The sequence below is a fragment of the Choloepus didactylus genome, chromosome 12 (genome assembly GCF_015220235.1).
Source record: "Choloepus didactylus isolate mChoDid1 chromosome 12, mChoDid1.pri, whole genome shotgun sequence".
Lineage (NCBI taxonomy): Eukaryota > Metazoa > Chordata > Mammalia > Pilosa > Megalonychidae > Choloepus > Choloepus didactylus.
Genome location: NC_051318.1, coordinates 3,758,445 through 4,027,048, shown reverse-complemented (window position 1 = coordinate 4,027,048; position 268,604 = coordinate 3,758,445). Strand labels below are relative to the sequence as shown.

Here is a 268,604-nt window from a genome sequence, read left to right as displayed (position 1 = left end):
TTTTTGTGTATCTTTTATTTGTTCTTCATAGAAAACAGGCCTAGCTGTGTAGACCCAAAGAGTATTCCGGAACAAGGGATATTAGCAGAAAGACATGCACCTCCTGATTTTTCCCCTCGAGGAGAGGGAATTTGCTCGGACCCATTCAGAATCTCTCTCCAGGCCATTTCTATGACCAGGGGTGTGGGGGGCTGTCCAGAGTTGGAGCACTGGACAAATTTGGTGGCCACCACGGGTGAAAACACAGCTGTCTAGAACACGATCCTCATTCTAACTTTTCTTTGTATCTCTTCCAATATGGTGAAGACCCAGTGGCATTTCCCGTGCAGTTTACCCAAGTTTCCCTGATACAGAACACGTCTGCCTCCTGCTGGGTCACAGACCGGCAGTGATGGTCCTCAGTAGTGACCTGCCCCATTTTCACGCAGTGTGTGAACACCTTCCACAATAGCAGACTTTCAGCTTCGCTCTGTCACTTCTAAAGTTGGCACACATGGCAAAGTAAAGAGAAAAAAGATTATCCTCCGTGAGAATAGATCAGGGAATTCTACACTTAACGGATGAGGCCTTGAAGACAATTTTTAGCTGCCCATTTGTCACTGGCTTGGCACAACAAACTACTTCAAGATTCTGGAACATGCACAAAGGAAGATGCCCCCCCCAAACCAAGAGACAGCTTCCCAGGGCTCATTTCTCTCTTTAGTGCAACTTCCTTCGATAGAGGAAGACTGAGGACAGGAACTCGATTAAACGGAATGCCACGCCCCTGTAATTCTCCTGGGGTCCCAGGTCTCCCCTCTGGATCTACAGTGATCAAATCTAATGTCCCCCACCCCTACCCCCCTTTACTCCACAGCCCATGACATTCTCCCAAGCTCTGCTCCTCACTGGCCAAGCATCCCCGGCCTTTTCACTGCTCCCCAGATGACCCGGTGAAATCCACACGCCCCACACCTGCCACCTCCTCCCCAGCAGCTGCCTCCCAGGACTGGACGCGGCTCCGCGGGGGCCCTGACCAAGGCAGCTGCCGACTGCGCCCGTCTCTGCTTCTGCCACAGAAGCCTGAGTCACACCGACATGGCCGGCGCTGCTGACCGTCGGGGGATTCAAAGCCCCATGCCTCCAACGGGGTGTGCTCGTCGGGCCCCTTGTTCTGTCTTTGTTCACCAGGGCTGGGGGGACATAAGTTCAGTGCTCTGCATTTACCCTTATTAAATGGTGAGCAGCTCTCTGGCCCTTCTCCATTTGGACACTGTTTCTACCACCTTCCATGCGAGCCCCTTCTGTGACCCACACGGCGCCAGCCCCCTGCCCAGGGCCCCTGTCCTGGCTGACGGCTGATGGCCACGGGCTCTCTCAGTGCCCTCGGGGAACTGCAGAGCTTAGGCTGTGCCCCCAGCAAATAAACATCCAGAAACCCGGTGAAGAGCAAACATTCACGGTTTTATGTCTAGGATTCTATCCTGGATTTCCATGCCGTCGAAGGAGATTTACAGGCACACAGGTTTTCATCCACTCCCCCATTCAGTCAGTTAGGAATTTCTGGGTGCCTCCAGTGGGCCAGGCAGTGTGCTGGGGGCCAGTGAGGCAATCTCCCAACACGACACAGACTCACACGCCTCCTGCACCCCTGGCCTCGGGAGCTTAAAGAGAGGCAGGTGTTAAACACACACTTACACAAATAATTCCTAAATTTCAATATCAGGAAAAGAACAAGTTTCAAAGAGCACTTCCCTTCTCCGAGGAAGTGGCATTTAGCTGAGAGACCTGCAGTTAGCCAGGCAAGGAGCAGGGAGAGCATTATTCCCAGCAGAAGGCTGAGTAAGTGTGAGGCAATGGGCGGAGCAGCTGCAGCCCCGCCAGCAAGGGAGGCTGCCAAGGTGGCAGGAAGCAGGTCCTCCCGAGTTAACCTGAAGGGGTTGAAGCAGAAGTGGCAAGATCATATTTGCATTTTTACAAGATCACTCTGACCTCTTCTTCTGCTATTGGAGCATTTTGGAGCAGGGGAGGGGAAGGAATAGAATGATTTTCCTCCTGAGGTCTTGGGGGGCAGGACATGGTATGAGCGGACAGGGGACCAGAGGGAAACTCAGAATCGTTCCATGTCTTCATGCTCCTCTTGTCCCGATGTTGTAACCCGGACACATGAAGACATTTACAGGCATGGACTTCTCTTTAGTCCGTGGATTAAACACAGCATCTCCAAGTGAATAATGCCATTGTTATTTAAAATTACAGGTTGTTCTCCACACAATTACTTCAGGAAAATAATTTAAAGTGTATATTTGTACATTCTATCCTTGGCCCAGGCAGGGAGAAGTCCTGAAAAAACAATGAGGGTTTTAATTAAAGATCTTAAAATAAACCTCAAAAATAGTCATCTTTGCTGAAATGCATTCAAAGAGTTTATTTTTTCTTCTCTTTCAGGAGTTTCTTAAATAAATACTTTACTTTTTGTATTCATTGAGGCACATGTAAAATGTACCACTTTGTGAATTCTCGTTTCCTGGTAGCCCTCATTGATTTCTCCGGACACAAATTCTCAAGCAGTGATCTTAGTTTTGCTATTACTTTGGGAACACAGCAGAGTTCACCAGGATGCCGAACATTTTTTAAATCTGGGACTCAGAAAATAGGGATAGACTTTTAATGAGATATACCTGTGGACTGAATAACCTCATAGATAAAGTCAAAAAGTCTTTTGAAACTTTTTAATGTATCCCAAAGAGATGTGGTTTTCTCGGGGGCGGGGGGCGGTGAGGGTAGGGGGTGGAAGTGGATTCTTAAAGGTATAATCTCTCAAACAAACATAGAATTTACTAAAATTCTGCTGTTAGTAAGCTCCTCTAACTGGAAAAAAAAAGTATTTTTTGCATGTATATTCTTGTAAACTTTTTCATACACATACAGACACACCAAAAATAGTTTTAAAGATAGAGAAATGGAATGCTAATACATATGTTGCCTTGTAACATTTCTTTCATTTAACATGAATCTAAATGCAAAAACTAAAACTATAAAACTCTAGAAGAAAATATAGGAAAAACCTTTGTGGCCTTTGGCTATATAAAGATTGCTTAGAGAAGACACAATCATGAGACAAAAAAAAATGAGATAAGTGGAATGTTGTCACATTTTTAAACTTTCGCTCTTCAACAACACTGTTAAAAAGATTTGAAAAGGCAAGCCATGAACTAGCAAAAAATATTTGCAAAACATATACTGGATAAAGGCCATATATCATGAATAAAGAGCCCTTACAGCTCAATAAGAAGAAAAAAAATAGGCAAAAAAATTTGAATAGACACTTCATCAAAGAACACTTATGAATGTTCAGTGTCATTAGTCATTAGGGAAATTCAAGGAGATGCCATGACACACGTAGAATAACTAAAAAAAGACTGATGAAGCAAACACTGTTGAGGATGTTGAACAACTGGAACTCTCCATCGTTATTGGTTGTGGTCACTTTGAAAGGTAATCTGCCACTTTATTGTGAAATTAAACATACACCCAGGACCCAGTGATACCACTGCTAGATGTGTGTCCAAGAGAGAAAAAAAGATTCAAACCAAGACTTGTACTCAAACTTTCATAGCACTTTTATTTATCATTGCTAAAATAACTGTACACCAACTGGTGAATGAATAAATGAATTGTGGACTAGCCATACAATGGGAACACTATTTGGCAATTTAAAAAGTGAACTACTGATACACACAAAAACATGGAATGACTCTCAATGCATTATGTTAAATGAAACACAAGAAACACAAAAGACCCCTGCGGTATAATTCCATGTATATGAAATTCCAGAAAAGGTTAAGAAAGTGGTTGCCGGCACTGGAGATGAGGGGAGAAGACTGCGAGGGAGCCCGAAAGAAATTTTGGGTGATGGCAACGTTCTATATCAGCTTTGTGGTAGTGTTACCTGACAGCACCTATTTGTCAAAGATCATCAAATTTTACAGTTAAAATTGGAAAATTTTACTAATATAAATTATGAATTGATAGAGTTTATTTTTTTTAATTGTGTATGGCAAATACAGTTCAAAGACAAATGATGAAATGGAAGAACATATTTGAAATGTATGTGACAAACAAGAGGTTGCTATCCTAACTTACAGAGGGCTATAGAAATTTATAAGTAAACATAAATAATCTGATAGAAAAAAATGTGTATTGTATGTACACAGGTTTTCACATTAGAGTTAATGCAAATGGCTATTCATCATATGATGTTGGGTAATACAAACAAAACAAAACTGAGATACATTTTCACCCATCCATTTGGCGTCTGTCAGAAAGGCTGATAATTTATATTGCTGGTAGGACATGGGAGAAAGGAGACTCTCAGACAATTGCTATATAGTTTTTTGGAAGCAAATTACCAATGGATAGAGTCTTTGTTCAGGCAACCTTTCTCTTTGAGAATTTAATCTACAAAAATGAATCACCAGTACATAGGGTCAGCGTAGGAGAATGTTTACACTGGCCTTTCTGTATACCCAGTGGTAAAAATCGGAGAAAAGCTGCTGTTTATAAATAGGGAAGTGGCTGAATAAGTTGGAGTGTATTTATACATACTACAGAATAGTATGCTACTAGTAAATGAGAATGAGTTTGGCTATGTGTATGGATCTGGAGAATGAACATGATATATTGCTATATGAAAAGGAAAGTTACACAAATACTTACAGTGTGATCTCATTATTTGGAAATGAAAATAGAAAGCAAGACCTAGACTGTGTGTCTATTTGCATAGACTGTATGAGCTCAGAGAATGACGTGTAGAGATACATTTTAAATTGCTAATATCGGTTTACTTGGGGAGTGGGATGGGGGAGTGGGTAGGTGGGAGGGATCCATCTCCTTTTCTGCGTATACCTTTGTATTTAATGCCTTGTTGAAAAACTACATATTGCTTTTATAATAAGGAAAGAAAATTCAAGATAGTACATTTGAAGATTGTACACAGGGTGAAGTATGTTCTTTTTTTCCCCCTTTCTTACACAAGCACTAATCTAGGGTGCACATTAAACCAAACTCTGAAAAATTGTCGTATCCTTTTTGGTTCCAATGAAATGTGAGGCCAAGTTATCGTTTTAAGAAATTCAGCAAGCACGATTCAAGTAAGGGACACACGCCCACGTGGAGGGAAAGGCACCCAAGCCGACTTTCTCCTGAGGGGCGGGCTCCAGTTTTCATCCTCTCCCACGGCGGGGGCACTGGACACCCCACTCCAGGGCCACAACAGAGGAAGGGGGGATGTAAATCATCCATATCCATCGGAAACAGCCAGGGAAACCGCCTGTCTCAGAATTCGGGGTTAGGTGGAGGGGAAAATATTCCCTAAGAAGTTAGCTAAACAAGCTGGGCATCGTGTAGGTTTGCAGTCTAAATTCAGACTATCCTGATGGCCCAAAAGCCTTCGAGCTCCAAATTCAGCTTAAAACAGTTGCCAGGCACTAGGAAAAGTAAACAAAATCCTTTCTGAAGCTCACCTGCAACCCAGGTCTCAAAGCATTGCCACCCATAAACTAGCAAAGAACACAGGTTCGTTATTAAAATTACAAAATGTGTCAGGAAATACGGAATCATAGGTATGCGTTAGAAAAAAATAGGAGAAAATAGAATCAGAATCAAATTGACTTCTTAAAGGGAATTTATCAGACATGGGATTCTAAAAACTATAGGCATGCAATACACTTAAAGAAATAGGAGAGGATAAGAATTCAAGCAAATAACAAGGGATTATAAAAAGATCAAGTTTATTTGAAAGAAAGGTATCAAATAAAACTTGTAAAAATTAAAATTAAAATAACTGAAATTAAAATCTGAATGATGGCTTTATCAACAAGTTTGATACAGATTTGATAAAGATTGAGCAAATTGGAAATTAGATCCAAAGAATTAATCCATAATTCAACATAGAGAGGCAAAGAGAAAATAGTAAATAATAGTTAAGAGTCATGAATAATAAGGTAAAGGGTCCAACGTACATCAAAATAGAATTCCAGAAACAGGAGAGAGAGAGAGAGAAAGAGGGGACATTTGAAGCTGGGAATTTTCAAGAAGCAATGAAAGATATTAAGCCCCAGATTTATGAAGTCCAACAAGAGTCAAAATTTTAAGTGAATGAAATCTATGTCTACACTATTATAGGGAAGCTGTAGAACACCAAAGATGAAGAATAAGACTTTAAAAGTAGACAAAAAGACAAATTACCTAAAAATCAATGAAATGAAGGACAGAAAGCAGTGGCATACTGTCAATGTGCTAAGAGAAAATAACTATCAACCTAGAACTGCATACCAAAGAAAATCATTCTCAAGAAAGGGTGATCTAAAGATAGTTTTCAGAGAAACTAAAACTGAAAATTCCTCACTTACAGAAATTCTAAAAAATGTATTTCTAGGAAATTTATTCAGATGACAAAAGAAATGAACAGCAAAGAAAGTGATAACACTAAATATATAAAAAAATAATACGGGATTATAAAAAGATAGAATTAAATTTAAGATAGCATATGTTGAGAGAAGTGTTTAAAATGTAAAGTGTTCTAAGTTTGGAAGGAGAATTAAAATACTGATAAACAACAAATTAAGCTTGCATGATTAAATACCTAGGGCAACCACAAAGAAATAAAGAATAACATAAAGAATAAAAATAATAATGTGTCATTTCCAAAATAGTAGAGAAAAAATAATAGAATAAAAAATAATAGAATTATATTTTGAAATTAATGAAAGTAAGATATGAAAGGAAAGTGGAACAAATGGAAAGCACAAAGTAAGATGCTCGAAATAATACAGAGCAATAATTACACAAATATAAATGTGCTAAAAATTCCAGTGAACAGGCCAAGTTGCTAGAATATGTTTGTAAAATACAGCTATCTGCTGTTGACAAGAGCCAAATCTAAAATATACCAATACAATAGAACTGAAAATAATAAAGAAGGAAAAATTCTAGCACATAAACATTACCAAAGCTGAGATAAATACATTAAGGTAAAAATTATTTCTAGGGCTAAAGAGCCTTACATAGTGATAAAAGATTTAATTGATCAAGAACATACAATTATAAATTGGTATGTGACTTTATTAATATAAGGCAGGAATTGACAGAATTATAATAAGAAAATGGAAAATACTTCAACAAAGTTGGAAGTATTGATATCATATAATCAGTATTCTCTCTGAAAATGCAATTAAATAAGAAATGAGTAATTAAAGGTAAATTTTCACAACCCATTCATGAAAAACATTTTAATATGCTTTTAATAATACATGTCTTTCTTTGTCTCATAACAATTTTTTACTTAAAGTCTATTCATCTGAAATTATTACAGCCACCCCAGCTCTCTTTTGGTTACTATTTATATGGAATATCTTTTCACATCTTTTTTCTTTCAACCTATTTGTGTTTTGGGATTCATCTTTTAGATGAATTTTAAAAACAACAACAATCCATTCTGTCAATCTCTGTCTTTTAATTGGAGAGTTTAATCAATTTACATTATAGTAATCACTGATGAAGTAGGACTCACTTTTGTCATTTTGCTATTTGTTTTCTGTATGTGTTATATCTTTTTCATTCCTCAATTTCTCCATTGCTGCAGTCTTGTGTGTGTATTGTTTTGACTCTTTTCTCATTTCCTTGACTCTATTTTTAAGTTTATTTCCTTAGTGCTTATTTTGGAGATTACAGTTGGCATCTTAAACTTATAATATCATAGTTTAATACCAATTCAGCTTCAATAGTATACAAAATCTCTGCTCCTATGTATCTCCGTCCCTCTCCCTTTATATTGTTATTGCCACAGATTACATATTTATACATTGTGTGTCCATTAACAAGGCTTTATAATTATTGTTTTATGCGTTTTGTTTATAAATCATTTTGTGAAAAAACAAGATTTACAAATAAAAAAATACAATAATGCTGGCTTGTATATTTACCTGTGAAGTTACTTTTACCAGTGTTCTTTCCTTCTTCATAAGGCTTTGAGTTACTGTCTACTATCCTCTCATTTCAGCCTGATGGAATTCCTTTAGCATTTCTAATAGAGCATGTCTATTAGTAACAAACTCCCCAAACTTCCTCAGCTTTTGTTTATCTGGGAGTGTCTTAATTTCCCCTTCAGTTTTGAAAGACAGATTTGCCAGATATAGACTTCCTGGTTGGTGGGTTGTTTTTTTTTTTCTTTCAGCATTTAAAATATTCCATCCCACTGCCTTTGGGCTTCCATGTTTTGTGCTGAGAAATCAGCTGTTAATCTTACTGAGGATTTCTTGTACATGATGAATTACTCCTCTCTTTCCTACCCTGTTTAAATCACCTTTATTCTGGTTAGGTATTCACTTGTTTGCTTTAAACCTTTGATTATCTTTTGGAGTATTGATAAGGTTGATTTGGAAAGCTTTTGCCTGTTTTCCAGGGTTTCTGGTTTGGGACACATCCCCAGAAGTCTCTATTCCACCATTTATTATTATTTTTTTTTTTGAATTCTATTCCCCCATCAGTGCTATTTTAAGTGATATCAATTTAGCTATGTTATCTGTTTTGTTGGTAGGTATAAAATTAACTGACTTTTGTATGTTCATTTTGTATCAACTTTCCTAAAATCTCTTATTAATTCTAATAATTTGCCCCTTTTCCACTTGGATCTTCTATTCAGATGATCATATTTTCTAAGGATGCTGACAGTTTTGTTTTTCCCCTTCCAGTTCTAGTAATATCTGTTTCTTTATCCTGCCGTCCCGTGCTTGAAGAGCAGTGTAATAAAGAACACCCATGTCATGTTCCTGAGTGAAACGAAGGCTTCCCCTATGTCTTCATTCAGTATGATTGCTCAGATTGAAATTTCTAGTTGCAAATGTTTATGATAAAAAGGAAGAAATATTTCAAATCAATAATCTAACTTTTCACTTGAGAAAAGACTCAAATTACTAAAATCAGAAATGAAAGTTGATACAATACTACTGATCTTACAGAAATAGGAATAATTATAAGAGAATACCACAAACAAGCATACACACAAAAATTAGACCTCCGAGATGAAATGGACAAATTCCAAGAAACACACAATCTAGGAAAACTGACTCAAGAAAAAATAGAAAATATGAATAGATCCATAGCAAATAAAGAGATTGACTTAGTAATCATAAACCTCGCAAAAGAGGAAATACCAGGACCAGATGGCTTCACTGGCAAATTCTACCAAACACTAAAGGATCAATGATCAACACAAATTCTTCTCAAACTCTCCCAAAATCTTCCAAAAGAGGAGAACACACTTCACTCATGCTATGAGGCCAGTATTACTCTGATAACACAGCCAGATAAAGACATAACAAGAAGAGAAAACTACAAACTAATATCCCTTATGAATATAGACACAAAAATCCTCAATAAAATACTAACAAACTGAATCCAGCAGCATATTAAAAGAATTATACCTCATGACTAAGTGGAATTTATCTCACAAATGACAGGGTAGTTCAACATACAAAAATAAATCGAAAATAGAATTACCGTATGACTGAGCAACCCCACTTTTAGGCATATACCCAAAAGACTTGAAAGCAGGGACTTGAGCAGATACTTGCACACTGATGTTCATAGCTGCACTATTCGCAATTGCCAAAAGATGGAAGCAACCCAAGTGTCCATCAACTGATTAATGGATAATAAAATGTGGTATATTCATGCAATGGTATATTATTCAGCCATAAGAAGGCTGAATACATACTGATACACATAAAAACGTGGAAGAAACTTGAAGAAATCCTGTTGAGTGAAATTAGCCAGACAGAAAATGACAATTACTATATGACCTCACTGATTTGAAATAATTAGAATAAGCAATTGCATAGAGTCAGAAACTATAACACAGGTTACCAGGGGCCAGTCTAGAGAATGAAGAGTTAACGCTTAATTTGTGCAGGGCTCCTGGTTGGGGTCATGGGAAAGTTTTGGTAATGGATGGTGGTCACGGCAGCACAACATTGCAAATGTAATTAACAGGACTGAATTATATATTTGAATGTGGCTAAAAGAGGAACAAAGGATGAAGGAAAAAACACAAGATTATCTCAACTGATGCACCAGCCATCCCATGGTCACGTCCAACTTGACGATTTATCCTTGTAATGGATTTCTTTCCTTCCCTGTTTCCCTCTCCTTGCCCCTCACTCCTGCAACATCACTTCCCAAATAAACCACTTGCGACCAACGCCTCTTCTCATTTATTTTCACGAAATTTTGACAAATGAAGAATATTTATAACATATGTCTAAGTTAAAAATGATACTATAACAAACAGCTGGGCACCCACCATGTAGTTTGGAAATAGAAGCATTCCCGGTGACTTGGACACTGTCTGTCAGTCCCCTGGAAGCCAGCGCTGGCATCCTCAACAAGGGTGGTTACTGTTTTGAATTTTATCATTCCCTTGCTTTTCTTTAACATTTTACTTCAGTTTATATCCTTAAATAACACAATCATTTTGTTTAGCATGTTTTCGAAGTTCATATAAATGGAATCGTGCTGTGTGTAGCTTTCTGTGATTTGCTTTTTAGCTCAACCCATTGTTTGTAAGACTCAGCTAGTGATGCAGGTAGCTGTGGGGCATCCATTTTTAATCGCTCTATCGTTGGACATGAATAAAATCTATCATGTGACACATCCATTTCTCTGTAAATGGATACTTGGATCGTTTATTCTTTTTTCTTTTATAAATAGTGCCGCTGTGGACACCCATGCACCTGCTTTCAGGCACACATGTGCAAGAGTCTCCCTAGACAACAGATTTAGAAGAGCAGAGCTGGTGTGTAGCATGTGTGTATCCTCCATTTTACCACGTAGTACCAAACTGTTCTCCAAAGTGGTTATGCCAATACTCACTTCTCCCAGCACTGTATAAAAATTCTGGTTTCTCCATGTTCTTAAAGTCCTTTAGATTGTCAGGCTTTCTCATTTTCACCAATTTGGTGGGTGTGAAACAGCAAAATGTGATGTTAATTTGACTTTCTCTAACTACTAAGGAGATTGGGCTTTTGTTTGTTTATTGATCATTCATGTTTCTCCTTTTGTGAAATGCTTTTTCAAGTCTTGTTTTGCTTTTTCTATTTTTCTATTGAGTTATTGTTTTAATTTTTGTTTTAGAGGAGGCTCTTTGTAAATTGGATGTTAATCCTTGGCCAAGTATATGAGTTGCAAGTTTTCTCAACATACAGTTTATAGCTTATATTTTTATTTTTTATGGTATCTTTTGATGAACATAATCTTTAATGTAGTGTAGGTTATTAATCTTTTCCCTTATTCTTTGTATTTTCTGTGTCTTTTTAAGAAATGTTTTCATATCCTGAGGTAAAACAGTCTTATCCGCCCATATGTTCTTCTACGAGTTTGTTTGTTTATTATTTGCTGATCACATGGAAGTCTGCAATCCACCTGGAATTGCTTTTTGAGTATGAAATGCTCAAGGGGCTTAATTTTCTTCCTGTCTGGATAAGTGATTATCTCAAACACCGTTTACTAAAAAGTCCCTCTTTCCCCTCAGGCCTGCAACGCCTGCCTGGTCATGAAACAGGCATTTAGACACGTAGAGTTCTGCCCCAGGGCTGTCTATTCCACTATTCCATTATCTATTTGTTCATTATTATACCAATGCCACAACATCTTAAATAACATAGCTTTGTCTGGTAAGGCGAATCCCCCCTTCTTGTTCTCAATCCTCAGTAGATCATGCTATTTATTCTTGGCTGTTTGCTTTTTCATAGACACTTTAGAATGACTTGTCACATTTCACAAAACCATGAAAACAAAAACAAAATGAGGGTTGGTGTTTTTATTGGAATCACACTAAATCTATAGATCAATTTGGGAAAATTTTACATTTTCATTCTTTAATCTAGCCCATGAACATGGGTTATATTGTCATCTCTTTAACTCATCTTTAATGTCCTTCAATACAACTTTCTATTTGCATCCACAGAGATTTTGCACATCTTTTTTGGCATCATTTGAGACAATCACCTTCAGAGCTGCCTGCCCAAAGGTGGTCCCCAACCGTCAAAGGTGGAGAAGAGCTGGGGCTTTGTCCTCAGGCCGGGATTGTGCAGGGCAGAGCAGACCCATTCTGGGGTGGGAAGTTGTGGGTACTTGGCGTGCAGCTCTAGACCAGGTTTCTCAGCCTGCACCTGCCAGAAGCTGGCAAGGACGCCTGGTAACTGGTGGCCAAAGAGATGGCTGCAGTGAGGGGTCGGGCCTAGATTTCTAGCTTGCACAGCGTGGTGGTTTGAAGCTGTCACGTCCCCCAGAAGGACCTGTTCTTTTAATCCATTCCTGTGGGTGCAGAGCTGTTGTAGGTGGGATATTTGGGTTAGGTTATTCCAATTCAGATGTGACTCACCCCATTCAAGGTAGATCTCAGTCCTCCTACTGGGTCCTTTATAAGAGGGTAAAAGCCACAGAGAAGCTAAGACATGAAATTAAGAGACGCTCCCAGAGAAGAGTTCCAGAGAAGGTGAGAGAGGGAGCCACTGACGCCAGAAGCTGAAGCAAGGAAACCCGGGAGTGAAGGACCAGCAGACACCGCCATGTGCCTTCCCGTGTGACAGGGGAGCCCTGGATGCCAGCAGCCTTTCCTCGGAGTCCAGGTATTGTCGTCTTGATGCCTTGTGTTGGTCATTTTCAGGGGCTAAGAACTATAAATTGTAAGCTAATAAATCCCCATTGTAAAAGCCAACCCATTTCTGGCACCTTTAGCAAACTGAAACACTCAGGTATCCAATTCAGGTGTCTGATCAGTGATGGATGAACACAACTGCAATGATGCAATCAGTTTGAATTTAGGTTTAAAGTTTGTTTGAGAAGTGATCCCAGGAATCAGGTGTGAGGGACAGGGGGTAAGGAAAAGAGGGCAGGAGATGATAGCCAGTGAAAGAATATCCTCTATTTCTACCCCAATTCCCAATTATGAACTTGTAATATAAAAGTAAATGCCACGTTTCCTCTTTATGTTGTTTCAAATTCAACACAATTGCACAAGTATTATCATGAAGGCATAACTCACCAAAAGAGTGAAACATATTGGCTCCAAATCTTTCTGTCCATATTTAAAATTCTATATTTGCCATAAATATCAGGACTCTGCAGGAGTTCACTTTTTAAGTGTGAATTATGGGTTTAAAAGAGATTGAAGTTGATAATCAAATACATTGATATTCACTGATAGAAATATTTTACTTAGAAAGATCTACAGTTCTAAATCTATTGTGTCATTACTTCAGAACAAAATGTTATATTTTCTTTATTGCATAATGGAAAAGAAAGTGAATTACCATTTACTGATGAACTGCTATATGGCAGCCACTTAGTGTATGTTTGCTCCTTTAATACAACAACTCTTTGAAATAGGATTTTTTTAGCTCAATTTTTGCTTGTTAAGAAAATTATGCATACTGAGAGCTAAAATCACTTTCCAAAGTTCTCATAATTATAAAGGATTTGGGAGCAAATCTATCTCAGCAGCTGGAGTTCCTTCTGCTATGTCAGGAAACATAACTATTGTATAATCGAAAGTCCCTAGAGAGTAAATACATTCAGGAAAGATGAATAAAAAGCAAGGAGGTGGGAAAAATAAAAAAATAAAGGTACTCAGAGGTATTCAAATAAAAATAAATGTACTCAGAGGAAGTCACAGTTGGAATAGAACTAATGTAAGTAAAACATTCCAAAGAATTTGTCCTACAATTGCTACTATACTTGTAAAGAAATATGACCAAAAGCCAGAAATTACTTTGTTTTTATTTCCTTTTTTCTTAAGGTTGACTATTATTTGAATTATATGATTCATCACTTTGGTAAAAAGTGGGTCTAACCATTCAGAATGTTAAATTTAGAACTTGTACACAGTTTTCAAATCACTCCATAACAAGTTACATAAACTGCAATATCCTGCCTGCTGCTGCTTGTCATTTCTTCTTGAAAGTAGCAAATAGCCCCGTCCTTCCCAAAGAAGTCACTGTTATTTCTAAAATCATATATGCACAAATAACTAATTCTCATTTCAAATTCCACAGCCACCTCACAAAATACCACTGGTCTTTCCAATTAGTTTCCCAAATTAAGACCCAAAGTAAGCAGAAGAAAGGAAACAATAAAGATCAGAACATAACTCAATGAAATAGAAAATTTAAAAACAGAAATGAATCAATCAAACCAAAAGCTGGTTCTTTGAGAATATCAATAAAATTGACAACCATGAACAAAAAGAGAGAAGACAGAAAATGCCAATATCAGAAATGCAAAGGGTACATCAGTACAGAATCTATCAGTATTAAAACGATCATAAGGGCATTTTATGAACAACTTTAGGCCTATAAATCCCACAACTTAGATGAAAAAGACAAATTCCATGAAAGACACAAACTACCAAAGCTTACTCAAGAAGAGATAGATAATTATATCTATTAATGTAATTAAATTTCCAGTTAAAATTTGTAGTTAACACCCCCCCCTTGCCAAAAAAAAAGTCCAGTTCTAGATGGCCCAATGGAAAATTACACCAAATAATAGAGAAATAAATAATATCAATTCTATATAAACCCTTCCAGAAATTTGAAGAGAAGGGAATATTTCCTAATTCATTCCAGAGAAGGGAATATTTCCTAATTCATTCCAGAGACAAGCATTATTTTGATACCAAAACCTGATAAAGACATTACAAAAAAGAAAACTATAAACCAATGTCCCTCCTGAACATAGATGCAAAATTTCTAAATGAGATTTTAGGAAATCAAATTCAACAATATACAAAAAGAATAATACATCATGGCCAAGGGGGGGTTAACCCAGGGATACAGGGTTGGTTTAATTTTCACAAATCAAACAATGTACTTCACCACATTAGAAAAATAACTAAAGCCATATGATCATCTCAATAGCTCCAAGAAAAGTATTTGACAAAATCTACCATCAATTCATCCATGCTGAGGGTAAAAATTCTTAGCTTATTAGGAATAGATGGTGTTCCAGTTTGCTAATGCTACCATTTTGCAAAACACCAGAAATGGACTGGCTTTTATACAGGGGGTTTATTTGGTTACAAAGTTACAGTCTTAAGGCCATAAGGTGGGTACCTTCACTGGAGAAAGGCCATTGGTATTCAGAAAACCTCTGTTAGCTGGGAAGGCACGTGGCTGGTGTCTGCTTGCTCCCAGGTTGTGTTTTGAAATGGCGTTCTCCCAGGACGTTTCTCTCTAGGCATCTGGGGGTATTCTCTCGGTTTCTCCCAGGCAAACTCTGGAGTAGCAAAAGTCTACTTTCAATGGCTGTCTCCAAAATGTCTCTCTCAGTTGCTCTCCAAAATGTCACCCACAGCTGCTCTGAGTTCCTTCTGTTCATCAGCTCTTTTATATGTCTCTGGTGATTCAATTCAGACCCACCCTGAATGGGTGGGGTAACACTTCCATGGAAATTATCCAATCAAACGTCTTGGCTCCAGTTGATTGAGTCACATCTCCATGGAAACACTCAATCAATAGTTTCCAAACTAATCAACACTAAAAGTCTGCTCCCACAAGATTGCATCAAAGAACATGGCGTTTTGGGGGACATAATACATCCAAACTGGCACAGATGGCAACTTCCTCAACATGATAAGGGGCATCTACGAATCATACTTAGGGGAAAGACTGAAATGCTTTCCCCTAAGATTAGGAACAAAACAAAGATGTCCATTCTCACAACTTCTGGTCAACATTGTCCCAGAGGTTTAGCCAATAGGCATAAGGCAAGAAACAGACATGAAATTCATCCAGACTGGAAAGGAAGAAGTAAAATGGTCTCTATTTACAGAGAGCATGATGTATAGAATTTGATGGACTCGACAAAGAAGCTACTAGAATTAATAAATGAGTTTAGGAAGATTTCAGGACACAAGATCAACATACAAAAATCAATTGTATTTCTATACACTGGCAAAAAAAATCATCAGAAATTGAAATTAAATACACAGAAACATTACAGCAGCATCAAATTATATGAAATACTCAGGGAAAAATCTGATGAAAGATGTACTAGACCTGTAAACTTAAAGCTGCAAAACACTGCCGAGAGAAAGTAAAAGAAAACCTAAACAAGTGGAAAGATATATTGTGTTCATAGGTCATTAGGCTCAATATTAAGATGTTCATTTTCCCAAAATTTATCTATAGATCCAATGTATTCCCAATCAATATCCTGGTAGGTTTTTTCGAAGAAGCTGACAAAAAATCAATACGGGAATGCAAAGAACCTGGAGGAGTCAAAGCCACTTTGTCACAGAAGAATCACCTATTAAAACCTCCCCACTACTCTCAGAATAAACTCCAAATGCCCTGATCTGACCTAAAACAACACCTCCCAAAGTGTGGCCCATGGACAGGGCTGGTCAGCCAACTGTTACTGGACCCCCCAGGCCAGTAAAGAAATTGAGAGCAGGCATCTAGGAGCACGGAGAGTGCTTAACACAATGCCAGGCACATGGGGGTTCCCTATTGTTATTTTCAACTATGTTTCTGGTGAGTGCAGTTGAACATAGCTCCTCTGATTTCATTAATGGTAAAAGTAGCTTTTACTTCTTGAGCCTTGCTTTGTGCCAAATTCTTACGCTTTACACATATTATCCTGTCCTTTCTTTGTAACAGCCTGTGAGGAAGGGGGTAGCCCAGTATTAAAAACAAGAAAACTGAAGTGGATAAGTCACTTACCCTAGGCTACATGTCTACTAAGTGACAGCAGAATTAGGACTCATAACAAGATTTATTGTGACCCCAAAGCCCAAGACCCTGCCCCAAATCCTCCAAAGATTGTTTTTACTGACTGCTTCCTCTTCTGATGTCACCAGCACTTAGATCCTATAATGTACAGTAACTTGTATTTTATTTTGTCTTATTTGCTGTTTTGTGAGTTTTTGTCTTCATGTTCCAACAGAATTGCAGTGTGCTCTTTAAAGTATTTAGCTACATTTTCTTTCTTTCTTTTTTCTTTGACCTCAGTGTACTTTCTCTTCCTCATAATGGCACTAAACTTGTGGAAATTTCTCAGTAAATGCTTGTTAAGTTGACAAAAGCAACTTGAATGGTTTATGCTTTTCTCAGGAAAGATGCAGTTAGTGATTTCCCCAGCTGTGTCCCATCATCTATATCCAAATTAACATTCTTCAAAATTTCAAGACAAATATAAGGGCATTTGGGAAATACAGAAGGAATGTTTACTCTAAAAACAAGAGAGAATCTAGACATAGGAAACACCAGACTTACCTGATTTTCTATACTTTTTAGAACAACTTTGAATTGTAAGTTTGTAGAACAATGTACATGGATTTGGGAGGAAATTTTCCAATCACCAAGAAAATCATTTTCCCATAAACCCCACCGAGACCTGAACTAGCCTGAGATGTGTGACTCAATGAGCCCTGTCTTCACTGTTGTCCAAGTCTCCTCTCTAGAAGCTGACACTCAGGATCACTTCACACCATGCTCCCCATAATCACAGATTCTCTGACCCCAGTGTCACACCATTGTTGGAGGCTCCTATCTGAGAAGATGCATATTAGATGCACTGATTTAAAAAATAAAAACCTAAGGAACTCGAGTCATCCAGTGCTTTATGGGTGATTACCTCAACAAAAATTTCATCCAACTAATAGGCACTGTGCTCATTGTGTGGATACAAAGACCAAAAAGTCTTAGTCCCTGCTCCAAAGGGACCTAGCACAGGGGAATGGATGCAAACAAGTGTGCCGGCAGTTACAGAATTGTGGTGCAAACATGCCCTGGGCACAGAAAACACAAATGCAAGAATGGTTAAGTCTAGGCAGTAAGTTATAAAGGGCTTTGGAGATCATTAACATGGTGTTGTAAACAGATACAGAAAACCTCTCCAGGGATTCAGCCAAAAAAAAGGACAATTCTCACTTGTTCATAACTCTAGAGGAAGACAAAGACTGGAGAAAGATCCCACAAAAGTTGAATAGGAGAAAGAGAAAATATCAGGTAGGAAACTTCCATCCTGGATTGGCCTGTCCTCTCCCCTCCCCCTCACTCAGTCCCACGCAGCTCAGGAAGTGCCCAGAGGCAGCAGCCGGGATCCCTCCCACCTCCCACCAGGGACACAGACTTTAAAACCTCTCACAGCAGAGAGACAGACCCCCAGCTACATGCAGACACGAGACCCAAGCCCACAGGGATCCACGGCAGGACTCACGCAGCTGGGAGGGCAGACGGAATACAAAAGGGCAGCAAGGAGGAGCTTCCAAATGGAGGATTAGGGAGGGAATGGTGGAATCTTCCCCAAAGCAGCAGGTAGCCAGGCAGAAACTGTCCTAATCAACTGTTTGGGGACTCAGGGGACAGAGGAGGACACTTCAAGGCCCAGGTCAGTGAGGGGTGAAGAGTCAGACAATGTGAGCAGACACTGCGCTTCCAGCCCTGGGGCCTGGTGCCCACCCCCACCCTTGAGGGAAACAGCAGCAGGAGGCCCGATCCTTGCCTGGGGAGCGGCTGCAGACTGGGGCAGCTGGGGGAGTCCCCACCCCAAGGAAAGTGGGGGACACAGCCCCACACTGAACCAGATCTTGGCTGGCAAAGTGAGGGCACAGGAACCCCAGTTTCAGCCCCACCCGGTCAGATGCTGCCTGGGCTCCAGGAGGTAATTCAGCCCCACCAGGCTGGACGAGGTCTGGGTTCCAGGAGATAAATTTCTGAGGATGATTAAAATCACCAAACAGCACCATCTGCTGGGCAGGTTGGAAAGTGCAGGGGATTGCAGGTCTTCTAAAAGACTCGCCAGACCCTGTCCCAGGCCCACTGGAGCTGGTCTACACCCCCTGCATGGGAACTCAGCCCAGTTTTGGTTGAGAAATACAGATGACCCAACTGTCAAAGCAGTGTCCTGAAACAGACCCAGGCAACAACTAGATCCTAGACAATAGAGAGAAACCAACCTTCAGGATATACCCATCAAGATAATCAGATGACCAGATATCGGCAAAAAATCACAAGGCAAATAAAACTCAAGAAAAAATGACCCAGTCAAAGGAACAGATCAAAAAGTTGGAGGATATATAGCAGCTGGAACAATTAATCAAAGATATGCAAACAAATCTCCTGAATCCATTCAAAGACATGCAGGAAAATGTGTTTAAAGAGATAAAGGATATTAAGAAGACACTAGAAGAAAATAAAGAAGAATTTGAAAGAATATATAGAAAAATAGAAGACATTATGGACATAAAAGAGACTGTAGATGAAATTAAAAATATCTTGGAGACACACAACAGTAAATTTGAAGAGGCAGAAGAATCAGTGAGCTAGAAGACAGATTAACCAAATTTGAATAGACAACATAACAAATGGAGAGAAAACGGAAAAATCTGAGTAGCGTCTCAGGAAATTGATTGACAATACAAACTGCACAAACATATTCATCATGGGTGTGGCAGAAAGAGAAGAAAAGGGAAAAGGGCCAGGACGAATATTCAAAGAAATAATGGCTCAAAATTACCAACCCTTATGAGCCTTACATACTCCAAACACAACAAATCTGAATAGACCCACTCCAAGACACATAGTAATCAAACTGTCAAATGCTGAAGAGGAGAAAATTCTGAAAGCAGCAAGAGAAAAGTGATTCACCACATACAAGGGATGCCACATAAGACTAAGTACTGATTTCTCATCAGACACCATGGAATTGAGAAGGCAGTGGTACAATATATTTAAGATACTGAAAGAGAAATATTGCCAGCCCAGAATTCTCTATCCATCAAAGCTGTCCTTCAAAAATGAGACAGAGTTTAAAATAGTCACAGATAAACAGAAGCTAAGAAAGTTCATTAATAAGAGACCCACCCTATGAGAATTTTTACTGAAGGGCATCTTGCTGGATGAAAAGACAGGAGAGAGAGGTCTGGAGGAGTGTATAGAATTGAAGAGTATTAGTAAGAGTAACTTAAAGGATAAACAGAAAGAGAAAAAACAGATCTGACAAACAAAAACCAAATGATAACGTGGTTGAATTAAGAACTACCTTTACAGTAATGACTTTGAATGTTAATGGATTAAACTCCTCAATCAAAAGACACAGATTGACAAAAAGGATTAAAAATTATGATCTGTCTATATGCTGTTTACAAGGGACTCATTTTAGACCCAAAGATACAAATAGGTTGAAAGTAAAAGGATGGAAAAAGATATTCCACACAAGTGGTAACCAAAAACAACAACAACAACAACAACAAAAAACCTGGGATAGCTATATTAATATCAGACAAAATAGGTTTCAAATTCAAAAATGTTATAAGAGATAAAGAAGGACACTATATATTAATAGAAGGGGTAATTCACCAAGAAGAAATAACAATCATAAATATCTATGTTCCTAATCAAGGAGCCCCAAAGTACATGAGGCAAACACTGGCAAATCTGAAGTGAGTAATAGATTACTTTACCATAATAGTGGAATATTTCAACACACCACTCTCTCCATGTTCCAGTTTGCTAATGCTGCCATTATGCAAAATACCAGAAATGGATTGGCTTTTATAAAGGGGTTTACTTGGTTACAAAGTTACAGTCTTAAGTCCATAAAGTGTCCAAGGTAACACATCAGCAATCGGGTACCTTCACTGAAGGATGGCTATTGGCATCCAGAAAACCTCTGTTAGCTTAGAAGGCACATGGCTGCTGTCCACTTGGTCCCAGGTTGCATTTCAAAACAGCGTTCTCCAAAATTTTGCTCTTGGGGCATTTTGTCCTCTCTTAGCTGCAGCTCCTCTTCAAAATGACACTCTCAGTGGCTCTCCAAAATGTCACTCACAGCTGCTCTGTGTCTGGGCCCGTGTGGCTCTTTTTAAAGTACTCCAGTGATCCAATAAAGACCCACCCTCAATGGGTGGGGTAACGCCTCCATAGAAATAGTCCAATGAAAAGTCTTGCCCACAGTTGATTGAGTCACATCTCCATGGAAACACTGAACCAACAGATTCCAACCTAATCAACACTAATACGTCTGTCCCCACAAGACTGCATCAAAGGTAATGGCATTTTGGGGAACATATTACATCCAAACTGGCACACTCCAATAGACAGAACACCCAAACAGAGGATCAATAAAGAAACAGAGGACCTAAATAATACGATAAATGAACTAGACCTAACAGGCATATATAGAACATTGCACCCCGAAACAGCAGGATGTACATTCTTATCAAGTGCTCATGGAACATTCTCCAGGATAGACCATATGCTGGGGCACAAAACAGGTCTTAATAAATTTAAAAAGATTGAAATTATACAAAGCACTTTCTCTGACCATAATGGAATGAAACTGGAAATCAATAACAAATGGAGAACCAGAAAATACACAAATATATGGAGGTTAAACAACATGTTCTTTAACAATCAGTGGGTTAAAGAAGCAGTTGCAAGAGAATTCAGTAAATATCTCAAGACAAATATAAAGAAGAACACAATGTATCAAAACTTATGGGATCCAGCAAAGGAAGTGGTGAGAGGGAAATTTATATCCCTAAACACCTACATTAAAAGGGAAGAAAGAGCAAAAACCAATGACCCAACTGAACAACTGGAGAAACTGGGGAAAGAACAGCAAACTAATCCCAAAGCAAGCAGAAGGAAAGATATAACAAAGATTAGAGCAGAGATTAATGAAATGGAGAATAAAAATAATTGACAGAATCAATAAAACCAAAAGTTGGTTCTTTGAGAAGATCAATAAAATGGACAAACCCTTAGCTAGACTGACAAAGACAAAAAGAGAGAAGCTGCAAACAAATAAAATCAGAAATGAGGGGACATTACCATGGACCTGAAGAAATAAAAAACGCCGTAAGAGGTTACTGTGAATAACTGTACACCAACAAACTAGACAACTTACATGAAATTGACAACTTCCTAGAAATTCATAAACAACTGACACCAACTCTAGAAGAATACAAGACCTCAACAAACCAACCTCAAGTAAAGAGTTTGAATCAGTCATCAAAAACCTGCCACTGCAGAAAAGCCCAGGACTGGACTGCTTCACAGGCAAATTCTACCAAGCATTCCAAGAGGAATTAATGCCATTTCTGCTCAAACTCTTCCAAAACGTTGAAGAAAAAGGAACACTACCTAACTCATTCTATGAAGCCAACATTACCCTAACATCAAATCTGGATAAAGATACAACAGGAAAAGAAAACTTCAGACCAATCTCTCTAATGCATATTGATGCAAAAATCCTCAACAAAATACTTGCTAGTTGAATTCAACAGCGTATTAAAAGATTTATAAACCATGATCAAGTGGGTTTTATGCCAGTATGCAAATGTAGTTCAACACAAGAAAATCAATTAATGTAAAGCAATACATTAAAAATTAAAAAGGAAAAACCACGCAATCATCTTGATAGATGCAGAAAAGGCATTTGACAAAATTCAGTATCCTTTCCTTCTAAAAACACTTCAAAAAGTAGGAAGGGAAGGAGACTTCCTCACTATTATTCAACATCATACTAGAAGTTCTAGCTAGAAAAATTAGGCAAGAAAAAGAAATAAGAGGCATTCAAATTGGAAAGGAAGAAGTAAAACTTCCATTATTTGCAGATGACATGATCCTATATTTAGAAAATCCTGAAAAAAACAACAACAAAGCTACTTGAGCTAATAAATGAGTTCAGCAAAGTGACAGGATACAAGAGCAACATGAAAAATCAGTGGTGTTTCTATACACTAGTAATGAGCTATCTGAGGAGGTAATCAAGAAAAAAATTCCGTTTACAATAGCAACTAAAAGAATCAAATATCTAGGAATAAACTTAACCAAGGATGTAAAGGACTTGTACATGGAAAACTACAAAACACTGCTAAAAGAAATCAAAGAAGACCTGAATAAACAGAAAGATATTCCATGTTCATGGATTGAAGGCTAAATGTCATTACGATGTCAGTTCTACCCAAACTGATCTACAGAGTCAATGCAATACCAATCAAAATTCCAACAGACTACTTTGCAGAAATGGAAAAGCTAATTATCAGTTTTATTTGGAAGGGTCAGGGGCCTCAAATAGCTAAAAACTTCCTGAAAAAAGAAGAATGAAAATGGAGGTATCACACCTCCTGACTTTAAAGCATATTATAAAGACACAGTGATCAGAACATCACGGTAGTGGCATAAAGATAGACATATTTATCAATGGAATTGAATTGAGATTTCAGAAATAGACCCGCAGTTCTATGGTCAATTGATGCTTGGCAAAGCTCCCAGGCCCACTCTACTGGGACAGAACAGTCTCTTCAAGAAACGGTGTTTGGAGAACTGGATTTCCATAAATAAAAGAATGAAAGAGGACCCTTATCTTATACCCTATACAAAAATTAACTCAAAATTGATCAAAGACCTAAATATAAGAACCAGTACCATAAAACTCCTAGGATAAAATGTAGAGAGATATCCCCAAGGTCTAGTGATAGGCAATAGTTTCTTCGACTTTTTACCGAAAGCACAAGCAACAAAAGAAAAAATAGACAAATGGAAACTCCTCAAAATTGAACACTTCAATGCTTCAAAGGACTTTGTCAAAAGGGTGAAAAGGCAACTGATTCAATGGAAAAAAAAATTGGGGAACCACATATCTGATAAGGGTTTGATATCCAGAATATATAAAGAAGTCATACAACTCAACAATAAAAAGACAAACAACCAAATTTAAAAATGGGCAGAAGACATGAATAGACCTTTTCCTGAAGAGGAAATACAGACGGCAAAAAGCACATGAAAAGATGCTCAGCTTCACTAGCTATTAGGGAAATGCAAATCAAAACCACAATGAGATATCATCTCACACCTGTAAGAATGGCCGCTATTAAACAAACAGGAAATTACAAGTGTTGGGGAGGATGTGGAGAAATTAGGACACTTATTCACTGGTCATTCACTGCTGGTGGGAATTTAAAATAGTGCAGCCGCTGTGGAGAAGTGGAAAATCGTTTGGCGGTTCCTCAGGAAGCTAGATATAGAGTTGCCTTATGACCTGGTAATCCCGTTACTTGAGATTTACCCAGAAGATCTGAAAGCAGGGACATGAACAGACATTTGCTCACCGATGTTCAATGGAAACTTCACTGAACAATCCCCTTCATATGTGGAAACTTGGTATATGATAGAAATCATGTCAAAAATCAGTGGGGAAAGACGTACTCTTCAAAAAGTGGGTTGAGAATTGGTTCACTGTATAGAAATAATAAAGTAAAATTAGATCCCTGACTTCATGTGGTACACAGAAATAAATGCCAGTATATTAAATCACTCAATAAAAAATGAAAATTTAAGAATTTTTTTAAATGGGGTAATATATTAAAGATCTTGAAATCGAGGCTAGCTTAATTGAGGCACAAAAATACAGCTCATAAAGGAAAAGATTGATGTGTTACTGCATAACTTTCTAATTTTTTGTCTATGGCAAACCTCACTAACAAAAAGAAAATGGAGATTAAATAACCATGTAGTACCACTCACCTTATGCCATCAGATTGATTTAAAAAAAAAAAATCTGTTATATCTTGTGTTGGCAAGAAAATGGGGGAACAGAATCTCTCAAAAATGCAAGTGGGATCATAAATTACCCCAATCTGTTTAGAGAGTAACCTAGGAGTTATATACTATAAACGGTGGATTGCAAAAATGGCCATGGCCCTTCACTTCTCCAGTTTCACACCCTTTGCCATGTGACTTTGCAGCTTCTTTCACCAAGAGGGGGGTCCACCCCCCACCCCCACCCCCATCTAAGTGGGCCTTCCAGTCCATTGCCTTCACAGGAAAACATTACAGGAGAGACACCGTGCCACTGTGCGTCCCAGCCCTCAGCGTATCTGAATCTTTTGCTGGCTCTCCTGCTTCCTGCTTCCCCCATGAGAACGAGCCTTCCGAGGGAAGAGAGGCCCCACAGAGCAGGGCGGAGCTGCCTGAGTTGAGGGGGTCCTAGAGCAGACAGCCCCCAGCCAGCCTGGGGCAGCTCAACTCAGATGCATGAGTCCAAGCAGCTGTAGGAAGTTCTCTGGCCCAGAAGCAGACGTTTCATATTCAGAAATCTCGTTTTCCTCAGAAGTGTCACTGTGGACATAGAAGACACCCCATGGGAGGCCCTTCTGGGGAGCCGCCCTAACGCGGGATATGGCTCCCCCAAGAGCCCCGGGCAGCCCTGACAGCCAAGCCTTTTGGTGTGTCCGCAAAAGGGTTTAGGCAAAAATCCTTAAGTTAGTGTCATTTGCTCAATTGCTTTCTCAAAAATACCTACTTCGGGTCTGTTATTCCCACAAAAAGAGTGGAACATCAGTCCCTGAGGATCTATTCATTCATGACTTTTCTGGGAAATTCTTGGTTGAATCCAAGAATCAATGGTCATTGGTACAGAGCTTCTTTTTTAGGTGATGAAAAATTTTGGGTAATGACTGGTGGTTGTGGTAGGCAGAATTATGAACCCCAGAAGAACATGTTCTTCATCTTTACCCACCCCTGTGGTGTGGACCCATTGTAAACGGGATCTCTTGAAGACGTTACTTCAGTTAAGGGGTGGCCCAGCTGAATCAAGTCGGGCTTTAATCCAGATTACTGGAGTCATTTATAAGCAGAATGAAATTCAGACATAGAGAAAGCCACGGAGAAAGCCAGCAGTCAATGGAACCCGGAAGAGAAAGGAGATAACATTGCCACAGTCATTGCCATGTGATGGAAAAGCCCAGGACCAAGGATGGCCGGCAGCCAGCCCCAGAAGGCCGCAGTCTGCTGGGAGAAAGCATCGACTTGCTGATGCCTCAGTTTTGGACCTCTAGCCTCAGAACCACGAGCTAATAAATTTCCGCTGGTTAAGTCAACCCATTCTTTGGTATTTGTTTCAGAAGCCAAGAAACTAACATAGTGGTGATGGTAACACAACATTGTAAATATAAATAACACCACTCAATTGCACACTTAAAAATGATTAAAATAGTAAATTTTATGGCATATTGATGTTACCACACTATTTTTTAAAAAGAGTCAATGGTCAAATGAAATAATCTCTCAGCCCAAGAGAAGAAGCCGGAGCACTGAATCTTTATGCATTTTCATAAAATCGTAAAAGCTGGTTATCCCAGAGCCCCCCCGGTCTTGTTTCATATTGTTTCTGAGATGTCAAACTATTGAGAAAAAAAAACCTAAAAACAAATGTTTTCCAAGTACTGACATTAAGCAAGACAATTTTACATGCATTCATTTCTAAAGATAGAAATTCTGACGTCGATAATAAAAGGGGATGAAGTCTACAGGCTCCACTTGGAGGCCAGGAGCTCCTTCAGGCCAGGGGCGTTTCTACAGTGAAGGCAAAACAATCATCATGACGACAACTGCGCTTATTAACAACAGTCCAAGGGCACACTCAGGGCTAAACCTGCACGATCACCCCTCGGCTCGCAACCACCCTGTGAACTAGGTAGTGTTACCTGCATTTCACAAGTGACAAGTCTGGGTACAGAGGCACTTGGCCGTGGAGCCCGTCAACGGCAACACGTGGCTTCAAACAGAAGTCGTCTCCACACAGGGCACTCTTAACCACCACTCTACAGACTGAACAAACAAACAGAAACCCACAAAATAAAACACCGTGCACTGCTCTCAAGTTCACAGAATCCTTCGTCGTAAGTCACGCTGCTTGATCCCATGGAACTCTCGCCACCCCCATTTGCAGACGAGCCTCCGAAGGCTTGGACTGCAGAGTGAGCTCCCAGCCTCACCAGGTCTGTTTGCAGCGGAGCTGGCACCAAAATTCAAGTCTTTGGCTCCCAGATTCCATGTTGTTTCCAGCAAGCCAAGCTGCCAGGGGCACAAGGGAACTCACACAGATGTTGTGGAAGACAGAGAGCCGCGCGCTGGATTGTTCCAGGTGGAGAGAGAAAGACACGATTGTGCAGGGCGGGAGGAGCAGCTGCAGGTGCTCCTTTGCAGGACGGCTCTGGGGGTAGCTCGGACGGCTGCAGACCAGGACAGCCCCTGGGTTTCCTAAAGCTAATGAAACGAACAAACTAGACCGTGCTGGAGAACTGCTGGGGGAGGCAAAGCATCTGGCCCAGTCCCGACTCTTCCTCTGGGGCTTTGGCGGCCCAGACGGCAAGGGCGGGGGCCGCGGGGGCCTGGGACATGCCGGTGCAATTGCGTCCAATCGAGATGGGGAGAAGGTTAACAAAACCAATACCTGGCAGGGTGATCAAAATTAATTTTTCCTTACATTGTAAGAGGTTATTGCCATGTGGAAATAGCAGATCAATCTGCTGAAAAAGAAATGGCAGGCCCTAGCAGCAGCTGGGAGCAGGCTCTCCCAAGTCCCAGGGGCAGGACTTGAACGAATTGCTTTAATAATCTTTGGTTTCTCAACGCAAGAGCAAATCGCGAATGGAATTTCCAGGCTGCTTGCAAAGCTGGGCCCAGGCCTGCGAGGCGGTGGGAAGGTTTCCTCATCTCTGGCCACCTTGGAGCCTCTGCAGAGGCAGGAGCTCGGCCCACCTGGCAGGTACAAGGGCAGAGGTCACGCTGGGTTCTCCCTGAGGCAGGAGGGGTCCCTCCGGCAGCCCCGCAGCGAGGCCTGGGGGCCTGTGTGGGATCAAGGCCTGGTTGGGGACCTGTAGTTCCATGCAGTGATTCACATGTGAGCGTAATTTTCACTGTGATTGAATTAGGTGCATAGACAGTACCCAAAGGCTCACAGATAAATAGCTTCGGGGGGTTAGACTGTCAGATGAGTTCCTGGGCTTTGGTGAAGTCTGGGCAAAAAGCCCCTCAGGAGCCCCTTAGACTCTGAGTCCAGAGGTATAGTAATTTGCTTTTTTCTTTCTCATCCATACAATTGGCTTTATCTTGGGTTTCTCTGGGCAGCTTTCTGTAATCAAGTGTCTCTGGAACTAAGAGTGGATAAAATACGATTAGTGCCAGAGAGCAGGAAAAACTAGTTACAAGAACATATGTGCATGTTAAAAAATGATTTAGATGCCCAAGTCCCTGAACTCCATTCTGTAAACACAAGCGGAGACTTCGTGATGAGAGAGTAACCATGTGCTGAGGACAGGGAATGAAATAAAACCGGATCTTAACAAATATGAGACCTAAGCACTCTTTTTGAGGTCCTTGGTCAAAACCTTCTAGAAATTCTGCAGCTTGCCAAGCGCCTGGGCTGGAGCGCCGAGCCGGCGGTGCCTGTGAGGAGCCAAGGCGCCATGGGAACGAGGAGTTTCACAGCCACCGGGGGATGTACGTGGCCAAGCACCTCTCTGGTGGAGGACACTTCCTGCAGGGAAAACTGCGGTGCCCAGGCCCCGGGGCTGGTTGGAGGAAGACCCCTGCGATCCGGGACAAGCTGAGGCCGGGGGGGAAGGGCCAGCTGCCGGGGTGAAGGGGAGAGGCAGCCAGGCCAAGATCAAAACGCGTCCTGTCTTGCGGGCCGCGGTGGAGACTTCAGCTCTTGCTGGGTGTGCCAGTTTGAATGTATTGTGTCCCCCAAATGCCATTATCTTTGTAGTTTTGTGGGGCAGGCGTTTTGGTGATGGTTGGATTTGCTTGGAATGTGCCCCGCCCAGCTGTGGGTGATGATTCTGATGAGATGTTCCCATGGAGGCGTGGCCCTGCCCATTCGGGGTGGGCCTTGATCAGTGGAGCCATATAAATGAGCTGACTCAGAGAGAGGGAACTTAGTGCAGCTGTGAGTGATGTTTTTTTTGCAGAGGAGCAAGCTTGCTAGAGAGGAGTATCCTGGGAGAAAGCCATTTTGAAACCAGAACTTTGGAGCAGACACAAGCCACGTGCCTTCCCAGCTAACAGAGGTTTTCCGGATGCCATTGGCCATCCTCCAGTGAAGGTACCTGATTGCTGATGTGTTACCTTGGACACTTTATGGCCTTAAGACTGTAACTGTGTAGCCAAATAAACCCCCTTTTTATAAAAGCCAATGCATCTCTGGTGTTTTGCATTCTGCAGCATTAGCAAACTAGAACACTGGGTGAGCTGAGAGGGCACTGGGATCCGCCAAGGAAGGACATAATCTGACTTAGACATCAGAAAGATCATTCTAGCTACTGTGTGAAAACAGATCATAGAGGATCCTGGCGGAAGCAGGGAGAGCCAGCGGGGCCGCTGCAGTCACCCTGGTGAGCCAGGTGGGTGGCCTGGGATGAGATGGTCACTGGAGAGAGGCGTGCGGTGGTGAGGCGCTGGCACCCCACGAAACTCATGGATGGGGTTGCAGATCTGTCAGATGAGGGGAACGAGAGAAAGAAAAGGGTAACCCATGACTCAAACTTTCTGATTGATTGAGGAAGGGATTTGTGGTCTACTAAGGTGGAGGGAGAGGAATGGGTGGGGAAGGAAATCCAGAGCTTAGCTCTCGTCTTGCTTTAAACCCAAAGCCTTCACCTTAACCCGGGGCCTTCCCAGCCAGCGTTTTAATCGGACACCTTGGGGCAACATTTTCCTTTGATCTGATACAGCTCCCTCCCCCAAATCCGTACTTTCACAGTCACACTTCATCTTCTTCATATTTCCATTATTCAGGAAAAATTTGCCAAACATTATTTTTAGAAGTTGGTATCAGAAAACCATTGAGATTGTCCTCTTTTAGCTGGAACCCCAGCCATTGAAAAGTCACTATTCTCAACTGAGCAGTTAATTCCTATTTCTCTGTAGGTTTCTGCTAAAGACAAATAGATCCTTAAACCCTTTATGGCAAGAAACTTCTGCACCTGGCTGCAGGTCAAGCGGCTGTGCTGCATGACAAGCATCCCCTCCGCCTCCTCAGCCACTCCCCTCGCAGCTCCTGGTGTCACTGTTTAATCAGGGCATGTGTAGAAAGTGGCCTGTTCAAGTGGTCAAAGTGGTCAGTGTGAGGTGACAAAACTGTAAAGTCCAGCTCGCCAGGTATTTATGTTAAAAAGCAAATGGGAGCGATTGAAAATGAACGCCCCTCTTACTGCCGCTCCCGCTGGCCTTCTGGAGAGAGGACAGGGTGGAACTGGGCTCTGGCGCTGGGTTTGTCACAACCTCAGCATCCCCACAAGGGATTCTGGCTCTTGCACGAATCCACAGGAAAAGGCTTGAGCTCTGCCGACCGAGCCACCCGAGGACAGCAGTGGGGAGGGACACTGTGGCCGTCTTTGCAAAGCTGCAGATTTTTCAGGACTCTGGAGGTAAAAAGATGAAGCCCCATTCAGTGCGATCATTTCCTACATCCCTGGGGAGCTGCATTTATAAGCATACAAGGGCTTTTTCCAGGGATCACCCCCCCCCCCTAGTTTTATAAACTCCACCCCCTGCTCATCCCACACTCAGGGGCCCGGCTCCCACCAGTTATTGATCGGTGCCTCCCGCGGGCAGGAAGTCTATCCAAGCACACTGGGGCAGGAGCTACTCACCCAGTAGGGTCTATGGGGAGGCATCGATTGGCGCAGAATGTATTTGTCTCCATTGGTCTCAGATGAAACAATAACGACATTGTCGCCAACAATAATAGAGCAGCCAGCCGTCACGAGTGGCCGATTTTCTCATGTACTTTCCCAATACCCTCGTGAGGCAAGTTCTCTCCACTCCTTGTTTTCACAGCTTAGAAACCAAGACCGCTTTAGCCAGGATTCTCTGAGGAAACAGAGCTGAGGGAGATTCATTCTAGGAATTGGCTCACGGAACCGTGGCAAGTCCAAATTCGTTAGGGCAGGTGGCAAGTTGGGAAGTCAATGACGGTGAGGTTGAATTTGCCAGGAGAAGCTGGGTGGCTGGACAAGAGGCAGAATTCTTCCTTCTGACACTGAAATCCTCATTTCTCCCTTGAACCCTCCAAAGGCTGGATGAGGAGGCCCTCTCAGTGTCAGAGGCAATCCCTTTGTTAACAGTAGATGCAACCAGCCCTAATTGCAGTCAACTGCCTAAAGATTTAAACCCAGTAACAATCAGACCAGTGCTTGCTTGACCATAGCCCAGCCAAGCTGATGTGATCTTAACCATCACAGAGGCTGAAAGGTGGATGGTAACCTGCCCTGGCCACAGCTAGGAAATGATGGAGGCTGGATGGAACTTCAGTTTGTCTGACTCCAAAGCTCATACACTCTTGGCTTCATATCACATTGGCTCAAATCCTCATTTGAATCAGTTTTTTGGTCAGAAGATACAGGCAAAAGAATTGTCTTTGGAAAGTTGGCATTAAAAAATAAACACAGTGAATGGGTGGTTGGTGATGGGTTTGGGGTTACCTTGACAAGAGAAGGTTCTGCAGAGTATTAGGAGCAAAACACTGTTGGAGGAGGTTTAAGAGTGGATGAGAGAGAGGAATTGGAGACAAGACGTGGAAACCCTTTTGAAGAATTTTCCTACAAAGCACAGCATCCCTTCAAAGGTGGTAGAAGCTGAAAATAAAGCAAAATAAAACAGGATGCCAGATACATGCATTGGCAACAGCTCTTTGGTTAATAAGTGAGATTATACATTTGATCCGGCGCTGGTCTTCTGATGTGGGCACCGTGTGCCCCACAAAGATCCCTGTGGGAGCCGCCGCCCTGGGCAGGTGGCCGATCGGCAGGCCAGTGGCCAGCATTATTTGTTGTGTTCTTCGGTGTAAGGTCCCGCACGTTTCAGACTCCCACTGCGTGCACCAGCCTTTGCCGACTCCAGAGGCCTGGACGGATTTCTGGGGAAGTCTTAACGGACACTTTAGCAATCACAGAAAAGCCCCCTTTTTTGCCCAGAGTGCTGTGAAAACCAACACAGAACCAAGTATTAGGATTGGAGTAAACACTGTAAAGCTGCCGTCTCACATGCTGGGAGCTCTCAGCACTGGGACACGACGGCGACACCGAGGGGAACAAACGGCAGATGATCCTTGCTTTCAGCTGAGTCCCTCAAAAGACTTGTCACCAAAAAACCCCATCTTTGTGATGCCCAAAGTGTTACAGGAAAGATGACTGTCACCAATAGTGTGAAATCTTACCTCCAAACCCTGCTATGGTGTCTTCAGTTACTCGTTTCCAGGCGACCCGTAGTTGGCTGCTGCTACGTCATTATCACCCTATTTCCCCTCCTTAGAGCTGAAATTATTTGGGGTCTTCTGGTCTTGAGCTTGCTTTCTGGTGTGTGATGTTTTAAGGGTCAAGGTTTCAAACTATTGAAGTTTCAGTTGATTTTTAGCCATAAACTATCCTGTTTTAATTTTTAAAGATGACAGTTGTTTCCAAGGGCTATTTTTGTTGTGAAGGTGTTAATTATTTTCTAGGTCTAAAATAGTGATGGCTGGCCTAATTACTGCAATCCCAACACTGAGCTTGGTTTGTATTGCTTTGATTTAGCTCCACTGAGGGACTGGCCTAAAACGACTTTTCTTTTTACAGCCAGAGAATTTAAGACTGAGGCAACGGTTTAGAGTTAGCTTGTGTGGGGTTCTCTCTCCCAAGCAGCAATCCTTAGCTCTTATGAACCTCCCTCGGGGTCCATGTGATGGGAGATGATGGGTGGGGTGGGGTCATGAGAGTAGAAGCCCGTCGGAGGGAAATACACTTGTTAGAGAGAAGAGGAAATAGAGAAAAAAGCGTTGGGTAGAACCATTTCCAGAAAAAAAAAAAAAGGTGGGACAAAAGAAGTCTAAAATTTCAACAAGGCCAGAAGTGGCTAAATCAATGTGCATTTGAGATGATTTTGGATCTTGCCCACATTTCCCGTATCGTTCTGTCTCAGCTGCTGCTCTCCCCGGTTTCCACTGTGATCCCCCACCCCGAGCCCACCTCGTCTCCCCATTGCACGCAGTGGTAGGCCTTAGGAACAATGTTCTGGTCTTGGGAGAGACGTCTCATTCGTCCCGTTCTACGGGAAGAAAGAAGTTCTGGAGAGCTGATTAGTGGGCTCCAGCTCCCAGAGCCACTGTGTGCCAGACCCAGGTGACACTGGAGCCGGAAAGGGTGCAGTGCGGGCACGGCCGGGCGTCCGGGGGCTACCTGGGGTCAGGCCAGGGTCCCCCCATCTAAAACAGTCCCCAACTCAACCCTCCCTGCCTCCTTTTTCCCTTAAGGTACTCAGCACCGCTCAGCACCAGCTGGCGTATGATTTTCCATACTTCCCACTCTGTGAAGTCAGGGACTTTGCAAGAACAGGGCCTGCCACAGTAAAAGGGGTGTTCAATGTGTGTCTATCAACTGAATCTATCATACAGACATTTTCATAACTGTGCAAAGACACAGCTGTGACATTTATCGTAATATCATTCGTTTAAAATGGGGGGAAAAGCAAATCTATGTCTTTGGGAAACTAGTTAAATATATTTTGAGATATTCTTAAAATAGAACACAGCTTCAGCATCATAAAGGATGAAGTCTTGATATACCGGAATGGAATGCCCGACAAATAAGTCAAGTGGAAAAAATGAATGTAGAACAAGAGTATGCTTCCAATTTTGAAAGAAGTCTAACTATGTCTCTCTGTATGCATAATTTACATTTATAAGAAAATCTAGAAGAAAAACACCAATCCATTAAGGGTGGTTACCACCAAAGAGTGGGATTTTAGGGGAAGGGAGAGAAATTTTTACTTTATTTTACATAATTCTGGTTTGTTTGAATTTTATAAATCCATATATTGGAGATTGGATCATGTCCCCCACAAAATACGTGTTCAAATCGTAATCCAGGCTGCGGCGGGTGTGCCCCCGTTTGTAAACAGGAACTTTGAACATGTTATTGTTAGTTGAGGTGTGGCCGAGTGGAATCACGAAGGGTCTCAATCTCTATGGCCGGAGGCCTTATCAAGAGAGGGAATTCTGGCATGGGGGGGGAGATCGCCACCACACAGAGGATCACCAGCAGGCCGCCAATGCTGGGAGAAAGCACGGCTTTGTCAACATCTTGATTTTGGGCTTTCTGGCCTCTAAACTGTGAACCAATAGATTCATTGTGCGCTATTTGTCATAGCAGCTCTGGCAAACTAAGGCATCATATTGCTTTTATAATGCAAATTAAAATATCTTTCAAACGGTAAAGCAAAATACCAGTGATGAGTGTGTTTGTTGATGGCACCTGTGGGTCTGCTTAGGGAGTCAGGAAAGCAGAAGTTACAGGTGGAAACTTGACAGTGCAATCCTGCATGCTTTCCGGAAAGAAGCAATAGAGCAAAGTGTGCAGAAAGGAGTCAGCAAGGTCAGTGAGGAACACGGCTCATTTGCTGAGCCCCTCCTGTGCGAAAGGTGCTCTCTCTAACCACACAGCACATGCGTGTTCTCTAGTCCTTGGAACAAGCCTGCAAGCTAGGGATTAGCCCTAGAAACGAGAAAAATGAAGCTCGGGGAAATTGCTCAAGAGCCCTGAGTCGAGACCAGAAGCGGTGGCATTGGGGTGCAAATCTGCCACACTGCTTCCACATGAATGAGCCTGAAGTCTGGGGGTGCAATGGCAGGAGAGAAACCCAAGAGATCACGTGCTCTGGACTGGGAGGGGAGCAAGCCAGGAGCGCAGGGCTTAGCAGCTTGAGTCGAGCAGTCCCAGCGCCCTTTGCAGAACCCCCCGACTGCTCTTCCTGAGCTGGTGGGGTGGGGAAGAGGGAAGGCAGACGGCTTGTGCAGGACTTAAAACTCAGCATTGGGGGTTACGAAATTCCCAAGAGTCATGTAGGAGCCCAAACACGCTCCCCTGTTTAGGGGAAGAGCCACGTGGAGGGGCTCTGAGAAACTTGACTCTGCCCTTGCGTCCGGACAGCGTCCAGCGAGCAGACTTTGCAGGAAGGGAAGTGGCCAGATGATAATAGCAGCTGCTGATTAGTGAGGGTCTCCTGCATGCCAGGGCCTTACAAACGTTATCTTCAATCCTCAGAACCTGAACAAATAAGTGAGTATCATATCCCCAGTTTATGGAAGAGGAAACAGGTGCAAGAAGGTTAAATAATTTACCCAAGTGCACTGTTGGAAGGAGGACACGACCCAACCATCCTGACTTCTGACCTGCCTCTCCTGGGGCCTGGGGGCCCGTGGACAGTTCTCAGGGCCGGGAGCGGGCAGTGAGCGCAAGGACCCTCTGGAAGAGCCCCGGGCTCGGGACGAGAGGCAGAAGCTGTGTTCATCGCAAAGGCCAGGGCCTGGGAGAGGTAAAGGCAGCAGGGGCTGTCGTGGGACCCTGGGCTGGGCTTGGAGGGACACGACCCCCAGGCTCTGCCTTGCCATCGTGTGAGAGGGGGCAGAATTTCCGTGCAGAGACAGTGCAGAATCGTTTTCTGCTGGAAGCTGGCAGAGGCTGGCTGCGCTTTGCCAATGGGATCTGATTAATATTCTTGAGCTTTCATTAGCACTTGAAAGAAATACCCAAATGACACAAAGCCAGTTCTGGTAGCTGAAATTTAACATTTTAACCCAGGATCTCTAATGCACTTGGTCTGTGATAAAGTCCTGGTCCTGTGTCTTATTTTACAAACACTTACACGGCGCCTTCAGTTCACCTCCTCCAAGCCAGGTGCACCTGCCGCCCTGTCCGGTGAACTTACTGCAGGAGACCTGGGAGGGGTTTTCCCAGCCTTGGCTGGACGGCAGCGAGGCTAAAAGGCAAATCCCCGAACCTGATCTCTGGATAGTGATACTCAGTATAAACACATTGTTTGCCAGAAAAATTCTGCAGCTAGGTTTCTCAAGAGGAGCGGGCAAGTCTCGAGGCCAGAAATAATATTTATATTGAAACTCCCAGCTCTTGCTTCACAGAGTGAGGGCAGTAATGGTCAAGGAAGGAATTCCCTCCCCAGCCACAATTATTCTCACATGACCTCAGAAAGCAAGGGAGTATTCTGAGCTCAGAGTAAATCCTGCAGTAGTTTCGCAGTTGCGTAAGACTAGGATTAATCCTTTACAAAACCTCTATGTGCCAAGACAGTATGTTTGCATTCAATTTTTTCCAAACATCATTTACTTCTGAAAACAACATAGCCTAATTGGTATCTCACCTCAGCCCTCAGCCCTTTCAAAGGCTTAGAGGCATTTTTGTCTGGCTCCTGACTCACTAAGCTATAAAATATTAGAAGTTCTGTTACGCAGAGCAAAAATCTAGAGTGTCTCCTTTAACCGAGTATTTACAACCATTATCTGAGCAGTTAAATGCCATTAAAGGGTGGCTCTGTTACAGAGCACAGTCGGGAGATCGACAGTCACTCCTTCAACCACACTGACCTTTTTTTGACCACAGTATACACTGTAGTTTCCGAGGCTCCTTACAGCAGATCCCATGAAATGCATGGGCTTAAATAACGGGAGTGTGTTCTCTTACAGTTTGAGGCCTGAGAATGTCCAAATCAAGGCCTCGTCAGGCGATGCTTTCTTCCCAAAGCATGGCTGCCGGTGGTCCTGGGCTCCTCTGACACGTGGCAGGCACGTGGTGGTGCCCCCTCTCCCTTCTCCTCCGGGTTTCGTTGCTTCCAGCTTCTTGCTTCCGTGGCTTTCTCGCTCTCTGTCTGAGTTTCACTCTCTCTTATAAAGGACTCCAGTAAGAGGGTTAAGTCTCATCCTGCTGGAGCTGGGCATCTTAACTGAAACAGCTTCAACAAAAGGTCCTACCTACAGTGGGCTCACACCCACAGGGACGGATTCAGTTTAAGAATGTGTTTTTCTAGGGTACCAGCTTCAAACCACCACAGTAAGTAAAAACAAAATGTAGTAATATTAAACCAAGTAATTGCCCTACAGGGAAGTGAATCCTGTGGGTTTCTTTCTTTCTTTTTTTATTTTTTTACCCCTTAATGTTTTATAAACAACAGATTCAGGAGTATTAGAGACTACAACATGAGAATCACTATTATTGGGGAAAAAATCAGTCAGTTCATTCTTGCTTTGTGCATCTACCCTAGTGGGCTGTAGGGAAGGTTTTTTGTTTTCCAATAGTTTCTAGTTTGAAACTGAGTTCTACTTCAGATCTATGGGGAAAATACTCTTCAAGTGGATGTCAATTCTGAGACGTGCTAACAATGGTGTAATAACGGCATCAGAAAAGTTTTAAGTTCTAAGCCATGGGATTTTTAAGAATTTGGCTATTATTTTGAGGGATAAGGAAATAGCCTGAGAAATAGCTGAAAGGAGGAGGAATTCAGTGTTTTTAAAAAATACCACCACTCCCAACACCCTCACATAGCCTCAAGACTATTTGGTGAAGAAAGAGGGAGAAAGGAAAGGAGGATGTGTTTGTAAAGACTCCCCGGCTTACACAGTTTAGTGGACCACTCTCCAGGGCAAGTTATTTGTGCATTTTAGAGGTCCACTTCCCTGGAGTTTCCCCAATACTCAACCCATCCAGTTCACAATCTAACTTCTGGAAATCTTTGTTTTGAGCAAAGATGAAAAATATTTTTACTAGAGTCTGAGGAGTAAAATTCAGCAGCACATAAAATACCGTGTGATGTAACTGTGCATGTACAGTGCCCGGTTTTCGTTGTTTTCTGAAAGAACATTATTCCGGGATGTAGAAGCAACCACGAGAGACACAGAGAAGAGGTTTTACTGCCTTCCAGAGGAGTGCCGTATTTCCACGGTGACGCAGGGAGCTGTGGCATCCTGCTGACCAAGGTGACAGGTGGGCTTCCCACATGTCCAGTCTCTTACCAGGGAAGCAGCTAGAAGGAAAGGGGCGAGCCAGTGGTGTGCAGGAGTTGCACAGAAAATTGCCTGGAGGCTTAGGTTCTATTCTCAAGATTTTGCTATGAAATGCCAGTGCAAGTATTCTGAGAAGTGACCTATCTTTTCCAATGTTCATTATTTTGCGAAAGTAGCCTCCTACTTCTAACAATACCTTTAAACACAAAACATGGAAGATTTAACAAAAATTCAAAGGCACTTTTTTCCAAGCAGCCAGTTTCCACTGCCAGCCAGGAAGCTCACACAGGTGAAACCCTCCCTCCTTTTCTTGTTTTCAGTCTTCCTGGGCACACCTGCTCCAAACGCCCTTGGTCCACGCCCACCTCTGAATTTCCCAGCCATCCTCTGGACCTAATCATCTTTCTAACTTAGCACGGCAGTTTCCGAAACCCAGCTCCTCGGCAGAGCCTGCCTGAATCCATCAGGGGAGGCACCTGCTCGCTCACCTGACCTGTCTCGATTCGGGATGGATCTCGACTTGACAGGCATCCTACCACTAGGACGGTGGCTCCCAAGCCTGGTTACATGGCAGAGTCAGCCTACGCGGGGTACTGGGGCCCTTCCCAGGGCTATGGAAGCAGAATCTCCGTGATACGCAGCAACTGCCCCGAGATTCCGCCGTCTGGCACCGCTGCCCACAGAAGTCGGCTGGAGCTCCCACGGGGCCAGGCAAGCACCTTCCATGAGGCGGGCATGCCGGGAAGAGCAGCCAAAGGGAAACTGAGGCCCCATAAGAGTGAAGGTGCGTCTTAGCCCAAGCAGTTTGTGCTACTTTGCCACACTAGGTAAAGATCCAGTGTTGCCTACGATTTGATTTTTTTAGAGGCCAGAAATTCAAAGAAACTTGTTTTTCCACAAATCAGAAAATAACCAGCTAACGTGGCACCTTGTGCCCTCTGCCTTTGCGGGTCTGACCTGTGCCTTGTATTTCTCACGCACAGTTAGGAGCCGGGCCACGGACTGCCTGTGACGAGCCACAGTGGGAGAGGGCTGCAGGTTAGAAGGTCCTGAGGGGCCGCGGGTCACCTGCCCCCACTTAATCTTTGAAGCTCCCCTCTTGTACCTGCATTGGGCTGACGACCCCCCAAACTGCTGTACCTCCTGTCCGGACCCCGTCTTGGGCTGCAGCCACCTGAGCGTACCCTGGCTATGTTCACTGGGATATCCTACATACACCTCAACCGCAACATGTCCCCCCAAAAAATCGTCACCTTCCAGGGTCCTAAATGCTCTCAGTGAACATCAAAACCCCCCACCCAGCTGCCCTGAGCCCCTCTCCTCCCCTCACACCCGTCAGGCAGTTCAGCCCCTTGCGAATGTCCGCCTTTAACCCACGGGGCAGAGGGTTATCCTAAAACGCAGCCCTGATCCTGTCACCTTCCCGACGGCAGTGAGGGGCTACCCGACCCCGCCGAGCTCCTGAGCAGCCGCGCCCGGCTCCCTTCCCTTCCCCGGGTGCTCCGCGGGGTCTCTCCCTCCGCTCCGGGCGCGCAGCCCCTCCGGGCCAGCGTCCTCGGGGCTCAGCTGCAGCCTCGGCGTCCCCCAGCGGCGGCTGGTCCTGGGCTTGCCCCGTCCCGCCCCACCAGCCCCAGCGCAACAGGAATCGGAGGCCGCCCAAGCGCCGCCACCTCCAAGCCTTGCGGGAACCCGGGAGCGGGCGGTGCTTCCCACGTGCCCCCCGGGGCCCCCCAGGCTGCCCGGCAGCTCCGCTCCAGCCGCCCGTCCAGCAGCGCGGGGCTCCGGGCGCAGGGACAGGGGACGCGCGCACCGAGTGCGCCCTCGGGGGTCGGGACGGCCCTGTCAAAGCAACTCGCTGAACAGATAAATGAGTGATTTTTGAGTTGCTCAACATCTCTGTTCTGCTCTGAACACAGAGCAGGTTGTTTACAAATACTACCAATTGCAGCCATTTCTGCCCCGCCAGGAAACCATCCAACTCACATATTAGCGAAGTATGGTGGGGGCAGGGTACGGCGTCAACGAATTGATAAACCATCAATAAAACCATAACCTCAACTTTCACTTCTCCCTCTCTCTTGACTTCCCATTGGCCCGAGTACCGCCTGCGTCGTCTTCTGCTTCCACGCTCAGGCCCTCCCCTCTGCCCGGCCGCCACTCGCTCATCCAAGCTCCCCGCCATCCTCCAACGAGGCGGCCGACGCCGAGGCTATGTAAATGAATAATGCTAAGCCCCTCTCTTCAAAGACATGTCTAATGATTTGCCTGGGCCACAGAAAAGGCTCGGTAAACCTTTAGTTTCAGCCCCTTCTCCCAGCTTGGACTCATGCGAAACCTGGAAATCATCTTTTCTGGGCAATCAATCGCCTTGCATCTTTTTCATTATGAAAATAATATGGTAACCATCTCACGCCAGGTCACTCGATTTTACAGAGAAAACACTGCCCTTTCCTCCCAACTGAACTTTTCTCCTTAGCTGAGAGTTGAGCTTCCCCGGGAGGCCAATAATTTATGAGAAATGAAATTCTAGTATTACACAAGAATTGGATGCAGGCATGAAGTTCAGCTTCATGGGAACTGGCTTGGAAAGAAAACAGAGCTTTCAGCACACAGACGTGCCCCATGCCCTCCGCTGGAGAATCCCCAGCCAGGAGCCGTCACGTCCTCCCGTGCATCTCGGGACGCCTGGTGCAAAGCGAAGTCCCGGCGGCAGCTAAGACCAAGCGTGAGCACAGGAAGTCGTCTTAGTGCCCGACACGCTGCAGCTGGTTCCCCTGCGGGCAGGAGCAAGCGGTCCCAGGACGCGTCTGTAACAACAAGCAGGCAGCCCCGGCAGGAGACCTCTAGGTCCTTTATCAAGTATGTCAACCATCGACAGAGTCCATCCTCTTGGCATCCCCACAGAAAAGTTACACAATTTAACATGAAAATTAGGCTGTGCCTAAAACAATTTTTAAACTTTTTAAATAAAATCTAGTAAAATTAAATTCCTAACATAGCACTACTGAGAAGGAACACATACTCACTAATCAAAACAAACCATTTTTCAGGGTCAAAACTGAGTATCTTCTTTAACAATAAAACTTATGTCAAGTGTTAAGAGTGTTTCAGTGAAATATAAAATGAACATCTTTCTCCCCGTGTTTCCAGCCATCTTTTCTAACACGCTTAGGGAAGAGGAGAATAAAAACAATGAAAGCAAAGACCTGCTAGTCTGTGACTAAAGATCCAGAAGGAAAAAGGTACCGATGAGCATCCATTTCACTGGAGGGACTGTGCAAGGGCGGAACAAACACATTAATTTATTTATCAGCAGTCACGTGAGAAGGCAAACACCTCTCTTGCTGTATCTCTACGTATTTTGAGTATAAAGAAGGAAGTGCTCTAAAATATCAACTTGAGAAAAAACATCACTTAGAAATAAGTGACAATAATTCAGAGATACTAAATATAAGAATAAAGCTGCAGTGTCTGTAGCCAGTGACACCTGGGTTTCCCAACCTTCCTAATCTCATCATCTACATCGATTTTTTTATAGTGTTCTTTTGTCATAAATCATGGAATATTTTTTGAGAAAAAAAAAAAAGGAACCTAGGTCACCTAAGCCATTTGTTCTTAGTGCCCTGGTTGAAGATGATCCCCGTATATACAAAGATGAGTGAGAGCACATGAATAGCACTTCCCCTGCCCTCTTCCTGGCTGCAGAAGCTTTTAGCACATTTATCAGAAGCCACACAATGCCAACGTTTTTGATTTTGGGTCTCTGGGTGCAGCTTTCAAGATCATCCTTTGTTCCAGTCTTCCTGTGTTGTCAAACGGTGCCCAACAGGGGGTCTAGAGCCTGAATTTCAAACATTCGTATGTGCTATTCATATGCCCAAACCTGTTGCTGCAAAAGGAGAAAAAAAACACAATTAATTGAATCCGAGTCTGTTCCTACCCACAGTGTTACAAATGTATGTTCTATGGCCTAAAGCCATATGAAGTAATTGCAAAACTATCTGAAATCTTCAGGTGAATAAACCTACAGATTTAAAAATAAGCGTTATTTATTGTTATTACAAACAATTATTTTCCTATAACATTTTCCAACAAAAAATGACACAGAATAAGTACAGGTCAACTATTTAAACAACACTACAGGTACAATCCTGGAAGTTCACTCCTGGTCCTCTGGGAATTCTGGGGGCCATCAGCCACTCGTCGTGTCTGCAGACACTTCATGTTTAAAAACTGCTTAGCAATTATTTTTAGATTTTTCTCCCACACGTATTTACGGAAGGTCACTATTCTTCCCGTTTTATGGATGTCACTTGGAGATGGTAACGGCACCTGCTCAAAGGACTGTGCAGGGATGTGTTGGTCACCAACGTCAAGCACTTAAGGGCACCTGGAAAGGAATGAGGTCCGAAGCATGCGGCAACACGGGGGGACCTGAAGACGTCACGTTGAGAGAAACACGCCAGACACCGAAGGACAGTGGATGACCTCACTGACATGCAATAGAGAACGCAAACCCCTCGAGTCAGAATCTAGAATACACATCACCAGGGACCGTGGTGGTGGGATGGGGGAGAGGGAGCTAACGCCTAACTGGCAGAGAGCTTCTGCTGGGGGACGGAAGGTGGAGACGGGGGCACTACATGGTGAGTCAACACCACCGAACCGCACACTCGCAAGCGGTTAACATGGGACACTTTCAGTTGTACACGTTTCCATAATAAAAATTTTCAAAAACTACAGAGCTGTACAACACAAAGAATGAATCCTAATGTGAACTAGGGATTGTAGTTAAGTGTGTTATTATAATAATACTATTTCATCGATTGTAACAAAGGTACTGCACTAACATATTAAATAGGGGTGTGTGTGTGGGGGGGGGATATATGGGAATGTTTTCTGCATGATTTTTCTGTAAACCTACAAATTCTCTAATAAAAAATGAGAATTTGCCACAATACTTACTGTGTGCTTAAAATACGTTAGCCGTTATAAACACACTAAAGCGCCAGCGACTGCGCTGAGGTGGTCAGAGGCCTGTCCTGCTCGGTCTCCCCCTGGGGCTGGACGGCTCTTGCAGAGAGGGAAGGCAGGCACTGCTGGTTCTGCATCTCACCCAGCTCCTCACCCCTCGGCCTGGCTGGCTTTCACCCTTCCATCTCAGCTCCGACAGTCTTCCTCCTGGGGTGACCCAGCCCTCAGCCCTCCCAACTCTCGCCCCTCTGAGCTCCGGCTGCCACCTCTGCCTCTCACACACACCGCAGTTTCCTGCTCCTGCCTCTGCATCCCCATGATGAAAGCTCCGTGAGGGAAGCGATCGTGTCTGAATTTATGTACTGTCCTCGGGTTAGCAGAATGCCGGAACAAAATGGGTCCTCTCACTGTCTGTTAAGTGAGGACATGCGCCATCTGCTACGAGCCTGGTGGGACTGGGACGAGAGTTCCTGCAGTGGGAGTGGCAGCTGCCAGCTGAGAGGAGAAGAGACGAGGCAGCTGGTAGCCAGAGCACAGCTGAGGATGAGGATGGGGTGGCGAAAGGGGCTGGGGACCGCAGGTCTGGGGAGAAGCAGGGGGCAGACGGGAGGGCCACAGGTCCTCCGAGGTCGAGCTGGCCGAGCCACGGCAGACACACGGACTGCGCACCCCTGGCTGCCACCTGCAGCAGGGGGACTGGGGTGGGGGAGCCACACCCGGTCTCAGCCCCCTAGGGGAGAGTGACCCAGGCTCCAGCACAGCTCTCAGGCCCATCCACCAATCCCTGACCAGGGCATTACAACAGCGGGGAAGTCAGGGTTCCCTGCTGGCCCGTGGACCCGGAGAGACTCACCAGGCAGGCGGCGCGAGCCATGCGGGCCTGGCCCGGCGAGGAGAGGCAATGCTGAGGAGCCCGGGCGGCTCCGGGCACGGCCAGCGGGAAGCGGGTGGCAAGGCTGGGACTGGTGCCGGCGGCCGTGTCCAGCGAGGCCCCCCTGGGACAGACCCTGACGGGCAGAGCCGCGTGGGAGGAGCTGAGGGAGAGCGCGGCCCCGGGACCCAGGCTTCTGTACAGCTCACCGACAGCGTTTCCTGAGGCGGAGCTTGAAGGGCCTTTAGTGGAAAAGAAAACGAAGATCTGTCAGTATACACGAGCCCGAAACTCTGAGCTCCTGTGCTTGAAATAAGCCGCCCTCGATCTCACTTCCTCTCACAGCACACTTGTACCACTGCCACACCCAAACGCTGGGGAGAACAGGATGCACGCTTCATAATGGTATTAGTGTAACACACGCCATAACCGAGCGTTCATGTGTCGTTCAAGGCAGAGGGTTTAGGGCAGTGGAACCCTGTGCCTTTAGATTGTGGGTTTTTTTTGTTTTTTTTTTGCTTTTTCTTTGCTTTCATCATAATCAAAATTGTAACCATCCCTATGAAGCAAGGAAGAATGTTGGAGAGAGTGACAGCCACAGAGCAAGTCTGATTCATTTTCCATCAATGAAGCATACATATCATGATATACCTGTATTCTGCAAAGCATCGAGGGGCCAGAAAAAAAATACATATATATATAATTAACGATGTAACCTCAAGTAATACTGTGAATAACTGTTTAGTTTCTTCTGGAAATAAGTAAGAATGAAAGTAAGGTAGTGCAATATTATGCCTGAATTTATATCTACTTAAGCCTACATATATCTAGAATACCTCTGAAAAATAATTGAAGCAAATGTGTACACATACAGTTGATCCTCCCTATTGTGGATTCTGCATTTGCAAATGTGCCTATTTGCTAAAATCGATGCACACGGTACCTCCACGGTCACTTACGGGTATGTGCACGGCAAGAGCGGCCGCCCAGTGTGCACGTTCCCAGCTGAGGCCAAGCAAGGTGACGCTCGGCCTTCTTGTTTCAGCTCTTATAACTGTAAACGACTGTCCTTTTCGTGGTCTATTCATGCCTCATTCTGCACATTTGTGCTTTTTGTGAGTGATTTTGCTCTTTAAAATGGCCCCCAGGTCTCGAGTTCCCAAGCACAAGATGACTTTGATGTGCCTTACAGAGAAAATACGTGTGTGAGATGAGCTTCACTCCGGCGTGGGTTATAGTGCTGATAGCTGTGAGCTCAGTATTAATGAATCAGCGGTATATTTAAATAAGGTATCTTTGAACAGAATCACACAAAACAGGGCTATGGATTTGTGCTGGTTTGGAGCTGTTATGGATCCCAGAAAGCCATGTCCTTTTATTCCAATCTTGTGGGCTGGGACCTTTGATTAGACTATTTCCATGGAGGTGTGACCCCACCCATTCAGGGTGGGTCCTAATTAGATCACCAGAGTTCTTAAGAAGCTAAAAGCCGGCACAGACCCAGACACTTGGAGATGCTGGGAGCTGCAGACAGAAGGACGTTTGGAGATGCTAAGCTAAGAGAAGAAGCCCAGAATTTGCCCTGGAGAAGCTGAGAGAGGACCCCCAGACGCTTAGAGAGAAACACCCAGGAGAACCAAGCAGTGAGCCGAGAGAAACTGAGAGACAGACCCCCAGAGACATTTTGTAGAAAGCCACCCTGAAACACAACACGGGGGCAAAGGGCCAGCAGATACCAGCCACGTGCCTTCCCGGGTGACAGAGGGGTTCCGGACGCCATCGGTCATCCTTCAGTGGATGTCTTAGTTTGGACACTTTTATGGCCTTAGAACTGTAAATCTGTAACCTAATAAATCCCCTTTATAAAAGCCGATCTATTTCTGGTATTTTGCATTCTGGCAGCCTTAGAAAACAGGAACAGTATCGATTGACAAAAATGTTGCGACCAGAGGCTCGTAGGGACCTAAACCTGTGTCCTCTATGATGGATGGCTTAGTATCCACTAGTTCAGGGTTCACAGAAACTTTCTAATGACTGGGAATAATGAGAATCAACTGTAGTATGTAAAGGAACAGGTAGAGGCAGCCTGGTCAAGTCTAAGTACTAAACTAGCTCAGCCCGTTGGTATCACAGACAAGGCTTTAGCAGAGAAAATTTGCAACCCTTGGGGTGGTCCTTTAACTACTCGAGCCTTCTCTTTCCTGCCCTGGGGAGTAAAGTGAAATTCCTACAACTTAACTGATTGCAACTGGTCCAATCCTCTTTCAAAAATAATTTGGCAATAAGCATTAAAAACCATACCTACACTCGTGTTCTTTAACTCATTCATCACACAATTCCAGGAATCCAGCCCAAGGAAATGTTCAAAATATAGAAAAAACTATACACAAAGAAATATTGTCCATCGCCTGATGCATAAAATCTTTTCCACCAAAACCAGAGATACTAAATGTAGCAAGTGGGGGATGGCTAAAAAAAGTATTCTATTTATCACTTGATAAATCACTAAAACCATTAAAATGGTGATGAAGGCTGCATAATAAAAAACCAAAGTGCATATGACTTAACGTTAAGTAAAAAAAATCAGGATACAACATTGCACATCCGATATAATTACAACTATAGAACAATGTGCACCAAAAAAGACTTGCAGGAAAAACATAAGCAAAGAATACAGCTCTCTTTGCTGGGTTGGTGAAAGGTCAACACAGCTTTTCAAATGGAAAACTGTATCTTACTAAAATTAAAATGTGGGTTTTGACTTGACCTTGCAGGTTTCCTGCAGCTCAGACACGCAGGAGGTCTGTGGTTCTGGGGCGTGCGTGTCTTCCCGAGAGTTCTCTCTGTGCACAGGGGAGCCTGAGCTCACCGCGTGAAGAGCACGTTTCCAGGCTTCCGCAGGGCGGCAGCAGGGAGAGCGCACACGGAGGTATGGTGTGCACACGCCCAACACCCAGAGGCTCTACCTGTGGCCGGAGCTCCCTGATTCCATCGTCCCAGGCCACGTTCAGCTGCAGCTTCTTTAAGGAGATTCACCGGGGCTCAGGGTTCCTTCATTTTCTATTTTCCTCCCCTTCCCACCAAGTCGGGAGAAGAGTCTCGATGCAGTGACCAAACACCCCGAGGCTGGCTGACCACGTGAGCGTGGAGGGCCGCGGGCCACCTCCGGCCCTACTCTCCGTTGACGGTGGCCACCGTCCCTAAAACCTCGTTTACTCCCGGCTTCCTCCACAGCCCACCCCGGCACTTCCGCGACCCTCTCCTCCCAGTCCGCAGGCCCCGTGGCGCCCCCAGCTCTGAGGCGGCACCGTCGGGGCTGAGAGCCGAGCTGGCAAGAGGGGTGGGGAGGGACGCTCCCACGGGGAAGAGCCCAGAAGGCGCCGAGGAGCAGAGGTGCACGGGGGTGTGAGGCTGCATCTACCGCACCTACCCGTGGATGCACGCACGCGACAGAGGCACAGGGAGGAGGAACACACCGGTGGCTGTGCCTTCTGCTCCGGCTCTGGGTTTCTCCCATCCTCTCCTTTCTACATGTGCAGGCAAAGAATGCCTGTCCCGCAGGGAAAGCACATTTTCCTTATGAGCCTAATGCAAGTACCACAAATTCCTATCAGGAAAGGAAATGTTTCTAAACGGAGTACACATCCCTGGGGTCTCTCAAGTGGAGGAGAGAGTGGGTGCAGTCAACCTTTCACCGACGTCACTGTGAATGCCCCCTCCGGCCTCTGCCACCAGAGCAAGCTCCTCAGCCACTGGTGAGGTGGGTGGGCCATCTGCCCACAAACCACCGACCCCACACAGGTGTCCCTCTGGGGACGGGTCCCCCACACCTGCAAGGCGCCCCCTGCCCTCGAGCCCCCCCACCCACCTCCAGTGTCACCTCCTCCATCCGCACTCTCGCCGCTTCCTCCAGCGCAGCCTGCGAACCACCCCCCAGCCGGGCATCCACCCCCACCGCTGCTCTGAGAGCCTCTGCTTTTATGGCTACTCTCTTCGATGTCACCGAAGTTGGTAAACAACCAGCCCCAGATAAGAAGGATATTGCCCAAAGTCTGGGGGCAAATCATTCCCCATTTGTATTACTTAGGGTTCTCTAGGGAAACAGAACCAACAGGAGATATCTGTAAATATAAGATTTTATAAAATGTCTCATGCAACTGTGGGGATGCACAAGTCCAAATTCCGTAGGGCAGGCAGCGAACTGGCAACTCTGAGGAAGGTGTTCTATGAACTCCCCAGGAGATGCTGGAAGAAGTGAAGGTTCTCTCTCTTCTCCCTTTAGAGTCTTCAACTGACTGGATTAAATCCAGCTGACTGAGTTCTCTCACTGTGGAAGATAACGCCCTTCATTGATGTCATCAGTCACAGCTGCAGCCAATTGATGATTTAATAAACCAGCCTTCTGGTGTATTAACCAGCCTCAAATGTCCTTGCAGTAATGATTAGACCAGTGCTTGCTTGACCAGACACCTAGACACCATCACCTGGTCAGCCATCACAGTCCATCCCTTGTCAACTTGGCAGCTAAACACATCACCTTAAACCATTCTTAATCTATAAATACAACACAATAACAAACATATATTTCACCTAACAATACTCTGCTGTCCTGTATACAACCAGAAACACACTAAATCTCTCCAGAATAGGGTGCAAGTCCTTGGGTAACATTCTTCCTTAAACTTGATATCCTATAACTTGAATAATACCCATAACAAAACAAGGAGGAAATATTCAAGCCATCATAGTCCTCATTTCTGAAACTGGTCACATGGTCGCAGTTCATATTTATCAAGACCTTCTTCCACTACCCATTCCATGTTCCCTTTACCCTCAGCAAGCACTTCAGCTGACCGTGGTTCTTTGCCTGGTGGGGTGACCCAAACCTTCATTCCTGAAGTTTCTTGCCATGGGTAGACTTGCCTGGATTGGGTTGTTGCAGTTTTCCATTGACTTTAATCACAGGTCAGGGTGATACTAAAAGACACCCCAGGGGATCTCCTGTATTCCAGGAAAACTCTTCTTTACCTCCATTGTGTAGTTGCAGTGCTATTTCCCCTTGATAGTCAGGATCAATCACCCCACCAACTACAGTAATCCCCTTCCTTGCCTGTTGATTCGAGGCATAAGAAGCCTAAAGTGGCCAGGTGGCAGTCTCAACTTCCAGTTCAATGGGATTACTGTTGTATTTCCTGGTCTCCTTTTGGAAAAAGACCTGTAGACCAGCAGAGCTTAAGCTTGCAGGGACAGGAAGCAAAAATTTTCCTAGTGGATAACTAGGAGTGATAGTGAGTGGTGCCACTCCTTCCTGTTCCCACCCCTTGATTCCTGGACCCATGAATCCTGGCTATGGGAGAAACAGCACCATAGAGTGAACGCTGATTCAGAGCATACACAGCCTCCTGGAGAACACTGCCCCAGCCCTGCAAGGTATTGCCACCTAGTTGGTGCTGTAATTGAGTCTTCAACAGGCCATTCCACCGTTCTATCAACCCAGCTGCCTCTGGATGATGGGGAACATGGTAAGACCACAGAATTCCATGAGCATGTGCCCATCCCCTCACTTCATTTGCTGTGAAGTGGGTTCCTTGGTCAGAAGCAATGCTGTGTGGAATACCATGATGGTGGATAAGGCATTCTGTAAGTCTACGGATGGTAGTTTTGGCAGAAGCATTGCATGCAGGGAAGGCAAATCCGTATCTGGAGTTATGTATCTATTCCAGTGAGAACAAATCGCTGCCCCTTCCATGATGGAAGTGGTCCAATGTAATCAACCTGCCACCAGGTAGCAGGCTGATCACCCCGAGGAATGGTGCCATATCGGGGACTGAGTGTGGGTCTCTGCTGCTGGCAGATTGGACACTCAGCAGTGGCTGTGGCCAGGTCAGCCTTGGTGAGTGGGAGTCCATGTTGCTGAGCCCATGCATAACCTCCATCCCTACCACCATCACCACTTTGTTCATGAGCCCATTGGGGAATGACAGGAGTGGTTGGGGAAAGAGGCTGATTGGTATCCACTGAACGGGTCATTCTATCCACTTGGTTATTAAAATCTTCCTGTGCTGAAGTCACCCTCTGGTGAGCATTCACATGGGACACAAATACCTTCATATTTTTGCCCACTCAGAAAGCTCTATCCACATACCTCTTCCCCAGACTTCTCTGTCACCAATTTTCTAATCATGTTCCTTCCAAGTCCCTGATCATCCAGCCAAACCATTAGCAACAGCCCAGGAATCAGTATACAGACGCACCTCTGGCCAGTTCTCCTTCCAAGCAAAATGAACAACCAGATGTACTGCTCAAAGTTCTGCCCACTGGGAGGATCTCCCCTCACCACTGTCCTTCAGGGACATCCCAGAAAGGGGCTGCAGTGCTGTAGCTGTCCACTTTCGGGTGGTGCCTGCATAACATGCAGAACCGTCTGTAAACCAGGCCTGAGTTTTCTCTTCCTCAGTCAACTGATTATAAGGAACTGCCCAAGACGCCATAGCTGTGGGCTGGGAAAGAGAAGGTAAGGTGGAAGGAGTGGGGACCATGGGCATTTGGGCCACTTCCTCATGTAACTTACTTGTGCCTTCAGGACCCGCTTGAGCTCTATCTCATATATACCATTTCCATTTTATGATGAGTGCTGCTGTGCACATCCAACTTTATGGCTTGGTGGGTCGGACAACACCCAGCTCATGATAGGCAACCCAGGTCTCATGGTAACTTGGTGGCCCATGGTTAAGTGTTCTGTCTCTACTAAGGCCCAGTAGCAGGCCAACAGCTGTTTCTCAAATGGAGAGTAGTTATCTGCAGAGAATGGTAAAGCTTTACTCCAAAATCCTAAGGGCCTGCATTGTGATTCTCCTATAGGAGCCTGCCAAAGGCTCCAAACAGCATCTCTATTTGCCACTGACACTTCCAGCACCACTGGGTCAGCTGGATCATATGGTCCAAGAGGCAGAGCAGCTTGCAAAGCAGCCTGGACCTGTCACAGAGCCTCATCTTGTTCCAGGCCCCACTCAAAACTAGAAGCTTTTCTGGTCACTCGATAAATGGGCTGGAATAGAAAGCACACCTAAATGAGGTATGCCTCTTTTCTGGTCATAGGAGGGGCAGATGCAACAGCTTATCCTTCACCTTAGAAGGGATATCTCAACAGGCCCCACACCACTGGATGCCTGGAAATTTTACTGGGTGGAAGGCCCCTGCATTTTTGTTGGATTTATCTCCCATCTTCTGATGCACAAATGCCTTAACCCACAAATCTAAAGTAGTTGCTACTTCTTGCTCACTAGGGCCAATCAACATGATATCATCAATATAATGGATCGGTGTGATGTCTTATGGGAGGGAGAAACAATCAAGATCCCTGCGGACAATATTATGACATTGGGCTGGAGAGCTGATATAACCCTGAGGTAGCACAGTGAACGTATACTGCTGGCCTTGCCAGCTGAATGCAAACTGTTTCTGGTGGTCCTTACTGACAGCAACTGAGAAAAAAGTATTTGCCAGAACGATAGCTGCATACCAGCTACCAGGGGATGTGTTGATTTGCTCAAGCAATGATACCACATCTGGAACAGCAGCTGCAATTGGAGTCATCACCTGGTTAAGCTTAGGATAATCCACTGTCATCCTTCAAGACCCATCTGTCTCCTGCACAGAACAAATAGGAGAGCTGAATGGGGATGTGATGGGAATCACTACCCCTGCAACCTTCAAGTCCTTAAGAGTGGCATTAATCTCTGCAATCCCTCCAGAAATCTGGTATTGCTTCTGGTTTATTATTTTGCTAGGCAGAAGAAGTTCTAGTGGCTTCCACTTGGGCTTTCCCACCATAATAGCCCTCACTCCACAAGTCAGGGAACCAATGTGAGGATTCTGCCAGTTGCTGAGTATGTCTATTCCAATTATGCATTCCGGCACTGGGGAAATAATCACAGAATGGGTCCGGGGACCCACTGGACCCACTGTGAGATGGACCTGAGCTAAAACTCCATCGATCACTTGACCTCCATAAGCCCCAACTCTGACTGGTGGACCAGAGTGACGTTTTGGGTCTCCTGGAATTAATGTCACTTCTGAACCAGTGTCTAATAATCCCTGAAATATCTGATCATTTCCTTTTCCCCAATACACAGTAACCCTGGTAAAAGGCCATAGGTCCCCCTGGGGAAGGCTGGGAGGAAGATTAACAGTATAAATTTTTGGCAGTGTAACAGGGTCCTTCCCCAAGGGTACCCCGCCTTCCTCTCATTCAAGGGGCTCTGGATCTGTAAACTGTCTCAAATCTGGGAATTGATTAAGGGGCCGTGACCCTCTGTTGTTGTAATTCAAGTTAGACTTGTATCTACTTGACCTAGAATTCTTCTTATATAGATCAAACAAGAATTTAGTCGACTGCCCACCTATTTTAATTCTAGGTACTCCATGATCTACTAGGAAATGCCATAAGTCTCTGCAAGTCTGATTATTATGATTGCTGCTTTGAGCATGTTTTCCATTATGGTAGCCACGCCCACCTTGTCTTTGGTGATTAACTGCTGCCATATGGCTTCTGCTGACTCGGGACCCGATTATCGCCATTGTGTTTAAGGATTCCAGCTCAGTGACAGCAGTTCCCATGGTAATATCTGACCTATGGAGAAGGGCAACTAAAGAGCTCTGCAGGGATGATGGAGCTATGCTCACAAATTTGTTTCTCACAGTTCTGGTAAAAGGTGTGTCCTCTGGACATTCCAGGGGTGTGTGAGCAGGTCTTCCATGATAAATCCACCCTAACATTCCAATCTCTCTCAGCGTTTGAATCTCCTCCTCCACATTATACCAGAGCAGTTCTGGCATTTCAACTTCCGGTAATGCTGGCCACCTTTTGATCCATGTTTCAGCCAACTACCCAAACCGTTAAAGCCCTTTCTAACCTGTCAAGCTACAACACTGAATGCAGAATCTCTGCTTAGTGGGCCCATATCAGTAAATTCAGCCTGATCCAACCTTATATTCCTTCCACCCTTATCCCATACCCTTAATATCCATTCCCACACACACATTGCCCTGATTTCTGTCTATATAAATTGGCAAACTCATGCAGTTCTTTTGGAGTATAGCGTACTTTCTCATGGGTCACACTTTGTACCTCACCCTTTGGGGTGAAGAAAAGACTGGTGGTGGTGGTGGAAAGAATTAGAACCCTCCTTCAAGCCAATGACCTCAGGACATCCTGTTGCAGTTTCATCTCATGAAACAGGATTAATCTCTCCAGACAGAGGAGTGAGGGCTGCTTCCTCAGTGAAGGTGATTATAGGTTTAGCAGGCACTGAAGGGTTAATCTCTTCATTTGGAGGTTGGATGGCAGCCTCCTCAGGGCAAACTGGAGGTCCAGAAGCTGTTTCCTCAAAGCAGGCTGGAGGTTGGGTAGCTATCTCCTCATGGTAGACTGGAGGTGGGGGGAGGTGTTTCCTCAGTACAGACGACTACAGGTATATCTAACAAAGACTCAGCAGTATCTAGGGTTTCAGTGTCCTCACTGCCATTATCAATCTGTATGTCCCCATCCCAAGTTTCAAGATCCCATTCTTTTTCAATCAATGCCTTTACTTTAGCAGCAGACACCCTGTGAGGTTGAGATTTAAGTTGTAAATCTGCTACTTGCACAATGCGAGTCTGCGCCTGGTTTTCAGAAATCTCAAGTCTGTGGCCACAGGAAATAAGATTTTCTTTCAAGGCACACATAGAAACCTTTAAATCTGTCATATGGCATTTAAGTTTCAAATCTGAAGCCTTCAGCTCATCCCTTTCTGTTATAACTTTACCTAGCGTATCTAAGAACAACCAGCCAACATCATTATACTTCTTAACGCTGCAAAACTCTGTGAAGGTGTTGAAAACACTGTCACCCAGAGCCTTGCTTTGTACAAGAGTATGATTAGGAGACTCAAATGGTGATATTTTGCATATCTCCATTGCCAACTCATGCCATGGACTGTGCCATCTTGATTATTGGAAATAGAGTCATTAGTGCCTTTGAATCTAATCAGAGTAGAAAACCAATTGTAAAAGCCTATTTTAAGATTCTGTTTCTCAAGAGCCACTCCCAGGACCAAGCTATATTAGTTAGGGTTCTCTAGGGAAACAGAACCAACAGGAGACATCTGTAAATGTAAGATTTTATAAAAGTGTCTCATGCAACTATGGAGATGCATGAGTCCAAATTCTGTAAGGCAGGCAGCAAACTGGCAACTCTGATGAGGGTCTTTGATGAACTCCCCAGGAGACGCTGGCTAGCCAAAGAGGAAGCAGAAGTGAAGGTTCTCTCTCTTCTCCTTTAAGAGTCTTCAACTGATTGGATTAAACCCACCTGAATAAATTCTCTCCTTGTGGAAGACACACCCTTCGTTGACATAATCAGTCATAGCTGCAGTCAACTGACTGATTATTTAATAAATCAGCCTTCTTGTTTATGAACCAGCCACAAATGCCCTGGCAGTAAAGGTTAGGCCAATGCTTGCTTGACCAGACACCTGGCACTATCACCTGGCCAGGTTGACACATGAACCTAACCATCACATCACGTATACAGATATGGATATACATATACATACAGATACACAGATAGACAGACAGAGAGACAGATAGATAGATTTGGGCCTAACAAATCTTATCAGTGATGCCCCACAAAAACCATTCCAGGATTCAACTTCTCTCTACTGTGTGATTCTCCCCGACAATACTCGGATGCTCATGAATTGTCTTGATCCATTCATTCATTCAGGTCACGACTATTTCTTGAGCACCTACTGTATGCTCAAGTACTACATGCTCTAGTACCGTATGCCAGTCCTGCTCCAGTACGAGAAACACAGCAGGGACCAGAACAGAGGGGAAATCCCTGCCTTCAGGGATTCTGCCGGGAGGGGAAGACAGGCGACAGGCAAAGCACACAATAATGCTAGAAGGTGGACAATGCTGTGGAGAACAATAAACCAGGACGCGGATGAGGAGGCCCAGCCCCTGCGACTTCAGGCAGGTCAGAGCGGGACTCACTGAGGGGACAGTTAAGCAGACACAAAGAGGTCGGTAACATAAGAGGCCCAGTGCCCTTAGTCAGAACTGAACCAACCGCAAGCCCCCATCCCTTAGACTCGATGCTGTTGAAACACCTGGTGTGTTTTATCAGCAAGACCCGCTTCCTGCCCAGCCCCACCTCGGGTCAACGCTGTTTGAGGCCCCTGACCTCCCTGTGCCCCAGAGCAGGCAGCACCAGACGGGCTCAGTGCCTGGTTCCCGGCTCTGGCGGTGGTGCTGGGTGTGTGTTCAGGCCTGAGCGCACCCCGACCGCAACCCCGGGCAGGCCGAGCTCACCTTTCAAGGCTCCGTGCAAGGGGTCCCCCGCAGCAGGAACGGAGCACATGCTCAAACACTTATCAGCCAGGAATCTGATCTCTCCCACGGGTGAGTGCGTGTTTGTCAACGCACAGTTTTCTCTTGAAGGGACAGAGAGAATGACTTGACACGTTTCTCGAGGACGGCAACAGGCACATTGCCGAGTGCAAGTGCTCTGCTTTCACGAAAGGTCTAAAAGGTCCCGACAGAGCCCAAACCACACGTTATCCAAATGGCCCCACGCACTTCAGGACGTGGAGGAATTGTCTGCTTTTTCCTTTAAGTTTTTCCTCACTTATTCTAATAATCTTAAACCAGTATGTGATCTTTGGCACATCACATCACAGACGGTGGGTTTCTTCAAGGGCCCCTAACTGAGCGAGGCGGGGGCTGCTGCAGAGCCGGCCCCCCACCCCGTGCTTGCCCGGTGCAGCAGGAGGTGAGGGCGAGGGTGAGATGGAACATCAGGGAGTGAAGCCGGCACGCGTGTCCTCTGTGTGGTGAGCACACGCACAGCGGCAGGGGAGGGCTGCTGACTTTCCTGAAGGGCTGTCTGCACTTCCACTGCTAGCGCCCGAGGGAAAGAGCAAGCAGACACGAAATTCCGGGGCCCCTGCCCTACCTCTGTGCCACGACTGGGCCTGGGAGGGACAGCTGGTCCAGCATCGGCTGTTTCTTACAAAACCTCCTGTTGCTCTGAAGCACTTCTGTAATCTAAAAAGTATATGCATGCATGTAAGTGTGTATTCTGTGTATACACACATACATAGATATACACACACATGCACACACACACACACACACACACAATGGAGTATTATTCATGGTAAAAGGAACGAGGTGCTGCTCCACGTTTCGACGTGGGCCAACCTTGAAGACACTGGGCGGGGAAGCAGCCGGCCATGGAAGGACGGACGGGAGTCCTGGGGCTCCACTCACCTGAAACAGCTGGACAAGCAGATTCACTGGGACAGGAGGTAGATGCGAGTGAGCGGTGGAAGGAGGTGGGTGAAGGGGGAGTTTTGCTCACCCGGCACTGAGCCTCAGTGTGAGGTCGTGCCCGTTTGGGTAATGGATGAACCGGCTAGAATGGGGGATTCTGTGTCGTGTCCATGCTATCACAGTAACACCACACAGAACCGTGCACACAGCTAGACGTGGACGGGTGTTTCCCCGCGCACAGCTCGCACCTGGCGCAGCGCGGCCGGGGGGAGCCGCTCCCGCAGCTGCCGCAGGTGCTCGGCCGCCGCCTCCAGGACGGACGCCGCGTCGTTCTTGCGGCCCCGGCGCGGGGGCAGGAGCGCGCGCAGCTGCTCGCAGCTCTCCTTGATGCGCTCCCTGCGGGGGGGAGAGGCGCGCGGTGAGGGGCGCGCTCCCCCCTGGCGCGGGCCCGGCACCCCAGCAAGCAGCATCTCGGGGCGCGGGGCTGAGCCGGGGAGGCCCAGAGGGGCAGCAGGGACCTCCTCGGCTGCCCTCGCGCCCGGGCGCAGTCACAGGTACCGGGGTGCAACCGGCGCCCCCGCCCCCGCCCCGGCGGGACCCAGGGCCTCCGAGCGGGGGACCAGCAGCCTAGGCCAGGGTGACCAGCCGAGCCAGCCCAGGACGCCGCAGGCCTGGAACGGCGATCCCGCCCCAACTATTTGGGACTTCCAGCCTCCAAAACTGGCAAATGATGAAGTTTAAGCTGACCAGTCTGTGGGATTTGTGACAGCAGCCCTGGAACGCTAAAAGACCATTACAACCATTAAAGAACATTATTGGTCTCAGCTAAAAATCTAACAGGAGGCTCTAAAAGGCATACTAAAATAAGCTAAAAGAAGGCAGGCAGTGAAAGAGAAGAATAAGAGAGCTGGGACTACTGAAAACAAACAGAAAAACTGTGTTCCTGAATTCAACCATAAATAATATTATATGTAAATTAAACACTCTAGTTGAAAAGAAAGGCAACAAAATAAGGTTTCAGTGGCTAAGAGATTTCAAATAGAGTCGAGAGGCTATCCTGGAGGTTTCTCTCATGCAAGCTCCAGCTAGACATCCTAAATGGCCAGAGTATGCCATGCCCTTACCAAAAGCAGTCCCCAAATACCTAGGTCCCTACCTGAGACTCTATAAAAGTTTTACTAAGTTTATTTTTTCAGAAACTTAAATCCTCCAGGGTGTTCCTATGCCAGATAAGTCCCCAAACCCCAGAGGCAACAGCCTCTTCAAGAACATCAACCAGATGCATCCCCCTTCCCCATAATGTCAATACCCCTTTTCAATTTTGACAAGTTAGGGTGGTCACTGCCCAGATATCCCCAAAGATTGAGACACTGATCAAATGAGAGGGAGGGGTAGCAACAGACAAGATAGGATTTAATAAAGGATTACAAATACTGAATCATATATCTATGTCTCTAGGGTATAGAACAGCTAGAAGAAATAACTGAAATGGTGGAACTGTAAACCATAACATTCTTTGAAATTTACTCTAAACTACTTGCTTAATTGTACTTTGAAAGTTACCACTTTTTGGCAGATGTGTTATTGTGCCGGTTTGGATATATTATGTCCCCCCAAAAGCCATGTTCTGTAACACAATCTTTTGGCGGCAGATTAGGGTAGAAACTTTTGATTGTTTCCACAGAGATGTAACTCATCCAACTGTGGGTGATACTTGTGATTAGATTCTTTCCATGGCGGTGTGGCCCCGCCCACTCAGGTGGGTCTTGATTAGCTCACGGAGTATTTGAGAGAAGCTAAGAGCCGACACAGCCCCAGATGCTGCTGATGCTCAGAGATGGTTGGAGATGCAGACAGAAGGATGTTTGGAGATGCTAAGCTAAGAGATGAAGCCCAGAATTTGCCCTGGAGAAGCTAAGAGAAACCCACAGACATTTTGGAGAGAGTCATTTTGAAACACAACCTGGGAGCAAAGGACCAGCAGACGCCAGCCACGTGCCTTCCCGGCTGACAGAGGGGTTCCGGACGCCATCGGCCATTCTTCAGTGAAGAAGGTATTTTTATGGCCTCAGAACTCTAAATTTGTAACCTAATAAATCCCCTTTATAAAAGTCAATCCATTTCTGGTATTTCGCATAATGGCAGCATTAGCAAACAGGAACAGTTATACCTCACAATAAGGAAGTAACTGAAATGGTGGAACTGTAACCCATAACATGCTTTGAAATTTGCTCTCTACCTGTTAAATTTTACTTTGAAAGTTATCTGCATATATGTTATATTTCACAGCAAAAAAAATATAAAAACAAAAACAAACAAAAAAACCAAGTCCCAGAAAATATTAAAGACAGAAACCTGACAGAACAGGTTCTCTGACCCCAGTGAAATCAAATTAGAAATCAATAACAAGAAAATCTCCACACATACGGAAACTAAGCTGCACGCTTTTAAATAATCATTGGTCTAAAAAATTACAAGGGATATGAGAAAATATTTTGGACTGAATAATAATGAAAACACATGTAACAAAATATGAGATGCTGCTAAAGCACTGTTCAGAAGTGAAATTTTATAAAGGAAAATGTATAGCTTTAAATGTTTATAAGAGAAAAAAATGACAATTTAAAATCAATGATTTAATTTTTTACCCTAAGAAGACATATAAGAGCTGCAAAGTATAGAAAGAAGGAAATGATAATGAACGAAAATTAATGAACTCTAAAATGTATAGATTTATACAATAGAGAAAAATCAACGAATCAAAAGCTGGTTCAAAGAAAAGATGAATAAAACTGATAACCCCCATCCTAGACTTACCAAGGAAAAAAAGAGAGAGAACGTAATTAACAATGCCAAGAATGAAAGACGGAACTTCACCACAGATCTACAGGCTTTAAATGATACTAGGAGAGTATCAGGAACAACTTCGTGCCAATATATGACAGCTTAGATTAAATGGTTGAATTTCTGGAAAGACATGAATTAACAAAACTGGCACAGGGTAAAAACAGAAAATCTAAATACTCCTATCTTCATTAAAGAAATTGAATTTGTAATTAAAACCTTCCAACAAAGAAAATTCTCAGCCCAGATAACTTCAATAGTGAATTCTATCAAACATACCAATCCCACACAAACTTTCAGAAAACTGACCAGAAAAGAAGACTTTACACTTCATTCCCACATACAGCAATATTAAAAAAAAACTATGGACCAATATCCTTCATGAACATAGACACAAAAAAATCGTCAACAAAATATTAGCAAATCCAACCCACTAATAAATAAAAATGATAAAACATCAAGACAAAAGTGAGGTGGGTCAAACACGACGTGAGGCCCTCTGAGAACTTCCTGCCCTTTCTCCCTTGAATTTCTACAACTCGACCAGTCCTGGAAATGCCATCATTTGTCGGAAACTGAGGCAAAGCTCAGGTGCATTTCTCTTCAAGTGAGCAGACGTTCCGAAAATTTCAAACCACCGTCATGTCAGATTCAGAAACACAAAGTGAGGCCACCATTTTGAAAAGCACATACTTCAACAATATAAAAATATATTTATGTATTTACAAATTATAAAAGGAAAGTGATTTCCCCAAGAATATTAGTTAGTGAACTAATCTTAGAAGCATCCATTTGAGGATGAACAGACATAGCCAGAAGGGTGAAGAGGAGGGAGAGAGAGGAGCTGATGAGATAGGGGCTGTTTGCTTCTGGTGCCTTCTAAGCACGTCTCTAAAGGGGGAGAACAGAGGCCTGGTTACAGCCTTTGTGTCTAGGAAACAAGAGAGTTCTAGTCCTTCAAATAACGTCTCAGGTGGACACCCCAAATAGTATCTTTATAATCCACTAGATGAGTTGTTTTCAGATTTTATATTTCACCAACCATTATATAATAAAAATAAAAACAAAAAAATACCACACAACTTTGAGGGACTAATAAAGAATTTCCAACATTAGATCTGGACATAAAAAATAATGGGATATAAGTACCTAAAATCATTTTGTTTTAAGCATTTACTAATACCACCACCATTGTGACACCAAATAAAGCATGCAGGACGCCATTTTAGAATATAATTGTATAACATATAGCTTGAAAAACACTCAGGGCACTGTATTTTTTTCATTTCTCATGACAGCACTGGTCGTCACCTGGGTGAGAGAACCCACCCCCAGCCCCTCTCCTCAAGCCCACCATCTTCCCACTAATCTTCATCAGAACACAGACCATCAGCAGGACTCCTCAACATCCTCTCTCTCTCTGGTCCCACAAAAACCTGGCCTATATCCACACTGAGCCTTAGCTCCTGCTCTGCAGTTTTAGTGGAACAGGGGCTCTTTCACCTGGTTCTGTATTCCAGAACCTTCTGCCTCCTCAAGGATGCTAGATCCATCCCCACCCCATCTACCAGCTGTGGTGGGTTCAAATTCTTTGACACGCCTCCCGCCGAGAGTAGGGTCTGTGGGCCCTCCCTTGAATCTGGGGATAGCATATGGTAGAGGTGACGCTGGGAGTGTTTCCAGGCCTGGGCTTTACGGACTGGCAGCTCCTGCTCCCTGCCTCCTGGAGCACTCTCTCCAGGAGTCATGAGCTGCCACGTAAGATGCCTGACAACCCGGACCCACCACGCTGCAGAGGCTCCAGGTGACAGTCCCAGCCGAGCCCAGCCTTCCCCACCACGGCTCCAGACCAGGCCAACTACCGGCTGGCTCCCACCAGGTGACCTCAGTCCATGTCCTGTAGAGCAGGGCTGCCAGCTGGGCTCTGCCAAAACCATGAGACATAATGAAATGGTAGTGGTTTGAAGTCAGTACATTTTTTTATGCAGGAGCAGATAATCAGAACAGGAGTAGCTTTAAGACCTCTGTCGTTCTGCAAGCTCTTTTCTTTCAGAATATAAACACATTCAGGTCTGTCCCAGCTTGACCAAAATCACTCCCTTTATCCCAAGTCTCCTTTTAAATACCACATCCCTTCATTTTCTCCTTCCTTTCACCTAAGCACCCACATTGCACATCTCACCTTTCTGCAATGGTGTGTCTTTCCTACCCACTCCAAGGAAATCATTTTTCCCCCAATGTCAATGACATTTAGGGTTTGCTAAATACATACCGTCAATTATCAGTACTTAACTTACTCGATCCCTCTGTGCCCTGTGATACTCCTCATGCCAGTCTGGATATATTACGTCCCCCAAAAAGCCATGTTCTTTAATGCAATCTTGTGGGGGCAGGTTTATTAGTCTGTTGATTAGGGTGGAACCTTGAGTGTTTCCATGGAGATGTGACTCACCCAACTATGGAGTATTTAAGAGACAAGCTAAGAGCTGACACAGACCCAGATGCTTGCTGATGCTGACAGATGCTTAGAGATGCAGACAGAAGGATGCTTGGAGATGCCATGCTAAGAGATGAGACCCCGAGTTGGCTCTGGAGAGCTAAGAGAGAGGAGCTGAAGTATGACCCAGGGACAAAGGACAAACAGACACCAGCCACGTGCCTTCCCAGGTATTCTGGACACCAGGTATTCTGGACACCATCAGCCGTTCTTCAATGACAGTGTCTTCTTGTTGATTCCTTAATTTGGACACATGTATGGCCTTAGGACGGCAAATTTGTAACCAAATAAATCCCCTTTACAAAAGCCAATCCATTTCTAGTATTTTGCATAATGGCAGCATTAGCAAACCGGAATACTCCTGATCACTGATTCCTTTAGGAACCTCTCTCCTCTTCTGATCTCCTCAAGAACATTCTCTCTTGGTGGGAACATACAACCCTACACCCACTGCTTCAGATAGATGCTGCATTCTGATAGCTCCGAGAACACATTTTCACCCTAGATCTCTCTCTACAACCAAAGGCCAACTCCTTACTGGACAGCTTCACTTACACCTAGAGGTGTTCAAACTCAACAAGACCAACAATAAAAGAACATTTCCCACCCCCGGTCATCCTACCGTACTTCCTAGCTCAGTCAATGGTTTCACCATCTTCTGGGAGTTATACTCGACTCCCCCTTCAGCTATGTTCGAGACATCTGTCTTTAACTCACGGTGATTCTCCCTACTTGGTACACCTAGAATTGGTTTATTTCTCTCCCCCTTGCTAATACCATAGTTTGGGATTCCATCACTTACTATTATTTTTTTTACTAATTACTACTTTTTATATAATTGTCCTCAAGGTTCAATTCACTCTCTAATTCACTACCTAATATCCTGCTAGAGTTTTCACTTTAAGGTACAACTCTTACTTATCTTGTCACTCCCCTGCTTAGAGTTCTTTTGTGCCTCTGCAAGATGTCAGGTAAAAACCTAAACTTCTTAGCATGACATGCTCAGCTGTTATCTCCTATTGCCCATCTCTTGCCTCTTCCCACTTGTGCCCTTACTGCCAACCACGTGGATGCACTGCAGCTCCACAAACGCACTGCACTTTCTTAGCCCTCCAGCCTCTGTACCCGCTCTGCCCTCCCTCTGAAATGCTCTCTTCTGAATTCTTCACTGAATACTGACCTTTTGCTTAAAGGTCAATTCAGCTACCACCTTCTCAAGAAAGCCTTCCCTGCCCCCTCATTCTGTCTTAGGTAACTTCCCTGTGTGCTTACTTTGTGTTTTTAATGACATTTATTAAAGCAAAATTGTCTGTTTAATAGCTGCTTAGTCTGTGCACTAGGGTAGGGCCTCCCTGAAAGAGTGGTTTTTCATCTCAGTTCTGTGCATGGTGGGTATTCATCGATTTTTGCTAAATGAATGATGAGTGGCATCAATTTAGTTCCCAGGTACACTAATTCACATGGAATTTTAACAATATTTCAAAAAATTATGAAATTCCCAAAATAATCTCTCCCTACAAAGGAATAATGTGAAAAAGGAGCTGGACTGAAATTCACCTTCTCAGCTTTTCCTTGCTTGAATGAAGAAGAGAAATCTTGCTTTTCTTGAAATCAGACAATGATACCTTTAGTTCAAGTCCAAGGCCACCTCCTAGAGATTCAGAGCTGGAAACAAGAGATCGGACCACACGTCAAAGAGGAAAACGGTTAGCAACATTAACCGAGAACCAGGCACCACCCAAAGGCTGCACCTGTGAGTCTCTCGCTTGATGCAAGCGTGTAAAAAACACCAAAGTGCGTTAGCCTACTCATCTGGTTCAGAATTTCAAAAGAATTTACTATCAAGATAATCATAAATTCAACAACTGATCAAAATTCAAAAATATACCAAAAAAGACTGAGAGATGCTAAGCAGGATTTAAACACTGATGATGACACCCCAATGACAGGGCTGCACCCAGCCTTTGGGAGGAGAAACGCAAGGAGTCGAGGGCCCAGGTGCACCCTCTCCCAAGGGCGAGTTCCTCACATCTTAAGCTGTGTCATTTCCGGCTCTCCTATTTTCCTGGAACTTCTACAGGCATTTGGATGGATTTTTAAAAAAATTCTTTCCTGAAGAAACTTGCAAACTAACCTTATTTTCTGTTGCCCAAAGTAACGTAACTTGATTTGAAAATTTATTTATAGTTGTATGATTTTGAGGAAAGACAAATTTGAGATGAGTAGTGATCAAAGAGCAGTTGCAAGTAATACAGAAAGGTGAGAAGCTTTCCACAATGCTTTCCAGCCTCATATCCAAGATGAGGTTCATTACAGTAAATCTCTCTGAAGGTAAAATGTTAAGGAAGGTCAAGAGAGCGGCTGAAATCTCTGCACCAGGTGGGCTTGGCTTTGCTTTAACTATGCTGATTGGCTGCCAAGTCTCCTCTTTGTTCATAATAGCAGGTGGTAACAATTCTACAAAAACTGATGGCCACGCTCAACAAATTCCGGAAGTGGCTCAAAATTCTTACCATCCTCAGTACTCAGGTCCTTGGCAGTTGTGTTCATTTTTTGTAGTCCTGTACTCTATTTAAAACTGCCTTGGAAATCACCTTAAGGTGAAGGGAAGAAATCTACTTAAGAATTAATTTGTAACCTACAACCCAGCATTGGAAGGGACTGATCCCCAGTTCAACTATCCGCCCAATGCAGGTCAGAATGCCAGTTTCACGGCTGTGTGTGTGTGCATGTGGCGTGCACAGTGTGTGTGAGAGAGTGAGAAAGAGACCCCAATATAAGCAAACAACTAAAATGTGCCCTGTATACTTGAAAGGTTATTCTAAAGGTTACACAGATGTACAAAGGAAATGAAATCACATTTAAGGGGGATTTTGCTCAGTTGTATGTGTGTGCACGTATGCGGGGAAGAGAAGCAGAGTGGTGGGTGCTAACAGGTGAGGCTGCTCCCGATGTTTAGATGTCGGGGTTCCACGTACACGTTTGGTGTGTATAAAGAGTGCTACTCTTCTGAAAGAGCCTGACCACCACTGCTGGGCTTTCACTCTGCTCAGTGGTGACCCGGACTCGGCTCTGATGCGCCCGTGCCCCTGGGGCCACCGGGGACCGCTCCGCAGTGGGTCTGGGGTTGCGCTCACCCCTCCTGCGGGGTGTGCCCACGGCCAGGCGGGATTCTGAAACGCAGAAAAGGCTGCCTCCTCTTCCACAGAACAGCCTCTTCTTTCTTTTGCATCCCCCCAGCACTAAGCTAGCGTTCCACATGCCACACGGCCTCTACACAGTTTTCATGAAATGTTCACAGTAAAAGTTGTTTGTATGAAAAATTACCAAAAAAAACACAACTAACCGGGTGATGAGATCAGTGGAGAAACCTCCCAGGTGCTCGCTGCAAGGCGTCTGCAGGGGCAGGCTGGGTTCCTCGGGCCTCAGGGCATTTTCCTTCTTAACTGAAAGTGGTCAAAGGGCGGCCGTGTTAACTGTAAAGCCACCGACGGGGGTGACACTAGCCAAACCCCCACGCCCCGAGCAGTAAGGAGCTGTCATTTTTTTCCTCAATAGATTTTACAAAGCAGCACTTTTAAAATAAAAAGCAATTTATAGATTTCAGTCTGTGAAGCATGAAACCACCCAGGTTGGAAAGCAAAAATAAAACACTCGACTATTTACCCCAGGATACCCTCTTTCCACCAGATTCTAGCAGCTTAGCGACAGGTGTGCTTAAAACACATTCGACTGAGTCTGATTCATCGAGCTCTTATTTATAGGCGAACGCTAGAGACAGAAAACATGCGTGCATCTTCCAGAGGCAGCTGCTGTCACAGGCGGCGTCTGAGTCTTTTTTGGGGCAGCGGCTCATCGTCAGGGCAAAGCCGAGACAGCTGGAGGCAGGCGTGGCTGTGGCCACCGGGCAGGAGGGCACTGGACAAGGCTTGTGGGCAGCTGCGCCTCCTGCCAGGCACCAGCCGAGGAGCAGCTGCACAAGGGACTCCCGGCCCGTCAGCCCTTCCAGGAAGGACTCGGAGACCGCAGGGCCCAGGAGGAGCTGGAACGTTGCGGAACATGAGAAGGGGGGTAGGCTGAAGGCTGCACCATCTAGAGTCTGAGCTGCTCAATCCCCAAGTGTCCAGCAGGCCCATTTTAAGAAAACTATCCCCTTAATTTTCAAGGGTCTCCTAGCTAGTACTGCAGGCCTGGAAAGACATAGATAGTCACTGGCTAACGATGATTCCCCAGAACTTTATTCCAGAAATCGGAGTCTGTCCTTTCCTAAAGGCAAGTCAAAGCTAACTTGATTAGTTCAAGTGTTCAGACGCTGGCGATTGAGACAGCACGGAAGGTACAGAGCTTAGGAATCCTTGGGCTGAGATGCACTAATTCTGCGTCCCAAACCCTGAAATGGAAAGGACAACCGCTGGGGTAAAATGACACACGCAAGCGTCTGCAAAGCATTACGTGCCACGCAAGGCTCAGTTCCTACAAGGGGCCCTGGCGTTTAGATATTCATACGGTGCAGCTCAGTTAACTCCATTTCAATGACTAAGAAATGACAGTAGCTAGACTACCAAAGGAAAAAGGCAATCTCGCTACCAAGAACAAGCAAACAAAAAAACCCGCCACTATATTTGTTCCTGGGTGGCATGGCTCCAATCTCTGAAGATGTCATTTTTTCCTAATAAGTAAACAACACACGTTTCACTATTTTATTTATACCTGTTTTCCTCAGACTGTGATTAACAAAGATTACATGCCCTTTACAGTACTTAAGACAGTTAATCCTAAGTAACTAAAAGGCAAAAATGGAACTTAAAAAGTATATAGTCTTGGTAGCATTTTAACTAGAATTTTTCAAAACTTTGGAAATTTATTTTTCACTTACCAGTATTTGAGAAATATGTTTTCCAGTAATGTACCACAAAACTGATTTTTTCCATTGTCAGTGGTTCAGTTAAAATAATATCAGCTCCATGCCCTGAAATACAATCTAAGAATCTTTGTATTAAATATTGACCTTATGATTTTTCTTTGGAGGAAAAAAAACAAAAACAAATAGTATATCCATCAGGCACATACCTTCAAAATTTTCAGGAATTATAAGAACAAACAGCAAATGTGTATTTTTCTTCTTGCCAAACCTTAGAGGAAAGAAAAAGTTAAACTGAAGCAAAATCATTAAAAAATTTGGCTTCAATAGTTTACCTTATTAGGAACCAAACTACAGTGACTTTATTTCTTTAGAATTAAAAATGGTGGTATTAATATGGAAATTTAGTAAAAATAAGATCTCAAATAGGCAAGGGAAAAGATGGACTACTTTTATTCTTGCTTTAAAGAAATGATCATGGTTCTGATCTAATCACCAGTTTACAGGAAATTCAGGGGAAAGGGAAATTTTAAACAACAGTAAATGGCAAAATCCAGACTGTGGGAAATTCCATATGACAAATAACCTGTTTTTTGTTTCGATAAATAAGTAAGACAAAAAGGAAAAAAAAAAAAAGAGGGAAGGGAAAGTCAAATCCATCCAGATTGATTCAAACCAAGCCTAAAAACGTTATGGTGAGACAGGCCTGTCTGGGCCTGGGGGGCGATGGGAGGGGAAAGTGACAGAAGGAAGCGGCCACAGCTAAGTGTTTCACACACTCGTCTTAACTGATGGGGAAGTGGGGGGTACCGCGGAGGCACGGAAGGGAGGGAGGGGAAGAGCAGTGGAAGGAAAAACGGACTGAACAATTAGGACCACTGAAAGAAAATCATCAGGCAGTTTAGTTCAAAACTAAAAAAAAAAAAAGAAGTTTATCCATCCACAAAACCTGAATTATCATAAGTTTACATACTCTTATCATGAGAGAATTTTTTAAAAAAACCAGACTTTTGCTTTTAGAAATTATCCTATGTCCTACTTTTGAAAAGTTATTTTATTGACTCTAAAATATGTTAGAGTTGGATATACGGATTTACATGCTCTCATGACTTTCAAATTTCCAGCTTTACATTAGACGGAGTTGGAATTTCCAGATTTCTGCCTTCAGCGCAGACTCAAGCCCCTTTAGTGCAGGCCCCGTCGTGGAGCCGCTTTCCAGCTGTCCTCCATTCTCTACGGATCAACAGGCTACAAGTTTCCAGTTTCCAGGAACAAGACAATGCCCTCTTTGTTGTGAATTAATGTGCCTTAAAACAAAAGTAAGCAAAGCAAGAAGAAACACAAAAGATCTTTCATCTCCCCAGTCGCACTTCTTCCAGATACTGAACTCAAGTGCGGGCCCTGAGATTTCAGGAGCGCCTTCTCCATTGAAGTCTCGTGTTTTAAAAATCTGCAGATGACTGGGGACAGTTCACTTCTCCTCATGCTTCACAGAACGTGCTGTTTAACATCACGGTGGTTCCACACTCAGGTGGGATGCCGAGCGCCACACGAGGGCCAGGGCTTATCCACCCGCCACCTGCCCCCTGGCACAGTCAGGAACGGCGCCGGCCGCCGGCTCGATCTGCAGAGTGCCCTCCACCGTCCCAACCCCATCCCAACCCCATCCCCAGCTCCTGTCCCTGGTAGCTCAAAAAAATGATTAGGTAAAAGGGTTCTGGGCCGAGTCCCCCCCTCTGCTGACGGGAGCGGCGCAGGGAAGCCCTGGCCCCTCCAGCTCTCATCTAAGACGGACAGTGGTTCCAGACACTTCCTTTTCAGCCTCAAGGACGTCAGGGCCTGAGCCAGGGTCCCCCCGGATTGTGCCTTCCAGCGTGGCTGCCCGTAACGCTGTCATGGCCAAAGCGGTCAAATAACCTGCCATGGCCCGTCTGAGCTGGTAACGAGTTGCGTTCTTCCTTCCTTCCTAACTTCACTAAAGCAACCATTTCAGTAGGAAAACTAAGTTTACAGTAAACATGAAAACACCGGGCTCACTTGCTACAAGAGGGCACCCGTGACACGATGGAAAAAGTTCTGGCAGTTTATTCTGGTTGACAGTGAAGGTTGGGGTCCCTTGCTCTCACGAGACTGCTCCCCAGGAGAGCTTCTGCTGTGACTTCCTAAGTCAGGCTCGCTGTGGGACCCGGTGTTGGAAACTTAAAATGGCTGAGAATGCTCCTCAGTTCCCACCCACGTCCACTGCCGATGATCTCCGTGTTTACTGTCAAGCATTCAAGAGACGCATCATGCAGACTGGCGAGTAAGATTTATTGAGCTGCACCGTCAAGTCAAGGATGTTTTAGAATTAGTGACATAAAAGGACAACTTTTCGGATACCTGTGGGTCACAAGATTTGCTTTTCTTAGTGAAGTAATTGGTTAGCCAGTTGCAGACAACTTGAAACGACGCAGAGAAAATGAAATTAGACACAGCCTTGCTCCGCAGACCGAGCACGCGGCACCACGCGCTCCTCTCCTGCTGTGAGCCGCCCGCACGCCGGGAACCACGGACTTTAAGAACTGTGAAGCCTTTTTATGGAAAGGAAAATCCAAGTTTCAGAGAGGTTCTACAGAACGCTGATGAGTTTGAAATCTATTTTAAATTTAGATGATCAAGTGTCAGGATGTGTCTGAATTATAGCCTCTGCCCTTCGAGTGTGACTTACACTGAGAGTCAGGCATCCCTGGTGTCTTCTAAGACCACCTTGAACTCTTTCACCACACGGCTGCGTCTCAGATTAGTTAGCTCTGTTAGAATCTGTCCTCTGAGGGTGTCCATGAAATGAAGTCAAATCAGGGAGCCTTCTCAGGGCATGCTAATCCAGGCCTTAGTTTCCTGGGGCTTCTGTGACAAACGCCACAGGCTGGTGGCTCAGAGAACAGAAGTTCGTTGTCACCAGTGCTGGGAGCTGGCAGGGCTGTGCCCACTCAAGTGTGTAGGATTTGGAGACGGCTCGCCGGCAACCCGGGCATCGCTCACATGGCGTCTTCCCTCTGTTTGTGCCCAATTCTCACCATCTTACAAGGGTGCCAGTAATACTGGGTTAGGGACCCACTCTAATCCACTTCAGCCTCATCTTAGCTAATTACATCTTCAAAGATCCTTCCAAGATTTCCAGATGGGATCCCGCTCCTGGGACTGTGGGTCGGAACTTGAATGTATCTTTTTGGGGGGCACATTTTAATCCATAACAACCGATAACTGAGATGTGCAATTACAGAATTGAATTGTATTTCAATTCTTGAGAATGTCAGGCTGTAAAATACCACTATTTTTATGGATGATTAAAATGGATCAATGATTAGCACCAAGCTTAACACATAGTTCTTCCATAGGAATAAATTTAAGAATCTTTCAAGCAGGCTGTTTTCATTTATTCTAAAATAAGCCTAATAGTATAGCTAACAGGCTATACTTCATTTTATTTTCAACAACTATCTACATGGCTTATATGTATATAAATTTTTTACCATATGCTCTAAAACTGAAAAAAAATATGGACACTCTTACTCCATGGGAAGTTCCTCGCTCACTGGAAGGGCCTAGAGGCCAGAGAGAGGCGTAAGGTCAGGAGTTGTACATTTTCCTGGACCTAACTGCATTTCGAGAAAGTTCAATACAGAAGCCAAATAATTACAGACTTGTAGAAAGAAAATGAAGGAAAGAATAAAGAGTTCTGGTCTGAGTTTTCTCAAAACAAACCATGTTGTCCTGGGCAAGTCACAGCCTCAGTTTTCTCATCTGTCAAATAGGAACAGAGGAAATCTACTCTGCCCGCCACACAGAGCTGGGTCTAAGAACCTCTAGACAGTACTGTAAGCAGCCGACATATGCATGTTTCTACGTGTGTGTGTACGTGAGTGTGTGTGTATTTGTTCATGTGTGTATATGTGTACGTGTGTGTATTGTTTTTTTGACAAATGACTCAAGGGCTTTGGCTTCCATCCAATGCAATGTTTCTTTGCTCCTAACACAGTCTGCTCTTTTTTTATTCAGGGATCACAATCTTGTCTCAGAACTTTCAAGCCCTCTTATATTCTAACATTATTTAAAATTCTACTTATTCAAGTTTTCTCTTGGAAAGGGAACAAATTGATTTTGACCTAACCCTGTTTAAACAAATGCAAAGCTGCTGAAAATCTTATGGAGTCAGGCAGGGAAGGTCCTGACGCACCCACCAGCGGACGCTCCAGAGCCAGAGCAAACAAGAGCAGACCTTTTGTGGAGCGAAAAGAAGAAAGGAGAATGACCCCAGGCAAGATGGCGGCATAGGCAGGTATGGAAATTAGTTAGTCCTCTGGAGCCACTAGTAAATAGGCAGGCACAATGAGTAAATACTCTGGAACAACTGTGGGGGGACACCTGTGACTGGACACACATCGTACACCAGTCTGGAATGGGCGGAACGGCTAAGATCGCAACACAGAACTGTAAGTAACTCCCAAACTGTGGAGCTGGTGCTCCTCCCCGACAGCATGGCCGGCTGAGCTGAAACACTTCCCTGTGGGAAAAAGAAGCAATCTGTTAAGAGCAAGAGAAAGTCACTCAACCAAGCTCCAACTGCTATTTTAATTAACAAATCTGGACTACTGAATACAAGCTATGAGCACAGATAAACCCGGAACAAGCAGGAAAGGAACCCTGAGGTCTCTTTCAGCAGAGAGGAGGTGGGACTGACAGGAAAAAAAAAATGAAAACAGAGGCTTTTTGAGACGGCTGAGCTCAGAATACTGGAAAATGGCCATGTCCCAAAAAGATGGGCAACAGAGAACTGGGCACCAACTCCAGTCAACTGGCAAAACTGAGGGGCTGGGGACTGGCTCTGAAAAGGGGATTTCTTTCTTTTTCTTTTTTTTTCCTCTCATTCTAAGTAGCTCACTAGAGAAAGCCTCAGGCACTTTCAACTATCAGCACTGACCCAGGCAAGAGTAGAGTTAACAGTCAGATAAATAAAGGAGGAATTCAAGTATGGGAGATAATTCCCTAAGAGGTGCATCTTCCCTAAGAAAAGGGGGAGGCAGACCCAGCTCAGGTGGTTGCCCTCCGTCAGAGAATTCAGACCCCAGAGCCTGGGGAAAAAAACAGAAAAAGCTTAAGCTTGGCTTCTGACACCCTCAGCCCCTGGCCAGGACAGGGTCGACTGTGAAGTAAAGGAGCCACACCTCTTTACACAGGTAGGGAGCTGCAGGCTGACAGGCGCCACCTGCTGGGCAGGTTAGGAAAAGCACAGAGTCTAGAGGCCTCACAGGAGGGTCTGACAACCTGCTGGGACTCACCCTCAGGGAAACCTGATACTAAATATAGCCTCCTCCTGAGACCTGGGCCCATCTGGTCTGGGAAAATCTGATCAGGGTTATCAAGGAAACCAGATGCCCAGACAGCAAAAAATTACAAATTACACTAGGAAAAACGAAGATATGGCCCAGTTAAAGGAACAAACATACACTTCAAATGAGTTTCAGGAGTTGAAAAAACTAAAGAATTTCAAACAAATCTTCTAAATCAAATCAACAAGCTAAAGGAAAATGTGGCAAAAGAGATGAAGGATATAAAGAAGACACTGGATGACCATAAAGCAGAATTCATAAGCTTGCAAAAACAAATGGCAGAAATTATGGGAATGAAAGGCAAAATAGAAGAGATAAAAAACACAATGGAGACATACAACAGCAGATTTGAAGAGGCAGAAGAAAGGACTCATGAACTGGAGGACAAGACATCTAAAATCCTATACAAAAAAGAACAGATAGGGAAAAGAACAGAAAAACATGAGCAGGGTCTCAGGGAATTGAATGACAACATGAAGCACATGAATGTACATGTCATAGGTGTCCCAGAAGGAGAAGAGAAGTGAAAAGGGGCAGAGACAATAATGGAGGAAATACCACTGAAAATTTCCCATCTCTTATGAAAGAAATAAAATTACAGATCCAAGAAACACAGCGTACTCCAAACAGACTAAATCTGAGAAGAACTACTCCAAGATACTTAATAATCAGATTATCAAATATCAAAGAGAAACAGAATTCTGAAAGCAGCAAGAGAAAAGCGATGCATCACATACAAGGGAAGCTCAGTAAGACTATGTGTGGATCTCTCAGAAAAAACCATGGAGGCAAGAAGGCAGTGGTGTGATATAGTTAACATACTGAAAGAAAAAAACTGCCAATAAGAATCCTACATCTGGCAAAACTGTCTTTCAAAAATGAGGGAGAGTTTAAAATATTTTCAGGCAAACAGACACTGAGAGAGTTTGTGAACAAGATACCTGTGCTACAAAAAATACTAAAGGGAGCACTATAGGTAGACAGGAAAAGAAAGGAGGGAGAGGTTCAGAGAAGAGTGTAGAAATGAAGACTATCAGTGAGGGTAAAAAGAGAAAAAGAAAAAAAAATAATAAAATATGACATATAAAATCCAAAAGACAAAGTGGTAGACAGTAGACATTATACCTAGTGAAATCAGCCAGAAACAAAAGGATAAATACTGTATGGTCTCACTAATATGAACTAACATTAATGATTGAACCTCAAAAGTTTAAATTGAGAACACAGGTTATCAGGAGATAGAAAGAGGCTAGAGATCGGACATTTGATGCTGAAGGAGTACAGAAGGTTCAACAAGATTGATTGTCTAGATCCAATAATGGAATGGATTGCATAATAGTGTGTGATGGTAGCGGAATATTGTAAATACTCTGAACAAAGATGAGTGTGAGCACAGTTGAAAGAGGAAGGCTAGGGGCAAGTATGATACCAGAAAGAAAGATAAAAGATAAAGACCGGGATTCTATAATTTAGTGAAACCTATAGCAGTCAGTGATGGCAATTAAGTGTATTAATATAAGAATGTTTTTACATGAGGGACAACAAATGAATGTCAACATTGCAAGGTGCTGAAAACTGGATGGTATAGGGGAAAAAATACAATCCATGCAAACTAGAGTCTATAGTTAACATTAACATTGTAATGTGCTTCCATTAATTGTAACAAAGGCAATATACCAAAGCTAAATGTCTATAAGGGGGGGATATGAGGGGTTCTTGGTGGTGGTGGTGTTGTATGACCTTTCCATTGTATTTAATTTAACTATTTCTTCTATCCTTTTTTATTCTTCATTTTTTTTTCCTCCTCTTCCTCTTCAGTTGTGGAAGAAACGGAAATGTCCTCATATAGATTGTGGTGGTAAATGCATAACTATGTGATTATACTGGGAATCATTGATTGTTTACTTAGGATGACTGTATGGTATGTGAATAGAACTGTTTAAAAAATAAACAGAGGGATGCAAGTGCTGGAGAAAATGTAGAGAGAGGGATGTGCCTACTCACCGTTGGTGGGGAAGTAGAATGGTGCAGCCCATCGGGAGGGCAGTGTGGTGGTTCCACAGGAAGCTAACTATGGGGCTGCCAAATGGTCTTTCAACCCTGTTACTGGTTATATACAGTGAGGAACTGATAGCAGGGATACAAGTAGGCATTTGCACACTGGTGTTTTGGCAGCAGTATTTATGATTTGCAAGGGATAGAGGTGGCCTAGAGGTACATGGACAGACAAACGGAATGGTGAACTGTGATGTATACATAAAAAGGAACACTGAGCAGCCACAGGAAGGAATGAAGTTGTGAGGCATGCACCTAGGTAAATGGACCTTGAGGACAGTATGTTGAGTGAAATAAGCCAGAAATGAAAAGACAAACAACATAACGCCTCACAAATATGGACTTAACTATAATGTGCAGACTCTGAGAATTGAATCTGGAAGCATGGGTTATCAGAGGAAGGTTTATGTTAAGGTACCTCGATTGTAAGCTCTTACAGTAGTCACATCTATTTATGAGTTGTAATGGTTATTTCTAAATTCTGAGATGCTGAGCTGTTTATGTGTGACCTGGCTGGTCCCCGGAGCTTTGGGTGTCTGTGTGGTGCCCGGGACTCGGAGCCAGAGCTTGACAGCTGTGAGTGTTGGCACTGCCCATGCAGCAACTGCTAAAGAGGCTGAAAAGGAGATCAGATTTCAATTAGAGATATGAACAAAATGAACTTGGTTGAGATTAGAGTAGATCAGACTAAAGGGTAGAGGATGATATTAACTCTACAGCTTCTGTGTGAGACCAAAGGAAGAGATGTTTATTTGGTGCAAAATCTATATTTCTGCAGCACACTATAAAATGTAACTTGTATGGTCAGTTTACTCAAACACCATAATTACATGGAAGCTTGAATAAGGAATGAGATCTGGTTGGTTTGTACAGGTTAGTGTGATGCCCCAATACATCCCAGAGTAATTTTGGCAGAGAATAAAAAGTTATTTGCAAAGCTCCCTTGAGGGACTGCAAGAAAATGTGGAAAAACTAAACTTCCCCACCTGGGGAATTCCTGATATTCTCACAAGCATTGGGATTACCGTTGTTGTAGGCCGAGCCCTCGATCTTGGGGCTTGCCTTTATGAAGCCTGTTACTGCAAAGGAGAGACTACACCTGTTTATAATTGTGACTAAAAGTCACCCCAGAGAACCTCTTTTGTTGCTTAGATGTGGCCTCTGTCTCTAATTCAACACTGCAGGTAAACTCACTGCCCTCCCCTCTACAAGGGACATGACTCCCAGGGGTGTAAATCTCCCTGGCAACGTGGGACATGAGTCTTGGGGATGAGCCTGGACCCAGCATTGGTGGGATTGAGAAAGCCCTGCCTGACCAAAAAGGGGAAGAGAAATGAAACAAAATAAAGTTTCAGTGGCTGAGAGATCTCAAATGTTTTGAGTGGTCATTCTGGAGGTAACTCTTATACATTACATCAATATCCCTTTTTAGTTTTTAGTTTATTAGAATAGATAAAAGAGAATGTCTTAAACTGTTGAACTGCAATCCAGTATCCTTGATTCTTGAAGACGATTGTATAACTACATAACTTACACTGTGTGACTGTGTGATTGTGAAAACCTTGTGGCTCACACTCCTTTTATCCAGTGTAGGGACAAATGAGTAGAAAAATGGGCCAAAAAGCAAAAGAATAACTTGGGGGGGAGGGTGGCATGAGGGTTATGGGATGTTTGGGTGTTCTTTTCTACTTTTATTTTTATCCTTGTTTTTATTTTTTTGGAGTAATGAAAATGTTCAAAAATTGATTGTGGTGATGAAAGCACAACTATATGATGATCCTGTGAACAACTGTTGTACACTTTGGATAACTGTATGGTATGTGCATTAAAATTGCATTTAGGCAAGATGGCAGACTGGTGAGCTGTATGTTTTAGTTACTCCTCCAGGAAAATAGGTAGAAAGCCAGGAACTGCATGGACTGGACACCACAGAGCAATCTGACTTTGGGCATACTTCATACAACACTCATGAAAATGAGGAACTGCTGAGATCAGCGAAATCTGTAAGTTTTTGCGGCCAGGGGACCCGTGCCCCTCCCTGCCAGGCTCAGTCCCGTGGGAGGAGGGGCTGTCAGCTCCGGGAAAGAGAAGGGAGAACTGCAGTGGCAGCCCTTATCGGAAACTCATTCTGCTGATGCAAACTCCAACCATAGATAGACGGAGACCAGACACCAGAGAATCTGAGAGCAGCCAGCCCAGCAGAGGGGAGACAGGCATAGAAAAAAAACAACACGAAAAACTCCAAAATAAAAGCGGAGGATTTTTGGAGTTCTGGTGAACATAGAAGGGGGAAGGGCAGAGCTCAGGCCCCAGCTCAGGCCCTGAGGCGCATATGCAAATCCCGAAGAAAAGCTGATCTCTCTGCCCTGTGGACCTTTCCTTAATGGCCCTGGTTGCTTTGTCTCTTAGCATTTCAATAACCCATTAGATCTGTGAGGAGGGCCCCCCCCCCCTTTTTTTTTTTTTAATCCTTTTTTCTTTTTCTAAAACAATTACTCTAAGAAGCCCAATACAGAAAGCTTCAAAGACTTGCAATTTGGGCAGGTCAAGTGGTCAAGTCAAGAGCAGAACTAGGAGAGCTCTGAGACAAAACGCAATAATCCAGAGGCTGAGAAAATTCACTAAATATCACAACTTCCCAAGAAAAGGGGAGTGTCCGCTCACAGCCATCATCCTGGTGGAAAGGAAACACTCCTGCCCATCGCCAGCCCCATAGCCCAGAACTGCCCCAGACAACCCAGTGTGACGGAAGTGCTTCAAATAATAGGCACACACTACAAAACTGGGCGTGGACATTAGCCTTCCCTGTAACCTCAGCTGATTGTCCCAGAGTTGGGAAGGTAGAGCAGTGTGAATTAACAAAGCCCCATTCAGCCATCATTTCAGCAGACTGGGAGCCTCCCTACACAGCCCAGCAGCCCAGAACTGCCCTGGGGGGACGGCACTCACCTGTGACATAGCACAGTCATCCCTCAACAGAGGACCCGGGGTGCACAGCCTGGAAGAGAGGCCCACTTGCAAGTCTCAGGAGCCATACGCCAATACCAAGGACTTGTGGGTCAGTGGCAGAGACAAACTGTGGCAGGACTGAACTGAAGGATTAGACTATTGCAGCAGCTTTAAAACTCTAGGATCACCAGGGAGATTTGATTGTTAGAGCCACCCCCCCTCCCTGACTGCCCAGAAACACGCCCCATACACAGGGCAGGCAACACCAACTAAACACGCAAGCTTGGTACACCAATTGGACCCCACAAGACTCACTCCCCCACTCACCAAAAAGGCTAAGCAGGGGAGAACTGGCTTGTGGAGAACAGGTGGCTCGTGGACGCCACCTGCTGGTTAGTTAGAGAAAGTGTACTCCACGAAGCTGTAGATCTGATAAATTAGAGATAAAGACTTCAATTGGTCTACAAATCCTAAAGGAACCCTATCAAGTTCAGCAAATGCCACGAGGCCAAAAACAACAGAAAATTATAAAGCATATGAAAAAACCAGACGATATGGATAACCCAAGCCCAAGCACCCAAATCAAAAGATCAGAAGAGACACAGCACCTAGAGCAGCTACTCAAAGAACTAAAGATGAACAATGAGACCATAGTACGGGAGACAAAGGAAATCAAGAAGACCCTAGAAGAGCATAAAGAAGACACTGCAAGACTAAATAAAAAAATGGATGATCTTATGGAAATTAAAGAAACTGTTGACCAAATTAAAAACATTCTGGACACTCATAGTACAAGACTAGAGGAAGTTGAACAACGAATCAGTGACCTTGAAGATGACAGAATGGAAAATGAAAGCATAAAAGAAAGAATGGGGAAAAAAATTGAAAAAATCGAAATGGACCTCAGGGATGTGACAGATAATATGAAACGTCCAAATATAAGACTCACTGGTGTCCCAGAAGGGGAAGAAAAGGGTAAAGGTCTAGGAAGAGTATTCAAAGAAATTATTGGGGAAAACTTCCCAAATCTTCTAAACAACATAAATACACAAATCACAAATGCTCAGCTAACCCCAAATAGAATAAATCCAAATAAACCCACTCCGAGACATATACTGATCACACTGTCAAACACAGAAGAGAAGGAGCAAGTTCTGAACGCAGCAAGAGAAAAGCAATTCACCACATACAAAGGAAACAGCATAAGACTAAGTAGTGACTACTCAGCAGCCACCATGGAGGCGAGAAGGCAGTGGCACGATATATTTAAAATTCTGAGTGAGAAAAATTTCCAGCCAAGAATACTTTATCCAGCAAAGCTCTCCTTCAAATTTGAGGGAGAGCTTAAATTTTTCACAGACAAACAAATGCTGAGAGAATTTGCTAACAAGAGACCTGCCCTACTGGAGATACTAAAGGGAGCCCTACAGACAGAGAAACAAAGAAACGACAGAGAGACTTGGAGAAAGGTTCAGTACTAAAGAGATTCGGTATGGGTACAATAAAGGATATTAATAGACAGAGGGGGAAAAATATGACAAACATAAACCAAAGGATAAGATGGCTGATTCACGAAATGCCTTCACGGTTATAACGTTGAATGTAAATGGATTAAACTCCCCAATTAAAAGATATAGATTCGCAGAATGGATCAAAAAAAATGAACCATCAATATGTTGCATACAAGAGACTCATCTTAGACACAGGGACACAAAGAAACTGAAAGTGAAAGGATGCAAAAAAATATTTCATGCAAGCTACAGCCAAAAGAAAGCAGGTGTAGCAATATTAATCTCAGATAAAATAGACTTCAAATGCAGGGATGTTTTGAGAGACAAAGAAGGCCACTACATACTAATAAAAGGGGCAATTCAGCAAGAAGAAATAACAATCGTAAATGTCTATGCACCCAATCAAGGTGCCACAAAATAAATGAGAGAAACACTGGCAAAACTAAAGGAAGCAATTGATGTTTCCACAATAATTGTGGGAGACTTCAACACATCACTCTCTCCTATAGATAGATCAACCAGACAGAAGACCAATAAGGAAATTGAAAACCTAAACAATCTGATAAATGAATTAGATTTAACAGACATATACAGGACATTACATCCCAAATCACCAGGATACACATACTTTTCTAGTGCTCACGGAACTTTCTCCAGAATAGATCATATGCTGGGACATAAAACAAGCCTCAATAAATTTAAAAAGATTGAAATTATTCAAAGCACATTCTCTGACCACAATGGAATACAATTAGAAGTCAATAACCATCAGAGACTTAGAAAATTCACAAATACCTGGAGGTTAAACAACACACTCCTAAACAATCAGTGGGTTAAAGAAGAAATAGCAAGAGAAATTGCTAAATATATAGAGACGAATGAAAATGAGAACACAAGATACCAAAACTTATGGGATGCAGCAAAAGCAGTGCTAAGGGGGAAATTTATAGCACTAAACGCATATATTAAAAAGGAAGAAAGAGCCAAAATCAAAGAACTAATGGATCAACTGAAGAAGCTAGAAAATGAACAGCAAACCAATCCTAAACCAAGTAGAAGAAAAGAAATAACAAGGATTAAAGCAGAAATAAATGACATAGAGAACAAAAAAACAATAGAGAGGATAAATATCACCAAAAGTTGGTTCTTTGAGAAGATCAACAAGATTGACAAGCCCCTAGCTAGACTGACAAAATCAAAAAGAGAGAAGACCCATATAAACAAAATAATGAATGAAAAAGGTGACATAACTGCAGATCCTGAAGAAATTAAAAAAATTATAAGAGGATATTATGAACAACTGTATAGCAACAAACTGGACAATGTAGAAGAAATGGACAATTTCCTGGAAACATATGAACAACCTAGACTGACCAGAGCAGAAATAGAAGACCTCAACCAACCCATCACAAGCAAAGAGATCCAATCAGTCATCAAAAATCTTCCCACAAATAAATGCCCAGGGCCAGATGGCTTCACAGGGGAATTCTACCAAACTTTCCAGAAAGAACTGACACCAATCTTACTCAAACTCTTTCAAAACATTGAAGAAAATGGAACACTACCTAACTCATTTTATGAAGCTAACATCAATCTAATACCAAAACCAGGCAAAGATGCTCCAAAAAAGGAAAACTACCGGCCAATCTCCCTAATGAATATAGATGCAAAAATCCTCAACAAAATACTTGCAAATCGAATCCAAAGACACATTAAAAATATCATACACCATGACCAAGTGGGGTTCATTCCAGGCATGCAAGGATGGTTCAACATAAGGAAAACAATCAATGTATTACAACACATTAAAAACTCGAAAGGGAAAAATCAATTGATCATCTCAATAGATGCTGAAAAAGCATTTGACAAAATCCAACATCCCTTTTTGATAAAAACACTTCAAAAGGTAGGAATTGAAGGAAACTTCCTCAACATGATAAAGAGCATATATGAAAAACCCACAGCCAGCATAGTACTCAATGGTGAGAGACTGAAAGCCTTCCCTCTAAGATCAGGAACAAGACAAGGATGCCCGCTGTCACCACTGTTATTCAACATTGTGCTGGAAGTGCTAGCCAGGGCAATCCGGCAAGACAAAGAAATAAAAGCCATCCAAATTGGAAAAGAAGAAGTAAAACTGTCATTGTTTGCAGACGATATGATCTTATATCTAGAAAACCCTGAGAAATCGACGATACAGCTACTAGAGCTAATAAACAAATTTAGCAAAGTAGCGGGATACAAGATTAATGCACATAAGTCAGTAATGTTTCTATATGCTAGAAATGAACAAACTGAAGAGACACTCAAGAAAAAGATACCATTTTCAATAGCAACTAAAAAAATCAAGTACCTAGGAATAAACTGAACCAAAGATGTAAAAGACCTATACAAAGAAAACTACATAACTCTACTAAAAGAAATAGAAGGGGACCTTAAAAGATGGAAAAATATTCCATGTTCATGGATAGGAAGGCTAAATGTCATTAAGATGTCAATTCTACCCAAACTCATCTACAGATTCAATGCAATCCCAATCAAAATTCCAACAACCTACTTTGCAGACTTGGAAAAGCTAGCAATCAAATTTATTTGGAAAGGGATGATGCCTCGAATTGCTAAAGACACTCTAAAAAAGAAAAACAAAGTGGGAGGACTTACACTCCCTGACTTTGAAGCTTATTATAAAGCCACAGTTGCCAAAACAGCATGGTACTGGCACAAAGATAGACATATAGATCAATGGAATCGAATTGAGAATTCAGAGATAGACCCTCAGATCTATGGCCGACTGATCTTTGATAAGGCCCCCAAAGTCACCGAACTGAGCCATAATGGTCTTTTCAACAAATGGGGCTGGGAGAGTTGGATATCCATATCCAAAAGAATGAAAGAGGACCCCTACCTCACCCCCTACACAAAAATTAACTCAAAATGGACCAAAGATCTCAATATAAAAGAAAGTACCATAAAACTCCTAGAAGATAATGTGGGAAAACATCTTCAAGACCTTGTATTAGGCGGCCACTTCCTAGACTTTACACCCAAAGCATAAGCAACAAAAGAGAAAATAGATAAATGGGAACTCCTCAAGCTTCGAAGTTTCTGCACCTCAAAGGAATTTCTCAAAAAGGTAAAGAGGCAGCCAACTCAATGGGAAAAAATTTTTGGAAACCATGTATCTGACAAAAGACTGATATCTTGCATATACAAAGAAATCCTACAACTCAATGACAATAGTACAGACAGCCCAATTATAAAATGGGCAAAAGATATGAAAAGACAGTTCTCTGAAGAGGAAATACAAATGGCCAAGAAACACATGAAAAAATGTTCAGCTTCACTAGCTATTAGAGAGATGCAAATTAAGACCACAATGAGATACCATCTAACACCGGTTAGAATGGCTGCCATTAAACAAACAGGAAACTACAAATGCTGGAGGGGATGTGGAGAAATTGGAACTCTTATTCATTGTTGGTGGGACTGTATAATGGTTCAGCCACTCTGGAAGTCAGTCTGGCAGTTCCTTAGAAAACTAGATATAGAGTTACCATTCAATCCAGCGATTGCACTTCTCGGTATATACCCGGAAGGTCGGAAAGCAGTGACACGAACAGATATCTGCACGCCAGTGTTCATAGCAGCATTATTCAAAATTGCAAAGAGATGGAAACAACCCAAATGTCCTTCAACAGATGAGTGGATAAATAAAATGTGGTATATACACACGATGGAATACTACGCGGCAGTAAGAAGGAACGATCTCGTGAAACATATGACAACATGGATGAACCTTGAAGACATAATGCTGAGTGAAATAAGCCAGGCACAAAAAGAGAAATATTATATGCTACCACTAATGCGAACTTTGAAAAATGTAAAACAAATGGTTTATAATGTAGAATGTAGGGGAACTAGCAGTAGAGAGCAATTAAGGAAGGGGGAACAATATTCCAAGAAGAACAGATAAGCTATTTAACGTTCTGGGGATGCCCAGAAATGACTATGGTCTGTTAATTTCTGATGGATATAGTAGGAACAAGTTCACAGAAAGGTTGCTATATTATGTAACTTTCTTGGGGTAAAGTCGGAACATGTTGGAAGTTAAGCAGTTATCTTAGGTTAGTTGTCTTTTTCTTACTCCCTTGTTATGGTCTTTTTGAAATGTTCTTTTATTGTATGTTTGTTTTCTTTTTAACTTTTTTTTTCATACAGTTGATTTAAAAAAGAAGGGAAAGTTAAAAAAAAAAAAAAAGAAGAAAGAAAAAAAAGGAAAAAAAAATGATGTAGTGCCCCCTTGAGGAGCCTGTGGAGAATGCAGGGGTATTCGCCTACCCCACCTCCATGGTTGCTAACATGACCACAGACATAGGGGACTGGTGGTTTGATGGGTTGAGCCCTCTACCATAAGTTTTACCCTTGGGAAGACGGTTGCTGCAAAGGAGAGGCTAGGCCTCCCTATATTTGTGCCTAAGAGTCTCCTCCTGAATGCCTCTTTGTTGCTCAGATGTGGCCCTCTCTCTCTGGCTAAGCCAACTTGAAAGGTGAAATCACTGCCCTCCCCCCTACGTAGGATCAGACACCCAGGGGAGTGAATCTCCCTGGCAACGTGGAATATGACTCCCGGGGAGGAATGTAGACCCGGCATCGTGGGACGGAGAACATCTTCTTGACCAAAAGGGGGATGTGAAAGGAAATGAAATAAGCTTCAGTGGCAGAGAGATTCCAAAATGAGCCGAGAGGTCACTCTGGTGAGCACTCTTACACACACTTTAGACAACCGTTTTTAGGTTCTAAAGAATTGGGGTAGCTGGTGGTGGATACCTGAAACTATCAAACTACAACCCAGAACCCATGAATCTCGAAGACAGTTGTATAAAAATGTAGCTTATGAGGGGTGTCAATGGGATTGGGAAAGCGATAAGGACCACACTCCACTTTGTCTAGTTTATGAATGGATGAGTAGAAAAATAGGGGAAGGAAACAAACAGACAAAGGTACCCAGTGTTCTTTTTTACTTCAATTGCTCTTTTTCACTCTAATTATTATTCTTGTTATTTTTGTGTGTGTGCTAATGAAGGTGTCAGGGATTGATTTAGGTGATGAATGTACAACTATGTAATGGTACTGTAAACAATCAAAAGTATGATTTGTTTTGTAAAAAAAAAAAAAAAAAAAAAAAAAAAAAAAAAAACCAAAAAAAAAAAAAAAAAAAAAAAAGGAGCCGAGAGGTCACTCTGGTGGGCACTCTTATGCACACTTTAGACAACCCTTTTTAGGTTCTAAAGAATTGGGGTAGCTGGTGGTGGATACCTGAAACTATCAAACTACAACCCAGAACCCATGAATCTCGAAGACAGTTGTATAAAAATGTAGCTTATGAGGGGTGACAATGGGATTGGGAAAGCCATAAGGACCACACTCCACTTTGTCTAGTTTAGGGATGGATGAGTAGAAAAATAGGGGAAGGAAACAAACAAAGGTACCCAGTGTTCTTTTTTACTTCAATTGCTCTTTTTCACTCTAATTATTATTCTTGTTATTTTTGTGTGTGTGCTAATGAAGGTGTCAGGGATTGATTTGGGTGATGAATGTACCACTATGTAATGGTACTGTAAACAATAGAAAGTACGATTTGTTTTGTATGACTGCGTGGTATGTGAATATATCTCAATAAAATGAAGATAAAAAAAAAATTGCATTTAAAAAAAAAAGAGTACCAGAGGTGGTTTTGATTTGGACTAAATGGATCCAGAAGGCCCCAGGGCTCGCTGAAGATCAAGCCCTTTGCATTGGGACATCTCTTGAAAGATACCCTCAGCTAACATGACAGAGAGCTAAGAGTGCTCATGTGCTTTGGTATCTGCCACACAAATAAACTCTGAAAAGATGTGCCATTTTAATGATAGCTGTTAAAAAGGAGTACTTATGGGGATAATGGAAGTATTATATGGCAGATAAATTATTATGACTAATTCTTATTTTCTCCCTATTATAATTTTTATAATAGCCCATCAAACTGGAAATAAAAACTTGTGGATTCTGCCTATGAAAATATCTGTCATTTTAAAAACTAAAATAAAAATTGTATCATATTTTACAGATTTTTATAGAAATAGGTTCTAACAAATCTCTTCTAAAGATGTAGAGTCAACGTTCTTACCTAATTAATTTGACAGCTTCCAGCTCCTCGGCGTTTGGTAAGGAAGCCTTCTTCAGGAAAACCAAGTTGAACATGCACTCAGCCAAAAACGCTGCCGCCTGCTTCACATCACTCATGGTTACTCGGACTTTCGCTGTATTTGAAAATAACTTCTGCACATTATCGGCCAGGTTCCCAACAATGACATCTCCAACCAGTAAGAGGTCTATTTTTGCCTGGAAGAGAAGGAAGAAAGCAGAATGCTACATAACTACTAGCCAGGCAGAGAGCAAATGTGACGTTGGGAGGATAAGATAAATAAAGGTGACAGCAGCGGCTCTGGGCCGGCTCCCCCAGGTTGGGAACCCGTAGCTTCCAGCCCTGGGTTCCTGGGGAGCAGCTGGATCTGGAGGTGACGCTGTTTTTAATGGTTCCTCCTACAGATACTCCCGACTGGGGTCCCCTACTCTGGTTTTCCTATTGACGATCGATGGGACTCTCAGGGGCCGGGTTCCCAATTCCCCTCCTGCTGGAAAACCTGTTTGCTGCTAAAAGAACCAGACCTTTGACTCCCCCCGAGTTTACTTCAGTGAAACACGCTTTCAAGAGGAGAGAGAAAGGCCCAAGTTCTGCAACCTCAGGAAATGCTAGAGTAAAGTCCTGTCAATGAAATACATGTACTGTTCAAGCCTAATATAAGGAAACAAAAAGGCTATCTTCTCATTTGGGGATATTTTCAGATACACTCAATTAGGAAAAATACACATAATTTTCTTCTTTACTTTTTATTTCTCTACCTTTTATTCCGTATAGCAAAGGAATAAAAGATAGGCTACTGCAAAAGCCAAAAGAATGGGGATGTTTGCATCAACGGGAACGGTCAGCAGAGATGGCCATGCCAGCCAGTGACAGGCCCACACCAGGAGACGGACCCGGGATCTGCGAGAGGTGACGCCAGCACAGCGGGGTGGGAACCGCGGCTGCGGGAGGAGGAAAGCACCTGGCCCAGGGGTTGCTGGAGAGGAAAGGCGAGGTGCAGGCAACCAGGTAGGAGTTTAAAAGCAAGCAACACTGTGCATTTCCATATGCTCACCTCCCTTTTCAGAAATCTACCCCAATCCAACCTCCTCCCGAGAAGCAACCACTGTCAACGGTTTTGTCTAAATCCTTCCAGACGATTTCTATGTATTTATAACATGGAAGTATATGTACACACGTTTACAGCATTTTCATAATTGGGCCATTACATGAAAAAAGAGAGTTGCTTTCTCCACTTAACAGTATAGTTCAGTAATTTCTCAGATTCTGGTTTACTGGTTATATTCTTTCTCATTTTCCATATGTTCTCTTAAAAATATTTTCTATCATTTTTGAGGACCTGGGGTAGAAAGAGAGACAGCGATTTGTGCTCGCTCTGTCATCTTCATCCAGTCTCCCTCATTTAAGAGGATGAGTAAATAGGCCTACATTGGGACAGAGGGAATATTACAATGATTTACTGAATCACCTTCTACTGTTGGATTCTGATGTTACAAGGCTGCAATGAACACCTCTGTAATATATCATTATGCAAACAGGGACATATCCTAGAGTCACAGCTTCACGATCTGGATGTTTTCTTATTCACATTGCCTGGCACTCAGTGGGTCTTGGCTGTGGACATTTCCTTCTGCCATTTCCCTGATTATTTTCTCCTCTCCGCTGTCCTCGTCTCTCCTGATGTATCTTCTACTAGACAGATATTGGATGTCCTAGATCGAGAGATTTCCTTGCCTTTTCCTTCCAACCACCAGATCACGCTTCAGTTCTTTTAGTGGAGATTCTTCTACTGTTTTCTGTTTTTTTATGGTATCAGTTAATTTAGTTGTTAATTTCTAAGATTTCTCTTTTTGGTAATTTATCATAATCTGTTAGTTTTAGGATACGAATTCAAGTTTTAAAAGCTTTTTCTTTGTCCTTTAGTAATCAGTTCCTTTGGAATAGTTGTGCTCTGTGTGCACTTGGGCCTAATCTGTCATTTTTCCCCAAATGTCCAGTGACCCTTGGTTATCCAAGTAGAACTAGGATCTGGAGACAAGCCGTGTGGACCTTGGGCCTGGGCGTCCCGAAGCTGGCTGGGGCTTGGAGGGAGTGGACGAGAGGACAGAGCCCGGGACCAGCTAATCCTCCAGAAGGAGGAGGGCAGGTATGAAACGCTGCTGGCCATGGCTCCCCCCCACCCCCTCCCCTGTCAGTTACAGAGGTCTAGAAATCACCCACCAGGAGGCTCTTTAGACAGCTGTTCCTGGGTTTTATCCTAGGGTGCAAAGTGCTGCTGCTGCAGTGAGAGTGGCTGGTTGAGCCCAAGACAGAGAGCAGGGCACAGAGGCCCAGCGAGTGGGGGACAGCGGGAGTCACTGGGGAGCGGGGTCATGGGGGAGCGGGGGCCACGGGAGAGCAGAGCCCAGCTGCAGGTCTGGCTGCCTCACTGGCAGGGCATCCCCCTGGCCACGTCCATCCACAGGTCTGTTACCAGGGAGCCTGGGGGGTCCCTAGACCTGTTCTACTTCTGCATTTCTTTTCTTCTCCATGTCTTTCAACCTGTGGTTTTTGTACTTTTGTTTTAGTAACAATTTGATCCCATCTGTTTCCTAAATTTCAGGTTTTCCTGTGTATTTACATTTTTTAAGGTTCCGAGAGAAGCTGGCTTGTCCGAAGCAAGATCCATTAAGGAGCATACATCTGGTTGCTGTGTCTCCCTGGACTTTGAATTTGGAATCTCCCACCCCTCCTCCACACTTACTCTCTGCAGGGTCATGGGAGGCTGCAGGTGTGCGCAGTTCACCACCCTGAGCTACTCTCCCCTGGGAGTTCTCGCTCCTCAGGGGCCTGGCACCCACCCACAGCACCTGCTTCCTTCCCTGCCCCTCAAACACCCACATTCCAACAGGATGGCAGCACATCTTCAAACCCGCTTTCCTTTAACACACCCTGTTGCTCTGTGTCTGCTTACGCAGGCTGCTAGTATTGACTCCTTCCTAGGTCCTCATCCAAGGCAGAGCGCCAGGTGCTGGGACCCGGAGCGGGTCCAGCTACGGCGCTCACAGGTGGAAACAGCAGCTGTCCTAACAGGCAGTTTTGAAGGCAGAATATGCTAGAATGTTCTATTCCTTTTCCTCTCCTGATTCTCATCCGTGGCTCCCTCTCGTCACCTCCCAGCCGTGTGGGGGGCCGACATCCAGTCTTTCTTCTGCTGCAGAGCTCGGCTGCCTCGGTTTCCCCAGACAGCCGCTGGAATCCTGGACTCCTCTGTGCGGCCCGTCCAGGGGGGATCCCGAGGGGCTGAGCAGGCGCGGGCGGCCCTCAGGGGGCGCGGGACAGGGACCCCTCCCGCCCCCTCCGCGCTCCGCACACAGGCACCCGGCCCCTCCGTGCTCGCCACCCCGCGGGCGCGCGCATTCACGCAAACCCTGGAGGCAACTGAAATCCGGTTTTGTCTTCAGCGCAACGTCTAACCCGAACACAGGTGACGAGGCGGAGCCGCTGATGAGACTCGCGAAAGGAAAAGGAACAGAACGTTCTAGCGTGTTCTGCCTTGGAAAACTGCCTGTTAGAGCCGCTGTTATTTCCACCTGTGGGCGCCACGGTTGGAACCGACGCTGGTCTGCATTTGACGGAAAGTCTTTGTCTTTGAGGGGCTCACGGAACCATTTTTCTGTTGGGGTTTAAAAATAATAATAATAATAAACACTATACGTTCGCCGGGAATGAGAAGAAAACACCAAAAGACCAAAGGAAAAGAGGCGCGACCCCCGGATCCCCTGCACCCTCCCTGGTGACGGCGGGGCCCCCCGGGCCCCCGGGGTGTCACTTCTTCCCCGAGCCGGGCGCTTCTCCTAAGGGCAGCCCGAGGTCCACTGGGGTCCCCGCTCCCTCGGGGAGGGAAGCCGCGGCTCCTTACGTGCCCCGAGGGCCCACTCGAGCCCCCTCCGTTTGCGCAGCTCTGCCTCATCCTGCACAAGGCAGGACTCGACTTCGGGTTTAAACAGGCGCCTCCATTTTGAAAAGCACTCGTCAGGGCCCGCGAGGCGGGTCGGCGCCAGCCCGGGAGAGCGGCTTTCGGGAAGCTTCTTCTCGAGGAAGAAGCCGGGAAATAAAGTGCGCGCGAAGGCCGACGGCTGCCCGGGCACCGAGGTGGCCGCCCCGGCTTGCCCGGGGGATGTGGGGACTCCGCCCCGGCAGGGACCGGTGTCTCCGTCTGAAAAGGCCAGGGACGCGCGGGCGCTCCCGTCGAGGCGGCGCGGGGCCCGGAGCGCTCGGCCCGGGGTGCGGCCCGCCTGGGGGCCCCTCCCGCCGAAACGCTTCCCGGACGCCGCGGGCGGCCCCCCGCGCCCACCCGGCTGCCCCGCGCCCTCTTCGTCCCGCCCCCGCCGCCCCGCTCGCCGCCTACCTGGGCGCCGCTGGGGCCCGGCTCCCCGCAGGCGCTGGAGGCCGCCATGGCCGCGCCCCACGTGCCGCCCGCGCGCCCGCCCCGCGCGCCCTTGAAGCGGCCCTCCCGGGCCCGGGGCCGTTGGCGGGAAGGCGCTCGGGTTTGGAGGTTAGGAACTGGCGGGCGCTTGGGCTTTTCTCCTCTTTCCCGGGCAGAGATAGGGAGAAGACCGGGAGATCGAGGGCCGTCCGGGCGCTTTCTCGCCGGCGCATGAAGGATGTAACACTTAAAACACTTCATTTTGTCCCGAGACTTAACCAATTGCCCCCGAGATTGCGCCCATGTTCTCACCTGGAAAAAGCCAGGCAGTAAGGAAGTCCTTGGGTGGCCGCCGCCCTTCCCCTTTGCCCCGGGGACCTCCTGTGACTCACCCGTGGCAGCGGGGTTGGGGTGGGGAGGTGGGGGCCTGGTGGGATCGGATAAAGTCCTCACCTTGGACTGGCTTGGACCCTTGGTCCCACCTGAACCTAGAATCCAGAGCTCGCTCCTCATCCTCCACCCCGGGCGGTGGGCGGTGGGCGGCCCCCCGAGGGGCTCTGGAGCGGCTGGCACCGTGTTCTGTGGCTTGACTCAGCTCAGGGGAGCCTGCAGACACACCGCTGGGGTTTGCTGTGATTTTGGTGGAGAGAAAACGTGCAGAAGAATTTCCTATGGGGTCCGTCTGCATTACTTGTGGCAGACAGTGTTCACATTTTAATAAATATGTATTTGGGCTGTTTTTTTTTTTTTTTTCTTTTCTAATTAACTAGGAAATGTGCGTTTCTAGATCAAGTTTCCTCACTGATACAGGACAAAGGTGGAGTCAGGCCACACATCCTAACCCCCACCCCGGGTCTAGACTAGCGAGTCCTAAACTAATAATCCCAAAGGCATTGTTGAAAGTAATGCAGAATCATTGATTTCAGATTTAAATGGGGGCCCTAGAGATTACCTAATTCTCCTCCCCTTTCAAAAATTCAGAGAATGTTCTCAACCAACTGACTTGAAAGCTAGAGAATTAACTAATTTGAATCACTTCTACTAGTAAGTTTTTGCATTTAATAATGCCACAAAACTCCCTTTCAGAATTCAAGTTCTCTTGAACAGCATGCTTGCACTGTTGGGGGATTACTAAATCCAAGAATCTACCGTAACTTGAATAAACAATTAGATTCCATTATAGGATCTTAAGGACATTTTCATAACGTTAGCTGGGGAAAGCGACGTTTGCTTGCACGTTTGACCCTACCTGCCCCGTCAGAATAGCCAGTGACCTTTTAGAATATACATCAGTATATGCTCACCCCTTCTCAAAACCTTCCGCTCAGGAAACAATCCAGACCCTCCTCAAGGGCATCAAGGAGATGGGTGACCTCCAGCCCGTTGCTGCCTCTCTAGGCCCCCAGTCACCCGGCCTCCTTGCTGGACCCACAGTCGCAGCTCAGTGCAAGGCTGGAGCCTTTGCGCTTGTCTTCTGGAATGTTCTTCCCCTCCCCCACCCCAGGTTTCTCCTTTCCTTTAGGTTTCTTGCAGATTTCTTCACCTCCTCGGACAACCCCATCAGAGTCTAGCCCCATACCCTACTTTTTCTCCGTGCCATTTATCTCATGTTATATTGCATATTTGTTTTTGTCTTTCCTCCACAGGACAGAGAATTTGTCTGTCTCGTCCCCCACCATTCATGCCGTGGCCCAGAAAAGTGCCCGGCGCACAGCAGGCACCCGCCATCTGAATGAAAGAATGAAGCAAAGTGATTTCCTGATTGAGGGGTGCGTGTGGATTTGGGTTCAGTTCTTTCTAGCTCCCAGCCTGTGATCTGTCCTCTGTTTCAGAATGCCACTCTTGTAGTAGAAAGAAGATGAAGTTTAGAGGGAAGGAAAAGTATTGCAGGCAGCAAAACGACAAGCTCAGTATCTCAGAGCTGGACATGGTGCACACTGTGCTGGGGGAAACAGGGGGAGTGGACTTGCTCACTCAGAGTTGAGGTTGAGTTTTAATCCCGTCCTTTCCCTATTTAAAAGCACACAAGGACATCCTCTGCTTATCAAATTAATTTCTCATTCCCACATTATTGTGCCCCAATCTGGCTCTCAATAGCTCGCAGTAATACTCCGTCGGGCATAACTATGCGTCCTGTACCCTGAGAGTGTCCTGGGGCCCCCTGTCCCTGTCCCAGCCCTGCCCCAGTGTTGGAGCCCTACTTTTCTTTCTCTGGAACTCTGGTGTTGATGGGTAAATTGCCCTGGGCCCAGGCTAGACCTGAGCTCCCCTGAAGGGACGGCTATGAGTCCTGTGAGCACAGCTCACCGATTGGGGAACTGTGCTGGATACTTGCCCTGATCTCCCCAGCTGTGAATTCCTGTCCCCCTTGCTTGTCTTTGGTTTGTCTCAGCCTAAAACTTGTCCTGGCCCTTTTTCCTGTGTACATGAGGCTGGGGACCCTCCTGCTCGCAGGCCTTCTCCCTGCCCTGGCTCCGGCCTGTGAACAGGAAAGTTCTGTTCTGACGTTAGATGCCCTTACCCTGAACATTCTCACTTGTCCTGGCTCGCGCTGGCTCTCACACTACACTACATGCTTTCCTTTTGTGGTTAATCCAGGAAGACAACAGGACAATTCTCAAAGTTTTCCCAATTCCATCCCACACCGCTGCTCAACAATTATAATTGTATTATGGTAGCATAAGGCAGAGACTCTTTTACTAGACCTTGTGTCTTCACGTCTCATAAAAAGGGGGTGATCAGTAAATTCATGTTTTCCCCAATGAGTTAGAATCCTTGCCCTTAGGCAGTGATGGAGGTCAAAGGATGGTGCCAATCTCTACTGACACCCTGAAATAGTTTGCAATAAGAGTTGGTATTCTCATCATTCAATATCCCAACTCACCTTCAACAGCAGGATTTAGTTCTACTGAATTAGAACGAGGTGTCTTTACCAGAACCTGCAGAGCAAAACTGAAGTGACGCTCTAACCAGGGCTGAGGGGCCTGTGCCATGGAAGGTTTGCGTGGCCATGACGTGAGCTCCGAGGGTCTCCCAGGGTTCTGACTCACAGAACCAGCAGAAGCAGCTCCCTCAAGTCTCAGATTAGGGCTCCGCTGTCAGAGGAGATACCACAATCACTAAGTAACCCAAAACAAATCTGGCTCTCAAACTGTGATGATGAGTAAATATGGCATTGCTTACTATTTTTGATGAAATTATATTATCTAAGAAACCATAAAGTTGGACTAAAAGGCCTTTGACTGTTGAACTGGAAAGCCATCGTTGGGCACCCAAGCTTGTTCAAACAAAATGAGCTTTGAACGCTGGGCATCTCCAAGGGAGGTGCAACCCCCAGTGCCCACTTCACACCAGGGAAGGAGTTGGGCAAGAAAGAGACTCCCAGGGAGTGGAGCCAGAGGTCACTAAAAAATGGGCAAGACCACTCCTGCCGGAAAGCAGGACAGAGCCCAATCAAGGACCCACCCACCCCAGAGAGGACGTGTGGCCGTGATTGCCCCCGGGAGGCCGTAAGTGCCGTGGTTGGCATGTTCTCCCTTTTCCTGAGTGGGAGTAAGCCTGTCCCTGCTCAGGTCCTGACTGTGGCTTTCACGGTTATTTGGGCCCAGCCTATATTTGGTTATCAAATTGTACAGCATTTGTACGAAGGCTTAAAAGAGTAATATATAAAGACACTGATGGAAAAGCAGAGATTCTGTTTAGTAAGAAAAAAAACACAAAAAAACCCCATCATTGCTCTAGTTATGTTCAGCAAGCTGGAGAATCCAGTGAGTTAGAATCAATTTAAAAATATCAATTGCTATTCTAGAATCTGGCTCAGTGATGCAGGCAGCCCAGGGGCCATCACTGTCCATGAATAGCCAAAGTTATTTCTTTGTAGTGCCAAGGAAAGACACCATTATCTACTTAAAAAAAAAAAATCTACGTTCTTAGTATTTTTACTAAGAAATATTATTTGATATGATATTAGTGAGAATAGGCTGTTTCAACAAGTAAAACCCAAATCTCAGTAACTTCATACACTTACATACCCCTGCAAACCAAGGGCTTCCTTTTTCTCCCACCACCTTCAAATGAGGGCTAGCAAGGTGACAGGAATGGACCTGATGTGCAACCATTCAGGGACTGAAGTTCCTTCCATCTTGTGGCTCTGCATCCCCTGGGGAAGGGGTTACAGAGGGACAATGCTAGACACCTGCATAAAGGGTCCCCTTGAGTGTTTGCTGAATCCTAGGACACCCAAGCTTAAGCTGACCTCTACAAGGTCAGGCAGAGTTCCCTGGTAACGAGCTGAATGGCCCCGGGGCTTACGCAGAGCTGGTGGCATTTGAGATCCAGCCAGTCGTAGCTTCATGTCCTTGTTGATCACTCATGATTCAGCAGCCGTCCCACAACAGCCACGCCTCATTCACCTGGGCTCTCCACAGGCTACTATCACAGGCCTTATTCGTGAGCTTGGGGTCTCTATTCTATGGCTGGGTGATCCTCACAATGTGCTGCTCTATTCTTATCTTTCTTACAGTACAAGTCTCTTTAGTTCCCTAGGCTCTTAAAGAAGTAACGTCATTCTTGTTTAGATCCACCCCTCCTTTCCAAATATTTGCTGAGGAACCAATGTGTGCATGCCCCCCAAGCTAAGTACTGATGGAGATACAAAGATGAGTAAGACACTGCCCTCCTCCACCAGGAGCGAATTCTCTAAGACATGCAAAATACAAAACAAAACAAACTTGTCATTTAGGATAGAAGGTGATCAGAAATATAAAAGTGGTATAAGCAAGGAAGTTAATCACAGTTCAGTTAATGAAGAGGTCAATTCTAGTTAGCAGAGCTCTGGAGTTCTCCATGCCCATCAACATATTAACTCTCAGCACCCCAGCGCTCCATTAGCGCCTTTTGCCCCTTTGTCTAGAGCTATAATAAAGGCCTTAGCTAAGTTGTAATGGTTGAAAAAGGGAGGAGGTAAGGGAAAGTATTCTACTTGGAAGCTCCTAAATCCTGGTGTGGCTTTTTCATTGACCTCTTCTCACCATTTCCTATGGATTCTTTGCTCCAACTCTTCTTACACAACCTAGACTAGTTAGTCTAGTGGCTGTCACCTGTTTTCAAGACTTTCATGACCATTTGTATGGAGGTCAGTCAATATTTAGATATCCTATGGTATACTGTGATTTGTCTTATTTCATTATGGTATCAGAACTGTCTCAATAAAGCAGTTCTCTGCCTCCTCTCTCTTCCCTTTAACACATGTGAACGTACCTTGGAGATCAGTTAGTCCTCTCTTCATTCTACAGAAAAGAAATTAAGACAGGAAAGTTAAGACTTCTTCCCTAAGTTATATAGTTTGTCAAAGCATGTTTCCTTCTCCCACTCCTCAAGCCTCCTCCACTGGGCTCTGCCTACCCCTGGGTCATCATTTGGAGCCTACTCCACCTTCCTTCCTAGAGTTGCACAGCACACTCACTGTATACACCAGAGATACATCTTTCAGCATGGTCGGTAAAGTCCCCTTTTGTAGCCTCTTCTATGCATATTTTAAATAGTTAAAATGGTATGGTAGGGATGATTTTGCATCATGGTGTTATTCTAATATTAAGTCTTCCCCTGATATTATAAACTCTTGTTTTCCAAACATCCATTTAGGTTAAACAAAATACATTAAGTGCCTGTCGTGTGCTAGGTACTGAGCTAGCTGGCAATAAATGAGGGATAAGATTCTTCACGAAATCAAAGCACAGGAGCTAAGTGACACTGAGGTGCTGCAGAATGTGGGAAACACAGTAGAAGAAACAATTTTAAAATAAGGTAACAAGTGCTAATTGCTGCATAATATTCAACCATGCAGGTGAATCGCAATCCACTTAAGCACCCCTTGTAACTGCCCAATGAAGCAGCTTACATTTTTTGTTAATTATAAATCATGCAGATAAAATTACTTTGTCCTTCAGTGTTTTCTATATTAGAATCTTTCATTTGAACAGATGCGTAGAAATGTAATTATTGAGTCCATGTATGAACAGTAAGGATATTCAATAATGGTACCAAATTGTTTTCCAAAAATGACATTAATTTTGTATTCCCATCATCAGTAGACTAGAACTTTCTTTTTTACTTCAAACTTGTTAGCACTGAGCATTATGTTTTTGAGAACCACTGTTTATTTAATAGATAAAAATGGCATCTAATTTAGTTTACATTTAATAAATGGCCATTAATAATATTACACATGGTTTTGTTAGTTTTTGGCTACCTGATCAATCAAAAATGATTTTCAAAGCCTGTATTGTAGCCTTTTATATGATGCAATCAGCATATATTTCAGGGAGTTATTTGTATTTCTAGTTTCCATATCTGATAAATGAGCAGACGATCACAAAATCTTGGCATCACACAGGATACTGGCAGTCAGTGTGCTGGTTGGAAGCTGTTATGTACCCCATAAAAGCCATGTTCTCTGCATCTGTCCCTGTGGGGGCAGACCTGTTGTGGGCGGGACCTTTTGGTTAGGCTGTTTCCATGGAGATGTGACCCAGCCTGTTCAAGGTGGGTCTAAAGACAGATGAAACTCAGAGTGCTCAGAGAAGCTGAGAGATGAAATCCACAGGAGCTAAGACAGAAGCCCAGAGACATTTTGGAGACAGCCACGGAAACCAAAAGCTAAACCTGGGAGAGAAGGACCAGCAGGCTCTGGCCATGTTCCTTCCCATGTGACACAGGAACCCCGGATGCCATCAGCCTTTCTTCAGAGAAGGTATCATCCTGTTGATGCCTTAATTGGGACATTTTCATGGCCCTAGAACTGTAAATTTGTGAACTAAGAAAGCCCCATTGTAAAAGCCAATACATTTCTCGCATATTGCATTCCAGCAGCTTTAGCAAACCGAAAGAGTTCGATAATCCAAACTTCCACTCATCGCCGAGCTCCTTTCTAAACGATCCCTGCCACCCACCTAGGCTCTGCTTGAACAACTCCACGATGACAAACTCACTATAGGGCAATTCTCTAGATCATCCTTTCCCCATGTGACTGAGATAGTCAAAATGAAATGGTTTTGATAAATTTAAAGGACTCTATAAATTAAAATTTTTTCTAATTTATAAGTCAGATTATGTTAAACTGTTGTAAAAGTAGTGTTCTAATGCCAATATTGATATGACTTCACATCTATTATTTTAAAGGTACTTTACAAAACTCAATCATCTTCACTGATTTTAGTATTCTGGTACACTCTGCTCATTTTAAACACCATAATCCCAGTATTGTTGGCATGTCTGTTATTCTTATATTTAATAAAAATTTCAAAAAAATTGAAATCATTATACCTTGAAGTAAGTATTTTCATTTTATAAAAAAAAAGACATAGAATATGTAGTTGGTAATACTAGACATGTCCTCACTTGTGCAAACATTGCACTTCTTGATAAGTTTGTTGCAAGAATAATTCTTTGTCCAAAATAAAGAACTCCTTGTCCAATAGAATATAGATATCACAATAATCAAATTGATATAGGTAACTCAGTCAAAAATCAAAAGGTATTTTATAAATATTTCCTCAAGGTTATCAAGCAAGAGATGGGATTATCTGAAAGTAAATTGGAAAATTCTGCTCAAAAATAAGCTCTTGACTCAACTAGGCATAGTGACATATTTTATTTTGGGGGATCACATATTCTGAGAAAGATCAAATAACATTTCAATAAAATTTATCTGCTAATTATATTAAAATTTTTAATGTATGTTCAACATTTGCTTTTTAGAACAGCTTTATTGAGATACAATTCATGTAACATAAAATTCACCCATTTAAGGTATACAAGTCAACGATTTTTAGTATAGTCACAGAGTTGTGCAACCACCAATCAATTTTAGAACATTATCATCACCAACAAGGACTCCCACACCCATTAGCAGTCACGGCCCATTTCTCCCCCTACTCCCTAGTGCTCGGCAGCTGCCAGTCTACTCTCTGTATCTGTGGACTGGCCTTTTCTGGACACTGCATAGAATATAAATGTAGTCTTTCGTGACTGGCTTTTGTCACTAAGCATAATGTTTTCAAGGTGCATCTATGTTGTAGCAGTTATCGGTACTTCATTTCTTTTTATTGTTGAATAACATCTTCATTATACAGATCAGCCAGATTTTATTTATCCACTCATCAGTTGACGGTCCTTGGGTTGTTTCCACCTCTCAGCCATTATGAATACGGCTCCTGTGAACACACGTGTACAAGGTTTTGTGGACACAGGTATTCAATTCTCTTGGGAATATACCTAGGGGGGGAAATTCCTGGGTCATAGGTAACCTTATATTTAACCTTCTGAGAAACTGCCAGACTGTTTCCAAAGTGACTTCCCACCAGCCATGTATCAGGGATCTGATTTCTCCAAATCCCCACCAACACTTCTTATTGTTTGCCTTTTTGATTATAGCAACATTTGTGTTTTATAAATGGTTATACTTAGTATTTTGTAATACATTTACACATTTAAAATTTTGAATATATCAAATACTGTTTTACTAATTTGTGAATTATGAAATTTTCAAAAAACACTGATATTAATAGACATTTCAATGTTAAACAAAATAAAGACCCAAAAGTGTCATTTTTACTCTGTATTAATAAATATTAATATTTACTTTGTATTAATATTTATTTTCTATTAATAAATACTTGCATTTTCTTATTAACCTCACCTGGAAAATTACATTCAGAGCTCAGAACTAGGTAACACTTTCAATCTCTTCATATATACATTTCAACAAAAAAGAGAGCTACATAACTCTTGCACTGGCCAATAAAACCTCAAAGTTAGAGCTTTTCTTATTTGGGAATTCTTGCAAAACTGTTTAACTTTTATTTTCCTTTACTACTTGGTTGTTTGTCTTTTATGAGTGTAGTTACTGTTACACTTCCATATTTATCAAAAGCTAACTCATCCTTCTTAGAGGGATGTAAAGAAGGGATATAAAGAAGAAAACAGGTAAATCTCTAGTTAAGTACTCTTGACACACAGCAATCCCGTGGGCGTAGTTGGGGTGAATGTTCCCAGGTATGGAAACGATGGAGCTGAGGCCACCGCAAGTGACCAGCTTATCAGTGGCAAAACCGAGAGTAGAACACGCACCTTAGAGAGTCTTCCATTTCAGTTCTTCAGACGACTCTGGTAACATTCGATTGCTCTGCTTAAGACAGACATATTCCGACTTCTGGAAAGTGTCCCAGAGTAGCTCCTAAACTCTCTCTTAACATGTCAGGTCTCAGCGATAAGATGTTCAACTTCTGTGCTAACCCAGGGACTGGGCTGGCTAACTGTTCTTGATTCAATCCAGCCAGTAGTTTAGCTCATTTGATAGAAACAAACTTGTTTATTTTTAGTGATGATTCTATGATAATCATTATTACTACTAGTATTTAAATTACCAAATTTGTGTTCATGCTAAGAAGGATGGTGGGAGAGAAAAAAAATCTAATACTGGTTTAATATGGGTTATAGAACCTGGTATCCATAGTCAGCTTAATTAAGAACAAGGGAAAACATTTTCAAATGGTTCAAATGTAGAATATGAATACTTTACAAGAAGTTACTTTGTATTTCTCTATATTACATTTTTAATGCAATTTTATTGAGATATATTCACATACCATAAAATCACCCAAAGGGTACAATCACTTTGTTCACAGTATCATGATATAGCTGTGCATTCATCACCAAAATCAATTTTTTGAACATTTTCATTACTCCAAGAAATAAAAATAAGAATAAAAATAAAAATAAAAGAAGGAACACCCAAAACATCTCAGACCCCTTTCCCCCGCTATTATACCTTTACTTTTTGTCCCCCCTTTTTCTACTCATCTGTCCATATACTGGATAAAGGGAATGTGAGTCACAAGTTATCACAATCACATGGTCACACAGTGTAAGCTATATAGATATACAATCATCTTCAAGATTCAAGGATAATGCATTGCAGTTCAACAGTTTCAGGTATTTCCTTCTAGCTATTCTAATACAATAGAAACCAAAAAGGGATAGCTATATAATGCATAAGAGTTACTTCCAGAATGACCTCTCAACTCCATTTGAAATCTCTCAGCCACTGAAACTTTGTTTCATTTTTCTTCCCCATTTTGGTCCAGAAGGCTTTCTGAATTCCATGATGCTGGGTCCAGGCTTATTCCCAGGAGTCATATGCCGTGTTGCCAGGGAGATTTATACCCCTGGGAGTCATGTCCCACACGGGGGAAGGCAGTGAGTTTACCTGAAGTGTGGGCTTAGAGAGAGGGGCCACATCTGAGCAATGAAAGAGGTTCTCTGGGGGTAACACTTAGGCACAATTATAAGTAGGCTTAGCCTCTCCTTTGCAGTGACAAGCCTCCTAAGGGCAAGCCCCAAGATCGAGGGCTTGGCCTACTACAATGGTAGTCCCTAATGCTTGCAAGAATATCAGGAATTTCCCAAGTGGGGAAGTTGAATTTTTCTAATTTTCCCCCAGCCTTTCAAGGGGGCTTTGCAAATACTTTTTATTCTCTGCTCAAATTATTCTGGGATGTATCAGGGTTTCATGCTAACTTGTACAAAATGACCAGATCTCATAATGCTATTCAAGGTTCCATGCAATCATGGTGTTTGAGTAAACTGACCATTCAAGTTAACTTATATAGCATGCTACAGAAAATAAACATCTCTTCCTTTGGTTTCACACAGAAATAGAAATTTAAAAATACAGTCAATATCATCCTTTTCTCTTTAATCTTGCTTATCTTAGTCCTAACAAAGTCCATTTTGTTCATAGCTCTAATTAAATTCTGATCTCTTTTTCAGCTTCTTTACCATTTGCTGTATGGGGTAATACTGACATTCATAGCTACAAAACTCTAGCTCCGAGTCTCAGGTGTCACACAATAGCCGAAGTTCCAGGGACCGACCAGGTTATACACAAACAGCTCATCATCTCTGAATTTAGAAATAACTGTTGCAACTCGTGAATGGGTGTGACTGCTGTAAGAGCTTACAATCTAGGGGACTTTACATAAACCTTCCCCTGATAACCCATGCTCCCAGATTCAATTCTCTGAGTTTGCACATGAGAGTTAAGTCCATATTTGTGAGACGTTATGTTGTTTGTCTTTTCATTTCTGGCTTATTTCACTCAACATACTGTCCTCAAGGTCTATTCACTTGGTTGCATAACTCACAACTTCATTTCTTCTTGCTGCCATTCAATATTCCATGGTATGTATACACCAGAGTTAATCATTCCATTTATCGGATGATGTACCCTTAGGTCACCTCCATCCATTGCGAATCATGAATACTGCTGCCAAAACACCAGTGTGCAAATGTCCATTTGTGTCCCTGCTCTCAGTTCTTCCAAGTATATACCCAATAATGGGGTTGCAGGACCAGATGGCAACCCCATGCTTAGCTTCCTGTGGAACCACCACACTGCCCTCCAGATGGGCTGCACCATTCTACTTCCACACCAACACTGAATAGGCACACCCCTCTCCACATTTCCTCAAGTACCTGTATCCCTCTTTTTATTTTTTAAACAGTTTTATTTACACATCATACAATCCACCCTAAGTAAAGAATCAGTGATTCCCGGTATAATCATGTAATTATACATTCACCACCACAATATGTATCAGGACTTTCCATTTCTTCCACAAAGAAAGAGGAAAAGAGAAAAGAAATGAAGATTTAAAATGTGAAAGACGGAAGAAAAATAAAATAAAATACAATGAAAAGGTCAGACAACAACAACAAATACCAAGAATCCCATATCACCCTCTTAAATCTCCCTTTTATAGACATTTAGCTGTGGTATATCGCCTTTGTTACAATTCATGGAAACATCTTATAATGTTGCCATTAACTATAGACTCTAGTTTGCATTGATTGTATTCTTCCCCTATACCATCCAATTTTTAGCACCTTGCAATGTTGACATGCATTTGTTCTCCCTTTTTAAAAAACATTCTTATATTTGTACATTTAATCACCATCACTGACCACACTAGATTTCACTAAGTTATACAATCTCAGTCTTTATCTTCTGTCTTTCCTTCTGGTGTCATACATGCCCCTAGCCTTTCGCTTTCAACCATACTCACACTCATCTTTGTTCAGAGTACTTACAATATTGTGCTACCATCACACAGTATTATGCTATCCATTTCTGGATCTATACAATCAATCCTGTTGAACATTATGTACTCTGTCAGCATCAAATGCCCATTTTCAAACTTCTTTCTATCTTCTGACAACCTGTGTTCTCAACTTCAACTTTCAAAGTTTGCTCATCAACGTTAGTTCATCTTAGTGTGTCCAGAGAGTATCCATCCTTTGGTTTCTGGCTAATTTCACTCAATGTAATGTCTACTGTCTACCATTTTGTCTTTTGGATTTTCTATGTTATATCTTATTTTCTCTCTCTCTCTTTTTACTCTCACTGACAGTCTTCATTTCTATGCTCTTCTCCAAACCTCTCTCTCCCGTCTTTTCCTATCTCTCTGTAGTGCCCCTTTTAGTATTTCTTGTAGAGCAGGAATGTTGTTCACAAACTCTCTCAGTGTCTGTCCGTCTGAAAACATTTTAAACTCTCCCTCACTTCTGAAGGATAGTTTTGCCAGATATAGAATTCTTGGCTGACAGCTTTTCTCTTTCAGTATCTTAAATATATCACACCACTGCCTTCTTGCTTCCATTTCTACTGAGAAATCCTTACATAGTCTTATCAAGTGTCCTTTGAATGTGATGGATCACTTTTCCCTTGCTGCTTTCAGAATTTTCTCTTTATCTTTGACACTTGATAATGTGATTATTAAGTGTCATGACATAGGGCTATTCAGATCTATTCTGTTTGGGGTTTGCTGCACTTCTTGGATCTGTAATTTTACGTCTTTCACAGCAGATGGGAAATTTTTAGTGATTATTTCCTCCATTATTGTTTCTGCCCCCTTTCCCTTCTATACTCCTTGTGGGACACCAATGACATGTACATTCATGTACTTCACGTTGTCATTCAATTCCCTGAGACTCTGCTCATATTTTTTCCATTCTTTCCCATCTGTTCTTTTGTGTAGGATTTCAGGTGTTCTGTCCTCTAGTTCATGAATCTTTTCTTCTGCCTCTTCAAATCTGCTGTTGTGTGTCTCCATTGCATTTTTCATCTCTTCTATTGTGTCTTTCATTCCCATAAGTTCTTCCAATTGTTTTTTCAAACATTCAACCTCTTATGTTTGACCGATTTATTTATTTTCTTCATCTCTTTTGCCACATCTTTCCTCAACTCATTGATTTGATTTTTTAATTGATTTAGCAAATTTGATTGAAGATCTTTAATTGTTGCAACTCCTGTATCTCATTTGAAGTGCAAGTTTGTTTCATTGACTGGGCCAAATCTTCGCTTTTTTCTAGTGTGTGAATTGTAATTGTGTAGGCATCTGGTTTCCTTGATTACCCCAAACAGATTTTCCCAGACCAGACAGGCCCAGGTCTCAGGAAGAGGGTGTAATCAGTATCAAATTTCCCTGAGGATGAGACCCAGCAGGTTGTCAGACTTTCCTGCGAAGCCTCGAGATGCTGTGCTTTTTCTGTCCTGTCCAGCAGGTGGTGCTTGTCAGCCTGCAGGGCCCCACCAGCATAAAGAGGCGTGTTGTCTTTAATTCTTAGCAGACTCTGTCCCTGCCAGGAGCTGAGAGTGTCAGAAGCCAAGCTTAAGCTGTTTATGTTTTTTTCTTTTTGTTCCCCAGACCCTAGGGTCTGAGTTCTCTGAGGGAGAGCAGTAACTTGAACTGGGCCCTGCCTTCCCCTTTTCTTAGGAAAGATAAGCCCTTTAGGGACTTATCTCCTACACTTGATTTCTTCCTTTGACTCTCTGATTCTCTTAACTCCACCCCTGCCTGGAACAGCACTGACAACTGAAAATGCCTGAGGCTTTCTCTAATGAGCTACGTAGACTGAGAGAAAAAAAGGAAAAAAGAAATCCCCTTTTCAGAGCCAGTCCGCAGCACCCCAGTTACCAGTCAAGAATCGGAGTTGGTGCCCAGTTCTATGTGCCCCTTTTCTTGGGACACAGCCCTTTTCCAGTATTCTGAGCTCAGCTGATTCCAAAAGCCTCTGTTTTTATTTATTTACGTATTTCTTTTTCTGTCAGCCCCACTTCCTCTCTGTTGGGAGGAATCTCCGGGTTCCTTTCCTGTTTGCTCTGGGTTTATCTGGCTCATAGCTTGTATTCAGTAGTCCAAATTCATTAATTAAAACTGCAATTGGAGCTTGGTTGAGCTACCATCCCTTTCTCCTAGTACACTGCTTCTTTTTCCCACAGGGAAGTGTTTCAACTCAGCCTGCCATGCCAGTGGAGGAGGGGCATCAGCTCCACAGTTTGGGGAGCTTTACTTATAGTTCTTATGCTGTGATCTCAGCTATTCCATCCATTCCAGACTGGTGCATAATGTGTGTTCAGTCACAGATGTCCCCCAACAGTTGTTCCAGACTATTTACTGGATATATGCTAGTTGTTCCAAGGACTAACTAAATTCCACACTTCCCTATGCTGCCATCTTGCCCCACCTTCTCCTCTGTATTACATTTTCACATGAAAGGATTGCTGTTTGGCTACATGAAATTGATGCATTCTTCATTAAGAAAGAAAGTGATCACTTAGAGAGGTAAGTTATAGAAATACATTTAGCTTTCATTACTGAAAACTAATAAATAAATAGTAAACTACTACTGAATACAATTTACGTTTTAGTACCAGATATAAGATGAGAACACCATTGGCTGAAAGCAATGCTTACCTCTGAGTCATTTCTGAACACTTAAAGATTAATAAAACCTTTACTTGCCAAAATGGGCAAGTAAATTATATGTATGTTTCAAACCTAGGTGACAGTTTCAAAAACAGTCTAAACATGACTAAAACTCAATAAGTATTTAAATACCTTAAAAGAACCTTTTTTGTATCTCCAGTCTACCCACCTCCCCCAGAGTTAACTATTGTGAACACTTGCAAAATTTGGTTCCAAAGAACTAGGCCATTACTATAGATTAATAAACATCACAAATGCCTTAAATCACCATCTGCTAAGTGGCAGGATCTTGCTGAATGATTACTGACTTCATAGAATGGTATGTAACCTTAGACATTGTATATTTTCCTCAGTTATTTAAAAGTGTGAAAACAGAGGTGAGGTGAAGGGATTTTCCTGAAATCTCAGAAGTTCATGACAGAGTAGGGATATAACCACATTGATTCCCGATTAAAAACTGTTTCCACTATGCCATGATATTTCAAGACCAAAAGTTTAAAGTGCACTTGATTTGCAGCTTTGTTTAAGCCTACATGTAAAATGCTGAACATACTATAGCCTAAAGTAACACAAATTTTTCATGAACTCATATTTTTAAGCAAGTCAACTAGAGTCCAAATGTAATAGCAATGTTACTGCAAGAGCAGATGATGGATATACTTTTAAATGCATGTGTAATGAGGCCAACCTTCCTGTTTCCTACCATAGGTAAAAAAAATCATGAGCCCTGCTACTAGCTATTTTAGAGTCACATGAGAAAATTACTTTCATCCAGACAAAGGAAGGAACTTCTGGAAGAGGAGCTAAATCAAAGTTCGGTAACTCTTTCTTATCTATTTCATTCCTCCCAAAATGTGTTGAACATTAACTTTACAAACTGAATATTAGAGATGAAAAAAGAAATTAGAAATCCATCCAGTTCTGGAATCATGGAGTGAGTTTTGGAAGATGGTTTGTTCTTGTAATCTTTTTCACTGGTCCTTTCCTGACATTCATTGTCTTCTGATTAACTGGATTATATCTTCCCCTGAAATAATATGTATTAATCATGATTTTTCAGTCACCATTTTACACAATAAAAATGTTATATGCACAACATTGTAAATATAATTAATGCCACTGAATCGTATGCTCAAAATGGTTAAAGTGACAAATTATATATATACATAAATTTATATGATTTTAATTTTATTATTTATATATTATACATTACCATAATAAAATTTTGAAAAAGAAAAATGCCATATGCCAAATACGGAGAACTATATATTTCATTCAGTTTCCACAACCCACTGTCCTTCACAGAACAGATCAAGATTCCCAGAGAAAGAAGAGAGGAAAGGAAGTTTTCTCCTGGAGGTGAAACAATTACACAAAAAGTGTAATCTTAAAAATAGTACCACAAACCCAGGGTAAGAATCAGAGGAAGAAGAGCTGAGAAAATCTGATCAGTTAAACACAGGCTATTCTAAAGGTCTAGAACAATTAGACCAAGGGTCAAAAAAGAGCCTCAGCACAAAGCCAATAAAAAGTACAACCCTAGACAAGAGGGAGAAACTAACCTTCAGAGTTAACTTATCAAGATAATCAGAAGCCTAAACATCAGCAAAAAATTACAAGTCATATTAAGAAACAGTTAAATATGCCTCAGTCAAGTGAACAAATTAAACTTCAGAGGAGACGCAGAGTTTGGAACAATTAATTGAAGAAGTTCAAAAAAATCTCCTAAATCGATTCAAGGAGATGAAGAAAAACAGGCAAAAAAGAGACACAGGATATTAGGAAGACAATGTGTGAGCAAAAAACAATTTGAAAATATCAAGAGAAACATAATAGAAATTATGGGAATGAAAAGCACAATAATGGAGATTAAAAATACACTAGAGCCATGCCACAGCAGATTTCTATAGGTAGAAGAATGAATCAGTGAGCTAGAAGACAGCGCAATCAAAATCATACAGGCAGAAGAACAGATGGAGAAAAGAACAGAAAAAAATTGAGCAGTGTCTCAGGGTTTTGAGTGATGGCAAAAGTGTACAAATCTATGTGTCATGGGTGTCCAAGAAGAAGAAGAAAAGGGAAAGGGGGCAAAAAGAATATTTGAGGAAATAAATAAAATTTTTGCTGAAAATTTTCCAACTCTTATGAAATATGTAAATATACATGTCTAAGAAGCACAACACACTCCAAAGAGAATAAATCCTAACAGACCTCCTCCAAGATAATCAGAATCTCAAATGCAAAAGATAAAGAGAGAATTCTTAAAGCAGCAAGAAAAGAGCTATTCATCACATACAAGGGAACCTCAGTAAGAATAAGTGCTGATTTCTCATCAGAAAGCATGAAGTCAAGAAGGCAGTGGTATGACATATTTAAGGTACTGAAAGAGAAAAACTGACAGCCCCAAATTCTTCATCCAGAAAACTGTTCTTCCAATATGAGGGAGAGATTAAAATATTCACAGTTAAACAGCAATGAGAGAGTTGGTCCATAAGAGACCCACCCTACAACAATTACTAAAGGGAGTTCTGATTTTGAAAGGAAAAGACAAGGGAGAGTGGCTTGGAGAAATGTGGAGTGAAGATCTTCAGTAAAGGTAACTAAAAGGGTAAATGCAAAAACCAACAGTACTGTATCCTCAATATATAACCCTATTCTTTAGTTCCTGTAAGAGGACTTCCAGGAAGATGGCAGGACAGGAGAGGCAATGCAAACTTCTCGCCCATGGAGTAACCAGAGAAAAGGCAGAAAACAACCGGGACAGCAAGTCCTGGATATGAGCGGCCAGGGAAGGACCTCTATAACATATGGAGAGGACCTCGATGAAAAAGCGGAGAAATTGCAACTGAAAGGGTGGGGTGAGTTTATTCAATCATGACTGCCGCCAGGGCAGGCAGCTATGTGAAGGGTGGAGTGGGAGAGGGCAGAGCGCTGCACTCCCACCCTCCCATCTCTGCAACCAGCTGGGGAGTAACCCTTCTCAGTCCTGCAGCCGGGATCTCCTGTGAGGGAACTCGGGAACCACTGGACCCGTGTTGGCCACACACAGAAACCCTGCAGCGGTGTGCAGTGCCTCCCCCTCAGCCTGAGGAGGGCTGCTCTGGGGGCCAGGCTCTGGGGAGGACTGGGGGACCCTCCCCTTAGAAGACGGGCTGCAGAGCTGAGCAGAGCTGATCTGACAATCAGCAGGTGAGAGAGACAGTCTGTGTTCTGCTGCCTGTCTCCTTCCTTCAATGTGGGCACAGTGTGCATGGGTGGAGAAGCGAGGACAAGGGACAGTACCAATGGAAGCACTAGGAAGGAGCTCCTCCCATATGTGAGAGGCCCACAGACACATGGCAAGTAGGGACCTTATGGGCTGACTAAAAGCAGGGCACTTCTGAGCTGACTGAGGGCTAGGAAGGTGAAATTCACAGCCCCCCAGATCCACTGTGCCCTTAAGTGAAGTCCCTGCTGAGCTGCACATGCCCCAACACCCACCCCGTGGCTGGCAGTCCACTGTGATGCACTGATTGGATTTCCAGCTGGTTTGGACCCTGCCCAGCAAGCAGGCACAGTTGGGGAAAGGTGGGCTTGAGGGGAAGAAGTGACCTAAGAGCGCCATCTCCTTGCAAGACAGGGAAAGTGCACTCTGGCAAATTTCAGTTCTGCCAAATTTTATGCAGATGTCCAAACAGACTTGCATTTCCCAAAATAATCTTATCAAGATAAGCAAATGCCAAGAAATCAAAAGAAAATCACAAGGCAAATGAAGCGCCAAGAAGATATGGACAAGCCAAATGACCAAATTAAAAAGCTGGAAGAGACACATAACTTCGAACAACTAATTAAGTTCATACAAATCCCCAAAACAACCTCAGTGTGTTGGCTAAAGACATCAAGAACATCAAGAAGAAACTAGAAGAGCATAATTTGAAAGAGTAAATAGGAAAACAGCAGATCTTATGGAAATAAAAGATACTGTAGATCAATTTAAAAATATATTTGAGACACACAACAGCAGATCTGAAGAGGAAGATGAAAGAATAAGTGAACTATAGGATGGGAATTGGGTGCGAATACACAAAAGAACAAATGGCGATAAAGATCGAAAAATATGCAATGGATCTCAGGGAAATGATGGACAACATGAAGCACAGAAATATAAGAATCACTGGTGCCCCAGAAGGAGTAGAGAAAAGGCTAGGAAGAGTATTTGAGGAGATTTGGAGAACATTTCCCAATCCTTAAAAAAAGACATATATATGCAAATCAAAGAAGCCCAACAAATTCCAAAAAGAATGAATCCAAATAGACTCAATTGGAGACACATACTAATCAGCTTGTCAAATGCTGAAGAGAAGGAGAAAGTCCTGAAAGCAGCAAGAGAGAATGATTAACCACATACAAGGGAAACTACGTAAGACTAAGTACTGATTACTCAAGGGGCACCACAGAGGTGAGAAGGCAGTGGTATGAAATATTTAAGATTCTGAAAGAGAAAAATTCACAGCCAAGCATTCTTTAACCAGCAAAGCTGTCCTTTAAAAGTGACAGAGGATGGCAGCATAGTGAGGAGTGGAAGCCAGTTAGTCCCCCTGGAACGAATAAAAAACAACCAGGAACAACTATTAAATAATCCAGAATAACTGTAGGGGGACAAACGTGACTATCCACTCATCATACACCAACCTGAATTGGGAGGAATGCCTGAGATCACAGCATAAAATTTGTAAGTAAAAACTGAGGACCCAAGCCGGGAGCCCCCTCCCTCCACAGCCCGAGCTGCAAAGCCTTGTAGTCCTAGAGAGACGCTCTCTCCCAACAAGTGAATATAGCTCAGCTGAGCTCCAACTGGGGTTTTAATTAACAAGCATGGACTGCTAGCTATGAGCTACAAATCCCCAGAAAGCAGACAGAGGCTTTGGGTGACGACTGATCTTGGAGAGCCAAAGGGTGGCCACAGACTGGCTCTGAAGGGGGCTTTCTGTTCCTGTTTTGGCTCAGTGGAGAAAGCCTCAGCCATTTTCAGTTCCCAGAGCTCTGACCCCGACAAGGGTGGAGACAGCACAGGCAGAGTCTATTCAAATGCTAATGACCTCTACCTAGGGGTGTTATCTTCCCTAAGAGGAAAGGGGTGGGGCCCAGCTCTACTACCTGCCTTCCATTCAGAACCAGACCCCAGAGCCTGGGGGAAAACAGCCACAGGCCACACCTCTTTACACCAGTCTGGAGTTACAGGCTGACAGGTGCCACCTGCTGGGCAGAAAAGCACAGTGACCCAAGGCCTCACAGGGTGTGCCAATCTTCTAAGACACACCCTCAGGGAAACCGGATACTGAATATTTCTTCCTTCTGGGACCTGAGCCCGTTCTGGTCTGGGAAAACATGATTAGGGTAGCAAAGGAAACCATGCCTAGACAACAGAAAACTACAACCTACAGCAAGAAAAACGAAGTTATGGCCCAGTCAAAGGAACAAACTTACACTTCAACTGAGATACAGGAATTGAAACAACTAATAATAAGTCAATTCAAGAAGTTTAGGGAAGATATGGTGAAAGAGACGAACCGTATAATGGAAACACTGGGTGTACATCAGGTAGAAATTGAAAGTTTGAAAAACCAACTGGCCGAATCTATGGAAATGAAAGGCACAACACAAGAGATGAAAGACACACTGGAAACATACAACAGCAGATCTCCAGAGGCAGAAGAAAACACTAAGCAACTGGAGAACAAGGCACCTGAAAGCCTACACACAAAAGAACAGATAGAGAAAAGAATGGAAAAATATGAGCAACATCTCCAGGAATGTAAGGACAAAATGAAAAGCAAGAATGTACGTGTCATTGGTGTCCCAGAAGGAGAAGAGAAGGGAAAAGGGGCAGAAGCAATAATAGAGGAAATAATCAATGAAAATTTCCCAACTCTTATGAAAGACATAAAATTACGGATCCAAGAAGCACAGCGTACCCCAAACAGAATATATCTGAATAGGCCTATGCCAAGACACTCAATAATCAGATTTACAAGATAAAGAGAGAATCCTGAAAGCAGCAAGAGAAAAGTGATACATCACATACAAAGGAAGCTTGATAAGACTATGTGTGGATTTCTCAATAGAAATCATGGAAGCAAGAAGGAAGTGGTGTGATACATTTAAGATACTGAAAGAGAAAAGCCACCAAGAATCTTATATCCAGCAAAATTGTCCTTCCAATATGAGGGAGAGCTTAAAATATTCTGACAAACGGACAATGACAGAGTTTGTGAACAAGATACCTGCTCTACAGGAAACACTAAAGGAAACAGTGCAGACAGAAAGGAAAAGACAGGAGGGAGAGGTTTGGAAAACAATTTTGGGAGATAGTAGCACAGCAAAGTAAGTACACTGAACAAAGATGACTGTGATTATGGTTGAAAGAGGAAGGTTGGGACCATGTGGGACACCACAACAAAAGATGAAGGATAAAGACTGGGACTGTGTAACTCTGGGAAGTCAAGTTTTGTTTTGTTTTGTTTTGTTTTCTCTCTTTCTTTTCTTTTTCTTCTGTCTCTCTGCCTTCTTTGATTCTTCCTCCTTCTTTGTGGAAGAAATGGAGATGTCCTTATATAGATAATGGTGATGGTGCTGAATACATAAATACGTGACTATACAGGGAATCAACGATTGTTTACTTAGGATGGAATGTATGGTGTGTGAACAAAACCATCTTAAAAGAAATGGGTTGCTGAAGAAACCTTGAGGGTACTATATTGAGTGAAATGAGACACACATGTAAAGGCAAATATTGCAGGGTCTCACTGATATGAACTAATTATAATATGTAAACTCATAGACATGAAATATAAGTTACCAGGATATACAATGAGGGTAAAGAATAGGGAGCGGTTTCTTAGTATGAGCACAATATTTAACTAGGGTGAACTTAAATGTTTGGAAATGGACAGGGGTGATGGTAACATGTTGTGAGAATAACTAACAGTGCTGAAAGGTGTGTGAAGGTGGTGGAAAGGGGCAGCTGAGAGTCATGTATGTCACCAGAAGGAAAGTTGGAGGTTAAAAGATGTGAATGTATAAAACAGTGAATCTTATGGTGGACAATGTCCATGAATAAGTATACAAATATTAGAAATCTCTCACGAACTAGAACAAATGTATGACACTATAACTAGAAATTAATAACAGAGAGGCATATAGGGAAAAACATATAGCTATTGCAAACTATATACTACAGTTAGTAGTATTTTAACATTCTTTCATCCACAGTAAGAAATGTACTATACCAATACTACAGTCAATAATGGAGGGGGGCGTGGTTAGGGGTATGGGAAGATTTGAATTTCCTTTTTTTGTCTTTATTTCTTTTCTGGAGTAATGAAAATGTTCTATAAATTGAAAAAAAATTGTGTTGATGGATGCACAGCCGTATGATGGTACCATTGGCAATTGATTGTGCACTTTCGATCTCTGGATAGTTGTATGGTATGTGAACAATCTAAAAAAAAAATACATACACAAACAAACACACGAGAGAAGATCCAAACAAAAGCAGAATTGGGGGGCGGGGTCATTCCTATGGATCCTGAAGAAATTTGAAAAAATCATAATAGAATAGTATGAACATACAGTTGTATGCCAACAACTGGACAACTTAGAGGAAATGGACAACTTCCTGTAAAAAATTAACATCCTAGACTGACTCAAGAAGAAAGAGAAAACATCAACAAACCAATCAAAAGTAAAGAGATCCAATGAGTCATCAAAAATGTTCCTACAAAGAAAAGCCCAGACCAGATGGCTTCATGGGGAATTTTACCAAACATTCCAAAAGGAACTGACACCATTCCTATTCAAACTAAGAAAATAGCAGAAAAAGGAACACTACCTAACTCATTTTATGAAGCTAACATCACTCTAATACCAAAACCAGATAAGGATACTACAAAAAGGAAAACTGCAGGCCAATCTCCCTAATGAATATAGAGGCAAAAATTCTCAACTAAATACTTACAAATCGAATCCAAAGGCACATTAAAAGAATTATACACCATGACCAAGTGGGTTTCATTTTAGGCATACAAACATGGTTCAGTATAAGAAAATGAACCAATGTAATACCACATATTAAGAAATCGAAAGGGAAAAGTCATATGATCATCTCAATAGAGGCTGAAAAAGCATTTGTCATAATTCAGCATCCTGTTTTTGATAAAAGCACTTCAAAAGGTAGGTATCAAAAGAAACTTCCTCAATATGATAAAGGGCATATATGAAGGGCCCACAGCCAACACAGTACTCAACAGTGCAGGACAGAAAGCCTCCCCATTAAGATTGGGAATGAGACAGGGATGCCGACTGTCACCACTATTATTCAACATTGTGCTAGAAGATCTAGCCAGAGCAATTAGGCAAGAAAAAGAAATAAAAGGCATCAAAATTGGAAAGGAAGAAGAAAAACTTTCACTATTTGCAGATGACATGATCCTATATTTGGGAAATCCTGAGAAATCAGCAACAAGGCTACTTGAGCTAATAAATTCAGCAAAGTGACAGGACAGAAGATTAATATGCAGAAATTAGTGATGTTTCTATTCACTAGTAATAACCTAACTCAAGAGGCAATCAAGAAACAATTTCCATTCACAATAGCAACTAAATGAATCAAGTATCTAGGAATAAACTTAACCAAGAATATAAAAGTCCTCTACAGGCTAAACATCATTAAGATGTCAATTCCACCCAAACTGATCTACAGATTCAATGCAATTCCAATAAAAATTCCAACAACCTGCTTTGCAGACTTGGAAAAGTTAGTCAACAAATTTATTTGGAAGGGCAAGGGGCCTCAAATTGCCAAAAATGTCCTAAAAAAGAAGAATGAAGCTAGAAGACTTACACTTCCTTAAAGACTACTATAAAGCCACAATGATCAAAACAGCATGGTACTGGTGGAAAGTTAGACATATTGATCAATGGAATTGAATTAAGAGTTCAGAAATAGACCTCCAGATCTACAGTTTATTGATTTTTGACAAGGCCCCCAAATCCACTGTACTGGAACAGAGTAGTCTCTTCAACAAATGGTCTGGGAGAACTGGATATCCATATCCAGAACAATAAAAGAGGACCGCTACCTCAAAAGTTGTACAAAAATTAACTCAAAGTGGATCAAAGACCTAAATATAGGAGCCGGTAGCATAAAACACCTAGAAAATAATATACGCAAACATCTTCAAGACCTAGTAATCAGAGGTAGCTTCTTAGAGCTTACATCCAAAGCACAAACAATGATAGAAAAAAAATAGATAAATGGGAACCTCTCAAAATCAAATGCTTCTGTGTCTCAAAGGATTTTGTCAAAAAGGTGAAGAGGCAGCCAACTCAATGGGGGGAAATATTTGGAAACCATATATCTGATAAGGAACTGATATCCAGCATATATAAAGAAATCCTACAACTCAATGACAGAAGTACAAACAACACAATTATAAAATGGGAAAAAGATATGAAAAGACATTTTTCTGAAGAGGAAATTCAAATGGCTAAAAAGCACATAAAAATGTTCATCTTCGTTAGCTTTTATGGAAATGCATATGAAAATCACAATGAGATATCATTTCATACCTGGAAGAATGGCTACCATTAAACAAACAGGAAACTACAAATGCTGGATACAATGTGGAGAGATTGGATCTCTTATCCACTGCTGGTATAGCTGCTGTGGAAGACAATTTGGTGATTCCTCAGAAAACTAAATATCAAGGTACCCTATGACCTGGCAATTCTGCTACTTGATATGTATACCCAGAAGATCTGAAAGCAGTGACATGAACAGACATTTGCACACCAATGTCCATAGCAGCATTATTCACAATTGCCAAAAGGTGGAAACAAACCAAGTGTCCTTCAAACAGAAGAGTAGATAAACAAAATGTAGTATATACATATAATGGAATACTATGCAGCAGTGAGAAGTAACGAGGTCCAGAAACATATGACAACATGTATGAAATTTGGGGACATAATGATGAGTGAAATAAGCCAGACACAAAAGGAGAGATATTGTATGATTTCACTAATATGAACCCCTGAATAATGTAAAATCAGTGTCTTCATATGTTGAATATAGGGGACCTAGAGATAGCCAGAACTAGAGAAGGGGGAGTGGTTACATAATACGCACAGACTGGTTAACGAGGTTGAATTTAAAGGTACGGGAATGGACAGGGGTGATGACAGCCCGTTAATGGGATAATAAGTATCAGAGCTAAACTGAAGGCAAACACTATTGAAAGGTGTTGTTTGAAGTCATGTATATCACAGATTAGGACAACAAATATAAGTTAGTTCTTGCATAATCTACTTCACAGGTATGACACTTGTACGAAGAGTTAACAACAGAGTGGTATATGGGAAAAACTATCTATTACGTATTGTGGACTATATTTAATAGGAATACCTTACTAGTGCCACACAAATACTAGGGGTAAATAATTGGGAGGGTGATAAGCAAATAATTAGGAGGGTGTTTTGGGTTATGATAATCGTTTAAAATCAAGAGTGATGATGATTCTACAACTAAGTGAGGATAATGTGAGGCACTGATTGTTTATTTTGGATAGAATACATGCTATGTGAAACTAGGGACTCCCAATTTAATAAGCTAATCCCTCAATCTTGAGGCTTGCCCTTATGAAACTTATTTCAGCAATGGTAAAACTAAGCTTACTTATAATTATACCTACGAGTCACCCCCAGAGGAACTCTTTGTTGCTCAGATGTGGCCTCACTCTCTAAGCCAAACTCTGCAAATAAACTCACTGCCCTCCCCCCCTACATGGCACACGACTCCCAGGGGTGTGAGTCTCCCTGCTGATGTGGGACATGGCTCCCAGGTATGAGCCTGGCCCTGGCATTGTGGGATTGAGAATGCCTTCTTGACCAAAATGGGGGAAAGAAAGGTAATAAAATAAGATTTCAGTGGCTAAGAGATTTCAAATACAGTTGAGAGGCTATCCTGGAGGTTACTTTCATGCAGTCTTCAGCTAGATATTACAAATTGCCACAGCATGCCAAGCACAAACCAACAGTATTCCCGAAAATCCTAAAGAATACCCAGGTATCTATCTGAGACTCTATAGAAGTTTCATTCACTAAGTTTATTTTTCAGAATCTTAAAACCTCCAGATTCTTCCTACACCAGATAAGCCTCAAACCTCAGAGGCGCCAGTCTCTTCAAGAACATCAACCAGCTGCATCCCCTTCCCTTTAATGCTGACACCCCTTTCCAGTAAGAACTTACACTGGCCATTGCCCAGATATCCCTGAAGACTGAGAAAGTGGTCAAAGGAGAGGGAGGGGTAGCAACAGACTAGACAGGATTTAACAAAGGATTATGACTACTGAATCATTCTATGGGTTTTTTGTTTTGTTATGTTTTGTTTTTTTTTTTTTTTAGTTTCTAGTGTATTAGAACAGCTAGAAAGAAATAACTGAAAATGTGGAACCGCAACCCATACCATACTTTGAAACTTGCATTATAACTACTTGTTAAACTGTACTTTGAATGTTATCAGTTTTCTGAATATATACTATATTTCACAAAAAATTTAAATAAAGAAATAATTCCTATAAGAGTCAGAATACAACTGAAAAGGAAAAAAAATAACATTTCCTGATAATGGTCACACAAAATATAAAGGGTAATGGGGGAAAAAAACAATATACAGAGAAGAAATGGAGGGATATGGGTGCAGAGAACCCATATGCTATTGAAGCTAAGTTTGTATCTTTTTAAATTAGTAGGTTATAGACACAGGTTGTATAAAACAAACCCCAGGGTAATCACGAAGAAAGCATTTTAAAAATATATAGAAACAGAAATGAGAAAGGGATAAAACTGATATATCACAAAAGATTAACTATTCAGAAAAGGAAGCTGCAATAATGGAAAAGAGAGACAAAAGCACTGTGACATATTAAAACCAAAAGGACAAAACTGCTGAAGTAAGTACAGCCTTTATAGTAATAACACTGGAAGTTAATGGATTAACCTCCCCAATCAAATGACACAGGTTAGCAGATTGGATAAAAAAGCATGAACCAACTATAAGTTGCCAACTCTAAGAGACTCATCTTAACACTAAGAGACACAAATAGGTTGAAAGTGAAAACCTGGAAAAAGATATTTCATGCAAACAGAAACCAAAAAATAGCTGGGGTTACTATACTAGTACAGACAAAATAGACTATGTCAAAAGCTGTTATAAGCGACAAAGGAGGACACTGTATATTAATAAAAGGGGCAATTCAACAAGAAGAAATAACAATTATAAATATTTATGTACCTAAACAGGGTGCCCCAAAATACATGAGCCAAACACTGGCAAAACTGAAAGGAGAAATAGACACCTCTAGAATAATAGTTGGAGACTTTAATATACCACTCTCATCAACAGACAGACTATATAGACAGAAGATCAGTAAGGAAACAGAGAATGTGAATAATATGATAAATGAACTAGACCTAAGAGACATATACAGACCATTAACACCGCAGTACACATGAATTGTTCTCCAGCATAGACCAAATGTTTGGTCAAGAAACAAGTCTCCATAAATTAAAAAAAAAAAAAGATTGAAATTATACTCTGTGAATTATCTGACAATAATGGAAGGAGGCTGGAAAACAATAATGGGCAGAGAACTGGAAAATACACAAATACATGCAAGTTATATAACACACTCTTAAACAATCAGTGGGTCAAAGAAGAAATTGCAAGGGAAATCAGTAAATATCTTTAAATGAATGAAAACAAGAACACAACATATCAAAACTTATGGGATGCAGTGAAAGCAGTGCTGAGAGGGAAATTTATAGCCCTAAATGTTTACATTAAAAAGGTAGAAAGAGCTAAAATTAAAGTCCAAACTGCTCACATGAAGGAACTAGAAAAATAAGAGCGAGCTAAACCCAAATCTAGCAGAAGGAAAGAAATAATAAAGTTAGAGCATAAATAAATGAAATTGAGAATTAAAAAAGCAACAGAGAGAACTGACCAAAAAAAAAAGCTGGTTCTTTGAAAAGATCAGTAAAATTGACAAACATTTAGCTAGACTGACAAAGAAAAAGAGAAGACGCAAAGAAATAAAATCAGAAATGAGAAGGAGTACATGGCAGCTGGCCCCACAGAAATAAAATGGATCGTAAGAGGATACTATGTACAATTGTATACCAACAAATTAGACAACCTAGATGAAAGGGACAAATTCCTACAAATACATGAACACCTACACTGACTCTAGAAGAAATGAAAGATCTCAACAAACCAATTACAAGTAAAGAGATTGAATCAGTCATCAAAAACCTCCTACTAAAAAAAAAGAACAGGACCCGATGTCTTCACAGGTGAATTCTATCAATCATTACAAGAATAATTAAGATCAATCCTGCTCAAACGCTTCCAAAAAATTGAAGAGGAGGGAACACACTTCAACATGTTCTATGAGGCCAACATCACCCTAATACCAAAGCCAGATAAAGATACTGCAAGAAAAGAAAATTACAGACTAAATTCTCTTATGCATATAGATGCAAAAATCCTCAACAAAATACTTGCAAATTGAATTCAACAGCATACTGAAAGAATTACACACTATGATCAAGTGGTATTTCACCTAGGTAGGCAAGGGTGGTTCAACATAAGAAAATCAAGTAATGTAACACACTACACTAACAAAACTAAGGGGGAAAAATCATATGATCATCTCAATTGATGGAGAAAAGTCATTTCACAAAATCCAGCACCCCTTCCTGATAAAAACACTTAGAAAAGAAGAATAGAAGGAAACTTCCTCAGCATGATAAAGGGCATATATGAAAAGCCCATAGCTAATATACTCAATGGTGAAATACTGAAAGCTTTCCCTCTAAGATCTGGAACAAGAAAAGGATGCTCATTGTCACCACTGTTATATTCAAGGTTGCACTGGAAGCTCTAGCCAGAGCAATAATGGAAGAAAAAGAAATAAAAAGTATCCAAATTGGAAAGGAAGAAGCAAAACTCTCTCTATTTGCATATGACATGATCCTATATAAAGAAAGCCCTGAAAAATCTATGACAAAGCTACTAGAGCTAATAAACAAACTCAGCAAGGTAGTGGGGTACATGATCAACATGCAAAATCAATAGTGTTTTTATACGATAGTAATGAGTAATTTCAGGAGGAAATCAAGAAAAAAATTCTATGTACAACAGTAACTACAGGATTAAATATCTAGAAATAAATAAACCAAGGATGTAAAGGACTTGTACACAGAAAACTACAAAACATTCCTAAAAGAAATCAAAGATCAAAATATATGGAAGGAAATTCCATGTTCATGGACTGGAAGACTAAATATCTTTAAGATGTGAATTCCACCCAAAGTGATTTACAGATTCAATGCAATCCCAACCCAAATTCCAACAGCCTACTTTGAAGAAATGGAAAAGCCAATTATCAAATTTATTTGGAAGGATAAGTTCTCAGAATAGCCAAAACCATCTTGAAAAAGAAAAAAATGAAGTTGGAGGACTCTCACATCCTGACTTTAAAACATATTATAAAGCCACTGTGTTTAAATTGGCATAGTACTTGCACAAGGATACATATAGTGACCAATGGAATCTAATTGAGAATTCAGAAATAGACCCTCATGCCTATGGCCAATTGGTTTTTGACAATGCTGCCAAGTCCATTCAATTGGGATAGAATAGTCTCATCAACAAATGGTGCTGGGGGAACTAGATATCGATATGCAAAAGAATGAAAAGGACCTCTACCTCACACCATATATAAATATTAACTCAAAACAGATCAAAGACCTAAATATAAAAACTAGGATGGTAAAAGTCTTAGAAGAAAATGTATGGAAGCATCTTCAGGATCTTGGGTTAGGTAATGGTTTCTTACATTTTATACCCAAAGCAAAAGCAACAGAAGAAAAACAGAAAAATGGGGCCTCCTCAAAATTAGAAACTTTTGCGCATCAAACCACTTTGGCATGAAAGTGAAAAGACAACCTGCTCAATGGGAGAAAATATTTGGAAGCCATATATCCTGCGGTCGCAGTTGACTCGTCTGGGGGAGGGTGGCGGCCGGTTGCTAAATCCTAGGCTCTCAGGATTGCTCCGAGGGTACCGGCGGCGGGGGCTCTTTCCCGGAGGCGAGGGCGAGGCGGGGGACTTGGCCAGGTCCCCGGCGGGAGGCGTGCAAGTATGGAGGGCGGCGAGAAAGGAACAGGCGGGACACGTTTCTTTTAGGATGAAGAAAACCAAGAGAGTTTATTAGGGGAGAGTACAAGCTTATATCGGGCGGTTTAGAGGGCGGGGTAGCTGTAGAGGTTAAAGGCTTGGATTGGTTCTGAGAGAGCGCGGAGGTTGATTGAAAAGGGGCGAGAGTTGCTCCCGTAACGGTGTCCGGCAACAATGTATGCGCACCGGTGGTGATGGGAGTTGCGCTGGCAACGGGGAGTGTCCGGGCAAGATAAGGGGGTGGGGAAAAGGCGGTTCCCTCCGGCAAGCCTCCCCTAACATTGGTATTTTGGGTGAGGAAATGGGGCCTGCCTCCGGCCTCACTTTCCCAGGCCCGGGGGGCTGTGGAGGGCGCTGTCGCCCGTGCCCACTACCCTCCCCAGGGGTGGATCCGGTCCCCCAGCCCAGGCCCGCCAAGTTGAAGCACGTAATTAGTGTCCCGCATTTCCCCCTTCTTTTCTAATTAAAGGAAGAAGCTTACCGGAGAGGTCCGCTAAGGGATGAGGGAAGGGGGAGGTCGGGGAGGGGAAAAGGGGTTTGACGGTGGCTCAGCGAGGCTGGAGCTCGGCGTTGGTGTGGCGCCCGGGCGCTCGACAGGGGCCTTGCTGCTTGCGGGATGGACGAGGGTGGGGGGTTTAAAGTTGGAGGTTCAGAGAAGCTGGAGCTCGAGGTTGGTGCGATGTTCAGGCGATCGAGAAGGGCCTTGCGGTCGGCGGGTTGACCGGTGGCGGTGAGGTCGCGGAGGGTTGGTTGTCATCTCGGAGTAGGGAGCGTCAGAGGTGGCGAGTCGCTGGTACTGGACTTGCACGAACGAGGTAAAAATAGCATCCGTTTGTTTCCTTACAAGCTGGACAATTCTGCGGATAATGCAGGGTCCTAAGGTGAGAGCTAGAATAATCATTAGTAGGGGGCCGAGGAGAGGGAGGAGGTATGGGAGGAGGGGGGTAAAGATGTGGGACTAATAGCTGGTGGCTTCACGGTCTTTTTTGCGTTGTTCCAGTCCCTCTCGGACCTTTTTTAGGCTGTCCTCGGCGAGACCTGTGGAATTGGCATATACACAGCACTCTTCTCCTAGGGCGGCGCAGAGGCCTCCTTCTTTGAGGAGGAGAAGGTCGAGACCTCGGCGGTTTTGGAGCACTACCTCAGAGAGGGAATTGACAGAATTTTTAAGATGGGAAATAGCGTCTTGTAGGTGACGAATGTCCTCGTCAACAGCCGCCCGGAGGTGAGTTAGGGCGGAGTCTTGACTGGCTAATGCAGCGATTCCGGTGCCAGCGCCTGCAAGACCTAGGAGGGAGGCAATCGTGAGGACGGTGATGGGCTCTCGCTTTTGCAGTGGGGCAGAAGCTGCAGTTGTTTCCAGGCGGAGGAAGAAGTCTTCCTCGCTGTGGTATAGGACCCTAGGGATGAGGACAATTAGGAGGCAAGTTTCATTAGTTGTATTGAGGGTTTGCACGTTAAGGCAGGGGGTAAGCCCTGTAGAGGAGCAAAGCCATTGGGAGGAGTTATGAGGAATGAGAAATTTTGCAGAGCTGCTGGGAGATGAGTAGTCGGCGCAAGCTGTGAGGTTGGGAGAGTTACTTGAGCGAGGGCGGATGCACTTTCCTGTAAAGGAGACTGAATGAAAGGTTAGGGGGACGGCAGAGGTATTCCAATTGCATTCCGAGGGGCTGTCCTCTGTGTTTTCTGAAAAGGAGAGGTTGGAGGCAACTGGCTCATACAGGGGGGAGGAGGTGGAGAGGCAAAGCCAACAAGAGGAGGTAAGATTGGGGTTGGAGGAATTCACTGAGGTGAAGGCCGCTTGGATAAGGCTGAGGAGGGGAGAGGAGTAACGGGCGGGGGGCGGACGAGGTTGGGGTGGTGGTGTTGGCAACGCACCGTTTGCAGCTGAGGTGCGGCTGGTTGGAGCTGAGGTGCGGCTGGAGAGCTGTGGAAAAAGGGGGTTAATGACTTTATTGGGACCAATGGCAGAGGGGTTTTTTTGTACAGCCTCCTTTTTTACAAGAATAAGGGAACCTGGGTCGACTCCTTTCAAATAAATTCTGAAGCCCCAGGTTCGACCGAGTAACCAGGAGGGATCATTGGGGAGCTGCACACTGAGATTTAAATGTGAGCAGGTACCTGTAGGTGCAATCTGGTGATGGCCTCCATAGATACCCCAGTTAATGGGTTCTTGAGGTGGTTTGCAGTTAAAGGGGGCCCATTTTAGAGTTAGGTAATGATCAGTGGCGTAAGTCTCCCACTGAGTGGCTAATGTTTCACATCCCCAATATGCACAGTAGTATTGGTTGGGGGAATTGCAGTACTGTTTTCCAGGATTTGAGGATGGGCACATATAATATTGGGCTTGATTCCAACCAGTGGCTCCCACTACCGAGGGACCATCGAGAACCATGCACATGGTGGCATACTGAGCGGGCATGCAAGAGACCTCTGCCCCTGAATCGAGCGTGCCCGTGTACCATTGCCCCTCTATTCTTAACTTACGAGTAGGCTTTTCTGGGGTGATAGGGACTGTCCAGAGAAGCGTTTTACTGCCAGTGAAGTGATTAGTTTTATTAGAACCGGCCGGCACGCTGCCTCTTAGGGGCGGGGCTGAGGCTTGCCCCGCTTGGAGTTTAAAGCTTGCTCAGTGCCTTGGCGCTGACTGCCGTCAGGGCACCAGGGATAGCAGAGGTTTTTTAAGCTATCCTTGCTAAGATCTCTGGGGCTGCTCTTGCAATCGCGCGCCCAGTGATAGCCACGCTGGCAGCGTGGGCAAGGAGTGGGAGGGGGGCGCCCATTACGCTGCATGAAAGGCGGGCGGTTGACTTCTGCATTGGGGCACTCCCGGGCAAAATGACCGCTCTGCCCGCACTTAAAACAACCGGTGGTGGCGGCTAAGGCGGCAGTGACAGCGCCAGAGACGGCCTGGGCTAGGGACGCGGCAGCTGGGTCAAAGGCGCTGCAGGCGAGTATCCAGTCGCATAGGTTCTTCTCCCGCAAGGGAAGAATAGCCTGTTTGCAAGGGGGATTGGCTCCCTCGAGAATGAGTTCTCGAGCGAGAGCCAGTTGGGCCTGGGGATCATTAACCTTTCGAGCGCAGGTTTCCTCAACCCTAGAGACAAAGGTGGCAAAAGGCTCATTTGGCTCCTGGAGGAGCTTGGTGAATTTAGTAGGCCGACAGGCGGAACAGTTGGCAAAAGCTCGCAAGGCGATTCCCCGAAGGATAGGCCAAAAGGCGGCAGGCGCATTAATATAGGCGGATGCATTTATAAACGCTCCCGTGCCCAAGTAGGCTTCGGGGTGATGATAGACTCCAGTGGCTGCGTCTTGCTCGCTTTGCTTAGCTGCTTCCGCCTGGAAGTGAGCACGCCAATCTACAAACTGGCCGGGGTTAAGAATGGAACGGGCAAGCGAGGCCCAGTCTTGGGGGAGGCAAAAGTTCATGGCGATATCCTGTAGTAACTGGGAAGCGTATGGGCTACCTAACCCGTCTTCCTTGACGGCCCTGCGAAGCTGCTTGATAGTATCAGAGTCAATGGGATACCAGTCATACGGTTTCTGTGGTGTGGGGGTAAGGTTAAGAGGAAAGCAGCGAAAAGCACGAGAGAAAGGAGGACGCGCTTGCAGAGGGCTTGGCGCGGGAGTGGGGGTAGGGGGAGCGTTGCCCCAAGGGTTGCCTTGAGGTGTAGAAGGCAGCCAGGGGTTGTTAGTCGGCAGGGTGGGAGGAGCGGCGGCAGCTGCCAGTAGCGGCTCCGAGGCGGAGCTCGCCGGAGGGGGAGGCGGAAGTGGGAGGCCCCAAGCGTCGCAAGACGGTGGCGCGGTGGGAGTGGCTAAGGCATAAGATGGTGGACTAGCTCCGCCCTGTGAAAGGGCGGGGTAAAGCGCATGCGGTTTCCGGCCCAGCTTAGGGCTGACGTCATCACTAGAGCACTTCCTCCCCTCGATGGAAGAAGAAGGAGGAAGTTCGCCATCTTGGCGAGGTTTAGTATTGCTTTGTTTTTGGGGGGTGACTTCGAGCGCGTTGTTAATTTGCTCGACTAAGGATTCTGTGTCCGAATCGCGGTCTACATTAGTATCGCTGTCTGAATCTGTTGGCTGGGTTGATAGGGCCTCCTTGGATTTAATGGGGCCTCGATCAGGGGGAAGGGAGCCTTGAAGGCAGGAGCGGATGGTTATTAAGGTGGGGAGCAAGCCGGGAGGGAAGCGCTTGCTCTCATGTTCCATGGCGTTGGTGACCCGATCAATAAGGCGATCATAAGTAACAGGGTCCCAAAGATGGCAAGTGGTGAGCCATGGGTTAAAAGGCAGCAGGAGGTCCCAGTATACTTGCAGCTGCCGGACAGACACTTTACAGCGATGTGTGTCTAGGAGATCCGCCAGAGCGCGAACTTGGGGTGCTTGGTGTGCAGATAGACGATTACCCATAGCGGAGTGAGAAAAGAAAAAAAGGGGGGTTGATTATTGAGTAAAGAAAATGAGGTAAACCGAGGAAACGGCGAGAATAGGAGGCAGGAGCCTCTAGTAGCGAGAGCAGTTTGGGGGGGGCGGTCGCAAAGAGGCACACCGCGCGAAACAAAGAAACAAAGACACAAAGGACCACAGCAAAGTAATGGAGGGGAAGAGGGAAAGCTACTGGAGGAAGAGTGTTAGGAGGAATGGGGGGGATATAGGAAGAGAAGACGAAAGGTAGTCGGGGGTAAGAGTTAGGTTAACGCGGGAAAGGAAGAACGGCCCGGGCGCGGAGCGGCGTGGGAGGGGCGGCTCCAGACGTGGAGCAGTTGACTCGTCTAGGGGAGGGTGGCGGCCAGTTGCTAAATCCTAGGCTCTCAGGATTGCTCCGAGGGTACCGGCGGCGGGGGCTCTTTCCCGGAGGCGAGGGCGAGGCGGGGGACTTGGCCAGGTCCCCGGCGGGAGGCGTGCAAGTATGGAGGGCGGCGAGAAAGGAACAGGCGGGACACGTTTCTTTTAGGATGAAGAAAACCAAGAGAGTTTATTAGGGGAGAGTACAAGCTTATATCGGGCGGTTTAGAGGGCGGGGTAGCTGTAGAGGTTAAAGGCTTGGATTGGTTCTGAGAGGGCGCGGAGGTTGATTGAAAAGGGGCGAGAGTTGCTCCCGTAACGGTGTCCGGCAACAATGTATGCGCACCGGTGGTGATGGGAGTTGCGCTGGCAACGGGGAGTGTCCGGGCAAGATAAGGGGGTGGGGAAAAGGCGGTTCCCTCCGGCAAGCCTCCCCTAACAGTGGTGTATTTTGGGTGAGGAAATGGGGCCTGCCTCCGGCCTCACTTTCCCAGGCCCGGGGGGCTGTAGAGGGCGCTGTCGCCCGTGCCCACTACCCTCCCCAGGGGTGGATCCGGTCCCCCAGCCCAGGCCCGCCAAGTTGAAGCACGTAATCAGTGTCCCGCAATATCCAATAAGGGTTGAATATCCAGAATGTATAAAGAAATCCTACAATTCAACAATAAAAAGAAAAACAACAGAATTTAAAACTAGTCAAAAGGGAGGATCTAAGATGGTGGCATAGAGAGGAACAGAAGCTAAGTAGTCCCCCTGGAACAACTGAAAAAAAAAACAGAAACAACTAGTAAATAATCTGGAATAACTGCAGGGGGACAAACGTGACCGTCCACTCATACACCAAACTGAATTGGGAGGAATGCCCGAGATCACAGCATAAAATCTGTAAGTAAAAACTGCAGATCTAAATTGGGAGACCCCTCCCCCACAGCCGGAGCTACAAAGCCTCATGGTGCCAGAGAGAAGCTTTCTCCCAGCAAGCATATATAGCTCAGCTGAGCTCCAACTGGGGTTTTAATAAATGAGTGTGAACTGCTCACTACAAGGTACAAATCCCCAAAACGCAGACAGAGGCTTTGGGTAACGACTGACCTTGGAGAGCAGGAGGGTCACCTCGGACTAGCTCTGTTCCTTTTTTGACTCAGTGGAGAAAGCCTCACCCATTTTCAGTTCCCAGTTCTGTGACCCAGACAAGGGTATAGCACAGGCAGAGAGAGACTACTGAAATGCAATGACCTCCCCCTAGGGCATCTATCTTCTCTAAGAGGAAAGGGGAGGGGCCCAGCTCTACTACTTGCCTTTCATTCAGAACTTGGGGAAAAACAGCCACACCTCCTTACACCAGTCAAGAATTATAGGCTAACGGGCGCCACCTGCTGGGCAGAAAAGCACAGTGACTGGAGGCATCAGAGGGTGTACCAATTTTCTAAGACACACCCTCAGGGAAACTGGATACTGAATATTTCTTCCTTCTGGGACCTTAGCCCATTCTGATCTGGGGAGGCCTGATTGGGGTAACCAAGGAAACCATGCCTAGACAACAGAAAACTACAACGTACACCAAGAAAAATGAGGTTATGGCCCGGTCAGGGGAACAAACTTGCACTTCAACTGTGATGCAGGAATTGAAACAAGTAATAAGTGAATTCAAAAAGTTTAGGGAAGATATGGTGAAAGAGCTGAACCGTATAATGAAAACACAGGACATACATAAAGTAGAAACTGAAAGTTCAAAAAACCAAATGGCGGAATCTATGGAAATGAAAGGCACAACACAAGAGATGAAAGACACAATGGAAACATACAACAGCAGATCTCAAGAGGCAGAAGAAAACACTCAGCAACTGGAGAACAAGGCAACTGAAAGCCTACACAAAAAAGAACGGATAGAGAAAAGAATGGAAAAATACAAGCAACGTTTCTGGGAACTTAAAAACAAAACAAAATGCAAGAATTTACATGTCATTGGTGTCCCAGAAGGAGGAGAGAAGGGAAAAGAGGCAGAAACAATGGAGAAAATAATCAATGAAAATTTCCCATCTCTTATGAAAGACATAAAATTACGGATCAAAGAAGCGCAGTATACCCCAAACAGAATAGATCTGAATAGGCCTATGCCAAGACACTTAATAATCAGATGATCAAACATCAAAGATAAAGAGAGAATCCTGAAAGCAGCAAGAGAGAAATGATCTATCACATACAAAGGACGCTTGATAAGACTATGTGAGGATTTCTCAATAGAAACCATGGAGGCAAGAAGGAAGTGGTGTGATATATTTAAGATGCTGAAAGAGAAAAACAACCAACCAAGAATCCTATATCCGGTAAAACTATCCTTCAGATATGAGGGAAAGCTTAAAATATTCTGACAAATGGACAATGACAGAGTTTGTGAACAAGAAACCTGCTCTACAGGAAACACTAAAGGAAGCACTGCAGACAGAAAGGAAAAGACAGAAGTGAGAGGTTTGGAAAACAATTTTGGGAGGTAGTGGCACAGCAACGTAAGTACACTGAAAAAGATGACCGTGAATATGGTTGAAAGAGGACGGCTGGGATCATGTGGGACACCAGAACAAAAGATGAACAATAAAGACTGGAACTGTGTAACTCAGGGAAACCTAGGATGCTCAACGATTGTAATAAAAGGTACAAATATGTTTTTACATGAGGTAGAACAAATGAATATCAACATTGCAAGGTGTTAAAAATAGGGTAGGATTGGGGGGAAAATATAATCAATGCAAACTAGAGGCTAGAATTAACAGAAACATTGTATTATGCTTCCTTTAATGTAACAAAAGCAATATACCAAAGCTAATTGCACATGGGGGGTGGGGTGGGGAATAGGGGAAGGCTATGGGACTCCAGGCATTGGTGATGTTGTCTGACTCTTTATTCTACTTTAGGTTAATGCTATCTTTCCTTTTATCACCTTCTAGCTATCAAGATTTTTGGTTGTTTGTTTGTTTGTTTTTCTCTCTTTCTCTTGCCTTTTACTTTTGCCTCTCTGCCTTCTTTGACTCTTCCTCTGTCTTTGTGGAAGAAATGTTCTTATATAGAGTGGCGATGATGCTCAATACAAAAATATGTGACTATACGGGGAACCAACGATTGTTTACTTAGGACGGAATGTATAGTGTTTGAACAAAACCATCTTAAAAGAAATGGGTTGATGAAGAAACCCTGAGGGCACTATACTGAGTAAAATAAGACAGATACATAAAGGCAAATATTGCAGGGTCTCACTGATATGAACTAATTATAATATGTAAACTCATAGACATGAAATATAAGTTACCAGGATATAGAATGAGGCTAAAGAATGGGGAGTGGTTGCTTATTATGAGCAGAATGTTCAACTAGGGTGAACTTAAATATTTGGAAATGGACAGGGGTGATGGTAGCATGTAATAAGAATAACAACAGTGCTGAAAGGTGTGTGAATGTGGTGGGAAGGGTAAGCTCAGAGTCACGTATGTCACCAGAAGGAAAGCTGGAGGTTAAAAGATGGGAATGTATAAAACAGTGAATCTTGTGGTGGACAATGTCTGTGAATAACTATGCAAATATTAGAAATGTCTCTCATGAACTAGAACAAATGTATGTCACTATAACTAGAGGTTAATAATAGAGAAGCATATAGGGAAAAAATATATACCTAATGCAAACTATATACTACAATTAGTAGTATTTTAACATTCTTTCATCAACAGTAACAAATGTACTATACCAAAACTATGAATCAATAATGGAGGTGGGGCACGGTTAGGAGTATGGGAGGATGTGAGTTTCCTTTTTTTTGTCTTTGTTTCTTTTCTGGAGTAGTGAAAATGTTCTAAAAATTGAAAAAAAAATAATTGTGTTGATGGATGCACAGCTGTATGGTGGTGCCGTGGGCAGCTGATTGTATACTTTGGATTTTTGGATAGTTGTATGGTATCTGAACAATCTCAATAAAAATAAAACAAACAAACAAACAAACCAAAAAAACCCAAACTGGTCAAAAGACTTGAATAGACATTTCTTCAAAGAGAATACATAAATGACTAGAAAGCATATGAAAAGATGCTCAATATCACTAGCTATTATGGAAATGCAAATCAAAACCACAATGAGATATCATTTCACACCTACTAAATAGCTACTATTAAAAAAAAACACAAAAAACTACAAGTGTTGGAGAGGATGTGGAGCAATAGGAACACTCATTCATTGCTGGTGGGAATGTAAAATGGTGCAGCTGCTGTGGAAGACAGTTTGGCAGTTCCTCAGGAAGCTAAGTATAGAATTGCTTTATGATCCGGCAATCCCACTACTAGGTATATACCCAGGATAATTGAAAGTAAGGACCTGAACAGATATTTGCAGATGTTCGTAGTGGCATTATTCACAATTGCCAAAAGATGGAAGCAACCCAAGTGTCCATCAACTGATGAATGGGTAAACAAAATGGGGTATATACATACAATGGAATATTATTCAGCCATAAAAAGGAATGAAGTCCTGATGCATGCAACAACATGGATGAACCTTCAGGGCATCATGCCGAGTGATATAAGCCAGACACAAAAGGACAACTATAGTATGATCTGATATTAAGTAATTATAATAAGCAAACTTGTAGAATTAGAATCTAGAATATAGGTTATCAGGGGATAGATTTGGGTTAGAGAATTGGGAGTTGATTAATTTGTACAGACTTTGTATTTAGGATGATGGTAAAGGTTTGACAATGGATGGTGGTGATGGTAGCCCATTACTGTGAGTAATTAACAGCACTGAACTGTGTAGGTGATGTGGTTAAAAGGGAAAATTTTAGGTTGTACATGTTACTAGAATAAAAATTAAATGATAAAACATGGTACTTTACAATGCAATGAACCCTATTGTAGACAATGGACTATAGTTAATAGGACAACTATAAGAATATTCTTTCACGAATTATAACAAATGTATGACACTAATAAAAAGTGTTAATAATAGGGTGGTATATGGGAAAAATAAACCTAATGTAAACGATGGATGATAGCTTAAAGTACTATTTTAATAATCTCTCATCAATTGTAACAAAGGTAACTACTGTTAAAAAAGTAGTACAATTACAAAAAAGCGCTAGCATCAATTTTAACAAATGTTTCTCACTAGCGCAAGGTGTTGGTGATGGGGCGGTGTATGGGATCCTGTATCTATGCATGATTATTCTGTAAACCCACAATTTCTCTAATAAAAACATTTAAAAAATAGAGATGGAACATAGTTTTAAAAAATTAATTATTGTGCAGAAAAGAATTAAAATAGAAAGCCTGGGACTATTATCCGTTGAAAGGCCTGCAGGCAAGGATGGCCCTTGGCTGGTGTCTGGGAACTTGGCAGGTCAACAGTTCCTTCCACCAATATAAAACTTCCCCTAAATGGTACGAGTTATCCACCGTGCCTAACCTGTTTGTACAAACAATAAGCTTTATGCTGAACACCTGCTTTCCTTCTGGGGGTCTGGAATTTGGGCAGGTAGGAGGCAGAGGGGCCTATGTGAGCAGACCCAATAAACACGATGGCTGGTGAGTCTCTAACAAGTGCCCTGGTGGACGACACGCCATGTGGCACCACACGCTGTCACAGCTCACTGCTGGAGGTACCAGGCCTGTCCTGAGTGGCCCCACGGGGTGAGGACTCTTGGAAGCCTGTGCCTGGTTTTACCTGGACTGGGCCCCATGCTTATTCTCCTTTGCTGATGTTGCCTTCCTTTCGTTGTAATAAATGGTAGTGGCGAGCCGTGAGTTCACGTGTCCTTCCGGCAGATCACAGAACCCAGGGTGGACTCGGGGCCACCAGACAGTGCTAGGACAGTCTTCAGAGGGAAGGTCTTTTCCGTAACTGCAATGTTTTTACTACATTCATTCCCAATGATGAAAGGTGCAAAGATAATGAATTACCGTTGACAGCATTTATGATTGTTCACAGAAGAATACTTTTATCCATCCAGCAAAATTAGCTAAATACTGGACAAAATGTTGTTGTTTCATGGATCTGCACCAAGAAAACTGACTATATCGCACACACCTTCAGAGCCTCATGCCTTAACCTGTACTTACAGAGCATTTGCACTGACAGTAATTCATATCTTAGTTCAGTGTTTACAGTGCTAAGTTATATGTGAATATATTCATGTTACACATCCTCTAGAGATAAGGTTACACAAGGCAAAGATTGCCTGAGTGATTCTTTTGAACTTAGTATAGACCAGGAAAAATTATGTGCAGAAATAACCTCAAACCTATAAAACATTCCTCTGTTATTTATCCATCTTAAATCATTTTGTTTGTGTAGGAAAACATGGTTTAAACTATATTGTCATCTGTATTTTCTTCAATGACCACTGAAATGAACATATTTCCTCACTAACAACATTGAGACTGACAATTTAACTGCATTTATACTGCTGTACTTTTAATTCCTCCTTGGGTACAGTATTGTTTTAGCTTAAAGAATAAGATTTTGTCATGTTTCAGGACCAGAAATATTTCTGGGATCTATAAAAACATATGTAAATAATGTGAATGACGAGAGCACAAACTTCAATTTCTCTTACCATCTGAAATATCATATTGTTGTTACAAAATTTAGAAGTTCAACTTCCCAAATATAACAGGCACCTGTTTTGTCAGTACTATTTGCCTGCAAATGTAATTACTTAGAAAAGAAAGACTGAGCTGAACTTACATTCTCACTAGATTCTCCTTCATTCTAGGCAGCTGATTGATCTGTTGCCGGTTAGAAACCTGGTGGGAGCCAGATACCTGAAATACAAAAATCTGCGAGTTCATCCTCTTATCCCATGACTGATTTCAGGGACACAGGAACAGTCATTTCTTAATTAACACTTCCATAACCAAGTCCTGGAACAGCACTTACCAGCGAAGTTGAAGAATAATGGGAAATTCTGGCCCTCTCTACTTTAGTCAGTCTTCTAGAGATTCTGGAAATTCCACTGTCTCAGCCTCACCATCCATGTGATTTAAAAATAGTCTCCCCCTGAGTACTTCTTTTTTGCTCAGATGTGGCCCTCTCTCTCTAGCCAAGCCAGCTCGGCGGTGAACTCACTGCCCTCCCCACTACGTGGGACCTGACTCCCAGGGGTGTAAATCTCCCTGGCAATGCAGGATATGACTCCCAGGGATGATTATGGACCCAACATCATGGGATTGAGAACATCTTCTTGAACAAAAGGGGGATGTGAGATGAAACAAAATAAAGTTTCAGTGGCTGAGAGATTTCAAATGGAGTCGAGAGGTCACTCTGGTGGACATTCTTACACACTAAATAGATAACACTTTTTAGGTTTTAATGTATTGGAATAGCTAGAAGCAAATACCCGAAACTATCAAACTGCAACCCAGCAGCCTTGACTCCTGAAGACGATTGTATAACAATGTAGCTTACAAGGGGTGACAGTGTGATTGTGAAAGCCTTGTGGATCACACTCCTTATATCCAGTGTATGGATGGATGAGTAGAAAAATGGGAACAAAAACTAAATGAAAAATAGGGTAGGATGGGGGGGGATGATTTGGGTGTTCTTTTTTACTTTTATTTTTTATTCTTATTTTTACTTTTTCTGGTACAAGGAAGAAGTTCAAAAAATAGATTGGGGTGATGAATGCACAACTATATGATGGTATGGTGAACAACTGATTGTACACCATGGATGACTGTATGACATGTGAATATATCTCAATAAAACTGAATTCAAAAAAATAAGTAAAGGGGAAACTGTGACAAACGTATTGCCCATGTGGCAGAGATGATTAAACGTGTCCACAGTAGACACCAGCTGTAAGTAACCCCCACAGCCCAGCCTGTGAGTAGACAGGACAAGAGAAGCGGTAGGTTTGCTGAGGCAGAGGCAGAAATGTAAAGACTGGGCAAGCTGTTCATTTTTGTCACTTTGAAATTCATCTAGGATAAACGGTGGAGGCATCTTGCAGGGATGCAGATGTGATGTGGAATCTGGAACATTCAAGGCTGAAGACCCCAGAGGTGGCGAATGAGGCTGCGTGTAAATGAGATCACTCAGGAGTGCATGGGGAGTAGGAGCCGGTAGGCCCTTGGAAAAGCAGATTTAGGGGACAGGTAGGCGAGGGGTGAAGGAAAGAAGGGCAAGACCATCCCTGGAACAGCGGGGCGGCCGGGGGAAAGCAATGCCTGGAGGCCCGTGGAGGGACATGCATTTGCAGCAGAGCAGGACACCTCCGAAGGGGAAGCTCAGGAGCCTGGCAGAGGAGTCGCTGCCTCTGGCCACGGAGGGCAGCTGTGCCCAAGCACGGTGCTGGGGCCAAAAGAGACGTGAAGGAGGTTGGGAAAAAGAGAGCCAAGGCCGTGGTTTATGAGGATAGCAGGAGCAAATCACAGGATGGTTTGGTTTTGTTGGAAGAGAGATCCATAATGTAGGAAGAAACAAGCATGAATTAACCTTAGAGGTAGGAGATGGCCTTGGAAAGAAGCCTGGGATCCCTTTTCTTTGAAACAGGAGAAGAGGGAGCAGTGTGCAGAGATGCGGGTGACTCTGAAGGTAAAAGGGAGAACCGGATTTCACACCTGAGGAACTCTCCATTTTGTAAAGTAAGAAATCAGATCGTTTTCTAAGAGTGACAGGTTTGGGTGTGTTGGAACAGAGGATGGAGTTCATTTGTTCTTTCATTCGTTCATTCAGCATCACCTGTGAGCCGCCACTGTGTTAAACACCAAGACAGGTCCTGGTTCCTACAATCTGCTGTGGAGAGGGAGAAATAAGGATACTGACGACTGAGTCCTGAACAGAGGCTGGCACAGGTGCGCTGCAAGTATACAGGAGGTGCTACTAGTTCAGCCTAAGGAGAGCCCCTGCGGAAGATGAGCCAGAGAAGAAACGGAAAGGGAATCCCAGGAGGCAGGAACAGCAAGGACACAAAGGCGTAAGGCAAGGGGGCATGTGCAGGAGCTGCATGTTTCGTCTGGCCTGGCTGCAGAACTGAGCGTGTGCAGGAGTTGTATGTTTTGTCTGGCCTGGCTGCAGTATTGAGCATGCGCAGGAGCTGCACGTTTCATCTGGCCTGGCTGCAGTACCGGGTGTGCACAGGAGCTGCACATTGGTCTGGTCTGGCTGCAGTACTGGGCGTGCACAGGAGCTGCACATTGGTCTGGTTTGGCTGCAGTACTGGGCGTGCACAGGAGCTGCACATTGGTCTGGTCTGGCTGCAGTATTGAGCATGTGCAGGAGCTGCACGTTGGTCTGGCCTGGCTGCAGTACCAAGCATGTGCAGGAGCTGCACATTTCATCTGGCCTAGATGCACTACTGAGCATGTGCAGGAGCTGCACTTTTTGTCTGGCCTGGATGCAGTAGTGAGTATGTGCAGGAGTTGCACACTTTGTCTGGCCTGGCTGCAGTACCGGTTGTGAGCAGGTTTGAGGCTGGAGAAGCAGCACAGCCATGTCGAGAAGGCCTCGAGAACCACACCAAGGCGCCCGGTTGTGATCCTACTGGCAACACAAAGTCACGAAGGGTTTAAACAGGGAGCAACACCATAAAACTGTATTTTAGAATGACTACTCAGGCAGCAGAGTTGAAGAATGGATATGGTGGAGACAGGGCTTTAGTAGCTGTGCTGTTGAGATTATACCTAAAGTTCTGGGTTCAAATTTGAGAAGCTCCATTTTCATACGAACTATGTTGCAAGGAATGGCTAATGTAACTTATGGTTTAGCTCAGATATGGGAAGGCAGCTGCTTTCAAATCTTTGAAAAGCTGTCATGGAGAAGAGGTGCAGCACCTGTCCTGTATTTTTCAGAGAATGGAATTAATGCCAAAGTACGTTTTAAAGGGGGAGAGAAGAGGGCATGGTTTGATGCTTTCACAAATCCAACAATTGGAACTGCGTGGTAATGAAACAGAATGGTCTCAGGTTCCTTATTTGTAAACCACTGCAAAAGCTCCATGTCTGGGGGAACAGAAGCTGAAATGCGGGTTTATTATGTGTTGCACACGTCTTCCTGTGCGACTTTTAACTGATGCCGATACCCGTGTGTTCCGGGAAAGCAGCGTCCATGCCGCAGGCATGCCATGTAAACTGAAAGGATCTCCACGTGGGGAACCTCAGTTTCAGTCAAAATAGTGCAACAGATGTGAGAAAAACACATAGACCCAGAGCAGAAATACAAACCAGACTCAGCAAACAGCTCCAGTTATCAACCAAAGAATAAACTATTTACATATTCATCGTGGGAAGAACGGCAAACTACCCATTAACCTTTCCAGTGGCTGCAGTGGAGCAGCTTTGAGTATAAAGATGAACAATTCATTCTAGAGTAAAAACCCTTATCAACACTGATACTGGAGAACAGGGTCAGCATCTTCCTGGGAAGCTGTTAAAATAGGTTTTTATTGTATGTTCAGTGATTCTGCATAATCAGGGTAGGAGCTATTCCACCTAAACGAATTTCTCAGCCATCTGCCAAAAAGGTAAGTGGACGTGTCAACAACAAAAGGCTTCACTTTTTTTTAATTTGTGATGTATTTTTTAATAGATTTTATTTTTAAAATAGTTTTAGGTTTACAGAAAAATTATACTGAAAAGCAGAGTTCCATATACTTTCCCCGCATGTCTGCACACAGACACACAGTTTCTCCTATAATTAGCAACTTGTGTTTGCTATAATTCATGACCCAATAGTGACAGGTTATTATTAATGAAAGTCTATAACTTCCATTAGATTCACTGTTTGTGTTGTATAGTTCTATGGATTTAGGACAAATGCATAGTGTTCTGTATCCACTATTCCAGTATCACATAGAATAGTTTCTTTGACCTAAAAACCCTTTTACTCAACCTATTCACCCCCTACCACCGCCCCTGAACCATTGGCAACCTCTGATCTTTTCATTGTCATTATAGTTTTCCCTTTCCCATAATGCCATATAGTTGGAATCATAGCCAAATCTGGCTTCTTTCACTTAGCAATATGCATTTAAGTTTCTTCCATGTTTTTTTCATAGCTTTATGCTCATTTTTTATTGTTGAATAATACACCATTGTGTGATTGTACCAGTTTGTTTATTCAGTCACCTACTGAAGGACATCTTGGTTGCTTCCTATTTTTCACAATTATGAATAAAGCTCATATCAACATTCATGTGCTAGTTTTTGTGTGGACATCAGTTTTAACTCATTTGGTTAAACACCTAAGCATGATTGCAATATCATATGGTAAACCTACGTTTAGCATTAAAGAAACTGGCAGACTGACTTCTAAAGTGGCTGTGTCATATTGTGTTTTCTCCAGCAATGAATGAGTTATGTTACTCTGCATCCTCGCCAGTATTTGGAGTTGTCAGGTTTTGAATTTTAGACATTCGAATAGGTGTGTAGAGGTATATCATTATTGTTTTAATTTGCAATTTTCTAATGACATATAATGTTGAACATCTTTTCATATGCTTATTTGCCATCTATATATCTTCTTTTGTGAGGGGTCATATCTTCTGTTCATATCTTCTGCCCATTTTGTAATTTGGTTGTTTTTTTTTTCCTTATTGTTGAGATTTAAGAGTTCTTTGTAAATTTTGGATACAAGTCCTTTATCAGATATGTGTTTTGCAAATATTTTCTAGATGTCTGTTGTGTGTCTCTCCATTCTATTAATAGTGACTTTTCACAGAGCAAAAGTTTTAATTTTAATGATGTTAAACATGCCAATTTTTTTTTATGGATTATATTTTTGATACTGCATCTAAAAAGTCATTGCCAAATCCAAGGTTACCTATGTTTTCTCCATATGTTATCTTCTAGAAGTTTTATAGTTTGGCATTTAAGTCTATGATCCATTTTGAGTTAGTTGTTGTGAGAAGTGTAGGGTCTTTGTCTATATTCATCTCCTTTTTTGGCATGTGGTTGTGCCAGCATCATTTGTTAAAAAGACTATGTTTTCTCCATTGATTTGTCTTTGCTCCTTTGTCAAAGATCAGTTGACCAAATTTGTGAGGGTCTATTGCTGGGCTCTGTATTCTGTCCCACTGATATCCTTGTCTGTTCTTCCACCAATGTCAAACTGTCTTCATCACCGAGGCTTTACAGTACGTCTTGAAGTTGGGTAGTGCCAGTCCTCTGAGTTTGTTCTTCCCAAGTGTTGTGCTGGTGATTCTGTATCTTTTGCCTTTCCACATAAACGTTAGAATCAGTTTGTCAATATACACAGAATAAACTGCTGGGATTCTGATTGGGATTGCACTGAATATATAGATCAAGTTGGGAAAAACTGACATATTAGCATTAAATCATTCTATCCATGAACATGGAATATGTCTCTATTTATTCAGATTTTTAATTTTTCACCAGTTTTGTGGTTTTCCTCAGATAGATCTTGTGAGTATTTCATTAGATTTATATCTAAGTATTTCATTTCCTCTGGTGTTGATGTAAATGATGTTGTGTTTTTAATTTCAAATTCAAATTATTCATTGCTGGTCTATATGAAAGTAATTGACTTCTGTAAATTAACTAGGCATGCTACAACCTTGCTATAATCTCTTATTAGTTCCAACAGTTTTTTGGTCTTTTCTGCAGGATAATCTACATAGACAATCACATCACTTGTAAACAAAGGCAGTTTTATTTTTTCCTTCCCAATGTATACATCTTTTATTTTTTTCTTGTCTTATTGCAATTGTCAGGACTTCCAGTACAATGTTGAAAAGGAGTAATGAAAGGCAACATTCTATTTTGTTCTTGACATTAGGGGAACAGCATTCAGTTTCTTGCTATTAAGTATGATGCTGGCTGTAGGTTTTTTGTATATGTCCTTTATCAAATTAAGGAAGTCCTGCTCTATTCCTAGTTTGCTGAGAGTTTTTTCTTTTTTAAAAATTATGAATGGGTGTTGCATTTTGTCAAATACTTTTTCTGCATCTACTGATATGATCATATGATTTTTCTTCTGTAGCCTATGGATCTTATGAATTATGTTAATTGATTTTTTGGATGTTAAACCAACCTTGCATACCTGGAATAAATCCCACTTGGTTGTGGTGTATAATTGTTTTTATATGTTGTTGGATTTGATTTGCTAATATTTTGTGCAGGATTTTTGTGTCTATATTCATGAGAAATATGGGTTCATAATTTTCCTTCCTATAATCGTCTTTTTCTGGTTTTGGTATTAGGGCAATGCTAGCCTCACAGAATAAGTTAGGAAGTATTTCCTTTGCTTCTATTTTTCTGGAAAAAATCATAGAGAATTGGTACCATTTCTTTTTTAAAAAATTTAACATTTTATTTTGAAATAATTTCAAACTTACAGGACAATTGCAAAAATAACACAAACTCCATACAGAGGACTCCATCATACTCCTCACCCAGATACTCAGATCCACCAACTTTTAACATTTTGCCACATTTTCTTTTCCTTCCTTCCTCCCTCCCTTCCTTCTTTCCTCTCCCCGCTCTCTATTTATCTATTTTTGAACATTTGAGAGTAGGTTTGTATACATCATGCTTCTTGAAAATTTAAAACTTCCATGTAGTTTTCCTAAGAAAAGGGATATTAACTTATGTAACCATCTTATGGAGAGTTATCAAGCTAAAAAAATTTCACATTGATAAAAAGCTTATAGTCTATATTCCATTTTTTCCATATGTCCCAATAATGTTAAATTTAAGGGTTTTTTTTGTTTTTTGTGTTTTTTTTTGGCATTTTCTCCTCCAGTCTTGGAACATGTATTACTTTTACTTGTTATTGTCTCTTTAATCTCTCTCTATAAATTGCTGTGGAAACATTTATACAACATGAACTTTCCCACGTCAACTACTTCTAAACATACAATTAAGAGGGATTAATTACACTCACAATTTAGTTCTACCCTCACCACCATCCATTACCAGAACTTTCCCATTACTCGAAATAAAAACCCTGCACCTACTGTACATTAACTTCCCCTTATCACTCCCCCCCACTTCAGTAACCTGTACTCGACTTTCTATCTGTATGAGTTTGCATACTCTAACTATATCTTATAAGTGGAATCATACAATATCTATCTCTTTTATGTCTGACTTATTTTACTCAGCATAATATCTTCAAGGTTCTTTCAGGTGGTAGCATGTATCAAAAAAATTTTTTTTCCTTTTTAGAGCTTAATTTATTGTAATAGGGTTCTCCAGGGGAAAAAAAATCTCTATTTTATATATATATATATATATATACACACATACATATATAAAAACTAAGATTTCTTTATAGTAATTATCTCATGCAACTGTGGGGATGGGCAAGTCCAAATATCATGGGGAAAGCTGGAAACTGCTGAAGGTTTTCAATGAATTCCCCAGGAGAACCTGGCTGGCAGAAGTAAAAATGGAATTCTTCCTTCTGACTGCTGAAATCATGACTTTTCCTTTTAAAGCTCTCAACTGATTCTATGAGATTTCTCTCAATGTTGAAAGCAATCTCCTCAGTTGATTGTAGATGTAATCAGCCATAGATGCAATCAACTTACTGATATTTTAAGTCCATAAAATATCCTCACAGTACCAGTCATGTCAGTGCTTGCTGGACCAAACATCTGGACACCATCACCTAACCAAGTTGACACTTGAAATTAACTTTCACAATAATATTCCATGTACAGACCGACCATTTATGTATTTGTTGGGTTTTTTTTTTTTTTTTTGAGAAATGTCTGATCAAGTTCTTTGCCCATTTTTGTAGTGAACCCCTTCTCATTTCTTTCTGTGCATATTTTTCCAATATTTTCTTTGTGGTTACCACGGAACTTAAATTTAACATCTCAAATCTGTAACAGTCTTGTTTGGTTTAATACCAACTTAACTTTGATACCATAAACACACTATATTCCTGTACACCTCCACCCCCCTACTTTTATGTAGTACTTTCACAAATTACATATTTATACATTGTAAATCCAAAACCATTAATTTTTCATTATTTTCATGCATTTACATTTAGATCCTACAGAACGTAAAAGTGGGGTTAAAAACCAAGAATATAATAGTACTGGAATTTACGTATGTTGCTACCTTCACTGGAGATCTTCATTTCTTCATGCAACTTCAATCTAATGCCTGGTGTCCTGTCCTTTCAACCTGAAGAGCTCCATTTAGCATTTCTCTTAGGAATGGTCTAGTGGCGATGAACTCCCTCAGTGTGCCCGTTTGAATATATTGTGTCCCCCAAACGCCATTATCTTTGAAGTAATCTTGTGTGGGCAGACGTTCTCAGTGTTGATTAGATTGTAATTCTTTGAGTGTTTCTGTGGAGATGCACCCCACCCAAATGCGGGTGATGACTCTAACTGGATAATTTCCATGGAGTGTTGGCCCACCCATTGGGTGGGCCTTGATCAGTGGAGCCATATAAATGAGCTGACGGGCAGACGGAACTCAGCGCAGCTGTGAGTGACATTTTGAAGAGGAGCTACAGCCAAGAGGGACACTTTGAAGAAAGCACAGGAGCTGCAGATGAGAGAGAGTTTGAAGACGGCCGTTGAAAGCAGACTCTTGCTCCAGAGAAGCTAGACAGGAAAAATATCCCAATGCAACTAAGAGTAACATCTTTGAGGAACTGCAGCCTAGAGAGGAACGTCCTGGGAGAAAGCCATTTTGAAACCAGAACTTTGGAGCAGACGCCAGCCACGTGCTTTCACAGCTAACAGAGGTTTTCCAGACACCATTGGCCATCCTCCAATGAAGGTACTCAATTGCTGATGTGTTACCTTGGACACTTTATGGCCTTAAGACTGTAACTGTGTAACCAAATAAACCCCCTTTATAAAAGCCAATCCATCTCTGGTGTTCTGCATTCCAGCAGCATTAGCAAACTATAACACTCAGCTTTTGATTATCTGGGAAAGTCTTAATCTCTTCCTCATTTTTGAAAGACAATTTTGCTGGATATAGAATTCTTGGTTGGCAATTTTTCCTTTCTGCAATTTAAATATGTCTTTTCACTGCCTTCTTGCCTCCATAGTTCCCTGTGAGAAATCAGCATTTAGTCTTATTGAGACTCCCTTCTATGTGGCATGTTGTTTCTCTCTTGCAGCCTTAAGAATTCTATCTTTGGCATTCTACAGTTTGATGTCTTCAGTGTGGGTCTATTTGAGTTTAATATGTTTGGAGTTCGTTGAGTTCTTGAATGTGTATATTCATGTCTTTCATTAAATTTGTTAAGTTTTCAGCCATTTTTCTTCAAATATTCTTTCTGCTCCTTTCTTTCTTCCCTTTTTGGGACTTCCACACGGTATATAGTGGTAAGCTTGGTGGTATCTCACAGGTCTCTTAAGCTCTGTTTGCTTTTCTTCATCCTTTTTTTCTTTCTGTTCCTCACACTGAATGATTTCAATTGTCTTATCTTCAAGTTTATTGATTCTTTCTTCTGCCAGTTCTACTCTGCTGTGGAAGACCTGTCAGGATTTTTTTGATAACTCTGCAGCTCTGTTTATTTCTCTTTCATGATTTCTGTCTCTTTACTCATATTCTCTTTGTGCTCATCTATTGCTTTCCTGATTTCCTTTGGTTCCTTGTCTATGTTTTCCTTTAGCTCTTTGAGTATTTTTTAGGACCTTTTTAAAAAAGTCTTTTGTATGTTCAAGCTCTGGTTTGAGGGGAACATTAACCAGGGATCCACACCAGGAGCACAGGGCAGCTCTCATAGAGCCAGTGAGAGGATGAGAAGGGGCAAGCCAGGGGGCTATGAAGAGGATTTCCTACCCTTCTAAGTCGCCTTTTTCTTGATTCAGTGCTTGCCCAATTACTGCAACCCTTTAAGAACCATCTTTGAGAAAGATGTTTCTGTGAGTTCTTAGTTGTTGCTTAAAGCGTCTATGTGGGCAAGGAGCTTTGAAGCAGCTCATGCTTCCACCCTGATGAACTGAGACTCCAGTATCATTTTAAATGGTTAAACATTTAAAATCATCTGGGCCTGATGCTTTCTGCTTTGGAAGATTATTAATTGCTGGTTCAATTTCTTAAAAACAAAATAGGCCTATTCTGATTATCTGTTTCTCTTGCGTGAGTTTTGGTAGACTGCATCTTTCAAAGAATAGGTCTGTTCTAGTTTGCTAATGCTGCCAGAATGCAAAACATCAGAAATGGATTGGCTGTTATAAAGGGGGTTTATTTGGTTACACAGTTACAGTCTGGAGGCCATAAAGTGTCCAAGGTAACGCGTCGACAATCAGGTACCTTCACTGGAGGATGGCCAATGGTGTCTGGAAAACCTCTGTTAGCTGGGAAGGCACGTGGCTGGCGTCTGCTCTGGGGTTCTGGTTTCAAAATGGCTTTCTCCCAGGACATCCTCATGGCATAAGTTGTGATGGCCCCTCTTTCATTTCTGATATTAGTTATGCCTTCTCTTTCTCTCATTTTTTGGGGGATTAGCCTGAATAAAGGTTTGTCAGTTATATCACTCTTTTCTAAGAGCTTTTGGTTTTGTTGATTTTCTCTATTATTTCCCTGTTTAAAATTTCATTGACTTCTGCTGATTTTTATTATTTCTTTCCTCCTGCTTACTTGGGATTTCATGTGCTCTTCTTTACTGAGCATTAAGACGGAAGCTTAGATTATTAATTTTAGATCTTTCTTCTTTGCTAATATATGCATTCAATGCTATAAATTTCCCTCTAAGTACTGCTTTTGCTGCATCTGACAAATTTTGATAAGTTGTATTTTCATTTTCATTTAGTTCATAATATTTAAAAATTTCTCTTGAGACTTCTTCTTTGACCTATGTGTTATTTGGTTATGTGTTTAATCTCCAAATATTTTGGGATTTTTTAGCTATGTTTTTGTTATTCATTTCTAGTTTAATTCCATTGTGGGTGAGAGCACACTTTTAAGTTTGTTAATGTGAGTTTTATGGGTCAGGATGTGGTCTCAATAAATGCTCCATGTGAGCTAGCAAAGAATGTGTATTTTGCTGTTGTTTGATGGAGTATTATCTAAATGACAGTTTGATCCAAATGATTGATGGTGCTGTTCAGTTCACCTATAACCTTACTGATTTTCTGTCTGCCTCATCTGTCAACTACTGACAGGGATGCTAAAGTCTCCAACAATAAAAGTGCTTTTGTCTATTTCTCCTTACAGTTCATCAGTTTTGGCCTCATATATTTTCATGTTCTGTTGTTAGGTGCATACACATTTGGGATTGTTATGTCTTCTTAGAGAAATCACCTCTTTATCATTATGCAATGTTCACCTTCATCCTTGATCCTTTTCCTTGCTCTGAAATCAGCTTTGTCTGAAATCCAGTTTTCTTTTGATTATTGTTAGGATAGTATATCTTTCTCCATCCTTTTACTTTTAATCTATTTGTGTCTTTATACTTAAAGTGGGTTTCTTTAAACATATATTTGGGTCTTGGCGTTTTTTTAATCCATTGTGATGGTCTCTGTCTTTTAATTGGTGTATTTATACCATTAACATTTAAAGTGATTATTGATATAGTTGGATTAATATCTACCATTTTTGTAACTGTGTTCTATTCATTGCCTTTGTCCTTTGTTTCTTTCTCTTTTCTGTCTTCCATTCTTTTTCTTTTTTGCCTTCTCTGGTTTTAATTGAGCATTTTATATGATTCCATTTTCTCTCCTTCCTTAGCATATCAAGTATACTTCTTTTCCAAATTATTTTAGTGACTGTTCTAGAGTTTGCAATATACTTGCACAATTAATCCAAGTCCACTTTCAAGTAACACTACCCTACTTCACAGGTGGTGAGGTTACTTTATAATAGAGCAGTCCCAATTCCTCCCTCCTACCATTTATAACATTGTCATCATACATTCTGCTTGTTCATAAACTACAATCATCCAATATATTCTATCTATTATTATTTTGAACAACAGTTTTTGTTAGATCAGTTAGGGATAATAAAAATAAAGATTTTACTTTACCTTCATTTATTCCTTCTCAAATGCTGTTTCTTTCTTAATGTAGATCCAAATGTCTGACCTATATAATTTTCCTTCTCTCTGAGGAACTTATTTTAACAATTCTTGCATGGCAGGTCTACTGGGAACAAATTCCCTCAATATATGTTTGTCTGAGAAAGTCTCTATTACTTCCTCACTGTTGAAGGATAATTTCACTGGAAACAGAATTCTAGGTTGGTGTTTTTTTTTTCTTTCAACACATTAAATATTTCATTCCACTCTCTTCTTGCTTACATTGTTTCTGAAGGGAAGTCTGATGAAATTCTTATCCTTGATCCTCTATAGTTAATGTGGGTTTTCCCCTCTAGCTTCTTTTCAAGATTTTCTCTGTTTTTGATTTTCTGTAGTCTGAATATTATATGGTGTTGATTTTTTGGTATTTAGCCTAACTTGTGTTCTCTGAGCTTGCTAGATCTGTGGTTTGGTGTCTGTCAATGATATTGGAAAAATCTTAGGCATTATTATTTTAAATACTTCTTCAGTTCTGTTCTCCTACTATTATTTCCATTACACATTTTTTCCACCTTTTGTAATCCCCCACAGTTCTTGGATATTCTGTTCCTTTTTTCAGCCTTTTTTTCTTTGCTTTTCAATTTGGGAAGTTTCTATTGACATAACCTGACGCTCACTGATTATTCCCTCAGCCGTGCTGGTGTACTGATAAGCCCACCACAGGCATTCGTCATTTCCATTACAGTGTTTTGGTTTCTAGTATTTCATTTTGATTATTTCTTAGAGTTTCCATCTCTCTGCTTACATTACCCGTCTGTTATTGCATGGTGTCCACTTTTTTCTGCCAGAGCCCTGAGCATACTGATCAGAGTTTAAACTCCTGGTCTGATAATTCCAAAATCTCTGCCATATCTGATGCTTCCTCTACTTCTTCACACTGTGTGTTCTGCCTTTTAGCAGGCCATTTAATTTTTTATTGAAAGGTGGACATGACGTATCAGGTAAAAGGAACTGAGGTAAATAGGTCTTTAGTATGAGGCTTTATATCTATGTGGCTAGGAGTTAGGCTGTGTTTACTGTTTTCTGTAGCTGTAGGTGTCAGAGGCTAAAATTTCCTCTGGTATTCTTGTCTTTGTTTCCCCTATTTTCCTTGCAATTCTGTAGAGACTCTTTCTTAAATAAGATATGAGTCCTGCAGTTCTTTTCAGTAAAATCCCGTTATTATATAGGAGTCCTATTGATGTGATGGTGGGGCGATGGAGCAGAGGAGACCTTCTATAATCCTATGGTGAGGACTGATGGGTCCCACTGTTTATGCACAATCCCGTTATTATACAGGAGTCCTATTGATCTGGTGGTGAGACGATGGGGCAGGGGAGACCTTTCATAATCCCACGGTGAGGTCACGATGGGTCCCAGTGTTTATGCACATCCCATTATTATACAGGAGTCCTATTGATCTGGTGATGGGACGATGGGGCAGGGGAAGCTTTCTATAATCCCATGGTGAGGACTGATGGGTCCCAGTCTTTTGGTGAGGCTGTGCCCCTGGGCTGTGACTTTTTTCTCCCACCACTTAAGTGAGTAGGATGGCCAGAGGGGGCTGGAGTTGGGCATTTCCCTTCCCCCTTGTCAGTTAGGCTCTGATAAAACCCACAATGGTTATGCTCTGTCGAAGCAGTTTCCATTGAGGGCAGGCAGTTAAGGAGAACAGTATACTCTAGGCATATTTCAAAACATTTCTTCCCCCCACCCTGGGAAGCATAAAGGGATGTTTTCCTCCTATCATCACAGTGAGAGCCTTGTGGGGCTCCTGGAGGTAAAACTCATGAAAGTGTGGGGCCCTCGTAAGACTGGGCCTCCAGGAGTTTCTCTCTCTCAAGCTAGTCCATGCTCAGTCTTCTATAATTAGTAAAATACCCTTATTCCTACCTGATGCTGGCTCCAGCGGTGGTTTATTTTCCGAATGAGCTGCATGTCACTGTTTCTGCCGGTCTCTCCAGGTTCCAGGGCAGTGGTTTTCCTTTTGACCTCAGTCCTCTGATGGATCTAAGAAGAGCTGTTGATTTTCACTTTTCTAATCTTTTTTGCATGTTGTGAAGCTGGGAGCGACAATCTCTAAGCTCTTTAAATGTTGGACCAAAAACTGGAAGTCTCAAAGACCTTTAACCTTGAAAAAAGCCTTCCACGATGTTTTATGTATCACTTTATCCTTAATGACCTGGACTGCTCATTATCAACACCCATTCCTGCATTATATTCAGTTCAGCAAATATTTTTCAACATTGACTATTTGCCATTCTTTGTCCTAACTGTAAGGGAATAAAAAGAATGAGACCCTATCTGACCTCAGGGAGGAAGCAAACATATATCAACAAGAAAGGAATGAGGAGGAATGCTAAGACAAGTGGAATTTTAATTCCTTTCACAGAGACGGGCCGTGAACTGTGGCTGGGGATCCAGGGAAAAGAATAGTGATCATTCCCCGGAATCTAGAGCCTATAACATGCCTGGCATTTCACCCAGCACTTTACCTGCATTGCATCTCCAACACTCACAAAGCCTGCAAGGTACTGAGGTTCTCTCCTTTTCATAGGCGAGGAAAGAAACTAAGACCTGGAGAGGTCACACAGCAGTGAGTGCGGAACTGGATTCAAATCCAAATCCATTTGATTCCATTTCCAGTGACTCCAAAGTCTGTGATCTTTTCATCATAGCGTGGCCTCATAAAGGAGGGAGTATTTTGTGCTAGATCTCGGGGTTCTTGGAATTGGCAGATTGTGAAGGAGTGTGTTCCAGGAGGAGTGGACAGTGTGAGGAGAGGCAGGGGTACGGGCACTGCAGGAGGAGGCAGTGCTTCCAACCAAGCGTCTGAGACCATAAAGTGTGGACTCAACTGTCCATTTTATGGGCAAGAGACTACAAACAGTATTCCTGTTTCGTCTCAATTTCCTACTTACTTTGATTGCCAACAGAAGTCTGAGGCTCCCTATAACTTAATACCACCCCGAGTTTCATCCTCAAATTTTTCTATCTTCCCCCTTTACCTGCTCCAATCCCCAAACCTAACCCTCTGCCTTCTCAATCCCTTTCAATAAGCCCTGCAGATATTCTAGATCAATGATTAGCAGATCCCTTTATCATGAAACCTGCTGCTCATAGTCCTCTACCTCCTTGCCTAGCTTAGCTCTATCCTGGGGACTCCAAGCCCCTCTTTGTGGCTTGTCCTTGTGCCATCACAGGTGAAGCTCTTCAAAGCCATATCTTAGATTATCTTTTCACCCTTTATATTCTCCTTGATGCATTTCATTCATTAACAGGGCTTCACTAACCATCATATGCTGATAATTCCCAAATCTGCATCTGCAATCCTTATCTTTTTCCTGAGATTCATATATCCAATCCCTCATTTGGACAACACAGATTGAAAACTGAAGTCATATCCTAATCTTAAGACATATACCCAAATGAAGCATTAAATACTTAAAGGTCAAATATGAAAGCATATAAGTACAAAAAGAAGATGCAGTGGCCATGATGGGCAATGGATGAAAACAATGCGTTTTTAACTAGGACATCAGAAGCCATAAATAGAAGATAGCACTGACAACAGCAGAACAAAAGCTACATCACCAACATCTTAAATACAACTGAAAGACAAATGACAAACTGTGGGAAACGTGCAGCCTCTTTCACAATTTACGGATCCTGTTCCTATCCTGGTATCACCTGTAAATACATAATTTCTAGCGATAGCACCCCATATCTATCTTTGACCCTCCCATGTACAAACATGAAGGGAAATGTCCTGAATTTCATGGATACAGAGGCAACTGCTCCTCTGTTTGAATTCTAACAATTATAGATCAAACTAAAAGGATAACTAATGAAGCAAATATGAAAAATATACTCAATTTTGGAAACCCTCTTAACTCCTTTTTGTATCTTTATAAGAGTTTTATCGTTCCTTTCCACTATCAATATTCAGAAACTTGGTGCCTTTTCTTTCACAATTTCAATATCTGCTTCTCTACCAAACCAAACAAACAAACAAACAAGAGAAAAGTGAGAAATTACAAGGTACAATAAGAGGAACTCTTTAGAATTTCAAAATAAAGAAGAAAAAGTTACCTGCGACACTTCAGCTAGGCACCTGCGGCGCTCGTTGTTGGTCCTGTGGTAAGCCTGGAGGAAAGACAGAGAGTGAAGGCTCCGACAGCAGAGACTGCAAAGCGAAGGGTTATGTCTCTATCCTTTAAAAAAATAGTCTAGTAAGCAGTTGTATAAGCATTTTTTAATAATATATATAGTAGGTTTGTTGATAACATACTAAAATAATGGCAAGTTTAAAGTAATTGCTTAGTATATAGTAAAAACAAACCTTTGATTCTTGTTCCAATCTAAGTGCATACTCTTTCACTTGATTTTCAAGACTCCTTTTTTCTTTTTCTAGCTGTTTAAGTAATGAACTTAAGGATTCCTGAAAGTATAAAAAGTAAATTTTTACATGTACTTGTGTTCTATGATAAGAAATGAACATCGATTTCCTCACTCACAAAATGCTTTCTACCCCTGACATTGTGTGATTTCATAACTCAGTAAAATGGACTTTTTTTTTAAGTAGTAGTAATAACAATAACCACAGTATTTACTGGGCTCTAACAATATGCAATGTACCATGCTAGGTGTTTCCATAGATTATTTCATTTAAGCATTATTACAACTCCATAAGATGGCTAATATATTTATTTTCATTTTACTGTTGGGGAAATTGCAGCTACCATGTGGTAAAAAGCTGGAATTCAGGTAATCTGACTTCAAAGGTCACATATGCTAGACCTTTATTCTATTTGTACTCATACTATTGCTACCTTGTAGCAAAAGAGGTAAAAGGGAAGACATTTAAAGACCATATCCTATTGTCGACTGTAGACTTCAGATCCCCTGGTAAAGACTACATTAGAGAATGACAACCACAGGACAGAACAGGCACCATATAGAGGGAGAAGTTCAGGGCTCCTTTTTTAGAAAGAGGGAATGGATTACTTTAATTCACATCAATAAAAGTGCATATAAAATCATAGATTACAATTATATATAGTATGCATAATTACATAAAATAATTATAAATTGTTGGAGAAATTCACAATTAAGATGTACTTGCAAAGCCCCCCTTGAGATGCTGGGGAAAAATGTAGAAATATTAAACTTCCCCACCTGGGGAATTACTGATATTCTCACAAGCATTGGGGGCTACCAATTTGGAAGGCTGAGCCCTTGATCTTGGGGCTTGTCCATATGAAGCCTGTTACTCAAAGGAGAGGCTGAGCCTACTTATAATTGTGCCTGAGAGTCTCCCCCAGAGAACCTCTTTGTTGCTTAGATGTGGCCCCTCTCTCTCTCTCTCTAAGCCCACTCAGCAGGTGAACTCACTGCCCTCCCCCATACATGGGACATGACTCCCAGGCATGTAAATCTCCCTGGCAACGTGTGACATGACTCCTGGGGATAAGCGTGGACCTGGCATCGTGGGATTCAGAAAGCCTTCTTAACCAAAATGGGAAAGAGAAATGAAACAAAATAGTTTCAGTGGCTGAGAGATTTCAAATGGAGTCAAGAGGTCACTCCGGAGGTTATTCTTATGCATTATATAGATATCCCTTTTTAGTTTTTAGTATATTGGAATAGCTAGAAGTAAATACCTGAAACTGTTGAAATGCAACCCAGTAGCCTTGATTCTTGAAGATGATTGTATAAGTATATAGCTTACACGATGTGACTGTGTGATTGTGAAAACCCTGTGGCTCCCACTCACTTTATCCAGTGTATGGCCAGATGAGCAGAAAAATGGAGACAAAAATTAAATGAATAATAAGGGGGTATGGAGGGGATGACATGTTTTGGGTGTTTTGTTTTTTTTTTCAGAGTCAGACATGAGTTTAATAGGAGTTACTTACAGGAGTTATGGTTTCATGATGGCAGCCAGCTGGGAAAGATGGAAGTTAGGGACACACGAAAGCAGGGGGTGTCAGGCGGTGGTTTATAAGGGTTAGGTCAAAGAGGGTGTGAGAACAGAGTCTCAGCAGGGTCTTGTGACACAAGGCTGTGGAGATTTATCAATAGTGATCAGGAGAAGGGAGTTTCAGTGCTTTGTTTACATTTTTTCTCCCCTGGGGAGGTCTGATGACTTTTAATCTGTCCCAGTCAGGCAGGCAGCTACATGAAATCACTGTGGAGGGGAGGGGGCCTGACCCGGGGTCCCCACAGTCCACCCCCACACCGTGGACTGCACTGACCATAGGAGAGATGTGGCATCCATAGAGCACGACAAGTATCCCCCACCCCATAGAGATAACAACTTCACAAAGAGATGCCACTGTGGCCAAGAAAGGGAATTAAGCTATTTAGACAAGGGTCCTACTGATAACTGCTGAATTCTGCCAGGCTATCAGGGGCTCCACGCAGTCCAGTTCACAGGGTCACAGCCCAAGGGAGGCCGGTAGCGCCTGAAGATGGCACATCCGTGCAAACCTAATACTGGCTTCCACTGTGGGCCTGCGTTCCTGAAGCCCACTGCAGGAAGGTGTTTGCTAGGGTGCTAAGAGCAAAAAGAAAGATGTTTATGGGGAACAATGATGGGTAATTACATGCTAGAGTCCTGCGGGTTGACAAAAAGGTACCAGGCAGAGGAACGTCATGGGGCAGTTGTAAATATCAGATATTCTTCCTCTGCAAGTCTTGAGAGTTTTCTACCATTACATTACTTGTTAATCTGGGCACACGAAAGGTCCACGTAGTTATGCACAAAGTTTCTGCGGGAATAGGGGGTCCTGGATTTGTGATAAAAATTGTAGCAGGCATTTAAGTCTTATAATATTTTGGGTAACTCCTATTCCCCAGGGACTCAGGATTCCTAACCAACATGGCTACACAGGCCAGCACCAAGGCCAGTTGACCTCCTTTTCCCCATTATGTTTGGTCTGAAGCATAGGAAACAACGAATTACTACTATTTCCCCACTTAGGCTGCAAAGTGGCTAGCCCTTTAGCTTGGATTCTTAAGGCTTGCATTGATTTCGCTGTTATTGCCATAGGAACTGGGACTCCAGCTCTAGATATGTAGTTCAGAGGGGTTAGGACCTGATAAAACCTTTTGCTTGAGTCATCTGTCCAGTGAAAGGGGTCCCCTGATCACTGTCTATTTGTGTAGGTGTGCCATACAGAGCACACACACCCTTTCCAAACAGTTGATGGTGGCCCCGCTGGTTCACCTTCCCCGCTGGAAAACTAACAAATGTCCTGCAGCCGTGTCCATGGCAGTAAAAGCATACCTCGAGAACAGAAGGGAACTGATGTGGTCCACGTGTCCCATCTGGTGTGGCAGCCTACATGGTTGACACAGGGAGCATGAAGGACACTGGAGTGATGTCCACCAGCTGCTGGCAACAGTTACCTTTCATTGTTGGCAGGGGTCCCAGGTGTCTTTACACAGTTCTTATCATTTCAACGGCTACCTCAGGTGCAGCAACTTTAGCTGCTGAATCCTCTACATAGGGCACTGGTCCGAGAATCGCACACATTTGAAATCTTGCTGGTGTTGAAAATGCTGCGCGGTAGCAGGTAGGCTCTCCACGTGGCCAGTGTGCTCAGCTGGGTCCTGCCAGAGCGCGGCTTAGAAACTGTGTCAGTCATCCACCTCTGAATGGGGATGGCCATTTTCAAGGTGACTGGCCATCTTTGTATCAGTACCCCCACTTGCAATTAGGTACTACATGCAGCACATAATTGCTTTTCTGGGGGGCTTATCTCAGTTCTGCCCCTTTCCATAATGGTGACCAAAGCCAAGGGGCATTTGTTTAGAATGCTGCCTCTGCCACAGACCCCACCCAGCGCCAATGTCAGTGCTGGCCACATCCAACTCACAGGGCAGGGCTGGACCTACGACCCCAGTGCTGGTGCTTTTCTAAACGCAGCCTATTGGGAGGTGTCCCATTCTCAGGGATAACCTTTCCTAATCAAGACATACAAAGGTTTTTAACATTTGGGCTAAATGAGGAATAAAGGTCTCTAACACCCCACCCACCCCAAGAAAGCCATTAGTTGCTTTGGCATTTGCAGTGTAGGGAAACATTTTACCTTAAAGAGAATTGCTGGTTAGTGAAATAGAGTTACACTTGTGGGACTTTTCACTTAGTCAAGTCCTTTGCCACGAGACCATGGCGATGGCCGGGCTATGTACACAGCCTTGGGGAAGCACAGTACAAGTCCACTGTGGGCTCCCCAGGAGAAGGCAGATGCAGGCTGTGTGATTTTCCTACGGAGATACTAAAGAAAGCATTAGCAAGATCCAATACAAGATGACACTGACACAACTGGGTACTAATTTCTTGTAATAAACCAGCAATGTTTGGGACTGCAGCATACAATGGTGGTGGCACCCTGTTTAAACTACACCTCCCCATCCTTCTGCACCCAGTCCTTCCCCCATAGCTGCCTTAAGTGCTTAGGCCTTGGGGGCAGGGACAGGTGAGACAGAAAGAAAGAGGCTCTTCTTGTTGAACTTGAATTTAAAAGTTTTAAATCAGGGTGGTGGGATTTGGGTTTCTATGCCCTACTTTTAATTATTTCCAATTATTAGTTCTACGTCACTTAAAGCTGTGATGCAGACAATTGGGAAAGGTCTTTGCCTTTTCCAGAGGCAGCCCCCATGCAGCCTTCTGCTTCCTTAGGGAAATTCCAGGGGTGGTTTCTTTTCAATATCCAGGTTTGTTTACAGTAAGTACAGAACTAAAGTTTTGAACCCTTCTGCAAAGGGGGTGTGTTTTTTTTTCCTTTTGGGACTCCAGAAGTACTAACATATATGTTATGCACTTATACATGTACTAATATATATGTTATGCACTTATTTATTTTTAAGCAACTTATTTTATTTTTAAGCAACTCAAATACAGCTCTTTAAGAATTTTTGTTAATTTTTGTTAATTTGTTATTACCATCCAGAGAATGTTTAATGTATTAAACAGGAAGACCAAGACAACAATACATTGAACAGGCAGACGCAAACAAAAAGTTAGTCACAGAAACAGAAACACAGAAATACTTTGGAGAGGGACAAATACAGGATTGAATACACATCATTTCATCCCATTTCTACCCTGTTCCAAAACAATTCTAATTGTAATACCGTATTCTTTCCATAGAGCCATCTCTCTCCTTATTTTAAATCATATTGAGGCCAGATTGTGTTACAGAAATAAACGTTTTTCTCATAGGCTCTTTCGAATTTTGTTTAATTCAGCCCAAAGTTTCCCATTCTTCCTCTCCTTCCTCTTCCGAGGAGAAGTCTATGGGGTCCCCTGCTTTGGGGTCCGTCCCATCCTGGAGCAGCGAAAATTCTCCAAGGCAACTCACAGCCTTTGACTCGTGCATAGCTGCACGCCAGAGTCTCCAGCTGACTGTCCACGGGAGCAGGCAATCAGGCAGAGACTCCTTCATTTCAGCCTGGGCAAGGTGCACACCTGTCTCCAGTTTTACGTTCTCTTCTAATTGCCGTGCTATCTGTTGCAAAACACTCAGCAACTCTGCTGGAGTTTTCAAGGCATCCCCACACTCTCGTGGCAGTCCCCGTTCATCCAGGAGGGCAGCCAACCCCTGCCACTTGGACGATATGGGACAATTTGGGATTCCCCCCATGGACTCTCCCTTCCTAGAGAACCCCTGCTCGCTATGGCGCTGGCTATTTGATCCTTCTGGCTCTGCTCGCCAATTGTCACAACCCAGCTTAGCCCCAGGACCAAGAACACACCAGGCACAGAGTCAGACATGAGTTTAATCGGACTGACTTATAGGAGTTATGGTTCCACAGGGGTGGCAGGCTTGGAAAGATGGAAGTTAGTGCTCTCCTGGGTATTCTTTTTAGTTGTATTTTTATCCTTATTTTTATAGTTTTTGGAGTAATGAAAATGTTCAAAAATTTATTGTGGTGACGAATGCACAACTATATGATGGTACTGTGAACAACTGATTGTACACTGTGGATGACTGTATGGTACATGAATATATCTCAATAAAACTGAATAAAAAATATATAATTTATATCTTGCAACATAAATTATACTAGTTTCCCAATAGCTCATGAAATAATTGTAAGCAAACTCTTCTCGAAAAGCTGCAGCTCTCCACAATAACGGTGTCAGGACTGAGATCTTGGTTTCCTGAACTGATCTCTCAATTCTCCCGGTTATCAACCTACTGCCCATGCTACCACTCTACTTGCCTCACTCTTCAGATTTGATGAATAATTTCATTTTCCTGACAGTAACCTTTCTCTGTGATTTGTGTTGGTCCATCCCTTACAAACTCCAAAACCTTTACTGAATGCTACTTTTCCTAAGGGCCTACCACCCTCTCTGTTTTAGCTTTTTAGAGAAGACTTGGATGTGTCCTGGGTACCACAGACTAGAAATGTGGAAGAACTTTCAAGAATCTTACAATCCCTCTGTCGTGCCAACATGTCACTGAGGGTAAAAATGTACTGAATTGATAGGGACAAAGAAGTTTGGGGAAGAGGCGTGGGGATGGTCCCATGAAAGTGGGAACAAGGGGCAACTGTGCAAGACCCACCTGCTCCTTGACTCAACCTGACATCCTGAGTCAGTTCCAGGGTGCCAGACTCACACGACTCACACACACACAAGTGCCTACTGAACAACTCCACTTGGTGTTTCACATGTCCATTAGGTCCTTATTTTAGAAGGGACAGCACCATCCTCCCAGGTGCCCAGACCAAACATTAGATTCATCCTTGACCTCACTCTTTCCCTTACAGCACACAACAACCATTGAGTCTGTTAGCTACATCTTAAAAATGTACACAAAATCCAACCAGTTCTCACAGCCTCCACCAAATCCCACTCTGCCCCAAGCTACCATCACCTCTCACCTCTTGCCAGGACATCTGCAGTGACTTTCCAACTGACCTTCCTACTTACACCCAAAACTCTACAGCCCATTCCCCATGCAGCAGTCAGAATGATCCTTTCAAGCATAAATTATATCACAGTACTCCTTTGCTCCAAACTTTTCATTGGTTTCCCACCTCGTTCAGTTAAGACAAAAGTCCTCACAGTCAGTGGCAATGCCCCCAAACTGGCCTTCTCACTCCCTCCCCACTCACTCTGCTCCAGCCACCCTAGCCTTGTCGCGGTTCCCTTTGCCGAGAAAGCTCTTCACCTAGACGTCTGTGTGGATCACTTCTTCAGTGCATTTGGGTTTTTGCCGAAATATTTTCTTGGTTCCCTTCCCTGACTCCCCAATACCGTATACTCCTCACCTTTTATAATTCTGCTCTGTAACACTTATCACTGTCTGACATACTATAAATCTACTTTATTTTCTGGTTCCCATCACTTAAATACAAACTCCGCAGACAGAGCCTTGGTCCTTTTTGCTCCTCCTGTATCCCCAGTACCTAGAACAGTCATTGACTATCATCAGAACACATATTCACATTCAGCAATATTTGCTGAATTAATGGGTTCTCACGAAGTTGGACTTTGGGGAATTGTGCAGTCTCCACCTTAGCCAAAAAGGAGGTGAGTGGCAATAACCTTCTAGGGCCAGCCTGACCACTTGGGGCATCACCCAGCGTTCTCTGAACGGTGCTGGTGTTCATGAATGATGAACCCCTCCATCGCCTGTGGGGTGTGGAGAGTTCGTAATCGATACGTTTACTGCTGGGTTTGGTATCCTCTAGCCCTTGTCCGCCCAGGCTTAGGTCAGCTCTAGTGCACTGAATGAATGAAAGCACCACCAGCCTTGAGCTGTACCTAGAAACTCAAGTCTCACTTCAACACGCTCTCTTCTCTGGGGAGAGCCTGAAGACTCCCCACTCAAGTGAAAGAACAAAGGTGTCTGGGGGGTGGGGTTGGCAGAGGCAGGCCAGTGTGACACCCTTGAAGGACTGACCCCACCTAAGACGTATGTTCTGGGCTCTGGGCACTGCAGAAAAGGACCGCCTCACCATCTGTCCAGAGTTAGGTGCTTGGTTTCCCGACCCAGCCTACCTCTTGAATTTTGTACTCTGTTTGTCCTTTCCTTTTTACTGTCGTGGTTACTAATCTCGGTACTTGTTCAACCTGTAAAATCTTTACTTCCTACCTTGAATTCATCTTGTCTCTCACAACTCACAACCTAGGCTTTTATCCTACGTGCTTTTTTCTCTCTCTGCTTAGCTCCATCTGCCTTTGTGTGAGATCTTGTGGCTCAGCTCCCGAGCCCCTGCATCTCTGTTTTGAAGACCAGGCCTGAAGAGCTTGCTCACTGCCCCATCACCCTTGCTGGGGAGTCACATTCCGCCATTATACCTGCGCTTGGAGGAGGATTTCCAGATACTGTGAGTGAAATTAATGCCACCAAATTGTACACTTAAACACGGTTACAATGGCAACTTTTATGCTATACATATTTTACCACAATAAAGTTTTGAAAACTTAGCTTTCTACAAGAAATGGTCTTAAGCACAGAGGAGCATGAACAAACAGGGAAAATGCAACCCTGTGGAAAGAGTTTCAAGTACAATATAAAAAGAAAGCATAAATGGCATGCAGGTTAATCTCTCTCTGAAAATAAATCTATAGTAAACTCATGAAGATTTTATAAAATAACAATTCAAGCCAGCATTGAAAGCAATAAAGAGTAAATAAAAATTGTGTGAAATTAAATTAATGAAGTAAAAGACTAAGGAAAGGAAACAAAAATAACAGACATGAACAAAAAGGAGAGAGAATGACAGATTTGGAAAAGATAACATAGGAATACAACCTCTGAACAGTAGGACTCAACACATCAACAAAATCAATAATGAAGGCTGTGATTAGAGGAAAAAGTTGACAATTGACAGGGCTTTCTGGGTCCCAAGAAAACTCAATAAAAGATGACAAAACCTACACATAGATCAATGAATGCCTACATTTCTAAAAAGAACAAAGAATTCTCCAAGATTACAAAAAAGACAAAAAAAAAATCATTTACTTTGAAGGAGCTGAAATTAAGGTAAGTTTGCAACAATGAATGATAGATATCAGTGTAGGAGAATTTCATGGCAGCTTTTAGCTACCTGCGGGTGTCTGAGCTTGTACCTCGGCTTGCCAGGCCTGGGCCAGGGGACCTGATCACCCCCTGGGGAGGGTAGTAGGTACGGGCGTGAGTGCCCTCTGCAGCCCCCCCGAGCCTGAGGAGCGAGGTCAGGGCAGCTCCCTTTTCCTCACCCAAAATGCCACTGGCAGGGGAGGCTTGCCGGAGGAAACCGCCTTTCTCCCAACTGCCCTTTCCCCACTTCCTTATCTTACCCACATACTCCCTTGTGCCAAGGCCACTCCTGCCACCGCCAGTGCGCATGCACCGTGGCCAGAACAACCCCCGCCCGCTGCAACGGCTCTTGAATCCTCTCAGAACCAATCCTACCCCCTCTCCCTTCAATATTGCCATTTAAGGCTGCTTCACCTCCTTTCCAGCCCTGCCCCTCTTACCAGCCTATATAACCTGTAACCCCCCTAAATAAAGTCTCTCTCTTTGGCGCATACTCCTACTGGATGAAGAGTGTTTTTGTCCTTATCGCCGCCCTCCACACCTTGCACGCCTCTCGCCGAGGACCCTGGCCACGTCCTCCGCCTCGCCCTCGCCTCCGGGAAAGAGCCCCCGCCGCCGGTACCCTTTAAGCAGCCCCGAGAGCTGAGGGCTCGGCTACCGGCCGCCACTCCCCCTAGAAGCAGTAACCCCGACCGCAGCTACCTACTGACCATTAGACTTGGAAAATATCAGCTACAATATGCATTACATAGGCCACTAAAGAGATTCAGGCTTACTTACACTTTTCATCAATCTGCAGGTATTCATAATCAAAGTAGTTTTTAAAAGCTCATCAAGGTCACACTCCTATTTTAACATGAACAAAAAATTAATGAATGACAGATAATAAGCTTTACAAACACCAAGAAAAGAAAAAGATATTTAGATCCATATGAAATGTTCCTTGTTGCAAAATTATTAAAACTTTTTATAATTATCAACTATAAGGACCAAAATACACAACTTATTATCAAGAAACTACTAAAATTCAGGTTATGCTTGGGAAAGCAGAGAATAAGGCATAATTAAATAATTCCAGCAAAGTAGAATGAGTATTTTAAAAGGTGAAGTCCAGAGCAATCTATATACTCAACAACCCCTTTTCCTGGACGCTCAGTCCGCCTTCCTTCAAAGATAGGAGGCTTTCTGCCATTTTGACAATAATTCTGTGACAGACATTATGGGTTAGTTAACTCAATACCTGCTTCCAAGCCGTCCTCTCTCGTCCTCCTCCAAGTCAGAGGCTGGGAAAGCTAAACACTTGCCTTCCTGGCAGTCAGCGGTGGCCACGAAACACTCATAAACAATTCGAGATCCTGACCCTGTAATTGATGAAACACTGAACTACGATTACCTGCTTCTAAACTTTTTGATATGTGGAGGAAAAATACCTTATCTTTTTAAACCATTGCTACTTGGGGTTTTTGCTACTTGCACCTGAAGACATTCCTGACTGATACAAGCCTTGTTAGTCTAATATTTCTCTGTCGCTTCTCAATCATAAAATGACCATTTAAAGGGAAAAGATTCTAATATTTTACTTTTAAGTCAGGACTTATCTTAAAATGTACCTTTTGACAAAATAGGAATGCTCTGCTGTGCGTATGAGTGTGTGTGAGCATGATAGCACATGTGTGTATAGGTTAAGTGTCCACAACATTTGCCTAACATCTTAAAAAGAAGACAGCAGTTAAAACTGCATCCTGTACATTGTAATTCAATTTGATTAGAATAAAGGCAGACAAGATAAAGAACTACTACTCTCCTCAAATGGCTATTGTATCTTAGAGAATTATTACTCCTCATAAATACAGAGGTGGTCATAAACCTCTATGGTACAAATCGACAAGATCCAAAACTGAGAATATGACATATAAAGATGCATAGAAATAGATGGCATTTACTTATGCGGAACAAAATATATATTCTCTATATATTAGTATACACATAAATAGCAATTCTGTGGATGGGAGATACAGGAATCTGTTTCCTTGAAGTTATATAGCTAAAACAAAAATGGCAGGTGCCTGGAGAAATGGAAGTATCTGACATAAAAAAAATTCCACTGCCCCCAGGGTCAGCCAAGACACGGCACAGTCACAGTGGTGCATGGTTTATTTGGTTACAAATTTACAGTCTGAAGGCCATGAAAATTTCCAAATGAAGGCATCAACACAAGTATACCTTCACCAAAGGAACGCGAATGGCATCCGGAAAACCTGTTAGCTGGGAAGGTATCTGCTGATCCCGGGTTGTTTCAGCTCCACTTTCAGCTCCTGTGTGTTCTTCAAAGTGTCTCTCTTGGCTGCAGCATCTCCTTCTGTCTGTGAACTCTTTCATATAGCTCCAGTGATTCAATTAAGACCCACCCTGAATGGGTGTGGTAATACCTCCATGGAAATTATCCAATCAAAGATCACATCCACAGTTGATTAAGTCACATCTCCATGGAAACACTCAATCAAAGGATTCCACCTAATTAACACCAAAACGTCTGCTCCCCACAAGACTGCATCAAAGAACATGGCATTTTGGGGGACATAATACATCCAAACTGGCACATACACCAAGGAAATTGGCAAATGCTACAAATCGGGGCTTCAGGGGCTTCATTTTTTCCAGAGAGACAGTGGCTGGGCATCTAGCAGCCTGCATCGCCCGCAGGCACCCCTCGCCCTCCAGAGTCCATGGCAAATGGCGACACTCATTCCCCACCAAGCCTTGACATGGCCTTGGGATTCATCTCATTAGAGCTCTAGTGGCAGCAGCTATCAATACAGAATTTTGGGGAGGTCTTTCTTTCCTTCAAATGAGCCTTGGTTATTTCTTCTACGCCTGTGTGTCTTAAAATACTCTGTGTAAATTTGGCCCTGATGAAATTCCTGAGGCACAGAAGAGTGAGCTAATACAACGGTTACCTCACACACACCATCCCCCTCCCCCCAGGGTTTTGGTTTACCAGGAAGCCAGAGAGGGCTGGGAAGGACAGGAGAGAGAGTGGTCTCACTGGTGAACAGACGCGTCTCATGCATGTGGTCTACAGGGAGGAGTGGAGTTAAATCACGATCTTCTGAAATAACTTCAGATATGCTCTTTACCTGCCAAATTTCCTCAAAGGATGTGCCAAGGGTAAGGAAATATAAAAGGTACAGGACTCTAAGAGTAAGCTCAGTATTGTGATCTGTTGTAAAGAATACAAAATACAAGCAAATACTGTTTTATCAGAAACTAAATACTAAATACATTAAAGTCAATTGATATTATAATGATGCTTTAAGTAGAGAAAACAGCAAATACTCTGTTTCTAAAAAGCAAAACACAATCAAAAGAACACAACAAAAACAGAAGACTCCTCTGGTTTTCAGTGTAAAGATCTGAAATCTTGCCATCTTAAAAATGATTGCTTCTCTTAGATTTCGATCTCGTTAGGGTCTGTAACTACCGTCAAATTCTAGTTCAGCTGGACTTACAAACTAATCATTGCAAGATTCTCAGCTAAAAATTCAAAAACAAATATCAAATTTGAAGATTTAGTAGTTAAATTCTAAATATTGAAAGTTACTTAAATTATTGGGAAGTAATCCCAAACACATAAATTAAAATGAATGCTGGCTTAGAAAGTAGGATCTATGAAGAACGATAGATGTTGGAATTAAGAACCATAAGAAAGAGATAAATACGATATATATGCATTAGTATGTTATTATTTAGCTATATCCCCTGTAACCCAAATATAAATTTAAGACTCAATTAATATTGGGTAAGAAGTATTTGAATGAACAGTGGAACACTATTTTATGGGGTACTTAATGGTGTGAAGTCTTTTCTTTCTAGTAAAACCGAGAGGACCAGCTTTCAGAACAGCCAAACCTTCATTATACAACTTAGAAGTTTCCAGAGCAGCAATACTATCGAACAGAGCTGATCTCATCTGAAAATATTTGCCCGTTACAGAAAAGCGTGAGACAGTGAGATATTCCAGGAAGCTGAGACAAGAGTCAGTCGATGGGAGGGTCAGCCAGGCTCCTCCTCAGAAGGAAAAGCGAGAAAACCACCAAGTGTGGCGAGGTCGTGGAAATGAGAACTCTCACGCACGGCGGGCGGGAGTGTAAACAGGGAGCCGTGTGGAAGACGGCCTGGCGTCCCCCACAACGATCAGACGGCCAGCCTGGCACTCCCAGAAGACCCAGAAGAATTGAAAACGGACTCGAGCAGATGCCTGCGCTCGAGGGTCATAGCAGTGTCCCTCAGGGTTGCCAGCAGGTGGAGGCCACCCACATGTCCACCAGCAGATGAAAGCACAAACAAAATGTGGTGTACACGTGCGACGGAACACTCTCTGGCCATGAAAAGGAACCGAGTTCTGCCTCATGCTGCTGACACGGATGAGCATCATGCTGAGCAAGAGACGCCAGAACAGAGGACAGGTATCGTGTGAACACCCTTCAGATGAGGTGTCTAGACTAGGCCAACTCATAGAGACACACGGAGGTAACAGGTACCAGAGCTGGGGAGGAGGGAATCAGGAGACGATGCAAAGCTTCTGGAAACAGCGGTGATGGCTACACGTCATCGTGAATGCATTTAACGCCACTGACTTGTACACTTAAAAATGGTTAAAATGGTACATTTTAAATTACTTATTCTGTACCACAAATTAAAAAATAGTAACAAAGGAAGGGGAGAGTCTCCTAGAAGAAGGCAGAGGTAATGCTGATTCAACCAAACAAAAACGTGTCCTCCACAGAGGAGACCACAAAGCCCAGGGTCTGGCCCTGGGATCTGGGTGCCGAAGGAGCGGGGAGAGGATGGAACCAGGGAGCAGGGGAGAGGATGGACCAGAGGAGCAGGGGAGAGGATGGACTGAATCGGGCAGATCAGTCACTGCAGCTGCTCCCAGCTGAGCTCCTTGACACGCTGGTAGGGAGGGGTACAGGAGAGAAGCCAGCTGGGGCCAAAACAACAGGGCATCAAACCTACTGGGTTTAAAATTTTAATCCCTAAACTAATAACACAACTGAAAATTTTTTGGAACTCCAATTTTTTTTAATTGAGAATGTTCACATACTCTACATTTATCCAAAGATTCAAAGTATACAATCAATTGCCCAGGGTACCATCATACAGCTGTGCATCCATCACCACAATTAATTTTTTTTTCACTTTTTAGAACATTTTCATTACTCCAGAAAAGAAATAAAGACACACACAAACAAAAGGAAACTCAAATCCTCCCATACCCTAACCACCCCTCCTCCATTATTGATTCATAGTAGTGGTATAGTACATTTGTTACTATTGATGTAAGAATGTTAAAATACTACTAACTGTAGCATATAGTTTACAATAGTTATATTTTTTCCTATATGCCCCTCTATTATTGACTTCTAGTTATAGTGTCATACACTTGTTCTAGTTCATGAAAGAGATTTCTAATGTTTGTACAGTTAATCACAGACATTGTCCACCACAAGATTCACTGTTTTGTACGTTCCCATCTTTTAACCTCCAGCTTTCCTTCTGGTGACATATGTGACTCTTAGCTTACCCTTTCCACCACATTCACACACCATTCAGCACTGTTAGTTATTCTCACAATGTGCTACCATCACCTCTGTCCATTTCCAAACATTTAAGTTCACCCTAGTTGAAAATTCTGCTCATAATAAGCAACCACTCCCCATTCTTTAGCTTCATTCTATATCCTGATAATTTACATTTCATGTCTATGAGTTTACATATTATAATTAGTTCATATCAGTGAGACCCTGCAATATTTGTCCTTATCTGTCTGTCTTAGTTCACTCAATATAGTGCCCTCAGGGTTTCTTTATCAACCCCTTTTTTTAAGATGGTTTTGTTCACACACCATACATTTCATCCTAAGCAAACAACTGATGCTTCCCTGTATAGTCACGTATTTATGTATTCACTACCATCGCCACTACCTATATAAGGACATCTCCATTTCTTCCATAAAGAAGGAGGAAGAGTCAAAGAAAGTAGAGAGACTAGAGAAAAAGAAAAAAGAGAGAAAAACAAAACCAAAAGAAAAACAAAACAGGAGGAAGCAACAAAAGGAAAGATAGCATTAAACGAAAGTAGAATGAAGAGTCAGACAACATCACCAGTGCCAAGAGTCCAATACCCTTCCCCTATGTCCCCCCCTCAATATGCATTTAGCTTTGGTATATTGCCTTTGTTACATTTAAGGAAGCATAATACAATGTTTCTGCTAATTATAGTCTCTAGTTTGCACTGATTGTATTTTCCTCCAATCCCACCCAATTTTTAACACCTTGCAATGCTGACATTCATTTGTTCTACTTCAGGTAAAAGCATATTTGCATCTTTTATCACAATCATTGGGCACCCTAGTTTTCACTGAGTGATACAGTGTGAGTCTTTAACTTCCCTCTTTCTTTCTGGTGTCCCACATGCTCCTAACCTTCCTCTTTCAACCATACTCACAGTCATCTTTGTTCAGTGTACTTACATTGCTGTGCTACTATCTCCCAAAACTATGTTCCAAATCTCTTACTCCTGTTTTTTCTTTTCTGTTTGCAGTGCTCCCTTCAGTGTTTCCTGTAGAGCAGGTATCTTGTTCACAAACTCTGTCATTGTCTGTTTGTCTGTCAGAGAATATTTTAAGCTCTCCTTCATATTTGTCTTAGAAGATTGATACACCCTTTGAGGACAGTTTTGTCAGATACAGGATTCTTGGTTGGTGGTTTTTCTCTTTCAGTATCTTAAATGTATCACCCCACTTCCTTCTTGCCTCCATGGTTTCTATTGAGAAATCCGCACATAGTCTTATCACGCTTCCTTTGTATGTGATGGATAGCTTTTTTCTTGCTGCTTTCAGGATCCTCCTTTATCTTTGATGTTTGATGATCTAATTATCAAGTGTCTTGGCGTAGGCCTATGCAGAGCTATTCTGTTTGGGGTATGCTGCACTTCTTGGATCCATAATTTTATGTCTTTCGTAAGAGATGGGAAATTTTCATTGATTATTTCCTCTGTTATTGCTTCTGCCACTTTTCCCTTCTATTCTCCTTCTGGGACACCCATAACATGTACATTCCTGCATTTCGTTTTTTCCTAAAGTTCCTGGAGATGTTGCTCATATTTTTCCATTCTTTTCTCTATCTGTTCTTTTGTGTGTAGGCTTTCAGGTGCCTTGTTCTCCAGGTTCTGAGTGTTTTCTTCTGCCTCTTGAGATCTGCTGTTGTATGTTTCAATTGTGTCTTTCTTCTCTTGTGTTGTGCCTTTCATTTCCATAGATTCTGCCAGTTGTTTTTTCGAACTTTCAATTTCTACCTTATGTACGCCCAGTATTTTCATTATATGCTTCAACTCTTTTGCCATATCTTCCCTAAACTTTTTGAGTTGACTTAGTATTAGTTGTTTCAATTTCTGTATCTCAGTTGAAATGTAAGTTTGTTCCTTTGACTGGGCCATAACTTTGTTTTTCTTAGTGTAGGTTATAGTTTTCTGTTGCCTACACATCTAGTTTTCTTGGTTACCCAATCAGGTTTTCCCAGACCAGAACGGACTCAGGTCTTAGAAGAAGGCAATACTATCAGGTTTCCCTGAGGGTATCTTAGAAGATTGATGCACCCTGTGAGGCCTCAGGTCACTGTGTTTTTCTGCCCAGCAGGTGGTGCCTGTCAGCCTGTAACTCCAGACTGGTGTAAGAAGGTGTGGCCCATGGCTGTTTTCCCCTGGGCTCTAGGGTCTGGTTCTGAATGGAAGGTGGGTAGTAGAGCTGGGCCCTACCTTTTTCCTCTTAGGGAAGACAGAACCCCTAGGGAGAGGCCATTAGCATTTGAATGGTCTCTCTCTGCCTGTGCTATCTCCATCCTTGCCTGGGTCAGGGCGCTGGGAATTGAAAATGGTTGAGGCTTTTCCCACTGAGCTGAAAAAGGGACAGAAATCCCCCTTCAGGGCCAGTCCACGGCCACCCTCTGGCTCTCCAAGGTCAGTCATCGTCAAACGCCTCTGTCTGCTTGTTGGGGATTCGTATCTTGTACTGAGCAGTCCACATTTGTTAACTAAAACCCCAGTTGGAGCCCAGCTGAGCTATATTCACTTGCTGGGAGAGTGCTGCTCTCTAGTGCCGTGAGGCTTTGCAGTTCAGGCTGTGGGGGAAGGCAGCTCCTGGCTTGGATCTGCAGTTTTCACTTACAGATTTTATGCTGCAATCTCGGGCATTCCTCCCAATTCAGGTTGGTGTATGATGAGCGGATGGTCACGTTTGTCCTCCTGCAGTTATTCCAGATTATTTACTAGTTGTTCCTGGTTGCTTATTAGTTTTTCCAGGGGGACAGACTAGCTTCCACTCCTCTCTATGCCACCATCTTCTTCCCAATTATTTTTCATATTCTTACACATTAAAAAAAAAATCTCCAGGTTGGATTCTATGCAGATCTTGCTGGTCATGATCTTGGCCACTGAATCTACTAAAATGAACATTCAAAGGAAAATAGAAGCAGCTGACTTAAACCTCCAGGAAGGAAAACTAAAGTAACATATTTTAGACTGCGTACCCTCCTCCTCAAACAGCTAATTCTCTTAACACTTGACATATTCTCTCTTAGATACCTGTTAACAATTGTTAGAATTTAAAAAGTGTATTAAGAGGATAACTAGATCAGCTGAAACAGGGCAAGTTTTATTTCCTCAAAATAACACTAGTGATAAAACAAATCCCTTGGCGGTGACAATTCCATATTATGCGTATTTGATTAACATCCCAGTTCAAATATAATCAGGTGACACTTCTCAGGCTGGCATTATTTGTCTCTGAAAATTAATTATATAGTGGCTCTCCACCCCTACAATACAAACTTGCCCCAGAAGAAAAGCAATGAAAAGCTCTATATAAGTGGCTAAACTGAGTTAATTTATATAAAATCAAACCCTTATGGAATAAATCACTGCTCAAGTATGGAGAGCACTGGGATGATAATTGGGGAGAGACAGAAACAGTCCAGAACTTGCTGCGTGACCCCGTGCTGCAGGGATCCCGAGCCTGGGCCTGGCCAGATACTCTTGTTTGGTTACTCCATTTATTAATAGGCTTTTAGACATGTAGGAGACTTCAACCCTTTTAAACACAATTTCAGTGGGAAAATGCAGTCTAAGTTCTGAAAGAAATTAGCTTCCAAATAAAGTGCTGGGAATACAAATTACTTTTATATTAAAGATGGCCTGAATAAGATATGATCCAAAACTCTAGGAGCTCCTATAAGAAATGTACACAGGAAACAGTAAAAATTCAAACAGTATACGATTAAATGCCCAAATGAGAAACACAGGCAATAAATGCCTCAGAAGCTTTTTTAGAAAGGTAAATCAACATGGGGTAGAGCATACAGGGCCATCCAAATGAGAAGGAGTTGAAGGGGCAAAAAAGGAGGGAGATGAGTGGAGCCATATATCAATCATAGGCTTGAATCTGAGATGATTCCTTACTGCTAGTGATAGAGCTGGAGCAAAATATGTGCACATTGAACAAGGCACAAGGTAAGTGACCAAGGAAGGCCCAAGTCAGGCCAGGCTTAGAAAGCCAGATTGGGACGCTCAGGTACTGGGGAGCTATTGGCAGTCACTGGTTAAAGAAAGTGAAGAAAGCAGTGGCCTGTGACAGCAGGATGTGTCTAATTATCAGTGCAGATTTGCAGTTCTGATCATTGAGGCTTAAAAACGTAACAGACTTTGTGATTAGATTATATCTTGCTGCTATTCCTATCATTACTAGATACACTGTCCTGGAGGCTAATTTTGCAATTCATTCATTTATTCATGCATTCAAAAACAGTACTCATCCAGCACCTCCAGGTGCCAGGCCCCTGTGCTAGGGATTTGGCAGTGAGGATTTCAAACCCACACCTGCCCTCACGAGGCTGAGTCTGATGGGGAGAGTGTTTTAATAGCACGGGCACCACCCATGGCAGCCCAGAGTTGGGCAGCTCACACAGCCCACCTCAAACTCAGTAACTTTTTGGTGAATGTCTATTACGATCCAGGTACAGGAGAAACAGGGTTTATAGAAAGACAAACATCCCTGCCTTCACAGGGCTTATATTTTTATATTTTAATAGAAGTCAGATACCAAAGATGGAAAGATACATATTGTGTCAGATGGTGAGAAGTACTATGGGGAGAATAAAAGCAGGGCACAGGGACAGGATGTATATAAGGGCCCAACTGTAAACAGAGTGATGGGTTACACCTCGTGAAGTCTACACTTCAGCAAAGACTCAAAGGATGTGAAGGTCACACAGAAAGCTGCCTTACCAATCCAGGAGAGATGATGGCGGCTTAGATCAGGGTGGTTCTGCTCAAGGTGATGAGAAATGGAGAACATCTGGGCATATTTTAGGGTAGAGTCACTAGAATTGGCGGACAGATTAAATTCAGAGTTTGAGAAAAGAGGAGGAGCCAAGAATGACGCCATGGTTTTGCTAAGCTACCCAAGGACAGAGTTGCCATTGCTGGGAAGACAGGCTGTGAGAAGAGCAGACTGGGAGGGGGGAGTCAAAGAGCCCCACTGAAGGTCAGGTGTGGGACGGCTATAGGGACCCAGGGGCGACGTGGAGAAGGCAACTGGATGATGAGCTGGAGTTGAGGAGAGAGCAGTTAGGGAGTCCTCAGCACAAAGAGCCTTTTTAAAACCATAGAACTGGGTGAGATTACCAAGGAAGCGAATATGGATACTGAAGAACATGGTCAGGGGGCTAAGCCCTGGGGAACCCCAGGGGAGACTGGGGAAATGATGGGGAATCAACAAAGGAGACTGAGAAGGAGCGGCCAGGGAGACAGGACGACAACCAGGTGAGGGTGGTATCCGGAGAAGGAGGGAAGAAGGTGTTTCTAGAAGGCCCGTTTCTGAGCATTTAGCACTTATCCCATTGGTATGGAATACTCTTCCATGAGATATCATGTGGCTAATTGTTTTATCTTTCAGATCTTTACTCAAATGTTCAACCCTGTCAAATGCTGCTGGGAGTTTAAGATGAAGACTGAGAATCAATCTCTGAAGTTATCAGTGTGGAGGTCACTGGTAACAACTTGACAGGGACAATTTCAGTGGAACGGTATGGATCAAAATGTTATTGGAGAGAACAGGAGGAGAGGAATTGGAGAGTGCGTCTAGAGATAACCCTTTTACGGAGTTTTGCTTTATAGGAAGAAAAAAAAATGAAGCAGTAGATAGAGAGGAATGTAGAGTTATCAAGAGAAAAAAAATATATGAGGTGGGGAGTGAATCTCCCTGGTGATGTGGGGCACTACTCTCAGGAATGAACCTGGCCCTGGCACTGGGGGATTGAAAATACCGTCTTGACCAAAAGGGGAAAAAGAAAGTTAACAAAATAAGGTTTCAGTGTCTAAGACATTTCAAATAGAGTTGAGAGACTGCCCTGGAGGTTTCTCTTTTGTAAGCTCCAGCTAGATATTCCAAATGCCCACAGTATACTAAGCCCTAACTGAAAATACTAAAAAATACCTAGGTCCCTACCTGAAACTCTAGAAAAGTTTCACTCACTAAGTTTACTTTTCAGAAACTTAAATCCCCAGCGTGTTCCTATGCTGGATAAGTCCAAGAACCCAGAGGCAACAGCCTCTTTAAGAACAACAATCAGATGCAGCCCCCTTCCCTATAATGTCAACATCCCTTTTCAATATGAATAAGTTAGGGTGGTCACTGCCTAGACACACCTGAAGATGGAGAAAGGGATTAAACGGGAGGAAGGCGTAGCAACAGATAAGACAGGATTCAATGAGGGATTATGAATATCTAAATTTAATATAAATTTTTTTTTAGATCCTAGGGTATTAGAATAGCTAGAAGGAAATAAATGAAAGGTGGAACTGTAACCCATAGCATTCTTTGAAATTTGCTCTCTAACTACTTATTAAATCATTCTTTGGAAGTTATCATTGTTACGTATGTATGTTAAAGTTTTACAATAAAAAATACATATAAGGGGAGAAACTGCTGCTTCTTTGTTGATGGGAAAGATTCCGAAGAGACAAAATTCCCGATGCAGGACGGGAGAGGTAAGGATTGTTGAGGTTATGTTCTCGAGTAGGCAAGAGGGGATGGGGGCTGACAGACAACCGAGGGTAAGAGTCAGCAAATCTGCACTTTGACAGCACCGCACTGGGCACGTGGGATATGCTGCTGAACAAAACAAAGACCCTTCCCTCACGGCTCATGTTATAGCAGGGGAGAGAGAGTCAGCAAATGATGCGCAAATACAGAATCCATGAAACATGTCAGAGAGGCCTGCGAGCCCAAAGGAGAAAGAAAAGTGGATCAGATTTAGAGGGACTGGGAGTGCTGGGGAGAGGGCTGGAGGTTTAGGTAAAATGTTGAGGCAGACCTCAGTGAGAAGTGACCTCTGGGCACAGGCCTGGCGGGAGGACAGAAGGGCAGGCAGGACCTGCTGGGCTTTCTCTCCACGGGGGGTTTAAAGCCCAGGAGGGCAATGATGGCGTCCGACTTATGTCAGCGGTGTTTGCAAAGGACAGTAAAGGGCAAGGGTTGAAACCAGGGAGACCAGGCCACTGCAACCACCCAGGAAAGGAGCCGGACTCTGGACCGCTTACTGTGGCCTTACCCTTTTTCTGTCTAGCCTCCCAGATGACAAGGCAGGGGCAGAATCCAACTGGAGCTTAATGGAGCACAGGACATTGCATTGTTCTAGATTTGACCACTTGTGCCCATTTGCGTGGGGCTTAAATCTTGCTAATGATAGATTGGAGTGTTGTTCTCTATCCCTAAAGCATGTATTTCCATAGGGAATCTCATAAAGAGGGATGATATAACAAAAAGTATCCACCCCATAACCCAGCAACTCCACACACTGAGCCCCACTACCCAGGGGCAACCACTTTCAACTCATGTAGAACTATTCCTGCTGTTACTGTCTAATAATATACTTAGAGTGCTGGTTCTTGATTTATCAATTTTAGACATTGTTTTTGTGTTATGGTTAATAAGAATTTAGTTCTTCTACAATATCGCTACTTTCTCTCTCCTGTTCTACCAATATAGTTAATCATACTTTTTAAATTAAATCAAACAGCAATAATATTACTGCTATAACATCACTCACTGTTAAGCCAAAACATACTCGTCACATTTCCTTCTTTGTACAATTCTTTCCCTTTAGAGGTAAAAATGTCCCCCCTGTTTTACTGCTTGGTTTTCTCTATAGACCTGTTATATCCCGATCACTCTTTATCCCCCTGAAGACCTCCCTGGCATACCCTCCCGCCCTTTCTCTGGTTCCCTCACCACGCCTCGTGCTGGAGCCCACCCTCACCTGCCTCCTGAAAAGGGGCATGCTGGAAAAAAGTTTTGAGATATTCATGTGTGAAAGTATCTTCCACTCGGTATTTATGCTTGGATAAGTTTAAAAGTATGAACTGACATTCATTACCCCTTAGAATTATAAAGTCAGGGCCCCATAATCTTTAGTTTCCAGTACTTCTGTTGACAATTGCAATCCCACTCTGATTCCCAATGTTTTGTATGTGTTTTTATCCTCTGATAGTACTCAGAATATTCTCTTTATCACGAGTGTTTTTGAAATGTCTTGATGCTGTGCTTTGAGGTGAGTCTTTTTGAGTTTATGACGCTAGGATGTTATGTTTAAAAAAGCAGCAAGCCATTCCAAAGGCTGTGGTTTGTCAACCTCTAGTCTCAAGAACATTTAGAGACTTAGGTGTTTCCATTCAGGTAATTTTTCCTATATTATTTCTTAACAATTTCTTCCCTCCAATTTTCTGTTTCCTGTTTTTCTGAAGCTCTTATATGTGGGTAGGGTTAAAAGTTAGGTTCCTCAATTGATCCTCTAAGTTTCTTATATTTTTCTATTCCCCATTCCTTTATCTTTTGGTTTGATGATATGGGACATTTCCTTGATTTTACCTTCTAACCCTTTAATTAAATATTTGATTTAATATTATTATATTTTTAATTACAAAGATTTATTTTTTAACTACCCATTTCTTTTCATTGGGTCATATTCTTTATTTTAGGAATTAATATCTTCTTTTATCTTTCTGAGACATTTACTTAACATATTATACTTCTCCCTGCATTGTCTCTTTTTTCTTTTTACTGACCCCCCTCTTGTACCCCTTAGAGCAAATGTCTGAGGATTGTTAGCTTTTTATTTATATTTTAAAGAGTTGTTTCCATTTGCTAAAGCTGCTAGAATGCAACATACCAGAAATGGGTTGGCTTTTACAATGGGGATTTATTAGCTTACAATTTATAGTTCTTAGCCCCTGAAAATGACCAACACAAGGCATCAAGACGACAATACCTGGACTCTGAGGAAAGGCTGCTGGCATCCAGGGCTCCCCTGTCACACGGGAAGGCACATGGCGGTGTCTGCTGGTCCTTCACTCCCGGGTTTCCTTGCTTCAGCTTCTGGCGTCAGTGGCTCCCTCTCTCACCTTCTCTGGAACTCTTCTCTGGGAGCGTCTCTTAATTTCATGTCTTAGCTTCTCTGTTGCTTTTACCCTCTTATAAAGGACCCAGTAGGAGGACTGAGATCTACCTTGAATGGGGTGAGTCACATCTGAATTGGAATAACTAACCCAAAGGTCCCACCTACAACAGCTCTGCACCCACAGTAATGGGTAAGTTTTAAGAACGTGCCCTTTTCTGGGGTGCATACCAGCTTCAAGCTACCACAAGAGTGAAGCACTGAAAGTTGTCTGGAAAAGTCTTTGTTGCTAAAGGCCTGTGAGTCCATTCTCAAGGCTGCCCCAGTCCACCCCTCGCCACGTGCAGATCACCTTCACCTCCCAGCACTAGAGACCAGCCCTTCCGTGGCTACGGGTCAACTGGCAGGAACGGGCTTGTGGGATGGACTTCAGTCCCACTGCTGCAGCTGGCCTCAGAACTGTAACTAGTGCTCGTCCATTCTAAAGCCCCTTCACCCTCAGCTGTCATCACGGCAGGTCTCGGGGGCTCACCCTCTCAGTTCTGGGTCATTGCATGGGTCCATTTCTAGCTTCAGTGGGGTGGGAGAGTGCCGGGAGGCTCCCAAGTGGATCTGCTGGTTCTGCAGGTGCACCCACCCGCCCCTTGGGTAAGAGCAGCCCTGCCTCCCCTCCCCACCTGCAGCACGGCGACTCCTCTGATTGCTACTAGGCCCCAGGAAGTCTACTTTATCCAGATTTCCTCAGTTTCCCTAATGCCCTTTCTCTGTTCCAAGATTCCATACAGGATATCATGATCCATTTAGCTGTCGTGTCCCTGTAGGCTCCTCTTGTAGGTGACAGTTTCCGGGGCTCTCCTTGTTTGTGAGGACCTTGACAGTTTTGAGGAATACTGGGGTGTATTTCATAGAATGTCCCTCAACTGGGATTTGTCTTGATGTTTTTCTCATGAGTAGGGTTATGGGTTTGGGGGAGGAAAGTCATAAAGGTAAAGTGTCGCTTTCATCGCATCGTGTCAGGAGTACGTATTTCCAATACGACTTATCACTATTGATATGAACCCTGAACACCTGTTCGAGGCAGCGTTTGTCCGGTTTCTCCACTGGCAAGTGACTCTCTCTGCCTTTCCACACTGTGCTCTTTGGAAGAAAGTCCTTATGCGCAGCCCACGGTTAAGGAGTAGGGAGTTATGTTCCAATTCCTCGAGGGCAAAGAATCCACAGAAATTATTTGAGAAACTCATCTTTTCTGCCCATGTATTTATTTATTCAATCATCTATTTCAGTGTGGACTTGTGGTTATTTCACACTTTGGGTTATAATCCAACACTACTTCATTTACTTCATCGCTCATATTTCTCCAATGTTGGCACCTGGGAGCTCTCTCAGTGGGCTCCTGTGTCCCTGTGACTTGATCCATCACTGTGGGCTTTTGTTTTCTTTTCTTTTTTTTTTCTTTCTTTCTTTCCTTTTTTTTTTTTTTTTTTTTTAGCACACTTCTTCAACTTCCTGGCACCACAAAATGCTCCAGGCTCATCTTGTATATTTGCTGCCCCAATCCTCGAATCCTAGAACCAGCCATCTCTCTAAGGAGTCCTGGCTCTTTTTATTGAAGAGTGGTCTTAAGAACCAAGATCTGGGTGCTGGGTGTGCTTGTTGCTACTGGGGTGTCATTTGTTGTAGGACTTCCAGCTGGTACAGCAAGGAGATTCACGTTTATACGAATCCACGTACATGCACATATCTGTAAGTATTTTTATATGTAACTATACCTATATTAAGCTAAACATCAGTTCATACTGATGTTTCCAACCTCAATCCATTACCAAAGGGACCATTCTAGGATCCTCCCCTGCTCATCTGTAACTTCTCACTTCAACAGTGAAATATCTGATTCCCACCATCCGTCAACCGTATACATATACATATACAGTAAACATGCATAGCAGTTTCAGAATTGTTAACCCATACTCTGGTGGGAAACAATTTTATCCACTCAAGTATAATAATTATGTACAGTTCCTTTTGCCTTAATCTTATAGGCTCCACTCATACCCTGACCCCTGAGGTTGTTTCATCCATTTGTTCACATTAAGATTCTTTTGTCACATTCTATATTCCAACCCGACACCCTCCAAACTTCTAAACTACTTTTTAAATTAGAATATATTAAGGTCCACTCTTTGGGCTATGAAGTTCTACGGGTTTTGACAAATGCATAGGGTAAAGATTCAAACATTACAGTATCATACAGAATAGCTTCACCATCATAAAAAGTCCCCTGTGCTCCACCTATTTAACTCCCACCCCTGAACCCCTGGCAAACACTGAACTGTTTACTGTCTCTATAGTTTCACCTTTTCTGAATGTCATATAACTAGAACTATACAGTATGTAGCTTTTCAGACTGGCATCTTGTATTGTGGTTTGATATCTCATTTCTTATCACTGAAGGTTCCATGGTTTGTTTATCCATTGATCTATCTGAAAGATACCTTGGTTGCTTCCAGTTTGGGAACAATTATGAAAAAAGCTGCTATAAACATTTGTGTAGTCTTTGTGTTTTGTGTGTCAAAGCAGTTGGGTAGACAGGAGTACTGTCGCTGGAGCACAGGGTCTGTAAACTGTCTCAAGTCTGTGAACTGATTAAGGGGCTGTGACTCTGTTTTTGTGATTCAAGTTAGACTTTTGTTCACTTGACATAGAACTCTTCTGCTTATACAGATCAAGTAAGAATTTAGTAGACTGCCCATCTATTTCACTTCTAGGTATCCCATGGTCTATTAACCAATGTCATAAGTCTCTGCGAGTCAGATTATTTTAACTGCTGCCTTGAGCCTGTTTTCTATTATGGTAGCCACGCCCACCTTGTCTTTGGCAATTAACTGCCTCCACGTGGCTTCTGACAATTCGGGATCTGATTATCCCCATTGTGTTAAGGATTCCAGCTCAGTGACAGCAGTTCCCACAGTAACATCTGACCTACAGGGAAGGGTGACTACCAAGCTCTTCAGGGATGACAGAGCTAGTCTATTAAATTTATTCCTCACAGTCCTGGTAAAAGGTGTGTCCTCTGGAAATTCCTATGCTGTGTGAGCAGGTCTTCCATGATAAATCCATTCTAACATTCTAATCTTTCTAAGCCTCTGAATCCCCTCCTCTACTTATACCAGGACAGTTCTGGCATTTCAACCTCAAGAAATATAGGCCACTTTTTGGTCCATGCTTCACCCAACCACTCAGACTGTTAGAGCCCTTTCTAACCCCTTGAGCTACAACATTGAATCCAGAATCCGTTTAGAGGGCCCTCATAAGTACATTAAGCTTTAATACATAAATACATTAAGCCTACTTCATGTTCCTTCCACTTTATGTACCCCACACCCTTAATATCCATTCCCACACATATTCCCCAGATTTCTGTCTCTATAAATTGGAAAAATCATGCAGTTCTTTTGGAATATAGTGTACCTCCTCTTGGGTCATACTTTGCACCTTTCTTTTTGGGGCCTGTTGGGATTTCAGTCTAGTTAGAAGTCTGGAAGAAAAGAAGGGTGGAAGAGGTGGATCAGGAGAGGAATTCACAGTATCTTGCAAGACATCTACCTCAGGGCATTCCATTGCAGTTTCATCTGATGAAAGAGGATTAATCTCTTCAGATGAGGAGTGAGAGCTGTTTCCTGAGGGGGAGGCAGTTACAGGTTTTTCAGGCAGGGTAGGTTTATCAGGCTGGATGGCTGATTCCTCAGGGAAGACTGGAGGTCAGGTGGCTGATTCCTTAGAGCAAAAGTTTATCTGGCAAAGACAACTCAGCAGAATCTAGGGTTTCAGTGTCCCCGCCCTCATCATTATCAGCCCATATGTTCTCATTCCAATTTTCAGGATCCCATTCCTTTCCAGTCAATGCCCTCACTTTAACAGCAGACACCCTGCAAGGTTGAGAATTCAATTTATGTTGTAATTCAGCCACTCACACAGTGAGACTCTGCGCCTGGATTTCAGAAATCTGAAGTCTGCGGCTACATGAAATAAGAGTTTCTTTTGGGGCACACATAGAAACTTTCATGTCTTTCATGTGGTGCTTAAGCTGGGAAATTGAAGCCTTCGGCTCATCCTTAACAACTGTATCCAGCATATTTAGGAACAACCAACCAACATCATCATACTTTTTAACTCCACGAAACTCTGTGAAGGTGTCAAATACACCATCACCCACAGTCTTGCCTCATAAGCATTTGAGTGGCTGTATCTAAAGGTGACACTTCCTATATTTCTATTGCCAATTCACGCCATGGAACTAGCACTGCCATCTTGATCACTGGAAATAGAGACATTAGTGGCTTTTAATCTAATCTAATCTGATCTAATCTAATCAGATTAGAGAACCAGAACCAACCCAGGAATCTCATCCTTAAGATTCTGTTCCTCAAGAACCACTCTCAGGACCCAATCTGTGTTAGTCAGGGTTCTCCAGGGAAACGGAACTGACAGGATTCTTTAATTTTACTAACTCTACAATGAATCAATATTATTTTTGATGGCACTGACTCTCTCATCCTAATGTTCTTGATCTTGCCAAGGAGCTGCTAATACATGCTGCCTTTACCTGATTACATAATCAGTGGTCACAAACTAGAAAACTGTAGCCTAAAAAGCTACATTAAAGCTATCATGAAGTTGAAGATTAACAGAAATTAACCAAAAAATATTCATTCTTCTACTATCATGAACAGCTGTTTTTTTTGACTCTAATCAGTTCTTAGCATTCCAAGTGGAATAACCTGTCACCTGTGTTCTTATCTTAATTAGCTGATAGAGGTCATTTTCTAAGAGTAGATTGAAACAACAGGGTAAGAATAAGAAATGTAAGGATTCTATTCATATACCCCAAAAGAGAATATATTTAGGTTAAAAAAAAAAATCAAGTCCCTTTGCTCTATCCCAGTCAGAAGTGAAGCTCCACTAGCTAACCATTTAAAAGACAAAACAAAGCAAAAAAACCCTACCATAATTGCCATACTAAAGAACATATCAAAGCTACCAGAGGAAAAACTGAGAATACAATTAATCACAGCTCCTAGTGTGCTGTCCTTTTCAATAAAGGCAACTGTAATAGTGAAAGAACCCACAGTCTGCAAGCTTCAATACCAAGTGCTGCCCCCCACAGAAAACACTGTTAGTAGACTGATTTATAAAATCGGTTTGCACTGATTTATCCCTCTCCATTTTAAGGCTACCCCTGTGACCAAACTGACCACTGTTCCCTTTGGGGAGAACAAATCTAGAGCCGTCTGTGACAGGACACCGCGGGAGGCAGTCTTGGTTGATTCTACAGATGACCAGGCCCGAAGGGCTGCTGGGAATTCACAGCCCCCTCAGGAACCCTTTCAGCATGAGGCTGATACACAGCATCAATCGCAAACACACCAGCGTGTGCCAACAGTGCCCTGGGATCGTTGACCTTAATGCTTGGCTCTCAGTTCTGAAAATGTGTCCTTAGAACTTTAAAAACAAAATGTCCAGGCATGTTCTGAAGGGGGAAATGAGCCGAGTGAGCCCAGTGGGGGCTGCACGAACTGGAGCTGCAGTGAGGGGGTGGGTCCCAGGGCAGTTCCAGCTGGTGAGTGGATTGTCTGGGGCCACCGTAAGCAGGAGATCAGAAGCAGAAAGTGAATCACAATTAAGGAGGGAAATGAGAATCACCGTCAGGAGCTTCAGGGTGAAGAAAAAGTGTGAAAAGGACAGCGAATCATGAGGCCGAAGTCAGAAATGTGGAACGTCAACTGGACCAACATAGAGAAGAATGTGAGGGGAGAGCTCGACTCTCTGAAGGGCCAGAAGCCTGATAAAGCAAGTCGCCCAATGGCCTAAGAGAATTTACAGGACTTAAAACCATCCTTCCTTCAAGCCTCTCCTGCCATCAAGGAAAAGGACCTTCTGAATTGTCCTATGGAAAGCTGAGGCATACCTCAGAAGGGAAGCTAGACAAACAGCCAAATTTAGTATTTCAGGAAAGTCATTTCACAGAGGATTAATTTGCAGAGAGACCCATTTACCTGGGATTTCAAAATTACCAATTTACCCAAACCCCAAATTCTTCATATACCCTACTCTTCATGAACATATTTTTCAATGATGATACTAATGCTACGCCATTTCTATGAGTCTTAACCAATTGAATGCTCCTTAAAATGGCAGTAAATAAGTTTATATTCATAAGGATATACTCACAAATTTGAATTTCATCAAACTGGCTTCCTATAGACTGATTTTCTACAAACTGACTAAGTCCTCCAGAGAGTGTCTGAGATGGGACTAACTTCCTAAATGACATTTCTCCATCTCTAGACCTTCTCCCCTACAGCTGCCACCACTGGTTAATCTTGTTAGAAGAAGGTTCCCTGGATGCTCAGCTGACCCACAGAGCAGCATGTGCTGGTGGGACAGGGCTCCCCATAGGACCCAGACTGTCGGTGTGTAGTGGATAAAAAGGGGAAGTGCAAAGAGAAAGAGGTCATCAGTTTCATGATTCAGAAGGAGTCAAAGAGTAGGACTTTCATTTTGCAATGAGGTTGGTTGCTGAGATGCGGTGATGCTTGTTGGTAGAGACTGTATAATAACCCTTGTCACAAGAGAGGCTGTCGAGCACATTCTTCCCTAAGGGGTACAGATCCCCTCAATCTGTTTCTCTCAAATTGGGGGGCCTGCTAAAAACTACAAATGCTCAGGCCCCACCCCAGATCTACCAAATGAGGCTCTCCGGGGAGTGAGCGCCCAGAATGGTACTGTATAGTAAATGTCCAAGTGGTTCTTATACAGTGTGACCAGCAGCTGAAGACATGGGGTGCTGGGGGTGCAGGGAAGAAGGGAAGTGTAGGGGCCCTCAGTCTGAGTGGGCCGAAACAGGCTAACTGAAGATGTACAAAGTGTGCACCCAGCTAGCCCAAGGGAAGCAGAGGCTCTGGGCCTTTGATCAAATGTGTGAAGTCGCTGTTGAAGAGCCTGCTTTATGGACAGGTACCAAGAAGCACACAATTCTACCACACGCTCTGAGAAGATACCAGAAGATTCACAACTTGTGTAACAGCACAGCTCAATATGTGAAAACAAACCATGTGTCTTCCGGCCCTCCCCGTGCCCTTATTCCTTCCTTAACCATAAGGTTAATCTCACCACAGACTCGTTTTATCAAAAATTTCCTTCTTTATTAAGGATGGAATGGAACCAGCACGATGCTGTGTGCTTGATGTATCTCTAGCAGCCTTCTCAGCAACCATGCAGGAGAGCATAATTAGCTCCATTTTACAGACGAGGAAATTTAGCCTCAGAGAGATGAAATAATTTTCTCGGTGTCCCACAGTCCAATTCTGAACCAGGACCTTGATTCCAAAAGGCGTGTTTCCAGGTAACGTAGGTTACACTCACTCTCCACTTTCTTGCCTCTACATTTCAACTACACCACATTTTCTTAATATCCTACCATCAAACTGGCACTTGCTTACTCTCTTCACTTTTGAATAACATGCTGTGTTGTGCATTTTTTCTACTCTACACAAGTTTCCTAGAGAACACTCTTCTGCTGAACATTCATAAAACCTCCCCCTTCCTTGGCTTCTGCGATGCCTCTTTTTTTCCCAGTCCTCCCCCAAATCCTTCTGCAAATATTTTTCCTTCTCTATCATCTTCCCACAATCTCCTCCTTAACTAGTACCTTAAATGTAGTCTTTCCCAGGGTTTCATCCTCAATCCTATTTTTCAAACTATATATTTTTTTCTGAGCAATCTCTGGTACTTTCATAAACTCAAGTGACAAATAAATATGACTCCGTAATCTCTGTATTTGGAGAGACAACATTCCACAGTCTAGAACTATCTCCAGCTGCCCACTGGCTGCTATCATCTGTTTGATACACACAATCAAAACTGAGCTCATAGTTTCCTAATATTCCATCGTGTTCTGGTTTCTACAGTCCTCTTCACGATAAAGACACGTTGTAACCCATGAAGTTATTCAAGCCAGAACCCCTGGTCATCCCCAAATCCTCTCCAGTCTCAGCCCCAGCATCCAAGTATTCTGGAAGTCCTCTTTCCTAAATACTTCTTTAAACCATCTCCTCCACTCCATACCCACATACTGCTGCCCAAGCTAAAAACAAACAAAAAACTCATCTTCTCTCTATAGAAGTCTTCAGTCCCTTCCTATCACATATAAAAAGGGTTTATATTCCCTAACATGGTTACAAACCCCTTTCTTTATTGAAGTCCTGCATATTATTTGCAGCCTTATCTCCCATCACTCCTCTTATCCATTCTAGATTTATTGAACCAACTGTAGATCTGGGTTTTCCTATGAGAGATCAATCCAGAAGGACTTTAACATTATTTGAAAATTTGAAAATGTACATATCCCATGATCTAAAAATTCCACTTCTAAGTATATACATGCAAGAATGGAGGTTCTTTTGAATAGGAAGTGAGATACAGTAGGTTAGTATAGGCTGGAGTGAAATAGTGACACATCCCAGAGTAATTTGGGCTGTAAATAAAAAATATATTTACAGCCTCCACCTCCCCAGCCCTGAGGATCTGGGGGAAGGTGCGGATGTGTTGGACATCCTCACCTGGACCGGTGTTGATGTTGTCACAAACATTGGGACTGGCAGTTTGATGTGCTGAGCCCTAGATCATGGGACTTGCCCTTATGAAGCTTGTTACTGCAAAGGAGAGACTAAACTTGCATATAATTGTGCCTAAGAGTCTCCCCCTGAGTACCTCTTTGCTGCTCAGATGTGGCCCTCTCTCTCTCTAACTGAGCCATCTCAACCAGGTGAACTCACTGCCCTCCCCCCTACGTGGGACCCAATTCCCAGGGTTGTAAATTGCCCTGGCAATGCAGAATATGACTCCTGGGGATGAATGTGGACCCGGCATCGTGGGACTGAGAGTATCTTCTTGACCAAAAGGGGGATGCAAAATGAGATGAAATAGTTTCAGTGGCTGAGAGATTTCAAATGGAGTCAAGAGGTCACTCTGGTGGACATTCTTATGCACTATGTAGATAACACGTCTTAGGTTTTAATATATTGGAATAGCTAGAAGTAAATACCTGAAACTACCAAACTCCAACCCAGCAGTCTGGACTCCTGAAGACAATTATATAATAATGTAGATTACAAGGAGTGACAGTGTGATTGTGAAGACCTTGTGGATCACACCCCCTTTATCTAGTGTATGGATGAGTAGAAAAACGAGGATAAAAACTGAAGGACAAATGGGGTGGGATGGGGGGATGATTTGGGTGTTCTTTTTTCACTTTTATTTTTTATTCTTGTTCTGGTTCTTTCTGATGTAAGGAAAATGTTCAGAGATAGACTGTGGTGATGAACGCATAACTATGTTATCATACTGTGGACAGTGGATTGTATACCATGGATGATTGTATGGTGTGTGAATGTATTTCAATAAAACTGAATTAAAAAAAAAAAAAAAAAAAAAGAATGGAGGTTCTTCAACTTTGGTGCAATCAGAATTCCCTGGAGAGGTAATAGAAGGACACTTTGGGTAAAGGACAGGGTGGCCTCTGAACTATTATGAAGGTGGTTCTGCTACCAAGAAGGTCAGAAGAACGCTATGCTGAAGCCATCAAACAACAGTCAAGGATGTCTACTGCAGCAGTGTGTGTAGAAGTGGAGATTCTAAAAAATCCTTAATGAATATAAATAAGGGAATAAATAAATTTAAATTACAGTATATGCAGATAATGGAATACTGTACAGCAGACAAAATTTTTTAGATCTTTACATATTACCATGAGATTTTTTCTAACATTGAAAAGAAAAAACAAGTAGAAGAATGATATCAAAGTGTGATACTTTTCACATGCATTTAAAAACACACACTATATGTAAGAAAGGTATTAAAAATAAACTTTAGAATGCACAACTAAGTGATGTTCAGGTGATTGTATACTTCGGATGGGTTGTATGGTGTGTGACTATATTTCACTAAAACTTCATTTTAAAAACATAAATAAACAAACTTGAATGCAGTATTCAAAATTCATGTTGGTTCTTGCCTATGACTAGAAGCAAAGGGAACAAAAGGGACCTTGACTCTTATATAGTTTTTTATTTTAAAATATGAGATTAAAAAGCTGACAAAAATGTGAAGATTTGTAAATACTAGCATATATGGTCGTTTATTTTATGGGTCTGTTTTATTCAAAATTAAAACTAGAAGTAACCTAAAATATCCAATCATAGAGAAAATTAACTGAATGTTGAAAATCCTCCAATACAATAGACTATAATGCAGACCTTAAACAAATATACGAAAAAAAACATAAGAAATAATTATGATTTAATTGTTCATAATTCGTATAGGATACAAAATTTTCCAAGCAGTAAGGTTACAATTATATATATTTTTAAAACTAACCAAGTTTGTTCTTTTTCTTTTTTTCTTTTTTTTTGGCTGATCTATTTATTGGGCTGGGCTGTTCTAATTATACGCATACCAAACTTACTAAAAGAAATTGCACTGTCAACAGATGTTTGGCTTTATGATTTTATTTGCTTTTCTCTTTCATTTTCCAAATTATATTAAAAAACACATTTACTTTAAAATGAAACGGCATGAACTTTAAATGACCTTATGTAGCATCCCTCGCCCCTTCTTCCTCAACTCAGGCGCAGTAAAGAGCAAGCCCAGCCTCTCTTGGAAATAAGGGTGGCCACGTGATGCCGCTGAGCCAATGAAACGTAAAGGGAAGCTGCTGGGGGCGGCGCTCTAGAGGGCGCCCTGACAGGGAGCAGCTTGACGGGTTCCCCACCCCTACTTCCTCCTCTGCGTGAGACCGGGGGGCGGGGCGTGAGGCCGCCATCTTGCGCGTGAGGACACAGGCCCGCGGGCAGGGCAGCGGCCGGCCACAGGCAGGGGCGTCAGCTCTGGACCGCGCAGCTCAGCGCTCTCCATGGCACCTTACTTGTCAAAGAAGTGCCACTCGTAACTGATACATCTTGCTAAAACTAAATTTTCACAAATTTCACCTTTGAAAGGCACGTGATTGTCCCATTCCACTACAATAAGATGAGAAAAGTAAACCTCAAAAAAGTTACGGTCCCTAAGCTACTATGTAGCAGAACAAGATTTAGAACTTAAGTGAATTCTTTTCCCAAATACTAAAATCAAGTCCTCTTTAATAATCCAGTTTGAAAATAACATTTCAAATTTTGTTACAAATCGCAAAGTTTTAAAAATTACACATTCGCTGGCCACGAACTAGTTTCCATGCATTCTGCTGCCCATAAACAAACCTGCGATCTGAAGCCACTGAAAACGAGGAACCCAACCAGCCGCCAATACCTGCGAGGACGCGGGCCCGCGGGGGACAGCCCGCAGAGGAGTCCGCGAGTTCACAGGGCTCAGTCCGTACTCTGTCCCGCAAAAGCCACTACCCTAAGTCCTGTTCTCTATCGGCTTAATAGAAAACCGAAAGTAAGCTGGAATTTCGCAAATAATGTTTTTACCTCAAAGAATAGGGTCTGGCTATCCTTCGTCCTTGGCTGGACACGGGGTTCTCGGCTTCCCCAGGGGCTGGGGCAGCTGGAGGGGAGGCGCCCGGCCCCGCGGCTCCCGGCCCCGCCGCCCCCGCCACGCCAAAGCCCAGGGCCTGGACGCAGAGCAGAGACGAGCTCCCTAAGGGCCTGAGCTCTCCGTACCTTTGCTCTCTGCTTGCTCTGTGGCCCACTTTTGGTTCTTCTAATGTTTCTTTAGACTTTTACTGCAGAGAAATGGAATTCTCTGCCTCCAGATCTACATTTCTTAGAGAACTATGTTTTCTTCAAGGAAAACAGAAATCCATTAAGGGAAATTATACATTTTTTGCCACCGTGAGTATGTCATAGGGTATGATGTTGTGGATGGAAAATTAAATTTTCTGAAATAGTAATTATTAACCATGTCGAACCAACACTTGTTGCTAGCCTCCAGGGAGCTAGTGATACCCAGTTCTTGAGCTAGGACTTGAGTCAAGAATCAGGTAGCCAGAATATTAATGTTATATTTTATATTCTGTAGGGAATATTAAAAATTCTTCCTATGGTTAAGAAAAGATGCTAAACTTAAAGTTAGCCCTAACAGTAATTTCTAAATGCCACAAGATGGGAATATGACTCCACAGGTAAAGAAAGAAAGAAAAAAAAAACTTTCCAGGTTTGCCAATAAAAAAACAAAATCATTTTCCTGACTCTCTAGATTTAAGGGTATTTCTGGGTTGAAAATACAAAGAGAGAGGTGTGCAAAAAAGGCTTTCTTCACCCCAATTCATTATTAACAAAAATATAAGATTTCTCTCTATATTTCCCTAAAGGCTTACAGTTCTTCAAGGGGCAATATACATAAATGTTTTGCTCTTTAGGACCTGTGTGAATAGAGCAGTGAGCCTAGTGCTCTAACTGTAGCTATTCAAAGCGTATCTGTTATTGTTTCTGATGAACAGTATGGAGGGTTTCTAGGTAAAGCGCAATGTGGCTCCACAGGCTCCCGCGTTTTCAGAGGCAGAGTCAGGCCCCACCCTTCTAGCCTATGTGATCTTGAGCAAATCAGCCGCTTTGAGCTCAGTGTGAGATGCATCAAAGGGAACTCTTATATTTTATCTCATGGTGTTGCAAGGCTGAGGTGGTGTACATGAAATTAACCTGCATACCATGTATGTTTAATTAAAGGAAAGTTGACATTGTTACTAATGTAATGTTCAGTCCTGCCAACGCAGCTGAGCACTGCATTTTTATAAAACGAACCCTTGATGTTTCATAATATTTCCATGTTTTTCTGCTTTTTCTTGAAATAAAAACTCATCAAGAGGCCAGAGGAAAAGGTTATTTCTAAAAGCATGCTTTGGGCCCAGAATAAGTCATACTTCAGGCCTTATTTGCATTTTAAAGAATAAATATTTGAATGAATGAAAAGCAAATGAATGTGCTTTGTAAAGTATAAAATATTATATAAATTTAAGTTATTTATCACAGATTAAAAGGAACTCTCGAGGGGGGAAAGACATCACTAAGAGCAACCAGAAGAAAAAGCAGGTGGGCTGGGTTATCCCTAGGAAGGTTTCACATTGTAGGGTGGTTTTATGGGTTCTGTTTAGAATGTGTACGTGTTAAGTATGTATCTATCTGCTATATATTGCACGCCTGCGTATATATGTGCACACGTGTGAATGTATATATACGTGCGTGAGAATGTATGTGTCTGTGTGCATGCATATGAAGATATATGTATAATGCACGTGTATGAATGCAAGTGGAATACGTATGTGTGCACATGTGAATATATGTGCGTGTGTATATGTGTGTATATGTGCAAATGTGTGAATGTATCATGTATATATGTGTGCATGTGTGTGAATGAGTATGAATGTGCGTGGGTGTATATGTGTACATGTGTAAATGTATGTGTATATATGAGTGTATATATGTGCATGTGTGAATGTGTGTATAAATGTGTACATGTGTAAATGTGTGTACACATGTTCATGTGTGTGAATGTGTGTACACATGTGCATGTGTGTGAATGTGTCTATGTGTATATGTGCATGTTTGGGTATATGCGTGTATTTATGTGCACATGTGTGAATGTATGTGTGTATATATTTGCACATGTGAATGTGTGTACATATACATGCACATTTGTGTATGTACATGTATATATACAAGTGCTTGTATATATGTGCACGTGTAAATTGTATATATATGCACACGTGTGAATGCGCATGTGTATATATGTTCACATGTGTGAATGTATGTGCATGTGTATATATGTGCAGGTATGCGAATGTATGAGTGCACATATATGTGTATGCACATATGAATGTATGCATGTCTATTTATACGTGCCTGTGTCTGATGTATGTGTGTGGTGTGTGAAGGTGCATGTGGATATGCATGTGAATGTAAATACCTGTGTATGTATACATGCACATGTGAATGTATGTGTATATATGAGAGTTTGTATGTTTATGTGCGTGTGTTTACATGGATGTGCGTGAATGTATGTGTGTGGCTAAATATAGGTGCATGTGTATGTGTGTGAATGTATGTGTGTGGTATATATAGGTGCACGTGTGTAGGTACATGTGTGTATATGTACACGTGTAAATGTACAAGTGTTTGTGTATAGGTGAACGTGTGTAGGCATACATACATGTGTGTATTCCAGAGGAGGCAGAACATGCGTTTGGATGCATAGCAGATACCCAGGCTCTATCGGCTTGCAAGGAGAGAGACGCACGGGTTTCCACCCAGCCCGACAACCGAGACTCCTGTCCCTCTGTTCTGCTTGTCTGCTCCTGCGACAGAATCCCCACCAGGTTCACAGTGGAGATGAGGCTCACAGCCTTGCCACAGGGCTCCTCCCAGCTCAGGACCAGAGGCCCGCAAACAGAGGACCTTACTATAGCCTTCAAACTTCTGGGAAAAATGTGCACATTTCTCACAATTATTCTGTTTTTTTACCACCCTTTACTCACCACTGGCATTCGTTCATAGACACGAATAGAAGACAGTCTATCTACAATAGAGCAAACACAAGCAATTGGTATTTTATCAATTTTTAACTCAATTTATAAAACACACATATGATGCTTCCATACCTGAAGGAGTTCCACGAATTTTTTCCATTTTCTCTTCAAGAGCAACAATTTGCTTTTCTAGTTGGTTGTTCAGTTCAAGTTGTGTCTCGTAGTGGGTCTTCCATTCACTGCCTGACTTGAAAAGAGGGAAAAGTCAAGACCACCATCACCTCCCGTTTACTCCTTATGCTAACACTAATCGGCTCCATCGACTCTGCTGCTGTACTTGACGTTGCTGGCAATACCGATGAGCCAGGAGATGATTTTTAGTAAGCATTTCTATGTTAGATAGATCCTTCAGTTTACTAGACACACATGCAAGCCACCACATGGCTCCCTTCCACCTCCCTCCCACCCTCTCATCCATCCTTGGAGGGAGGTCCGTTAGATGGACTATCAGGAACGTGGCTCTCCTGGGAACTGGAAAGTACCAGTCTCCCATCCAACATCATGTTCACTGTTATTTCCTTGCAAAAGAATTCTGAAGTCCGCTTAATAACTACAATTTATTAGTGTTTACTATGTGTAAAACTTATAATGCCTCCCAAACATTAACTAATTTAATCCCCATTTTAAAAATAAGTTGTTACCTATTTTACAGATGAAGAAACCAAGGCTCAGAAATGCTGCATAACATTCCTAAGACGACACAGCCAGAAAATGGGAGAACTGGGGCAGAGCCCTGAAAGCATGTTCTCTGTTTACTTTTAATTACCTATTCAGGCATCTTCTTATCTGTAAGCAAGTTTCTTTCACTCAGTCCTTTTGGCTATCAAGATCAAAACACTCATGGCTCTAGGAAAGGAGGAGAATGCAGCCTTGAATTAAAAAGACTTTATCTGACTTCAAGGCCCTAAGCTGACTTTTTTGTCTCAAAAGTCAAGGTTGGTAAAGAGAAAAAGATGGCTTGTTTTAAACTCCAGACGCTCTTTACATATGTGAGGTTACTTTGGCTATGTCATGGCTGATGGAGGAGTCCAGGCAGAAGGAGCAATAGCACACAGCACTGTCAACCTCGCCAAACCTGCCACTCGAGTTCCCTCATCCCCTTGTCTCTACGCATTTGTGGTTTACCAAAGGAAGAGACAGCATCTGGAGTCAAAAGTCATTAATACAAATGTTTTAGGGAACAAGCAGACAGGAGATGCCATGGAAGTCTCAACATTTATCCAGAAGACACTGCTGAGCCCAAAGAGATGGAATGGTTTTTCTAACTGGCTGGCTGGAGCCTCTCTATGTAATCACAACCTCTTCTACATCATAGGAGTGTGGGCTTCTGAGTGAGATGAGGACGGTTGCCAAAAAGTAAAGAGCACTATTTCTGTATTTCTAAGTGTACTTTATAAATGCTGATAAGCCCGTGCTATGAAGTGGTTCTGTTCACAAGCTCATGGTTGTCTACATCTGTGGTCCCCAAAGGGCGAGCTCATCCCCAGTGTTCACCCTCCCACCAGCAATTCCTCCAGGGTTCACAGATGGCAGCGGGCAGAGGACAAAGAGAAGGCATGTGGGCTCTCTGGCTTAGAGGAGAAAGGCTGAAACAGTAGAGTACATAAAAATGGAGTAACAGAGTTGTCTTCTGTAGCTGAGGGGCTGCACAATGACTTTCGTGGGCCTGAGGCGTCTTAGCCTTCATGGGCCTCTTTTCCCCTAAAAAATACAAAAATATATATATATTTTATAGCTATGTGGAATACAATCTAGATCAGATCATACTCCTTTTTTCCTTCTGATCTTAAAGGAAGTTAAAATATTTTGCGGGCCCTGTTGGTGCGCCTCTCGTGCCTAGAGGACGAGTCGGCCCCGCTGGCTGTGTCCTGGAAAGCATAGCTGCTGATGAAGAACTCAAACCAACCAGAGCCCAGAGCAGAGACTCATCTCCTCCTAAGCCATCCGGGCTATGGGCAATCACTCGGGTGGGGATCCAGAGCTAATTTGGCATATCCTTGGCATTTTTGCAGATAGTTGCAAAAGAAGTTGCAAATAGTTCATACAACCTCCTCTTACTACATGTACTACTTATTGCCACATTGCCAAAGCCCACCTGAGAATGTTTTGCTGTCTTAATAACTTACTATGAAGAGGGATATAGACAAGACAGGGGATCCATTTAGAGAACTCTTAGGTGGCATCAAGTTACTGAAGCTCACACACATAATGATGGAAGAAGGCAAGATGGGGCTATCAAACAGCTAAATTAGTACCACTGATTTGTTCTGGGTCAGTTAGTCCCTAACTGTGGTAAGACAACGTGTACATTTTTAACAATTCATTAATTAGAAGACATTAATGTGCAATTGCATAAAAATTAGAAGTATGTAACTTACCAAAACCTGCAGCCATTACTGATTTATATGGCTAACGCCCAGGTAAATGTGCTGGAATTTCTGATTCCTTAGCAAGTGGGTGGAGGACCACAAACCTGGGGTGTAATGAAGCTTTTGTTTTCTTTCCACAAAACAGTATTGGCTCCCACCAAGCAGGTCAACTTCCTAATTATCAACTGTTTTCTTCTAAAATAGTACCACACTGCATCTCACTTTCCCCACCACATTTTGTTCTGTAATAATGCAAACATACTGATAACACTGGTGTTTATAATTTTTGCTTCATTCTTCATATCCTTAACATGCACTGATGTTTAAATTATGTTTTCAACCATGAATAAGACTGACAGGTAATAGCAGGAAGTTTCAGGAGAGTCTGGATACTGAGGGCAGGTCAGAGTCATCTGAAACCAGCCTACGTGAGAGATGTGGTATTGTCTTCAAGATTCCCACTATAATCAACATCATAAGAAATAAATACTTGAGTGCAACAGTCAACCCAACAAGGTTCAGATACAGGGAGACTCCTACTTAAAATACAGGTTATGAGGATAAAAACTTAGCATAGACATTTGTGTGTCTTGGATAAAAAAGGAAAAAAAAAGAAGTCCTGAGCATAACTCCATGAGATCACTGCTCCTGCAGCAGCCCTAGCAAACAAGACAGGAAGTGCACATGGTAAAGGAAACAGCCACAGACTGCTCTGTAGTCTCAAAGAGGTGTCTTGGCTGGGATCAATACAATGAAAAACAAAATCAAACCAAAAATTGAAAAACTTCTGAATTTTCATTCATGTTCAGGTTCATAAAATAGGAGAAAATCAGGTGGAGTCCTGTCTTTTAGATAGTGAAAATTTTTTTTCAGAGAGACATCAATGCTAAAAGGAAAATAACACCATTAAACTGCCAAATAACACATTTTAAAGTCTTGAAAAAAATAGTTAAATTTGTTGAAACTTGACCCTATGTGGACTTTAGTTCAGCCATGTTCCGTTGTGTAGTTCACTATATTTATGGTGAGTATAGCTGTAAAGTTATGTTAATTAGAAAAGTCTTTCTAAAATAAGAAAACGTTTTTAACAAGAAAACAAGACAATTATGTTGCATGATACTAGATACTAGGGATACAAAAATAAAATATGCAGCCCTCTTGTCAGTCAGCAGTGACACTGGTTGGGGAAAGACATACGGCCAAAGCATTTCAGAAAAATCTTGGTTAAGCAGATGCTATCGAGCAGGCAGGATGACAGTCAGTCTGAAAGGTGGTGGTGGCCGGGAGGAGGGGGTGTCAGGAAACACTTCCTGGGGATACTGACACTTAATCCAAGCCAGAGAAATTTGGAAGGAATATCCTAGCAGCAAGAATGGCATGAACAAAACCACCCAGGTGTGGAAAAAGGAAGGGACATAAAAGTGCAAAGAGCATCTCCTGTGGGTAAAGGGTCTTCTTCCTCCAATTAACAGGTGATCTCGTTAGGGAAAATTTCCCAAAGTAGGATTAGTAGGGTTTGAATCATGCCTCCTCCACTTACTAGTTTAGCTGTGTCATCTGGAACAAGTTCTCACCATTTCTGTGCCTCAATTTGTCATCTGTAACCCATGGACCAAGTACCTACATTATAAGGTGTTTGTGAAGATTAGAGTAATTATAAATAGCTTCCTCAGCTCGTTTTTTACCATTTGCATGAAATATCTTTTTCCAGCCTTTCACTTTCAACCTACTTGTGTCTTCGGGTTTAGGGTAAGTCTCTGGTAAACAACATATAGCTGGACTGTGCTTTTAAAAAAGCCATTCTGCCAATCTTTGTCTTTGGATTGGAGAGTGTAATCCATCACATTCAGTGTTACTACTGTAAAGGCTGTCCTTACTTCAGCCATTTGTCCTTTGGTTTTATAGGTCATAGAGCTTTTTGTCTCTCTTTTCCTTTATTGCAACCTCCTTTGCTGAATAGTAGATCTTTTGTGTTATATCTGTTTTATCTCTTTCTCATTTCTGTTTCTGTATATTTTAAAAATTCTTTCTTTGTGATTACCCTGGAGTTTGTATTATACAACCTATGTCTACAACCTATGAATTTGAAAAGATATCCACTTTGCTTCAATAGGATACACATTCTCTGCTCCCATATCCCTCCATTTCCTATCCATTTATTGTTTTTGTCCCACATTACCTCGTTATATTTTGAGTGACCATTATGAGGAAATATGCCTTTTTTTGTTCAATTGTATTCTATTATAGGAATTAAAGTATAGGGTTATATATTGAGGATACAGTACTATTGGGTTTTGCATTTACACTTTTAGTTACCCTTACTGAAAACCTTCATTTCTTCAAACTACTCTGAGCCATTCTCTCCAATCTTTTCCTTTCAACCTGAACAACTTCCTTTAGTAATTCTTGTAGGGAAAGTCTTTTGTTGATGAACTCTCTGTTTCTGTTTATCTGTGAATACTTTAAACTCTCCCTCATTTTTTTTTTTTTAAATTCAGTTTTATTGAAATACATTCACACACCATACAATCATCCATGGTATACAATCCACTGTCCACAGTATGATAACATAGTTATGCGTTCATCACCACAATCTATCTCTGAACATTTTCCTTACATCAGAAAGAACCAGAACAAGAATAAAAAATAAAAGTGAAAAAAAACACCCAAATCATCCCCCCATCCCACCCCATTTGTCCTTTAGTTTTTATCCCCGTTTTTCTACTCATCCATACACTAGATAAAGGGGGTGTGATCCACAGGGTCTTCACAATCGCACTGTCACCCCTTGTAATCTACATTATTATATAATTGTCTTCAGGAGTCCAGGCTGCTGGGTTGGAGTTTGGTAGTTTCAGGTATTTACTTCTAGCTATTCCAATACATTAAAACCTAAGAGGTGTTATCTACATAGTGCATAAGAATGTCCACCGGAGTGACCTCTCGACTCCATTTGACATCTCTCAGCCACTGAAACTATTTCGTCTCATTTTGCATCCCCCTTTTGGTCAAGAAGATACTCTCAGTCCCACGATGCCGGGTCCACATTCATCCCCGTCTCCCTCATTTTTGAAGGACACTTATTCTGGATAAAGAATTTGGGGTTGGCAGGTTTTCTTTTTAAGTACCTTAAATATACCACTGCTTTCTTGCCTTCATAGTCTCTGAGGAGAAAATCAGCATTTAGTCTTATTGAGTCCCTTGTATGTGACAAATAGCTTTTCTCTTGCCATTTTCAGAATTCTCTCTTTATCTTCGGTATTTGACATTTTGATTAGTATGTATCTCTGAGTAGGTTTATTAGGGTTTACTCTGTTTCGAGTATGTTGCACTTCTTGGACATGTATATCTATGCCTTTCATAAGAGTTGGGAAATTTTCAGCCATGATTTCCTCAAATATTCTTTCTGTCCCTTTTCTCTTCTCCTGGGACACCCATGACAAGCATGTTTCTATGCTACATGCTATCTGTCATTCAAATCCCTTAGACACTGCTCAATTTTTTGTATTCTTGTCTCTATCTGTTCTTCTGACTGTATGATTTTGACTGTCCTGTTTTCTAATTCACTGATTCTTTCTTCTGCCTGTTCAAATCTGCTGTTGTATGCCTCTAGTGTATTTTTAATCTCCATCATTGTGATGCCCATAATTTGTTATGCATCTTTTTAAACTTCCATATTCTTCTTTATGTTCACACATTATCTTCTTAATATATTTCAGCTCTATATCCACCATTACTTTATCTCTATCCATGTTTTCCTTCATCTCCTTGAGTTGATTTTGATTTGTTTGAAATTCTTTGACTAGCTGTTCCAAATTCTGTGTCTCCTTTGAAGTTTTAATTTGTTCCCTGGATTGGGCCATAGCTTCCTGTTTCTTAATATGGCTTATAATTTTTTTTTACTGATGATGGGCATCTGATTTTTTTGGTCTGTTAACTCTGAAGGTCAGTTTCTCCCTCTTGCCTGGGGTTATTTTTTGTTGCTGGGCTTTGTGTAAAGCCTATTCTCTGATGCTTGGTGCCACTTATGCCAGATCTTTAGTCACCAGTGTTTAATTGCTTAGATTTTCTCAGCTCTTCAGCATGTGATTCTTGCCCTGGATATACAGTATCACTAAGATTTCCCTTTTTACATGCAATTGTTTCACCTCCAGAAGAAAGCATCCTTTCCTCTGTTTCTTCTCCAGGAACCTTGATTTGTTCCATTTAGTTGTTTTTTTTTTTTTTGAGAATTTTCTCCCTAGATCCTGCGATTGCTTTAAATTCTCCCCCTCACTCAGTGGTGCCATTTTCTTTATACTTTTGAGTTTGGGACCCATCCTGCCTTACAGCAGTTCAGTTCCCCCTCCTTTTTATTAAGTTTTTTCCTGTGAGGCTTCTCTGCCTCCAGTTTCTTCCCTGTTAGGGTATCCACCGTGGAGAGCCAGATGGGGTCAATCCGGAGAAGGCTGTTTTGCATTTAGGTGGTCCAGCAGCAGAGACTGGACTGAGTGTGTGCACCCTCCAGCCAATAGTTTTGCTCTGGTCTCCCTCCTGCCCCGGGGGCCCTTTTGTATGCATTACTCCTCAGCCGCTTGTGTTCTGTCCTAGTCTCTGTGGACTTGGGTCCCTGTGCCTGGAAGTGTGTGGGGCTCTAACTTGCTGCTGTGTGTGGCTCTGTGGCCTGTATACTCAGAGGAAGGCCCCAGGCCATGTCGCCTCTGCACGACTTCCAAGCTGCAGGGGACTGAGTGAAGGAGTGGGGTCTGGACTGGGTGGTCTAGGATGCAAGTTTCCCACTTGATTTTGGTGTCTGTTTCTCTTTTTCTTCAAGTCAGCATTTCTGGTGTCCTCCAGTTTCTATCATCCTCCAGAGATTCAAACAAGTGGGATTCGTCCTTTTACTAGCTGATCTTGAGGGGAGACTTTTCCAGGGGATGCCTTACGTTGCCATGTTGATTACGTCAACCCTCAATACACTTTTTGTTGGGCCTCATTTTACTAGAGAAGATAGTTATTGCATTGCAAAAATACATGTATCTGTGAGTATGGCTTTGGATTTCCGTAACTAGGCACACGAGGAAATTCCTGCCAGCCTTGCTAACACAACTCCTTATAAGTACACTCACAATCTGCCCCCACAGCCCCAGGTGCATCTAAGCGTGGACATGGAGATATGGGATGCTACTTCAGCCTTGAGACAAAACAGTGCTCTCCAATCCAGCTTTAAGGGAACACTGGTTACTTATGAAAAGTAGCATTTTATTTCTCATATTACTGTCACTCCTTCTTGGATCATGGCTCCCTAGTAGGGGAAGAGAAAAGTATTGAGTTTAAGCATCTAAGCCAACTCCACATCCCTAATAAACTACTGTCCTCAACAGTCAGGCTGAGCAAGGCCTCCCCTGGAAGGCCTGTCTTTATGCCCTCACCCTGGTTGGATTAGGTTCCCGTTCCCCAAGCTTCCATTTCTTCTTGTGCAGAACGCAATTATACCACTTTTCATAGTCCTGTTTTAGTTTATTTGACACTCTCTCTTAGTAGTTTCTGAACCTCTTTAGGGCAAGGAAAGAAAGGTTTTCCACCTCCATATTCAAAGTATTGACATACAGCAGGGTCTCAGTATTTGTGGGACTAATTATCTTGTATTTACTAAAGATTTTAAAGGTCATATGGGGTATATGTGTATAGGCCATCCCCCTAACACATTCTTCCTGCACAAAGAGCCAAGATCTAGATAAAGGTCTTAAAGCTATACTCCAAATCCAGAAGTTAAGATCTGAAGTATGTAACTTGAGTTAAATAGAAAACTCATGATGTTTTACTATTTATTAATGAAATAATGCATTGATGTTTGAAACAAAGATTTTGCTAATTGATGAAAGTTTTGAACTTGTAAGGGAGAAGAATAATATACAAGTTTGACATTATGAAATATCAGTTTTAAAGCCTCAAAATAAGTCATTATTAATGCCACCTGTGCTGGTTTGCATGCATCATGTCCCCCAAATGCCAGATTCTTTAATGCAATCTTGCAGGGCAAACATGTTGCTGTTGATTAGGTTGGGATCCTTTGATTGAGTGTTTCCATGGAGATGTGACACAATCAACTATGGGCAAGACCTTTGATTGGATAATTTCCATGGAGGTGTTACCCACCCATTTAGGGGAGGTCTTAATTGAATCACTGGAGTACTATAAAAGTGTTCACAGAGAGAAGGAGGTGCTGCAGTCAAGAGAGGCATTTTGGAGAATGCAACCTAGGAGCAAGCAGACACCTAGAGAAGAACGTCCTGGGGGAAAGCCATTTTGAAACCAGAACTTCGGAGCAGACGCCAGCCAACGTGCCTTCCCAGATAACAGGTGTTCTGGATGCCACTGGCCATCCTCCAGTGAAGGTCCCTGATTGTTGATGTGTTACCTTGGACACTTTATGGCTTTAAGACTGTACCTTTGTAACCAAATAACTCCCCTTTATAAAAGCTGACCCATTTCTGGTATTTTGTATAAAGGCAGCATTAGCAAACCGGAACACCACCAAAGAGCAATACTGCAATGCTGGTACTACTGTTCAATGAATGTGATTCAATACACTATAGGCATTTTAGTAAGACAAAAAGGAATTCTACGAAATCCCTACATGTACACATTTACATACATATCTTCATTGTCACACATTTACATACATACCTTCATTGTCAGCACTGAGTTTGGCTTCCAGTTCTGTTATCTTGTGTTTTATCTCAAGTATTGAGAGTTGCACAATGTCCCTGTGATTAAAATAAAGTTTTGTTCATTATAGTTCAATTAAAAAATAACATGAGAAGAATAATACCCCTCAATACTTCAGAAACAATTTATTATGAAACATCAGTCACTGAAAGCACGGGTGAGAAATCAGGAATCGGGCCAATGAAACAGGATTCACCGGTACTGGAGGCTAACTGGGGGATCAACCATGCCCTAAAGCTCTCAAGAAGGCGTCAAGTGTCCCAGGCAGTCATGAAAAACCTTTGTTCTTAATGCAAACATGACCCAGGGAAGCTGGTTGTCGAGTCTCCAGTCTGCACGGCTGGGGACAGGCGGGGGCCTGCACACCGGGCGAGGGGAGGAAGGGGGCGCCCGTCCTGGAGCCGAGGACCGGCTTCCGAGGCGATCCCGGGCGGCCGAGCCGGGTTCGGGTTTTGCCGGTTCCCCGCGCCGCCCGCAGGTGCCCGGCTGAGCAGGAGGCCGAGGGGAAGGCCCGGCCCAGCGGGCGGGCGCGGGCAGGTCCCAAGGATTGAGCTCAAGCGCGGACCGTGGGTGTGTAAAGTACCACGAAGGGGCACCATTTCCCCCCGGGCCCCGTGCCCGAGTCCCTCGCAGGGGTGAGGCCCGGGCGCGCGGCCGGAGCTGCCGGCGGAAGCCGCCCCGAGGCCCGCCGCCCCGGCGCCGCTCACTTCCTGTGCATCTCCTCCAGCAGCTCCAGCCTGAGGCGGTCGGTGCTCAGGCCCTCGAAGCCGTCGCCTCTGCCCTCCCCCATCGCGACGCTCGGCGCGCCCGGGAGCCCGGGCCTGCAGGGACGGCCGGCGCGGGGCGGCCACAGTGACGCCCGGGGCCGTCGCCATGGGAGGTGCCTCACTGCCTCACAGCCGGGCTCCCGGCGCCTCGGCCCGGCCGGGGGGCGCGCGGAGGGGGTCGCGGTGACGTCGGAGGGCGGGGGGTCCGGGGAGGGGTTGCGGTGACGTCGGAGGGGCCGGGGAGGGGGGCGCGGTGACGTCAGAGGGGCCGGGGAGGGGGGCGCGGTGACGTCAGAGGGGCCGGGGAGGGGGGCGCGGTGACGTCGGAGGGCGGAAGGGGTCCGGGGAGGGGTCGCGGTGACGTCGGAGGGCGGAAGGGGTCCGGGGAGGGGGCGCGGTGACGTCGGAGGGGCCGGGGAGGGGGGCGCGGTGACGTCAGAGGGGCCGGGGAGGGGGGCGCGGTGACGTCAGAGGGGCCGGGGAGGGGGGGCGCGGTGACGTCGGAGGGCGGAAGGGGGCCGGGGAGGGGGGCGCGGTGACGTCGGAGGGCGAAAGGGGTCCGGGGAGGGGTCGCGGTGACGTCGGAGGGTGGGGGGGCCGCGGAGGGGTGCGCGGTGACGTCGGAGGGTGGGGGGTCGGGGAGGGGCGCTCGGTGACGTCGGAAGGCGGAGAAGCAGAGCGAGGGCGGCCGGGTCGGGGTCGGGGTCGGGGAGGGGGGCAGCGGCAGAGAAAGGCCTCGCCCAGGGCTGGGGGCACGTCCCGCTGGCCTCGGCTGGTATCCCGGGCCACGGGTGGCCTTGGGGCGCGGGGTTGCGCAGTGTCCCTGGGCGTGGGACGCACGGCGGAGGCTCTGGCCCTGGGAGGGCGCCCCAGGGCTCGGGAGGAGCCCCGGACTTCCAGATTGTTCTGGGACTTCCAGGGCACAGCCCCGGCCGCCGGCACCCGGCAGGTCCCGAATACCTTGCGTTAACCTCGCCCCTCGCTCCCCTCCACCCCTGAGCGACACACCCCGCAGGACCCCCTAGCTGCCACTCGGGTCCGTTCCCCAGCCGAATCCGTCAGAGCGGGGTCCAGGACCGGGCTTCGGGAAGGAGGAAGCGCAGGGTCCGGTGAGACACCCCCCCCCCCCCAGGGAACGCGGCCTCGCCAGCGGACGGGGAACAGCTATTCCAGACGCCTCTGCCTCCGGGAGACGCGGGCCAAGATGGAAATGTGTAGAAGGTGGGTTTGCTTAATACTTGTTTCACGTTGCTGTTCACCAGCTTGTTTTTGGAAAACTTAACTTACGGGAAAAAGGTTAGAAACTGTCAGTGAAAATTCAGGACCTGTGACTGATAGGCTTGCAGGAGGGGTGCTGAGCTAAGGGAAGCCGTTAGAAAGGGGGTTCAGGAAGAGGCGTGATTGGGAAAACGGGGAGGCTCCTGGGGGGTTTCAGCAGGATCAGTTCCTGTGTTGATCTGTTGTATGCAACGCGGATGTACTGACTGATGGCCCCGCTCTGAGGCAGCAGGTAACTGGGAGCGTTTGGAGACATCAGGTGGAGTGGTAACTGTGGTTTCCGGTGTACAAAGCCACATGGTGGATGCTAACGTGTCCTCTGCTTTCCCAGGCCCCGTGGCCCAGGCTGGCCAGGGTGGGCGCAGGCCTCCTCCTGGGACGGTCACCAGGCTGTGTCCTGTGTCTCTCCCCAGAGCTTTTAATTCTTGTTATATATAGGTGTCCAAATCTTTGCTACTCGCCTACACCATAGCTCCGCTCCTCTGGGTCAGGACGAAGGTTCAAGGACACTGCCGCCTCTAATGTGACTTCCAGGTCCTCTTCCAGCCTCCTGCAGAGTTGCTCCTCTGTGCGTTGCGTCCTTGCTTCACCCAGACTTTACGGCCTCCTCCTCTACCGACCCTGAAAAGATGGTCGCGCCAGGCTCCTGGCCAAGTGGACTTCTTTCCACACTCCCACCTTCCCATCTGCAGCCTATCGCTCTCATCTCCATCCGGCCCTCACCCGGAGTGGCTTTTCCTCAGCAACTGGAGGTTCAGACTCCTGCCTAACTAAAGCCTTGTGTCCTTCGGGCAGGTGTTACTACCCTGGGCTGTCACCTGTGGAGCCCCCACATGTGCAGCTGCTGGGACTGTAGCACACCCAGCACGGTTTGCTCTTCAGCTGCCTTCCAGATGTCTCTTCTAAAGTTGAACAAAATGGGGGGGGAGGGACACCTCTTGCCTCCACTTGCAGTTGTTTCCACCAATGAGGATATAATCTGGGCGACCACGTAGTTTCTCTCTGCATAGAACACATGTGAAGACATTACTCCAGGACTTCCTTCTTTCCATCTTTTCTGTGTTTTTCAAGATATTTTAAATATATTGTAAAAGGAAAGGTTTTGTTTTTTTAACTAAGAAAAACAAGCTATTCAGGAATCTATGAGATATTTCTGTTGTTGAAGTCATTAAAATATGGCAAAACCCACTGGAAAGTGTTTCAAAGCACCTAGTCTTAAATTTGGCAAAAAGACCACAGCACTAGTTTCTGTTTGAGCAGAGCATCATTCCATCGCTTAGCTGAAAAGTGGAGTATGAAATGATTTCAGGCTAACAAGCCCTAACCTTGGCTTTTCTTAGCTTACCTTAAAATACCTATGAAGAAATAGAGACCAAACCTCTACAACATCTAGGACCATTACCCAAATCCAGGACTGACAACCCATTGCTAGAATCCTGGGCAATCTGACCATCTCACCAATGGAACTAACAAAGAATGCCAGTGCCCAAGAGGATTCACCAGCTGCAGTCAGAGGACACCTCTCTCAACCTCTTTTAAGAAGGACAAGAAAACTGGCTTAACAGCACCCAACTGTGAAGAGCCTCCTCTTTGAGGCAGCTAGTGTGTGGCCTTCTTTCCCCTGGTTAATACTGTTCTCTTTGACCATGGGCAAGTCACTTAAGCTATTCTTCAGTTTTTGATTCTGTAAAATGAGGATTTTCATGTAATACACCTAATAGGAATGGTGTACAGATAAAATGAGTTAATGTGTGTAAACCACATAGAACACTACAGGCACATAGTAAGCAAGATATAAAACACCATCTACTATTATTTCTATCGCTAGTCAGTTCCTGGAGTAGCAACCAGAAAACTCCCCAGCACAATGTGGCACAGGGAAGGGTGGCAAAGCAAGGAAAAGCCTAGTAGCAGTGAATTTCAGTAAATATTGAGAACTTGTTTTACACAAGTTCAGCACCGAGTCTCAAAGAGCCAAGCAGAGCCAGGTGAAAGGCTTCTAGACAGTGAAGAATGGGCTAGGAAGCTGTACCTGTCAAAATTCTGCCTAGCTGTACGTCACCCAAGAGAACAGGAGAATGAAGTGGAAAATCAGATTTCTGTTGACACACAATTGATAAACTGTATGAGGGATTTCTGAGAAAGTTTTGTCACAAGGAGCTCACTGTGCCAACTCAAGTTACAAACACAAGCATAAAACAACTCTATGGACAACTATAGAAACTACAGACTTTCATTTCTGGCCAAGATGGGAGTAAAGTATCTGAATTTACCTTCCTGCCTGACCTGACTAAAAATCTGAGCAAAATATATGCAGCAGTGGTTTTCAAGGCACTGAACATCAAGTGAGGGGCAGAGATCCCTGAGAGATGAGAAACGAATGAGGCAGGCCCCCAAACTGGCCTACCTGAAACTCCCCAGGCCTCAAAGCAGAGGCCATAGGCAGACCCTGGAGGCTTCCTAAGTTGAGGAGGGAGGGTCCAGGAAGAGCTGGGGAGGAAAAGGCAGCTCAGGTTTGCAAAGCAAGGACTGGAGAGGAGAGCCGCAGGGCCAACTCTGCAGCAGGTACTGACTAGCGCGCATGCGCAAGGAAGCTACCCGAGGCTGGGGAAAGAGCTGTCCCAATGGCTTAGCCGGGAGAACCCCGGGCCCCCCCCACAGAGTCCCAGGAGGGGAGACCTCTTCATTCACGTGCCATCGGGCCCTCAGAGGGAGTCTGCCTCAACAGTGGAGAAAAACTAGCCCTAACCAGTTTAAAAGATCCAAAAGTATCAAACTGTTCCCAAGTAACTGAACTCCATCCACCCCAGGACAAAGCTCAAGAACCTTGACAGGAATGCAAAATTATCTAGCACCTGATAAGGTTAAATTCACAATGTTCAACATCTGATCAAAACTGACCCATTAATGACACAGATGATAGGATTAGTAGGCAAGGACGTTAAAAGATAATGAGTTGTTGAATATTCCTTTTTTTTTTTTAATTTTCTAGAAGTAAAAAATTAGAATGTTTTCCAAGTCTGCTAGAACTCACTCATAAATCCCTCTGGGGCTGACATTTCTTTGTGGGACAATTTTAAATTTCTTTAACCAGTCAAAACATTCCTGAAGAATAATGTAGAGAGAACTGGCCCCCTGGCCTAACAGACAGCAGGACATATTATGAAGCTATCACAGCTGCAAGTGTGCTGCTGGCACAGGAATAAAGAAAATGGCTTATGGAACAGAAGAGAGCACAGAAACAGACCCACACGTATTCAGAAACGTGACATATAAACTCGGCACTACAGATCCCTGGACAACAGAAGGAGTATTCAATACAGAGGCTTTGAATAGCCAATTATCCATAAGGAAAAAATAATAGATTCCTACCTTACATCTCTTGCACAGGTGCGCACAACCCCAGCGCCCTCCATTCACACACACACATATCAATCCTTGATGAATTAAACTGTTAAATGTGAAAAGCAAAACTGTCAACAGTCACAAATTGGCTGTTTTACAGTAGAGGAAATTAATGATGAATAAGCATGAAAAATGATTGACTTGATCAAAGGTCAGGAAAATGCAAGTTAAAAATATGAGACACCATTTTACATATGCTACATTGGTAAAACATTTTAAAATCATACAATACCAATGTTGACGAGGACTCTGTCAAGGAAAAGACCACTCAAAAGAATGTCATTCTGGAAAACAACATGACATTATCTTGTAAAGTTACCTGTGCCACAATAACTTCACTCCTGTGTACAAAATCTCCTGCACATGTGTACCAGGGGACACAGTCAAGAATATTCAACGCAGTAATATATCTCTCAACAAAATTTACAAATCAATGTTAACTGATGGGAAAATGGATACGTAAGTGGTGGTATGCTCATGGTGGAATACTGTACAGCAAGACTAATCATGTGCAAGCCAAAGAATGACTTAAACTTAAAAAAGCAAGTTAAGACCTCACATTAAGATACTATATGAATAGAGCTTTAAAACTACAAAACAAAACAATATATTATTTAGAGATAAAATCATGTTTCATTAAAAAGAGGCAAAGTGACAACAAACACAAAACAATGGTGGGCTTGAGAGGCAAGGAGGTAAGATGGGAACGCACACGTACGGGTAATTGGTAACCTTCTAGGTCTTTAGTTGTGATGGGTTTATGGGTGTTAATTTACTATGTTTCATACCTTGCATGTTATATGCAATTTTCCTATGTATCAAGAATTATCTAAAATTAAAAAAGCTCTTTAGAAGAGGCCTACCTTATTTTCTTTAGTCTCAGGCAGAAGTCAGCAAACATCCTGTACAAGGCTGGACAGTCACTATTGTCAGCTTGTGAGCCACGTAGTCAGCTGCAACTACTCAACTCTGTTCTTGTTCTCGACTATAATATACCAATGAATGGTGTGGCTGTGCTCCAATAAAACTTTATTTGTAAAACCAGGCAGCCGGCTGGATTTGGCCTATGGGGCATAGTTTGCTGACACCTGGGCTAAGGTAACTTTTTAAACTTCAGGCTTCACTCTTTGTTGTTTCACTTCTTAAACCTGAATAAGGTAGAGACTAACTGGAAGCTATTTATCAATTCAGTTTTATTTCCACTTTAACAACCAGCACATTCTCCTTGGCCTTAGGAAAAGGCTCCACCAATTCTGTATCTTCCCAAAATGTAAGCCTGTGAATACATTTAAGGACAAGTAATTCAGAGACAGTTTTTATTCACAAAGTGCATTCTTTAGATAAGTTTCAAATAAAGTCTAATAAACTAATCACCAGAGGCTCAGAAATGATTAAAATGAAATATAGCTGTGGAAAATACCCATCTTTTAAAATCAGCAAACCAAACAAAAATGCCATTAGGTATTTAGTTACCTCTTTGTAGCATACAGGTTTGTGAATATCCTGTCTTCTGCTGGAGTGGAAACTATAATGCCCACCCATGGATCAGGACTAAGATCCTTTATATCTCTGCCTTGACTATGATTAGCAGCTTTCTTTTCTAATAACTTGGCTTTTTTAATATGTAAAATTCCAATGACCAAATCCCAAAATAAAAATAAATTTACCATCAGAGAATTTAATTTGCTTATATTTTAGTCTTTATAAAGTTTTAGGTCTTTTGGAAAAGCCCTCAGAAGTAGATATGATAAAGCACTTTTTTGCCCAAATAAGCTAATAATAACCACTTTGAAGTTTTACACAATACCAATCATATCCCCCAATTCCCTAGACTCCTAATAGATACCAGTTCATATGCAAAAGTCTTAAAAATCCATTTGAATTCATTTTAAATAGAAAAGACCATCCCGTTTTTCCTGACAAAGAGGTAAGCTAGCAAATAATTTTACAGAACCTCATCTTATTTTTCATGATCAGTCTATTTCCTCTTTTGACAAAGTCTATTAAAATGTTATCTGAGAATTTCATTAGTGTATGATCACAGTTTTTTTTAGCTTATACACTGAAAATTTGGAGAAGGAAGCACGTAGTAACAAAATCAACAGTTAGTGCAAAAAGAGGAAACAATGTTTTAAGTCATTCCTCCTAAGGCATGACAAATAGAACTAAGGTTACTAAATGCCAAATTTTATGTAAATATATAATTTCCTACTTTGCTTTCTGAAAGATAGTGGATACAAAAATAGTTTAACATTAGGTTTAATGAGGTTTATAGCACATATTAGTATTATTTTAACTGCAAAAATATTTTAGCCACACTTTAGAAAAAAATACTTAGAATACAACTATAGCTTTCTAAAGGCATGATACAAGAACATACATTCTCTTCCTTGTAAGTAGAATCCATGCCCCAAGATTCAAGAAGCAGTTGCTTTGCAGGAATGAAAACATTTCAAAAATCCTGGCTGATCTGTGGGGAATATTCCACCTTTGCCAATGTAGTAAAGCTGCACGCCCATACAAAAGGCAGGGGCCTCGCTGCGGTCCCTTCAGGGCTTTTTCTTCTTTCCCTCACTCTTTTCTGGTTCCCCCTTCTGCTCATCCTTTCCTGGCTCATCCTTTTCCTCAGCTGTGTGCACATTAGCCCCTTTCTCTTGATTTTCCCCCTGAGAACTGTCAACGATTTTATAGTCCTCAAGGAGTGCATGTCCCGTTTGTTTTGCAGTCTTCTTCACCACTGCTTTGACACCAATGTGGTCGATATTATAGGCTGTCACGCCGACATTGATGGCAGAATCCACTGCATCATGTGTAGCTTCTCCCACATTATGTCCATATCTTTAAAAGAAACATTAGAGAAACTACAATTAAATTACAAATGTAAATTAAGGCCTTATAAAAAGTAGCATTAAAAAAGGTCATGTGATTAGTACAAGTTATCCCTGAAATCAAAATCAAAGCTTAGGTTCCAACTGGATCCATCACTTAAAGTAGAGAATGAAATCACATTGTGCCAAGAAAAATGTGTGAAAATAAACTCAGGCGAACTGAGTTTATGAATGTAATAAAGACCACAGAATAAAAATAAAATGTAAATTCTAATAAAGGTTATTAGTCAATTTCCTCTTTTTATCCTCTCCTTCTGGAAATTCAAGAGAAAATCTTCATTGGTGCCATGGTAGGACACACAGAATCTAGAGTTACTGTGAAGACTTTGGATTCTACCTTAACTCCTTTCTGGCAGAGGCACTGAGTAAATCTTTTAAATGACCAGAATGTCATTTAAACAACTCTCAGCCCCTCGCCCACTGCACTCCAGCCTCACTTGGCCCTTCTTCAGTGCCCTGAATGCCCCCAGCCATTACTTGTTGACGATGTCCTGGTTAGCCCAGATAGTCAGCCGGCCTGACTGCCTTGTCTTATGCACGTCTGCTCACCTGGTCCAACAGGTTTAAACTGTCTCGCTCCCCATGCCCCACTCCACTACCAACTCCCCCCTAAATTGTGCTTTCTCCAGGGACACTCATCCCAGCTCCATGCTACAGAACATATTTGTACCAACTGTGTATATGTTTTGCTTATTATTTGACTCACTAGTATATAAACCACCTTAGAGAGGGGATCTTTTGCTTCTTCATTAATGCATCCTAAGTACCTAGAACAGTGCCGAGCAGTCAATAAATATTTGTTGAATGAATGAAATGAAGAATTCCTGCCCCATTCACCTCGCAGAGTTTCATGAACATATATACAGCAAAGTCCTTAGGAAACTATAAAGCACTATACAAAAGTATTATTACTATAAGATCAATATCCGCATGTAATACTGCTTTAAAAACACAATTTGAAGTCCTACTCAAGGATACTAAAACTATCTTTGCTTTACTCTCGATGCCTTTTCTAATCAGATGTTTCAAAGCTTTTCTTGCCCACAGGTTTCCACAAGCAGAGGATCGTTTAAGCAACAAACCACAAAAAGGCAAAATTTTACAGTTTTCTCTAGGACACACTAGTTTCCTAGGTGCTTTGTGACCTCTACCTGACATTTTGTTCTTTGAATTAACAAGTCCTCTGCTACCAATGGCCTTGCAGAGCAGTGGTTTGGATCCCACTGGCTTGCTCATGCTTGGCTTTTCTCAACCCTGACTGTCCCTCTAACAATGGTTCCATTCTGTCCTTTGCCTAATGTTAATAATAATTTAGAAGCAAAGCATGGCAGAGCCTACAGTCAGCCACACCTGCAGTCTGTCGCATTCTTCACTGGGGCTTTCTCACTAGTCACCAGACAGAAAAGCTTCCTTATGACTGCTTTCTGCCAATGCCTGTTGCTTTGCATCCCTGCAACATGCCACCAGATGTGCTGATGATGCAGTGGACACAAGGTCTCCTCACTGTCACTACTGTCCTCAGTTGGCCATCACTAAGGCTGAACAAGAAGAAAGGGGTGGACGCAACTTCAGCAGCAGAAGTTCTTGGTGTGGAGCAGGTTTTCTTGAAGGCTTATCTCTCCAGGGCTGTGGAAGCTAAATAAAGTGACACCATAACAAGAATTTGTCTATATTAGTGCTTTCAAATGCAGGAAAACCTGCAGAGTTATACACTTCCGCTCCTGAGTATGTGGAACATTTTCCTGTTCTACTGAAGAACAGGATATCCTGCATTCAGGATATTTCTATATGTAACTCAATTCTAGAAGCCACAGTGTCTTGAATAACGTCCTAAAAGTGAGGCTGTTTGGAAACCTTGATGATTTTTGCTTGTTCTTCCATGCTTTCTTAGCTCCAGGTGCTCTCCCAGTTAATTTGGAAAAAAGCACCAAACTAGGAATCATTTCAAAAAGGAGATTTTAATACCACTGGTGCCAACTGCTGGCCGTTTGACCTTGGCCAAGTCATGTCCTCTTTGCCTGTAATCAACTTCCTCTTCTTTACCCCATGAGACAGCATACATGAAAACATGAAAGCACCCCAAAAAGTCTAAATATATCATTATTCTTAAAGACCCTGCAATATGGCTTTTCATCAGTTATGGTTACTCTTTTGAATATATCCTCACCTATCCTCCTTATTCCCAATATGCCTGAGAACCAGTTTTCCTGGTAGGCATTTAATTCTCTTCCCAGGTAAGTAACTGCTCAGTCCTTTTTTTCTTTCATATTCATACTACACTGCTAAAAACTCCTAGAAAGCACATCTCTGGCAAGAAGATAAAGCTTATTTTTGGTTTCTTACTTTTTAAAAAGTTGACCTTATTGAGACCTTATTAATTTAGATTTTATATACTAACACTGCCCACTGAAGGACAATAAAAAATGAATGTGAAGTATGCCCTAAAAAGTCCTTGGGGACTCGATTTACAATTTAAATGAGAATGTTCAGAAATTTCTCCAGTGCATTCAGTGATGTAAACAAATACGGCAAAGGGGCAATAGTTCTAGATCTTACTCATTACAGCAAAATTTCAGCCATAACAACCCTCATATAAATCTGCTTGCAATTCAATTTAAATGTAACCTTCAAAACAATTTTCTGAAATATTAATCATCACTATTTAAAGCTTAACTAGCTTTTTATTAATCTGTCCATCTAAAGCAGAGAGGTTGTGGTCAATTAATGAAGGATCTTGTAGGTGAAGCTGAGGAGTTTCAACTTGATCTTGAAATCAATGAGAAATCAATAAAACCTTTTAAAGCAGAGGAATGGCATGACAAATTGATGCTTTAGAAAGATTCCTCCAACTCTGGATGCATTGTGAACTGTGAGGGTGTGGACCGGAGGCAGAGGGACCAGTGAGGGAACAACTGCAGAGAGCTGGATAATGGGGCTGGAGACAGGAGGATCAGGTCCAGAGGTAACCAGGAGACAGGAACGGACAGGCTCTGGTGTGGCAGCAGGACACGGGGTGGGGCGGTACGAGCCTGTATCATGAAAGAGATGAGCAGAAGCAGAGCAGAGTGGTGCAGAAGCAGCCACCGCAGCCGCAGGTGTCGGTGAGACTGCGCAGCAAGCACCAAGGAGGCCCACACACAGAATCCAACCTCAGAAGGAGCCAGTTTACTGGATGGGGTGGAGGATGACAGCCCTGAGAAGCAGTCTGCCAAGACAGAAGGGAAAGGCTAGCGAAATGAGAATACTGTTAGGAGAGCTTAGACAGCTGAGCCTCCACGGAACACAGCATGAAATACTGGAGCAAAGTCAATCAGGAGGGGAGGCTCCAGCAAGCATGTGATTGAACTTTATCCAAGACAATTTCTGGAAAAAAATCTAGACATAAAAGGACACGTCTTTCAAATCCACAGATGACACAAACAGCAAGGCTGGCCAACATGATACAACAAAGCCAAGAGCCAAAATGAAGGACAGACTTAATGATGGGTCAAAACCAACAGTAAAATTAAACAACTATAAATGTGAAGTTCTTATTTTAGGTACTAATATCAATTGTCTAAAGATAAGATGAAAGTCCAAATTATAAAGGTTCAATTAAAAAAAAAAATCTCAAGTTCGATATGAGTCAATGGAGTAACAGCTGCTAAAAAGATGATAAATTCTTTGTCCTGTTTGGATATTCGCTCATTCAATAATATTTACCAAGCACTAAATATGACCAAAACAAGGGAGGCAAATTCCACTGTATTTGATCACAGTCAGTACGCAATTGGAATGTAAGATCCAGTTCTGGGTGTCAGATTTTAACAATACTGATAAACTTTGATTTGTTCCTAATAAAATAAAAATAAGAGATGACCAGAATGAAGGATCTGGAAACCAAGCTATTTATGGAATGGTCAAAGGAACTGGGGCCACTTAGAAGACAAGAAAAATTAAGGGGTGGACATAATGACTATTTAAATATCTGTATAATTATATAGAGAAAAGAAGACTGATTCTATGCAATGCCTGAGAGCAAAACAAGAACAGTGGGTGGATGTTATACAGAACAGGTTTTGGGTTAGGGTGACATCTGCCAGCGGAGTTACCCTCACTGATTTAATTTCCTTCTCATCCAGTGCATTATGTTTGCAGCGTCCTTTGGAATGTCTCTGGTTATACTACTATTTTGTAAAATAAATTTCAGATGAAACATAATTTTCCTAAATGAAAATTTATGGGGAATTTTAATTACATTTCACTAAACAAACAAAGAAAATACCATGTGCCATAAAATAGTAAATTCCTTGTGGGAAAATATTTATCATTAAGCTTACTCTTCACAAGTTAAGTAGTCTAAGGTAAAATATTTTTGAGGGGGAAAACAGAAATGGATCTAATTTACTAGTTATATTTTTCTACTCTCTAAACAATTTAAAGTGAGGGAAAGGCCTTTAAGGTAAAATGAGGAAGCTATGTGGAAGAGTGATGAATTATTTAACAGATACTGGACTGTAATTAGGTATATCAGGTTTAAATTATTTATTGCTTTTCATTGTCCCTGTAGGTCTTCACATTCCTAAATCTAAAATAAGACAAAAATATTCATGTAACTAACAAAATAAACTGAGTCTTAATGATAGCCCCTTTCCACGTACATAAAAATTAAAAAAAAAAAAAAAGAATAGAGCTACATATTTATATAGATCATTACGTAAACCATTCATAATCCATCAAGGTAGTCATGCATCATCATCAAAACCACAAAAGGTAAAAGAGAATATATTTCTCTAATGCAATATGATTTTAACTGTGCCTAAATGAAAAGGTAATCCTCTTTATTGGCTTATATCACCAGAAATCAGAGAAGGAATTTTATATAATATATTCTTCTCCTAGGTATAATGCACACAATTAAGGCAGCTTTAAAATAACTGCTTGGGAGAGTAATAATTTAACATGGGCAATAAGGAAAGAATATAAATTTTCTTCATTATACTATCATCAGTTGGACTAGAGTAGAAAAACTGTAAATGCTTTCTCTATCACAAACTTCTTGAATAAGAAACATAATTGAGAACCAAAGTAAATGAAGGAACAATTAGCATTTCCATTCCATCAGCTCTCTCACTAACCTACTGGTTCAATACTTCCAGTTTTTTCTATCTTAGACAATTTCTACTTAGGGGTCAATTATCTTCATAGGTGAGTGTGCCAGTTTGAATGTATTATGTCCCCCAAAACACCATTATCTTTGAAGTAATCTTGTGTGGGCAGATGTATCAGTGTTAATTAGATTGTAATTCTTTGAGTGTTTCCATGGAGATGTGACCCACCCAATTGTGGGTGATGACTTTAGATGGTTTCCATGGAGGTGTGGCCCCACCCATTCAGCATGGGCCTTGATTAGTTCACTGGAACACTATATAAGCTCAGACAGAAGGAGCAAGCTTGCTACAGCCAAGAGGGATACTTTGAAGAATGCACAGAAGCTGAGAGAGTAGCTGCAGATGAGAGACAGTTTGAAGACAGCCGTTGAAAGCAGACTCTTGCTCTGGAGAAGCTAAGAGAGGACAAATACCCCGAGAGCAACTAAGAGTGACATTTTTTGAGGAACTGCAGCCTAGAGAGCAACGTCCTGGGAAAAGGCCATTTTGAAACCAGAACTCCAGAGCAGATGCCAGTCATGTGCCTTCCCAGCTAACAGAGGTTTTCCAGACACCACTGGCCATCCTCCAGTGAAGGTACCTGATTGCTGATGTGTTACCTTGGACATTTTATGGCCTTAAGACTGTAACTGTGTAACCAAATAAACCCACTTCATAAAAGCCAATCCATTTCTGGTGTTTTGCATTCTGGCAGCATTAGCAAACCAGAACAGTGAGGAAAACAATGTTGTTTGGACAAAACCCCTTATTCTCTGCTGTCCTTCCCATCTTTCCAAGTTTCTAATTGCAGAAATTAAATTACTACTAAGACCGAAACATCCTTATGGTAAGAAATACAAAACAATTTAAATAAGTAATCACTTGCCCAGTACCTGTAATTCTCATTCCGTGAATCTTTAGAGAAAAGGATAACAAATAGCAATACACACCACAATAAATTAGCTCAGAACCACTTAAAATATCCTATTCATAGTAGGTCTCCTCACTAAGGACCAGAAATTCAAAGTCTTTAAAATGGGTGTGGAGTAGACAGCATACAAAATCACACACAAAAAACCACCACTTCCTAGTTATGTGAATCCCCATTCTTAGTGAGATTCTACTTAACTGAATTTAGGTAAGCTTTTTTCCCAGTAGAGTAGGAAATGGACAAATCCATCAAAGCATTTCCTACTTTCTAATATGACTGTCTATTATCTGTGCCAACAATGATACCATTAATCTAAACTTTTGGCCCAAAAGGCACTTGAGACCATCTATCTCCTACTCTTGCTACAAAAGAAAAAACTAGTTTCCTAATTATGACTGGGTCATCAAAGTAACCTCAGGCTTAACAAAGTGAAATGGTATTATCTCCAGGAATCAGGGGTCAATGCACAAGTAGCCGGGGTGAGCTGGCAGGCTTGGGTTTTGCACTTCCATCAAAAGAATTTCAAATCTACTCTCTGTTCTTTTCAAGTCTTTTGGTAAAACTGACACTTCAGCTAGGGGTGTAAGCTCAACAAGGTACTCTCCAAGTGTTGGCTTCCTCACCCGTAAAGTGAAGATTAGACAGTAGTGAACTCAAATATTCCAGTGAGTGGATAATTAGCACAGACAACCAAGAGCTGAGAACCCCATTTATATTACTTTTCTTTTTTGTTTCTTAATAATTAAATATTAAGATCCAAAATAATTCAAAAGTAAGAAAGTAACTCAGCTCTTTAGTACCAGATTAAGTTTTCAGGCCTTGAATCTTCTAGTATTGTGTTAAGTCAGAAAGAATAAATAACTAAAATCAGATGATCTTGGTTTAAATCTCATCTTTAACACCATTTATCAGATGAGCTTGGGCAAATCATTTATTTCTATGCTTGTCTATTTCTAATATATGAAATTGGAGAAATTCCATCTGTCCACTGCAATACAAATGTACAGTGGGAGTAAGTCTCAAATAAGATGTGATAAGTTTTAACATACTTTGTATACATAATGGGTTAATATTAGCATGGTATAATAGTTTAATTACAGTTTGTTTCCCCCATAAAAACTATAGGCAAAGAACATGTGATTAATAAAGTATACAGAAACTGCAGGCTTTTTTTTAGGAAAAAAACAAACAAACAAAAGGCCTATTGTGCTGGTTTGAATCTGTTATGCACCCCAGATTCAGGCCGTGTTCTTTTAATCCATTCTTGTTGCGAAAGACCTACTGTGGGTGGGACCTATGGTTAGGCTATTTCAATTGAGATGTGGCCCAGCCCATTCAAGGTGGTCTTAACCCTTCACTGGAGTCCTTCTGTGAAGAGGATAAAAGTCAGGTAAAGCAGGACAGCACAGAGAGAAACGCCCAGAGACATTTGGAGACAGCCACTGAATCCAGAGCCAGGAGAGAAGGACCAGCAGACGTCACCCTGTGCCTTCCCATGTGACAGAGGAGCCCTGGATGCCAGTGGCCTTTCCTCAGAGAAGGTATCCCCACTTGATGCCTTCATTTGGACATGTTCACAGCCTTAGAATTGTAACTTAATAAATCCCCATTGTTAAAAGCCAATCCATTTCTGGTATATTGCATTCCAGCAGCTTTAGTAAACCAAAACACCTATTCTGTGCATTGATGAACAAATATTTATATGGATTAGTAAAAATAAAGTCATAGGTATTCTATTATTTTACTAAAAATATGATATTTTCTTCTCCCTATTTAAGAAAATAGTGAGTGAAAAGTTTTACCAGATACTTAATTTTTACAAATACCACAACAGACTCAGTCATTAAAAGGATAAAATTCAACTTACTTGTATCTCACTGTTTGAACAGTTTCTGTGGAAACATTGTTAACGATGCATCTGGCTGCGCATTCCAATCCCTGCCAGACAGTTGAAAACCCTGCAGATAAATTTTAAAGTTAAGTTCAATCAGCCCTAAGCAAACAGACCTCCCTGTTAGAATCCCGGGCCCTTGCGTCACCTTGTATACTGCTGGCTGCAACGACCATTGCACCGTCCAGGGGCGACTTCCCGTCCCTGTCTCTCTTCAGAGCCTCTGGCACAAGCTTACTTCCGTGCTTCTTGACGTGCGGAGCCAGCTCTTTCCCAACACAACTTGCTACGGTGCAAACTCCGTCAACTAATACAACCATAAAAAAAAGAAGACTTAGGAAAAATGTATCCCCTGTTTTTACCACCCTTATTTAGCAAAATTCTTAGATGAGCATCTAGAAGTGTTTTTACTGCATAATATTAACTATTTCTACTTAAGGATGAGAAGCAAGGCTGGCTGTTTTTCAAACAAAGGCCAACATTTCATTTAAGGATGTGTTTGCAGGGCCTGTTTACAACCTTCCCTCTCAGATACACATGGTTCTTTCCAGCATTTTTGCTTAAAAGAAAACTATCCACCCTTTCTTTCTGATCACTGCAATGCAAGACTGAGAGGCCCACCTCTGTGCTTTCCAGCTAACAGTATTTATCTTCTTTCACAGCATCAGCAAATATCTTATTGAAATAGTGGTTAAGACTTTACTATAAAAGTAAAGAAAATACTGATTCAAAAGACTACTACCAAAAGACAGTGCTACTAAGTGTAATGGTAATCCACTAAAGAGTTCCCTGACCATCTTAAAATAGCAAACTTCAGGTGGTGATTCTCAAAAGGACCAGGGGTTAGAAGCCTATCAGTTAGGAGGACCAGCACCAGAAACACCAAGTCCTCTTTTCGCAAAGGACACATTCCTCTGCTCCAGGGCGGATGTAACTAAGATGCAGTGGACTGTCCTTGAAAGGATGCGTCATCTCCCTCAAAGGATTCAAGGCTGCATGAAATACACTCAGAACAACTTTTTCCAAGGCACCCTCCCCTCTCCAACACATGACGACAATCCTTTAACCAGTCTTTGTTTAGCAAACTTCAATGTGCAAGTAAGAACCACCTAGAGATCTTGTAAAAATGTGATTCTGACTCAGTAGGTGAGCCTGTGGCCTGAAATTCTGCATTTCTAATGAGCTCTCAGAGCTCCTGCTTATCTGCAGGTCCCACCGTGAGTAGTCTTAATGCTTATTCTTGATATCAAACCTTCTAAATGAGCATTAGATTAACCTTTGAATTAAGAGTTTTAATTTAACTGAAAAAAAGAGAAAGCTATTAAAGTGACTTTACCCAGGAACTGACTGACTTTCGCTGCTCCTCCCGTGGCCTGCTTTGCTAGGTGAAGTCCCCTGGTCACAGCTGGACTGACCTCCACTGGTTTCTCTTCTGGTTGAATCCGTTCTCGGAGTTTAGAAGCACCTTTTTGGATTGCTTTGCCAGTAAATTCAGCACCTTTAACTAAACCCCAGCTCACCCAGGAGGCACCTTTTTAAAGGAATATTTTAAATTGAAGAAAATTAGGGCTGAATATACATTTAAACCCTTTAATACATAACACCAAAAGGAAAAGAAAATGAATATTCAGATCCCAAACATGCCACAAACTTTCAAGTCAACTTTGCAACTACTGTTTTCTGACACCTTGTATGATGTCTTTTGGCATTTAGCTCTGGGGCCACCGTGGAGATGTGAGCTGTCAGGGACCGTCTGCGGGTCTAGAAGGTCTGAGACAGTATTTGGCTGGAGGACCCAGGTATTCTTGTTGTTTTGCCTTACCTCGGGCATGCTTTCCCCATGAAACCCACAGAGGGAGAGACACAGAGGGCAATGGCAAACTGGAAACCAAAGAAAAACCATATCTGAAATACCAAGGCAAAACTCCTGCCTGCCTTAGGCTTCTGCAGCCACACATATCTGAATGAGAAGGACATGTAAACACAGAGCAGGCCTAAGAGAACCTCTAAAGGAGAAGGGAAGCAGGCAGGCTAGGTGTTTAGCCGTTTCCTGTAGACTGGGCCTTCACCCTCTGCTTTCTCTGCTCAGGCTTCTGCAGCGAGAGAGAGAGCAGAGGTGGCCAGAGGGAAAGCAGGAAGTGGGGCCTCTTCCTGTAAGGGGTGAAGGCCTGAGTGGGCGAGCATGTGAGGAAGGGAGTGGGAGGGTGATAGGAGAAGCAAGAAATGACAGCTTGGACAGGGAGGAAAGCGTCACCCACCCTGCAGAGGGCTTACCAAGCCATTTCCTTCTTGCCTGTGCCCTGAAACAATGAGATTTAAAAGCCTGGCTCCCCAAGGTCTGTGGCAGGGATTTTATATGATTACTATAGCCCGTGAGTGAGCAGGCATCTGTGACCACATGAGAAGCATACTTGTTTATGTAGAAACAGTAACAACAAAAGGTGACAAGCAATAAATGATTGGAAAAATTTCTGTATCTCTCTTTCTGCTGCAGTTGGCATCTCCGCCCCCAGCCCCAAGCCTGTGCCCCCCGAGTCCTCGCCAGCAGCTGATTCTGGAGGAGCACCAGGTCTCAAAGCCAAGCAAACAAGCCTCTGGCCAGGAGCTTGCCTTACAGTAAAGGGCTTGAGGGTGTCTTTTCAAAAGTGTGAGTGTGTGAGAGAGTGTGTGTGTGTGTGTGTGTGTGTGTGTGTGTGTGTGTTTCTTAGTGTGGCTTATAAGGTGTAAAGTTTTAAGTAAAACACCGGTTAATTTGAAGGAGGACAACTGAGAAATCATAAAATAAATGACAGTGAAACAAAGAAGAGATCAAATAGACTACACTTTTACAATGAAACTCTAACAAAGAGGTGACAGAAAAATAAATGGAAATGAGTCAAATGAAAAGTCATAGGACTAACGAAGAGAAATGTCAGATGCAAATAACTGACAAGTTATAACTACCAGAAGAGCACGGTTAGCACTATACACACTGCAACAGGAGATAAGAAACTGTGTTACTGTTTTAACAATAGCTACTAAGATCTTCTGAATGCTGTGTGAGTATGCAATGCCAGACAGGCATCCATTTATTCCTATCTGTGTCCTATCCACCCAGTGAAGACTGACACATGCAGACCATGTGCTGAACAAATGAGGGTGGCAGATGCTGAAAATGACCTACCTCAAGCCTAACCATGATGGTTTGAGGAACACTGTCCACATTTACTAAACTAATTCATACTTGTTATTAATACTAAAAGCCCCAAATCAAAACTTTCTCTTTTCTGGTAAAAGGTCAACTGAAATCTAAAAAAAATATAGAACCTGACTTTTCTAGTAAGTTGTAATAATTGTCTCATGAGAAATACAAGTTTTAGAACACTGATCTTCCCACATTCATTTTTTGACATTCCATTTCTCTGGTGAGAGTAAAAACTGACAGAAATAATGTTATACTGGCAACCACAGCCTGACTACCAGTGAATACCCCGATCACATCTGATAAGGCATCTCTTATCAGGTTTGATGTAGTTTTCTAAAATCTAGAAATAGTTCAGCTCCGCCCCATGGAAGTGTAAGTTGTTTGAATACATCACCACTCTCTGATGATGTCCATTTACTCCCTATACCTGCCATGGCTTGAATTGTGCCCTACAAAAAGGCCTGTTCAAGTTCCTGACCCCCATCCTGTGAGTGGGACCCTATTTGGAAATAGGGACTTTGAGATGTGATGAGTCCAGATGAGGCCCCACTGGAGTGGGGGGGGTCCTCACCGAGGATGAGTGGTGGACACAGACATGGGGGAGATGGAGGCAGAATCTGGAGCCAAGGCTTGCGGGCAACACCTGTGGCCAGAGGAGGCAAGGAAGGGTTCAGCCCCCTGGGGGTTTCAGAAGGAGCAGGGCCAAGATGATGTGCTGATTTGGGCCTCCAGACTCCAGAACTGTGAGACAATCAATTTCTGTAGTTTTAAGCCCTCAGTTTGTCACAGCAGCCCCAGAAGCCACCACAACGCCGTAGGCTGGAACAACAATCTCCATGGACCTCAGTCAGAAGACACCAGCAAGCCAAAGGGGAACTGCTGGAGGTAGGGTGCTCCCGTGGCGGGCACCAATCTCTTCATTGCTATTGATTCTCCCTGCCTCCAAATTAGCTCACTAGGCCCCGCTCCACCTAGAATGAATGGCGGCTGCCTTCTTAGAGTGGAAGTCTCAGCTTCTCACACCAACATCCTATACAGGTAAATGTTACACACAGTGATTTCATTTTTCACCTGTGGTGCAAATTCATAAAAACAAACGACTGTAGCTTTTACTGATCTTCACTTATCCTTTGACAGTGAACAGCAACCAATCGTGTGCTAAGGTGAATGTGCTCACTTCAGATTCCTGGTTACTCATGTTTATACAGAGCCTGCAGAGAAGTCAGGTAGAAAGAGTCTCTTGGATAATTTTCCGTGCAATAAAAAATCTTGCCCATTTCTTTTATGTATTTGTATCTTAATAAGCTAGCTATTTTTCATTTTACCTATTAAAAAGCACATAAAGAGACGCTATGATGGGCAGTTAATGGCTTTCCCATCACCAATTACAAGGGACATCTAGCTCTGAAGGTACAGGATGAAAAAGAAGAGTTACAGATAGGCATTATTTTATTAGCACCTAGCTATTTTTCACTTATTTAATCTTGTTGGGTTTTGTGTTTTGTTAATGAAAATAAGCTTCATTACATCAATACATTCAAAGATACAGTTCTAGTCATTTTTTTCCCAGATGTTTTGATGAACGTATAATAAACCCAAACTGAATTCTACATATAGTCTTAGTATGAAAACTTCCAGGGGGACTTATTAAGTTTACTATGTTGCCCTTCCTCCTGTATTTTTAATTTATGCATTTTTCCTAACTATTTAAAATGCAAATACTAATCAACCGCACAATCTTTTCCTCATCTTAGAGGCTAGGCTGTAGGTTCAGAGCCTAGTGAACTATGGGAGGGAAATGGAAAAAAAACAAATGGTTACCATTTTGAAAACAAGAGTTTCTTCTGATGAGGGGAGACAAACTGTAACTTCTCATCTTGTGAAAAGATGACAAGCCCTCAAAGCTAACAAGGCGGCTGGAATCTGGCATTGTTTCAGCCAAGACTCCCACATGGGCCTCCAGCACGAATGGGGACTCGTTTTGGCCTCTCCACGGCACTCTGGCTCCCCGTGTAGGCAGGTCCGATCTCCTTCCCCAGCTCTTCAATGGCGGCCAGTAGTACACTGTGTTTTGATGTGCCTGGTGGTGCTGTAAGGACATCCCCACATTGGAAGGAGAGTGAGCACCCCAGTCCTGCTGAAGGAGGCTGTGGTGAGGAAGCTCCGTGGCCCCGGGCCAGGCTACCCGGCACTTTTCGTGGCTGACGGTTCAGGTTGCACCAGCAAACGTGGCTGTCTTCTTAGTTTTTTAAACTGATGGTTTTCTCTGCTTTAGATACTTTTACTATTTTAATACAGAGATGGCAAACTGTATTGACAGTCATTTAAATGATAGGTCAAGACCTGTTTATTGGGTCATGAAGGTGACCTAATTGAGTGGTGATCAACAATGCTTTTTTTTTTTCAAAAAAATATTAAATAGAAGATGTAAATATGAAAGCTACTACAGTAAAGAAGTTAACTGAAATGTTAACCAAAGTAGAAAGACGTATGTCAGTGATGATCATTCGGGATTTAGAAAAATTTATCTGAAGGCCTTTGAACTGCAATTAAATAGCAGAATCTGCTTCCCAAACAGAACTTAGTAATAATATTCAGATCTGACACTTGCATTGCTGTGTGGATAGGAAGTTTTCTCTGTTTTCAAAAATGGACTGATATCTTTTCATTTTTTTGAAGGGTACGTTAAGGAGGGATCTCAAAGAGGAAAGGAAAAGAACTAATTTATGCTAGGAGCTATCTGAATGAGGATTCTCGAAGCTTTTCACTACCAGTTTTCCCAGAAGTAAAATAAGTTAAGAGGCCAAGAAAGAACTTACACCTAACTGACTATATGTGATGTTCTAAGAGACTACTTGCTTCTATTTTTTTGTATATTTCTAAACTGACCATTTAGAATATCATTTAAGTATTCCCTTACGAATGGTATCTTTACGAGGTTCCAGGTAGTTACATAGGTTTCACATTATAGAGGGAAATTAACATTTCTATAATACCTGACAAAATGTTTTGAGCCACTTTCTCACTCCATTCAGGTAATTCCTTTGCTTTTTCTTCTGATACTGGTTCACAGGGTACAATGTGACTAAGATTAACTTCTTCACTTGAAGTATCTTTAGCCTAAACAACAACAACAAACCATTTCAAAATGTGAAACAGTTAAGTACTAAAAGGCAGATGAAACTGTAAGCATTATGTAACAAAATATTAAGCTAAGAAATATTAGATACAATTAATGAAAGTATCTCTGGCCAATCGAGTTACTGGTACATTTTATAACACGAAGTACGATACAGGAATTGCCAGAAAGCTGAAAACCACTCTGGTCTTATATAAGCCCCAACTATTAAGTAAGATTTAAATATCAAAATACCTCCAAATGTAGCATTTATCAAATCACATTTAAATTGATGAACTTTTTTCTTTCTTGACTAGACTATGAGTTCCATCACATACCTATCATCCCAAGATACTAGTGTGAGCTTTGTACTTACTACGATGGAAAGATATTGTAAATGACACAACCAGTAAAGTAGGTGCATCCAAATAAACTAATTTTGATAGATAATCAAGTAAAAATTTAACTTAAAATAAATAAAAATACATAAACACTGAAAGACCTGCCACCCTATTTGAATGGAAATAGAGAACACAGATGAACCTGTACTTTATTAATTTAACAGCTACTAGAAGAGCTAGGGGCCAACACCCAAAATCTCAAAGCCAAATTCACTCTAAGAACTTTGGAGCAAGCTAACTCAGACCTCATAAGTATTATAAAATAACTTGAAAATCAAAGTGCCCAAAATAAATGCCCTTAAAATATAAAATAACATTTAAATGAACAAAAAACACATTTACATGGTGGGGGGAGCGGGGGGTTGTGGGAAGCCACCTATAAGGAAAATCTAAAAGACAAATAACTGGGCAAAATATTTGCAACTTTCATCTTTGACAAAGGACCAATTTCCCTATATATAAAGAACTCACGGAAACTGAGAAGGAAAGGACTAGCGACCCAATAATAAAAATGGACAAAGGACATGAATACACAGAAGATGAAATACAAAGGACCCCTGAACATACAGAAAGCAGCTAAACCTTGTTCATAAGAAAATCAATGCAAATGAAGATATTATAATAAACCATTTTTCATCTCTCAGATGGCCAGAACACAGAAAGGCTGGCCACCCACTCTGTTGTCCCGGCCCTCTTGCCCACTGCTGGTGGGAGTGCCGCACTGAATAATCCTTAGGAAGGGCAGCTTATTAAAATACATCAGAATTACAAATGCAATTATCTTGTGATTCAGTAATCCCACTTCTGAGAAATTATCTGATCAATTATCTGCACATGTATTAACCAATGGATCTACAAAGTTATTCACTACAGTATTATTTCTGATAGCAAAAAGTTGGAAATTGCTCCAAGTATTCCCAATAAGAATTTGTTAAAGAAACTATGCTATATACGTACAAAGAAATACTATATAGCTGTGAAAGTCTGGGGAATTTTCTATTTTGTGATAAGGAAAGATCCCCAGGATGTGTTATCAAATGAAAAAGGTAAATAAAATGTAGAACACTCTTCATAGTATGTTAATGTAGGTGTAAGAAAGGGAGAAAAATTATAATAAGGATTTATATTTGCTTTCATTTGCCTCAAGAAACCCAGGAAAGAGATACGAGATCCCAATAAAAGAGATCACCTCAGGGGGAATGGTGTGTGAGGGGACAAAGGTGGGAGTAAAGCTTTTCTATATATATACCTTTTTATAAAATTTTGAACCAAGAAATCAAAATAAATTTAAAAAGTAAAAAGTTCTAAATGATATGGAAAATCCAAATAGACCATTCAGTAAAAGAACAAAGAGCAAAACAGTATTATCTGCTACCATTTATATTTTAAAATTAAATCTACATACACATAAATACATATATATAATGTATGTGAGTACATGTTTTAATATGTATAAAATAATCTGGAAGATTACTGTATATCCTTTTGATACCTTTTGACTTTGGTTTCTTATGCACGAACTTTTGAAAAATATTTAAAATAAAATATATTTTTTAGAACCATTCTGGACTGCCAATGTCCTCATGAAGCTGGGCTAAGATGTTCAATATGAACCCCAGCAAAAGTAAATGTGTAGAGCATGCATGTGGTAGTCACTCACCGGAAAACCACCACTGAGCATTTACCGTGTAGCCGCAGCCATGGGCAGCACTGGCTGCTGTAACTGGATACTCACACCATGCTGTTTTCTTCCTTCACCTATCTGCTTATAAAACTACTTTTGCCTAGCATCCCCTGCAATCTACTATTTATATGGCTCTTCTTCAAGAACCATCTTAGCTACAGTGTCCATGTCACCCACAACCCCACCCTTATCTATCAGGCAGAGCTATATTTTCTATCTAATGACATTAAAGATAAATGATTTCTTTGCTAATCGGTCCTCCCCTCTAGACTAAATTTCTTGAGATGAGAGACTTAAACTTTTTTACACTATGTATATCCAATGTTCCAGCACTCAGTTAATATTTACTGAACTCTAAAGCAAATTTACCATTTAGAGCAGATTATACACACAGAATCAAAGAAATGAATAAAGAAACTAAGTATATTTTTAAAAATACCAAATCTTTGTTCTGTTGCCCATCCATGAAAAAAACAAGAAACTGATTTAAAAGGGGGGGGGGGAGCATAAGAGAAAAATGAGATAGTAGCATATCTTGCCCCAAGCCTCTGACATATATTATAGGAAGGAGAGAACTACACAGAAACAAACCAAAAAGTATATGCATCATTAACGTAAATATAACTCTTTCAAATAGTTGAAAAAAAACTTCTCCCCAAAACACAGAATATCTCTTAAAATATTAAAACTGATTCAAATTACTTTTGCCAAGGATCATTCTGTGACTCTGAGCAAGTTACTTCAGAAAATGGGGATGAGCTAATTTAGTCAATGACAGTGGTGACAGGTGCCTCTAGAATGGAACACAAACTCATCTTCTTGCTCCTCTCCTTACCTTTTTCCCACGTTTTTCTTTATGACGCACATCCTTACTGCCTTGGTCCAATGAAGGACCCAACTGTCTCACAGCAGTGCCAGAGGCTTCCTGCAACTGGTCAGAGGAGCATCTTGCTCTTCCAGGGATTTGGAATTCACTTTCTCCTTCTGCCCTATTCCAGTTGGCCTAGGAAGTAAAGGTCTAAGCTTAGCTCAAACTCTGCATTTTCTTAGACGATGCTCCTCCAAGCTATGGAATACCATCCCCTAATGATCCACTTGCTCAAATGCCAGTATTTGACAGCCTATAAATACACTTACTTTTGCTTGGCTTTTCCTTATATTTCTGTTTTATCTCATTCACAAACCTCAAACCTTTGAGTTCTTTGGTTCTAGTACTGCCTACAGCAAATTTTAAGACAAAAGTTTAAAAGATAAACTTGGAGCAATTGTTGGTATAAGTCATCATTTAAACAGATGCAGTTACCTTGAAATTTAACTAAATAATGAATAATAAGTTTTAAGAAATATACACAAAACTAAAAGAGCTGAAAGGCAATTAACAAAAGGCACGTCCAGTTTACTCTGCACTGTTGGAAGGCTGATGTTTTTTGTCTGTTTGTTATACTTAATACTAAAGATATTTTGCTAGCAGACTTGGCTGAATGAATGCTTAAGAGTAAAGGCAAGTCAAAATTATAGCTAGTAACTAACTTTTGTTTAGTGTGGAGTTCTGAGACAACAGAGCAAACTAACATGCAAACAAAAAATAGAACTGAACTGACAATAAGCATTTAACTTAAATGTCTGTTTAATTTCTTTCCTGAAACCCAGTAACAAAGTTCCAATGAATGTAGTGGTGCCAGGTTGAACAGCTCTACCGAGGTCCATGAGAGCTGAGAAGGCCACCTCACTCGGCCAGTGCCCAGCCAGCCAGGCCTTGAACCAGGTCCATCTCGCCACGTCCCTGCACGCCTCAGCTCCCCACGCCACACTGAGGCTCAGACTGCTATATGGGACCATGAATTCTGTTCACACAGCTTAGACAACTGCTGGCTATGCCAAAGTACTGGCTTGTTGATCACCAGGGTGTTCTCGTACATAGTTCTACAACCTGTGCTGAGAGGACTCTCCGACCTTTTACTTAGCTGGTGATCTGCAACCATCACCTTTGATCTATTTAATACAGGAATAGATTTCAAGTGTATTCTACTTCCTGAGCAAACAGGAACAACTCTTTCAAGACTCATCTCAAACTTATTTTATGAAACCACCCCTGACCACCTTCCTGCGCTTTGTATGTACTTTGATTTCATCACCTATCACACTATACTGTGGTTATTCCGCAAACTGTAAGGCGCTTGAGGGCAGGGGCTGCATGTGTGTATCTTTGAAGTCGCCTATTCTCACTCTCTCTGACCCCACCATTTCACACACCAACTGGTTAACAAGAGATTCTAAGTATGTGCTGACTGAAAGAAAGAACAGCAGATATACTATTATGCCATCAATCTCATTCAATCCCAGACAACTGTCAATATTTCTAATCGAAAATATTTTTCCCTCTTGCCATACATTAGGATGGAAAAGAAAACCTCCAGAAAGTCTCTCCATAATTCTCTAGTTCAACTCCCTGTAACAGATAAGCATGTGAGCAGAGGAAACAGGCTAAACAAGGAAAGTTCACAGATGGTCATATTTGAAACTATCGTTTTTATTTGGCCTTCATTTAACCATGAGAACAAAGATAATTCTCTCAACCAAAACCTGCTTCCCCTTCAGAATGCCAACCATATCCCTAAAATGCCCACCACAACCCATCTGCTAATGCTGAAATAATCAGCTAATTTATTCCCATTAGACCAATTCTCCAACCAAGCAGTAACGATGGTGGTGACAAGAGCTGGCATTACCAAAGGCTAGCACTGGTGTAAGTGCCTTACATCCACTACTTAAGCTTCACAACAACCCAGTGAGGGAGATGTTCTACTATCTTCCTTTCATAAGGAAACTAAGGTATACGGAGTTCAGTAAATTGACCGTGTTAGACAGTATTACCTGGAAGAGTTAGAATTCAAACCTAGGCAATCTGACTTCAGCACCCATCACCTCAAATGCTACTTGCAGAAAATTCTCCAACTATTGTGAACACACAGGCAGTTACAGACACTCAGTCTCCTCCTTTGATCACATTAGAGCTTGAGAGAATTTCTTTTAAAAGCAGAAATGCTTTAAGGTAAAGTTGATTTTTATCCTAAAGAAGATCATATATGCTACCTGGAGCCGAAGGTCAGACATTTGTCTTAAAAGATCCTCAAAGAGCTCTCTATCATCTTCTGGTAAGTCAGATGACAAGACGACCCCCACAAAGCATCCCGATGCTTGTAACATCGTATCAGGAAACATGTAGGCTCCCGCAGTACACTTCAGGACTGGAGACCTATCAGGAACTAAAGGATATAACCAGTCACAAACCTAAAGGAATTAGAAAAAAAAAATCAATTAATGGAACTAGATTTTTGCCCAGGTTTTAAAATTGTTACCAGAAATAAACATTTCACACATCTCAAGGTAAACGCTTGAAAATGTATTTTATAAGGCTTTATAGAATCATCAGGGTCAAACAAAATCCCCAATGAAAATTAGCTATTTGCTAGTCTGATCTTGCTGCAAACCAATTGTAAGAACTGTACTAAAAATGATAGCCTTAAAACTGGTAGCCTTAAACAGCCCAGTGTGAACCAATAATGACTCTAACTTTAAACAAATAATGGTCAAAGTAAATCTAGGTTTTCTTTATTATTCAAATTAGACATCCCTTTGTGGCAATAAATAAATAAAAAACAGAAAAATACTGAACTGTTTTCAAGTACTATACATGATTTACTGATTTAATCCTCAAAATATGGTTCAATAGTGGCATTGTCATTTTACGGGCAAGAAAACTGAGGTACAGAGAGGTTAAGGTGCCCAGGCCCAACAGCTAACAAGTGGAGCTAGGATGTGAACACATGCAGTCTGGCATCAAAGAGGCCAAAACAACTGTTAATTAAAAGCATAGCTCTCAAAATGCAGAACAGTTCTTTACTAAGCCTAAGAGAAGCGACCTGACATAGCTAAAACAGAACATTAAGTTATGTCATGGAGTCCCTATCTCTTGTGAAATTCAAGAAAATGACACAGAACTGCCCTGAGGTTTCCTCTAGGGAGGTCCAGCTGTCAGCACACCCAGATTTAACCTTACATCCCGGCTATCTAAATGCAGAAGGGATAAAGTTTAAATTAGAATTTCCAAACGCATTCATTTTCATTGAAATACATTCTTTAAATGACCAGAATATAACTGTGCTCATCACCCAGGACACTGTCTTCCCACTATTAAGAAATGTGGGAGGTCAACCTATTATCAAAACATTCTTTGGTGGGCAAGGGTCAGAGAGCATGAAAGATTCCACACAGACGATGGAAAGTTCTGATACATAACCGTGCCTCTGAGCAACAGAATATAAAGATGCAGGGATTCAAATACTCAAGACTACAGATTGACTGTTTCCTGGAAGGTGCCTTATAGTCATTTTCAAATTCTTGTTCTTTAGGGATTCTCTTTTCTAGTCATCTCAAAAGCCAATCTCCATCTTTCCTAAAAGTCAAACTTCAAACGGGTTACAATAAAACTGATTACTCTGTTTTCCAAAGTATGATATATGAACCACCTGTGGTATATAAAACTATTTAAGGTGATATGCAAACTTTTAAAATTTGAGTAATTATGTATTTGACTATATATTAGGAAAAAATACAACTTCAGTCACACAGTTTCCAAGGTGTTATCCTTTAGGATGAAATTAAGATTAACAATTTTAAATATTAAGAAAGTAATAATAGACATATGGCTTTGACAAAAAATTGTGAAAGTTATACTTAAATGACAAAAGCTTGGGAACGTTCCTTTTACTAGTTTATGATTTCCCTACGATTAACTACATCATGGTCCCCTGACTGAACGGGAATGTCCCCCAAATCTTCTCAACAACTTTGTACACCTTTCTCAGGCTAGGTTTTTACACATTGGTGAGCTCATTCATCACAGGTCTCTTTCCCCAGTTTCCCTTTCAGAGGGTAATCTCATGTCCAAGTTCTGTCTGAACTGACTACAGACTTAAAACAGATTTTAACAGGCTTAAAAGCTACATTAAAACTAAAACCAAGAGAAAACTCATTTTGAAGTCCTAGAATTCCAAGACTGTCCATTTAAAACCAACTTATCTTACTCTAATTTCTTAAGTAGACAAACCCCTAGGAACCTTTGCAGCACAGGAAATTATATCTAATGGTGAGTACTTAGTTGATTTGTTGTTTGTTTGTTTTTGGTATAAAAACATGCAGTAAACACATACAGTAAGGCCTACCTGGGACATTCTGCTACAAATACCTGAATCCGTACAATGAAAACCACTTAAATTCAAATTAAATTTTGCTTTCACTCAGGACCAAGAAAGTTTAAAAACAAAATAAAAACACTAAGGCAGTAAACATTTTTACTAGATTAAAGGCCATTTGAATGGTTGAACTAATGTACGGTATTGACATTCATTTCCCTCACTTTCAGCTGCAGAGGCCACAAAGATCTTTTAAATTGCATTGTTACAGTCCAACACTATTATCAGATCTGCAGAATGTTATTGCTTTCATAACCCCATCTCCACTCCACTGTTTTAAACCTCAAGGCTTCTTTTCCAAAATAACCTTCAGGATTTACATTGCCAGAATTCTTCCTGTTCCTTTCAACAATGGCCCAAAGTATCTCTCAGGCAGCCCTCGAAAGCCTGTCTTTAGGCAACCGTCAAGCTGACCCCATGTAAAAGCTGCATAAGAACTGAGAGTAGTGGCTACAGAAAGAGGACAAAAGTACCTGCTTTGCTTAAACAGTGATCTCTCTTCAATGCAAACCCCTCTGTGTACCTAATGCACACTGCTAGTCCTCATTTCTAGACCCCACCACCCCATACCTGCATCCAACCTTTAAAAACCAGATTGTTCACTGGAACATTGCCTTCAGAATACTGCACTAACTCCACAGTGACGCCCTGACGTCAGTACCAGTCTTCACCCTCAGAAGGCGGCACCTGGAGAACTTACCTGCTGGACTGTCGGAATTCCATCCTAAATCACAGTCTCCACTTCCGGATCAGGGTTTTTCACCTTGGCATGGTGAACATTGTGGGCCAGGGCATGTTTTAGTTAATGGAGGCAGTCCTGCCTAGGATGTTTAGCAGCACTCCTGGCCTCTACCCACTAGATGTTAGTGGCACCCCTATCCCCCCAGGTGTGACAATCAAAACTGTCTCCAGACACTGCCAGACACCCCCTTGGTGGATATTGCCCTCAGTGAGAACCACTGTTCCAGAGCGGGGCTGCGTTCACCCCAGTTCAGCTCCTCAGCTGGGGCTTGAGGACATTTGTGGGTATTTATATTACACATCCAACCAAGTTACATAAATCCCTTTAGATATTAAAGTTATTAGGTTTCTTCTTCATATAAAGAATTAAAAATTTAAGGAAGGACACTCTAATTCTCCTCAAAGCCCTGTTACCAAAAATTTAATACCCAAACAAGACTTCATAGTTTTTAAAAAAGAAAAAGGAAAGACTACTGAACATAAATAGATATTTAAGGCTCAAAAATTATATGCAACATATTTACAAAGGAATTAGAACTTATAATAACCTTTCTGCACTTATCCTGAACACATTATAAATACTGATGATCTAAAAAGATGTATCCTATATCAATACTGAAAATTACTTTTAGGTTTGTCTTCAGCTTACCTGAAGAAATCCAGGAGGACGGTTTAGAACCGTATCAAGAGAATTATCCAAGAACCTCACAATTCGAAGGTAGCCAGGATATGAGGGTGCGCTAACCTCCCCTGCAGGGTTTACAAAAAAAATCTGTACTCCATTTGGTATCAAAATCAACTCATCGGCATCCAGCCCCAGGGTCTCAAGAGGAGGTGGCTGGGAATGATTCCTGTAAAAGTCTTCTCCCAATGAGGAATATTCGCCTGAATCTGTCCCGTAGGATACAGTATAGTGACCCTCGGCAGCCTGGGGCGTGTAGGCAGGGGGTGCTTCTGCTGGGCGGCTCTGAGATGGTGGGGACAGAGGCCTGGGTCCGGGAATTGACTCTGAACCCGTATCTGAAGTGCTTCTGTTTACTTCAGGGTGCTGAGGTGGTGAACTAACAGACTGAGGTTCCAGGGGCTTTTCTGACATTTCTTTAGGGGGAAATTCTGGATATAACTTGGGCACCTCCTGAAGATCATTCAGTAGAGAAGTGGCAAGACCCTTCTCTAGAATCTCCAGCCTGGAGCGCACGTTCTGTAGTGTTTCCTTCATTTTCTGTTGCATCTGTCGCGCAGACTCCCACCCAGGCCCCATGTGCTCGGGCTCTGAGGTGGAAATGCTAATTCCTCTGAGCAGGTGTCCTATTCCTTGCTTATAGTAGTTTTTTGCTTCTTCCTTCTGACCCAATTCATCTGTATTCAATCCTTTATTAACAAATAAAAAGGCCTTCTGGTATGCCTCTCTGATGATCTTAATTTCAGCAGCTTCTCCATTTTGTAGCTCTTGCTCCATTTCTGCAAAACAGGAAACATTATCTCTAATTATTGTTTAGCCATTTGCTTACTTATTTATTATCATCTCTCCCACCTGAATATATTTCAAAAGGGCAGGAACCTAGTTTGTCTGTTTTGTTCACTATTACAATTCCCCAAGCCTACAGTAGGCCTGGCACCGAGAAAGCACTCACATATTTTTTGAATGGATAAATAAATGAATGCTCTTGGTCCCAAACATCTTCTCTATTAAAAAGACAAAAGAGAATAAATCAGAATACATCTATTGAATAACTGTCTTTTTCCAGTTTCTTGTTAGAAATAGTTTGGTATCATATCAATCTTGAGGGTTGGAACCAAAGAGTGTCATTAATTCATTACAATATAAATCCAGAGTACATCTGGCTAATTACAAATGAGGTTGACTCATACATTGGAGAGGACAGAAATGAGAAAAAAAATCTCAATGAAGCTTTAAAGCTAACTGACTTGCATTTAAAGGTGGCAGGCTACCCACAGGCAGTTCACCCTGTTGCCTCTGAAAACCCCACTAAAATGGCTGTAATAAGGTTATTAAAAAGGGATAATCATTTTTTTTAATGAGAAAAAGGCATGAACAGATACCTCACAAGAGAAGGTACTTAAATGCCAATAAGCATGTGAAAAGGGGTTCAACCCTATTCCTCAGGAAAATGCAAATAAAACCCACAATGGGGTGCCATCATGCACTTATCAGAGGCTAAAATGTAAAAGCTGACAAGTGTTGGGAAGAAGATGACAACTGGAATTCTCATACTTTGCTGGGGGGGGGTAGTGAAAAATGATACAGCCACTTTGGACAACTGGCAATTCCTACTAATGCTGAACATTCACCCCCTCTATGAACTGGCAATTCCACTGGTAGGAATGTAACTCAGAGAAATGAAGCATAAGCATGGCAAAAACATGTACTTAAATGTTCGTAACAGCTTTATTCTCAAGAACCAAAAACTTGAACCCAGGCTGGCTGCACTGTGGAGCCGTAACTCCTCAAACACCTTCCTGCAGTGGGCTTCAGGAACGCAGGCCCACAGTGGAAGCCAGTATTAGGTTTGCACGGATGTGCCATCTTCAGGCGCTACTGGCCTCCCTTGAGCTGTGACCCCTGTGAACTGGACTGCGTGGAGCCCCTGATAGCCTGGCAGAATTCAGCAATTATCAGTAGAACCCTTGTCTAAATAGCTTAATTCCCTTTCTTGGCCACGGCAGCATCTCTTTGTGAAGTTATCTCTGTGGGGGACTTCTAGTGCTCTGTTGTCTATGGATGCCATGTCTGTCCTATGCTCAATGCAGTCCACGGTGTGGGGGTGGACTGTGGGGATCCAGGGCCCAGGCCCCTTCCCCTCCACAGTGATTTCATGTAGCTGCCTGCCTGACTGGGACAGATTAAAAGTCATCAGACTTCCCCAGGGAAGAAAAAATGCAAACAAAGCACTGAAACTCCCCTCTCCTGATCACTATTGATAAATCTCCACAACCTTGTGTCACAAGACCCTCCTAAAACTCTGTTCTCAGCCCCTCCTTGTCCTAACCCTTATAAACCATCCCGACACCCCATACTTTTGTGTCGCGCTAACTTCCATCTTTCTCAGCCGGCCATCACTGTGGAACCATAACTCCTGTAAGTAACTCCTATTAAATTCATGTCTAACTCTACTAAAAAACAAAACAAAACAAAATCTTGAATCCACGCAGATGTTCACCACCGGGGAATGGAGAGTGCTACAGTCATATAATGCAATAACATACAGAAGTTTAAGACAACAAAACTGAGGCCTGCAACACAGACAGATCCCACCATCCTTCGAGCTACAAAGGTCAGACACAAAAGACGTCATACTGAGACCACAGACTAAATGATTCTATATAAATGGAACTGAAGAACAGACAAAACTAGGTTGCAATAACGAAAATCAAAGTAGTGCTTCCAGTGGGGACCTGGAAGGGACAGGAGGGTACCTTCTGGAATGTGAAAATGCTTTCTGTCTTGATCTGGGTGACCACATGGTTGTGTACATGTATAAAAACCACACAGCTGCAGATGCACAATTAGTGCACTGTACGCACTTCCCTTTATGTCATCCCTTAATAAAGCAGATAAATAACAAAGGCATAATCATGAGGACAAAGAGGGAGGGCGAGAAAGGAAGCAGGCCAGGGGCAACCCACAAAGCAGACAGGGGAAGGCAGGAGCCTAGCTGTCAGTGGGGAAATCAGGGAAGTAGCCCTGTGTGCATCACATCAAAGAACCTCCAAAATGTGTGGGAATTGATGGAATTCAATCTTTCTCTGGAAGAGTAAAGGGAGAGCTGGAAAAAAAGATTAGTTGAAAGACTGCTAACAAATTACTCTCAAATCTCTCCTACATGAGGCAACTAGGACACGATTTTTTTTCATCCCAAGATGACAGCTGTGCAAACAATCCAGAGTAGGAGAGGGGATTCCAGAAAAGATTTCTTCAAGAAACTGAAATTGATAGAATATTTAATGTGTTTCCATGTTTTGAGATGCAATCTACCCAAATGAGGGAGGGTTTGGGGTTTAATTAATGATATATACATGGAAAACTAAGGAAATAAAAGTCAAGACAATATGCTGAACTTGGAAAGAGAAATCAGTATACTACATGACTCAGTCCTGATTACTGTCACAATGTAAACAATGAATCAAGATATGAGCAGAATGATGCTACAACCATATTGAGAAGATGGGAAAATGAATGGATACAAAGTTTGCCTGCATGTGGTGTAGGATAAAAGGTAAAACTTCACCTTTCCTACTGGGAAATTAATGGATAATGTCTAAAACTTAAAAATCAGAAAGTATCTATGTAAAATATAAAGCATACTGTTTTAGAGATATAAAGAGAAAAACGAAAAGAACTGGCTAAGAAAATTGAAATAAGCTGCATTTTGGATAAAGGGGTGAGGTTTGGGTGGCAGGACTTCTGATTTTCATTGTTAGTTGTTTAGAAATATTTAATTCCTTATGTGCATGATACAAAATTAATTACTAACTTTAAAAGGAAGCTACAGAGCAGCACTGTCCAGTAGAATTATAATGAAAGCCTCATACGTAATTTTAAATTTTAAAACAGCTGCAATAAAAAAAGAAACAGGTGAAATTAATTCCAGAAATATATCTTATTTATTCCAACATATCCAAAATATTACTCCAACATGTAATCAATATAAAAATTAATGATAGTCTACATTCTTTTTCATTTTGTACTGTCTTCGAAATTCAGCATGTATTTAACATACCATGCTTCAATTCCATTAGCCCCATTTCAGGTGTGCAGTAGCTACTTGTGCCTGGGACTGTACCTGCCACTACTGCAATTGCAGGGCTTCTTTTATGGTGATCTCATTAAAACTTATCATGGCATAATTAAAGTGATAAATGACTTTTGGCAGCAATCTACACTGCAAAGGCATCACAGGTGCTGATCTAGCTTCCGATAAGTAATATGCTAACCAGATTTTTTGATCTGTAAAATAAACAAGCCACTATCAGCCCTATCATGCAGCTGTTTCATGGTATTTAACAGAATATATTAGTCCCTAATTTAGAAGACCCACTGTTCTGGTTTGCTAATGCTGCCAGAATGCAAAACACCAGAGATGGACTGGCTTTCATAAAAGGGGGTTTATTTGGTTACACAGTCACAGTCTAAAGGCCATAAAGTGTCCAAGGTAACACATCAGAAATGGGGGACCTTCACTGGAGGATGGCCAATTGTGTCCAGAAAGCCTCTATTAGCTGGGAAGGCATATGGCTGGCATCTGCTCCAGAGTTCTGGTTTCAAAATGGCTTTCTCCCATGACGTTCCTCTCTAGGCTACAGTTCCTTTTCAAAATGTCACTCAGCTGCTCTTGGAGCATTGTCCTCTCTTAGCTTCTCCAGAGCAAGGGTCTGCTTTCAACAGCTGTCTTCAAACTGTCTCTCATCTGTAGCTCCTGTGCTTTCTTCAGAGTGTCCCTCTTGGCTGTAGCTCCTCTTCAAAATGTCACTCACAGCTGCACTGAGATCCTTCTGTTTGCCAGCTCATTTATATGGCTCCAGTGATCAATTTAGACCCACCCCAAATGGGGAGAGCAACACCGCTGTGCCGGTTTGAATGTATTATGTCCCCCAGAGAAAGCCATATTCTTTGATGCAATCTTGTGGGGCAAGCATAATAGTGGGGATTAAGTTGGAATGTTTGGATTAGGTTGTTTGCATGGAGATGTGCCCCACCCAGCTGTGGGAGGTGACTCTGGTGGGATACTCCCATGAAGGTGTGGCCCCACCCATTCGGGTGGGCCTTGATCAGTGGAGCCATATAAAACATGCTGACTCAAAGAGACTGAACGGAGTGCAGCTGTGAGTGACGTTTTGAAGAGGAGCAAGCTTGCTAGAGAGGAACGTCCTGGGAGAAAGCCATTTTGAAACCAGAACTTTGGAGCAGACGCCAGCCACGTGCCTTCCCAGCTAACAGAGGTTTTCCGGACACCATTTGCCATCCTCCAGTGAAGGTACCTGATTACTGATGTATTACCTTGGACACTTTATGGCCTTAAGACTGTAACTGTATAGCCAAATAAACCCCCTTTTTATAAAAGCCAGTCCAGCTCTGGTGTTTTGCATTCCGCAGCATTAGCAAACTAGAACAACCGCCATGGAAAATATCCAGAGTCATCACCCACAGTTGGGTGGGGCGCATCTCCACAGAAACACTCAAAGAATTACAATCTAATCATCATTGATAACGTCTGCTCACACAAGATTACATCAAAGATAATGACCTTTGGGGGACACAATATATTCAAACTGGCACACCCACTTTCCTTATCCTACCCTACACCTCGAATCAAAAGCATCCCTGCCTTTCCCTGGAATCCTACCCTGCTGTACCATCAGAATGCCTCCCCTTTCCGCAGAGCTCAGACACTGCTGGGTGAGCACACTGCCCTCTACCTTCCTTAGTGCCCAAGGAGGCTGGGAGCTCAGGGAACCACCAGGGCCTTGGCCTCCCTTGCTTGCCACCTGCCACAGGACACTGCTATCGTGACACCATTTGGATGGTGTTAGGTATGCAGGACACTGCCAGCGTTTCCCTCATTTACTCTTCACCACCACTTCCTGAGGCATGAGCGCTATTTTACAGAGAAGGAACCTGAGGCTTGGAGAAGGTAGGGCCAAAATCACCTGTTTTTGAAAAGCCCTGTAGCCTGTCAAAGGAAGGTTTTTACATTTTAAGTGGTTGTAAAAACAAAGAAGAATATGCGACAGAAACATTATGTGGCCTGCAAAGACTATTTGCCATCTGGTCCTTTACCAAAAAGAGTTTGCTGGCCCCTGCCCTAGATTATGAGTTAAGAAGTCTGATTCCAAAACTCATCTTCTAAATCAGGATTTCTCCATCTTGGCACAACTGACATTTCCGGCTAGATAAGCCTTTGGGGTGAGTGAGGGACTGTCCGATTAGCCGTACGACATTTGGCAGCATCCCTGGTCCATATCCACAGGAAGCCAGTAACAGCTCTCCTCCCCAGTTGTGAGACCCCAAACTGTCTCTAGACATGGCCAAATGCCCCTGGGAGGCAAAAGCACCTCCGGTTCAGAACCACCACTCTAACTGTCCTTCCAAATGGGGAACGTCCACCCCTGGGTACATGGAGACTTCCCAAAGGGACATGTACCAACAGTACATATAACTTTAAGGAAAAGGACTACATTGGTAGTCCTCAATAAACTAATCTTTCTGGGAATGTGCCCGCAGTTGCGTTATCTTGTTGTTTTCTCTCCCAGGCCCCTTTCACAATCCTCCTACATCACAAATGAAGGCCTTCACCAACCCCTGCTCTTACTTAGGTCCCTTGCCCTTGGGTAGAAAGTCCTCCCTAGAGCCAAACAAAAGGAAAAAGTTGTGCAAAAGCCTCCTTTAATTTGGGCACAACACCCACTAACCATCTCATTAAGACAAATTTCCACTAAAGTTCTACTTTTCATATTTAATAATCATTTAGCAAAAGCCATTATGTATTTATGCTGTTCTAAGCAACTGAATACTACTACTTGTAATGATAACTCAATCTAAAAGAAAAACTTTAATTCTTAGGAAATTTTTCAAACTTTAGTTTCAAATTTATACGAATATTTTTATTACAGAAATGTATGACAGATTAATAAAAAGCATTCAAATACATTATATTAAAATGTATTTTAATTCTGCATGGGGTAGAAATCAAAGCAAAATTTCAAGAAGAAAGAACTGTGTAACATATTTTTAAAACTGATGATGATGGATACATAACCGCAATGGCATTATACTCTTTTGGATACAGTTAAAAGACTGATGCTCAAATTTCATTAAAATGTCAATATCTATACTATATGGGAAATCATATCCCTTGAGACTATTTAAAAGGTGTAAAGTGTGCAAGGGTGAACAGTTTTCAAAATTATGTTGGGGGTACATGAGCAAATTAAGGGCTCTACTTTAAAACCATGGATGAAATGCACAATGCTCTCTGGCCCTAAGAAGCACCATAATTTACTACCTCTTCCTAAGCTCTATGTCCTGACACCCTCCTAAACTTCCTTTAATCTTCATACCCTTGGAGACTGGTATTATTTCTGATTTAGAGAATATTTTACAAATATTGAGCAGTTTGCCCAAGGACAGGGCTGGTGAATGGAAGTCAGATTCCATAGTGGATGGCTTAACAAATACTTATCAAGAGAATGAGATGATACTTTTTATTCCAAATCAAATACTCCTACTCTGCTTACGAGTTAGCACAGCAAAGGAGGGGTAATTGAACGTGGAGTGTTTTATGATAGAAAGGCTGAAACCTTAAAGCATAGGTAACATTTGAAGATAGAAGAAGGCATGATGATAAAGGGGATCTAGACAGAAGCAATATTCACTTTGGCATACCTCTAGTTCAAAGCTCATTTTACATACAGTGTGCTGACAGATTTCCTAAATGCTGGGTCACAGGAGGAGCTGAGCTGGCTGGGAGGGTGGGGCACGGTGGTGTGTGGGTGAGGAGCTGCTTAAGAGCCTTACTGGGCATCTCCACCATGGAGACCAAGTTTAGCTGGGAGAAGAGCCTGGAAACCCAGCAGGTGAAACATGTAATGGTCAATTTCAGCCTACTATTTAGACACAGAAAAAAAAAGTGTATATTAAAATACCCTATTTTTATTTTGGACTGGGATTTGCTATGGTCTCAACAGTCTCTGAGAATATACCTTTCACAGAACAGGCACTGTGAGAAGGTGATTCTCTCTCTGTTTTTAAAATCATGCCTATCATATCTCTACGCACAATTAAGTATTCATCCAGTGTCTTGAAGGTTTAAAAACATGCAGCAAAAATACTCATGTTCAAATTACATGTTTTCACAAGTTTTAATTTATCTCTTTTAACAGTTTTATTGAGATATATTCACATACCGTACAAGCATCCACAGTGTACAATCAACCACTCACAGTACCATCATACAGTTGTGCATTCATCACCAGAATCAACCTTTGAACATTTTTCTTACTCCAAAAAAATAAAAACAATAAAAAAAAGAAAAAGTAAAAAAAGGAACACCCACAACATTCCATCACCCCCATCTCACCCTATTTTTCATTTAATTTTTGTCCCCATTTTTCTACTCATCTGTCCATACAATGAACAAAGGGAGTGTGAACCATGAGATTTTCATAATCACAGTCACCCCATGTAAGCGACATAGTTATGCAACTGTCTTCAAGAATCAAGGCTAATGGGTAGCAGTTCAAGAGTTTCAGATGTCCTTCTAGCTATTCTAAAAAACTAAAAACTGAAAAGGGATATCTATATTAACACTTAAGAGTTACCTCTAGAATGACCTCTTAACTCCATCTGAAATCTCTCAGCCACTGAAACTTCATTTTGTTTCATTTATCTTCCCCCTTTGGGTCAAGAAGTCTTTCTCAATCCCACTATGCAGGGTCAAGGGAGACTTACACCCCTGGGAGTCATGACCCATGTAAGGGGAGGGCAGTGAGTTCACCTGCTGCGTGGGCTGAGAGAGGCCACATATGAGCAACAAAGAGGTTCTCTGGGGGAGACTCTTAGGCACAATTATAAGTAGGCTCACAGGCTTTAATTTTTAAAGCTGAGAACAGAAAAAAATCTTTGAAATGCCAATCTGAAGTATTAAATAAAGCAGTAACTATAAGCGTATTGTAAGAAAGGAATAAGTTTCGTTTTCACACAGAGACAGCATGGAATAAGGCAAATGGAGGCAAAACCAGTTTAAACAAGCCCCAGACAAAGAGAAGAGAGAATCTGCCTGCTCCTGATATGGAAAAGTAACCATAGTTACTGGAATGTAAAGAGATATGAGGTAATATCAGAGGCGGGAACTCACAGCAAAAAAATAAAAATTTGGGGGAATAGGCTGATCAGTTCAAAATCTCAATAATGAGCTAGTTGGCTCTCTGGGATAGGCTGTACAAATTAAAATCTCAAAGGATGAATTAGTTAGTGTTCTCAGACAGGCTGTAACCTCTGTAGTACCCAGTCAATGGGGAAACAGGGGAGGGACTTGCGAATTAGGAGTAGGAGATTTAAAGATTGCCATTCTCTTCCTCTGGCGCTCCAGCCTTCCTTCCATGTGTTTGGCTGGACGCCCTATCTTGCAAGATCGTAAATAAATTCTTTTCTCCTCCAGAACCGAGAGAGCGTTTATTCCCTTACAGGTACCGCTTTATTTCCAACACGTATAAAGACTTAAAACACAAAGAAAAAGCTGGTTTAGTCATCAGTGGTGCTCTTAAGTTACAATTTTTAAACATTCTAATAAAATAAGTAACTTATTTACTTACTTCAAACATCCACACGTACACATATGCCTTAAAAAAAGTTTCAGGAGCAAAGGTAAAATTGTCAAATAGATGCTCAGCAAAGTAGTTCAATCTCCACACTAAAAGTAGTAGCCATCAGCGAGTCAGCGTCACAAGTCCTCGTTAATAATTCAGCGCTGCCCCGCAGCTGCCTGCCTGCCGGGGAGGGGCCTTCCCGAGTACCTGCTGTGCTCTCGCTCCGGAGCATCCCACCCCGATCCGGCTGGTTTAGGTGTAGGAGACACACACCGAGGGTTCAAAAAGCTAAACAGGAGAAGGCTTTCTGTTCCAAACGGGGCATATGGAACTGCCAACTCACGTCTTTACTTTAAAGGAGAGCGCACCAGAAAACAACTCCAGTTTTTTTCCTTTTGGAAATTTCAAGAAAAAAAAAATGCTTAATCCTTTCATTTGTGAGGCTACTATTTCAGAGGCGGCAACGACGCCGACCTCAAACCCACTCAACTGTAAGGTGCACCCGGAGGATCTGTAAGACACAGGGCACAACAGCTCAGGGCAGACAGCGGGTCAGCCTCTGGGCGCCCCGAAACCGCGCATCCCAGGATCAACTTTCCCAGCACAGGGGCGGGTCGGAGGACCGCGGCCGCGCCCCACCCTTGATGGTCGCGAACAGCGGCACCGGCGCCAGGGAGAGGGTCGCCGCCGCCCGTCCCGGCCGTTCTGAGAGGGGGGCGCGAGCCCCTGAGAGGCGGCGGTTTCCCAGTCGAGGTAAGCCGGGGACTCCCGGGGGCCCAGAAAAACGACGTGGCGGGGAACTAAGACCAGCTGTCACGACGGCGGCCCCAGGGGACCCCGCCCCTGCCCGACAGCGGCCGGGCCCCCGCGCCGCCGACGCCCCAGCGCTCCCGGCGGCCCCCGCGCACACGCCCCCACGCTCCCGGCGGCCCCCGCGCACACGCCCCCACGCTCCCGGCAGCCCCCGCGCGCTCCGGAGCGCGCAAGTCATCCGCCGCGCAGCCCCAGAGCTGGGGGTCGGCGCCGCGGGCCCCCTTTCCAGGGGGCACACGGCTGTGGTTCCCGCTGTCATCGGCCCGCCCGACTCAGCTCTGTGCCCTCTGACCTGCTAACGGAGTCTGGCGGGGCGTCAGTCCGCCTCGAACCTCAGAGTTCTCCCGAAAACTTAGCGGGTTCGGACGGAGCGACGGCGGGAGGCCCGGAGAGAGTCAGGAGCGCCAACGGCCCAGCGCCGGCCCCCAGCCCGGGCCTCCCGCGTCCGCGTCCGCGTCCACGCCCACCGCGCCTGCGCACTGGCCTTCCCCCGACGGCGTCGTGGACCGTCGGGCCTGCGGCCGCTAGAGGGAGCACCGGCGCGCGGCTGGGGGCTGCGCATGCGCCGAGAGCCTGTGCCCTCGGGGTGTTTCGCCAACTGCAGGGAAGAGAAAATGCGGTGGAGTTTACGTCTTTGGGGAGGCTGTTTGTCTAACGGGTAGTCACTTAATTCCGGATAAATTGGCATGCCTCTCAATCAGAGTTACTTACCGTGCCACCGGGGGAGGTCGTTAAATTTCAAATCGGGGCCCTCGGGAGGGGCAGTCGCGCGGTGGGCGGAGTTGTGAAAAGCCGAGGCTGCGAGCCCTCCCAAATTTTTCATCTGCCCTGAATAACGGCAGTGTCGTGATTTCTGTCAAACTGCAAACTGACTTTTGAAAATAAAATGTTTACATCACTTTTAAATGTAGCCAACCGAATCTAAACAGCCAACTTGAAATCCACCAGCATGAATTTTAAAAAAGATGTGAACAAGCTTTTCTTTAACAGGAGGAAAAAAGTTACATCATACAAATGTCTGTCAAACTGATGAATGGATTAAAAATGTGGTATACACATACAACGGAAGTTATGCAGTCAGAAAAATGAAGTACTGAAGCATGCTCAGTGAAAGATGCCAGACATAGAAGAAGACATATGATTACGTTTTTATGAAAAAATTGTAAAGGCAAATGTATAGAGACAGAAGTAGATTAATGGCTACTACAGACTGGGAGTGGAAATTGTAAGTGACTGTACCTGGCCATGAGCTTTTTTTTTAGGGTGATGTAAATGTTCTCAAATTAGATTGTGTTGCTGGTGCAGCTCTATAAAAATACTGGGACTCGCACTGACTTGTATACTTAAAATGAATTGTATGTTATGTAAATTATAATTAAAGCAGTTTAGGAAACTTACCCTGGATTCAGTGATTATTCAAATTACATGTATTATCTTTGTATTATATGTTTTCTAAGCTTGAATAAATATTTACTGGACAGAGTAAATTTTTATTGGAAATATACCTTGATGCGGTGAAAGGGACTTTTAAATTTTCACTGAGATCAATATATTGGTGCAGAAATATTTATTCCTACAAGGAGACGGAATTCAGCATCAGCTGTATCCCAATTTGAATCTTTGGAGATGTAAAATCTGAAAAACTCAGTCCACGTAACTAAAATAAATACCAATGGAAGAAGTTGCATAATAGCCATGTCACTCAGTTCTTTAACCTACTTTCAACCTATATGCCAAAAAACACTTCTTGATGTCTCATCCAACTTTAAAATTTTTTTCCAATAAATCCTCCTTCCTTTTTTTTTTAAATCAAAGAATTGGAAATCACCTTACTGCAAAAATACTTGTTAGTCATTATAGTTATTCCCTTCCTCAGTTTCTGGGAAGTACGTCAAAAAGGCTTTACAAAGTTTGATCAAATGATTATTAAGTACATATATACGCATATATATATATGCGTATATATGTGTGTGTATATACATATATATATAATTTTTTTTTTAATCGCTCAGAGGCCCCTGTTTAACCCAGAAAAAGTTGGGGAAAATTGAGATATTGCTAACTTCAGTATACATTTGCCAATATGATAAGACTGTGTTTATTGGGAGTCCTCTTGTATTTGTCTGCAGATGTGGTCTGTTTCATTCCACAGCGGGGGAGATGTGAGATCTAATGAGAGGGCCCCACCAGACCATGACCCCCAAAACCAGACACAAGCAGCCCCAACTGCTTATCACGGCGGGGACTCTCAGTGGCAGGACCCCTGTAATACCTATAATACAATTTCAGTGTTTTTTTAAATAGGAAATGGAAGCATTAAGCATTTTAAAAAGATGAAATGTGATGAGGATCGCCATAATTCAAATAAACATGATATAATAAACTAGGTTTTAAACAGTTATATTGATATATAGTTTGATGGCATACAATTCACCCTTATAAAATGTACAATTCAATAGTTTTTTAGTATATTCATAAATATTTACAATAATCACCACAATTTTAGAACATTTTCATCACCTTAAACGAAACCTCATACCCTTCAGCTATCATCTCCCTTATCCCCCAATTTCCCCTAGCCGCAAGCAACCATTAATTACTGTCACTATAGATTTGCCTATTCTGGACATTTCATATAAATGGATTCATTTAATATGTAGTCTTTCATGGCTGGCTTCTTTCACTTAACATATTTTCAAGGTTTATGTTGTAGGTGAATCAGTACTTCATTCCTTTCTGTGGCTGAATAATATTCCATTGTCTGAATATTCTACATTTAATTTATGCATTTATCAGTTGAAGGACATTTGGGTTGTTTCCACCTTTTAGCTACTGTAAATAATGCTACAAAATTTGTATATAAGTTTTGTATGGACTTATGTTTTCATTTCTTTTGGGTATATACCTAGGAATGGAATTACTGCTCATGTGGTAACCTGTATTCAGCCATTTGAGGAACTTTCAGATTTCTGGAGGGGTGGCAGCATTTTGCATATACTCCAGCAGTGTATGAGGGTTTTGAGTTCACCATATCCTCAACAACACTCATTTTTATCTGACTTTTTAATTTTAGCCACACTAGTGGGTGTGAAATCATATCCCATTGTGGTTTTGATTTGCGTTTCCCTGATGACTAATAATGTTAAGCATCTTTTCATATGCTTATTGATTCATTTGAATATCTTTTTTGGAGAAATACCTGTTCAGATTCTTTGAACATTTTTCATTGGATTACTTGTCTTTATATTATAGAGTTTTAAGTGTTCTCTGTATAGTCTCAATAAAAGTCCCTTATCAGACACATGATTTTAAAATATTTTCTCCCATCTATGCATAAACTGTCTACTTTCTAAATAATGTCCCTTAAAGCATAGAGGTTTTTAATTGTGATGCAGTCCAGTTTAATTTTTCTTTTATTTCTCATGCTTTTGCTGTCATACCTCAGAATCCATTGACAAATTAGAGGCTATGAGATTTACCCCTATGTTTTCTTCTAAGAGTTTTATAGTTTTAAGTCTTACATTTAAGACTTTGTTCTGTTTTGAGTTAATTTTTGTATATGGTGTGCAGTAAGTATCCAATTTCATTAATTTGCATGTGGCTAGCCATTTGTCATAGCACCTTTAGTTGAAAAGACTGTTTTCCCCCATTGGATGGTCTTGGCATCCTTGTCGAAAATCAGTTGGACATAGATGTTTGGGTTTATTTCTGGACCCTCAGTTCTATTCCATTGGTCTCCATGTCTGTCCTATGCCAGGACCACCCTGTCATGATAATTGTAGCTTTGAGGTATGTTCTGAAATCAGAGAAGTGTGAATCCTCTAACTTTACTCTTCTTTTCAATATGGTTTTAGCCATTCTGAGTCCTTTGCATTTCCATATTAATTTTAGGATCAGCCCGTCAATTTCTGCAAAGAAGCCAGCTGGGATTCTGAAAGGGATTGTTAAGTATATTCCTAATTTTTTTTACTTCTTCTTGATGTTGTTATAAATAGAATTGCTTTATTAATTGCATTTTGGGTTGTTCATTGGGACTGTATAAAAATTCAATTGAGTTTTTATACAGAGCTTATATCCTGCAGCTTTGTTGGACTCATGTATTAGTTGTAGTAGGTTTTTCAGTGGATTCCTTAGGGTTTTCTATATACAAGATTATGACATTGGTGAATATAGATAGATTTACAACCTCTTTCTTTCCATGTGGATGAGTTTTACTTCTTTCTCTTGCTAAATGGCTGGTTAGAACTTGTAATGTAGTTGTGCTGGTTTGAAACTGTTATGGAAACTGTTGTTTAATGCAGTCTTTTGGGGCCAGACCTATTAGTCTTGATTAGGGTGTAACCCTTTGATTGAATGTTTCCATGGAGATGTGACCCCCTCAACTGTGGGTTAGAACTCTGATTAAATTATTTCAGTGGCAGTGTGGACCCTGCCCATTCAGGGTGGGTCTTGATTAGTTCACTGGAGTATTTAAGACAGCTGAGAGCCAACACTGACGCTGACCCTTGGAGATGCTTGGAGATGTGGACGGAAGGATGGTTGGAGATGCTAAGCTAAGAAATGAAGCCCAGAGTTTGCCTTGGAGAAGATAAGAGAGGACCCCCAGACACTTAGAGAGAAACACCCTGGGAGAACAAGCAAGGACACACTGGAGATGAGGGAGAGAAGCTAAGAGAGACAGAATCCCAGAGACATTTTGGAGAAAGCCATTTTGAAACACAACCTGGGAGCAGAGGACCAGCAGACACCAGCCACATGCCTTTCCAGCTGACAGAGCTGTTCTGGACACCACTGGATGCTCTTCAGTGAAAGTATCCTCTTGTTGATGCCTTAGTCTGAACACTTTTATGGCCTTAGAACTGAAAATTTGTAACCGAATAAATCCCCTTTATAAAAGCCAATCCGTTTCTGGTATTTTGCATAACAGCAGCTTTAGCAAACTGTAACAGGTTTTGGTACCAGAGAAGTGGGGTGCTTTGTGAGTTTGCAAATACCAAGTATGTTGGAACAGCTTTTTAAATGGATAAGGGAAAAATTCTGGAAGAGTTCTGAGGAGCTTAATGGAAAAGGCCTAGACTGCTTTGAAGTGACTAGTAGAAATATGGACTATAAAGATACTTCTGATGAGGCCTTAGACAGAAATGATGCATGTGTTATTGCCAACTGGAAGAAAGGTGATTCTTGTTTTAAAGTGGCAGAGAATTTGGCAAAATTGTGTCCTGGTGTTGAATGGGAGGAAGAATTTGAAAGCGATGAGCTGGGATACTTAGCTCAAAAGATCTCCAAACTAAATGTCGAAAATGCAGCCTGCCTTTTCCTTGCAGATTATACTAAAATGCAAGAGGAAAGAGATAAGCTAAGAACTGAACTCTTGGGTACAAGGAAACTAGAACTTGATGGTCTAGAAAACTTTGGGCTTCCAGAAATTGAAACCCCATAGGCTGCAGGCCCATGTGAGGATTTAAAGAAACCTGGAACCAGCCAGTCATTTCAGTACAAGCCAGGATTGGAGATGGAGTTATCCAGAAGGGATTTGTGGAAAGTCCTATTGTCTGATGGTTTTGAGCCCTGTATACTGCATGCCAAGCCAACAAATTTTTTTGTGAGATCTGTATAGATGGAATCACTGCCAGTCTGGACTGAAAGGGACAGAAAAGGGACAGATTGAAGGAGAAATTTCTTCAAATACAGAACCATGAAAGTTGAGGTCTGGAGTCAAGAAATCTCAGGCAAGAAGAGCAAAGCAACCCATGCACGTGGAAAGGGTGAGTTTGCCCTCGGTGCTCAGGAAGAGTGCTGCTGCCCCAGGCCTCAGTGAGGTTGGAACACATCCCCTTGGGGAGAGCTTGGCTACCACCCCACTGTTTGGAGAGGGGAGAGCCTTTGCCCTGGAGATGATGAGTCTGGGTGGCATCCTGATGCTTGAGGAGGGTGGGGCCAAGAAGAAGGTGGTCTCCTCAATGCATGAATATGTTGGAGCACTCACCCCAGCATTTGGAGAGAAAAGAGCTGCCACAAAGGCCCTTGGAAAGGTGGGACTACTTCTCTCTCAAGCCCCGAGAATAAAACATCATTCTCTAAATGACTCTCAGACTTTGAAATCTATGAAGTTTGCCCAGAGGGTTTTAGGAATAGTTTTGGTCCTGTGACCCATTTTACTTTCAGTGTCTCTCTTTGGCAGTGGGAACATTTATCCTATGACTGTCCCTCCTTTGTATATTAGAAGCAGATAACTTAACTTTTTCTGAGAATTACAAGTCCACAGCCAGAGGAGAATGTTGCCTTAGGACAAACCACACCACTAACTAATTTTGATAAAACTTTGTACTTATCTATATTGTGATGGAATGAATGTATTTTTGCATTTCGAAAGAACATGTCTTTTTGGGGTCCAGGGATGGAATGTGCTGCTTTGAAACTGTTATGGACCCCTGAAAAGCCTTGTGATTTAATGCAGTCTTGGGGGGGCCAGACCTATTAGTCTTGATTAGTGTGTGACCCTTTGAGTGTTTCCATGGAGATGTGACCCTGTCAACTGTGGGTGAGAGCTCTGATTAGATTATTTCCATGGAGGTGTGACCCTGCCCATTCAGAGTATGTCTTGATTAGTTCACTGGAGTATTTAAGAGAGAAGCTAAGAGCCGACACCAATGCTGATGCTTGGAGACGCTTGGAGATGCAGACAGAAGGACATCTGGAGATGCTAAGCTGAGAGATGAAGCCCAGAGTTTGCCCCAGAGAAGCTAAGAGATAACCTCCAGATGCTTTGTGAGAAACACCCTGGGAGAAAAAAAGGAAGGATGCACAGGAGCTGAGAGAGAGGAGCAAAGACAAAAGCCCAGAGACATTGGAGAAAGCCATTTTGAAACACAACCGAGGAGCAGACGCCAGCCATGTGCCTTCCCAGCTGATGCCATGGGCTGCTCTTCAGTGAAGGTGCCCTCTTGTTGATGCCTTAGTCTTGACACTTTTAAGGGCTTAGAACTGAAAATTTGTAACCTGATAAATCCCCTCTATAAAAGCCAATCCGTTTCTGGTATTTTGCATGACGGCAGCTCTAGCAAACCAGAACAGTAATGTTGAATACAAGTGGAGACAGTGGATATCCTTATCTTACTCCTGATATTAGGTGGAAAACATCCATTCTGCCACCCTTATGTATGATGTTAGCTATGGGTTTCTCATAGATGCCCTTTATCAGGCTGAGAAAATTCCCTTCTATTCCTAGTTTGTTGAGTGTTTTTATCATGAAAGGAGATTGGTTTTGTCAGATGTCTTTCCTGTGTTTATTGAGATGATCATATGTTGTTTTTTTTTTAATTCTATTATATTATTTGATGTTTGGATGTTAAGCCAACTTTGCATTCCTGGGGTAAATCCTACTTGGTCCTGAGGTATAATTGTTTTTATATGTTTCTAGATTCAGTTTGCTAGTGTATCTACAGCTATAAATTGGTTATGGGTATAGTCTGTTCTGGAGTAAAATCCCCCTCCATCTGCAGACCTGTAAAACCTAGAGCACAAGTTATCTGCTTATAAAATATAATGGTGGGACAGGCATAGAATAAACATTCCCAGTCTAGAAAGATGAAATTGGAAGGAAAACTTGGGTTCATAAGTCCGAAACAAGTCTGAAACCCAGCAGGAATCTCCACTGGATCTCAAGGTCTGAGAGCCCCCGGTGGCTTGATGCTCTGTCTTCTGGGCCTGTTGGAGGGGCAGTCCCTCCCACCCTTTCTTAGAGCTTGTGCAGCAGCCATGCTCTCTCTGAACACTGGGGTGTGGGCACCACACTCGCTGATCTCTGGTACAGCAGCCCAGCTCTCTGTGAATGTGGGCACAGGCTCCACCCACCTCCAGGGTGCAAGGGCTGCCCCTCCAAGTGCCCAGGCAGACCCACCCTTTCCACACATGGGGTGGGCCCACTCTCGTGGTCCGTGATCTTTTGGGTCCAGACTTTGGCTTCCACAGCTCCACCCTTGAAGTCATTCTTCCTTCAGCTCATCCCTTCTCTGTCCCTTTCCCATCAGTCCAAGATGGCAGTGCTTCTGTTCTTGCAAATTTTGCAAAAAAACTTTGTTGGCTTTATGTGCAGTTCATGGGGTCCACACCATCAGATAGAAGGATTTTCCAAAGATCCTTCCTGGGTAATTCCATTTCCATTTCTGCCTTCCACCGCAGCGGCTGACTGGTTGCACGTTCAGTTAAACCCTGCCATGGAACACTGTCCTCGGGGGGCTCACCCCCCAAAGCCCAGGGGGTCCCCAATGGAGCTGCTTCTGCACTAGTCCCAGAACATGCTCTCTCTGGAAAGGCCAAGAATTTTCCAAATCACTAATTGCTGGTTTCCTTGTGCTTACCAGTTAAATCCTCAGTTTATCCCTTTCCTATCCAATTTCACTCTAAAGTATAAGCTCCAAGTCTAGCTGTGAGTGCCAGGCCAGGTCCTAGATGCCAGAGGATGCTTTTCTCTTTCTCACAGATTCTGACTGGACTTTTGGGGTGGTGTGACCTTAGCTGACATTTGGGCTGTGTATAGTCCAGCAGCCTGAAATCCTGGTTGGTTGCAATCTATTCTTTCCATTTAAATCATGTTTTTAAAAAGAAAAAGCATACAACATTTTAATCAGGCAATTAGTTGGTCAATTAACAACATCTATTTGATCTCTTTTTATAATAAAGGAAGCATTAAGGGGCCTTCTTTTCTATGTTATAAGGTGCTCCCACTATGACCAGTTCCTGCCTTAAATCAGTAATCTCTCCTTGTGCAGGGAAGACTGAGCTCGGCAGGCCTCCGCTGCTCAAACCCTGCACATTCCCAAGAAAGGTTTCAGAACTGACCCTTGGCTGGTGCCTGGGAGATGAACTTTGAGCTCCTGGAATGTTCTGCCTGATAAGTGTATTTTTGAGGTCTTGGGCCATTTGCACCAATGTAATCAGATAGCTTATGCCAACAGTGCAATTTATGTCGAACATTTCTTTTTGTATGTCTGAGAGCTTGAGCATGTGGTACTAGTTTGATCAGAAAGTTTTTGCTAGCAGTGTGATTTCTAGTGAATGCCTGCTTTAGCTCAGGGAGGCTGGAGTAACTGAGGTCAGTCACTCAAGCTCTGCAGGCCTCTGGGACTGACCCCCAATAAAAATCCTCCAAACAAAGCTCAAGGGAACTTTGCTGATGGAAAACACATCACATGTTTTGCTGGGAGAATCGAGTGTGTCCACGCAGTTCCACTGGAAGAGGACACCTGGAAACTTTCACCTGATTTCTCCTGTGCTTTGCCCCCTGGGCCCATCTGCTTTGCTGATTTCAATCTGTCTTCTGTTGCTGTAATAAACTGCAGCCATGAATATAACAATTTTCTGCATCTTCTGAGCCCTTCTAGAAGGTGAATCATCAAGCCTGGGGGTGATCTTGGGGATCCCCAACTCATTCCCCAGCTGTGTGTCCCCTTTAGAGCCCATTCTAGTAAACATGGATCTACTCCTTTTTATCTTCCTTTTTCGCCTCAAAATAAATTTCAGTTCCCATGTTCTTTTGAGAACTAAAGAGGAAACTGGAGCTAGGATAAGAAAATGGAGGTAAAGAAGATAAATAAAAGTAGAAATGTTTGCAATAAAAATCTTGAGAGAAATAAAGCGAGCCTGTTCTTTAGAACTGTATTCCTTCAGCCATTTATTTATTTATTACAAGACCATCAGAGTATCAAGCACTTGCTCGATAATGGGGTTTCAATGGTCTTTAGACCAGAGGTGGCAGAGCTGGGTCTGTGGGTTTACAACGTGTGTTTGTTATGAAGTTATCACGGCAGGGCTAAATCCATACAACTCTGAGTGCCGGAGCGGAATCGGCGGGGAATGCCTGGGATCTCTTTTCTGTTGTGAGCATCTGAGTCAGCCTGCCTCCGAGACCCCACTGGGCCTTGGAACGTACAGTCAACAATCCCCAGACAGAAAAACATAAAGGCCGGGAACATTTGGGTAACACAGAAAATGACAAACTAACCTCTCATTATTTATATTACTCACAGCAAACAAAATGAATTTATAACTATCTTTATAAAACTGTGGAGGAGTAAAACCCTGAGACATTTTCTAGAAAGCAGGGGAAGTGAAATGAAAGTAGACAGTAGGAATTATTTGCTAAATTGAGATGTGTAAAAAATATTTTTATTTATTATTTATTCTGTGTACTAAATGTTCCTGGTTTTATGTTGGGAATGTAAAAATTGTAAGTGCTTTCAGAGACTTAGTTTTAATCTTCATCCCTGAAACCTATTTTCCCCATAAACTTTCCAGTGTCTTAATGTGGCAAAAGCTTTCTGCGGCGGGGACGGCGGCTCTCCCCTTCCTGGTAGAGAAGGAGCTTCCCGGGCTCCGTCAGTGGTTGATGTCACAGGGTCTGAGCCACCACCCTGCTGTGACCCTCCTTGGGGCACGGGTGCCCCGTATTACCCTATGGCTAGCTAGCAGTTTGGCTCCCAGGTGGGACGCTCGGGCACTTCTGGGAACTGCTTCCCGTGGACGGAGGTGCACAGAGGGCATTTCTGTTATCGCTGCACATTAATGGCCATCACTGCTGTGGTGACCCGGTGGGGGAGCAAGTTAGACCTAACCAGAGCCAGTGAGCTTCTGCGTGGGCACAGAGGTGAGGTGGTGGAAGGAGGACACCCCTCAGAAGAACGTGATGGCTCAGGCCCCCTTGGAGAGAGACCTGGAGGCTGCCGGCAAGGAGCCTGCAGAAGGAGAGGATTCAGAGAAGGAGCCGTTTCCCACGCTGAGCAGCTCCGCTGCAGGTCCCCCCCTGGAACTTCCGCTCGAACCCGGCCTCTCTTTCTGCAGCTGGAACCTCTAAGCGGAGTTTGGAAGAACCCTTGGTGAAACGGCAAAGTGGCCAGGTTTTCTGCCTCATTAGAATGGTGGTTATGTTGAAGTATTCCATGTCCACTTGGAAAAGCTTTCCAAATTCTGTGTAATTCAGAATTACAGGAAGAAAGAGAAGAGGATATCTTTAGTTCTGGCAACAATGGTCAGACATGTGCCCCTTCCCCTTCTTGAGTAGATCATTTAGGGTGGCAGCTAAGAAGAAAACTGTCTGATGAATTACTGGCTAGTAAAATCCAGTGGGCACCAGGAATTCATTATCGGACAGCCTTGGCGGCCTCAGGGGATTCCCGTTCCAGAACGGCTGACGCTTTCCTGGCAATAAGCAGGCGGTCTGGATGGAGATATATTCCATCTGGGACCCTCAGTTTGGGGATGGTTTGCCCACATGAACTGATGTTATAGCGGAAGCCTAGCTACATCAAACCCAACATGGCCCACATTTAAATGCATCATGGCATACAGCGCTCCTAGGCACAGACTCTGTTCATGGGGGAGAAAAAGTACCTGCTATTTTATGACACTTAGTGAAATACACTAAGAATTACTTTTTCACAGTTACATTTTTTTAAAACAATTCTTTCTAGAAATTCTTTTCTTTGTTGTTCAATCATGTTCATCTCCTGAACAGTATTTCTTAGTCTTTTTTGCATGTTGGGATTTCTAACTGATGTCATTTCTTTAAAAATAAAGTCATTTTCTCCAGAGCAATACAAACTTTAAAGACCATTCATCTCCCTAACACAACTGTGAAGACGTGTTCACGTGACTAATATATGAAAGGTGAGAAATCAAATAAAGTTGAATCTGTTATCACATAGTCCCAGCTTGGCTTGAAAAATTGGTTCTGTTATTACCAACAAAAAGAAGTTATTGGCTATTATATGACTCACATTCAAGGTGGAAATAGGCTCTGAGAATACCTGTTTGTTTTAAAAGAGCCAGACTGCCATCTAAAAATTGTCCTAACCTCAATTTCCATATAGATCCGACATCCTGTGGTGTCAGATTCCAGGGTGGCCCAGCACCCCTGAACCACAGGTGGTCCCAGGCTTGATTACACAGCAGGGGGCCTCTCAAGCCGTCCTCAGGTGGTAGGAATTAAAATGCGAACAAAATCCTGTAGTAAGCTGCATCCAGAAACTGCATATATTAAGCCTACTCTCCAAGTCTACAAATTACTCCATCAGAATAAGTTAAGGACGTTTGGAATCTGATTAACACTTCAAGATAAAAATAGCTTCCATTAAATTTTCAGAGAAATTTAATTTGGGGCAATAGTAACAATTATCATTTCTTGAAGCCCAGCCCTGGGGGAGGTCCTTGACTGGCCTTTCCACACACCGAGAAGGTGACTCTCCTCAGGTGAAGAAACAGAAGCTCAGACACGTCATGGGATATGTTCCAAACCTCACAGCAAGTCACCAAGCCAAGATGCATTTCCAGGTCTGCCGGCTTTCAGAGGTGGTTTTCAGCATAGTTATTTTGCTGAAGTTAACATTTTGTTGAATAACTAGCGTGTACTCAGTGTAAATACTCCCACGCTTTACCTTTAAATCCACCCCATAACCATGTGGAAGGGGGCTCACTGCCATTAGATAACAGTCATTGTCCCCGGGGCTGGTAGGCGGCAGAGATGTAATTTAAACCGGAGCCTTGACTCTAAAACACTCACATTTTCTATTATTTCACAGCGTCGTCTTATTGGTTATCTGGTTCCCAAGAGGTAACATACTTTGGAAGATCCTGAAACGTCTTAGGAAATAGAGCAATTTTGCCAAGGCTAGGAATGTGGCAGTCTCTTCGGTTTGGCTTTAAAAATAAACCCAAGACCCGCCATCCTGGACGAGCAAATGGATCTGTGTTTGAAGCCTCATGTCGTGCCTGGCGTGGCCGTCATTTGCCTTCAGAGCTTCAGCTCCCGCCTCTGTGTTTTCGGGATAACGATACCTGCTTCATAGGATCGAGCCAACGATTAAATGTAAGATAAAGCTGCGTGTTGCGGCCCCGCGAGAGGGAGCGGGGTGGAGGGCTCGAGCTCAGGCCCTGGAGCTGCCCGCCCGACTTCAAGTCCAGGCCTGTCCCCGCCCGATGTGGGGCAAGATCCCCGAGTGTGTGCTGCGGTTTGCTCACTGCTGAAAGAAGGGTAATGAAACGCGTGCTTCACGGTCAGTTTGTGTAAAATGTGTGGGATAGTGCCTGGCTCTTTATAAGCAATATTTAATTGGTGGTTAAATTTTAAAAATATGCTTTGAATATAGTCGCTGACAAATAAATGGTCACTTGGGTGGATTAAAAATCAGTGTTTCCCTGGAAGTTGAGTATTTGATCTTTGGAGGAATCTCCTTCATTGTCATTAGGGAAACATGTAACACTGAGCCTGTACCCCGAAATGCGGTGTCCTGGCTACCCCAGGAAGCCAGCTGGGGTTGGGGCGTGGGAAGGACGGGTGGAGAGGAAGATGGTAAGAATACCCCCCAGGTGTTGGACCCAAGCCATGGAGTGTGGCTCCAGGACCTATTCCAGAGCGGAGGACCCGGAGGAGTCGCAGATGGGAAGGAGGAGGGAGGGGAACCAACTTTTGTGTCGTAAGCCCAGTTACCAAGCATCTCATTCAACTCCTAGAACTCGGGGGTGTCACTCTCCCTGTTTCCCACATCTGTGAAAATCTTTGGATACGTGTACAAGTGAATCAACTTCTCAAATGAAAGGTTCTTGCATAAATGCAGTAAGGACTCTGGTTTTTCCTGAAATTTTAACCCAAAGTGAACTTTTCCTATTCTCTTGGTCCCTTAATACAAACATAGATTAAAAAAAAAGACTTGTTCTTAAAGCTCAGTAGTAACTTGGGCATCTGTAATGGTCAGATACTCTCTCTGCCCAGAGATGTCACAGGAGTTGTTATATTTCTCAAACACTCACTTGAGGCAGTTATGCCCTCATGCAGCTGAAATCCACAGTGTAACAATATCACACGGTGTCCTGGTGTTATCTCAATTTCAACATTAATATACGTAATTGGTTCCAACTGGAAGCAGGTCAAAGTGTATCTGTTTCTATTCCACTTTTCTGAATAATGCATACCAACTCTATTACTTCACACCTTTTGGAACTAACTGCATTAAACTAAGCAGAACCACAAGTGGTTATTTATTTCTGACTCTCCTAACAAAAAAACCAAGTTCCGGATCACAGAGCCTGTGAAATTTTCAAACAAAGCTTTACCAGAAGAAATTGCCATTTTTTTTTTTTTTTAATTTACTGTAAGGTAATGCAAATATTCGGTGGAACCACATCAAAGTGCTGATATCTGACAGTCTTAGACCTACGACAGAGCACAAATAGTTCCACCTAATGAAACATCAAGAGTGTCGTTTGCAAATCTCAGGACACATTAAGTACCATAATTATTTTTTAGCCCCTTTGTATCCTCCAAAAACTCTCTTTTCATTCTGATGGAAAACTGAAACTGAAAACTTTGCAAACTTCACAAAGTATTTACTGCTACTACTTACTTTTTAAATTATATCACAACATTCTTTTGGTAAGCAACCTATTCTGATTACAACAGAAATACTTAAAACAATGTTTTTGCTTTTGGGTTTTAAGATTGTTGAAGACAAAGAATGCTAATAATAAAAATATTTTACACCTGGATGGTGCTTTATGGTTGTCAGGGAGCTTGTGCCGATCCCTGGGACCCTCCTTTTGAGCAGGCATTGTTTTCACTCGAGCCCTCACACTGCCTGATATTTGGCCAATATCACTCACGTATTATGAAAACAGAGACGGAATTTCAGTGAGGCGGTGTGCTGTTCAAACTTGCTGACCCCATGGGTCTTGAGCCTTAGCCAGGAGACTGGGTCACCACTTCTCTACCAGATGCCCTGTCCGTTTGCCCAGGTTCACTCGGGGAGGACATGGTGCTGTCAGGTAGGGGCACATCCCAGGATGCAGCGTCTGCCCTCTGGGCTCTCCGCGGCTGCAGCTCACCACCTCGGCCAGGTGCAAAGCTACGTGGGCCGCAGGGGGCCCTCCCTGCACCAAGCTCACCCCTAGGAGTTGCTGGGCCCCGAGAGCCCCATAGCTGAAACCAGCACCACGAAAGGAGACTGTATGTGGAGGAGGTAGACCTTGGTTTCATTTTAATTCCTAGGGAATTAAAAAAATATTATCTTATTCTATGGCTTTTTTCTTTTTGGTTATTACGAAGTTATTTTCCAAAGTGCTGGCCACGATTTGTCCTCTGTATTAATTTTCTGTTGGTGATTATGCATGTGGTGGAAAGGCAGGACTGGCTAGAACAGAGCTTTCCATTGGAATGTGCACACACCCCTGAGAACCTTTAAAAATAAATTGGGAGAAAAGGCCCAGAGGGCTTAGAGAGAGAAACACCCAGAGAAGTTTGGAAAGAGAAAAAGCTGAGTGAGCCACTGAATCAGGAGCTGAAAGCAGCGGAACCCGGAAGGACCAGCAGACGCCAGCCATGTGCCTTCCCGTGTGACAGAGGAGTCCCAGAAGCCGGCAGCTGTTCTTCTGAGAAGGTCACTAACATGGTGACATAAACAGCTACTGAAAACCTCTCCCCAGAGATTCAGCAAAAAAATGGACAATTCTCACTCATTCAGAACTCTGGAGGAAAGTATAGACTGGAGAAGGATCCCACAAATGCTGAATCGAAGAAAGAGAAGAATGTCAGGTGGCGTCTCAGCCAAGGTGCTCAGTCCCCACCCCCCACCCCCAAGACAGCGGCTTCCAGCACACCTGGGGCCTGCCACCTTGGCTGGATTTTCACCTGGTCAGGTGCCTGCCCAGCGGCTGCCCCAGTCAGGGAGAGGAGGGGCTGGGGAGGAGGGGACCAAGAGCACCATCTGCTGGGCAGATGGGAAAGTGCAGTCTGTCAAGCTGCTGCTCTGCCAAGCCTAAACAGAAGATCAGTAAAGAAACAGAGAACCTAAAGAACATGATAAATGAACTAGACCTAACTGACATAGATAGATTGTTGCACTCCAAAACACCAGGATATACATTCTTCTCAAGTGCTCATGGAACATTCTCCAGGATAGAGCATATGCTGTGGCACAAACAGGTCTTAGTAAATTTAAAAAGATTGAAATTATTCAAAACACTTTCTCTCATCATAATGGAATGAAACTGGAAATCAATAACCACTGAAGAACTGGAACTTTCACAAATAGATGGAGGTGAAGCAACACACTCTCAAACAGTGGGTCAAAGAAGAAATTGCGAGACATCGGCAAATGTCTGGAGATGAAAGAAAATGAGAACACAACATATCAAAACCTATAGAATGCAGTGAAGGTAGTACTGAGAGGCAGATTTATAGCTCTAAATACCTACATTAAAAAGGAAGAAAGAACTAAAACCAAAGACCTAACTGAACAACTGAAGAAGCTAGAAAAAGAGAAGCAAACTAATCCTAAAGCAAGTAGAAGAAAAGAAATAACAAAAATTAAAGTGGTTATTTCTGCTTTATTTATTTCCTTTATTTATGAATTGGAGAACAAAAAAAAAATAGAATCAATACAACTGAAAGTTGGTTCTTTGAGAAGCTTAGCAAAATTGATAAACCCTTAGCTAGACTGACAAAGTCAAAAAGAGAGAAGAGGCAAATAAAATCAGAATTCAGACGGGGTCATTACCATGGACTCCAAAGAAATAAAAAAGATAAGAGGATACTTTGAACAACTGTATGCCAACAAACTAGACAATTTAGATGAAATGGACAATTTCCTAGAAATACATGAAAGACCTGTACTGACTGGAGAAGAAATAGAAGACCTCAAAAAACCAATCACAGATAAAGAGATTCAATCAGTCATCAAAAAGCTCCCTCCATGGTAATTGCATAATTATGAGATTAAGCTAGTGTTCTAGTTTGCTAATGCTGCCAGGATGCAAAACACCAGAGAAGGATTGGCTTTTATAAAGGGGGTTTATTTGGTTACACAGTTACAGTCTTTAGGCCAGAAAATGTCCAAGGTAATGCATCAACAATTGGGTACCTTCACTGGAGGATGGCCAATGGTGTCTGGAAAACCTCTGTTAGCTGGGAAGGCACGTGGCTGGCATCTGCTCCAAAGTTCTGGTTTCAATATGGCTTTCTGCCAGGATGTTCCTCTCTAGGCTGCTGTTCCTCAAAAATATCACCCTTAGTTGCTCTTGGGGTGTTTGTCCTCTCTTAGCTTCACCTGAGCAAGAGTCTGCTTTCAATGGCCATCTTCAAACTGTCTCTCATCTGCAGCTACTCTCTCAGCTTCTGTGCATTCTTCAAAGTGTCCCTGTTGGCTGTAGTAAACTCGCTCCTTCTGTCTGAGCTTATATAGTGCTCCAGTAAACCAATCAAGGCCCATGCTGAATGGGCGGGGCTAACCTCCATGGAAATTATCCGATCAGAGTTATCACCCACAGTTGGGTGGGGCACATCTCCATGGAAACAACCTAATCCAAACATTCCAACTTAATCAACACTAATATGTCTGCCCCCACAAGATTGCATCAAAGAACATGGCTTTTTCTGGGGGACATAATATATACAAACCGGTACAACCGGGAACCATTGATTGTTTAGTTAGGATGGATTATATAGTGGGTAAATAAAACTGTTTAAAAAATAAACAGAGGGATACAAGTGCTGGAGAAAATGTGGAGAGAGGGATGTACCTATGCACTGTTGGTGGGGAAGTAGAATGGTGTAGCCATCTGGAGGGCAGTGTGGTGGTTCCACAGGAAGCTAACTATGGGGCTGCCATATGATCCTGCAACCCTGTTATTAGGTATAAACTTGGAAGAACTGAGAGCAGGGACATGAATGGACATTTCCCAATGGTGTTTGTGGCAGCCATATTCATGATTTGCAATGGATGGAGGTGGCTGCAAGAAGGAATGAAGTTGTGAGATATGCAACTAGGAGAATGAAACTTGAGTACAGTATGTTGAATGAAATAAGCCATAAACAAAAAGACAAATATTATAATGCCTCACTAATATGAACTAAATATAACGTGCAAACACTGAGAATTGAATTTGAGAGCATAGGTTATCATGGGAAGGCTTATTGTAATGTTTCCTAGATTGTAAGCTCTTATAGCAGTCACATCTATTTATGAGTTGTTAAATTATTTTTAAATTCTGAGATGCTGAGCTCTTTGTGTATAACCTGGTCATTCCATGGAACTTTGGGTATATGTGTGACAGCTGTGACTCAGAGCTAGAGTTCTGCAGCTATGAAAGTCAGTATTACCCCATACAGCAACTGTCAAAAAAGAGATCAGATTTCAATTGGAGATATGAGTGAAGCTGGTCTGGTTAAGAATAAGGCAAATCAGACTACAGGGTAAAGGATGATATTGACTGTGTTTTAAAACTTCAACTTCTGCGGTCGCAGTTGACTCGTCTGGGGGAGGGTGGTGGCCGGTTGCTAAATCCTAGGCTCTCAGGACTGCTCGGAGGGTACCGGCGGCGGGGGCTCTTTCCCGGAGGCGAGGGCGAGGCGGGGGACTTGGCCAGGTCCCCGGCGGGAGGCATGCAAAGTATGGAGGGCGGCGAGAAAGGAACAGGTGGGACACGTTTCTTTTAGGGTGAAGAAAACAAGAGAGTTTATTAGGGGAGAGTACAAGCTTATATCGGGCATTTAGAGGGCGGGGTAGCTGTAGAGGTTAAAGGTTTGGATTGGTTCTGAGAGGGCGCGGAGGTTGATTGAAAAGGGGCGAGAGTTGCTCCGGTAACGGTGTCTGGCAACAATGTATGCTCACTGGTGGTGATGGGAGTTGCACTGGCAACGGGGAGTGTCCGGGCAAGATAAGGGGGTGGGGAAAAGGCGGTTCCCTCCGGCAAGCCTCCCCTAACAGTGGTATTTTGGGTGAGGAAATGGGGCCTGCCTCTGGCCTCACTTTCCCAGGCCCGGGGGGCTGTGGAGGGCGCTGTCACCCGTACCCACTACCCTCCCCAGGGGCTGATCAGGTCCCCCAGCCCAGGCCCGCCAAGTTGAAGCACGTAATCAGTGTCCCGCAAACTTCTATGTGAGACCAAAGTTAGAGATGTTTTTTAGTGCAAAACTTATATTTTCTGTAGGACACTATCTAATTTAACTTGCATCATTAGTTTATTCAAACACCATAATTACATGAAAACTTGAATAGGGAGTGAGATCTTATTGGTTTGTATGGGTTAGTGTGATGCCTTGATACATCCCAGAGAATAAAAATGCATTTGCAAAGCCTTCTTGAGGGACTGGGGAAAAATGTGGAAATATTAAACCTCCCCACCTGGGGAATTCCTGATATTCTCTCAAGCATGGGGGACTACCAATTTAATAGGCCAAGCCCTAGATCATGGGGCTTGTGCTTATGAAACTTATTCCTGCAAAGGAGAAGCTAAGCCTACTTATAATTATGTCTAAGAGTCACCCACAGAGAATTTCTTTTGTTGCTCAGACGTGGCCTCTCTCTCTAAGCCAACTCTGCAGGTATACTCACTGCTGTCCCCCATATATTGGACGTGACTCCCAGGGATATAAATCTCCCCGGCAGTGTGGGACATGACTTCTGGCCTGGCATTGTGGGATTGAGAAAGTCTTTTTGGACCAAAAGGGGAAAGACAAATGAAACAAAATAAAGTTTCAGTGGCTGAGAGATTTCAAATAGATTCGAGAGGTCATTCTGGAGGTTATTCTTATGAATTATATAGATATCCCTTTTTAGTTTTTAGTGTATTAGAATAGCTAGAAATACTAAAACTGTTGAACTGTAATCCAGTAGCCTTGATTCTTGAAGATGATTGTATAACTATATAGCTTTTATGGTGTGACTGTGTAATTGTGAAAACCTTGTGACTGACACTCCCTTTATCCAGTGTTTGGACAGATGAGTAAGAAAATAAAGACAAAATATAAATAAATAATGGGGGGGGTGGGATAAGGGGATGGGGTGGTTTGGGTGTTCTTTTTAATTTTACTTTTTATTCTGATTCTTATTTTTTGTGGAGTAATAAAATGTTGAAAAATTGATTTGAACAAATTGATTTGGTTATGAATGCACAACTATATGATGATATCGTGAACTATGGATTATACAGTTTGGATGATCTGGTATGTGAACATAATAAAATTGCGTTTAAAAAAAGTAAGGGAAAAAAATCTCCCTAAAAAGAAAAGCCCAGGGCCAGATCACAGGCGAATTTTACCAGACATTTCAAAAAGAACTAACACCATTCTTGCTCAAACTCTTCCAAAAAATTGAAGAAAAGGTAACACTACCCAACTCATTCTATGAAGCAAACATCACTCTAATACTGAAACCTGATAAAGATTCAACGAGAAAGGAAAACTGCAGACCAATCTCTCTAATGAATATAGATGCAACAAAATACTTGCAAATTGAATCCAGTGACACATTAAAAAAATCATACACCAGGAATGAATTGGGGTTCATTCCAGGCATGCAAGGATGGTTCAACATAAGAAAATCAATCAATGTAATACAACACATCAACAAATTGAAAGGGAAAAATCACATGATCATCTTGATAGATGCTGAAAAGGCATTCAATAAAATTTGGCATTTTTTCTTGATAAAAACACTTCAAAAGGTAGGAATCAAAGCAAACTTCCTCAATATGATAAAGGGCATATATGAAAAACCCATAACCAGCATTGTACATAATGGTGAGAGACTCAAAGCCTTCGCTCTAGGATCAGGAACAAGACAAGGATGACCACTGTCCCCACTGTTATTCAACGTTGTGCCAGAAATTCTAGCTAGAGCAATTAGGCAATAAAAAGAAAAAAAAAGGCATCTGAATTGGAAAGGAGGAAGTAAAACTGTCATTATTTGCAGTTGATATGACCCTATATTTGGAAAATCCTGAGAAATCTACAACAAAGCTACTTGAGCTAACAAACAAATTCAAACAAGTGGCAGGATACAAGATTAACATGCAAAAATCAGTAATGCTTCTATACTCTACTACTGACATAACTGAAGAGGCAATCAAGAAAAAAAATTTCATTTACAATAGCAACTAAAAGAATCAAGTACCTAGGAATAAACTTAACCAAGGACATAAAGGACCTGTACAGAGAAAACTACAAAACATTGCTAAAAGAAATCAAAGAAGACCTAAATAGTTGGAAAGACATTCCATGTTCATGGATAGGAAGGCTAAATGTCATAATAAATTAGCCTTTTGGTTTATTAACCAGCCACAAACGTCCTTGCAGTAACAGTTAGGCCAGTGCTTGCTTGACCAGACAACTGGGCACCATCACTTGGCCAAGTTGACACATGAACACAACCATCACACCTTCTAAAGAGGGTTTATGAATGTGAATTAGTGCAAATGAAGAGATTTTCACTGGGCTGGCAGTCCCCAACACTGGGCAAGCAAATATTAAAACAGAGCATTTATTGAGTGCTTTCTATGTGCCAGGTACTTTCCAAATGTCTGGGGGTCCACCCTGTTTTTCTCCATCTCCCAGGCACTCAGATAAGGCACCACACATAGGAGCCTGTCTGGCTGGAGAAGAGGAAATTCTCTCTGCTCCTGGCAAATGGGAACCATAGTGAAACCAACCAGACCATGCTTTGTCAAATCATCATTTTCCCTGTTGCTTCCCTCCTTTTAGGAAAGGCAGCAGGGGTTGTCCAGATGGTCTTGGGGTTAGAATGTTTTAAAATAATCCAACAAGCTAAATATCACATGTTTATTCAAATCTGTTTACTGCCTGGAGTATTTTGCAGCACAGTGATTCAGTAAACTGGTCAGCGAAATGCCAGGATCCTCTAAATCATTTTTATGAACACAAGTTTAATTTTTCTTTTTTTCCTCTTAAAATCAAACTTGTTCCATCAGAAGTGTTATCATCCTCTCTTTTAACATTTCTATTCTGAGTAATTGCATTTAATCATAATACATAGAATCTTATATTACATCTTATACTACATCTTCTCAGCATGGAAACAAAGAAATGATCTTTTTTGTTTCAAAATACCTTAATTTGAAGTAAAACATTCCTGCGAGCCCCTCGTCGAACAGGAGATGGCAGTGTTTCCTCGGCCTCCTTGGCTGAGCAAGCCCGGTGGCTGCGGGCCAGCTCCAGGGACATCCTCCCGCCTCAGCCACGGGCTGGTAGGTTCATCTGGCACAGGGTTCTAGCACATTAAAATACATCAGAAAGAGCGTTGGATCAAAATGCAATAATGGATACACAAATTAAAATTTTTTTGTCCTAAGCTTGTAAAGGCAATCTATTCTCTGAGTAAGGATGAAAAATCATTAACCCCTGCAAATTTAAGGTGCAGGATATTGTTCTGTTTTCTCTACTCTTGTGGCAACATGCTTTAGGTCTAAACATTAGAAACCAGAAAAGAGTCAATACACACACATTAATATTCATAAACCCTAGTAAAATGGTCATGTCCATAAAACTTCAAAATGGTTATGTCCGTAAAACTTCAAGGATCTTTTCTTTTAAGGAAATGTTCTGTCAGGAATGCTTTAAATAAGTTAACAAAAAAACAGATTTCTTTTTTTTTTATTCCTCCCATTCTCTCCCCTACACCCTTCTTTCATTTTCCCAACATGTTTCATTACATTAGCTGCTGAGGGTGCAGGAGATAACCTCTCTGCCAAGTCCTCTGCCCTCCTGGGGCTGGCGTGTGCTTCCAAATGGACAAAAAACACTCTGGAAAGCTTTTGAGGAAGAAGGGCTGCCAAAAAAGGGACAGAGAATTTCAGCATTAAGATCACATTTATCAATCACCAAAACCAGGATATAACTTCTTCACAATCTCTGTGATTCTCCAGACAAGATATTTCTAACCCTCCTTACTTAAATATTTTATTTTTGCCAACAAAAGCTCATTTCTAATATGTCATTTATATTCTTTTCCTAATTTGGGTTGCAAGTCAAAGTGTTAGAACTTAAAACATCAGTTTAATTAGTCAGTTATTGTGAGTCAAATCAAATGAGAGAAGTCAAGCTATCTATGGATTATATATGTTGGTTTTACATTTTCTAATCAATCATTACTAAAGCTAAAATTAAAAATCCTAATATATGTCACTATCAGTTTTCTAAGCACAAATATAATGATTAAAAATACATTGTAGAATTTTTTCTTGAAACACTTCTATTTCCTCCAAGTTATTGATTTGCTTTGAAGACCAATTACCTCCGGTCCTTTTTTTTTGCTTTTATTTATTTATTTTTTTGAAATAAATTCGAAGTTATAGGAACAGTTACAAAAACAATACTAACCCCATACAAAGAATTCTATCATACCCTGACCCCCCTCCCCTGATAGCTCAATCCACCAACTTTAACATGCTGTCACATCGCTATTTCTTTCCCTCCCTATCTATCATCCATCATCTATTGCTCTGTCTTCTGAACATATGAGAGCTAGCTGCACACATCCTTGAACATACACTATAATTCACGTATACACTTCCCATGAACAAGTACATTCTTTTATGCAATCCCTTTAAGTGCCGCTATGAAGTACAAGAGATTCAACAATGATACAAAGCTTACATTCTATATTTCCTTTACCTTATGTCTCAACTGTGTCCCTTTGAGCCACCTGTCCTCTATCCTCCAATCCCATCCAGGCTCATCCTTGGCATTCAATCGTCATCTATTTAGACATTTTTTTTTTTTTCAGTTGTGGAAACATATATACAGCCTAAATATTCCCATTCCACCCCCTCCCTAGCCTTCCATTAGTGGGATTAATCACATTTAGAATGTTGTAATGCTCTTTCCCACCATCCATTACTAGAAATTTCCCTTCACCTCAAACAGCAACCCTACACTCATTTCTTTACTCCCCATTGCCCCTTCCCCCATTTCTCTTAACCCAAACTCTACATTTCATCTCTATGGTTAAATTCTCTGATAATTTCTTTGTGTTTGCTGTGGGGGTCAAAATTAACCTCTTAAATCCATATCAATCTTGTTTTTCTTTGATACCACCTTCACTTCAATAGGACACATAAACTATGTTCCTATACTCCTCCATTCCCCCACCTTTATATAGTTGTCTAAAATTACATATTTTACACTGAGTTCAAAACCACTGATTTGTCATTAGAGTTCATGTAATTTATATCATGTAGGAAGTAAATAGTGGAGTTACAGTTCAAAAGTTCTTGACTTCTATTTGTATTCCATTGTGGTTGGAGAATGTGCTTTGAGTATATTCAATTTTTTTTTTCTAATCAATCATTACTAAAGCTAAAATTAAAAATCCTAATATATGTCACTATCAGTTTTCTGAGCACAAATATAATGATTAAAAATACATCGTAATAAACTACAACCCAGAACCCATGAATCTCGAAGACAGTTGTATAAAAATGTAGCTTATGAGGGGTGACAATGGGATTGGGAAAGCCATAAGGACCAAACTCCACTTTGTCTAGTTTATGGATGGATGTGTAGAAAAGTAGGGGAAGGAAATAAACAGACAAAGGTACCCAGTGTTCTTTTTTACTTCAATTGCTCTTTTTCACTCTAATTATTATTCTTGTTATTTTTGTGTGTGTGCTAATGAAGGTGTCAGGGATTGATTTAGGTGATGAATGTACAACTATGTAATGGTACTGTAAACAATCGAAAGTACAATTTGTTTTGTATGACTGCGTGGTATGTGAATATATCTCAATAAAATGATGATTTAAAAAAAAAATACATCGTAGAATTTTTTCTTGAAACACTTCTATTTTCCTTCAAGTTACTGATTTGCTTCTAAGACCAATTACCTCCTGTCCTTTTTTTTTAAAAAAAAATCTCAGGTGTCAGCATCTTGTCCACTTCACTGTTTATCAAGACTTTAAACAGAAGAGACCCAGTTAGAATGAAAAAAATGCAGCTTGCATTAATTCCTTTAGTTATTTAAAAGCTACAGCAGAAGATGGACCAGGGCAAAATAGTCGACTTGCAACGAGTGTTGGAATGGGACATTTCAATTTTATACTCTTCGAGGTCATATGGTTTTGCATTAGCAGACGCCTCAGGTACCTGGCAGCACACGGCATAACTGTGTTTCCAAAGCCTGCTGCTCTGAGTTTTGACTTTCAGTCGGAGCCGTGACTGTCTAACCCGGGCCTGGGGCGTCTCCAGCCCGGGCGCTTTCCCCGAGACCCCGGGCGCCGCCTCGCCCGGACGTGAGACGCCCGACGGCTGCTCGCCCTCCTTGCCCCGGGCTGACCTTACACGGCCACGCGCCCTCCCACCTATTCCACTCCCCAAAGCGAAGCGCAGCAGACAGGCTCTGCCCCCAGGCAGCGCACCCCTCAGCACCCCGGACAGGGGCTGGCGCCCGGGCGCAGGGCAGGGGCGCGCCGTCGGGAGGCACAGCGGCCCCGCTAGTCCCCCGCCCGGGCCTGCCCCAGGGGGGGAGATGAAGACGAGCCCCTCACAGGCGGGAGACAGAGCCCAGGAAGTCTCCGCCGTCTGCGGCCAGCACGGGCCGCGCCTCTGCGCTCCCAGCGGGCTCCGGCCTCCCCTGGCGTTTCCGCCCCATCGGCCGGGAGGCGGCACCGGCGCTGGTGCCGCAGGGAGGGAGGAAACGAAGCAAAGTCTCCCGCCCCCTGGCAGGCGCCCGCGGCGGGGGCTGGCCCGGCCTCCCGGACAGCAGCCGCCCCTCGGTGGCGCGGAGCCGGGCAGGTGAGAGGCGCCGTCCAGCTCCGTAAGGAGGGCCGAGCGCTCAGCCTTTCACTGTGTCCCCAAATTGAGATCAGCGACCCCACGGCAGCTCGCACCTGCCATCCGCCTTCCTCGGACCCAGGACCGCGAACTGGCCGTTAACCTGGGCACCTGCCGGCTTCCCCGTCTCACAGGGAGAAGGGCTGACAGGTGTCCCTGAGGCTCCCGGCAAGTGAAAACACAGGAGCGTTCCGAGGTCCTCACACTCGACCGTTAGAAAAAGCGGAAAAAAAATCTTAGTATATTTTCTTGTTGCCCCTTTTCTATCAATGTGGATAACTTATTACTATATCTTGAAACCCCACATTTGTGTTTATTATTCCTTCCATTAGCACAACTGGCTTAAAACAAGCCAGGATTTAAAGGTTAATATCGTCTTCCCAAACTGCAAACACACACTCCGTGGATGCAGAGGGCACAGCTCGGAAAAGACAGCCCGATGGAAACACGGCTCCCTTGGCCCCCAGGCTCGGCAGGTGCAGAATCGCCTGGAAGGTTTGTCCCACGCATTCTGCTGGGCCTTGCAGGGGAGCGTCTGCTGCCCTAAGAGAGGTGGGTCCAAACGTGAGCTTCAGACAAGCTCCCGGTGACCTGCTCCTGCAGCTCCGAGCCACTCTTGGTGACAACCGCTGCTTGCCCCACAGCCCCCAGGGAGCCGACATATATCCCCGGATCCGTTCCCCTCTGATCCCCTACAGTCCCGACGAGCCACAGGCAGCCGCTTCTCCCCTCTGCCACATGCTGTGCTGCACGTGGGTCCCCCCAGGCTGCTGTGACAATCTGGGAGCTTTTTTTCCTTGCCAAGGCACTTTCCACTTGTCTCTAATCCATCGCCCACCAATCCCTGCTCTCTTGGCTGTTTCCTTCGAAGGATTTCAAGCCTCTGTAAAGTTTGCATTTTAAGACCTAGCAAGGCCCTTTCCCTTGTTTTGCTTTATTTTTGCAGCAGGTTGAGCAGCCACGAGGGTGTACAGCTTTTTGCCAGAAATCCCGGGTTACCTGAACCACAAAATAAATGGAAAAGATGGAGGCTACTGGAGCCGGGCACCCCCCAGCACAGGACACTCACGGGGCCTGCAGCTGGTTCCCCCACAGTCAGCTCCCCCTTCCCTGAAGCAGGATGCGAGCCCAAGACTGCAGAGGGGGGGACTCCGCTGACACATTTATTTTGTGGCATTGGGTTTTCTGTTCCTAGTGGGATAGAAACAGCTTCAAACCCTAACTACAGGAAAGGCTCCACTGCCCTCAGGGTGCTCTCAGGCCTGTGTCTCCTAGGAGGGATCTATAGAAGAGATGATTTGAGAAGCTGGGGGCACAGCGCACAAAGAGGACAGAGGAGTGTTTCTTTATATGCAATACAAACCAGGAAGAACTTACCCGACTTACTTTCTTACAAGGCGGATACCCCAAGTGGGAGGAAGTTGCGTTTACTACCCTCTCCTCTTATCTGCCAAGGAAAGGAATCCAGTGATGTCCCATTAGAGGGCCTGTGTTATTTTTATTTATTTGTTCCACTTGTTTTCTTAACAGTTACAGAGGCTCCTTAGCAGCCATCTTCCCAGGGTGTGGTGAAGCCAGTTTCATCCTGAGCACTGTCCTCATCCCCTGCCTCTCCTTCCACATTGTGAAGAGGGTCTTGGCATCTGGCAGGAAGAGAAGGGACTCAGGGGGCAGCTGTGGACGCTGGGGAAGAAGAGGGCAGCTTCTGCAGCGGGTGGCGGAGGTGACTGCGCCGGGTGGGGAAATTCCCCCAAGGGACCCCAGCCCCATCTGCAAACAGGCTGCTGAGCCGGCCACCACCCCAGCCCTGCCGAGTCCAGCTCACCCAAAGGCCCTCCCCACACAGACGTCTCTTTCCCACTCTTGGTTGACGGTGACAGTTCTTTTCCCCTGTGTGCGTGTTTGCAGCAGGTGGTGGATGTGTGCATCTGGGGTGGGGGCCACAGTCTTCAGGCCTCACTACTAGATGTCCCCCTCCATCTCAGGATTCCAGAAGTTTTTTCATCGAATTCTTCTAGACTGGAAATTTCTCCCAAGTTTAATCTACCCCAAGATCACAGAAAACTTATTTAGCACATGGCCTGGACTCGAGCGCTGTGTTGCCGGGTGTCGTGGGCAGAAGCTACGGGATTGCCCCTTGACTTCAATGAGTATAGATTGGTGGAGATCCAAACATTGATTTTTCCAGATTTCTTCAATTTTATTTCATTTTTTAATTGCAGAGACTGAGGCATTGGAGTGTCCATTCCTTTTATAAATGTGAATATCCAGTGCATTCCGCTTGCCATGTACAATGCAAAGATATGTACTTCCTAACTACTTACTATGGCAGATGGTATTTATTTGCAGGGCTGGTCAGGCTACACGGTTGCTGTGAACCGATGTTCATCATGATTTTTTGTTCTAAATTTTGCTTTCCATCTACTTGCAACTTTGAGCTAATACAGACATTTTGTTTCCGTGTTTGGCTTTTCATTACGTGTTCAGGACAAGACAAAGTGTCTCGAAAACTGTCCTAAGTTTCACTGTGCCTACAGCATCTGAGGCTGAAGCCACTGCTCTCGTCCGTGTGGTATCTCTGGAGCAGACCTTTTGCAGTTTGCTGTGTAGCCGAAGACAGCCCACCGGAGGGGCTGAGATAACAGACACCGAGGCTGGGCCCGTGTGCCACGACGGCCAGGAGTGCAGGGAGGTGGTCTCGGGGGGAAGAGCTGGCACACCCCTGCCTTGCCTTTGCTGCTTGTGAAAGAAGAGCACTGTCCAGCGGCACCCCCAAAGATTCAGCCCCTGGCCAGGCTGCCGGGTACACCTGGCCAGACTGCGTGGTGAGCCCCGATACCCTCAGTTTCCACGGGGGCCTGAGGACCAGCACGCGTTGCCAGCTGGAGGCCCTGGTGCCCGTGAGACGGGGAGGCCCTTGGCACAGCTCTTCGGCTGCTAACAACATCAGTGCAATCTGTCTATACCTAGAGGTCCACATTGCTTATTTCCAGGGCAAAATTGCATTCCAGAGGCAGCGTTTAGCAGTCCCAGGCTTTAAAAGGTGATTGCATTCTTTATTTTCATTTGCTGGGAAAACACTAAAGGGCTGAGCAGCCCCTTCCTCCACCCTCCAGCTGTCCTTGTGATGAAGCTGACCCGGAATCTCCTGCAGGTGTCTCCCTAAAATGCTGCCTCCAGGCTCTGCCTTGTGTAGAGATTTTCCCTTCCTTCCTGCTCTTACTGTGGTAGGTGGTTCGGCTGCTTTGATTCCAGCCTTGGAAACCCTTCCTGTTTCAGTGGACGGGGGAGGGCCAGTGAGTGGGCTTTGTGTTTGGAAGTGGGGGATCTGAGAAGACTGGTCATCTCTCCTTAATGATTTTTATAGTTGCTAATTTTTTCTGCAGCACAATGGAAGCTCTATTTGCATTTAAGCCTCGTAACAATCCCGCCGAGAAAGTCTGATTAGCCCCGTCATGAAGAATGTAAGAGGTCATTGACATCTCCAAGGACACACTGCCCCAAAGTGGCAAAGTCCAGATCTGAATGCAAATCTTCCTTCCTCCAAAACCTGTGCACCTGCCACTGTTCACCGTGCCTGTTATCTGAAAGAATTAATTAAAAGGGAAACTGCGGGTAGCTGAGCTTGTGCCTCGACTTACCAGGCCTGGGCCAGGGGACTTGATATCACCCCCTGGGGAGGGTAGTAGGTACGGGCGTGAGTGCCCTCTGCAGCCCCCCCGAGCCTGAGGAGCGAGGTCAAGGCAGCTCCCTTTTCCTCACCCAAAATGCCACTGGCAGGGGAGGCTTGCCGGAGGAAACCGCCTTTCTCCCAACTGCCCTTTCCCCACTTCCTTATCTTACCCACATACTCCCTTGTGCCAAGGCCACTTCTGCCACCGCCAGTGCGCATGCACCGTGGCCCAAACAACCCCCGCCCGTTGCAACGGCTCCTGCGTCCTCTCAGAACCAATCCTAGCCCCTCTCCCTTCAATATTGCCATTTTAGGCTACTTCACCTCCTTTCCAGCCCTGCCCCTCTTACCAACCTATATAACCTGTAACCCCCCTAAATAAAGTCTCTCTCTTTGGCGCATACTCCTACTGGATGAAGAGTGTTTTTTGTCCTTATCGCCGCCCTCCATACCTTGCACGCCTCTCGCCGAGGACCTTGGCCACGTCCTCCGCCTCCCCCTCGCCTCCGGGAAAGAGCCCCCGCCGCCGGTACCCTTTAAGCAGCCCCGAGAGCTGAGGGCTCGGCTACCGGCCGCCACTCCCCCTAGAAGCAGTAACCCCGACCGCAACTGGTGCCCCGTGTGAGGAGCGTCTCCACATGACAGTTTGGCAGGTCACTCGCTCGCCCGGACGCCTCTCCAGCTTCCCGTTTCCTCGCCTGCAAGGTAAAGGGCCGCCTCTCCCTCGCCGCTTCCGGAGCCGTGTGAGGTTCCTTGCTCCGAAGCCGCTCCTCCCTTCCCCCACGCTCTCTTCATCCAGTAGGAACTCCTCCCTTCCCCCACGCTCTCTTCGTCCTCTTGTATGCGCACTTCTATGACCCCCGTTCCTCCTAACACTCTCCCTCTTCCCCTCCATTACTTTGCTGTAGTTCTTTGTATCTTTATTTCCTCATTTGGTGCCGTGTGCCTCTTTGCAACCGCCCCCCCCTGACTGCTCTCGTTGCCAAAGGGCACTGCTTTCTGCTCTCGCCGTCTCCTTCGGCCTTGCAGCCACAGTTTATCTCATTCTCTCTGCTCAGTAAACTACTCCTCCTTCTCCTCCCCGCCAGCCGGCCGGCCCGGCTCGGGAGCAACTCCCCCTCCTCTCCCCTCAGCTATGGGTAATCGTATATCTACATGTCAGGCACCTCAAGTTCGTGCTCTAGCGGGTCTCCTAGACACGCATCGCTGTAAAGTGTCTGTCCGGCAGCTGCAGATATACTGGGATCTCCTGCTGCCCTTTAACCCATGGCTCACCACTTGTCATCTTTGGGACCCTGTTACTTATGATCGCCTTATTGATCGAGTCACTAACGCCATGGAACATGAGAGCAAGCGCTTCCCTCCCGGCTTGCTCCCCACCTTGATAACCATCCGCTCCTGCCTTCAAGGCTCCCTCCCCCCTGATAGAGGCCCCGTTAAATCCAAGGAGGCACTATCAACCCAGCCAACAGACTCAGATAGCGATACTAATTCAAATCATGACTCGGACACGGAGTCCTTAGTCGAGCAGATTAACAACGCGCTCGAGGTGACTCCCAAAAAGCAAAATAACACTGCGCCACGCCAAGATGGCGAACTTCCTCCTTCTTCTTCCATCGAGGGGAGGAAATGCTTTGGCGATGACATCAGCCCTAAGCTGGGCCGGAAACCGCATACGCTTTACCCCGCCCTTCCACAGGGCGGAGCTAGTCCACCATCTTATGCCTTGAACCCCACCCTTTCACAGGGCGGGGCTGATCCACCATCTTGTGTCTTAGCCACGCCTACCGCGCCGCCATCTTGCGACGCTTGGGGCCTCCCACTCCCGCCTCTCCCTCCGGCGAGCTCCCCCTCGGAGCCGCTACCGGCAGCTGCCGCCACTCCTTCCACCCTGCCAACTAACAACCCCTGGCTGCCTTCAGCACCTCAAGGCAACCCTTGGGGCAACGCTCCCCCTACCCCCACTCCCGCGCCAAGTCCTCTGCAAGCGTGTCCTCCTTTCTCTCGTGCTTTTCGCTGTTTTCCTCTTAACCTTACCCCCACCCCACAGAGGCCGCATGACTGGTATCCCATTGACTTAGATACTATCAAGCAGCTTCGCAAGGCCGTCAAGGAGGACGGGTTAGGTAGCCCATATGCTTCCCAAATACTACAGGATCTCGCCATGAACTATTGCATCCCCCAAGACTGGGCCTCGCTCGCCCGTTCCATTCTTAACCCCGGTCAGTTTGTTGACTGGCGTGCTCACTTCCAGGCGGAAGCAGCTAAGCAAAGTGAGCAAGATGCAGCCTTGGAGTCTATCATCCCCCCGAAGCCTATTTGGGCACTGGAGCGTTTCTAAATGCGTCTGCTTATATTAATGCACCTGCCACCTTTTGGCCTATCCTTTGGGAAATCGCCTTACGAGCATTTGCCAATTGCTCTGCCTGTCGGCCTAATAAATTCACCAAGCTCTTCCAGAAGCCGAGTAAGCCTTTCGCCACCTTTGTCTCCAGAGTCGAAGAAACCTGCGCTCGAAAGGTAAGTGATCCCCAGGCCCAATATTACATGTGCCCATCCTCAAATCCTGGAAAATCGTACTGCAATTCCCCCAACGAGTACTACTGTGCATATTGGGGGTGTGAAACATTAGCCACTAATTGGAAGCCTCCTGTTCCTAATCATTACCTTACCTTAAAGTGGGCCCCTACAGGGTGCAAACTCCCTACAATTAACTGGCTCGGCCAAGAAAGCGAGGGATCCTGCACACATCTTAATCTTACAGTGCAGCTCCCCACTGATCCCTCCTGGTTACTCGGTCAAACTTGAGGCTTCAGAATCTATGAGAAAGGAACCGACCGAGGATCACTTATTCTAATAAAAAAGGAGGCTGTAAGCCAACCATACCAAAATACTGCTTTAAAAACACCCTCTGGCATAGGTCCCAATAAAGTCATTAACCCCCTTTTTCCACAGCTCTCCAGCCGCACCTTAGTTCCAACTAAACGTACTTCAACTACATCTCAAACCCCACCACCCCAGCTTCCTCTGCCCCCTTCTCGTTATTCCTCTCCCCTCCTCAGCCTCATCCAAGCCGCCTTTGCCTCAGTGAACTCCTCCAACCCCAATTTTACCTCCTCCTGCTGGCTCTGCCTCTCCACCTCTTCCTCACTGTACGAGCCCGTTGCCTCCAACCTCTCCTTTTCAGAAAGCACAGAAGACAGCCCCTCGGAGTGCAGTTGGAATACCTCTGCCGTCCCCCTGACCTTTCATTCAGTCTCCTATACAGGAAAGTGCGTCCGCCCTCGCTCCAGTAACTCTCCCGACCTCACTGCCTGTGCCAGCTACTCATCTCCCAGCAGCTCGGCAAAGTTTCTCATTCCTCATAACTCCTCCCAATGGCTCTGCTCCTCTACAGGACTTACCCCCTGTCTCAGCACGAATATCATCAGTGAATATAAAGAAACTTGCCTCCTAATTGTCCTTATCCCTAGGGTCTTATACCACAGCGAAGAAGACTTCTTCCTCCGTCTGGAAAGAACTGCAGCTCCTGCCCTTCTGCAAAAGCGAGAGCCCATCACCGTCCTTACAATTGCCTCCCTCCTAGGTCTTGCCGGCGCTGGCACCGGAATCGCTGCACTAGCCAGTCAAGGCTCCGCCCTAACTCACCTCAGGGCGGCTGTTGACGAGGACATTCGTCACTTACAAAACGCTATTTACCATCTAAAAAATTCTGTCAATTCCCTCTCTGAAGTCGTGCTCCAAAACCGCCGAGGTCTTGACCTTCTCCTCCTCAAAGAAGGAGGCCTCTGCGCCGCCCTAGGAGAAGAGTGCTATGTATATGCCAATTCCACAGGTCTCGTCGAGGACAGCCTGAAAAGGGTCCGAGAGGGACTGGAAAAGCGTAAAAGAGATCGTGAAGCCACCAGTTATTGGTCCAGTT

The 268,604-nt window shown here is 42.9% G+C and overlaps 3 protein-coding genes and 1 long non-coding RNA gene across 13 annotated transcripts; 1 reads left to right on the top strand and 3 right to left on the bottom strand.

Moving 5' to 3' along the window:
• Positions 1–40,411: 40,411 nt before the first annotated feature.
• On the bottom strand, positions 40,412–90,080 carry SOHLH2 (spermatogenesis and oogenesis specific basic helix-loop-helix 2). The gene is made up of 13 exons (XM_037799886.1): positions 89,936–90,080; positions 88,896–89,133; positions 88,486–88,666; positions 84,078–84,292; positions 66,237–66,298; positions 66,043–66,147; positions 64,513–64,612; positions 62,724–62,831; positions 56,074–56,221; positions 55,506–55,597; positions 54,863–54,984; positions 43,490–43,749; positions 40,412–41,551 (listed from the first exon to the last, which is right to left on the bottom strand). The coding sequence occupies exons 1-13, from the start codon at positions 90,078–90,080 to the stop codon at positions 41,528–41,530; spliced, it is 1,800 nt and encodes a 599-aa protein (XP_037655814.1). The 3' UTR covers positions 40,412–41,527.
• Positions 90,081–96,266: 6,186 nt separating this feature from the next.
• Positions 96,267–194,516, bottom strand: CCDC169 (coiled-coil domain containing 169). 3 transcript variants are annotated; one of them, XM_037800474.1, is made up of 8 exons: positions 193,545–193,602; positions 184,579–184,693; positions 184,456–184,496; positions 146,712–146,810; positions 146,462–146,515; positions 144,263–144,379; positions 130,121–130,197; positions 96,267–96,716 (listed from the first exon to the last, which is right to left on the bottom strand). In XM_037800474.1, exons 1-8 carry the CDS (start codon positions 193,548–193,550, stop codon positions 96,695–96,697), a joined length of 531 nt encoding a protein of 176 aa, XP_037656402.1. In that variant the 5' UTR covers positions 193,551–193,602; the 3' UTR covers positions 96,267–96,694. The 3 variants fall into 3 exon arrangements, with proteins under 3 accessions (XP_037656402.1, XP_037656403.1, XP_037656404.1); XM_037800476.1 differs by lacking the exons at positions 96,267–96,716; positions 144,263–144,379 and adding exons at positions 104,259–104,358; positions 194,294–194,516 and having other exon boundaries at positions 184,579–184,689; positions 193,545–193,624; XM_037800475.1 differs by lacking the exon at positions 144,263–144,379.
• A 546-nt stretch (positions 194,517–195,062) lies between these two features.
• On the top strand, positions 195,063–217,709 carry LOC119506660. 5 transcript variants are annotated; one of them, XR_005211049.1, is made up of 5 exons: positions 195,063–195,574; positions 211,589–211,674; positions 212,370–212,520; positions 214,011–214,097; positions 214,197–217,709. It is a non-coding gene; the product is annotated as an uncharacterized LOC119506660 (long non-coding RNA). The 5 variants fall into 5 exon arrangements; XR_005211048.1 differs by having other exon boundaries at positions 214,011–217,709; XR_005211046.1 differs by having other exon boundaries at positions 212,370–214,097.
• On the bottom strand, positions 199,650–236,186 carry SPART (spartin). 4 transcript variants are annotated; one of them, XM_037799656.1, is made up of 9 exons: positions 236,109–236,186; positions 224,908–225,719; positions 221,356–221,553; positions 219,098–219,265; positions 216,056–216,179; positions 211,212–211,406; positions 210,024–210,182; positions 209,852–209,942; positions 199,650–201,874 (listed from the first exon to the last, which is right to left on the bottom strand). In XM_037799656.1, exons 2-9 carry the CDS (start codon positions 225,715–225,717, stop codon positions 201,586–201,588), a joined length of 2,034 nt encoding a protein of 677 aa, XP_037655584.1. In that variant the 5' UTR covers positions 225,718–225,719; positions 236,109–236,186; the 3' UTR covers positions 199,650–201,585. The 4 variants fall into 4 exon arrangements, with proteins under 4 accessions (XP_037655584.1, XP_037655582.1, XP_037655583.1 ...); XM_037799654.1 differs by lacking the exon at positions 236,109–236,186 and adding an exon at positions 235,690–235,882; XM_037799655.1 differs by lacking the exon at positions 236,109–236,186 and adding an exon at positions 234,591–235,472.
• Positions 236,187–268,604: the final 32,418 nt, after the last annotated feature.

Coding starts and splice junctions, on each gene's coding strand:
- SOHLH2 (XM_037799886.1), bottom strand. CDS start 90,080: ATGGGGCTAGACTCTGATGGGGTTGTCCGAGGAGGTGAAGAAATCTGC. Junction 54,985..55,505: donor GGCCCAGTCGTGGCACAGAG/GTAGGGCAGGGG, acceptor TGTCCCTTCAAG/AGAAAACTGTGCGTTGACAA. Junction 41,552..43,489: donor TGGCTCGCGCCGCCTGCCTG/GTGAGTCTCTCC, acceptor CTCCTTTTGCAG/CAACAGGTTTGGGCATATGA.
- CCDC169 (XM_037800476.1), bottom strand. CDS start 194,376: ATGGGGGAGGGCAGAGGCGACGGCTTCGAGGGCCTGAGCACCGACCGC. Junction 184,690..193,544: donor ACTCAGTGCTGACAATGAAG/GTATGTATGTAA, acceptor TTTTCAAGTCAG/GCAGTGAATGGAAGACCCAC. Junction 104,359..130,120: donor AAGGAGAATCTAGTGAGAAT/GTAAGTTCAGCT, acceptor ATATTATTTCAG/GGGAAGATATAATCCAGTTA.
- SPART (XM_037799656.1), bottom strand. CDS start 225,717: ATGGAGCAAGAGCTACAAAATGGAGAAGCTGCTGAAATTAAGATCATC. Junction 219,266..221,355: donor TGTCTGACCTTCGGCTCCAG/GTAGCATATATG, acceptor TTTACTTCCTAG/GCCAACTGGAATAGGGCAGA. Junction 209,943..210,023: donor TGCAGCCAGCAGTATACAAG/GTGACGCAAGGG, acceptor ATTTATCTGCAG/GGTTTTCAACTGTCTGGCAG.